The following is a 288,358-nucleotide window of genomic DNA, read 5'->3' on the forward strand; positions in this document are numbered from 1 at the left end:
CCTGGAGCCCGTTTCCGATTCTGTGTCTCCCTCTCTCTCTGCCCCTCCCCCGTTCATGCTCTGTCTCTCTCTGTCCCCAAAATAAATAAACGTTGAAAAAAAAATTAAAAAAAAAAAAAAAAAAAGAAAGAAAAAAAAAGAAAAAAAAAAATTTTTTTCTGCAAAATATAAGGCAGATGACATCAGAGTAAAAGAAATGCAGACTTGTCCATGATTAACCATGAGTATAATCGTGCTGCTGTGAAAGTGATATGAAATTCCACAAATAGAGCCCTCTAAATCTTCAGGGCCACCAGAGTGGCTCAGTTGGTTGAGTGTGCGACTCTTGATTTCAGCTCAGGTCATGATCCCAGGGTCTTGGGAGCAAGCCCTCCATTGGGCTCCGTGCTGAGCATGGAGCCTGCTTAGGATTCTCTCTCTCTCTCTCTCTCTCTCTGCTTCTTCCCTGCTTCCTCAGACCCTCCCCAGCTTGTGCGTGCACTCAACCTCTCTTTCTCTTTTTAAAAACAAATATCAAAGTTGTAACACAAGAGGCTAAGACCAAGATAAGAGCATGTGATAGTCAATGAATGTCAAATCAAAGGACGTAAGGAGCTACAGCGGTGACCCACTGTGGAAGACTCACTATGTGATTCACCTGATTTCCCTTGAGGCAGATGGCTTGATCAGTGAAGGAGGGTCGGGGCCACAACAATTTCCAAATTAGGAGAGTCGGATTCAGTTACAGAAGAGATAGATCCTGACTTCAGAGTACTCTAATAATCTCGTGAAAGAAGGTACTCAATTCAGTAGTGAACTTCCTCCCTACCTGTTTCCCCCCACAGGTGTTTCCCCCCACCTGCCAACCCCCTGAGGGTCTCCTTATAGACACAGATAACTGAGGTTTTGATATACATAGACTTATCTAAGTAGATAAGTCTATTGGGTGGATAGGATGCAACTGGATAGGATGAAGGACAAAGACAATTCTATCCACCTACTCGGACACGGAAACTCTGAAAATTAGCAGTTACTGAAGAAATCTGTAACCTTTCCTCCTGTGACCATCTTTCAAAAGTAGCCGGTGCTCTATCTTGTATCCAGTTTGATCCCTTATCTGGAAAAATAATCATTTGGAAAATGCAAAGTTTGCCCTATAAGACAAAAAGTAAGTGCTTCGAAGAGGGTCCAGGGACAGGTGAGAGGGAAGAAGAAACTATACCAGGACTCTAATTTTACATAGGTTGCAAATAACAAGGTACAACTATATGTGTGTGTGTGTATTTCCTCTTGATATTTCATAAAATAAATGCAATTAAAAATTAATTTATAGATAACCATTAATAGAACAAAAATAAGATTCATAAAATACACTATTTAAAAAAAAGAATAAGGAAAATTGAGCAGTCTGGTGAACAAGTAGTTTTTTTAAAAAAGAAATTATCAGGGTACCTGGGTGGTTCAGTTGGTTAAGCATCTGACTTCAGCTCAGGTCATGATCTTGTGGTTCCTGAACTCAAGCCCTGCATCGGGCTCTATGCTGACAGCTCAGAGCCTGGAGCCTGCTTCGGATTCTGTGTCTCCCTCTTTCTCTCTATGCTCCTCTCCCACTCATGTTCTGTCTCTCTCTCTCTCTCAAAAAAAAATTAATAAAAAGAAAAAAGAAAAATTATCAAGGAAACATAACTAAAAATAATATGAGAGATATATGACAAAACTCAGATATCTCATCAACTTTTATAAGTTAAAAACATCACCTAGTACCATATAATTACTTTTAGATTAGATTAGAATACAAATTCATCTGTTTTTATTACATAATTCATTACATAATTCTTTAGTACATAAATCTTTACAAAGCAATCCAGTAAGTGACATTTATGCATTATCCAATATGTATATATTAAACCTCTACACTTTGGCAAAAATTTATAGACATTGGAGCTCTCAAGTTTCTAATGGAATTTTGAGGCAGAAAAACATTAAGCCATAATCATACAAATAATTAAAGATAACCAATGATTACTTTCTAGTCCAAGAACTAGATGTTCTGAGAGTTTCCTAGATGAATTTACTTCTAGATCAGGAAAGAGCTCTCAGAAAAAAACTGAGAGAAGACTGTAAGTAAAGCTCAGTGAACAAAACAGGGCCAAAACCTGAGGCTATGAAGGTGACAGGAGGCAGATGACAGGGTTCTTAATGGACCATGGTATTTTAGGTTTTAGTTTAACTATATCCATGTGATTCACCAAATGGTTTTAAGTAGAGTGGAACATGATCCAATTTGATTTTTTGGAACAGATCCCTCCGCTAAATGGAAATGAGTCAAGTTGGAGCAGAAACATCATCCTTAAAAGGAAGTAAGAAGAGATGTCTGTATTTTGGATTAGGATGAGAGTACCAAGTTTGGTACCAAATATATGCTACCAAATATATACTAATATATATGACTATCATTTGGAAGCAGACACAATAAAACTTCCAAACTTGATATTTGGTGTGTCCGATGGTGTAGTTGCTTTGAAAAGAATGTTCATGTTCTTACGGGGGCTAAACACTCAATTACCAGTAGGAGCCAAAAGAAATGAAAATTTGTGTCAAGGGGCACCTGGGTGGCACAGTCAGTTAAGCATCAGACTCCTGTTTTCAGCTCAACTCATGATCCCAGGGGATCCCAGAGGTGTGGGATCAAACCCTGTATCAGGCTCCCCGCTGAGCATGGAGCCTGCTTGGGTTTCTCTCTCTCCCTCTCTCTCTCTGCCTCTCACCCACCACTAAAAATAAATGAATAAACATAAAAAAAGGAAAGAAAATATGTGTCAAATAAGGACCTGTGTAGTTTTTTGACACAAAAGTATATACTGTCAATTAAAAAAAAAAGGAAACTAGTCTATTGTGAGAGACTGCAAATCAATTATTGCCAAGGCTTGAATCTGATTTCAAAGAGGCAGGAGGGAATTTGTGGGTGGGAGGTGGGGAATGATACCTTTGCATATCTATTTTGGTGATGGTCATATTTGTATGCTTAACATTTAAATGTGTATATTTTACTGTATATAAAGTATATCTCAATAAAGTTCACAAAAACAAAATATACTAACTGTATTATTTAAAAATTACAGGGGCGCCTGGGTGGCGCAGTCGGTTAAGCGTCCGACTTCAGCCAGGTCACGATCTCGTGGTCCGTGAGTTCGAGCCCCGCGTCGGGCTCTGGGCTGATGGCTCAGAGCCTGGAGCCTGTTTCCGATTCTGTGTCTCCCTCTCTCTCTGCCCCTCCCCCGTTCATGCTCTGTCTCTCTCTGTCCCAAAAATAAATTAAAATGTTGAAAAAAAATAAAAAAAATAAATAAAATAAAAACTACAGGGGCTCTGGGTATCTCAGTCAATTAAGCATCCCACTCTTAATTTCGATCCAGGTCATGATTTCAAAGTTCATGAGATTGAGCTCCATGCCTGGCTCTGTGCTGTCAGTGTGGAGCCTGCTTGGGATTCTCTCTTTCCCTCTCTCTCTGTCCCTCCCTCACTTGTGCATTGCTCTCTCTCTCTCTCCTTCAAAATAAATAAACTTAAAAACATTTTTTTAATTACAAAAACAGAAAGAAATAAACATAATGCTGTAGAAAATAATATATAAATAAGAAAGTAAAAACATATAACTTAAGAAATAGAAAAAAATAGGGGCGCCTGGGTGGCGCAGTCGGTTAAGCGTCCGACTTCAGCCAGGTCACGATCTCGCGGTCCGTGAGTTCGAGCCCTGCGTCGGGCTCTGGGCTGATGGCTCAGAGCCTGGAGCCTGTTTCCGATTCTGTGTCTCCCTCTCTCTCTGCCCCTCCCCCGTTCATGCTCTGTCTCTCTCTGTCCCAAAAATAAATAAACGTTAAAAAAAATTTTTTTTAAGAAATAGAAAAAAATATATAATTTGTAATAAATCCAGCTACTAGTGCTCTGAAGTGATAAATAAATTAGATGAAATTTTGATTAAAGAAAATGGAGCAAGTACAAAGAAATGTACAAGCCAACAACTTTTTAAAAATATTATTTTTAATGTTTATTTATTTTTGAGAGAGAGAGAGACAGAGCACAAGTGGGAGGAGGGGCAGAGAGAGAAGGAGACATAGAATCCGAAGCAGGCTCCAGGCTCTGAGCTGTCAGCACAGAGCCCGACGTGGGGCTCAAACTCACAAGATGTGAGATCATGACCTGAGCAAAAGTTGGAGGCTTCACCGACTGAGCCACCCAGGTGCCCCACCAGCCAATAATTTTTATGAATATAACTGCAAAATGTCTAGACAAAATACTGGAAAATTAAATTTAGTGCTATAATGAAAGGATAACATAACATACTCAAGTGGGCTTTTTGTTCCAAAAATGAATTACTGGGTTAACATTTGAACATCAAGCCTTAATGGCAGAACTATCTCCACCGAATGTGCATCATAGTTTAACTTCTGCCAAAGTTGGCTTCCATCTTCCCTCTTGGATATGCACCCTTAAAGTCTTCCCTGCTGAGTATGCTACATGCTAACTTCAGAGTCTGATTCCTAGGTAACCCACCTAAAACAACCTATAGAATTCATTTATACTTATATGCTAATGTAGGTAACTGTAAAATGAAATTAATCAACCATATGGCTTACTATATCATCAAAAAAATTGGTGAAAATCAGATTTATGAAGCATCGATTACACTATCATCAGAAGTCAAATTTACAAAAAATAACCTAATGAAAAGGGTTACACTGAAATGCTGAAAACTCTGAGGCATTTCTGAAAGTTTAATTTATCTTCAGATAAATTAAGGCACCGATTAAGGCAAGGATGTTGATGAAGTAGAGTTACAGATGTATGGAAATAGACATGAAAATGAAACGGCTGGCCAGACCAGAGATTCCATTAGAAAAAGTTATTATACTTACAGATTTTGTAAAAGAGGAGTCCCAGATGACAAACTTCCAGCTTTGCCTTTTTCACAGGCTATTTATTTTTCTGCTGGGGTCTTCTTCTTCTTCTTCTTCTCCTTCTCCTTCTCCTTCTTCTTCTTCTCTTTTTCTTTTTCCTCTCTTGGCATGTTCCCATGTGTCTTGTAAAATGTCATTAATATATCACCTTCACCCCTTCTGTGAGCATGTTTAAAACTTTCTCAGGTAAAATTAAGGACTTCCTTACAAGTTTTATTATTTGTTGTTTATACTGCTATTTTACCATTTATTTCAATGCTTTAATTATTGCTTATTGTCAGTTAGAATGAACCCCAGAAGAGCCGGTACCAGTTGGGTACATTTTGAATTGCAAAGATTCAACAGAATTCCCAGCAATTAATAGGTGATCAATAGTGATTTCTAAATTAGACAAGAGAATAGTCACAACTATGAATTCTTGTTAGTAAAGATGAAGAAGGAAATGAACTGAAGATAAAAATACATTTTTACCTCTTATTCAATGGATTATTTTTAGATAATGGTAACTATTTCTACAAGACAGTTTATCATATTAATTTGTAAAAGTAAAAATAATAAAAAAACCATCAATTATTTTTATCAGTGAAACATTATCACTTAATCCTTGTCTGTAGTATTTTGTGATCTTTTCTCAGATATTTTTTTTTTAATCTTTTAAAATTTACATCCAAATTAGTTAGCATATAGTGCAAAAATGATTTCAGGAGTAGATTCCTTAGTGCCCCTTACCCATTTAGCCCATCCCCCCTCCCACAACCCCTCCAGTAACTCTCAGTTTGTTCTCCCTATTTATGAATTTCCTGTTTTGTCCCCTTCCCTGTTTTTATATTATTTTTGTTTCCCTTTCCTTATGTTCATCTGTTTTGTCCTTTAAAATACTCATATGAGTGAAGTCATATGATTTTTGTCTTTCTCTGACTGACTAAAGTCACTTAGCATAATATCCTCCAGTTCCACCCACATAGTTGCAAATGGCAAGATTTCATTCTTTTTGATTGCTGAGTAATACTCCATTATATATATATATATATATATACACCACATATATATATATATACCACATATATATATATACCACATATATATATATACCACATATATATATATATATATATATATACCACATATATATATATATATATATATATATATATATATACATCTTCTTTATCCATTCATCCATCGAGGGACACTTGGGCTCTTTCCATGCTTTGGCTATTGTTGATAGTGCTGCTATAAACATGGGGGTGCATGTGTCCCTTTGAAACAGTACACCTGTATACCTTGGATAAATGCCTAGTAGTGCAATTGCTGGGTCGTTGGGTAGTTCTATTTTTAGTTTTTTGAGGAACCTCCATACTGTTTTCCAGAGTGGCTGCACCAGCTTGTATTCCCACCAACAATGCAAAAGAGATCCTCTTTCTCCACATCCTCGCCAACATCTGTGGTTGCCTGAGTTGTTCATGTTAGCCATTCTGACAGGTGTAAGGTGGTATCTCATGGTGGTTTTGATTTGTATCTTCCTGATGATGAGTGATGTTGATCATTTTTTCATGTGTCAGTTGGCCATCTGGATGTCTTCTTTGGAGAAGTGTCTATTCATGTCTTTTGCCCATTGCTTCACTGGATTATTTGTTTTTTGGGTGTTGAGTTTGATAAGTTCTTCATTGATTTTGGATACTAACCCTTTATATGATGTGTCATTTGCAGATATCTTCTCCCATTCTGTCAGTTGCCTTTTAGTTTTGCTGATGGTTTCCTTCACTGTGCAGAAGCTTTTTATTTTGATGAGGTCCCAGGAGTTCATTTTTGCTTTTGTTTCCCTTGCCTCCAGAGACGTGTTAAGTAAGAAGTTGCTGCGGCCAAGATCAAAGAAGTTTTTGCCTGCTTTCTCCTCAAGGATTTTGATGGCTTCCTGTCTTACATTGAGGTCTTTCATCCATTTTGAGTTTATTTTTGGGTATGGTGTAAGAAAGTGATCCAGGTTCGTTCTTCTGCATGTTGCTGTCCAATTTTCCCAGCACCACTTGCTGAAGAGACTGTCTTTATTCCACTGGATATTCTTTCCTACTTTGTCAAAAATTAGTTGGCCATATGTTTGTGGGTCCATTTCTGGGTTCTCTATTCTGTTCTATTGATCTGAGTGTCTGTTCTTGTGCCAGGAACATACTGTCTTGATGATTACAGCTTTGTAGTATAGCTTGAAGTCTGGGATTGTGGTGCCTCCTGCTTTGGTTTTCTTTTTCAAGAATGCTTTGGCTATTCAGGGTCTCTTATGCTTCCATACAAATTTTAGGATTATTTGTTCTAGTTCTGTGAAGAATGCTGGTGTTACTTTGATAGGGATTGCATTGAATATGTAGATTGCTTTGGGTAGTATCAACATTTTAACAATATTTGTTCTTCCTATCCAGGAGCATGGAATCTTTTTCCATTTTTTTGTGTCTTCTTCAATTTCTTTCATAAGCTTTCTATAGTTTTCAGTATATAGATTTTTCACCTCTTTGGTTAGATTTATTCCTAGGTATTTTATGGGTTTTGGTGCAACTGTAAATGGGATCAATTCCTTCATTTCTCTTTCTGTCGCTCCATTGTTGGTGTATGGGAATGCAACAGATTTCTGTGCATTGATATTATATCCTGCAACTTTGCTGAGTTCATGAATCAATTTTAGCCATTTTTTGGTGGAATCTTTTGGGTTTTCCATATAGAGTATCATGTCATCTGCGCAAAGTGAAAGTTTGACCTCCTCCTGGCCGATTTGGATGCCTTTTATTTCTTTGTGTTGTCTGATTGCTGAGGCTAAGACTTCTAATACTATGTTGAATAACAGTGGCGAGAGTGGACATCTCTGTCTTGCTCCTGACCTTGGGGGGAAAGCTGTTAGTTTTTCCCCATTGAGGATGATATTAACATTGGGTCTTTCGTATATGGCTCTTATGATCTTGAGGTATGATCCTTCTATCCCTACTTCTTGAGGGTTTTTATCAAGAAATGATGCTGTATTTTGTCAAATGCTTTCTCTACATCTATTGAGAGGATCATGTGGTTCTTGTCCTATCTTTTATTGATGTGATGAATCACATTGATTGCTTTGTGGATACTGAACCAGCCGTGCATTGCAGGTATAAATCCCACTTGGTCATGGTGAATAATTTTTTTAATGTATTGTTGGATCTGGTTGGATAATATCTTGTTGAGGATTTTTGCATCCATGTTCATCAGGGAAATTCATCTATAGGTCTCCTTTTTAGTGGGGTCTCTGGTTTTGGAATCAAGATAATGCTGGCTTCACAGAAAGAGTTTGGAAGTTTTCCTTCCATTTCTATTTTTTGGAATAGCTTCAAGAGAATAGGTGTTAACTCTTCCTTAAATGTTTGGTAGAATTCCCCTGGAAAGCCATCTGGCCCTGGACTCTTGTTTCTTGGCAGATTTTTGATTACTAATTCTATTTCCTTACTGGTTATGGGTCTAATCAAATTTTATATTTCCTCCTGTTTCAGTTTTGGTGGTGTATATGTTTCTAGGAATTTGTCCATTTCTTCCAGATTGCCCATTTTATTGGCATATAATTGCTCATGATATTCTCTTACTATTGGTTTTATTTCTGTTGTGTTGATTGTGATCTGTCCTCTTTCATTCTTGGCTTTATTTATTTGGGTCCTTTCCTTTTTCTTTTTGATCAAACTGGCTAGTGCTTTATCAATTTTGTTAACTCTTTCAAAGAACCAGCTTCTGGTTTCATTGATCTGTTCTACTGGTTTTTTGGTTTTGATAGCATTAATTTCTGCTCTAATCTTTATTATTTCCTGTCTTCTGCCAGTTTTGCATTTTATTTGCTGTTCTTTTCCAGCTCCTTAAGGCATAACATTAGGTTGTGTGTCTGAGATCTTTCTTTCTTCTTTAGGAAGGCCTGGATTGCTATATACTTTCCTCTTATGACTGCCTTTGCTGCGTCCCAGGGGTTTTGGGTTGTGGTGCTATCATTTTCATTGACTTCCATATACTTTTTAATTTCCTCTTTAACTTCTTGGTTATCCCATTCATTCTTTAGTAGGATGTTCTTCAGTCTCCGAGTATTTGTTTTCTTTCCAAATTTTTTTCTTGTGGTTGATTTCGAGTTTCATAGCGTTATGGTCTGAAAATATTCACGGTATGATCTGGATCTTTTTGTACTTACTTAGGGCTGATTTGTGTCCCAGCATATGGTCTATTCTGGAGAACGTTCCATGTGCACTGGAGAAGAATGTATTCTGCTGCTTTAGGATGAAATGTTCTGAATATATCTGTTAAGTCCATCTGGTCCAGTGTGTCATTCAAAGCCATTGTTTCCTTGTTGATTTTTTGATTAGATGATCTGTCCACTGCTGTGGGTGGGGTGTTGAAGTCTCCTACTATTATGGTATTACTATCGATGAATTTCTTTATGTTGGTGATTCATTGATTTATATATTTTTTGTGCTCTACATTTGGCACATAAATGTTTACAATTGTTAGGTCTTCTTGGTGGATAGACCCCTTGATTATGGTATAATGCCCTTCTGCATCTCTTGATACAGTCTTTATTTTAAAGTCTAAGTTGTCTGATATATGTATGGCTACTCTGGCTTTCTTTTGTTGACCATTAGCATGATAGATGGTTCTCCATCCCCTTATTTTCAGTCTGAAGGTATCTTTTGGTCTAAAGTAGGTCTCTTGTAAACAGCATATAGATGGATCTTGTTTTCTTATCCATTATGTTACCCTATGTCTTTTGATTGGAGCATTGAGTCCATTGATGTTTAGAGTGAGTACTGAAAGATATGAATTTATTGCCATTATGATGCTTGTAGAGTTGGAGTTTCTGGTGGTGTTCTCTGGTCCTTTCTAATCTTTGTTGCTTTGGGTATTTATATATATGTATGTATATATATATTTTCATATTTTCTCCCCTCAGAGAATCCCCCTTAAAATTTCTTGCAGGGCTCGTTTAGTGGTCACAAACTCCTTTAATTTTTGTTTGTCTGGGAAACTTTTTATCTCTCCTTCTATTTTGAACGACAGCCTTGCTGGATGAAGAATTCTTGGCTGCATATTTTTCTGATTCAGCACACTGAATATATCCTGCCACTCCTTTCTGGCCTGCCAAGTTTCTGTGGATAGGTCTGTTGCAAACCTGATCTGTCTTCCCTTGTATGTTAGGGACTTTTTTCCCTTGCTGCTTTCATGATTCTCTCCTTGCCTGAGTGTTTTGTGAATTTGACTATGATATGCCTGTTGATGGTCGGTTTTTGCTGAATCTTATGAGGGTCCTCTGTGCTTCCTGGATTTTGATGTCTGTGTCTTTCCCCAGGTTAGGACAGTTTTCTGCCACGATTTGCTCACATAACCCCTCTACTCTTATTTCTCTCTCTTCCTCTTTTGGGGCCCCTATGATTCTGATGTTTTTCCTTTTTAATGAGTCACTGATTTCTCTAATTCTTAAATTGTGCTCTTTTGCCTTAATCTCCCTCTTTTTTTCTTCTTCATTATTCTCTATAAGTTTGTACTCTATATCGCTGATTCCCTGTTCTGCCTCATCCATCCTTGCTGCCGCTGCATCCATCCGTGATTCCAGCTCAGTTATAGCATTTTTTATTTCATTTGGGCATTTCTTCTTTTATCTCTGCAGAAAGGAATTCTAATCTACTTTTGACTCCAGCTAGTATTCTTATTATTGTAATTCTAAACTCTGGTTCAGACATCTTGCTTTTATCTGTGTTGGTTAAATCTCTGGCTGTTGTTTCTTCGTGCTCTTTCTTTTGGGGTTAATTCCTTCGTTGTGTCATTTTGAAGGGAGAAAAGGAATTAATGAGGTAGAAAAATTGAAATTAAAAAATATTAAAATTAAAAATTAAAACACACACACACACACACAGAAATCAAATAGATGATGCTAGATTCTAGGTGTGTTTTGGTCTGGGTGTTGAAAGTGGTTTGACAGATTAGAGAAGAAAAAGGGTGGGGGGGAGAAAAAAAAAAGGAAATCGTTTGAGAATTTGATAAAATTAATACACGGAAGTAGATGAAAATGAGATGATGGGGGTAAATATATAATTTGACAAAATATACACAAAAGTAAAGAATATAGTAGAAAAAAATTAAAGAAAAATATTTTTAATAAAAATTAAAAATAAATATGAATTTTTTCTTTTTCTGCATTCAAGAAAAAAGAAAAGAATTAAAAAAGAAAAAAGATTAAAAAAGGAAAGAATAAAAGGAAATCGCTTGAAAATTTGAAAAAGGGAATACACTGTAGTATAATAAAATAAAATGATGCAAGTAAAATCGAATTTGAAAAAATTTACATAAAACAAAAATATAGTAAAAAATTAAATAAAAATATTTTTAAGAAGTTGAAAATAAAAATCAATTTTTTCTCTTTCTGCAATCAAGAAAAAAGAAAAGAATTAAAAAAGAGAATGAAAGAAAAAGAAAGAAAAAATAAGAAAGAAATTGTTTGAAATTTTGAAAAGGTGAATACACTGAAGTAGACTAGAATAAAATGATGGAAGTAAAATAGAATTTGAAAAAATTTACACAAAAGTAAAAAGATAGTAGTAAGAATTAAAGAAAAATATTTTTAACAAAAATTGCAAATAAAAATGCATTTTTTCTCTTTCTTTATTCAAGAAAAAGAAGCCCAAAAGAGAAAACAAAAAAAAAAGAAAGAAAGAAAGTTGAATAGATGAACCTACTAACAGATTGACATAGGACTGAAATTACTGTGTTTTCCCCTAGAAGTCAGTCTATGTAGCTCTTTATAGTCCATAAATTAAGCGGGTAGTGAGACTTGTGTTCTTGAAGAGGGAAGTTGGCCCAGTTGGGTGGAGCTCAGTGTAATAACTCCGCTCTCCAGTAGATGGCGCTGCTAGCCTACTGGGGTGGATTGTTGCGGGGCTCGCAGGTGCGTTTGCGCATGCGCGGGATTGTTGAAAATGGCTCCAGCCAGCTTCCCAATCTGTTCTTCCGGATCAGCAATCGTGCGCCCATCCTCTGTTTTCAGCCCTCCTCCACTCCCCGCTTTTTCACTCTCCGTGACCAGGCCCCAGGCAATACCTCTCTCCCAAGTTTTGTCTCCGATGCGGCTGTTTTCCCTGGCTCCTTACTTCCGAAGGACTGCGACTTTGACCCGTTCTGCCCCTGTGTGGGAGGGTCTCACTGAGCAATGGCCGTATGTCAGCTGTACCCAGGAACACTTGCTGGAGCCTGCTGCTGCCAGTGCCCTGAGACTGAGGCCAGGTGCCAGCCGCCCCAGAAAAAGTTCGCGATACAGTGTAGCAGCAGCATTTCAGGGATTATGGAAAATCACAACACACATCTGGCACCAGGCTTCACCCTTAACGACCTTGCCCCAGCACCAGCGAATGTGGCTGTTTTCTGGGGTCTGCTGGGACCTGGTGGCTTCAACAGTCTCTACCAAATGTCCTTCCAGCAGTGGAACCGCTTTTCCCCGTGTGGCCCGAGAACCTCCCGGACCCCACTCTGTTCCTGAGGATTCGCCCTTCCCACCAGAGCACCACCAGGTATGGAGCTGCGGAGTTGCAGCCTTTGTTCTCCCTTTGTTTACAGTCTTAATGGAATTTAAACTCTCTCCTTTCTCCCTTTTTGGTTTAGTCCCTGCGGCTGTTCCCAATTTTCCACTTTCTCTCCAGCTGCTTTTGGGGAGGGGTGCTTTTCCCATATTTCCCCCCCACCCCAGTCTCTGTCCTCTCTCCACCCTCAAAAGCGGTTCTCTACTTTTCGCGGCTTCTTGCTCCCCAAGTTCAGTTCTCTGTGCCGCATACATGCTGAATTCTGTGGTTCAGGTTGTGCAGATTGTTGTGTTAATCCTCCAGTCAGTTTTCTAGGTGTGTAGGATGGTTTAGTGTTGGTCTGGCTGTATTTCATGCACACGAGACACACAAAAAACTTCCATGCTGTTCTGCCATCTTGGCTCCTCCCCTAATATTCACCCAGATATGTTTTTAGCACAGATTTCAACAACTTATTTTTCATATTTTATAACAAAAACTTTGTTAAAAAGAACTTTTGCCTCACAAAACTTATTTTATAGGACAAAAAACAGCATCAAGACACAAAAGTTTTTTTTTTTTTTTAACGTTTATTATTGAGAGGCAGATCATGAGCCTGGATGGGGCAGACACAGAATCTGAAGCAGGCCTCAGGCTCCAAGCTGTCTGCAAAGAGCTCAGTGTGGGGCTTGAACTCACAAACCGTGAGATCATGATCCGAGCTGAAGTCAGACACTTAACTGAGTCACCCAGGTGCCCCAAAACACAAAAGGTTTTTTTTAAATAATACATTGGGAGTTTGTGCTCATTCAGTCTAAATTGTAATTTACACAAGCCATTTACCTGCTTATACTAGACATTAGTGGTACAGGAAGGTTAGTAGATAGTTACAATATTGCCTGTTTATTTTTTTTTTAAAGCTACAGAATGATGTGGAGTTAACACACTGATAACTTAGGAAAAACATGTAAAGCCCATTCACCCTAAGATAATGACAGTAAAGGAGAGAAATGAAATTAGGTTTTATTATTGATTATTTTATTTATAAGTCATTGATGCCCTTGCACTGTATAATAATTCAATTTAAATATAAATGTAAGGATCTAATGAGCAGTTATCTGGCAGATAAATAAGATCAGAAACACAAATCAAAACATGTAGTGGTGTGTGTTTAGAAAAACACTGATCTTAATCTAGAGTTGGATTGCTTGGTCTAAAAAAGGAAAATCTGAAATGACCTCTAACAGCATCACAAGACACCCAACATGACAGTATTTCTGAGCGTAATTAAAGTGTTTATGCTATGGAATTGCAATAGATCTTTATCAATGTACAGGAAATACTTTTACAATAAAACATATCATGATAATTCTTGAATAAAAAATTAAAGGGAATTTTCATATAAGCATTTTAATATCTCACAAATATTTATTTTGGACATACGGGGTTCAGGAAATGAATTAATTTACTAAGCTGAATTTGGTCAGAATAACAAAAATGAAGGAAATACATTTCTGTTCTCAAGGGGTTTGAAATTTAGTGAGGAAGATTGACAAGTTATTAATACTTATAGCAGAGAAAGCAGTTAAGTGTTAGGATGCAGTCTACCATAGAGATGAAGGAGAATTTAGGCTTAGCTTAGATTCTAGTGTGTAATATCTGTAAAATTATTTGCAAGTTCTTTCTGAGTATCAATTTACTCGTCTTTAAACAAAATAAAACAAGACAAATACCAACAAAAGAGTAATTATACTATTAACATCAGGTAGGCTATGATCAGGATGAATTGAGAAAGTTTATGAAATGTGCTTATCATGGGATCTGAGGCTTAGTAAACAGTAAAAAATAATACTATCAAGTATTATTAAGGTATACACAAGGTCTGAGAGCACAGATTTAAAAAATCAGTGATTTCTGATTATGAATATTATAATGATTAGTTCAAAATCATGATCCAATGCAAGTATTAAATATTTTCTTAAGTATATTTTAGCATCTACATATTCCTTCCCATAGTTTCTTAAAACATATTTTGGAGAAATTTCACTTTAAAATATCGTCTTGGAAAATAATGAAGTTATTTTTCATACTATTTATGATAAATCATCTTAATAATGCTGTAATGTGAATTTCAAGAGCTTAACTGAATAAATCCTTTTTTAAAAAATACTTATTTATTTATTTATTTATTTATTTATTTATTTAGAGAAAGAGAGTGTGTGCGAGAGTTGGGGAGGGGCAGAGAGAGAGGAAGAGAGAGAGGGAGAGAGAGAAAGTCTCAAGCAAGCTCCATTCCATCAGCACATGAACCATGAGATCATGACCTGAACCAAAATCATGAGAAGGACACTTACCTAGCTGAGCCACTCAGGAGCTCCAATAAATCCATTTTTTTAACAAGTTAAATAAATTCTCAGGTTAAAAGTGATCCACGTAATCTAGTATTTATCATAGCTTGAATATATACAAGGAGTTCTTAAACATATTGCATATTCCTTTTTTTATATGGTACTCTAATATGACAATGCTATTTTCATATTGTGGTAAAGCATTGCCATAAGGAATTACATAAACTAGCCAAGAACTTACTGACCAACATTTTATAAACACGAGTTGAAACATAATTATTGAACAATTGCTTGTATATTGTATAACAAAATGCTTTTTGACTTTATAAACAATAATTTAAAAGGGATACATAATATCTACTTTAATACATATTTCTATTATATAAGAATCTCCTGGCTGAAAAGGAAATGATAGACATGCAAGGAAGTGGTTAATTCTCATCCAGGAATTAATGGTGCACCTGAACCAGGTAGCCAGAATGACCCCAAGTACACACCCCAAGGGTTCAAATTTTATGTGGCAATCTTTAAGATCCAGACAGTCTGAGTGACATAGTCTGTGCTCTTGGTGCCCTATGTGCCATAAATAATTACACAGGTGCAATTGCAAGAGAGCTATAAATGAGAATCACTCTAAGTTAATTCCTATAGGCTGAGAATTTTCCATAATTACAGAAAGCTCAGAGTGGATTTTGAGATCTGGCCAAGTATTCACAGCAATTCACTCTGGGGCCAAGACAGTCTGTCTCCTGACTCCCAGATAAGGTCAGATACAAAGAACAGCCTCCCCTAGGAAACCACCTGAAAAACTGAAAAATTATTTCTTCAACTTGTGCATTTGAGCAGCTAAAAAGTCATGAAATTTCAGTAGCAATAAGTATAAAAAGGAAGACAATTAGTTACAGTTATATTTTTTACAGTTACATTTTAATAAATGTAATTGTAATTCATGCAAGTGAGGATATTTTGGTTTAAAATAGCTTTAGAAAGAGTCGTTTTTGGCACAGAAAAACACCTCAACAAATTATAAACTTGGACACTTGATTAGTGATATTTAGGGCTTTGGACCATGCTGTTTTCTTTATTCAGAATACTCTTCACATGTTTAGCATATTATTAATAGTTCCTGTGTCAGCTCTGAGTCACCTCTTCAATTTTTTAAAACATTTATTTATTCATTTTGAGAGAGAGCTAGAGAGAGCAAGTGGGGGAGGAGCAGAGAGAGAGGGAGAGAGAGAATTCCAAGCAGGCTCCACACTGTCAGCACAGAGCCCTACACAGGACTCCATCTCATACACTGTGATCATGACCTGAGTCGAAATCAATAGTCAGACACTCAACCACCTCAGCCACCCAGGTGCCCCTATGTCACCTCTTCAGAGAGATTCTCCTTGACTCTGTCCCCTGAGTTATCTTCCCTATCATCAGAATAATGAGTGCTTCCAAAAATGTATCTCCATGAACAATTATTTTATTATTTGTTCATTTGTCTTCCCTGCATTCCCCCCTCTCCCATTTATTTATTTATTTATTTATTCATTCATTTATTATTATTTTTTTCAACGCTTATTTATTTTTGGGACAGAGAGAGACAGAGCATGAACAGGGGAGGGGCAGAGAGAGAGGGAGACACAGAATCGGAAACAGGCTCCAGGCTCTGAGCCATCAGCCCAGAGCCCGACGCGGGGCTCGAACTCACGGACCACGAGATCGTGACCTGAACCGAAGTCGGACGCTTAACCGACTGCGCCACCCAGGCGCTCCCCCTCCCATTTAGAATGTAACCTATATGAGGCAACAAACCATGTCTAATTTATTCATCATTGTTCTAGTAGAGTTACAGAGAAGGTAGCTTACATGGACAAATATTTGTTGCATTAACTAACTGAAAGACAGGCATTCAGCTTCAGAGGAATTGTACACACCCAGTACTTTTTATCCCTAGAGCAACCAAAAGAAAATGCTACAAAGAGCTGTAAGTAAAATGATAGAGATGAAAATGGAATCCTTAAAAATGCTAAATTGACTTATAGTAAAGCAGAAATGAGAAAAAGAGGGGAAAAGAACATAGGGATAATTAAAGAAACAAATACAAGACAGTAAACTTAAACACAAACCCATCAATAATAGCCTTAAATATAAATTAACTAAACATTTAAAGTCAGAGACACTCAGACTGGATATAGAGCAAGAATCAGCTAAATGTTGTTTATATTTTAAATATAAAGCCACAGATGTACTAAAAATAAAGGGCAGAAATATTCTTTCTTAAAAAATGTGTGTTTATTTTGAGAGAGAGAGAGAGAGCAGGGGACGGGCAAAGAGGGAGACAGAGACAGAGAGAGAAAGGGAAAGAATCTTAAGCAGATTCCACGCTGTCAGTGCTGAGCTGGATGTGGGGCTCGATCTCACAAACTGTGAGATCATGATCTGAGCTAAAATCAAGAATGGGGTACTTACTCAAACAACTGAGTCACCCAGGGGCCCCAAAGATGGAAATATTCTTAAACAATTCAATAACAAAATTATTGACTATGTTAATATAAGGGACATTTTGTAATATTAACAGACTCAATTCATTAAGAATGTAATGATCATAACTCTGCAGTATGTAATAATAGAGCTAAAAACTAGAAATAAATTGATAACCAAAAAGGGAAATGGACAAATTCACAGCCAAAGTTAGAGAAGTTTTAGACTCATCTTTTAGTAATTTATAGAGACAAAATGAGAAATAGACAAAAATGAGTGAGGATATAGAAGATGTAAACAAAATTATGATCCAATTTTATTTAATTGAGATGTATTACACCTAATAACCAGATTAGGCACTCTTCCAAACCAGATGGACCATTCACAAAGATAAAAAATATGTGGTACCATAAATATGTCTTGATAATTTTCAAATTTCTGAAATCATATAGAATATAATTTCTGACTCCAACAAAATTAAATTAGAAACCAATAAAATTAGCATATCTAGGAAGTCACAAATATTTAAAGTTAAGCAGCATGCTTCTGTAACCCTTGGGTCAAAGAAGAAATCACAAGGAAAATTAGAAAACATTTCTGCTGAAATTTGATAAAGCTTAACATGTCCAAACTTGTGGAATGTAGCTAAAACAGTGCTTAGAAGAAAATGTATAGTTTTCATACTTGTTTTATAAAACAAATGTTGAGAAACATCAAAGATGTACACTTGCTCTTTAAGAAGCTAGAAACATAAGATAAATTAAACCCAAAATTATTAGAAAAAATAACAAATATTGGAAGAAGAAAAATAAATGAAATAAGAGGAGACAAATATTCAAGAAAAATAATATATGTAAAAAGTTATTCTTGAAAAAATTTATGAAATTGATAAACCCCTAGAGAATAATCAACAAAAAAAAAAAGAGAGAAAACACCAATTACCAACATAAGGAAAGAACAAATAGTTATCAATATAAGTTCTTCATACATTAAAATATGCAAAAAGCATTAACATTTTATGGTAACATAAAAAATTTATAAGAAATGAATGTTTCTTTTAAAAATATATGTAATAGTCATAAGAACTATAAGATTTAAGTAACCATATATTTATCAAAACGATTGAATTCTTAACGACTGAATTCTTTTTATTTTTTTTTTTTTATTTATTTTTTTTTATTTTTTTTTTTCAACGTTTATTTATTTTTGGGACAGAGAGAGACAGAGCATGAACGGGGGAGGGGCAGAGAGAGAGGGAGACACAGAATCGGAAACAGGCTCCAGGCTCTGAGCCATCAGCCCAGAGCCTGACGCGGGGCTCGAACTCACGGACCGCGAGATCGTGACCTGGCTGAAGTCGGACGGTTAACCGACTGCGCCACCCAGGCGCCCCTTAACGACTGAATTCTTAATGTGAAGACTTCTCCCAGGCCCAGGTGGTTTCAGTGGCAAATTCTGTTAAGCATTTAAAGTAGAAATATGACTAACTTTGTGCAAAACTTTAAGAAAATGAATAATAACAAAATGCTTCCCAGCTTCCTTATGAAGGCAGAATAATCCTGAGACCTAATTTTGAAAAGGACGTTTAAGTAAGAAAAAAAAAAAAAAAAAAGAAAAAAGAAAAAAAAAAGCTGATAGACATATAGTTTTCATGAGCACAGATGCAAAAATCCTTGACAAAATGATATCAAATAAACTCCCGCAATATATCAAAAGGTAATATATCATGATGAAGAGCAGTTTATTCCAGGAAGGAATGGTTGTTTTACCATTTAATAAATGGCACATTAACAGAATAAAGGAGGAAACTCATCTGATAATCTCAAGAGATACAGAGAAAAAGTGATAAAATTAATTTCAAAACTCTCAGAAAAATAGAGTGGAACTTCCTCAAATCTGAAAACTATAATAAAATACCCATTGTTTTCCTCTTGAGGATCTAGTCAAAAATATCCACTCTTGCCACTTATATTCAAAATTGTACTGGAAGTTAAATCCAATGCATTAAAGTAAGAAAGAGAAAAAAATGACATAAAGACTACAAAGAAAGAAGACAGTCATTATCTATAGATGTCTTGATTGCATATATAGAAATTGCTGAAATTACTAGAACTAAAAATAAATGTCATCAGATATCAGTATAAAAATAAACAAAAAAATTCCTGTATAATATCAAGTTAACAGTTGGGAAATAAAACAAACATTCCATTTACAGGAATACCAAAGTTTAATTAAGAAAAAAATAAAAAATATGCAAGACCTATATAATCAGCACTAAACATATTTGTGAGAAAAAGTAGAAAGGAAAGAGACACCAACATGAAGATTGGAAGACCCAAAAGTGTTAAGACTTCAATTATTCCCATACTACTATGTATCAATGCAGTACCACTCAAAAGAGAAGTAAGAGCGGAAGGAAAAGAATGAAAAAGAGGAGAGAGACAATTATTTTTCAGTATATACTTCTGTTAAATGAACAAATGCCTTATGTCCCAACAATTTAATTTCTAGGTAGATACCTAACAGGGTATGTGCATATGTTCTTAAAACAAGCTCTTCAGGAATGGTAATAGCACCACCAGTAATAGCTTCGAACTAGAGATTGCCCAATTGTGGTATGTATACGGAACAGACTGCAATACTCTGCAACAATAAGATAAGTGAACCACATGCAACAACACAGTTAATCACAAAAACATAATGTCGAGTAAATGCTATTAGAAGTCAAAAGAGTGATTATAGTGGTTGAAAAGGGACATGCAGAAGGCTTTGGGCTATTGGTGGTGTTTTATGTTTAATCTGAGTGTTATATACATGGATGTTTCTTTTATTGAAATTAGTCTATGTGTTTACGATTTGTGCATTTTTTTTATATGTGGGCTACTCAGCAATTGAAGAGTTTATAATTCAAAAATGGATGTAGGGATTTCTGTTCCATGTCCTGAGGAGGTCATTGAGAATGGATTTGTTCTCCTAACTGTAAAAAAATTAAAAAGAAATAAATAAAATAAAAAGACAATGGACAAAGTAAATGCAACTGCTGTTTTTAGACATTGAAGAGCTGAAGGTGCTGGCTTGTGATGCCTTAGAAAGAAAAAAAGTCATGTAATTCCTACAATTACCTCGGCTCTTTGCGTGGAGAAATCAGCCAACCCCTGTAGACCATGATGTAGGGAGAGGACTCTGAAGCAGACGAAAGTGGTCTCACTGAGTTGAGGAGGCCAGAAGGCAGGTATCAGAATTCAGGGCAGCTCAGATGGCTGAAATTTGCTAATCTTATCTTTTCCCCCATACATCTGAGAAAAAAAACCCTTGATTTGGGTTTTAGATGACCTCATGCACAGTACATGTTCAATGCTGAGCACTCAAATTATTCTAGCTAATCCAATATATATAAAGTATATTTAATAATCATCAATAATTTTGTCAAGTCATAAAATAATACAAAAACCCAGAATCGAGCTTGGACTAGAAAAGGAATGTGCTTTTAAGGTATCTGAAACTGGCATTGAATTTATTAAGGCTTTTTCTCTTTAGGTCCAGAAAGCACATAAACCAGACAAACAATCTCCGCCTGCCCCCTGCCATTACTATACCCCCCACATACAATGGACTTTGGAAAGCAGTGGCTTTTCTCTTAGTCTGAGGGGATCATTGTCACCTGTAACATATGAGTTACTTGAGCCTCTGAGAGGCCCCATATTGACCTCAGTCATTTTGTTCAGCAATTCTTCAAAAGCAGGCCAGGGGCTCACTGGTGAACATGCTTGCAATACTGATGTTTGTGCTGTGGAAAATTTTAGGAAGGGAATTCTATTTCCCTGAGCAAGTTCCCGAGCACTAAACTCTCTTTCAAATAATAAAAGAGGTTAGAGACTAACTTAAGGAACAGATTCAATTTTTCAATGTGGCATTAATAGGGGCAAAGCAAAGAGGCCGATTGCATTGACAAGGAAACAAAAATGGATAATGGATTTAATGGTTTGAGTTCCAATGGAAGAAACAACATCGTGCATGAGATTGTCATATATTTTTAAAATGTGGCAACCATTAATAGCTCATACATGGACCCCCAAAATGAACTTTTATGGTAGTATATAAATCATTAAAAAGTTCTCAGCAAAATTAAGTAAATATTTCTGTTTCCTTTTATTTATTTTCTTCATTATCCATATCCTCAGTAATTTCTTAAGAACTCAGTATCATTGATAGCAATATTTGCTGCATACTAACCTGTGGTTTTCCACTTTTTAAAGGGAAAACATCAATAGGAGGAAACAGAGACAATGTGTATGTTAGAAAAATAATTTGTGGGGTTTTTTTTGGGTAAGTGTGTATGATTAAAATTACTAGATTCAGTATGTGATCATATGGCTAATCAAAGGCCATTTCAGTTTATAATTTTGTTAGTTGTCCCTGCCTGTTATATAAGATATTGATAAAAGGTCAACCAACTAAAAACTTTTAAAGCCCCATGAAAGTGATGGGCCCATACTATGTGACCACAACCCCAAATTTTGTACATAATTTAGGTGATGAAAGGAAATTTAGAAATATCAGATAAAAATCTTTGATTTAAACTGTAGAGTAACAATTAACTAGAGTGAATTATAACAATGGGTTATAAAGGTAGACTTAAAATTTTATTTCCAACAATATGCAGAGAAAATACCTTAAGTATGACAATTGATCCTACCAAAAAAAAAAAAAAAAGGCTTAAGGACTCAGATGGATACAATATAATAACAGGTAGATATTTAAGTGAATTCAGTTCTGTCAATGTATAAATGGCAATTGTGATTATTTTATGAGAGACAGACAGAGAGAGACAGAGAAGACCTGGGCAAAGAAAAGGGAAGCACGAAATTAATGTTAAAATGCCCAATAAGAAAAGACAGTGGAAAACTACAAATGAGAAAATTATTTTCAATTCTACTTCATACAATATTTGTTCAGGTACTTGAGATATGCATTCACAGTATGGAATGGTCTATCAGCTGGGTTCAATGACTTTGCCACAGGTTATTTTTCCTTCAAAAACAGATAAATTAATGACTGCATCAATGAAAACAACGAAGAGTGGCAACAATTCAAACCTAAGAAACAGAGAAAAACATCTCAGGTGTTAGCGCAAGTCTTTTTTTTTTAATTTTTAAAAAATGTTTATTCATTTTTGAGAGACAAAGACAGAGCATGAGTGGGAAAGGGGCAGAGAGAGGGAGATGCCAAATCTGAAACAGGCTCTAGGCTCCAGTCTCTGAGCTGTCAGCACAGAGCCTGACACGGGTCTCAAACTCACAAACCGCGAGATCCTGACCTGAGCCAAAGCCAGATGCTCAACGAACTGAGCCATCCAGGCACCCCTATGTTAGCTCACATCTTAAGGCATGAGTGTTACTCTGTTTAATTTGAATTTTCCATTGTAAGGATTTCTTTCAGTTTATGATCATTAAGACTTTAATTAGACATCCCTTGAAGAACTACCATGGGAAGCACTAACCAAAGAAATGTTATATAAATAGTTAGGACTTTAAAATATTCTTTGGGAAGCAAGTAAAGAGAATTTTAAATTAGTCATAGAAGCAACTCTTCCATCCTAATATACCACGTTCTTCAGAGTTAGATATATTTTTCATTAAAAATGAACTTGGAGTTAGCTTCGATGTATTAGCTTACCATCTAATGACTAGTGACTAGTGACTGAATCTAGTAACTGAATCCCTATATATATCTCATAGATATTTCCAAACTACCAAAAACAAAAATAAAGCAAACAAAAATTTTTCTTTTAGTGGCTGCATTTCTATAGAGGAGTAAATGTACTAAGATTATTAACTTATTGAGAACTTAACTAAAACTTGTGGATGGAAGCAGAAAACCAAGAAGAAGAAATGGTAAGCTAACTTGGAAGTTAGAATAATTTTTTGTTGTTGTTGTTATTTTGTTGGCAGGGTGTATATGGTGAAAATTTTTAGATTCAGTGTGTCATCAATTGGCTAACCAAGAGATATTTCAGTAGATAATAATTTTAATTGACTCTTTCTGTTATGTAAGATATTCCAAAGATATCAACTAGCTAAAAAGCTTTTATTTGGTGACAAAATGTATCCCAATCTTTGCTATTCAAAAGTATCTATAAAGATCATTTTTTTTTTACTCTGAAGCCCCATGGTCATTTATTGGTTTATGACTTTACAAAATCTCTGGTCTCCTGTGTTCTCTTGTTGCTTTGGATGGTAATGTTACTCAGATAGAGTTTTCTTTATTTTTCAGTTTTATTGAGCTATAATTGACAAATAAAATTTTATCTATTTAAAGTAAACAATAGGATGATTTGACTATAGATTAAATAACACATCCATCACATACTTAACTGTGTGTGTGTGTGTGTGTGTGTAATGAGATGGTTTAAGGTCTACTCTCTCAGCAAATTCCAAGTATACCAGACATTATCATTAACTATAGTCATGATGTTGTACGATAGAACTCCAGAGCTTATTCATTTTATAACTGAAGACTTGAACTCTTTGACTAACACCACCAGCCCCTGGTAACCACCATTCTATTCCATTCTATTCTCTGTTTTTATAAGTTCCTTTTTTTTTTTTTAAGGTTCCACATACAAGTGAGATGATACACTATTTGTCTTTCTCTGTCTGGCTAATTTTACTTAGCATAATGTGATTCATCCATGACTCTAGATTCACCCATGTTGTTCCAAGGACAGGACTTCCTTCTTTTTTGTGGCTGAATAATAGTCCATAATATATTTTATTGTGTATATATTTCATATCTTTTTTGTCTACTCATCATCAATGGAAACTTAAGTTGTTTTAGTTTTATATATTTTGGTTATTGTGAATAATGCTACAATGAACATGGGGGTGGGGATATCTTTTCAAAGCACTGATTTCATTTCCTTGGGATATATACCTAGTATTTTAATTTTTAGAGAAATGTCAGTGCTATTTTCCATAGTGGCTTCACCATTCGACATTGCCACTATTTAAATACACGAGTTGCCTTTTTCCCACATTCTCACCAGCACTTGTTACCTGTTGTCTTTTTGATAAAAGCCATCCTAATGGTTGTGAGATGGCATTTCATTGTAGTTTTGATGTGCATTTCCTAATTATTAGTGATAATTGAGAATCTGTTCATGTACCTATTGGTGATTTGTATATCTTTTTTTGGAAAAAGATCTACTCAGGTCCTTTGCCTATTTTTAAATCAAATTATTTGGTGTTTTGTTCTTGTGTTATATAAGTTCTTATATGTTTTGGATATTAACCCCTTATCAGATATGTGGTTTGTAAGTGTTTTCTCCCATTCCATAAGTTGCCTTTTCATTTTGTTGATTGTTTCCTTTGCTATGTAAAAGCTTTCTAGTTTGATGTAATCCTACTTGTTCATTTTTTTATTTTGTTGCCTGTGTTTTGGTGTCATTTCTAAAAAATCATTGCCAAGACCAAAGTCAAGAAGTTTCTTTTCTTCCCTAGGTGAATGGTGTAAGATAGGGATCCAGTTTCCTTTTGCATGTGGATATCCAGTTTTTCCAACACCACTTATTGAAGAGATCATCTTTTCCCTATTATGTTTTTAGCAACATTGTCAAAATTTTTGGACTGTAAATATCTGAACTCTGACTCTGTTATATTGGTCTCTGTGTCTATTTTTATGCCAGTACCATTTTGCTTTGATTTTTATAGCTTTGTAATATTGTTTATGTCCTGCAAGTTTACTGAATTAATTTATTAGTCCCAACAGTTTTTTGGTGGAGTCTTTTCAGGTTAACTATATACAAGATAAGGTCATATGCAAACACAGGCAATTTTACTTCTCACTTTCCAACTAGGATGCCTTTTCTTCCTTCTTCCCTTCCTCCCTCCCTCCCTTCCTTCCATTCTTCTTTCTTTCCTTCCTTCCTTTTTTCCTTCCTTCCTTTTTTCCTTCCTTCCTTTCTTCCTCCCTCCCTCCCTCTCTCCCTCCCTCTCTCCCTCCCTCTCTCCCTCCCTCTCTCCCTCCCTCTTCCTTTCTTCCCCTTCCTTCCTTCCTTGCTTCCTCCCTCCCTCCCTCCCTCCCTTCCTTCCCTCCTCCCTCTTCCTTTCTCCCCCTTCCTTCCTTCCTCCCTCCCTCCTTTCTTCCTTCCTTCTTTCCTCCCTCTTCCTTCTTTCCTTTCTTTTCTTTCTTTTCTTTCTTTCTTTCTTTCTTTCTTTCTTTCTTTCTTTCTTTCTTTCTTTCTTTCAGGAAGCCTAAATAGACTTTGAATACTATGTTGAACAGAAGTGACAAGAGTGAGCATCCTTGTCTTATTCCTAATCTTAGCATGGTGTGAGCTGTGGCTTGTTATATATGGTCTTTATTATACTGGGAATATATATTACTATAGTCCTTTTATACCTAATGCATTGAGAATTTTTAACATGAAAAAATGTTGAATATTGTCAAATGCATTTTCTGCATCTATTGATGTGATCATGTGATTTTTATCCTTCTTCATCTTATTAATGTGGTGTCTCCCATTCATTGATGTTTATATGTTGAACTGTTCTTGGATCCTAGGGATAAATCCTACTTGATAAGTCCCATTTGATCATGGTGCATGTTCATTTTACTATGCCATTGAATTCTGTTTGGTAGTATTTTGTTGAGGAGTTTTGTACCTGTATTCATTAGAGATATTTGCTTGTACTTTCTTGTGGTTCCTTGTCTGGCTTTTGTATAAGGGTAGTGCTGGCCTTATAAAATGAATTTTTCTGGTCTCTATTTTATTTATTTCTGCTCTGATCATGGTTACTTCCGCTTGGGCTTAGTTTATTCTTTTCTTTTTAATATTATCATGTTCTAATATTAAAGTATTCTAAAATTATATATTACATCATGCTAAGATCTAGAACCAGACAAGGAAGGGCACTTGAGTGGTTCAGTGGGTTGAACATCTGACTCTTGATTCCAGCTCAGGTCATGATCCCAGGGTTGTGGAATTGAGCCCTGCATTGGGTTCTGCCCTAAGTGTGGAGCCTTCTTAAGATTCTCTCATTGGGAGCATCTGGTGGTGCCATCAGGTAAACATCCAACTCTTGATCTCTGGCTCACGTCATGATCTCACAGTTCGTGAGTTCAGTCCCCACATTGGGTTCTGCCCTAATGGTGTGAAGCTTTCTTGGGATTCTGTCTCTCCTCTCTGCCCCTCCCTTGCTTGTGTGTGCATGCTCTCTCTCTCTCCCTCTCTCTCTCTCAAAATAGGTAAACTTGAGAAAAATGAAAAAAAAAATTTAAAAAACGATTCTTTCACTCTCCCTCTGCCCCTCTGCCCCACTCACTCTGTCTCTCTCTAAAACTTAAAAACATAAAATAATAAATAAAATAAAATAAAATAATAAAATAAAACAAATTAAAAGAACAAGACAAGGATGAACACACAAGGATTGAGGCTAAATGATTAAATAACTTTGGGACTTAAAAATGTGAAAAGCTTTTCTTCCTACTCAATATATGGCAAACCATCCCAGCTAGCTGTTACACCCTCAGCTACCCTTATCCAATCCACATAGAAGAAATTCTATTAATAATGCCACAAAGTCCCATGACAAATACAGCTTTGCACAAACTCTTTTACCCTGACAACTTTTTATTTGTTACTGCACATGTTCAGAATCCTGCCTGGTAGCCATCTTGCTTTTTCTAGTCTCCTGCTCTTGCCTTGCTTGTCAATCATCCCCTCAAGCACAGTTCCTGTGTTTTGGGAATTCACTGTTAAGTGTCTTGTAGCCCTGGCTACTGCCTGAACATAACATCTGTCAATGCAAAAGAATCCAGCTATATCCCAGCTATTTTCCTCTAAGGATACAAAACTTGCCTGCACCATATTGGAGACTCTCTCAGACTCATGCCTACCTTATATCATCACGTGACTCTGTAGAGATCTTCCCAATTTTGCCTTTGCTTTTCATTTTTCAAACCAGATAGATAAGCTTCTGCTTGTGTTGGCTCAATATTTTGCACAGCGTCAAAATGTATTTTGTCTTTTCAAGTGAAATAAATAGGAACTGCTGTGGTCACCCATGCAAATGAGCACATTTCGGGCTCTGCCATAACCTATTCAGGAAAGCAGGGCAAAGCAATACCCTGCTAAAATTAATAATAAAAGAATAATAGAATTATATAATTCTTCACATAGTCATTTGCAAAAGTGAAGTTTCTCTCCAAAGAATAGGAGTTTAAATAATTAAAAGTTACAGACTCTGCCAAGTTATGATGAAAAGTAAAGTTTACTCTGTAAAACAGTACATATGCTGCTGATCTAAAGAGAGAGAGGGAGGGGCGCCTGGGTGCCTCAGTCGGTTAAGCATCCAACTTTGGCTCAGGTCATGATCTCATAGTTCCTAAGTTTGAGCCCCGTGTCAGGCTCTGTGCTGACAGCTGGGAACCTGGAGCCTGCTTCAGATTCTGTGTCTTCTTTTCTCTCTGCTCCTCCCCTGCTCGTGTTGGTCTCTCTCTCAAAAATAAATAAACATTAAAATTTAAAAATACATAAATAAAAAGAGAGCGGGAGACAGAGAAAGTGAGACAGCTATTATAAAGGAGAAAGCATATCTTACAGTGCATATTATCAGTTTGAGTTACTAGGTATTTTGAATATTTACTTTATGTAGCAAACAAAATTAAATTATTTAATAGTGTCATGACATCCTTCAATAATTTGATGGCAAGATAATGCCAAATGAGGGGAAACTGATAAAAACTGATTTTCTTATAGGTTTAAACCATGCAGAACACCATGATACTGCTGTATTTTATTGCTATCTTTTAAGAAAGACAAACTAAAAACAATTAGTTTTACTTCCCAATTTCTGGAATTAGGATATATGCATTATAGTTCATATTCCTATATGCATCTAGCAGATGGGAAGTGTTGAACTATAGACTCTGCAAATTGCAAATTAGCTTGCTGGCTGGCCACGGAATGAAATATCAAACAAATACCCTTCCCCTGCTCTGTCTTGTGCCTTCCGTCCCTTTCCTGACAGAATGGCCAAAACTAGTCAAAGAGGTTCTGGAGAATTCCATAAAGGGTTACTGCTGTGACGATTCATGCCAAATCATCGCAATAGAGCAAAAGCTTTTTTTTTTTAATTCAAATAATAAAATACACGTTAGAAATGGTATAAAAGAAAATCATCTCATTCAATTTGCTTTTTAAATTGCTATATGTTCCATAATGTTTATTTGGACAGACACGTTTTAATTAGAGTAGTCATATTATCACTGAATATCAAGCAAGCTGCATAGTACATCATTCATGCACCTGAATAAAAATGATGGGAAATATTAATATGATAAACACCCAGCACTTCACACAATTGTTTTTTTCTATTACTGCATTTTACTGTTAGGGAACATAGTTTGAAGTTGTGGATTTTTGGACATACATCTAAATACTTGAGAAGAGACTATTATGGGTATTAAACTCATGATCTTTAAAAAAAAACAAACCCAACTTTGAAGTCAAGAATTAACAACACCAACACAAATGCTATGAGAAATGAATTACATATAGAACAAAGATGAAACTCACTATGATTAATTTTATTGTGCTCTTTATTTTCTCTGCATATTTTTATAGACATGCTTTTGTAGACATATGCAAATATATGAAAATAGTAATGCTGTGAAGCTGCTCTTTGAGGTAAAGATGAAGAATTTATGTCCACCAAAATCCAACTTCCTGTTCTTAAAGTACAAAATATTTGTGTTTTCAGTTTTATCTTTCCCACCTCAATTATCACCAAATTTAATTAAAAGAAAAAATATACTGGAGCATTAATTTGTTTCAATGTAAACTTTCCATCTCAGAGAGAACCAAGTTTCAGATTGTAGACCTGTCTTAAATTGCCTTTATTATTTGTTTAATGTATTTATTTATTTTGAGAGAGAGAGAGAGAGAGAGTAAGCAAGCAGGGGTGACAGAAAGAGGGGGAGAGAGAGAGAATCCCAAGCAGGTTCTGGACACTGTCCACACAGAGCCCAGTGCAGAGCTTGATCCACAAACCATGAGGTCATGACCTGAGCTGAATCAAGAGTCTGACACCTCACTGACTGAGCCACTCAGCACCCTCCCTTAAACTGCCTTTCTATCTGTTGCAAGAAGTTTCACAATGAAAGGAAAGTCTTGGAAAAGTCGTGATGGGTGAATGGTTATCAGAACTTGTTTCAGTTATTCTCATTGTTGTATACATTGGTGCAGGTGAACCAAGTTGGAATGAAAAAATGACTATATGCTGGTAGCATGAGTTCATTCAGAACTGGGGATCTGAGCAGCTTCCACTGTGATGCTACAGATATGACTATGAGTAAGTTCTTTACCTTCTTTGGTGCAGTTTTCTCATATCTGTAAAATGAGAAGATTATGTTATGTATTTTCCAAAATGAAAATCTAAAAATCTACCTGATTACTTGTTTCCTTAAAAAAAAAAAAAACCTGACTCATTTTTAAAAAAAAATTTTTTTTCAACGTTTATTTATTTTTGGGACAGAGAGAGACAGAGCATGAACAGGGGAGGGGCAGAGAGAGAGGGAGACACAGAATCTGAAGGAGGCTCCAGGCTCTGAGCCATCAGCCCAGAGCCTGATGCGGGGCTCGAACTCACGGACCACGAGATTGTGACCTGGCTGAAGTCGGACGCTTAACCGACTGCGCCACCCAGGCGCCCCTTTTTTTTTAATTTTTTTTTTCAACGTTTATTTATTTTTGGGACAGAGAGAGACAGAGCATGAACGGGGGAGGGGCAGAGAGAGAGGGAGACACAGAATCGGAAACTGGCTCCAGGCTCTGAGCCATCAGCCCAGAGCCAAACCTGACTCATTTTTAAGCAAACGTTTAGCCACATACATGGAATCTTGGCTTTCTTGCTTTCATTTGTATCTAGATTATTCATAATCTGTAAATTACTTGAATATTTAGGGCCATTAGTAGTTGGTATTTCCATAATGTTTCCATTTTGGAAGGCATATAAGAAAAGTATAAATAATGCCATGAAAACGAAATATGTCAGGAATGTGTAAAGCAAAATTGCTACTGTCATTTATTTATTTAAAAATTTTTTGAATGTTTATTTTTTAGAAAGAGAGACAGACAGACAGAGTGTGAGCAAGGGAGGGGCAGAGAGAGATAGACACACACAGAATAAGAAGCAGGCTCCAGGTTGTCAGTACAGAGCCCAAAGTCGGACGCCTGAGCCGACGTCAGACGCCTAACCGACTGAGCCACCCAGGCACCCCACTCATTTATTTTTTGAGGGGGAAAATGTATTCCAAAAGGTTCCTCTGTTTAGAAAGGGCTACATTCTATTCATATACTGTGTAAACCCGTTTTGTAATATACGTACTAATTTGAAACAAAATATGTAAATTTGGCATAAAATTAAACCCCAGCCCTCTTTTATCTGTCTTCATGGTACCAAGAACTGTCTAGAAATTGATCACTCTGAGCCAAGTGACAATCATGTTCAAATATGACATATAGTTCCTACGAGAGTTAAAAATTAGTGAATTGACATAATTCTAGTTCAGCCGTGTTTACACTGCCATTCTACAAATGAGCTTTTCTTTCTAATAGAACAGCTCGACAATTCTCAGAAACCCAGACTACTTGAGTGAAAATTCAATAAGTAAGTTAGGAATACCAAATGGTAACCAGGCCTTGGGGAAGCTATAGAATTGAAACACAACTTTTTTTTTTGACAGTTTGTAGTGTAGCTCTGGTGCTCTGTTTCAAAATCTGTCAAAAAGATGATAACTGGACTTAGGAGTTTAGTTTGATTTTTAAACCAAATAATCGGACAGCCTGTCTGGCATTACTGCCTTTGGCCATTTAGAAAAAAAAAAAAAATCTGAGTTCTGAAAGAGCAAGAACATTAAAATCATCAAATTGTTGCCGTGTACTGGCAGAAACATTTTCTAAGTTTCACTGCATGAACATCCAGTCAGGGCAACCGGATAATGAAGGCATCCTCACTGATGTCAATAGGACTCGACAGCAAACACATCCCCAAAGAAATAATCTTTAACAATGATGTCATCTAAAGTGATGGGGGAATCATCAGCCTCCATTTGTTTCAATGGTGATTTTAGTTTCACTTTCTCAACATCAATAAACAGGTACCCCCACATTTATTTTATTGGATACTCAAGGAAAACTAAGGAAATTGACACTAGAATCTCATTCCTTTTGAATTTCATCAGGTTGCTGTTAGACATCTACAAAGAAAAAAAGGATAACTAAGAAAATACATTAGTAATATTATATTTAGGGTTGTATTTGACTGGACACTTATTCAAAAAAGTAATTCATAGTTGTATGAATCATAGAATCATTATTCCCTAGGGACTGAAAATAGTTTAAAGATTATGTCATTTTAAACTCTGCTATTTCTGCATTCTGTAACATTTGAATACAGAATATATTAAATTAAGCCATTAAAACAACAAGATCCTGATTATTTTCATGATGACTTGAGACAAGTAACAATCGTAGAGAATATTTATTACAAGTCTTTTATTTCTCGGTGCTATACTTAATACTTTATGTACCTTTTTTTTTTTTAATTTTTCTCTCAAACCCTTCTGTGATATCCCTTCTGAGGATATTGAGCTTAGAGAGGCTTTCTGACCTCCCTGGAGCACAAAGTCTGTAAATGGTATTCATAAGTGACTCTTAATCATAGTCCACCCAGCTTTATACAGAGATGTTTGACAGGTGTTTGATCTCAGTTCCTAGATAAATAATTACCTGAAGAAGTATTTGTAAATATTCAACCTGATGTACTTAAGGGATTTGAAATGGTCTACCCATTAGGAAAAGAACAAATAAACAAACAAACAAACAAACAAAAAACAGCTCATTGTGGACCTGGTCGAAAATTTATATCAATTAATTCAATAATACAAACAAATTATTAAGGAACTTACCTGCATCCCATTATGTCATAATTCATCAGGTCCATAACTATTATTCCGAAGGCAGGTGGCACCAAAAGGTAAGTTTCAAGAGAGTAGGTAAGACAGGGACAAATCTTACTAAAAGGATTAATGTGTGACATGAGACTAGGGAAAGAAGTTCCGACATGGGGCTTTGTGTAAGGAAAAAAAAAAAGAGAATTGCTGAAAGAAAAATGAGATAGAGAAAGAGAGAGTAGAAGAGACAGAGAGAGAAAGGGAGAAGGAGACAGAGAAGAGAGGGAGAGAGAAGGAGACAGAACTCTTTGGTGAATATAAGCTCAACTCTTTGGCATAGGATTGGCACTATTCGTATGTCTCTAATGTTTTTTAATGCCCATTTGTATATTGAGTAAGGAAAGAAAATTTTTAAAAAGTCATATCTATAATGCTTATAAGATGTAGAACTAATATCTGTCAAAGAACTCAGACAACTAGGATTGATGCTGAAATTACAAGAACTGGTTTAAGGGTCAGGACAGTATGGAAATTGCTCAATGTTCTCTAGCCATGCAAACTCCACCAGAAACATAAGAGGATGAAGAAAATTGTACTTCCTTGAACTCTCTTCATGGGAAGTTATGTACATAGTGGAAGATGGAATACTTAGGGTGAGCTTTGGCTCTCCGTCCCCAGCTGTCAAACTAGATTCTTCTCTCAGGAATTTCCAGTCTTCTGTTAAGTGAAAAATGCAAATTTGGAGCTTGGAGTTTGGAGATGAATTCTTCAAGGCATTATGGTATTGCCATAGCAGTTCTTTTTGCATTCTCCTTCCTATAGATCCCAGCATCTTCCTTATTTAAAAAATGTTTAAACAGTCATCTGACAATATTTATCTGAAGGAGTATCAGGTTATGAGCCTTCTTAGGGTGCCCATATGTCTTTGACTAGCCCTGATCACTGCAGAATCAGGAGAAGCAATGAAAGAATATCCCACTGTTTTAAGTAATCACCGACATTATAATAAAACTAAGCAGGGACGCCTACGTAGCTCAGTTGGTTGAACATAGAACTTCGCTCAGGTCATGATCTCCTGGCTCACGAGTTTCCAGCCCTGCGTTGGGCTCTGTGCTGACAGCTTGGAGCCTGGAATGTGCTTCGGATTCGGTGTCTCCGTCTCTCTCTGCCTCTCCCCTGCTTGTGCTCTCTGTCTCTCTTTCTCAAAAATAAATAAACATTAAAAATTAAAAAAAATAATAAAACCAAGCAAATATTGAAACTCAAACCAACAAAAAGAAATCAGAAAGAAAAGTTCATACATATTTTTCTTTCACTCTGTATATCTTTTTATCACTTCTGTCCTTTAGTACTGGATAAGTATCCTCTAAATAAGCAATAACTTTTCCTCTGCAGGCTAAATCGATAAAAAAGTTTGTCATCTTTTCATAGTGAACTAAATATCTGCAAAGGAGACTAAGTGCTCAGTTCATATGCAACTGCCTCTCGTTCTTTCTGGATAGTTGTGGGGGAGAAAATTGTACTTATACTTGTGCTATGCACTGTAAAGAAGATGAGTTGAATTTGCATATTCACTGGGATAAATACTTACAAAACAACCCCCTAAGTAATATTTGGACTATTTTATAGAATCATAGCAATAAGGTGGAATGTTGGAGATGCTAGGCAAAATATAACTACGGAATTTCCACATTTGGATAAAAGGTTTTTACAAACAGCACCAGTAATAGAAGCTGTTTCCAAACTACCAAGTGGCATGGAGGACGAGGGAATTCTGTCACCACATCAGCACCGAGAGGAAGGCTGGTCACCTGCCATGTGCACGCTGGTCATGTGGCACATTTGAGACACCTACAGTAGGAAGTAGAAACAGAGAGGGCCAGACCTTGGGAAATCCTGTTTATAACAAATGTTTTACTTATCGAAATTACTCTTGAACATTTATAAACTTCGAAAAGAATCCTTTGCAAATTTATCTTACTGCTATGGCTACAGAGGAGACAGACAGAAATCAGTTAGTTAGGTGACTGAAAGCCAGAATAACAGAATTTGAGGATCTAGAATGAATCAGAACAGAGACATTCTCCAGGGCCATAACCGACTGATGGTTTTATCAATTTTTGTGAGAAAGACTTAGCAGATAACACCAGAATACCAGATCAATTCCACAATTCATATATATCTGTATGTGTGCTGTGTGTATCAAAATTGCTTTCTATATTTATGCTCAAATTGACTTATATTTTGAGAGCATTTTGTGTTTCGATGAACTTTTCATTAAGGACGTGTTTTGAAAAAAAAGAAAAAGGAAAAATACCTTCCAAAGATGGTAATGGGATATTTATATATTTGAAGCAATTATTTAAAACAAGTTAGAAACATAGTTAAATGTTTTTCAATATAATATAAAATGAAAAATAATTGGGCAGCAAATTATATGTGGTAAGGTAGAAACTGTTAAATGTTCTAAAATATGAGAAGGTATTGTAGTACTGCTCATTCTGATATAATGGTTTTTTTTTTCTTAAATAAAAAAACCCTTTATTTATTTTTGAGAGAGAGACAGAGAAAGCAAGTGGGGGAGAGGCAGAAAGAGAGGTAGAGAGAGAATCCTAAGCAGGTTCTGCACTGCCAATGCAGGGCCCTACGTGGGGCTTGAACTCACGAACCGTGAGATCATAACCTGAGCTGAAACCAAAAATCAGTCGCTTAACTGACTGAGCCACCCAGGTGCTCCTTGAAATGATGTTTTAATTAATTTCTTTCAATATGTTTTTCAGTTTTTAGATGACTATGCATTATTAAAATTTTTTTAAAAAAGTTTCTGTTTCTATGAGGAACCAGTTTAGATATTAAGACTGAATAGATCAAATGACTGTCCCCATTCCAGTGACTGGTGCCACCTGGGAAGCCAGGTAAACAGCACCCTCTGCAGAATGGTAACAAATGGTATCTTTTTGATTTTGGATGAACTAGTCCTTGACTTAAAACCGACAACAACAATAAGAGCTATTAACAGTTGTGTTATGCTTAAATATAATGATGTACTTTTGTTCTTCTTGTTACAGAAAAAAAAATGGTGCTGACAGTGATTGCTTGCTAAATTAGAACATTCTTTTTATTCTTTCCTTCTACGTTCTGCTCCATGCACACCTGCTTTCAAGTCTCAATGGCATGTAAATTTGGACCTGCCAAATTATACTTGTAAATTTGTACTTGCTGAACGCAGAGACAAAGTTTATTTAAGTCAGATATTGTGTTTATAAAAAACAATGAGGTATTGTTATGTTAGTTATGATGTTAGTCCAGGGCACTGTCACAAATAAAAAGCATTGACTTTAAATAACTAGGTGGGTATAATCAGCTGATTGTTGAAAATAAAATCTTAAAATTGAAGTACTTTTAAGACTATCTGCACTCATATCCCAACATTACACCATTGTTAGTAATCTTTGGGAAAATACCTTGTTCTTTTCTATTCAACTCCAACCAGATTTCATTAAATTAAACAAAGCAAGTTTTAGAAAAAAAGTATACTTCCTACACTAACTTTCCAGCCTTTATATTTCTTATTTTTTATAATTTTTTTTATTAGTTTTCTTTATTTTTGAGAGGCAGAGAGAGACAGAGTGCATGTGGGGGAGGGGCAGAGAGAGAGGGAGACAGAGAAGTGGAAGCAGGCCCCAGGCTCTGAGCTGTTAGCACAGAGCCCAATGTAGGGCCCGAACTCAGGAACTGTGAGATCATGACCTGAGCCGAAGTCGGACGCCCAACCGTCTGAGCCACCCAGGTGCCCCGCCTTTATATTTCTTAACCTCACTTTTTCTCACTTACCCACACTTGCACATGCATGCACATGCACACTTACACCCGCAAGCATGTACATGTACACAGTCACGTGCACATTCACCTACAGTGAAATTCCTTTCATCCATTTATCCACATTTATACCCCATTGGGGAACTGACTTATTAATTTAAAAATCTATTCCCTACTTCTCTTAATTCTATTCAGCTCAGTCTTATCCTTTGCAAAGTCAACCTTTAACCAATTGCTCACGACCATTCTCCCTTCTACCCTATGGATTCTTTAACATACTGCTGCCAATTCTTCTGACTCCTCTGAAATTACATAATTGTTTCTGGCATCTTTGTATCTCTTCTTGTGAATTGTAGTTCTCTACCACTTCCCTTCGATACTGTAGCCTTTGTTTCTTCAGTACCCTCTTGAAGTGGGAGCACCCTTTACTTCACACTCTCATTTTTGGAACTTTGGCTGCACCACATCTCAGCAACTCAACTTTGTTAACATTTTTGCCCTCTGTTTAACACATTCCCTCAGAACCACATACTCTTAATCCCTGGGACACTCTCCCAATTTACCACTTTATTATGAGCTTTTTGAAAAACAGACCAGCTACTTACTTTTGCTTTATTTATTTTTTTTTTTAATTTTTTTTAACGTTTATTTATTTTTGAGACAGAGAGAGACAGAGCATGAATGGGAGAGGGGCAGAGAGAGAGGGAGGCAGAATCAGAAGCAGGCTTCCAGGCTCTGAGCCATCAGCCCAGAGCCCGACGCGGGGCTTGAACTCGTGGACCGTGAGATTGTGACCTGAGCTGGAGTTGGACGCCTAACCGACTGAGCCACCCAGGCGCCCCGATTACTTTTGCTTTATTGAACACAGTGACTGTTACCAAGTAGGAGCTCAATAAATATTATTTAAATGAGTTTATTCTGAAATTATAGAACAAGACTTGTTTTATTTCCTCCACTCAAAGCCCTCTCAATAACCTCTGTGATTTTAATATCTATGTTAATGCCTCTGTTATTAATGCTTTTCCCATATTCCAGAATCCTTATATTCTCTCAACTACTTCAATCATCCATCGGGACACCTATAACGGAGACCTCACTGTCATTCAGAATGGGTCATCCCCAACATCTTTTGTTAAGTACCTTTCCCATACCTTCATTTCCATATAAACCAATATAAAATAAAATCTTTTGATCATTGGTTTCTTCGTCCCAATAAAAAAAGTTTATAAACTTATAAGTAAATTCTCACATTTCCTCTTAAATTGATAATTCTTGCAATTTCTTTCAAAGTCATATACGTTGGCAGAGTGAAATTTACTCACTTGGTTTACATTGTCTTATGCCTTTCAATATTCATTTCTACAAGTTTCACTTCTCTTGCACAACCCCATATATTCTTCTGGTTGGATACCTTCCATCAATTTGTTGGAAAGTTACTATTTGCTCTGTCATCCCTATTCTGCTATTATGCCCATGCAGTGAATTGTAAAATTATGTATATGTAAAATTATATATATATTATATATATAATATATATATTATTATATGTATATTATGTATATATTATATATATATGACAGTTTTGAAATTTCCATTTGATGATTGTTTCTGTTTCCTCAGGCAGCTGCACATCAGTTACCACAAACTGGGTGATTTCAAACAATAGAAGTTTACTCTCTCCCAGCTCTGAAGTCTGAAGTCAAGATGTTAGCAGGTCCACATTCCGTCAGTGATTGCTGGCAGTTCTTAGTGTTCCTTTCCTTGTGGTAGCCTCACTTGAATCTCTGTGTGCATCTTCCTGTGGCATTCTCCCCTCAGTCTCTTCTGCATTTGAGTCTTTTCTTATTAAGACGCTACTGATTGGATTTAGAGCCCACATCAGTCCCTTATGACTGCATCTTAACTGATTACATCTTCAAAAGCCCTATTTCCAAATGAGGTCACATTCATAGGTACCAGTGGTTAGGACTCCGACATGCTTTTGGCAGGGGTGTGGGAGGGGGCGCAGTTCAATCTACAATTCTTGTTTTTACTCCCTATTTGTGGCTGAAAGTTTACTATCTTGTCTTCAATGACAAAAATATTTGCCTTCACCTCATTGAGCAGAGTTATATTAGCTGCTTTAAAACCCTTATCTCATACCAGCATCTGTACCATCTCACAGTCGCTGCTGTTGATGATCTTCTGTCTTTGGAATAAACCATAATTCCTGAGTTCTTTGTATACTGAGTAATTTGCAATGGTATTATATGCATTTTGAATATTAGGTTGTGGAGTCTTTGGATTCTGTTAGCTTCCTCCAAAAAATATGACTCTTTTGTTCTGTCATCTAATGTGGTTCGACTCCAGCAAATTCTGTTCCAACTGCTGTGGGCAGCTCAGTATGAGAGTCTTCATTAGCTGAGAGGTTTATAGACTTCTTACAGGCTGGGTCCAGTGTTCAGAACTGGCATCGATTTTATTGATGGAACTGGGTTTCCTTTTTCTGGATCTCTTTTGTGCAAATTCTTCCCTTGCCTTCTGGCTTCTCTGGTTGTCCTGTCTTCCTTTTCCAGAGGCTGGAAAGATGGCAGATTTTCTCTAGGAACTGTGCCATGCTGCAATCTCATCCTGCCGTCAGGCCGAAGCCACAAGGACAGGAACCATCCTTTGAGAGATTCTATTTCCAATCCTCTGGTCTCATGCAAGACAGGCTTGCTTCTGTTCACTCTTTAAACCCAGAAGGTAGTTGTTTTATGCTATTCTGCCCAGAATTTATAACAATAAATAGGTGTTGGAAGGTGGGTTCACTGAAAACTTACTCCACCATATCAAAAGTTAAACTTACAACATCTCTTAGATATTTCTAGTATCTTTACATTCTGGCCTTGCTATTTCAAAGTCGTGTTCATATTTTTTGTTTTCATCTCTCTGTAGTGCATTCGGGGTAGATTTATTGAATCTATCTTCTCATTTATGAATTAGCTATTCAGTTTGCAAGGAATCTCTTTCCCCCCTCCCCACTTTCCATTTATGTTAACTAGTAGAGCTTAAGTAAGAAATTGATGAAAAATAATAACTAAGGAAATTAATAAAGACGGTTATAATCCCTTTGAGGAGAATAATAATGGATTCACCTACATTTTGTTTTATTTCGTTTATCATTTCCCCTTTGGGGAATATTCCTTTTTTTTTCTTGCGAAGATTTCCTTTTGCTTTTTTTTTTTGTACTCTATTCTTGATTTCATATCCATATCCATATCCCAAACAGTACAAGATAGCATAATTTATCTTTGTAAATTGCTTTCAAAAATCATTATCGTCTTACTAATTATATTGTCTGAAAAATTTGCATTGACTCTAGTCACATTTACCACAGATAAAACTCCATTTCCTGGATGCCTGACCAAATACCAGTTTCAGCCAACATTGTCTGCATCTGCCCATATAAATCATTTCATAAATTAGAGTCTGCATTCCTCACAGAAAATGGATTCGTTTTTGAATCCACACAAAATAAATCATAAAGGAGAGTCATGAAGTTAGGATTGCAGCCTAATTTTCATTAAGTTCCTTCATTAACATAGTTTAAAGCTTCAATTCATAATCAAAATATTGTAAAATTATGCCCATCTTCATTGTTATTTTTTCTTCTTCTCATTTCATCCAAATATACTAGTCACTTAGAAGGTTTTCCTGCTTTTGTTTTCAGGGTCTTCAGACATTCATCAGCTGCTTAATATCATTTATGACTTTCAGGTTCCTTTATAGGATCCTGCAGAAAGTTAACAAGTATTTTTGATATTTTAATGTGAAAGGGGATGGAGTTTGGATTCGGTTACAATATCAACATTTCAACTATCACCGTCCTTATTCATTCTTTTAATATTAATTAGTTCGTTAATTCATTTAATGTTCATTGAGTGCTTACCATGAGTGAAGTACTTGATGGTGATAAATGTTATGTTTTCTGTTCTTAGTCTCACAGTCAAGTGATAGAGACAAATACTGATACATTCGAGATATGTGCTGTAAACGAAACATGTGCATAGGAAGAACATCTTCACCGGCCATTGCCAGTTAAATGTCTGATGCAAACCTAAATCAGTTGGAAGGCTGTCAGGAATCATTGCTCATATCACTGACGTTATCACTTCCATAGCTGCTCAGTCTTTGTTTCTTTATTGGCTAGGAATTATGTAAATTGTTTACTCTATATGCTTAGAAGGTAAGGATGATTGTTTCTTATAAAATTTTTTTAAACTTGTCCAAGCATTTTAAACAGTGTAAAGGGTGAGAAGTAGGAATGTCACATGTCACAGTGTATCAGACTAATGAGATGTCTAAAAAAGACTCAAAATCATACAGCCTGAAAAACTCTTCTTCACATTCATGTTCTTGATAATTTTTTGTTTATACTATTGCATAAGCAAAGAAAGCTATTTCTTTCAGTAGAATCATGGGTCATCTCAAGGTAAGCCATTATTCTATAAAAACATTGTTCAGAAATAACCTAATTAGGTCTTATAACCACATTTCTAAGGGCTACTGTTCCGTTATTATGTGTAAAATATAGGAACACTTCCCAATAAAGTGAAAATGAGGAAAACTGATAACGATATCTACAGGAGTAAGCGAACAATTTCTCAGACAACAGAGTTATATATTTTGCATTATTGTACTGAAGACCTATAGGCTTTGATTACTTGAAACTGCCTTTTTTTTTCCCCCTGCCCTTCCTAGCAGAGCTGCAGATTTAATTTTATCGGTATGAGAAATATGAAGCTAGGGAATTTAATAATTGTTTCACTAGGTAAAGGATGAAGTAAATTCCATTGCCTTTCATTTGATTACAATCTTCCCTGCTGGTTTAATTAAAAATATCCATGTGAGGAAGAAGAAACATGGTAGAGGATCTAATTGTTTTATTGTATTGGATGTAGAGTAGGAATAATGAAATTGAAAGTTTATAGTTGTAAAACCTAAATGTTTCATGTAAATCTAAAATGCAGACACAGGTCAGCTATAGACAAATGTCAGTAGAGTAGATTCAAAATGCACTGCAGGCAGAAAAGATGACATTTATCAGTCATCCATACATCAGTAACTAAAACAATTTTAGGGTTGTCTAGACAGGCATTTATTATTTCTTAAATTTAAATCTTTAGCAGAAGGACAACAGCAGGCATAGTATCTATATTTAGTTTCACAAGAAATGAGAAGGCCTAGGAAACATTTCAAAAACATTTGCAGGGATATATAGAAAAAAGTTTCATTGCTCTTACTACATATTGGAAGCAACTATGTGACTCGATTTGTTTTCTCTCCTACCATGACATAGGCCTGACAAATTATACAAAAGACATACACATAATTCAGTTTTCTGATCTTTGGATAATGTGCCAATTACAATGTTTTAATTTAAAATAGGAACTTTCAGGGGCGCCTGGGTGGCGCAGTTGGTTAAGCGTCCGACTTCGGCCAGGTCACGATCTCGCGGTCCGTGAGTTCGAGCCCCGCGTCGGGCTCTGGGCTGCTGGCTCAGAGCCTGGAGCCTGTTTCCAATTCTGTGTCTCCCTCTCTCTCTGCCCCTACCCCGTTCATGCTCTGTCTCTCTCTGTCCCAAAAATAAATAAACGTTGAAAAAAAAAATTTAAAATAGGAACTTTCAGTAACATTTTCAAGCTTTAAAAAAATTTGTCATTAAATTAGAAAATTGTTTTTAATACCAATTTTGAAAATAGTAAAATTAAGTAGCAGGAAATGAAATGTGCTAACATTATGAAAACATCACCCAAAACTTTTTCCAAATACAAAGCCAGGAAAGGATTGTGAGAAATAAAAAACAAACAAACAAACAAAAAAAACAAAAAAAACAGGATGGTGTGTTGTAGGGCTATAAATTAGCTTTCAATCAAAGGGAAAACAAAATTGGACAGGAAATTTTATTTAAATTATATTTGAAACTATCAATTGGAAGTGTAGTTTAGACAACCTGATCTGTAAAATAACAACTAATTTGTCACAAAATTTCTAAATGGAAAGAATGGAATAAATCATATATAAGAGGTTTGGGAAGTTAAAAACAAAACCAAAGAGAAACACAAGAAATAAACAAAGCACAAACAAGTTAAATCTCAACCTATCAGTTGATGGAATATTCTGGAATTTTATTTATTTTTCTGCTGCTATTTTATTTTACTTTTCACTTGTAATTACAGCTTTTAATGGTATAATTTATTATTATTGAATAAATTTGCTAGTATTAATATACCTTTCTACATGTGTAGATATCTAGTCTATCAATTATTAGTCTTCATCCTTATCTACCATCAAGAATCTATAGGTTCCAATATTTTTCACTGTTCAATGCTAAAGAATTCCTTCTTTTCTTTTTTCTTTCTTCATATTTTTCAAACAAAATTTTTGATTTTTTAAGACTTCCTTAGTTTGGGTCCAACAATTTTTAAAAAACTACCAATGAACTTGATTTTCTAGCAGCAATTTATTTTAGGTATGCATTTTTTGTGTTTGGAAATCATGGTATTTTAATGCTATCTATTCTTTGGCTTTCCAGGAAGTGCATTTTACCCTCTCCCCCCAACACATACCCCAGATATCTGTCTTTGTGATGAACATTATTGTGCTAAATGTATTACATGGTGCAGATTACCTCAGTCCAGTACTTCTAGATCTTATAGCCGTAAATCACAGCTTTTAAATATTTATAACATTCCCTTGAACACTTAAAGGAGAAAGCCAAAATAAAATTTTTCATTTGCTCTTAGAGTAAAAATTCTTTTGTTGGTTAAAAAATACTAGTTTTTCCCTCCTCCTCCTCCTCCTCCTCCTCCTCCTTCTTTTTCTTAAGAAATTAAGTTACATCAAATAACCCCACTTAAATCTTTGGTACTAAATAAGTATGCCTGAGTGTTCAGTTTTGCCTTTATTAGCATCAAAATAATGGCAAATAGGAAGATCCTTAATATGATCTAAGGTTCTCTTTTTATCTTTTATTTTTTATTTCACCTGGAATTACCTTCAGCTTTCAATGTTATCATCAACTTCCCTGTTTTCTTTAGGCAAAAAATTTGAGGCAATACCCACTCAAATATCCACCAAATCAAACAAAACAATCCCAATTCCATTTAGAGTTCATGTTTTCCTATATAAGACCAGCTACAATACACACTTCAAATATACAAACATAAAGTTGGTTTCATGTTCAGCGAAGACACCTTGCCCATAAGCAGGGACCATTTTCTAACATCTAGAGAGAAAATAATATGGTCCTAGATTAAAAAAAAATAAAACACACTAGTATCCTAGCATTCCCTAGAATTTCTTAGGACATCATAAACCAATTTGGAGTTCATGTCCAAGATTTTTATGGCAAACCTGCTTTGCTATTATTATACGGTGGGAATTTCTTAGCCTTTACTTGTTATACCTGCTTTACCGTCAGTATCCACTAGGTGGAGATAAAATTATATATTTTTTTAGGCTTAGGACAACTTGAGCATTTATGATGCTCTGTGAAAAAATGTTCATCTTCCCAATTGAACATGCACCCCTTAATTGGTTGCTGTTTCATAATACTCTAATGTCAGTCTGTATTTTTCCTGAATATTATTTTTATTATCAGTCCACCTTTCTTTCTTTCTTTTTTTTTTTTTTTTTTGGTTTTTGTGTTTTATTATAGATTCTAAAATATAGACAACTGATTGAATTGACTTAATTTTTGTAATTTCCTTTATCTATGAGAAAATACAATTGGATGAATATTCTCAATTCCAGAGTAGAGTTAAATGTAATCTCTAGCATTATTACAGATGCTGTGAGACTAAGCACAGGTTGTTGGTAGGGATTTAATTGGAGGGGTTAGACAAGAGGTAGGAGATTTTCCTTTTTTCTGAATCAGGTAAGAATGCTCCACTTAGCTCTATGACTACTAGCAAGCAAAGGATATCAAAGCAAATTAAGTGGTTACCAGATCCTGCAAGATCCCTGAGTCATAAAGATCTGTCTATTTTCTCTACTTTTTTTCTTCTCTCTGCTTTCTTCTTTCTTCTCTTTTCTCTCTCTCTCTTTCTTTATCTCTACATCTACCATTTGGATACCCATATCCATCTAGCTGGATATAAATAGTTATATGTATACAGACATATACACATACCTAAATTTATATTAGAATTTTATACAATGCAATTTATGTCATATATGCATACCCAACAAGCATACATAGTTAAGAATTTTATTTTAAAAAGGAAGAAATAAAAGAAGTATCCACTTTTAAGAGGACTCCTTTTGTTGCTCTCTTTCATATGGATGCTTGTTTGCCTATTTGCGAATTGCCTATTAGATCTCTAAGCATTTTATTTCCTCCTTCTTTCTTATTTGCTAGAGAACAGAATGTGTCCTGTGAATCGTGTTCAAGTGCTTTCCGGGAAACTGGGACTTTAAACTCTTCAGGCAGAAGGCAGAAGGGTGCTCTTCCTTACTTAAGAACAAGCTAGATTTAAAACAAAGGACTTATAACTGCCTTAAATCTAGGGATGGCAAGATTTCCAGAGCTAGTTTAATGTGAAGCTCTGAGTTACCAAGCACAGTAACTAACCCTTGGAAGACAGGATCTCTTACTCTCTTCCTAGGAAACAAAATCCTAAAGTTCAAGGATCTCTCTGACAATAGCACTTCTTATCTTTTGTGACATACTCACACAAAGGTTCATTTGTGAATGACAGCACCTCTACCAAAATCTTGTAAGAGCAAACACACAAGAGCAAAGGAAACATGATTACTTTGCTTTTGGTAAATTGTTTAAGCTCATTTAGTACATTTGATCATATGTAAATGAACTCAGTGTCTTTGAGGTTTGAAGAAATAGTTTTCTCTCATTCTCTGTGGTTATCTGTGTGGATGGTCCTTTAATTCTAGGTTACCATGCTCACAGTAACTTTAGCCAGCCATATGTCAAGCAGCCTGTCATTTTTAAAAATAAAATAGAATTTTGTGATATGGAAAGTAAATAAATCATGCTCAGTGAAACACAACCTTTACCAATTTGAGTCTTTGACCAATCCCATGTTGTTAAAATCAATGATATAATTGCCCTTAGATCCTAAAAGCTTTTTAAGCCTAAAGCATTTAAGGCAAGTTAGTTTCTCAAAATTTCAAATTGCTTCCAGTTGGTAGCATTAGGGCAATAATAATGTTTGATGGGTTTAGGCTTTTCATTTAATTCTTAATTGGAATAGAGACAAATGTTACTGATTGTGAAAATGTTACATCATATAACCAAATAAAATAAATCATCAAAAAGACAAATGGTGTCAATCTTCACACTTGTATAAAGAAATAAAAAGTAATAAGTAATAACATACTATTACTGTTTGAGAGTAGGCACATGGGCTTAATACTGAGCATTTCTTCACCATTCCCACTCCCCACCCCATATTTATTGGCAGTCTTTTTAAGACATGCAAATAACCAAAGAAAAAAACAAAGAAAATAACTGGATAATGCATACTATTTATATTTTTGATGCTTAGAAATATCTTTTATGCACTAATGTTATGTACTAATACTGTTTTGGTACAGAAACCACCACTGTTATTGACAATGGCCCCGAACTGCAATTAGTATCAGTATTCATCTTCCTCAGAAATGATAAATTCAAAAGAATAGTGTTTTAATATATCTTAAAGGGACAAAAATCATCATGAAGTTCAAGTCATTTTTCCCAATGTTTTTTCTGCTCCATGCTGACTCCCATCACACACACACACACACACACACACACACACACACACACTACACACATGCAAATGCACACTCTCTCTCTCTCTCTCTCTCTCTCTCTCTTTATTCTTTCATGTAATATTTGAAAACATAGGAGTAACAAGAAAGTTTCAATACTGAATTTCTGTGAATCTGGAGTAATTCTTACTATTGAGTTATGGTTTTGTTATTCAGAGAATCAAGAGCTAGTTTACATTCATTATCTCAGATTATGAACTGGACTATGTGAACTGAAATGAAAACATTACTAAACAACATTACTAATCTGACAACATTACTAACATGACAACAACATTACTACTAATGTGACTTTGACCAAATAAACTACTCCTCATAATTTCACCTGTAAAATTAAAATGATACATACCTGATTTTAATATTAAAATATTAACTCAATTTAATATTGAGTTAATGCATACAAAATTCTTAGAAAAGGGTCTGGAACTCAAATGTAAAATGTTACTGATGATGATGACAATGGTGATGATGATGGTGATGACGATGGCAGCGACTATGGAATCTGGAAATGTTTTAGCATTTCTTGGCATTAGTTGACTTATTTTCAAATTTTCTTGCATGGCATTTGGCACTTTTATATTATCATTTATTCCTTTCTCTGTTTTTTTTTTTTTTTTGTTGTTGTTGTTTGTTTCCCGGAAGTATTGAAAGCTTGTAGATATAAGACAATGTGACTTTTCCAAAGTTTTAAGCCTTATACATGAAATAGAGCTGAGGGTATGGAAAACAATCATCATTGAAAAGACCCATCATGCTTATTCACCACACATGCTACCTAAAAAACAACAGTGCGCTAACAATGAGAATGGTCTCTATTCAAAATTAAGAAAAAAATAACAGAGGCCCTCGGTGGCTCAGTCGGTTAAGCACCTGACTCTTGATTTGGGCTCAGGTCATGATTTCACAGTTTGTGAGACTGAGCCCCACGTCAGGCTCTGTGCTGACAGCACGGGGCCTGCTTGGGATTCTCTCTCGTTCTCTTTCTCTGCCCCTCCCCCACTTGCATACACTCTCTCAAAATAAATAAATAAACAAACACTTAAAAACAAAAAAAGAGAAAGCAATAAGAATACTTCTATAATAGCTACAATTTGAATAGGTAGATTTAAAACTATTTTTGATTTTGTTTTATTTGAACCCAAAATAACTGTGTAAAGTAGGCATCATTAGCTCCAAATAAAAAAAAAAATAAGGCAACAGAAGCTCACAGACTTAAATAACTTGCCAAGACTCACTTAACACGAAATAGTGGAACTGTGTCTGGGAGGCAGGTTTTCTATCTGTGGAGCTCCCACTCCTAAATAGATCATTAGGACTTAAATGGACCTTCACATTTTCTAGTCTAAATCATTATTTATTCATTGAGAAGATGGAGGACAGAGAGGAGAAGGACCTGGACAACGTGAGAGAGAAGTAGAATCAGGACAAGTCTCCTTCGTTGTAACTTATAATTCATTGACCTTATTTCTATACTACAATATCCTATAAACTGCATTTTAAATAGTTTTTTTCCTACAAAATTTGAGAATGTCTAAAGCTTTTTTGAAACCCTCCTAATACTTATAATATTGCACGATTGACCTGATCCTTTGAGTTGGAAACAAGAAAATGGTTTCCATGCGCTGCCTGTGAGGAAGCACAGAGCTTTATCTCTTAAGATCCCACATTCTGTTATTTGTACAGTGGGGATAGCAAATGAGGTTAGCAGTGCCTTATAATCACAGTTTTCTCAATTGTATGATTCTCACAGACCTAATCAGAAGCCCTGTAGTTTGCTTTATATGGAGCCCCAGGTTTTTTTCCCCAAATCCCAGTAGAGGGGATGCAAAGAAGGTAAAACTTCCTCAAGCAGTGATGAACCAAAGAGACATTTCTTCAGGAACAATGCATTTGTTTACAAATACTACCTAGGAATTTATATCTAGAGTCCCTGCAGATGACCATAGTAGAATAACATTTTCCTAATGACAACTTTATTTACATGTCAAATGTAGATGGATAATACTACCTTGAAGAAATCAAAATTTATGTCTCAGGTTTTGGTACGTGGAGTACCCTAAGACTTCATTCATTTAACAGAGGCTTTGAAGATAAACATTATCAAGTGAATACAAACTGAAAAGTCTAGAAGGATGCACTTAGCCTTCTCAGACTGAATTAAATGTGATTCTCTGCAAAACTTAGATTTCTTTCATTTACTCATTCATTCATTTTCATTCATTTATTTAGTAATATGGATATTCATTCTACAAACATTTATTGAGTCTACCAAATATACAGGTCTGTGCTAAGTGCAGCTAAGGAACAAACAAACAAACAAAAAGGTATGGGCTTCTCTCTAAGAAAGCAGGTGGGAACTGTAATATTAATACAAATAACTATTTTAAAAAATTGAGACCAGTAAGTGTCATAAGAGCTCATTTTAAGCAAGAGTTTTGGAGGTTTTAAGAAACAAGGGTGTGTTCTCAAGGAACGAAGAACTGGCGAATGGTTCACGAAGGAGGAGAGTTCTGGTTAACTAAAAAGAAGATAACCTGAGTTTGTGCAAATAGAGGTCAGGGCAATTAAAGAACAGGGCACAAAATGAATGTCAGTAGAAAGTCAGGCAAACCAGAGGGTAGTGAAGATTAGTGAGTTGTTTATTTTGACTAAAGCAGAGAATAATTCGATAATACATTGTGAGAGGGGCACCCGGGTGGCTCAGTCAGTTATGCATCTGACTCTTAACTTTGGCTCAGGTCATGATCTCATGGTTCGTGGGTTCAAGTCCCACATTGGGTTCTGTGCTGACAATGTGGAGCCTGCTTGAGATTCTCACTCCCTTGCTCTCTGTCCCTCCCTCACACTGTCTCTCTCTCAAAATAAATAAATAAACTTAAAAAAATTAAAAAATTTAAAAAAACAATACGTTTGAAGAAAAGATTAAAAAGAGGTTGTTTTGTTTTTAAATAAGCAATTTTATGCCTCGAAATTTATCTTGCATATATACTTGCTCCCTTGAGCAATGACATCTATAGACTATAGCCTTTGCAGTATTACTGAAAATTTTAAGGCACCTAAGCACTCATCAACAGGTAAATAAATTATAGTACTCCTATGCAATGACTGAGCAGCTATTAAAGCAAATAAACAAACAGATAAAAGAAACATCAAAAACAAGTCTAGATCTTTCCATATGTATGGATAATGCTGCAGCCTTCAAGAAAATTTGTGTCAGGTGAAAAAAAAAAACAACTCATGGAATGTTGCTCATTGTATGTAATTGATTGTATAAAAAAATCAGGATATAAACATCCATGGTTAAATACATTTAGACTACCTCTGGAAGTGTACCCTGATAAAAGTGATCACCTCTGGGAAAGGAGGCTGGGCAGTTGTTGGGAGAAAGAAGTATTTTCCACTGAGTGCTATTTAATGTACTTCAAATGTTATATATATTCAAGTATTTATAATATGTATCATTTAAGGTTTATCTGGAGACAGTTGGTGGAAAGTTAAGTTTTTGAAAACACAATTGGAGAAAAAATAAAATACATACGAATTGGAAGCACCAGTGTTGAATTTTTTTTCTTTAATAGTAAATGTCCTGGGTGCGCTCGAAGGCAGAAGTGAGGAGATGGATGGATGGAGAGGAAATGAAATAGAAGGTAAGTGAAAATTATAGGATTTAGGGCAGAAGTAGAATGGCTGGTATCTTACAAGACAAATGTTCTTTCTGTGTCGTGTCTAAACAGAGCCACTGAATCACATGTTTTGGACAAAAGCTGATGGGTTGTTCTCTGGTTTGTTTTTCTATCAACAGCAGTGATTGGGGAGATGTGTGACTGAGTGTTTTACCTGGTGCAAAGGTGAAAGCACAGTTGCTTTAAGAAAATGGTTGAGTGGTTGAGGTCTACAGTTGAATGACTGCTTCCCTAGCTGCTACTTCCTCATAGAACATTTTGTTCATAGCCAACCAGGTTATGGGGGACTTAAATGGGAAGGACTGGGATGGAAACTTAAATAAACTTGTTTGCCATTCTTAAGGGCACGTGCTTTTCTCATCTATTACTTAATTGATAAATCTGGGGCAGTTCCCTAACCTACCCACTTGTTGTGAGGATAAAATTAAGTCAATATACTGACACTATTTTGGAAGAAAGTATAACATCTTATTCAAAGACAGGTAGAAGACAAAATATAGATGGAGAAGATTTTGCCTAATTATTTTAGTCTCCAAAATAAGTTGCACTGATGGCAAAGTCTGAAATTAGGCTGTGGATTATTTGGTTCACATCAGATAAACATTTTAACGTTTAATATAAATGTGGGTACTTTACTGCATTCACTCTGAAGATGGGCAAGTAAAAAATAAAATTTGTTTTTGTTGTAAAACAAAATCCATTTGGTTTTCATTTATGTGGATCTTAGCATAATGTTGCATGCATTATTTGGTGGGTGAATGGTATTGTTGAGAGGCATTCTGGAGGTTGCTGTGACCTCCACCCTCTCCTGTTCCAAATTTTTGAACCAATCTAAACATAACTGAATAAATATCCAAAAAGTGTTAAATAATGAAAGATTAGTAGAGCAACAAGAAGGTCATTTTTAGTCATGGTTTCTGATATTTGGGGACTAGGGAATAAGAATCTTGGGGCGCCTGGGTGGCTCAGTCAGTTAAGAGTCTGACTTCAGCTCAGGTCATGATCTCAGAGTTCGTGAGTTTGAGCCCCACGTTGAGCTCTGTGCTGACAGCTCAGAGCCTGGAGCCTGCTTCACATTCTGTGTCTCCCTCTCTCTCTGCCCCTTCCCTGCTCATGCTCTGTCTCTCTCTGTCTCAAAAACAAATAAACATTAAAAAAATTAAAAAAAGAATCTTGATTAAAGAATTATGGAATAAATAAAAAGAAAACATTTTTTGGGTCGTACTTAGCCTGGCATTTATTCTCTTTATTTCAGATCCACAGTAGACTACAGAAGCTGACTCTAGAAAAGGGTAGAAGATGACATTTTGAAGGTAGAAAATGCATTAAAAGAATTGAAAGTATCTCTCTCTCTTCCCTGCCCTACATCTCTCTATCTATCCATCTATCATCTTGTATCTGTGTATCTATGCATGGGTGTGTATGACATATTAAGTAAGAAAAATAACTAAGGCAACGTAACTTTCCCTAATAGAGTATTAAACTTTGAACAGTTGGTTGAAGTGCAGAGTCGTAACTAATTGAAATTAGTATATCAGCTCTGGTAAAATAAATTTGACAGGAAAATTGGGACTAGCAAATATTTCTTTTAATATATAAAACTTCAAAATAAATAAATTAGAACCTGAATTATGACGAACATTGCCCCAGCCATTGCTTGTTAAATATATCACCATTACCTCAGGGAAATATTTCAAAAATTTCATTCATTCAGTCAAATGCTACCTTTGTAATTCTTGTTATGTAAGTTTGCCATGTCACAAGTATTACTGACTTCTTTATAATATTTTTAGATCAATTTTAATTTGAATTAGAATTTTTGAAAGTAGTTTCTTCCTACACAAGGATTTATTTGAAACTTTAAGTTTGATATTTTAGTTATGTTGCTTCTAATACAGGTACAGTGAATGTATAACTAATAAATAATATTTACCTGTTTATCTTCTAAAGTTGTGTTGAACACTGTAATTTAGCCATAGTTATTAACTTTGGCATAGTGAGAAGAGATAATTACAAAACCAATTATTTGGCTGTTGCTAATCTATTTAGTAAATATAAACTTTATATATGTAAAGTAAACAATATAGATGTAAAGAAGTAGCACCAGAATTCTTAGAGAGGAAAGTATCTTGTAGTGACTTTAGGGAAGGTAGTGAAACTCTGAAGGTCTAGGCAACAAATAATTTGGTTCTCAAAGAGGGGATATAAAGAGAGGAGAAAGGAAGAGAGATTGGGGCATGAGAGACAGTATGCTTCAGGGATGGCTTTAGCTAAAGCCAGGGTAAAATCTGTTACGGTGTAAAAAATATTTTGCTCCCACCTCTCTCTCCCTCTGTCTCTCTGTCTCTCACTCATTGTGCCCTCTCTGTCTCTCAAAAAAATTTTTTTATAGCACAGAGAATAGAGTCACCAGGTAATGTATTGACAATGGGTTGTGCAGTGCTCTATGGGAGAGAAATGGCTCTCTTTCATGTTACAGTATAGACTATTTCTCCCTTCCCACCTCTCCCAGTAAAGTCTCAGTGAAGTCACCACACTGAGTGCTAATTTGTGTGAATAAGAATTAAAGAGGCTGGCAAAGAAGTATGGTCCCGGAGACACAGGTGATTATGGAAAGTTACATTTTTTCCCTAGGAGTTTCACGAAATACATGAAGGACTTTGGACTCTCCCAGTGTGGAATTCAGGGGTATGAGATGATTTCAGACTCCTCAGGGTCAATTACATTACACTTAGTGCTTCTATTGCATATAGAGTACATTCAGTTCTCAGCTAGTTCATTTTTGATTTTGGTAGTTTTCATATTGGTCCCAGAAGATAAGTGTTCGAACTTATAGGAAAAGACAATGAAGTCAACTGGAACTCATAACAATTGCAGTCACAAGCTCAGACTTCAGAGTAGGTTGATCAAAACATTAGCATCCCTGAGGAAGCTGTTTATGTGTGGGTACATCACAACTAACAGAGCTTCCTCCTACTCACTCTACAGAGGTGCAGTGGTTTTCGGCGGGGTATTACTGGAAGCAGACTTTGAGACAAAGCTGCAAGCGTAAATAGCTTATTTGGAGTGTGAAGTAAACACTAGAAGGAAAATAAAGAAGCAAGTTTATTCTCCCAAGGAAACTCAGAAATGCACTTACCTCAGAATTATCCCACCGAATGGCAAGAGAGCTGGGGGATTTATACCCACCTCTTAAGAGTCATTACTTAAAGAATAACAGAGGGTGTTAAATATTGATTTCACCAGTATGTCCAGCCTGTTTTGTGTGGGCCACTCGGGCATATTTAGCCCACAGACAGCAGGCTAACAACCAGGAGTTGGCGGGAGTATCCTGACAGAGTAAAGTCTGCAGGATGTGAGCGTCCTTCACAGTAACTCAATAGGCAAGGTTACCTCCCTCCAAATGCCAGAAGGCTAGGAAGAAAAGGGATCAGAATAACCAGCAGACTTTCCTAAGGCTACTATATATCACAGTGCCACAAAGTTGCTGGGGTATTAACACAGCACACACATGCATACTAGTAACAGTTGAGTTGGTTGGTCTGATATTTAGATTTTATGTAAATGTCCTGTCACACACTAATCATCTCCTGACTACAGAAGCAGTTCTAAATTTGTATACAAGGTGACTTGCATAATCTTCACATCACTTTAGCACTGCAGAATTACCGTACTCAATTTTAGGTGAGAAGGCTAAGGTTGAGTATGGAAATGGTTCCATGATCCATAGCAGCAAAACCTGCATATGAAGACAAATGTCAAGACCATTGTCCTTTGCACTTTTAAAAGTCTCTACCTTCGGGCACCTGGGTGGCTCAGTTGGTTGAGCATCCGACTTCAGCTTGGGTCACGATCTCATAGTTTGTGGGTTCGAGCCCCGCATCAGGCTCTGTGCTGACAGCTAGCTCAGAGCCTGCAGCCTGCTTCAGATTCTGTGTCTCCTTCTCTCTCTCTGCCCCTCCGCTGCTCATGCTCTGTCTCTCAAAAATAAATAAATGTTAAAAAAAAAATTAAAAGTCCCTACCTTATAAAAGATTGAGATGTATGTTCCTGTGTAGGTTAAGGAGAGAAGAAACTTTGGTGGTCCAAGGATATGATATGGGTAAAACAGGATATAAAATGAGAAATCATAAAGCAATTGTCTTTGTCTGTTTTGGATGTTATGACAACATGCCATAGTCTGGGTGGCCTAAACGAGAGACGTTTATTTCCTCATGGTCCTGGAGCCTGGAGGTTCAAGATCAGGCTACCAGCAGAACGGGGTAGCGGTGAGAGCCTTCTTCCTGGCTTGCAGATGGCCACCTTCCTGCTGTGCCCTCACCTGGTCTTTCCTGGGTCCATGTGCAAGGAGAGAGGGAGGTCTGGTGTCTCTTCCTCTTCTCATAAAGGCACTAATTCCATCATGAGGGGGTCCATTCTCAAGATCTCGTTTAAAACCCAATTAGTCTCTAAAGGTCTCATCTCCAAATACCATCACACTGACGGTTGTGAATTAAACATCTGGATTTTGGAGAATTTCAACAATATAAGGAGTTATTTACAAAAATATATTTTTGCAGAATGTTCATAGGTATTTTATAAAACAGGATGGAGAACGGAAGTCAAATAAATTAGGGAAATGTTAAGTTTAAGCAATGTGACTTTGGTTAATATATATTTAAAAAAAATTTATTTGTTTTCCTGCAGGACATTTCAGATTTTTTAACATGTTAAATTATATTGTGGCTAGCCAAGAAGAAGATAGATTATGTCTTTCTCCCAAGATTATTTAATTATAATCCCAAGATTATTCCCCTACTTTTCATCGAATATATTCCGAGTAGAGTTCCTGAGCTCTTTTATACTAGATATCTTCCCCCACACATAAATACTGTTCAAGTTAATTTGTTAATAAATTTTCCATTCTAAATTTCCTAAATTAAGTACTTCTAGATTAAGCATTAGAAGAATTTATGCTTCCTTTTCAAAAAATTGTGTCAGGTGAACACATTGCCAAAAGATAATTATAAATGTCAGAGATGGGTTCATACGCGGATCTATTTAGTGATTAAGGCCACAAACTGCCCACTATCATTTTCACACTTGCAATTATTCATAATTTCAGACTTGTCTCAGGCAGATCAACTAAATTTCCCTTGAAAAATGGAGAAGGAAGCCAGTCCCATTCAGTCACAGTCCAGAAGGAATTCCCTGATTTCAAGGACTCACATGACACGATTTCTTTTTAGTTCCATACCTTGTGTATCTTTTGGTAAATCACCTTCTATATTCTTTTATTTTTTAATTCAAATTAATGAAGTCCGACAGGGAATTCATTTTCAGTTTCTTCAAAATTCTCTTCAGTGGTACAGAAGTCTTCCAAATCACAATAAAACCTTTTTTAAGGTCTTTATTCTCTCTCCTAGACTGAAGTGACACTCTGAAGTTTCATATAATTTCTAGTCTGCATCTCATAAAATACTGGCAAAATTTATCAATTCAAATTAAATAGATGTAGCACAGCGTAATCTTTCTCTATTAAATATGTCACTTTTTGCAATTGTTTCTTAATATCCCTCACAGCTTCCATCTAAGATTAGCACTTTCTTTGCTGCCAGAGTTTCACTAACCTACTGAATTATTCACTGAAGCATAACCTTCAGATATCAGGTTAGAAAGACCTTGATTATGGCAGGAAGTGAACTGTATAAACCATTTTTCTTTAAAAGAAAATTTCTCAGTATAGCAAAGTCTGAAATGAGATAAGTATTAAATGTGTGTAAAAATTAAGTTCCTAATTGATAGGAATTTAGCCAACTGTGACATTCCTGTATTTTGTTTATTATAATGTATAATACCATCTTAAGTACCGCAAAGCAGCATAAAAACATGTGCATTGTTAGAGTGGTTTATGTGCATTGCCATAGTGGTTATTTAACCTGAGAGGACACCAGGTGTAATGAACAAAATTGTTGTGTGTTAGATCACATGATGTTTTACACATTCTCTGAATATTCAGCATAATCTTTAAAAATTGTATGTCCTCTTTATGTTCTATTCACTTTTTTTTTCCTTCACTAGAGCTTTGGTTTAGTGTCCTGTACCACTAGAGTTCATGGTGAAGTCAGCAATTCACCACGGGCGTCCCTGCAGCAAATTCTATTAGTAGCGTCCATTGCTTTATCTCAATTCAGTGCTGAAAGGTTATTAGAATACCGACTGAGGAGACAACACTCTTGGAACACCTTTGCTAGTGTTGAAATCAGAAAACTCACCACTCACAAATCAGCCGCTTCATGACCAATCCACTGGGTGCCCAATAGCTAAAGTGCAACACAGCAGTGTGTTCCTACTAGATGAGAAGAAAATGCATAGAGACAAACACTAGTCTACATTTATCTACATTTATTCCATCAGCCATTGGGAGAGATTTTTTTCCTGACAATATATTTGACCTAAGACAGCATTCAAATGACTTTCCAAATACTCAGGTGGAGCATATATATTTTAAATATCAGTCTACTTATTAATGTTAGGCTTCTCCTACCATTACCAGTGTTGTAAAAGTCAACACAACTTAAGAATGTCAATAGCGAGACATGATGCATTATTAAAGAGTGTGCTTTGATCAGATTTTCTACGTAGACTTGCTGTTCAGATGGAGGCAATAAACTAAGAAACATTTTTCACCATGAATCAATGTAAATGGTATAGACAACATTAACAATTTTCTTTTAATGTTGCCCACCCTATCCCCACCAAAACTACTGATTGCATTCTCTTCTAAAATTTTAATCTGGTTGAATGATTATTTGAAAGGCTTTTTATAAGCACTTAGGGAAGTGCCAAATAAGCATGAGAAATGACAAGTTGCTCAGAACAAACAGTGCACTGGGGGAGAAAGACCCAAGAAATGTGCTGGTAAAAAGAAAACTGTGAAAACGCTTTTTCCTTAAGAAACAAAGAAAATCTTATTAGAACCAACATCTCAGTAATTTGTGATTTTGTGCAGGTTAAAAATTCAATTATTATACATTCATACCAACAAAATGTTTTTAATGGAGAGAAAACTATCAGAACTTGGAGGTTTTATAAGAGGTTGCACATGGTTTATTAGAGTACAAATACATAATTTTTCTTTTTTCTATGAATTTTTTTTATCCCATAAGTACTTGAATTATTGGATAAATACAGTAAAAAAAAAAGTAGAAGAAAAGATTTCCCCTTTTATTGCATCTATGTCATACCTTGCCAAATTGATACAGCTTCCTTTTTCTGCATTTGGCAATTGCATCTTTTCTGGGTGGACTATGAATTTAGAAAATCATAGCATCAACATATGAATGTGAGAGACATCATATGAATTAGAAAAATGCAGTTCCATCGACTGGTAATGAGGTATGGAGCCATAGGTCATATTCCAGGAAAATTCCCAACAAACCTTCTTCCATTAAACAAAAAATTAGAAAGATGCACTTCCATCACCTGGTAATGAGGTATGGAGCCATAGGTCATATTCCAGGAAAATTCCCAACAAACCTTCTTCCATTAAACAAAAAAATGTGGGATAGAATTAAATTACAAAGAATTTTCCTAGTGATAATTCTCAGTGGTGGGAGGCTATCTAGAATTGCCCTCTCATTTACAATGATTAAACCCCTAAATAAGTGCAAAAATGAGTAGGACCCTGTCTAGCCTTCAAGAAATTCTTTTATGGAGGTGTTCTCAGTCTAGTCCAAAAGGATGTGCTCCATCTAGCACAGGGCTGGCAAATAGAGGTATTTTTCTTATGTTCACATCACTCATACTTTTACTGGTCCTTTTTCTTCTGGTCTCAAATGTAACTCAAGAATCTTTCTTGACAAAGTGTAGATTAGCCTTTGACTTGAGATTGCATTGCTGTCTCTGATTTAATGGGCAGTCCGTATTCTATGATATTTCTACTGTGTCTGACATTATGTATTCAGGATTTACAGGGATGGGAAACAAAGTGCAAGTGTTAGTTATGTCAGGAGAATGCCTCAGTAGATTGCTTTGAGGACGAAGAATTTAATTGTTCTAATTTACTTGAGAGTCAGGAATTTATGCCAGTGTGAATCAGAATTCAAGAGAAGGTCTGGGATTCGTTTTCCTACCTGTCTTTTGCAGGTTAAAACAGGACATAATTTGTTTGATGCTCTTGATGGTAGCTACAATGAGCTCCAGAATCATTGTGTACATAACAGTCATCAAATTTCATTGAAATTTTTTATATAATGCCTGCTTCCATGCAAGACCACATCTTGTCTGCAGGCATAGAACACGTCTATCTTGTTCACTGCTTTATATCCAACATATCATAAGGGGATCTCTGGGATAGCCTAAGTGCTCAATAAATTTTTAATAAATTAATAAATTAATTGGATGATTCTCTGAGGGTGCTTGATATTTGAAAGTTCAGGCAAAATTAAACAAAATTCTAGGGGTGCCTGGCTGGCTCAGTTGGTAGAGCATGTGACTCTTGATCTCAGGGTTGTGAATTCAAGCCCCACGTTGGGCCTAGAGCTCACTTAAAAAAATATGTGAATATAAATGCAAGACCAGATGACTGGATATACCATATTCATCAGGCTAAAACCAGGCATTCTCTTGGCTTCTCAGAAGTTCCATTGGCAATGGATATAAACTTTGGTACACTCAAAGTCACCCAGTTCTTAACTGGCTTAATTCATGCTGGAAATGCAAAAGTCAATGGAGACCCCCAGGGAAGGGTAGATCTCATGGAAAGTTAATTAAGTAAATTAGGCATGTGTTGGGATGGTAGAAGCTTCAGAGATGGGACAGTGAGTAGCAGGGTCCAAAGTTTCATATGAATCTGAGGACTGCTGGATACCTGGAGCCAAGGTTTCCTCCAAGGTGAGGATTCATTTCTCCCTTTACATTTTTTCTCTTTAAAAAAATTTTTTTTAACGTTTATTTATTTTTGAGAAAGGGTCAGAGTGTGAGTGAGCAAGGGGCAGGGAGAGAGGGAGACACAGAATCCGAAGCAGGCTCCAGGTTCTGAGCCGTCAACACAGAGCCCGACACTGGGCTCGAACCCATGAACTGCAAGACCATGACCCGAGCCAAAGTCAGACGCCTAACTGACTGAGCCACCCAGGCACCCCTTATATTTTTTCACTTTCCCTATTTTCCCTTTGTTTTTATTCCTTCTCAAATTGATAACAGCAACTACATATTATACAGCAATCCAGTGTAAACGACACTTAATCTGTGGCATTAAGATCACTCATGACAAATTAAACCAATCCATACCCATTCTGTTAGTCTACTTTTGCTAAGTATATTTATAAGAAATGGAATAGTTATATGCAAGAAATTACCAAAATAAACTGAGCAAGCAATTTTTTTCCTTCCCAAACAATTCTTTCTTATTAAGATCCTTCATGAGATTGCTAATGAAGACTGTGATACAAGCATTTTATTTAACACCTTTCTCTAGTTTGTCAGGATACAGTGTTTACAGTGCTATAGAAAGACCTATTGCTGGCATTCTGGAATTCACCAGTGGTTTTTCAAGAGCTGAACACCATTATTTCATTGAGACATCTTTTGCCTCTGTCCCTGATGTCTCCTTTGTTACCAATAAAAACTATACCTGAGCTACCTGGTAAGCAATGGTTGTGGTTTGCCTCGGAAAATAGGCCACAAAGATGGCAAATAGAACTTCTGCTGGTGGTCATTTCAAAGCACTTGCTTCAAAACAAATTTGAGTGATGTCTCCAAGCCATATAACAAACTAAGTTAGATCATTCTTGGAACAATTACTCATTTCTGTGGCCCCCTTATCACTTCCTTGACTAGCCAAGTGAATATTTCACTAGTGGGCTATTCATGGAAACCCAATCAAGATTTGTGGCAGGGTGATAATTTATTTCAAGTTTATGATTGTATTCCCAATGTGCATGAAAGGAAGTAGTTTGCCCTTACTTTCCCTATGTAGAGCCATACGATGAGGATTTTCTGAGTTAGGTGACTATTTCATAACTAAGTCTGGGCTGCAGACAGAGTAAGCTACCACCTAAACAGCATGATTTATAGATTTTTCAAGAGTGCTCTCCTACTGATTTTATTTCTCCCAATAGCTTACTACCATACCTGAAATTTTCACTAAAATCGCACCTTTGGATCCCCTCAAGGCAAAGCTTTTAGCAACTTTGGGGAGTCTGCTTTGTGGGGGAGTAAGCGATTGAGGAATTAAGACTCTGAATTACCAAATACTAGAATATTCCAGGATTCTATACTCAGGTGATTTTTCTTCTCTGTTGAAGCTTTCTCCCTAAGTGATCTTAACCAAATACAGTTAAGTGAACTTTGCAAAGAATATTTCCAAATTTTATCTTACTCTAACTTTTCCATCATGCTCTGTATTTTACATCTGATTTCCTATTAAACAACTCCACTTGGATGTGTAATTGGCATCATAAATCCCATCTGGAAGCAAGTACTTCTCCCAGCTTCCTTCATCTTAGCAAATAGCATCGCCATGGATCTGGAGCTATTATTGATTTCTTTATTTCTTCACCTTGCACATCTAATTTATTAGTGAGTCTGATCAGTTCTGCCTTAAAAATATGTCCATTTTCTGCACCATGCCCAGAATCAACTTATAGAAATGTGAACACGATTAGTATATTTTCCTACTTAAATTTCTCCAGTACTTTCCCACAGAATTTAACAAATAATTGCAAGGACTCTTGCCTTAGGTAGTACTACTCTCTTCCTGTTCACTGTGTTTTAATACTGTAATCACCTTGGATTTCTTTCTTTTCCTTAATGTGTTAAGATCATTTATACCCAAGGTCCTCAATCTGAAATGTTTGGGCTAACTCCTTTATTTCTAAAAAAAAAAAGAGGCCTTCCATAACTATTCAATTGAATAGTCTCCTAGCTAGCTTTCTCACATTATATTAATATTGCCTTTAACAACACTTGTTCATTTTTGAATTACTTAGCTAATTTATCTTATTTTTATCTTACCCCTTTTTCTGAGAACAGGGATTTGTCTTATTTACTATTCCCAGGGCATATCTGAAACAATGATTAAAATACTGTAGAAACTCTATACATATTGTCTGAAGGAATACAGAAGGGACAGAAGTAAAATCCTAGTGTCTTAAAATATGGCTTGTGTATTCTAATTCGCGTGCTGAAAATGAATACCAATGTACACATTAGTTTAAAATGTAGCTTAATGTTGTGTGTCAACTAAACCCAAATAAAAAATTAAAATAAATAAATAAATACTAAGAAAAAATTAAGAAATATCTCTGTGGTCATCTTTGGAAACATACAGTCTGCCGTATTATACTGCATTGCATTTTAGCTCCACTAGAGTGATAGCTCTGTGACAGCTGTGATTTCTTACTCATCCCTGTATGTGTTTGTTGAGTAAATAAATAACAGTATCCACCCACACAAATAAAATAAAATAAATAAAATAAAATAAAATAAAATAAAATAAAATAAAATATAGCTTAATGTATAAACTAGATTATGCTGCAGGAACAAATTGTCCTCAGAATCTCAATAGTTTAACATACAACTAACCTTTAATAATTTTTCATGGGAGGTCTGATGCCAGTCAGTGGAGGTGCTGCTTCATCAGGTGACCCAGGGTTCCCTGCATGTTACCCTCTCCCCCGGAACATGGAGCACTAGCTCTTAACTGCTTGGCCTACAAGTGAAACAGGTCACTTCTGATAAGTTAGTATTGGCTGGAACCAGTTTCATGGCCCAATGTAATTGCAAAGGGAGTATGTTATGTATAATTTGGGAGAGTGTATGATATGCATGGTAAGCAGTGCTGCCTCTAACACATCAGCGGCAAATTAGGCAAGTTACAGGAGAAAGATGCGGAAGTGATGTAGGAAAAAAGGTCAAGTGCTTGAAATTTTAAGAAGAAAAGAGAGAGGGAAAGAGGGAAAAACAACGTAACTGAAATACGCCCACATTGCTCTCAGGGCTCTGTGAACAGTTTATGCAAGGCCAGCATCTCTACACTGGTGGATGCATTTTCCCATTTGGTTTGCAGCTGTAGCTAACATTATTTCCTGTGCCTACTATTATTTGAAAGTTTGCTTCTTAAACTCATGTCCTTCTTGATCCTTTGGCTCTAAAGTATCTTCCCACCCTCAGATGGCTCCACCCCAGGCTCGCTTTTGTGTTCCACTTCACAGCTAATCATCTTAGATTAATACCAGGGGCACTTTTTCCTAATGGAGTTTCAGCCAGAAAGAGAGAGAGAGAAAATCCAGGGAGAAAGCTCCTGCTAAGTGAATATGTCTACTCATTTTCTTCTGTGTTTTACATGCTCTCTAGTATAAAAGAAATCACAGAAGTCAATGGATTAAATATAAATGTGAAGTAAGGAAATATGCGATAAAAGAGAGGCGGATAAAAACGTACTTGAGCCCAATGGGCGGACCATGTGGTGAGCTGATATATACTTTAATTCTGGCATCCCCGTGGCTAGCCAGGTTGACAACATTTCAAAGATGACAATTATTTGGAATAAATCCAAGATTATACTTTAAATAAAAATGTTCATAAATCATAGCTCTTCCACTATGAATAGGACAAGCACATAAGCAATTACTTACAGGAGCAGTATTATCTTGCAATTCAAGCTGTTTCTTAAGTTGATTTGACTAAAAGCTTATTTTTTTCCCCAAAGTGAAAAATGAACACATTCAACTTGTCTTGCTTTGTCCTGTATATGAAGTTCAATTAGATGAATCACTTATTCTCTCAAAAAGTTACATGAATGAAAAATGGGAATTCAGGGAAAAGGAAAGAGAGAGAGATTAAACCTGGGCCAGGTGCTGCAAAAGGAAAGCTGGATGGCTGGGAGAGAATTGGGACCCAGTCCCCCCAGTGAGAACATAAGGTGCCTCAGGGGACTCTGGATTTGGGAAGAAGAATCTCTCTGTCTATTGGCATCCAAAACAATGGAACCCATAAAACAGCTCCTTTTTTTTTTTTTTTCCTGCCCTTTTGGTAGTGTGTAAGAGTGAGCAACTCTGACTTCTGGTCTTGGATGTACCAAATTTCAGCTTTGTGTACTTGGGTAAGTTTATAAACTCCTAAGTGTCAGCTGCAGCATTTGTACAATGGAAGTTTAAACCTCACAGGCAGAGTTTAAATAAGGTGATGCATGTCGACTTCTTAGCACATCTCAGGCACATATTACATGCTGCTATGAAGCTTTGGTGCTGGTAAGGATACTATAAAGAATTTCATATATAGCTATATCTATCTGTTTCTGACATTGAGACAATTCATGAATGCTAAATTAGTGTATAAAAAATAATAATCTCAGGGCGCCTGGGTGGCGCAGTCGGTTAAGCGGCCGACTTCAGCCAGGTCACGATCTCACGGTCCGTGAGTTCGAGCCCCGCATCAGGCTCTGGGCTGATGGCTCAGAGCCTGGAGCCTGTTTCCGATTCTGTGTCTCCCTCTCTCTCTGCCCCTCCCCCGTTCATGCTCTGTCTCTCTCTGTCCCAAAAATAAATAAACGTTGAAAAAAAAAATTTAAAAAAAAATAATAATCTCATCACGGTTTTCCTATCACAGCTTATAATACCACCAGGTGATATAAACTTTACTCCTTCAATTTCTTAGTGGAGACAAATGTTTCATTGCTACATGTACTCTCAGTGATATGTCAATTGCTTCTTAGATTCTAGGATAAAAATGATACAGGATATGCTACCCATTCATTTGGTGTGGAGAATGGCTCTTACCTACATACCAACGGAAGAGGTTTTCTTGATACAAAGGGAAGTTGTAAATTCATTGAATAAATGTTACATTGCCCAGTAGCGAATCAAATTCAGGGAGATGCAGAGAAGAAATTACAGAAGACAAATCCATGTTGGTTCCAGATTAGAACATGTTTCTTTAACATGTTGAGAAATGTTAAAATGTAATGGGAATGGATATAACCTGCAGACTACATTTGACAAAATTGCCTTTTAAAATGGGAAGAAAGATGGTGATCCTTAATATAATGCCAGTATATATCCACGTGGACAAATTTTGGTAGGGGGCATTGAAAATTGAAAAAAAGGGATGCCTGGGTAGCTCAATCAGTTAAGCATCTGACTTCAGCTCAAGTCATGATCTCATCATTTGTGAGTTAGAGCCCCGCATTGGGGTCTGTGCTGACACCTCAGAGCCTGGAGCCTGCTTCAGATTCTGTGTCTCCCTCTCTCTCTCTGCCCCTTCCCCACTCATGCTCTGTCTCTCTCTCTTCCTCTCTCTCTCAAAAATGAATAAACATTTAAAAAAACATAAAAAAATAAAATAGATTGTTTTATAAAATATTCAATTGAATTATTAAAAATAAAAGCTATAAAGGAATATTTACATTATCATGTACTCACATGTATAAGAAAGTATAGGCATAGGAGTGAAATAATATAAAGTCCTGAGTTTTACCTGTGTTTATAAGAACAATTTCACATAAAATAAAGATACGGTTCCAATCAGGGATAAGATCATATGTTGTACACAAAAAATTATTAGTGTAAGTGTTAGTCATTTGGATAAATGATGTTTAGATTCTCTATTTCACAAATTATGCCTAAATAATTTGCAAATGCATTAAAAGATAGGTATAGAGATCAACAACATAGAGAACAACATAGGTATAGAGAACAATAATGATGTGACATGCTTGTCACATTAAGAGCCCTCCTTAATCTCCAGCACCTGTTTTACCCATCCCCCCACCCACCTCCCCTATCAGTTTGTTCCCTATAGATAAGAGTCTGTTTCTTGGTGGAATAAAGCTGCTTTATGCAATTTGGGGGCTGTAGAGGCCTTTCTAAGCATGACAATAGTCAGAAATCATTTTTAAAAAGTTATAGAATCAATTACCTATAATGCAGAATTGAAACCCAAATGACAACCTGAGAATAATTTGAAACATATATAACATCCAAACTATCTCTAATATATAGATCCCTTTCTTAATGTTTAAAATAAATGCCACCAAAATAAAAATAATGTGTAAAAAGTATAAATAAATAATTCATAAAGAATAAACCTAAATCATCTATAAGAAAAAAATATTCAAGCTGATTATTAGAGAAATTCAGGTTAAAATAATAATAAGTAACTTTTGTGCTTATCAAATTGGCAAAGATGTACTTTTAGAGTTAGAATGCCTACTGACATTTATTGACTGCTTTCTATATGACAGGCACTGTTTTAATCATTCAACGTCTTGTTTACTCTTTCTAACAAACCTCTAAGAAGATAACTACCATCTCTATTTATAGAACAATGAGGCTGAGACTGGTTAAGTAACTTGCCTCATACAGCTAATAAGTGGTGGAGTCAGGTTTTGATGCCAGAAAATCTTACATTAGAGCCCACGTGTTTAATGAGGAGTGTGAAAAAAAAAATATTGTTAGAGGAAGTGCAAGATGGCACTATATTTCTAGACAGCAATTTCACAAAATATCTCCCAAATGCTAAAAATGTGTATACTGTTTGGAATATCAATTGCATTTCTACAAATTTACCCAAATACAGATACAAGCTTATGCAAACAATCACATCAATTTCCGTAAAAGCTTTTTTATAATAGCAGAAAGTTAACAGAAGAAGAGATTAAATATTTACTAGTTGAGTACATTATTTGTGGCATATGCTTGTAACAGAATATCTTTCATCAATTGAAATACTGCCTTTGTTGAATAGTTATTGACAAACAGAGAAAGTATAAAAAAACAGATTATGAAATAATATGTATAACATGAATCAGGAGGAGGGAAGAGAGTGATCAGAGTAATAATTTTGGCATCCTCCCTGTAAGTTTTTCTTGAACTGGCTGAGTCCAATGACCATGGTCATGTTTGCTAACAAGATAATTTGACTCTACATAATTGTCTATCCTTCTAAGTTCCAGAGACAATACTCTCATTCCCATTCATTTGTACATAAGGTTTTGGTAACAGCTCACCTGTGACAAGCTCTGGGTTATTGTCCTAATCTTTGTGATTTCTCTATATTCCAAACATTTGTAATTTACCGACTTTTAAAATAAACCTCCTCAAATATCCATTAGAGTTCATTGTGTATCCAATCTGAAGAAGATATACATAGAAGAGATTAAGCGCCCTATAGGACTCACTTTGAATTCAGAATATAAGTATAAACTCTTAAAGTATTTTAAAATATTTATTTATTAGTTCTGTTCACTGAAAAGGCTGATAGACAATGACTGGCCCAGTAGTAATGAGCATCATCAGGATATAGATTGTGCTGTTGGAATAATGGATGATACCACACTGGGACAGAGGGGAAGGGTAGAAGACAACTCTAGAGTTTCTTGATATACCAGAAAGCATGACAGTTATCAAAGATTACTGGGACAAATGGGAGAATTTGAACTTGTAGAAGGGAGACCACTGGCACCCTGGATGATTGAATCAGGAGCTCTAGGGACATATCTAAGCTGCAGGTGCTGCAGAGCTCTGAGGGTGGTTCTGACAGTGGGGGGCCCTGCACTGATGATGTGTCCCTCACTTCCTGGCCTCAGTACCATCCCCAAACCCACCCTAGCTAGCCTTGGTGACACTCTTGCTCTCCAGATGTAAGGCCATGCTTTCAGGATGACGGGCTGTATTGGGAAGCGTAGGCCAGTGAAGGTGGCAGCCATTTCAATTGTATCCATTACCAGAACCAGAAGAACTTGGGAGGAATGCAAAGCATGATGTGTTGAGATAAACTCATGACTGCACTTGGAGAGACTGAAGCATCTTACCTCCATTTGCCATCATAATTTCATTACATTCCATGAGAAGTGTCTTGGCATCACAGGGATTTGTGTTTGTAAAGTGTAGCTCTGAATAGATGTTTCCAGTGTCCATGTGAATAGTTGAAAATAACTGAAATCGGTATTCAAAATTTACTGTTGACTGCATTCTCAATAAAATGAAGGTAGTTAAAAGCTCAGGAAAAATATAAATAAAAAAATAAAAGGGTAAACATTGAAATTGATCTAAGTTTGTTAAATATGTTTAAACAAACAAGTTTAAAAAATATACCAAAAAACTTAATTGGAGGGTGCTTGGGTGGCTCAGTCTGTTAAGTGTTGGACTCTTGATCTCAGCTCAGGTCTTGATCTCAAGGTGATGAGTTTAAGCTTGGGGTTGAACTCTGAGCTATGTGTGAAGTTTACTTCAAAACAAAACAAAACAAAACAAAACAAAACAAAACAAAACTTAATTGCTTACCTGCGAAGATAATAGGGAACCAATTCATTACCTTGAAAACTTGTTAAATCAGAGGAAAGAAATCAACATTATCCTACCTTTCCATGTGAATTAAAACCATTGGACAAAAAGTTAGTGGGTGAGGGGAGTTGTCTTTGAAAATATTTCTTAGCTTTGGATATTGAAAAGAGTCATAAGACTGAGCAGAATGTTCTCATTTAAGGATATTATCTAAAGTCAAAGAGGGTGATACATCAGAAGAAAGAGAATGTAGGTAGGCATTGGAGATCGAAGAGACATTCAGGTGCAAGCTCTCCATGGTTCTTATTCATAGACAGATACATTTCATGTTTTGATTTAACCACCAAGATCTGAGCAATGAATTTTGGCCTCAAAAGAGCTCAAGGCAGAAGCTTCCAAGAGGTCTTTCATATGCCTCTGGTTACATAACCTCTCAGGTTATCTAACAAGTTATGCCAGTAGAAAACTCTCAGTAAATAAACTGGCCTTAGGGTTGGGGAGGGGTCACCAGAGGAGTTTGGGGTTTTAAACAAAACATCATAAATTCCAATGCAGTTATTTTGGTCAAGAGTCAAAGCCAGACATCTAGGCATGCCTGGAAATAAAAAGACAGCTTTCCAAGGCCAGGTGTAGATTAATTCTGTCTTGTAGAGCCTCCTTTTGAAATCATTCCACCTAATTAATGAATACAAAATAATAAATTAGAATATCACTGGTTTGCAATCCTTAATGAATTAATGGATCTAAGTATTTTGTATTTCAGTTGCAAACATCACAAAAAGGAAAGACATTTTGTGTCTCTTGATGAAAGAGCACAGCATCAAAAGAATCAATCCTGAGACCAACAGAGTCTCTGCACACAGTGTCCAGTTTTCAGGAAATCTGAAGGACAGAAGAAAATGTGACATTGCACCATGAGAACTCAATCAGCACATCTAGACTCAAAAACTCGGGTCACGTGTTTGTAGGTTCTTTAAGATATTAACAGTCATGAGGACACCTGGGTGGTTCAGTTGGTTAAGCCTCCAACTCTTTTTTTTTTTTTTTTAATGTTTATTTATTTTTGAGAGAGAGACACACACACAGAGCATGAGCATGGGAGGGGCAGAGAGAGGGAGACACAGAATCCGAAGCAGGCTCCAGGCTTTGAGCTGTCAGCACAGAGCTCGAGGCGGGGTTCCAACTCATGAACCGGGAGATCACAACCTGAGCCAAAGTTGGATGCTTAACTGACTGAGCCACCGAGGCGCCCCACAAGACACCTTTTTGTATCTCATTTGAGGATTTTTGCCTATGGTCATTGTTAAGGCCACTGATTTATAATTTTCAATATTCACCTTTTGTCCATCTTTGGAAGTCAAAGCTATCTCCAGCCTCCTTTTTTAAAAATTTTTAAAAATTTTTTAAAGTTTACATCCAAATTAGTTAGCATTTAGTGAAACAATGATTTCAGGGGTAGATTCCTTAATGCCCTTACCCATTTACCCATCCCCCCTCCCAGAACCCCTCCAGTAACCCTCCGTTTGTTCTCCATATTTATGAGTCTCTTCTGTTTTGTCCCCCTCCCTGTTTTTATATTATTTTTGTTTCCTGAAGCCTCCAACTCGTAATTTCAACTCAGGTCATGATCTCACTGTTGTGGGTTTGAGCCCCACCATCGGGCTCCACGCTGACAATGCAGAGCCTGCACTGGATTCTCTCTCTCTCTGCCTCTCCTTTGCTTGCGTTCTCTCTCACTCTCTCTCAAAATAAATAAATAAACTTTAAAAATATGTATGTTTTAAGAAAAGATACCATTGGTCACATGCTCTCCACTTGAAAAATTGTATAGAAAAGAAGGGTAGAGTAGGCGAATGTAAAGATTCGTTTTTATTTTTTTTATTTTTTTTTCAATGTTTATTTATTTTTGGGACAGAGAGAGACAGAGCATGAACGGGCGAGGGGCAGAGAGAGAGGGAGACACAGAAACGGAAACAGGCTCCAGGCTCTGAGCCATCAGCCCAGAGCCTAACGCGGGGCTCGAACTCACGGACCGTGAGATCGTGACCTGGCTGAAGTCGGACGCTTAACCGACTGCGCCACCCAGGCGCCCCTAAAGATTCGTTTTTAAACTTGAGAGATATCAAGTTAAAATTTTGGCAAGACTATATTATAGTGACTAGGGCTGCACACACACTTAGGTGATGAAACCCTAAACAAATGTAAAGAGAGTGGGCTCCCATTGGGCTGAAGCATGTAGAGGTGTTTCTGGGGTGGCAGAGAATGTTCTATTTTGATCTGAGTGGGATCACAAGAGTGTTTGCCTTATAATATTTCACCAAGCAATACTATTTTTGCATGTGTGGTTTTCCAGATCTGGGTTTTATTTTACAATAAAAAAAATTTAAATTGTAGAAAGAGAGGTTGGGGCCTTGAGTGCAAGGATAAGGAATCTGAATTTAACTTGATAATGTACAACTATTTATCGATGATCTTTAATATAATAAGCAGATTTTGGAGAAATATAGTCTTGAGCCTGAATCCCAAAGAGTAATTTGAGAATAGCTGAGTAATTAGAAAGGCCATATTTGGAGCCATCTGGCATTAATACTTGGCTAGTCTTGAGAATTCTAGACCAGATATGAATAAGAAAACTGTGTCTTCATATATCACAGACATTTTGGTGTAATAACCACAATGTGTCTGTGACAGCTTCATAAAAAGAGCAAGCTGGCTCCGGAGTAAGGGAGAGATCTATACATGCCAGGCATGCTGTGGTTTAATGCCAGTGTACCTTTTGTCTTTTTGAGCTTGTCTATTGCAACAATAGATGGCAGAGAATGTGATCTTTGCCCAAATAATATATTTAATTTTTAAACAATTTGCTGATGTTCTTTCTTCCTGTTTATTACTACTTCAATACAGTAGATGATGACCTGATTTTCAAATGGGAGCTCTGCTGTCCTTACAACGATTGGATTAATAGGCAATGAATTTGTTGAGAAAGAAAGTAATTGAGACCAGAAAACCAAAGTGTAAAAGATTCTATTAATAATTATCATTGGACTTCCCTGTGATTTTAAATGGAAAGAGTAAGATGGGGGTTAGGACCCATGGTGGAAGGAAGTAGTCATATGAATAGATTTTCTTCAAACACTGGGTGAGGGTGGATATTCAAGATAATATCATGATATATAAGTGCCTTCAATTTGTTTGTTTGTTTGTTGGTTGGTTCGTTCTTGGCTAGGATAACAAGAAAGATGTGGTCTGGTGGTAACATGTATGCATTCACATGCACTGTGACAATGTATAAAGGGAAGAAAGGACAAAAAAAAGTAGATTTTATATAAAGAACAGAAAGCAGCACTAACTCTCCAATTCCGAGCTTTAGATGATGGCAAACCCTTCTATTTAAAATGACATGTTAGATAATCTAACCATTGGTGTTCTTAAAAGGAGAAGTGCTTTTGGGGTGCCTAGGTGACTCAGTCAGTTAAGCATCCGACTTCAGCTCAGGTCATGAACTCCCTATTGATGGGTTTGAGCTCCGTGTCGGGCTCTGTGCAGACAGCTCAGAGACTGCAGTCTGCTTTGGATTCTGTGTCTCCCTCTCTGTTCCTCTCCTGCTCTCTCTCTCTCTCTCTCTCACTCTCTCAAGAATAAATAGAGATTAAAAAAATTTTTTTAAGACGTGCTTTGTACTTTTAATAACTATCATTCTGTTTTTTTGATATATAAAAAACTCCCACATTGTTTTTTTCTTGAAATGATGACCAATTTCTAAGGTAGTAAGAGAAGCAAATGAAGTGTAAATTGAGAAGGTTTATATATTTCCATAAAGTAGCCGGGGAAACCCTCCCCCATACACATGCATGTGCACACACACACACACACACACACACACAGTTCCATGAGAATGGTAAAATTAGAGTTATTTGAATTATTACATTTGGTAACATCACAGGCTGAAGTAATACCTGGTCAGACCCAGAACACATGAAAATGGGGGAAAAAAGCTAAATACCAGCCTAGATAGGCTTGTGATATGGTAAAAATGAATTTCAAGTACTAAAAGCACCGCATAAGAGGAAACTATCAAAAAACTGCCAAGTTTGAGATTTAGAAATGTCATTCACTGATGCTGTTTCCAAACAAAAAGCTTTTATTCTTATGGCAGGTTTTCACAGCTTAACAGATAAGCTTGTGTTAGGTGTTTGCATGTTGCCTTTTACAGAGGTATTTTCTAAAACAAGGAAGTCAGTGTGCATAAGGAAAGAAGAAGTTAATGGGTTAAAAACTGTGTAAATGTTACTCCAGTAAAATTACAGCTTGTTGTTCAGATGAATACTCTCCACTTCTCGTATAGCTTTAAATTATGGACAAATGCTTGCAATTGTGAACTCCCTACATTGTGGCTGCCTGTTCCCAGGCTTCATCAACCAGGGCTGTCCAATGGGATTACTGTAAGCCTTCACGGCAGTCTGCCAGCCACTGATGAGAAACTCATACCCCTGGATGTTAGATTGCTCTCTTTATTCCATCCTTGTGATGGCTGTGATTGCTGTCATGGTGTTAGGCTAGAAATTAGCATTTTGTGCCCCCAAATTTTGCCATCCAGAACGCACTAAAAAAAAAAAATCAGAGAATAGTAATTTCTTCTGTCAAAAAAGGAACACACGGCTACCATGATACAGATGTCTACAAAACTTAGGGCAGGAAATGTTGTTGTGTGGTCCCGGTTGGCAAAGCTAATGAAGGGGGTGTTTTACTGTTGTCACAGGCCTCTGCTTAGAAAACAGTGGTTTTCATTTTGCAAAACTAAGACTGATTGAGGAAAATGTGGATGAGCTCTTAAAAATGTAAAAATTAAACAATAACCTTGATTTTTAGCATTAAATTAAAAAATAATCTGAATCTTGAGCCCCCCCCAAACTGATTTTTAGCATCATTTCAGTTCTTACATCTAGAAGCAATGACAATATATGTGCTCTCTTGTAACAGCTTCTTTCTGACACGTGTTTGAGTAAACTATGAAAAGATGAAAGATAAAGGAGTTATGAAAAATAAAGTGGTAATTATCACCAATTTTATTTGTGGTTACTCCTTAAATCATTATGACAAAATGACTAAAGTAGTGCTTTTATAGCAATCTGGGTTTTATGTCACTAATGATTCTCTAAATATCCTTGCATTAATATTTCCTCTCTATCTGGTATTTTTTAATACTGTTTACTTACTAAATAATTATTAAAACTACTGACTTTGTAGTTTTTTTTAGTTTTGTATGAACCTGCATTGTGCTTAGGACGTATATGTAATTTAATTCTACTCTATATGCTGGGGCTTAATTACAGGAAAAAAAAAAGGGAAGAAAGTGATTTAAATTTTACTAAGAAAAGATGATACCATTTCCTTATCTCTGGTTCTTCTTAGGCTATCCACAGACATGCTAATTTTTCCTGTCGTTAACAGTGAGGAAGCTAGAAGGATTCTGACATGTGAGGTGCACAGATTCTGTTAGGAGCCTTGATATTTATCCACCCAAGCTTATCCATCATCTTTAATCATGCAAAAGGCAGAATTACTTAATCATTTCATTTTATTGAAAAGAAAAAGAAAGATTTACATTAAAATGATGACATGCAAGAAAAAAATAAATTGAAAATGATTACGAGGAGAGGGGAATGCGGAGACTACAGCTCCATCGGTTTTGTGATGCTCATTTAAAGCAATGATCTAGTCAAGCTGAGGCATAAAAGCAATGATGATGTTCGCTGTTGGGGTATAGCCATCTTATCTTCACATTCCTCGTTTGCATTCTTAGAAAATTATGTGGGGAAGCTAAGGCAAGTAATTAAACATTAGACCTAATTACCTACCCCTCCTCATTCTTATTCCAGATTGAATTATACTTTAATGATACTCTTATATAAAGAAACATGACCCCCAGATTTAAATTCAACACCTTGAAGATCTTTATACAAAATACTTGTTTTAATTCCGACAGCACAAAATAGGCCAAACCATTTAGACTCCAAGAATTATCACGTTCTGTCTATATACATTGATGTATATTTATTTTTCTCAAGCAAGCATGTTCTTTTTGGTTTTGATGTATATTATCAGTGTTCTTTACTTTTATGGACAATAATAGATGTTTTCTATAAGCAGTGTCTCGTGCCCTGCTTTATACAGAGACGGTTAGGATATTTCAAAATAATTGGTTGGTATATTTCCACTGTTCCCCTCATCTAACTTTTCTATTATATGTGGTCTTTATTTTTCCAGTTGAAATATAATAAGTAATTATTTCAAAGATAAAGAATTTTAAAAGATTTGTGAAGACATTAATGAACAATTTAAAAAAAAATTTTTTATATTGTATAAAAGATATTAGAAAAAATAGATCTCTCCCACAGTTTTTTTTGACCTCAAAATATATGTTATCTTGTAAGGTTAACATATTTCTGAAAACAATCTATACTTGAAAGGAACTGTGTTTAAAATAATTAATTACATCAAATAAGAAGAGCAATTATACACAGAGGAGATGAAATTGAGAAAAAAAAATGCTTTTGATCCTTCCAAGGCCATACAGTAATTGTACTCATTCTTTTAACCTTGGATAGATAGGTGTTTAACACCTACTGTGTACCAAGAACTATGCTAGCTTTTGTGAACAAAATTCCTGGTCTATAAGACGCTTTATTACATTTTGAGACACAGCACAAATTATTTAGAATCTAGAAAAAAAGATATTTCCTACTCTCCTAAATATGTAACTGGCCATATTTTCTCTAAACTTGAATGTCTTCTAAACATATACACAGCTATACAAACAGTCAGTGATACTAAACTAATTCAATATTTCATCAGACTCAGACTGTCCATGGCATTCATAAAGTTTATTTTGAATTTAAATGGCACAATTTGAGATGATCCAAGAATATTACCATTTGTCATATAAACATATACAATGAACAAAACAGTTCAATGTAATTCAATATAAAAATTAAAAGATATAATTGAAAGATTGGAATAATTTTTACATCTAAGTTACAAAGATTATATACAAACTACAGTAATTGTAATTTTGAAAACCATATAATCTATATAATTAGGTTTTAGAAATACATGATTTATGATATCTTCCCTAAGGACCAAGAAGCATGTCTTAAAAATCATCTGTTCTTTTGCTCATCTAAAGTATCTTTAAATTCCAGACTCTATAAATACCACTTTAGACCACAATCCATTTGGGGAGATAAAGAGAAAATTCTGCTTTCTAAAAAATTTAACTTCATTGATGACTTTGCTGCTGGAAAATTCAAGAACTTCCTTTTACATTCTTGGACAGTCTTAAAATTTATGCAGCCCTATGCGGTTGCTTTTAACATACAATAATGAAGAAACAGAAAGCATCACAATATAGCTAAATGAACTAGCAAATAAACATTTTATTTTTAAACATATTAAAAATTTAGTTACATTAAAAAGATATTCATATGCATGTTTTTGAAAATAGGCAACTGATATTGTATGAATGTGTATGTGTAGTAAATTTTGAATTCTTATTACAAAATAGAAACAATGAAATAAAATGTGCCAATGATTACAATTTACATATTTTTACATATATCCAAATTAGTGCTATGAACAATTTTTTGAAAAGAATTTCACAATTTTTATCACAACAAAAGAAATTGTATTTTCTTTTTCCAGTGATCTATTTTAAATATATTTTAGTATATTTTGTCACAGATGAAATCAGACCTAATATTTATGCTTGTTACTGATATAAAATAATTAAACATACAAATTTCTGCCTTACATTTTTTGGATGCTGGTTTTCAAAGATAGAAAAAAAAATCAAGCCTAAATTATTTTATTTTTATATTGATTATTGACCCGTGGTCTATTTAAACCTTCAAGTAAACCTCTCTTTTTAAAATGTACTTTTCCTGAAAGCATTAATATATTTGAATTACTTGATATCATCCATTACTTTAAAATGAAAATGAAAACTTACGATAACAGACAGAAGCAGAAAAAATAAGGATTGTAGCATCAAATACTAACGGCATGAAAACAAATAGGGTTACTTTAACTTTATAGCAATAGGTGGCACTGTTACCTAAATACTCTTTGATTTGAGTTGAAGAACAGTGGAAATGGGTTGTCTCTGTATATAATTTCATATATGTAAACAAATGAGAACACAGATGTAAACTTTAAAAATTCTGGGAATTATTTTGTTACCGTTATTCCTTAATTATTATTTTTATTTTTACACCCAGCAGTAATTCAAACAGAAAAGCAGATTCATGAAAATGTTGACATTTTAATACAAGTAAAAAGAAACCCCTTAATATTTTTCCCACAAAATTGTACTTTAGGAATTCCTACTCCTGTGGGAATTAGTACCGGACATTTTCAGGTGTTCTCATTACCAAACAGTAATTCAGAATGCTTAAGTTGATTAATAAAATTAATTTTCTATTGCCACGTTTCTTCTAGCCTTGTTTTGTGAAGTGGTGTAAATAAGATAGGTGTCATGTGATGTATATGCATGTTAAATAGTGATTTTTTTCTAAAAATTTTTTATTAATTTTTTTAAATGTTTATTTATCTTTGACAAAGAGAGAGAGAGCGTGCACATGGGGGAGGGCTGAGAGAGAGGGAGACAGAATCCGAATCAGGCTCCAGGCTCTGAGCTGTCAGCACAGAGCCCGACCCAGGCCTGGAACCCACAAACCGCGAGATCATGAGCTGAGGCCAAAGTGGGACACTTCATCAACTGAGCCACCCAGGTGCCCCTTAAATAGTGATTCTTGACAATGCAACCCATTAGGCTGATAGTGCAGAAGTGTAATTCTTTCACCACTGCCAACATAGTCACTGTTAACATCTGAAAGGGAAAAGAAAAGGAATAAGATTATATATGTGTTCACCGTGTTTATTTTAATTTTTAAAAATGTTTTAATTTATTTTTTGACAGAGAGAAAGAGAGCAAGCACGAGTGGGGGAGGGGCAAAGAGAGAGGGAAACATAGAATTCAAAGCAGGCTTCAGGCTCCCAGCTGTCAGCACAGAGCCCGACATGGGGCTCGAACTCACAGACTGTGAGATCATGACCTGAACCAAAGTCAGACGCTCAACTGACTGAGCCACACAGGCACCCCCACAGTGTTTTTATGCAAGTGAGAATAGCAATAAAGACTGAGCCCTAACTACAACAGACAGCACTTCTGTGAAAGCTGGATATGTTGACCCTATGGCACACAGATTGCCAAAAGACCATTCCTTCCTCTGGGCAGACAGTCTGTCACAAGTCTTGCTAAGTGGACAAAGGCCGGATTTAACCCCCGTGCTCCCCGCACCTTGGCGATGCAGCCCAGTGCAAGCCACAGTCCGCACCAAGCCTTGCAAATTGTTACGCCAACTGACGGTTGATAGTCCTTTTCCCAGAATTCTCAGAAACGATGGCCAAATGGTTTGATGGTCTTCGTGACTATGCTGTCTTGGGCTTAGACAATTCTACTGTTGTAAGAGAGAACCAGACCACTGTGACAAACACTGACGCATGATGCAAACCCCCTCCAGAAAGGAAGGACTTACTTCCTGCTCTGCTGCAAATGCTGGGGGAGACAGGCTTCAGCTGCCTGCCCCAAGCAGATTCCTTGTGCTGAACAGGAGCTTGAGGCCCAAGGTCACATTCCTTTTCTGAGGAGACTCCTGCCTAATGAAAACCAAGGGGGGGGGGTACTGTTAGTTTCAGTTTGGGGCAACTATTAACGTTCAACCCAACTCCAGAACTTTCCACAGAACTGGGTGAGACCTCTGCGGAGAGTGTCTCACAGCTCAGGCCTTTGCCCAGTGCTGCTTGATCACCTCCCCTTGCACAGGGGCTGATCCCGTTGGCATTCAGGGATAACCCTCGTGCACAGGAACCTCTATCTCCAAGCCTACTTCCTGAGGAATTCAAGCTGTGTCCTGAACGGATAATAGGATGCCAGTCTAACTGGAGTCCAGGAGGCCAGAAACTATAGATCATAACCGTGGCAAGAAATTTCATAAACAAGTTTTTGATAATAAAGAAGACCTTAAGGAATGAATAACTGATTGAAGAAAACAAACTTTAAAAAATGTTATTTTAAGAGACAGAGACAGCACAAATGGGGGAGGGCAGAGAGAGAGAGAGACAGAGAGAGAGAGAGAATCCCAAGCAAGCTCCGCACTGTCAGTGGAGAGTTCAATGCAGGGCTCAAACTCACCAACTGCAAGATCATGACCTGGAAGAAGAAGAAGAGAAAAAACAACAAACAAAACAAAACAAAACAAAAAACAAACCTCTTATAGGAACACCTAACACTGCTTGATACTAGAATAAGTGAATACTCAATAAATGTTTGAACTGAATGCTATTCTGATTGGATACAGTTGAAAAGTATGATTTTGTCCATATTTACTGTACATCATTTATGCGTCTGTCCCTAGGGAGGAACACAAAGTTAAGTAACTCAAGAAGCTACTGGACCAGCAGCATTTATAGTCTGTCCAAAATCCACATTAATTTATGCTCTGTTATTTAGGATGAATCAGATACCAATTGTGTGGAGCAAACAATTTTCCAAGCATAAAACATTTTTCATGTGATATAAAACAAGTCTATTGGATAATTTGGATTTTTGTGTAAAAAGAAAGATTTCTGTTTACACACAGAATTGTACTAATTTCTCCATCAGGTCAAATACATTCCAGTTGAATGCCATAGTTAAAATTTATTTTCAAAAACAGATGGCCCAGAAAGTATTATTACAAACAATTTTAATGTAACCATAAGGAATTCATGCATTTTTTTTAGAGCTACAAAGGATCTTATTTATACAATTCTTCAGTAGTAAACATAGGACATGTAGGCAACCACTACCTCATCCATGGCCTCCTTCTCTCTGTGGCCAAATAGAAATAGAGTCTAAAAATGAGTCTTAGCACAGGACTCCAGAGAGTTATCATTAATTGGTTAAAATAGATGTTATACCCTATTTGCTATCCAAATCTAGTCAAATTATATCACTTTATAGTACAAGGCACTAAACTGAGATTTAGGAAAATAAAAACATTGCCTAGATATCTTTATGTAGGGTTGTGGTGCCCTGATTTTCCAGTCTAGTTCCCTTTAAAATTAAAAAAAAATTTTTTTTAATGTTTATTCATTTTTGAGAGACAGAGAATGAGCGGGTAAGGGGCAGAGAGAGAGGGAGACGCAGAATCTGAAGCAGGCTCCAGGCTCTGAGCTGTCAGCACAGAGCCCGACGTGGGGCTCCAACTCATGAACTGTGAGATCATGACCTGAGCCGAAGTCGGGTGCTCAACTGACTGAGCCACCCAGGTGCCCCTTTAAATTTTTTTTTTTAATTTTTTTTCAACGTTTTTTATTTATTTTTGGGACAGAGAGAGACAGAGCATGAATGGGGGAGGGGCAGAGAGAGAGGGAGACACAGAATCCGAAACAGGCTCCAGTCTCTGAGCCATCAGCCCAGAGCCCAACGCGGGGCTCGAACTCATGGACCGTGAGATCATGACCTGGCTGAAGTCGGACGCTTAACCGACTGCGCCACCCAGGCGCCCCTTAAATTTTTTTTTAATGTTTATTTATTTTTGACACAGAGAGAGAGAGAGACAGAGCATGAGCGGAGGAGGGGCAGAGAGAGAGGGAGACTCAGAATCTGAAACAGGCTCCAGGCTCCGAGCTGCCAGCGCAGAGCCCGACGTGGGGTGGAACCCACAGACCGCGAGATCATGACCCGAGGCAAAGTCAGATGCCCAACCAACTGAGCCACTCAGGCGCCCCTAGTTCCCTTTTTATAACACTCTCTGGGCAAATATTCGTGGTGCTGAGCTATTAAACCACTGTGTTACAAAATTATTCTTCAATGAAAATGGAAAGCAGTTTATAGATTGATTTTTGTACTATGCTCCGAGATGTATAGTATTTAAGCCAAATTGTTTGGCTTCAGAATCGTCGTGCTCTGTATTGTGCTGATTAATCATGTGGAATCTCCAACCAGATTAAATGTAGCATTTATCTAATTTCTTGTATTACTAAGCCAATTATCAAAAGCCAATAGCCAATTTCAAGCTTTCATCAAATGTTGGCATCAGGCATTATTAAAATTTCTGATGATTTGTTACATTCTAGAAGCAGATGAAAGAAAACTTGAGTGTCACAGTTTTACAACTGAGAGTGTTACCTTTTTTTATTATAAAACATACTTTTTTGGATAGGTGAAATAATCTATAATAGTACACATGCTTCTAATTCACCTTGCCACATTTTGTAGTTGAATAAGCCAATTACTGTCATGATTATACTCAGTTCATGCAGTCCATTTCGTGGAGGGATGATACTTGGCAAAGCAGAGCAAATCAAGCAAACAAACCCACTCCATTTCTTCTCCACCACTACAAGTGGGAATTTTAATAACCTATTAATTAGAGGAAGGGTATGCAATAAAAGATGAAACAGGACAGTTCAGAAGATGGCCAAAGAAGGCACAGAGCAGCATTTATATCAATACCTTAAGAGATAGACTTTGAGAATACTAACAGCTCCCCGTGACTGATGTTTTCAAGTGCGAGGCCCGCTTTTGAGTGTTTTGTGGGTACTTTAACATGCTTAAGATGTTTTGTAATTGTTTTTATTCATGGTTGGAGGATAAGGTAACTGAAGCCCGGAAAAGTCAAATGACCTACCAATGAATCCAATACTGGGAGAGGTGAGATCTGTATACCCAGGCAGTCTGATGGCCAAATCGGGCTTCTGTGTTATTGTACTATAGTTGTCTTTTGGCAATTTGTAATAAATATTAATAATGCATACATAAAAAATTATTTGCATGAGGCAATTTTACACTTTATTTTTTATTTATTTATTTTGAAAATTTTGTAATTTTTTAAATTAAAAAATTGTTTATTTTCGAGGGATAGAGGGAGAGTGCGTGACAGTGCATGAGCGGGGGAGGGACAGAGAGGGAGAGAGAGAGAACCATGTGCTGTCAGCACAGAGCCGGTTGCCAGGGTCCATCTCAGGAACCGGAAGATCATGACCTGAATTGAAGTCAGAAGCTTAACCAACTGAGCCACCCTGGCATCCCATATGTTTTATTTTAAAGAGTAACAATGCCAACTAAGACATACCTACAAAGGTAACAAGGTTGCTAAGTCATAGGGTTGAAGGCAGAAACTGCAGTTTTCTGTAATTAGAGTCCAGGGGTGTATTGGTCCTGAAATGATGTGCCAAACACTGCATGTATGTGCAGACGGGCTTATTTGTGGGTTATGAATTCATAGAATTCATAACAATCTCAAAGAGATCAGACTGGTAACACAGGAACTTTTACTTAGTATACTATTTAACTTTACTCACAAGGTATACATATATATATATATATATATATATGCGCAAATATACGTACTTGCATATATATAAAAGCTAAGTGTGCATATAAAGGCAAAAAAATATTCGTGACTATACACACACACACACACATACACACACACACAGATTCCTAGTAAATGTTATGTTGCACATTTGTAGCAGGAGAAAGCATTGCATTGTGTTTTGAGTAGCCCTTTACCTTTCTATTTATCCCAAATAACTTTTATCGCAGACTTATCTCAAAAGGTCGTGTCAGTGCAAATAATTTCTCAAGAAATGTTTTCATTTGGTTTTCTTTAAAGACTTTGTTTTCAATGGAACTGAAAAATTGTGATCACCTGTTGACTTGTGCAGAACTATTGAAGCAAAGGCTAACAGGCGTTTGTTTTTATGGGTGGTGTGGTTTATACTTACTGTATACATACATAATAAGGACAATCTTTGAAAAATTTGGTTCTAAATGTCAAGAACCAAAAAGAACTCTATCATGTGTGTTATTAATATGTTTCACTATCTAAAAGAATATTCCATCATGTAGTAGGAATGTCACATTACCATAATTTTCTTATATCAAATGCATGCATTTAGCAAGTACATTATGATAACGTCTGCCCTGAAAGAAGAAAATCCAGTTTGTACTGAGATTCACAATGTGCTGATGCTGAACTGTCCAATCTACTTTAAAAATAGATCAATATTTTAGAAGTAATTTTTGTATCCTTTGTTTAGTAATTAAATATATTTACATAAACTCCTTTGTGTCCGTCTACAGAATACAAAATATAATAGAGTCTGGTAATTATCTTGTTAACAGGATCAGTGTGGACACAATATTAAGTGTTATATTTATAAAAATATAGCTTTGCTTTGGAAATAAATACATTTATTTCAATTGTATATTTAACAACTATGGTTATAATATTAGTTCATCTGCCTCACATGGGAAGCCTTATATTGTTTGCTTAAATTTGGTAAATAATCATGTTTTCATTAGGAGCTCCAAATTCCATGGCTAGAATGCACATTATTCTAACTTTGCAAAATTATAGATGCTATAGTCATCATCTGTTATCTTCTCGGGTAGAGTTTGTGTTCTAATAGAGATCAGTAGAGATCTTATCAGACTTCTATCTAGTAAAGATCTAGTAGAGATCTTATCAGACTTCCATGATAAACTTTGTAGAAGTTTGTTTGGAGCATTGCTTTCTGATATTAGATATATTTAGATATTAGATATATTTCTGATATAAGACATATTTAGGTTTGCTCTGCATTGACTGTAAACTACCTTATTCATCTCTATACTTCCTTGGTTCCCAATGTGTCAGCTTGTTTCAAATAGCATGTCTCTGGTGTCTGTCCACATCATTTACCTTTACACACTACTTCTTTCTTAAACTCTGAGCCTACATTTCTAAATTTCATGCACACCTATCTCTGAATACCAATCTTTATTTAAGACTGAATTTCTGTTTACTTCTAAAATGCCACTCCAAAACTGGCATCTGAAGAGCACTATGATGATCCTTCCAACTCAAAAGCCTTAGAATCATCTTTAACTCCTTTTTCCTCTTTTTTCCTAGTGGGTGCATTAAATTAGTGTTTATTTTCCTTTAAAATAGCTCAGGTTTCTCTTCCCACGGCTACTCTTGTTGATTCTGAACCAACTGCAGTGGTCTCTCAATTTGTCTCCCTGTTTTCTTCTCTCCACTCCATCTTTTTTTATCATCACCAAATAAATGAGCAAATTATATATACTTCCAAAAATTCCATAGGTCCTAATTTTCTACCAGACAAAAGCAAGATGACTTGCTTTGTTGTTATAGTCCTGAATATTTAAAAAAAATATTTTTATCTAGTTTTGAGAGACAGAGACAGAGCACTAGCAGAGGAGGGGCAGAGAAAGAGGGAGACACGGAATCCGAAGCAGGTTCCAGGCTCTGAGCTGTCAGCACAGAGCCCGACGCGGGGCTCAGACTCACCAACTGTGAGACCGTGAACTGAGCCGAAGTTGGACACCCAACCAACTCAGTCACCCAGGTGCCCCTATAGTCCTGAATAATTTGATTGTGCATTCCTTCCCACATATTCTGTCCAGCCTCGCCTCAACCTCTTTTGTAAACAAATTATTCTTCTTAGCAAAAACTCTACTTATGGTGGTAGAATGGTGGGACACTTATGGCTTTAGTGTCCCATTTAGTGTCTGCTCAATTGTCCCATTACTTGCACTTGTAATACTACATGTGCTAGAATGTTCTCTTCCCTGCTTACCTACCAGTTGTGCTCATATAAACTGTCCTAACAGTTACTCTAATTCATTGAAGAGATTATTTTGTATAGTCTTTCTATTACTTTTGATAATCTTTCTATTACTATCTTAAATTACAAATAATAAACTTATTGTTATGTACTTCTAATGTTTTTTTTTTCCCCAACTAGACTATGAACTTCTTGAATGGAGATTAGGACCTAAACTTCTTTTACCTTTTCAATGCACCTTAGGGCTTATCATAATTCCAAATGCTTGAAGTGTGTTCCCAAAACACTTTCAACTCTCTATTATATAACTTATTACACAATTGCCCAGTTTTTGTTTATGCTCCATAGGCTTATTTTTCCCTCTTTCCTGGGATGCTGCAGTAGTGTGTTCATAAAAATTTATAGTGTCTTGTCACCCTGTTCTCTGACAAAGTTGTGCTTATTTCAACTAATTTAATCTCTAGACCATTTTAGTTAGTTTTATTGTCTTAGTTTTTAGCCCCAGATGTAGAGTGTTTAGTTTCCTTATTTATACTATTCATCCACCTCTAAAATCTAACAGTAGGCGAAATTAAAAATTCTTTGTTCAACAATTCAATCGTTTTGCAGATATCCTTATGAAAGAAAACTGGGGATCAGAGGAGGGAAGTGGATTCCACAAATCTATTAAACTACTAGGTGACAGAATCAGCATTTGAACAGCTATCATCTGCTTCATGATACATCAAAACCCCCACTCATTGTGGGGTGATATTGTCCTGGTCATTCTCTGTCTGTCCTCTAGGAATCCCTAGATGCCGTCTTCATCCTTTCTGACTTTGTTCCCTGGGATATGACACTTCTTTTCATTCACCCAGTCTCCCTTACTTATTGAGTTCGTTTTTTTAAATTTTTTTATTTTAATTTTTTTTAGCTAATATGAAGTGCCAGGACGAAATGAATAGGAGAGGTGATGGGGAGCAGTGTATTTTTTTAAAGCTTATTTATTTATTTTGAGAGAGAGAAAGCGAGTGAGCAAGCAAGGGAGGGGCAGAGAGAGATTGGGGGGGGGGAGAGAGAATTTCAAGTAGGCTCTGCACTGTTAGTGTGGAGCCCGATGTGGGGCTTGAACTCACAAACCACAAGATCATGACCTGAGCCGAAATCAAGAGTTGGATGCTTAAATGACTGAGCCACCCAGGTGCCCCCAGTGTATTTTTTATCTGCTCCCTCCTGCTCTGGGGTGCAGTTACTGGCAGTCACCATGTCCTTCTGTGACTCTAAGGCTATAGTATCTCTCGAGCAGCTCCTCTGTGTCTCCAATTTCCACTGGACTTCAGTAACTCTGCTCCCACTAGACTGGCTTTCACAGTTCTTTGTTCTCCTAAACCCAGTTATACCTCCGTTAGTAGATCTTCGTTTAAAATCTTTCCAAATATCTGAATTATATTGTCTTTTCTGCCAGGAAATAAAACTCAGCAATAGACAATGGGGCGCCTGTGTGGCTCAGTCAGTTAAGCGTAAGATTCTTGATTTCAGCTCAGGTCATGATCTCATGGTTCATGAGTTTGAGCTTCACACCAGGCTCTCTGCTGTCAGCACAGAGCCCACTTTTGGATCCTCTGTTTCCCTCTTTCTCTGCCCCTCTTCTACCCATGTCCTCTCTCTCTTTCAAAATAAATAAACATTAAAAAAAGAGAGAAATAAACAATAGGTAAAAGGACCACTTGAAAAATGGAAAGACTTTTTGTTTCAGGTTTAAAATATAAATTCAAATATATAACTAAGTCTATTATTCATTCTCACATCTTGTGCAATAATTTTTCTTGGATTTTCTTCATGAAGACTAATCAAAATGCAAACTTTTCCTAATTCTGTTAAGATGAAGAATGAAAGAAAAGGGATTAGATTTTTTTGTCAAAGATAATTAAAAATTATATATTTGGAAATATTATCATTTATTTTGATCAATAAAGTGCTTCTGGTAAAGAGTAGCTTTTTCCCTTTCCCTTTAAATGGCAGTGAGGTTGTTGAAGGATTTCTGTGTGATGGTGCAATGCTTAAATTAAATATAGATTTGGGAGTCTGAGCCTGCTGAGATGAGTGTGCTGAACACACGAATGGACCGATCACAACAAACGGGAATGAATGATGGTCATGGAATTGGTTGGCACTTGTTTATTTTGTAGACAAACAATTTGACTTTTTCTCAGCCTGAATGGAAACAAATGGCTTTAGTGTTGTCAAGATTAGATGATGTAGTCAGAGTTTACCTTTTAAGCAAGTCAGTTCTTGGGTTCCATTAAAATTACAATAAATGTGACACTAAAAAATAAATTTTGTCATTGCTACTTGCTTTTCCTCCAGAATTTTGTAGAGCAATGAAGAAGCTCTATTTTTTGTCTATTTTTACTGTTGTTATCTCCAAGTCCAGAACAAATGCTGTCAATCCATGCAATTACTTCCCGTCTTTAAAGATGTCCATCAAAACTTTATGGTTTGCCTAGACTGTGTCCTTAGAAACAAGAGTCTTATAGACCTCAAAGGCACACTGAATTTTGTTCTGTCTACTCAGCTATAAATTTTTGGCAGAATAATCTAGCCCATTGTGTCTCAAAAACTCTTTTAAATTTAAAACATTTTTCCCCCGTATGGCCCTTCTTTGTCAAACATAGACTGATACCTCATAAAGCCATACCTTCATCTAGCACTTCATTAAATTTAAATAGATAAATATGAAAACATATGGTCACATCTATAATTACCTTATTCTACAATAGAGATGTTGAGAAGTAGACCCCCTTGAAATAAAACTATGACACCACACATGAATTTAGTAAGGGAAGTACAAATCGAATGCCTTGAGAATTCAGAAGAAATGGATTATTAACATTATTTTTTGACACTAATAAAGTCATGCTACTTGTAAGAATGTGATATAAGGTGTCTAGCTAGGCTGAAAGTTCTTTGAGGACAGAACTGGCTATATGTATCTCTTCATGGACAAAACTACTTCTTGCCCACAGTAAGCTATAACTGAGTAATGAAATGGAGGTGATATTCTGGCGTGAGAGAATTCAAAATGGCACGGCACTTTTTGAGCAAATGTTCTGAGAAGGATCAAATGTTCCTGAGAAGGAAACCAAATTTAAGTAGAGATCATCAGAATAAAATACATGAGCATGCAAGATGAAACCCTGCCCCTCACATCTGATGCCCCCAAATAAATAAGTAATCCCAGAATACCAAGACTATAACAATCTCTTCATTTTCCTGTCAATTGCTATCTTCTGTCACCAATTCCCAAGACCTAAGACAATAGGAAATAGTCACATCCAAGAGCTGGACCTCCTGTACCTATATGTGCCATGGTTAAATTCTAAGAGTACTGAGTATCCACCTCACCTTTGATAACTTTCTGTCCTACACTACTTTTGCTACATATCTGATGACTAAACTCTACTTTGCTCTCACTTGAAACAACTCTAATCCTGAAATTAAACTCCATAGAGCCTCCTTTCTAACTTTCTAGCTTGTACTCCAACCACACTGGTTTTTAGATCATTTTGGAAAGCTTTAATCGATTGATTGCCGTACCAGATAAAATTTATTGAATGTTTTGTATGTACTGAACCCTATGGATAGCATTTGCTCATGGTTTTCCCCTCATGCTAAACTCATAAATTCCCAATTTTAAATCATTCCAAATACCTGCCTTTTCCACATCTGCATGCAGCCTATCTAACACCGTTGGGGAACTAACCCAATAGTGTAAACTGTTGCCACTTGTTTTCATGAGGAACTCTGCTGGGAGAACCCAACTCTTCATCCTCATTCATTCAGTTTTCTTTTCTCCACAACAACTGTTTCAAATATCTTCTGTTTTCAAAGTCTGTGTTCTTCCTTTGATTTTCAGAATTAAAAAAAAGCATTTCTTTCAACTTTTCCGATGAAATGGAAGCTGTCCGGTAGGACCTCCCTCAACTTCTCATCATAAAAATCTACAGTTCAGGTCTCTGCACCATTCTTTCTCCCTTCCCTCCTGCTACAGTGGAGAAAGGACTCATTCTCCTACCAGAGACAGTTCTTCCAGCTACACTCGTGTCCATGGACTGTCATGATTCATCCATCGTTCTCTCCCTTGCATGACTCTGGTCCCTTCCCATTTTACTCCCACTCATGTGCCCTGTGGCCTCTCCCACACCCTCATTACACACAATTTAAACTGTCTTTCTGGATCTGTTCTTATCCACTCAAACACCTTGCAGTTAATTGTCTGCTTCTACCCCTCCTTCAAAGTCATATTTTGCAAATAGTTTTGTACATTCCTTATCCATTTTTTTCTTCCTTTGACATCAGTCTTTTATCTGTTATACCACCACCTTCTTCCAAATCACCATTGGCCTTACTATCTCTAAATTCAATAGGTAATTAGTACTATCTTGCCTCTAAATCACATTTTCATAATATATTAATAACTCATTATTGGCCTTACTGTCTCTAAATTCAATAGGTAATTATTATGGTCTCACCTCTAAATCACATTTTCATAATAGATTAATTACTCAAGTGATATATGTAAAAAGTAATGCAATTGTCCAAGATTAATTTTATGCAGATTAGCTTTCAAAAAAGAATATGACCTCCTACAAAACTCCATAGAAATAGGTCACATCTCAGTGCTTAAGGCAACCAAACTTAACTAACCTCAAGATTTGGACCCCTGCCTCTTAACTATGCCATGGAAGGAGCCGTTGTTTCCGTAAGCAAGGATGCGGATATGGTGAATTCTGCAACCAGCTTGCTAGACAATTAGCTGCAACAGCAAGTCGTGGACCCCAACCCTTAATTAGATCATGGAAGGGCCAGTGACTACTGGCCCAAATTGCAATCAATTAGCTTTCAGGCTAGAGCTGGGATGAGGATTCTACCAGATCATATTTCTATTGTATCCCCTGAGTAACCAGGTGAGGGGCTGAGGTTTGCTTGTTCCTGCAACTAAAAAGTCACATAGCCCAAGTTATTAAGGCACCTCACCTGGAGTCTGATGAGCAACCTTAATGGAGCTCTATGTGCTGCATAAGAATAAGTGGGAACTGGGGACCTGCTTGCTGGCTACTCATCTGGTCTTGGCAGTTTTCTCCATTGAATACTGCTGTGGTAGGTAGGGAGAATGTATGCCTTGGTAATTTGCTTTTATTTTCAGGGTAATTGGTAGACATTTTTCTTTTAAAATTTAAACAAAATTTATATAATAAAACTATTAAGTTATTTTTCATCATCTCAGATTTCATTCATTGTCTCCAAAGTAACCATTATTAACGTATTGGTTAATTAATATATACTTTTCCTATGGATGCAGAATATACAAATGTAAGAAAGCAAATATATAGGGACAGGAAGATAGAGATTGAAAGAGAAATGCAAAAGAATATCTGTGGAAAAGTACATGCAGTCATTTACATTTATTATTCTGCAAATTGCCTTTTTCGTCATCATTTGGAAATCTTTCCCTGCCAATATTCATACCTCTGCCTCATTCTTTCTGGCAGAAGCTTATTATCTGCAATATAGACAAATCATAATTAGATTAGCTATTCCTCATACTGATTGACTCTATTGAATTCCAGTTGTGCATTATTATAAACAAATCTGTAGTGGACATCCTTATAGATTCTTCTTTATAAATACTTTTGATTACTCTACTGAAGCATAGGAATGGTAAGGAATGATTATATTACTATATTACATAAGAATGTTATTTCGGTTGAACATTAGACTTCAGCTCAGGTCATTATCTTGCGATTTGTGGGTTCGTGGGTTCATCGGTTCATGGGCTGGAGCCCTGTGTTGGGCTCTGTGCTGACAGCTCAGAGCCTGGAGCCTGCTTCACATTCCATGTCTCCTTCCCTCTCTGCCCCTCCCCTGCTCACACTCTGTCTGTCTCTCTCTCAAAGTAAATGACCATTAAAAAATTTTTTTTAAATGTTATTTTTTGATGATCAGTCTGGCGTGAACATGAAATAACACCACGGAGAAGTACCAAAGTGAAAGAGATTTATTATATTCACAAGTCCTAGAATAGAGAGGCACAGCCTGCTGTTCAGGAGGCCATGTAGGAGGTGCTCCAGGAAGTGGGCTTAACCAAGCAGGTGGGGAGCTGAGAGATCGCAGATCCACGGGCAAGTGTCTTTGTTAAGAGTCAGGGTAGAGTACACAGAAAAGGCATGAGGGGATTTCACTGGTGTGTTTAAACATCACCAGGTCATTGTCAGGGGTGGGGCAAGAAGGAAGACTTGACAGGGGCCAGTCTTATCACAGTGGTGCACCAAGTCACCTGGGTGGGGTGCTCACACAACTTGGTTGTGGGGATGTGGAGGCATCAGGAAAATACAAAGTTTTCAAAATTTACAGTGTGGTGTGTGTAAGAATATAAGCTCCATGAAGACAGACACCTTTTATGTTTTATTCTGCTATATCCTCAATGCCTACACGTGTTCAATAACTAGTATGTAGGTGCTCAATAAATGTTAAACAGAGGACTATCTATAGGTTGATCTGTACATGTGGGCCAATAGCCTTCCAAGAAGCTCTATCAGTTTAGTGTCTGTCAATTACATATGAAAATATGTTTCCTCACACTCATGTTAACGCTGGGTATTATAAATATATGTATATTTTTAGTTCTTCCTAATCTAATGGGAAAAAAACCAGAAATCTATTACTTTAATAATGAACTTGCTACTTAATGAAGTGATTTACAGGCTTTTAAAATATTTATTGACCATTATGGTGCCTGGCAGCCCAGTGAGTTAAGCATCCAACTCTTGGTTTTGGCGTAGGTCATGACCTCACAGTTTCCTGAAATGGAGCCCTGCATCGGGCTCTGCGCTGAGAGCATGGAGCCTGCTTGGGATTCTCTCTCTCTCCCTCTCTCTCTCGCTCTCTGCCCTTCCCCTGCTCATGCTCTCTCTCTCTCTCAAAATAAATAAATTTAAAAAAAATAAAATATTTATTGGCCATTACAGGCTTTTCAATAAATTTTCTGTTTTATTTATCTATTTTTAATGTTTATTTTTTGAGAGAGAGAGAGAAAGAGAAAGAGAGACAGAGCATGAGCAGGGTGAGGCAGAGAGAGAGAGGGAAACACAGAATGTAAAGCAGGCTCCAGGCTCTGAGCTGTCAGCACAGAGCCCGAAGTGGGGCTCAAATTCATGAACTGTGAGATCATGACCTGAGCTGAAGTCAGACACTTAACTGACTGAGCCACCCAAGTGCCCAAGTTTTCTATGTCTGATTGTTGTCTTTCCTCATTGATAGAAATTCAATGCAAATTCTGGAGAGTAATAATTTTTCCAATAGACAATACATTTATTTTTCATAAACTTTTAGTTGTATTGTTCAGTGTAAGGGCGTTTAAAATGTCATAAAATAAAATTCATTAATATTCTTTGTGTTGGTTTCTGTCTTTTAGGTGTTACTTAAGAAGGCCTTTTGTACTTCCTCAGATTGTGTAAGCATTTTCTCCTAATATTTTGTTAATTAAAATATTTACTTTGTCCTCCAAATATACTCATATCTGAAAGAATTGGGCGAATAAAGTCTTCAACTACAGTTAATAAATGTCAACTTCTATTTGTATTTGGAACATTTATTTCTTTATACACTTTAGGATTTTTTTTTTTTTTTTTGGTTTAAGAATTTTTCTTTTTTCTGTCATATTGATTCTTTTTCCCTATTTTTAAGGCTCTTAAATTCTGAAACTCTTATAAGAGAATGGTAGACCTCCTGGAGTTCACACTCTTCCTCCCACCCCCAAATACTTTCTACAAGTATTTCCTTTTATTTTTTCTATATTCTGAATATTTCCTTAATTTATAATTTATTGATTTTTTTGACATTGTTTTTCTCATTAAGCCCATATACTTGGTTTCTTAAAATTTTACAATTTAACAACCTTAAATTTTCAAAGACTGTCTTGTCTTTTACTTAACCATTTGAGAAAACAGCTCACCATTATTATTTTATAAAGTATCTTGAATTTCTCTGAAGACATGAACTCAAATTCATCTGTTTTCTGAATAATCTGTTTTCTGTGAGATCAAGTATTTTGGATGTTTATTCAATACTTATCTTTTGTGAAACATATTTTCCTCAGTCATCTAGAGATATCTGTGTGTCATTGATACCCTTGGGAGTTGAATGTACTTAACAGCCATGGGTCCTTGTAGTGATGCAGTTTATTTTCTAAAAGGTCACTGTCAAAATGTAGGTGATGATTCTGAGAACTGTGCGTTTGTCTGGGTGTGCATTACTGGCTGACTTTATTTTAGAGTGTATAGATTTGCAGGTAGATGCTGCAGAAAATTTTAGTATATTTCTCTTGTTGGAAGTATATACTTCTCTTCCTTCTTTGGGGAGTTGTGGCAATCCAGTGCTAATGCAAGTTCTGCTTTGTTTCTTTGGGTTTTTTTTCTTTTTTTTTAAATTTCTTTTTAACATTTATTTTTGAGAGATAGAGTGAGACAGAGCATGAGTGGGGAAGGGCAGAAAGAGAGAGGACACAGAATTTGAAGCAGGCTCCAGGCTCTGAACTGTCAGCACAGAGCCCTACGAGGGGCTCAAACTCATGGACCTCGAGGTCATGACCTGAGCCAAAGTCGGCTGCCCAACCCACTGAGCCACCCCCGGCGCTCCAACTATGTTTTGTTTCTTTTCCCAAACTCTCATTCTCATTAGGTAGTCGGCATTTTTCCTCAGCACAAAGAACACTTATTTTTTAACGTCATACAGTTACTTTTTTCTCTGTTGAAATGGGGCTCCCAGATGCAGCTCAATATGTCTCCCACACCACCATCAATGGCTGCTTTTTAAGAATGCAAGTTCGTTGGGGAATCTGGCTGGTTCAATTGGTTGAACATCCGACTCTTGATTTCAGCTTACATCATGATCTCACGGTAGTGGAATAGAGCTCCGCACTGGGCGCTGTGCTGGTAAGAGGAGACCACTTGGGATTCTCTCTCTCCCTCTTTCTCTGTCCCTCCCCCATTCTCTCTTTCACTCTCTCTCTCTAAAAAATAAATGAATAAACATTAAAAATTTTAAATAATGCCATTTAATTAACTAATAACACTAATTGTATTTGTTTTCTATTGCTATGTAACAAATTGCCAAAAATTTAGTGGTTTACAGCAAAAAATCCTTTACTATCTCACAGTACTATCGGTCAGAAGTCCAGGAATGGCATAGCTGCGTTCTTTGCTCAGGTTGTCACAAAACTGCCAACTGAGATGTTAGCTAGGGCTACGGTTTTGTCTGAGGTTCTGGGTTCTCTGCCAAACTTATTCACAATATTGGCACAAGTGAATTCCTGTGGTTTTAGGACTGAGGTACCCAGTCCCTTGTGGCTCATTAGCTACATACTTCTTTTGGCCCCCTGAGGCCACTTGCATTCATTTCCAGAGTCTTCTCCATCTTCAAGACCAGCAGTAGAGAATCTCCCTCAAGTTAAATCCTTATCATGCTTCAAATCTCTCTGATTTCTCTTGCCTCCACCTTTTAGCCTGGCTTTTAAGAGCTAATCTCATTAAATAAGGCCCACTAAAGACAGACTCTCATTTGATTATACACCTTCATTGCCCTTGCCAAAATCCCTTTTCCAGTATAATGCAACATAATCATAAGAATGATATTCCCTCATGTAATTGGCTATGCCCACACTCATGATGAGTATATAGGCAGGCTATAATGGGTACTAGGATTCTCCCCACAATATTTGACTTTATATTTTGCAGTTATAGCTCCACAGGGTCAATGGAGGTAACATGATATAGTTAAATACCAAATGGATCACAACATATTAGATAAATTTGTTTTCTGAGTTATGTCAGATAAAAACAAAATGATCAACAATACTATGTTTTGAGTCCAACTCAAAGGAGTCAACATTTTTCAGAGTTCACATAGTGTCCCCCAAATGTGACTAAATTTCAATAAATTGTGGTGGTAAATGTGGTGACAAAGAGGAGTTCTCTTTGTCTTGATTTCTAATTTATTAGGGTCTCTGATTTATCCAGAGAGAATACTGTGTGTAACCTCCATCAGCCTGTATCTCAGCATGCCTCTTGCTGGGGTTCTGAGTCTCCTGGGGACAGTGGCCTCTTTTTGCCCTGCTGTTGATCAGACCTCTGCAGTCATGGACCTGTGGCAGGGCTTAGGCTGCTATATTACCACTGCTCTGGCCTTACAGGAAATATTGCTTTTTTCTCACTACTTTCTTTTAAAAAATGTTCTCAAATACTTGTTTGAATTTTCTACCATTTGTCTGAAACCAGAGTATAACATGTAGCAAGTTTCTTTTCTGAGAATGTGAGGGCCAGGAAAACGAATTGCAATTTTAAGTAACCATCTTCTAGTCCTGGCTGTTCTTGTAACCCACAGATTTAGGCTCATGGTCATTCATCCTTACCATTCCTATTTCTAATCTGCTTCTATTCAATAAATTCCAGCTTCCTTCAAGCACCAGGAATGCTTTTAATCATCTCCAAGCCTGACAAAGGAAGGGCTATTCTTTCCTCCTCCCCTAGTCTAAAGCTTCCTTTTTTTCCTTATTACTTTCTTCTCCATGACCAGCTTCTTTCCAGGAAAGTTGGCAGTGTTAATAATATATTACCACTGAATTCTGGGGCAGAATTCAGAAACATTACAGTATTTTAAGTAAAGATTTAATATTGAAATTCATGTCTTACAAGATCTCTGGATGGAGTGGTATAATGACAGTCAGAGTGCAGCTACATGTGTTTAAGAGTGTAACACATCCCAGGCACCTGGGTGGCTCAGTTGGTTAAGCATCCAACTCTTGACTTTGGCTCAGGTCATGATCTCACAGTTTGTGGGATCTGAGTCCCACGTCAGGCTCTGTGCTGACAGTGCGGAACCTGCTTGGGATTTTCTCTCCTTCTCTCTCTGCCCTTCCCCCACTCATGCTCGCTCTCTCTCTCTCTCTCTCTCTCAAAATAAATAAGTAAACTTAAAAAAAAAAAGAGTTTAACACATCCACTAAATTCCAGAAGTTAGAACATTTTTCCTGCTGCTATTACTATTGCTGATAAAATGCCTTTTAACATTCACAAAACTGGTGGCTAGATACAGGAATACTGAGATGGACTACCACAACTTTCTCTAAATGTTCATGTCACCATGACTGTCCTTGCCAGAAGAAAAAAACAAGAAGTTGGCTATAGTAGACAGAATTCTAAGATGGTTCCCAAGATTCCAGCCCCATGTTGTATAATCCTTGTAATCCCCACCTCTTGAGTGTGAGTGAGACTTTTAAATATGATAGAATATCTCCTGACTATGTTATGTTATACGGCCAAATAGATTTACAGATGTAATTAAGACCCCCAGTGAGTTAACTTTGAGTTAGTTAATCAAAGGAAGATTATCCTGGGTGGGTCTAACCTAATCAGGTGAGCTCTTAAAAAATGTCAGAGGGATTCACAGAAGTGCTGCCCTGTTGTTGTACTTGAAGGTATAAACAGCCATGTTGTAAATTGTTGTGGAGAGGGTGGGATAGCAGAAAGCCTCTAGGAGCTAACGACAGCCCTTAGTTGATAGCTGGCACGAAAGCAAGGACGTCAGTATTAAAACCACAAGGAACTAAATTTGGTCAATGTACAGTGAGCTTCAGATAAGAGGGTATCTCCCTTTGACACCCTGATTATATCCCACTTCAACACTGTGAGAGGACTCAGCTAATCTATATCCTAATCAGTACCCATGGAAACTGTGAGATAATAAATTTATGTTGTTTTATGCTGCTCAATTTTTTGGTAATTTGTTATACAACAATAACAACTAATACAATACCTTTTGTCTCATTTGTGTTTTACAAATATGTGCCTGTGCACCTATATGGTGGAACCCTAGTGGTGAGGGAATCTGGACTATGTAGCTTTTGGCTCCTTTGCCCCTGTGGCATTGGAAAATACGTAAAAAGGAAAGGGAATGGAGGTCAAGGAACAATAGACAATATCCTGCATATATAATATCTAAATATTTCAAAGGAAGCCCTGGTTTTTAAATTACATGTGTGGTTATGTCTAGTTGCCTCAATAGCATATAAGAATCCAAAATCAGTTATTCTGCATGTTTTGTTTTAAATTAGTTAAAATAGTTAAAACTAATGCCACGTCTAAGGCATTAGTAGTGTTATCTAGGTTCAGTTTTATCTAACCTGATCCATTCCTTCCTCCAATGTAAAGAGGATAAGTGTTCTAGAACTTTTTTGGTGTCTAAGGATCTGATAAAAATACATCCATACACTTTCAAGATAAATAATGGTTTGCCTCTGCATGCAGTTGGGATATTTAGAAAATAAACAGGTCTCTATGTTCTACATGATCACCTACATGTTCACCAAAAGAGAGAAATCCTTAGAATTGCAGCTCCTCTATATTTCTCTCCCCCCTCTCCTCTTTCTTTGTCTTTTTTTTGGTTTTCATTTTTGTTCTTGTTTCTTTGTGATCGCTGGTTTACATTTGCAAAACAAGGACTCATTTTGTGGATTTGCTAGAAAATCTGAACTTTTTTTTTTTTTAATCTTGGACAGTTTCTGAGGGTTGAGAATTTGGGTGCAGTTTAGCTGGCAGTTCTAGTTCATGGTATCTCATGGGACTACAGTGGACCTGTCAACCAAGGCTGCAACTTCTGGATACTTGACTAGAACTAGAGAATCTGCCTCCAAGATCACTTATATGGCTATTGGCAGGGGCACTAGTTCACATGCAGCACTTCTCCATAGTGCTGCTCATGATATGGTTTTCCAAGCATGAATCATCTGAGAAATTGAGAGAGAGAGAGAGAGAGAGAGAGAGAGCGCTAAAGAGAGTGCATGTGCCTGAGAGAGTGCAGAAGAACCATCAGAGCAGAAACCTTTGTGTCTCTTCTATTACCTAATCTTGGAGGTGGCATGCTATCACTTCTGCTATATTTTATTGGTCATAAGTCAGTCACTATGTCCAGCTTCAATGGGAGGATATTACACAAGGGCATAAATACTAGGGAGTAAGTAACACTGAGGGTCATCTGAGAGGCTGCTTCCCAACATGGCATTTTTTAAATTATTTTTTATTTTTTTAATTTAATTTTTATTTTTTTTTTTAATTTACATCCAAATTAGGTAGCATAGAGTGCAACAATGATTTCAGGAGTAGATTCCTTAGTTCCCCTTACCCATTTAGCCCATCCCCCCTCCCACAACCCCTCCAGCAACCCTCAGTTTGTTCTCCATATTTATAAGTCTCTTCTGTTTTGTCCCCCTCCCTGTTTTTATATTATTTTTGTTGCCTTTCCCTTATGTTCATCTGTTTTGTCTCTTAAAGTCCTCATATGAGTGAAGTCATATGATTTTTGTCTTTCTCTGACTAATTTCACTTAGCATAATACCCTCCAGTTCCAGTTCCATGTAGTTGCAAATGGCAAGATTTCATGCTTTTTGATTGCCGAGTAATACTCCATTGTATATATATACCACTCTTCTTTATCCATTCATCCATCGATGGACATTTGGGCTCTTTCCATACTTTGGCTATTGTTGATAGTGCTGCTATAAACATGGGGGTACATGTGTCCCTTCGAAACAGCACACCTGTATCCCCTGGGTAAATGCCTCGTAGTGCAATTGCTGGGTCATAGGGTAGTTCTATTTTTAGTTTTTTTGAGGAACATCCATACTGTTTTCCAGAGTAGCTGCACCAGCTTGCATTCCCACAACATGGCATTCTTAATAAAAACTAACCAGGAAATCAAAAGAGAGTAAACGAAGAGTAGCCACGGCAGAGTTGAATTTCTAGCCTGATTTCATATGGTAAAATCTGAGTTTTATCATGTCCTTCCTTTATGTCTACCAAACATAAATGTGGCAAGATGGCTATTTGTGCCCAAATTTCCATTTCTCCATGTTACAAAGTTAATTAAACTCTGGATTTTTGCTAGCTATCTGTCTGCCCAAAATACAGATCATACTTCCCAATCTCTCTTGGAACTAGATACAGCATCTGCTGTGAATAAAAAAACTGTGGACAACTTTGAGTCGTGCTCTCGTTATTTCCCTTCTCTCTCTCTCTTAATGATTGAAATGTGGACATGGAAGTGAGCCATCTTGGATCATGTGGGTGAGAAAAATTCTCCAGAGATATATCACAAAGCAACAGAGGAAGAACTGATCCTGTGGAGATGCCATGCTAGTCTTGGATTGTTTATCTACAGATCTTTAGATGAGAAATAAACAACTGCCTTTGTGTTTAAACCAAAATTATCTCTGCTAACAGAATAGCCAAACTCATATTCTAACTGCATATTTTTTCAAACTTTTTGAACCACTGCCCTTAGTTAAAAATACATTTTAAATTGCAACTAGTATATATACAACTATAAAACTCATCAAGAGTTCTTACAAAAGTACAACTGTCTTTGGTATGTGCACTCTGATATTTTCCATTCTACTGTACTGAATTCTATTCTATTCTATTCTATTCTATTCTATTCCTCTATTCTATTCTTTTCTTCCATGCTATTGAGAGAAATATTGCTGAACACTACTAAATCAATTTCAGGATTCACTAATGGATCATAATTTTTAGTCTAAGAAACACTGTCCAAACTGTTTTAATAAGATAAAAATGATGTATACGTGTGATATGTTCTATTACAGAACTTCCCACCCCCATTCTGCCAACCTCACTCTCCTGCTTAAATAAAATGAGAAGTAGAAACTTTAAGTTATTATTAGTTCTTTTTTTAAAAAATTTTTTTTTAACGTTTATTTATTTTTGAGACAGAGAGAGACAGAGCATGAATGGGGGAGGGGCAGAGAGAGGGGGAGACACAGAATCGGAAGCAGGCTCCAGGCTCTGAGCCATCAGCCCAGAGCCCAACGCGGGGCTCGAACTCATGGACCATGAGATCGTGACCTGAGCTGAAGTCGGACACTTAACCGACTGAGCCACCCAGGTGCCCCAAGTTATTATTAGTTCTTATATGTTCAATTTATTAGCAGTTTATCATGACTTCAATTCCAGTTCAAGTTTTTAAGAAATTTTTCCTTATATTACTGAAGGAATACTGAGTGCCTTATGTTACTAGGTTTTGTGCTAGACAAATAAGAAATTATTTCCCTCAAAGAGTGATAGTCAGTTGACAGAGACCAACATGTAAACAGATTAATTAAAATACAATATGATTATTACTATTGTAGCTGAGACACAGTGGTGATGGGCTGATGAAACAGCAAAACTTCATGTTTGTAGCCAAAGAAAGTATTGACAGTAAAACATCTGAAATATCACAGATGCAAGGTTGGAGGAATCTTCACTTCCTTCTGGAATTTGTTCCTTCCCTACTAAACAGCCTGGAACAGAACACTTTTAAATTTTAGGACTGAAAACAAACAAACAAACAAACAAACAAACAAACAAAACAACCATTTGAGTTAGAAGCCCAAATTCAAACTCCTTTTCTTGTACACAAGAATGAAAGATATTCTCAGGATGAAAAACTGTGTACATTAAGACTATGTGATGAATGTTATAAAACTAGCGTTTCAGTAGTGGTTTTTGCCCATGTTTATTGAGACTTAGTACAGTGTAAAAACATTTATAGCTTTAATACTCAAAATCCCTTTGTCCCTTCCAATATCTTTGACATTTTAAAGTGACTGATCTATCACTTTTTTTTTTTTCAAACTAAAATCTTAGAAATGTGCTTACTTGTCTACTTTGTATTAACCTACTCTAACTGGAAGAATTTCCTTATCTTAAAAGTGGCAGGAATGTGCTCTTGTAACAAAAATCTTAGGGGCAAGACAAGGTTCAGAGAGAATGAGACTATTTCTTATTTGGATGGAAAGTGTTGTGGACAGTTGATGCCAATCTCAGATTCAGAGTTGAAAGGTATAGTAAGAATTCAGATGAGCTTAAGCTCAAGAAATAAAGGGACATCAGTATGTTGTGAAGAGAAAGGGAAAGACGGACAGTGTAAAACTTTGAATTTCTGCTTGTTCTGTATTAACCACAGTTCCTTTTAGCATGTATCTCCTTGGAAATGGAACCACAGCACATTTGGAATATCTTATATAGGATGGCAGAGAACAGGCTATTTAACTAGTGGCCAAGAACAACCTGATGTTCTGAGCTACAAATTGAAAGTGAAGGTTACTTTCTTGTAGACTTTATCTTAAAGCAGTAAAACGGGTAACTGCAGCTACAACTGAAAGTATTGATTTTGTAATTTCAGCAAATTAAGAACAAGACAGAAAACCTATTAAACCTTTCCACTGATTGCCAGGGTACTTTTTGGTGATTCTGAGGTTGACATTAAAATTACACACACCTATCTCTTGAAAGTAAAACATACACATTATATAGAAGATGATAAATGAAATGTTAGTATGTTTTAAATGTGAAACTTGCAAAGCCTGATACTATAAATGTCAAACAGCATAACTAATTTTTGTACATTTTCATAAATTAGGGTTAAAGTTAGATGTACCTTTATTATGCTTTAATAAATTAAACTTTTTACAGAACCAGAAGATATTTTTTAAGTAGAGAAACTCCAATAATAACATTACATGTCAGAACATTGTAAGTAATGACTATGTAAGAAATAGATTACAAAGACTACTGAATAAGTATCAAATTATATTTTTTGTGTCCAAGAGCAGAACAAACCTATTTTAAAGTTTTGTGGAACATGTGAAACTTTTAAAATGTAATTCTAAGATTCTTCAAACGAATATATTAAAATTTACATTAATCGTAATGCCAAAGAAGAAACTGGTTATAAAAAATTTGATAACATGATAGAAAATAAAATTCAGGAATTTTTTTCAGTGAAATAAATTGAATTAAATTTATATCTTCCTTTCATATTCACTCTACCTCAAATATCATATTTTCTTAGTAAGTAGATAAATTAGAGAAAATAATACTTTAAAAACTTGGGAGGTAGCTTTTGTCTACAATTAAGGAAAATCACAACAAAAAACTCATAAACTGTAAGAAAAATTAACAAATTAGGGCAGTCCAGGCTTAGTTAATTCAGTGATTCAACCATGCATTTTTAAAAAAATTTGTTCTTTTTAAACTTTCTATTTTTCCTTCTGCAGTGTGTAATTTTTGTCCTAATGATTGCAAGACAGTATTTATGTTCACATACAAACACAAAAATGTTCATCAAAAGAAAAGGATCATTTCTTTCTTCACATCTCCTTTTAAGAGCAAGGTAACTTTTCTCAGGCGCTGTCTAGATTATTTTCTTTCCTGCCTCACTGAACAAAATTTCATACAAGTTTTATGATTTCACTAATCTCTGGTAAAGTAAGTGGAAAAATCAAAATTAGCTTAGAGTTTTAATCACAACTAATTAACACAGGTTTTGGATGAGGATTTTCCCTACACGTATATGACTCTATATGGTATAGATTTCTGAACCAAGTCAGGGCCAGGAAGAAGGAGGATTGATTTGGAGTAGTCAACCACAATGCCTGCCACTGGGGTTGTGTTTCAATAAACTGAACACACACATAGATAATATACAATAAGTTGGGAAGTTATCTACGGTTTCAGTAGTGCAATCTACACTTCATAATCGTAAAAATAAAAGCTGAAAGAAAATTCTCTGAACTATCTGAAGAAATGCAGATAAAACTCCATCTACCAAAAAGTGAATAGAAATAATATGGTGCATAATATCTTATGCAGTTATTTGAATGCTATTTGAAGCATGAGGAAAAATAGTATTTCGAATATTGTTAATTAACTAATTAATTAATTTGAGTGAGAGAGAGAGCACATGTGTGCAAGTAGGGGAGGGGTAGCAGGAAAGGGAGAGAATCTTAAGCAGGCTCCAAGCCCAGCAGGGAGCCTGACACAGGACTTGATCTCATGACTGTGAGATCATGACCTGAATCGAAATCAAGAGTCAGAAGCTTAACTGACTGAGCCACTCAGGCACCCTGCAAGTAATTTTAGATCACTTATAAAAAGATCTAAATAAGTCACTGGAACATGTGTTTCACAGTTTGTTTGTTTGTTTTTAACTCAAACACTTGGCTTCCTCTTACTGCTCTTATTTTAAGTCTGCCATATTTTCAGTTCCTCAAAAGTTTGTAATCATACCATCAGTTATACTGATATTTGATCTAAGGATGCTTGATTCTAAGGATGTTTGATTCTATTGCTACACAGAAAATTTTTTTCACCAGTGTCAAGAGAGTCCATTTACATTTTTTTTAAGTTTACTTATTCATTTTTGAGAGAGAGACAGAGAGAGTGAGTGGGGGAGGAGCAGAGAGAGAGAATCCCAAGCAGACTCCACAGTGTCAGCATAGAGACTGATGTGGGGCTCAAACTCACAAACTATGAGATCATCACCTGTGTTGGTCTCATGCCCAAGAGTTGGATGCTTAACAGACTAAATCACCCAGGTGCCTCTTCAGTGTTAGACTGTTTTGCAAAAGGAATGGCATAACCAGTTAAGTCACCCTCTCTATAGTGAAGGTCAAACAGCATTAGAATGTATGTTTACAACGAAACCCCAGATGCATGAGCTCTATCTCCATTAACTCATATTTCATGCATAGACATTTATCTACCATTTACCATGTAGCTAGCACTGGAATAAACATTTTGAAAGATACAAAGATGAATCAAATAATCATTTTCCTTTTATAAAGAGATAAGTCTACTGAAGGAAGTAAGATATGTTCAGCAATAAAGTAGAGGAAGTCTGTAGTTCCAGAAGAGAAGAACAGAGAAGGGAAGTTAAGGAAAGAGAAGTTTAAGTCCTGGTAGAAAATCAGGAACTGATCTATAGAAACAGATATACTATTTCCATATCTGGCTTACAGTCAGCATTTCTCTGCTTCTTCATTCCATTTAAGCAATTCTCTGTAATGAGAGGGAATAAAGCAAGGGATTTAAGAACACGATATGAAGTAAGACTACCTCACTAGGTGGGAAAATATCCAAAAGAATATCAGTGTATAGGTAGGCAAAAAGACAGACAAGTACACACCCCACAACATAAAAAGTAGAAATATTTTAAAGAAGTAGAAGTATTTTCCAAAATCCCTTTTATTCTAGTCCAAGGAATTGCTTACAAATGTTGGATTTACAAGTTATATGATTATTGTCAGTAGAGATGAATTTATTATCAAGTACTTTCCCAGAATTCCATGTTACTAATGGTATGCAAAGTCTTAGATCATCAAAAAAAAAAAAGCTTTTAGCATCAAAATGTTATCTAAATAGAATTATTTTTAATGATGAATTTTTGTGAAATAGTAGTTGGAACCCCCAACTGCATTTTGTACGATTATCAGCTAATAAATTCAACCTGAAAATAGCCTTAGATATCTGATTGGACAAATATTTTGTTATGTGCCCTTGATACAGCTATGATAAAAGGTAAGGTTATTATACTTGTAGATTCTTATACTGAATAATATAACTTCTGATCTACTCAAGTGAAATCTTACTCAAAGAAATTTCTATAATACACAGTATAGTGTAAAGAAAGAATATAAAATAATATCATCCACAAACATAGGAAAGAGAAGAAAATTAGAATATAGTATCAATAAAATGTTTCTGAAACATTCATATCAAAAGATTTCTCATAATCAGAGACATAAATACAGCCCAAATGGCACCTAATGTCCATATGTTCAGCAAGTTATTTAAGTTGAGGAAATACGTTTGAGACATTCAGACAAGACTGAATTTATTTTGACATTGAAAAGTGCACAAGAAGTCTCCATTTTTCATGAGACAATATGAGAAACTAAATCATTGGCTGACAGAAGATATTTTGACAGCCTAACTAATCAGTGTTTCATCTATATTACTAAACATAACACTTTCAAGGCACTGCAGAATGTAAATTGTGATCACTGACCCAAAGGGGCAAAGTACTCCATTCAAGCCCTGTGCTGGTCTCTGTCAGATTGTTGCTAATCTGCACAAGAAACTTGTGTCGGTCATCTTTTCCCCAACCTGCAGCATCACATAGTTGTTACATCGAACTAAAACCAGATAAAGTCAGGAATGAAAAGATAAAAAAATAAAATCAAACTCTCATTTTTATGTCCAGATTATTTGATGAATTTGGATGCATTTTAAGTATGCAAGTATTTCTAATTAAGAAAAAACCCACCTGTTTCTAGACAGACTAGCATATACAGTGGTAATTTAAGGTCACGCCATAAAATGAAAAGTTCTCCAGATAGACTCATTTTGGCCTAGATGGCAAATATGTGTATCAATAGTACACTCTCCAATGTCCATGACAGATATTGCTAAATAATCAGAGTGGAGTTTCCAGCTGAAACTAAATACATCTTCAGAATTGAATATAATACTCAATATAACACTCCAGGCATCCATTACTCTTCTCTTACATTGTTTGAAGTTTGTCATACTAAAATCATGTCAAATACTAGTTCTATGAGTGCCTGAATAATTGTTTTAATGAATCTGATAGTGATCTTTTTTATATTTTGAATGTTAAAAACTTTCTATTTACATTTGCAAGTTACTTCTAGTAGGCTATTTGTTAGAGTGAGAAAATGATTAAAACTTGCAAAAAAATAAAGATCTTATTTGGGGAATGCACAAATTGAGTGAATTAAAATGACTTAATTGTATATATATCTATATATATCTTATAATTTAAAAATAATATATTTATAAGAAAACAGTAAAGATACAGAGATTAACCATAGGAGCAAACTTAAATAACCTATTCCAAGTATTCATTATTTGGCATGGCATGAAAGCAAGTTAATTATTCTTTCTTGGTGTGAGATCACACTATTAAATCATGAATCTAAGTTAACAAACATATCTGGAGACTTAAAACAGCTACTAGGACCCACTGGACAGCATAAGGGCTTGTAGATCTTTCGCAGAATCTCTTCTCACTGTTGTTCAGTAGCTCTGCACCCATCTTTAGACTATCTCCGTAATTTACAAGTGTACAATGCAGATAGACGTAACTGGCAACTGGTCCACTCTCCCAAATGGTCCCCTAGTTCACAGAGCAAAGTTGTTATGGTAGGTGGAAGTAAAGTGGAAGCTCCTAGAAATGCCACCCCTACCCCTACCTGTTAGCTTCTCTCTCCTCCTACACAATACCACACCAATACTAAGCCAAAAGTACTTTCCTAAGGGAATTATTGGTATTAGTACTACCATCACAAACCAAAGATGCCAAAGATGATGATACCTACCCAATGTCCATTTAATTCTCCTTTGGGTCAGTACAAAAACCAGATGGGTCTTAGGAATGATTGCAGATTATCATAAACTTTAAGAAGGTCGTGATTTCGACTGAGGTTGCCATTTAAGATATAGTATTTATGTTTTTATCACTGAGCAAACAACATAGCCTCTGTCACCTTGTTTGTAGCTGTTGACTTGAAAACAGTTTTCTTTACCCATACTAATAAGGATAATCAGAAGTAAATCGCTTTCACCTGGGTGGGAGAGTAGTACGTCTTCACTGGTTTAAATTACACTTATAGCAACTCTATATTTGGTCATAATATAATTGGTAGGAATACTGAACCTTTTGATATTTCACAAAACTCCACGCTGGTCCATTCTTTTTGTGAAAATATGCTAACTGGACTTGAGAAGCAAGAACTAATAAGTAAAGCACGGGGTGCCTGGGTGGCTCAGTCAGTTATAGTACTGACTCTTGGTTTCAGCTCAGGTCATGATCTCGTGATTCATGGGTTCAAGCCCTGCATCGGGCTGTGTGCTGACAGTGCGAAGCCTGCTTGGGATTCTCTCTCTCCCTCTATCTCTGCCCTCCCTGCTCTCTTTCTCTCAAAATAAATAAATAAACTTTAAAAAATGTTTTAAAAAGCACAAGCATGCTAGAGGATGAGATATTAAGTCAGGAGAACCCCCAAGCTCCTGCCACAGTAAAATTCAGTTTAGTTTTCTGGAGCTTATTGAAGTAAACCTTCCAAATGTAAAGGCAAGTTGCTGCCCTTTGTAGTGTCCACCATAAACAAAGAGCACAGTGCATGTTTTGAATTTTGGAAGCCATATGTACCACATCTGGGTATACTGTTCTGATTTTTTTTTCTTAGTAACATATAAGTCTTCCAGATTGGAGTGGGATGCATAAAAAAAGGGAGCTCTTCAAGTCCAGGCTGCTCTGTAAATTGCTTGAGACTTACGTTTTACGACCAATGTTACCTCGTGCGTCTTTTGCAGTTAGGGATGCTTTCTGGAGTTACGGGTGAGCTCCAATAAGAGAAACATGGGATCCATAACTTGGGGCAATGCAGTATCATCCTCTGTCAACAATTATTCTCCATTTGAGAAGAAGTTCCTGGCTACTGGACCCTGTGAAAGATTAAACATCTAATTATAGGACATCTAGTGACTATTAAATCCAGTTACCTATCACAAACTCAATGTTTTCTGAATTGTGATCATATGTGAGAGATCTACTGGGTTCAACTAGATCCAGAAGATATAAATAAATTTTACTTGTAGTTGAGTCAGACACTCATAGTACCTTTCCTTCTGGCTTTGTTACTCATTTCTCTGAACTCTCCTTTACCTTTTGGGTAGTTTCTATGACCAGTTAACAAAAGAAAATTTTTGGAAGTCTGGTTTAGAAATGGATCTGCATGTTATGTTGGTACTGCCAGACCTAGGCATCTACTGTCCATATTCTCCAACAGCTCAACCCAGGGTAACTCTAAAAGATAATTGTGAAGGTAAATCTTTCTAGTGGGCAGAACTTATAACAGTAAATTTGAGGGTGGGGGGTTTTCCTATAGGGTGTGGTATATGCTTTATACTAAAAACAAATATATGTGGTGCTATTTTTACCATAACTGTAATACAAAGGGCTGGAAACCAAGGAATTTTACTATTGCATGTTACAACCCACTCACAGAGTGATTCTTCATATTTCCCCAGCCTTGGACTTGGAAGGTAGAGAGAAGCCCTTGTTTCCAAAGGAAGAAGTTTCCACCAAGGAACAAAACCATGATGCCATTAAATTGGAAGCTGAGGTTGCTCCTGGGTCATTTATGGCTGCCCATGCCTATAAATCAATAAAGAAAGTTACTAATTTGGCCCGTGTAATTCAACCTGATTCTTTACTTATTAACATTGCCAGAAAATGGGCTAACTCAATATTGAATGGACAACTGAGAATCTAGAACTTTTAGAAATAAAAATTTGGGGTCACTCCACCAGGTAAAAAACATAGATGAATCAAAGTTTGGGAGAAGTTAAGGGAAACATGGATGGAAAGAAGTTTTTTGTTTTTTGTTTTTTTTTTTCAATGTTTATTTATTTTTGGGACAGAGAGAGACAGAGCATGAACGGGGGAGGGGCAGAGAGGAAAGAAGTTTTAATACCCCTGACCAGCTGGAGAAGTAAAGACTGTAGCAGTTATGCCAATTTTATGCCAAAGGTATATAATTTTTAAATTTTTTTAAACTTATTTATTTTGAGAGAGAGCACAAGCAGGGTAGGTAGGGGCAGAGAGAGAGAGAGAGGGGAGAGAGAGAATCCTAAGCAGTTTCTGCCCCATCAGTGCAGAGCCCGATATGGGACTCGAGTCCATGAACTGATATCATGACCTGATCCAAAACCGAGTCAGACACTTAACTGACTGAGCCACTCAGGTGCCCCCCAAAAGGTATATAATTTTTAAAGTCAGAGAAATTTTATTTAATTTTTTAATTTTTAATTTTATTTATTTATTTTCTTGAGAGAGAAAGGGACAGCAGAGAGGGGGAGGGGCAGAGAGAGAGAGAGAGAGAGAGAGAATCCCAAGCAGGTTCCACACTGTCTGCACAGAGCCTGATGCAGGGCTCACACCTACGTAACCATGAAATCATGACCTGACCCGGAACCAAGAGTTGGACACTTAGCCATCTGAGCCACCCAGGTGCCCCTAAAGTCAGAGGGAGTTTGCAATCTAAATTTAAAAATAAAAGAACTGAATGTAAGTAATTTAAAATGAACTAATGATGGTCATGTAACTAGTTAATGGCAGAACCACATTTACTGACCTGCTGGGCCTGTGTCCTTTGCACCACATTATGCCATAGCACCCTTAATAGCCACAGTCCAGGGAAGATGAGAGAAAGGCTCTGTAGTGCCTGGGGCCAGGGCTGGAGCACTCATCATCTGGTCTAGAGACAGTTCTCCATTGAGTGTTTCCCCAGTGTGAGATGCCAAGAGCAGTGTGAGCATCTCACCTGAACTGCTTTTCTTAGACTCAAGCTTGAGAAGGAAATCTGGGAATGCATTAATAAGCACAGCAGATTTTCATCTCATCTGAATTTCCGTATCTAGGATAATAAGAACTTCATAATTCTCCCCAAGGATATTCCTAGCTTATTTGTTCACTATTTTCTTTTATCATTTGAGTGCTTATGCTAGTGGTTTTCCTCAACTGAAGATTATTATACAAGAGAAATGATGTCTTTAGCAGCAACTTTTAAGTAAACATTTTTTTTAGTTTAAAAAAGAATGTTTTTTGTTTATTCATTTATTATTATTATTTTTTTAGATTCCACGTATGTGTGAAATCATACAATATTTGTCTTTCTCAGTCTGACTTATTTCATTTAGCATTATACCCTCTAGGTACTCAAATGAAATAAAAGGAAAAAGAAAAAAATCACTACGGTAAAAGTCTAGAATTTAATTAAAGTAACATCTATGTTTTTTGCCTTATAACAAAAAAGAAGAATGTTGTTACCACTCAGCTCCTTTTCCTCCTTTTTTAAACTCAGAATTATAGAGTATATACTAAGACTATAATTTCAAACATAAGAAACTATCATTTCTTTTTATCTTTTTATATTCTTGTAATGGCTTTGTAATAACATATAGACTCATCATAGATTAACCAGTGGGCTGTTATTAGATAGTTAATGTTTTGATAATTTTATGACTATAAAAACCACCACAATAAGCATATTTGCATCTGGATCTTTATACACATTAATAAGTAGCACTTTAGGAGAAAATCTTCAAGGTAAATCACTAGGTAAAGGAGTATATATCATTTTTAAAATGCTTGCACTAATATATGGAATCATATCAATAAATTATATCTATACAATATTAAAATACCTATTCAGTGATATAACTTGTCTCCCTATTAATTTCTTCTTTTATGTCCTTTAGCAATGCCCTGTAATTCTTTTTTATGTAAACTTTTGCATATTTCTTAAGTTTTTCATAACTCTGCCATATTTTTGTTGCTATTCTGAATAGATTTTCTCTTTTATTATATGCTCAAATTAGTTACTGCTTGCATAAAAAAAGCTATTGATTTTTACATATGTATTTGAAAACAGATACCTTTTTGAACTGTTTTATTAGAATATTAAAATATTTTTACTAGAATACAGTACTTTTATTCCAGTATGATTTGAAAATTGTATTTTAGATCTCAGGGGTCTTGAATATCTAATGTTTTATAAAACTACATTTTATAAAAAATGTAGGGGTGCCTGGGTGGCTCAGTCAGTTGGGCAACCGACTGCAGCTCAGGTCATGATCTCACAGGTCGTGAGTTCAAGCCCTGCGTCAGGCTCTGTGCTGATAACTTGGAGCCTGGAGCCTGCTTCAGATTCTGTGTCTCTCTCTTTCTCTCCCCTCTCCCACTCACACTCTGTCTCTCTCTCTCTCAAAAATAAAATAAACATTAAAAAAAACTAAAACATGTAAAAAATAATAAAAATAACTCACCTAGTTATAAAATTCTTGGGTCACAATATTTCCCTCAGATTCTGGTTTAATCTCATTTTGGTCAGATATTATTCTCAAGTCTGCTCTTGAAAGGTTACTTAATACTCACAAAACTCCTATACAATTTCCTGATTTGAATGGACTTCATTTAGCATCGCTTGGCCCCCTTGTGATGATTTTTTCTCCTGCCCCAATCATTTGATGATTCAATCACTGTGACTTCCAAACCCTGCATCTAGGGTACTTCCCATTACTTTTTGACAAGCTCAGTTTTTTTAGGAAAACGTTCTTCCTAGGTGTTGAACATTTGGAAACTTCCTCTGGTTGCTTTGGAGATTTGTACTTGTGACATGAGGTATAATGGTTCAGTTTCTGTTACAGCTATAGACTGCTGGGTTTCTGGGACTTGAGACACAAGGGGATGTAGGGGAAACTTTCCAGTTTTTTTTTTCCAGTTTATTTATTTATTCTGAGAGAGAGAGAGAGAGAGAGAGCACTGCAGGGGCAGAGAGGGAGAGAGAGAATCCTAAATAGACTCTGCACTGCCAGCGTGGAGCCCTATGCAGAGCTCAAACCCACCAACCATGAGATCATGACCTGAGCCAAAACCAAGAATCAGATGTTTAACCGACTGTGCCACCTAGGTGCTCCAGAAACCTTCTGGTTTTTTAACCTAAACGATTTTGTGGATGTTCCGTGAGGCAAAACTTTAATAGATTTTTCTCCATCTAGTGAAGTCTCCATTTTACTTTAAGGCAGATAGAAATTTCCAATATTCTTGTATAAGGCTGTCTGACAGTGAGATTTCTGCTTTTTCAGTCTGTCTGTGTATGAATTTTAGTGGAAAGTGAAAAACAATATTAAAAATTGCTAGGCAGGGGCGCCAAGGTGGCTCAGTTGGTTGAAAATCCGACTTCGGCTCAGGTCATGATCTCACAGCTCCTGAGTTCAAGCCCCCTGTCAGGGTCTGTGCTGACAGTTCAGAGCCTGGAGCCTGCTTTGGATTCTGTGTGTCTTTCTCTCTCTGCCCCTAACCCAATTACATTGTTTCTGTCTCAAAAAATAAATAAACATTAAAAAAAATTTTTTTTAATTGCTAGGCAGATGCCATTTTCTTTTCTTTTTTTTTTTTTAATTTTTAAGTTTATTTTTAAGAGAAAGAAAGAGTGAGCGGGGAGGGGCAGAGAGAGAAGGAGAGAGAGAATCTCAAGCAGGCTCCACACTGTCAGCATGTAGCCCAACTCGGGGCTCGAATTCACAAACCGTGACATCATGACCTGAGCCGAAACCGAGTCGGATACTTAACTGACTGAGCCACCCAGGTGCCCCAAGAATTTCCCCTTAAATAGTAGATACTTGCAGAATTACATAATTTTGATTTCTGTAAAAAAAAGGTGTGGAAATACCTTAAAATTCAAATTTATTACTAGAATAAAAGTATTAGAATTATTACAAATATGCCCTGAAAATTATAATATAAAACTTGACAGCTTATCAAAACTGCTTCAAATTTTGTCAACTTCTATAACTACTTGTAAAATTTCTCTAAATTTTTAGAGACTCAGTATTTGAAACTCTTCCTATTTTGACCTTTTCTTTCTTTCTACTTCTTTTATTTTCTTTGTTTTGTTCCCCAACTGCTCAAATAATCTCTGTACACATTCACTAGACATGCAACATATAATTCTTAGGCATCAATTTACATTTTAGTGACTTTTCTATTTGTTTTATGTTTTTGCTATATCTTACTTGTGAATCCTTTTAAAGTCTTCTAACCTATCCACCTCCCTGGGTAGTTTTTAGATAATATAGTTGGCTTTGCTGAATCTGTCAGAAAAGACAATTGCTTAAAAATATGTCTTTGTCAAATTCTTAGCTTCTGACATCAAGTATACATTGCTACACCCCTAAAAAAATTGCTACACTATTGTTTTCTCCTCGCATGTAATCCCATGATTTAAATTTGAACTTTTAACCTGATACAATAGAAGCTGAATTAAAAAGTTAATTACAAAAACAGGTTTCATAATTGTGTGTTTATTTCTACTATTTAAATTTATTCTAAAGCATCAGGCATCTATGTGATTACAAAATTAAAGGACAGGAAATTGAACAGATTTTCAGAACTGGCACATTTTTACAAGTGTGATATGTACAGTACACTTTTCTGAGCGGAATGAAATTCTGTGAATCATTAAGTTGCAAACAAATTGAGCAAAAATGTTTATATGGATGATCTATTTTCCGTTAAATATATACATCTCTCCCACTTCCTTGCATTTTACATTTGAAAGGAGTTATTTTGGTTGCTACATTTTTTTTTCTTTTTACCTAGCTCTACTTTTTGTCATGGCTTAAAACATTATATTTCAAAGACAACACTGAAAGTTCTCTAGGGATTGGTGTTGCTTTATTGAGTGATCTTTGATCAGATTGTAATGGAATATCCCAGGTGATATAAAATGTGTACATATATTTGAATACATAAAATATGTATTTTTTTATTTCATCCATCTTTGACACTTCTAAATATGGACTTATTTAGCATGCTGGCCCCAAAATGATAGGATCATCTTGAGGGTATGTTTCAAAAGAGTGACAATTTTAAAAATTGATGATGAAAATAATTGGATTTATAAATTCTTTGGAAACCAGGGCATACGTCCCCACAACAAAAGTAAAGGCTCTTATGGAGCATATAGAAACTCAGTGGAAAGATATATAATATTCTTGTTCCATGAAGTATGTTTTAAATATTGTTAAGCATCATGGTGTTCACAAGCTTAGATGACTTAAAAATTGAATACTAATACAGTCATTTATTTCAGAAACTGAGAGATATTTTGTATGTAAGAGAAATATGTGGTATTATTTTTATTGACATTAAGTTCAAAGATCCTCGATTATAGATATTATGTGTTTTTATGTAGGTTCACGTTAGATTTTGACAAAAAAGCAAGAATTCTAAAAATTAGGGTTAGCCATTTCTTCAGATGTCACTCACTAAATTATCATTTACCTCTGAGGCTACATTTACACTAGTTTGTGTTACATTGTTAGATGGGGGGTGCTGAGAACCCATGTCTAAATTTGAAATAATTGCAAGTAGGAGCACCCAGGTGGCTCGTTCAGTTAAGCGTCCAACTTTGGCTCAAGTCATGATCTCATGGTTAGTGAGTTCAAGCCCCACATTGGGCTCTGGGCTGACAGCTCAGAGCCTGGAGCCTGCTTCAGATTCTGTGGTCAGAGCTGATGAATTGATTGATGGTCAGTCAACTGTGGCCATAAGAGGGAACACAGGAGAGGTTCAGGAAAACACAGTTTATTATGCTTACAAGTCCTACTGATACAGGGTTACTGCCTGCTGTAAGGGACCATGTAGGAAGGATGGGAGTGGGGAAGTGGACTCAATCAAGCACAGCAGGAATCCATAGACAAAGGAACAGTACAGGAGAAAACATGAGGAGATTTCACCCATGCGTTTGAATGTTACTAGGTCATGGTCAGGACAAGGCAGGAAGTGGAATTTGTGCAGGGAAAGTCATCCTTATCACACTGGTGCACCTGGTCACCTGGGCAAGATGTGCACAATGGGGATGTTAAGTTAGCAGGAGGCAAAAAACAAAGTTCCAAAATTTACAATACCCTTTAACACTCCTAAAAATCAGGAGATTGTGTTATTCTATGAATGGCATAGTGTGTCCTAGGTCCCCAAGACCACCCTCAGGTTCATCACTGGAAGGATTCACAGAAATCAGAAAAAATGTTATACTTATGGTTTATTACAATGAAATGGTGCTGATCAAAACAAAAAAAGAAAAAGGTGCATAGAGCAGACTCCAGGAGAGACCAAGCACATGTTGCCCTCTCCCAGTGCAGTCATATGAATAGCATTTAATGATTCAAGCTTCAATGTGTGACAGCACATGGGACATATTGTCAACCAGAGAGGTTCATCTGAGTCTTGGTGTCTGGGATTTTTATTAGAGGTAGGCATGGAGCATCCATTGCAGCAGACCATAGTTACTGAGGCTCCAGTCCCCTAGATGTCAATCTGATTCCACATGGCCGAAGGCCCCCAACATAAAGGACATTGTTAATATAAACTATCTGATGTATTCCAAGGTCCCAGATAAACAAAGGTACTATTAAGAGGGAGAATATTCCAAAGGCTTTGATGTTACCTCTCAGAAGCAGTTCAAGAAACAGACCTTTCTTTGGAATGTGCTGGGCTTGAACACCCTAGACCTGCTAGTCAGACTTTTAGTTTTTATTTTTTAGCACTATTGAGATATAATTGATATGCAAAAAATAGCACACACTTAATGTGTACATCTTAATGAGTTTGGACATGTGTATACATTCATAATACCATTACCACAACCAAGATACTAAAGGTATCCCTCAGCTCCAAAAATGTCCTTGTGCTCTTTTGCATTTTGTTTTGTTTTATTTGGGTTTGGTTTAGTTTTGGTAGGACACCCAACATGAAATCTATCCTATTTACATATTTTAAAGTCTACAATATCATGTTGTTAACTCTAGGTACCATGTGGTACAGCAGATCCCTAGAATTTGTTCATGTTGCTTAATAGAAACTTTAGAACAATCTCCTATTTCCCCACCACTCACACTTGAACCCACCATTCTATTCTCTGCTTCTCTGGGTTTGACTGTTTTAACTACCTCATATAAATGGAATCATGTAGTATTTGTCCTTCTGTGATTGACTTATTTCACTTTGCATTATATCCTCTATGTTCATCCATGGTGCAGCAAAGGGAAGATTTCCTTCTTTTTTAAAGGCTGACTAATGTTCCATTGATTATATATTTCCACACATGTATCCATTTATGCATTGGTGAACATTTGGGTTATTTCCGTGTTTTGGCTACTGTGAATAATGCTACAATGTGGGAGTGCAGATATCTTTGATATACTGATTTCAATTCTTGTGGACATACACTCAGAATTGGGATTCATGGATCACATAACAGTTTTATTTTTGAGGAACTGCCATACTGTTTTCCATAGTGGCTGTCCCAATTTGCATTCCCACCAACACCATATAAGACTTATCTCCACGCGCTCGCTAGTACTTACCTTCTTTTTTTAAAATAATAACCATCCTAACAGATGTGAGGTGACATCTTGAGGTTGTTTTAGTAAGTATTTCTCTAACAAATAGTGATTTTTGAGAACACTTTAATATATCTAGTGGCCATTTGTATGTCTTCTTTGGAAAAATATTTACTCAAGTCTTTTGTCCATTTTTATTAGGGTATTTGTTTCTTTTTCAGTTGAGTTGTAGTAGATTCTTACATATTTTGGGCATTAATCCTTTAGCAGATAGATAGTCTGCAAATATTTTCTCCGATTTTGTATATTGCCTTTTTACTCTCTTGATTGTTTCATTTGTGGTGCGCAAACTTTTTAGTTTGATGCATTCCCAGTTTATTTTTTATTTTATTGCCTGTGTTTTTGGTGTCAAATCCAAGAAATCATTGTGAAAACCAATACTGAGAAGTTTTCCTTCTGTGTTTTCTCCAAAGAGTCTTACAGTTTCAGGTCTTAATATTTAAATTTTTTAATCCAATTCCAGATTATTTTTCTGTATACTGTAAGATATGAGTTCAAGTTCATTCTTTTGCATGTGGATATCCAGTTTTCCCAACATCATTTATTGAAGATACTATCCTTTCCCCATTGTGTGGTATTGGCACACTTACTGAAGATCAGTTGGTCATATGCATGTAGATTTGTTTTTGTACTCTCTATTCTATTCCATTGGCCTATATATCTGTTTTATGTTGGTGACAAACTGTTGTCATTACTGTAGCTTTGTACTACATTTTGAAATCAGGAAGTGTGATGCCATCAGCTTTGCTCTTTTTCAAGATTGCTTTGGCTATTTGAGGCCTTTTGTGATTCCATAAGAATTTTAGTGTTTTGTTTTGTTGTTCTATTTCTGTAGAGACAAGTGTTGGAGGACATTTGGGAAAAAGGATTCTCTTGTAAATTATAACTTAGTTTTTCTCTTTCTGGTTTTAAGATTCTCTTTGTCCTTGATTTTTCATAGTTTTATTATATGTTTCTTTGAGAAGATCTTTTTAGGTTAACTTCCTTTGGTAACCTTACAGCTTCATGAACTTAGATATCCAAATCAGTTCTTAGATTTGAGAAGTTCTCAGCGATTATGTAATTTTTAATTTTTTAATGTTTTATTTATTTATTTATCTTCTTAATTTTATTTCTTATTTTTTAAAATTTACATCCAAATTAGTTGGCATATAGTGCAACAATGATTTCAGGAGTAGATTCCGTGGTGCCCCTTACCCATTTAGCCCATCCCCCCCCCACACAACCCCTCCAGTAACCCTCAGTTTGTTCTCCATATTTATGAGTCTCTTCTGTCTTGTCCCCCTCCCTGTTTTTATGTTATTTTTGTTGCCCTTCCCTTATGTTCATCTGTTTTGTCCTTTAAAGTCCTCATATGAGTGAAGTCATATGATTTTTGTCTTTCTCTGACTGACTACTTTCACTTAGCATAATACCCTCCAGTTCCAGTTCCATGTAGTTGCAAATGGCAAGATTTCATGCTTTTTGATTGCTGAGTAATACTCCATTTTATATATATATATATATATATATATATATATATATATATATCACATCTTCTTTATCCATTCGTCCATTGAGGGACACTTGGGCTCTTTATCCATTCGTCCATTGAGGGACACTTGGGCTCTTTCCATACTTTGGCCATTGTTGATAGTGCTGCTACAAACATAGGGGTGCATGTGTCCCTTCGAAACAGCACCCCTGTATTCCTTGGATAAATGCCTAGTAGTGCAATTGCTGGGTCGTTGGGTAGTTCTATTTTTAGTTTTTTGAGGAACCTCCATACTGTTTTCCAGAGTGGCTGCACCAGCTTGCATTCCCACCAACAATGCAAAAGAGATCCTCTTTCTCCACATCCTCGCCAACATCTGTGGTTGCCTGAGTTGTTCATGTTAACCATTCTGACAGGTGTAAGGTGGTATCTCATGGTGGTTTTGATTTGTATCTCCCTGATGATGAGTGATGTTGAGCATTTTTTCATGTGTCAGTTGGCCATCTGGATGTCTTCTTTGGAGAAGTGTCTATTCATGTCTTTTGCCCATTGCTTCACTGGATTATTTGTTTTTTGGGTGTTGAGTTTGATAAGTTCTTCATTGATTTTGGATACTAACCTTTTATATGATGTGTCATTTGCAAATATCTTCTCCCATTCTGTCAGTTGCCTTTTAGTTTTGCTGATGGTTTCCTTCACTGTGCAGAAGCTTTTTATTTTGATGAGGTCCCAGGAGTTCATTTTTGCTTTTGTTTCCCTTGCCTCCAGAGACGTGTTAAGTAAGAAGTTGCTGTGGCCAAGATCAAAGAAGTTTTTGCCTGCTTTCTCCTCAAGGATTTTGATGGCTTCCTGTCTTACATTGAGGTCTTTCATCCATTTTGAGTTTATTTTTGTGTATGGTGTAAGAAAGTGATCCAAGTTCGTTCTTCTGCATGTTGCTGTCCAATTTTCCCAGCACCACTTGCTGAAGAGACTGTCTTTATTCCATTGGATATTCTTTCCTACTTTGTCAAAGATTAGTTGGCCATATTGTGGGTCCATTTCCAGGTTCTCTATTCTGTTCTATTGATCTCAGTGTCTGTTCTTGTGCCAGGAACATACTGTCTTGATGATTACAGCTTTGTAGTATAGCTTGAAGTCTGGGATTGTGGTGCCTCCTGCTTTGGTTTTCTTTTTCAAGAATGCTTTGGCTCTTCGGGGTATTTTCTGGTTCCATACAAATTTTAGGATTATTTGTTCTAGCTCTGTGAAGAATGCTGGTGTTATTTTGATAGGGATTGCATTGAATATGTAGATTGCTTTGGGTAGTATCAACATTTTAACAATATTTGTTCTTCCTATCCAGGAGCATGGAATCTTTTTCCATTTTTTTGTGTCTTCTTCAATTTCTTTCATAGGCTTTCTATAGTTTTCAGTATATAGATTTTTCACCTCTTTGGTTAGATTTATTCCTAGGTATTTTGTGGTTTTGGTGCAACTGTAAATGGGATCAATTCCTTGATTTCTCTTTCTGTCGCTCCATTGTTGGTGTATGGGAATGCAACAGATTTCTGTGCATTGATTTTATATCCTGCAACTTTGCTGAACTCATGAATCAATTCTAGCAGTTTTTTGGTGGAATCTTTATGGTTTTCCATATAGAGTATCATGTCATCTGTGAAGAGTGAAAGTTTGACCTCCTCCTGGCCTATTTGGATGCCTTTTATTTCTTTGTGTTCTCTGATTGCCAAGGCTAAGACTTCCAATACTATGTTGAATAACAGTGGCGAGAGTGGACATCCCTGTCTTGTTCCTGACCTTAGGGGGAAAGCTCTCAGTTTTTTCCCATTGAGGATGAAATTAATGTTGGGTCTTTTGTATATGGCTTTTATGATCTTGAGGTATGATCCTTCTATCCCTACTTCTTGAGGGTTTTTATCAAGAAATGACGCTGTATTTTGTCAAATGCTTTGTCTACATCTATTGAGAGGATCATATGTTTCTTGTCCTTTCTTTTATTGATGTGATGAATCACATTGATTGTTTTGTGGATATTGAACCAGCCCTGCATCGCAGGTATAAATCCCACTTGGTCATGGTGAATAATTTTTTTAATGTATTGTTGGATCTGGTTGGATAATATCTTGTTGAGGATTTTTGCATCCATGTTTATTAGGGAAATTGGTCTATAGGTCTCCTTTTTAGTGGGTTCTCTGTCTGGTTTTGGAATCAAGGTAATGCTGGCTTCACGGAAAGAGTTTGGAAGTTTTCCTTCCATTTCTATTTTTGGAACAGCTTCAAGAGAATAGGTGTTAACTCTTCCTTAAATGCTTGGTAGAATTCCCCTGGAAAGCCATCTGGCCCTGGACTCTTGTTTCTTGGCAGATTTTTGATTACTAATTCTATTTCCTTACTGGTTATGGGTCTAATCAAATTTTATATTTCCTCCTGTTTCAGTTTTGGTGGTGTATATGTTTCTAGGAATTTGTCCATTTCTTCCAGATTGCCCATTTTATTGGCATATAATTGCTCATGATATTCTCTTACTATTGGTTTTATTTCTGTTGTGTTGATTGTGATCTGTCCTCTTTCATTCTTGGCTTTATTTATTTGGGTCCTTTCCTTTTTCTTTTTGATCAAACTGGCTGGTGCTTTATAATTTTGTTAATTCTTTCAAAGAACCAGCTTCTGGTTTCATTGATCTGTTCTACTGTTTTTTTGTTTTTGTTTTTGTTTTTTGGTTTAGATAGCATTAATTTCTGCTCTAATCTTTATTATTTCCTGTCTTCTGCTGTTTTTGCGTTTTATTTGCTGTTCTTTTTCCAGCTCCTTAAGGCATAAGGTTAGGTTGAGTATCCGAGATTTTTCTTCCTTCTTTAGGAAGGCCTGGATTGCTAATATTTTCCTCTTATGACTGCCTTGGCTGCATCTCAGAGGTTTTGGGTTGTGGTGCTATCATTTTCATTGACTTCCATATACTTTTTAATTTCCTCTTTAACTGCTTGGTTACTCCATTCATTCTTTAGTAGGATGTTCTTCAGTCTCCAAGTATTTGTTTTCTTTCCAAATTTTTTCTTGTGGTTGATATCGAGTTTCATAGCATTGTCGTCTGAAAATATGCATGGTATGATCTGGATCTTCTTGTACTTACTTAGGGCTGATTTGTGTCCCAGTATATGGTCTATTCTGGAGAACATTCCATGTGCACTGGAGAAGAATGTATTCTGCTGCTTTAGGATGAAATGTTCCGAATATATCTGTTAAGTCCATCTGGTCCAGTGTGTCATTCAAAGCCATTGTTTCCTTGTTGATTTTTTGATTAGATGATCTGTCCATTGGTGTGGGTGGGGTGTTGAAGTCTCCTACTATTATGGTATAACTATCAATGAGTTTCGTTATGTTGGTGATTCATTGATTTATATATTTTTGTGCTCTACAGTTGGCACATAAATGTTTACAATTGTTAGGTCTTCTTGGTGGATAGACCCCTTGATTATGGTATAATGTCCTTCTGCATCTCTTGATACAGTCTTTATTTTAAAGTCTAGATTGTCTGATATAAGTATGGCTACTCTGGCTTTCTTTTGTTGACCATTAACATGATAGATGGTTCTCCATCCTCTTATTTTCAATCTGAAGGTTCTTTTGGTCTAAAGTGGGTCTCTTGTAAACAACATATAGATGGATCTTGTTTTCTTATCCATTATGTTACCCTATGTCTTTGGAGCATTGAGTCCATTGATGTTTAGAGTGAGTACTGAAAGATATGAATTTATTGCCATTATGATGTTTGTAGAGTTGGAGTTTCTGGTGGTGTTCTCTGGTCCTTTCTAATCTTTGTTGCTTTTGGTATATATATATATATATATATATATATATATATATATATATATAATATATTTCATCTTTTCTTCCCTCAGAAAGTCTCCCTTAAAATTTCTTGCAGGGCTGGTTTAATGGTCACAAACTCCTTTAATTTTTGTTTGTCTGGGAAATTTTTTATCTCTCCTTATATTTTGAACGACAGCCTTGCTGGATGAAGAATTCTTGGCTGCATATTTTTCTGATTCAGCACACTGAATATATCCTGCCACTCCTCTCTGGCCTGCCAAGTTTCTGTGGATAGGTCTGCTGCAAACCTGATCTGTCTTCCCTTGTTTGTTAGGGACTTTTTTTCCCTTGCTGCTTTCATGATTCTCTCCTTGCCTGATTGTTTTGTGAATTTGACTATGATATGCCTTGTTGATGGTCTGTTTTTGCTGAATCTGATGGGGGTCCTCTGTGCTTCCTGGATTTTTATGTGTGTGTCTTTCCCCAGGTTAGGAAAGTTTTCTGCTATGATTTGCTCACATAGCCCTTCTATCCCTATTTCTCTCTCTTCCTCTTCTGGGACCCCTATGATTCTGATGTTGTTCCTTTTTAATGAGTCACTGATTTCTCTAATTTTTAAATTGTGCTCTTTTGCCCTATCTCCGTCTTTTTTTCTGCTTCGTTATTTTCTATAAGTTTTTCGTCTCTATCCCTGATTATCTGTTCTGCCTTGTCTATCCTTGCCGCCGCTGCATCCATCCATGATTGCAGCTCAGTTATAGCATTTTTAATTTTATTCTGGCTATTTTTTACTTCTTTTATCTCTGCAGAAAGCTATTCTAATCTACTTTTGACTCCAGCTAGTATTCTTATTATTGTGACTCTAAATTCTGGTTCAGACGTCTTGCTTGTATCTGTGTTGGTTAAATCACTGGTTGTCATTTCTTCATGCTCTTTCTTTTGGGTTAATTCCTTCGTTGTGTCATTTTGAAGGGAGAAAGGAATTAATGAGGTAGAAAAATTGAAATTAAAAAATATTGAAATTAAAAATTAAACACACACACAGAAATCAAATAGATGATGCTAGATTCTAGGTGTGTTTTGGTCTGGATGTTGAAACTGGTTTGACAGATTAGGGATAAAAAAGGGGGGGAGAAAAAAAAGGAAAGTGTTTGAGAATTTGAAAAAATGAATACATTGAAGTAGACTAAAATGAGATGATGGGGTAAAATAATTTGAAAAAATATACACAAAATAAAGAATATAGTAGAAAAAATTAAAGAAATATATTTTAATAAAAATTAAAAATAAATATGAATTTTTTCATTTTCTGTATTTAATAAAAAAGAAAAGAAATGAAAAAGGGAAAAAAGATAAAGAAAAAAAGGAAATTGTTTGAAAATTTGAAAAAGTGAATACAATGTATTAGACTAAAATAAAATGATAGGAGTAAAATAGAATTTGAAAAAATTTACATAAAAGCAAAAAATATAGTAACATAAATTAAATAAAAATATTTTTAATAGAAATTGAAAGTAAAAATGAATTTTTTCTCTTTCTGCATTCAAAAAAAAAGAGAAAGAAAGAAAAAAAGGAAATTGTTTGAAAAGTTGTAAAGGTTAATACCTGAAGTAGACTAAAATAAAATGATGGAAGTAAAGTAGTATTTGAAAAACTTTACACAAAAGTAAAAATATAGTAATAAAAATAAAAGAAAAATATATATTTTTTTAATTTTGTTTTTCAACGTTTATTTATTTTTGGGACAGAGAGATACAGAGCATGAGCGGGGGAGGGGCAGAGAGAGAGGGAGACACAGAATCAGAAACAGGCTCCAGGCTCTGAGCCATCAACCCAGAGCCTGACACGGGGCTCGAACTCACGGACCGTGAGATCGTGACCTGGCTGAAGTCAGATGCTTAACCGACTGCGCCACCCAGGCGCCCCTAAGAAAATTATTTTTAATAAATATTGAAAATAAAAGGAATTTTTTCTCTTTCTGTATTCAAGAAAAAGCAAAGAATTGTGAAAGGGAGAAAAAAAAGAAAATAAAAGAAAATTGAATAGATTAACCTGCTAGCAGATTGAAGGAGGACTGAAATTACTTCGTTTTCCCCAGATGTCAATCTATATAGCTCTTTATAGTCCATAAATGAAGCGGGCAGTGAGACTTGTGTTCTTGAAGAGCGACGTTGGCCCAGGTGGACAGGGCTCAGTGTAACAGCTCTGCTCTCCACTAGATGGCGCTGTTAGCCTACTGGGGTGGATTGTTGCGGGGCTTGTAGGTGTGTATGCGCATGCGCGGGATTGGTGAGCCCTGCACCACCCAGCTACCCAGTCTTCTCCCGGATCAGCAATCGTGCACCCGTCCTCTGTCTTCAGCTTTTGTCTGCTCCCTGCTTTTTCACTCTCCGTGACCAGGCCCCTGGTAGTACCTCTGTCCTGAGTTTCATCTCAGATGCGGCTGTTTTCCCCGGCTCCTTATTTCCGAAGGACTGTGGCTGTTCTGCCCATCTGCAGGAGTGTCTCACTGAGCAATGGCCGAAAGAGCAATGGCCGAATGTCGGCTGCAGCCAGGAACTCCCGCTGGACCCTGCTGCTACTGGTGCCCCAAGACTGCAACCAGGTGCCAGCCCACCCCAGAAAAAGAGTTCATGAGACAGTGTAGCAGCAGCGTTTCAGGGATTATGGAAAATCACAACACACATCTGGCACCAGGCTTCACCCTTAACGACCTTGCCCCAGCACCAGTGAATGTGGCCATTTTCTGGGGTCTGCTGGGACCAGGAGGCTTCAACAGTCTCTACCAAATGTCCTTCCAGCAGTGGAACTGCTTTTCCCCATGTGGCCCGAGAACCTCCCAGACCCCACTCTGTTCCTGGGGATTCGCCCTTCCCACCAGAGCACCACCAGGTATGGAACTGCAGAGTTGCAGCCTTTGTTCTCCCCTTGTTTACAGTCTTAATGGAATTTAAACTCTCTCCTTTCTCCTTTCTCCCTTTTTAGTTTAGTCCCTGCGGCTGTTCCCAATTTTCCACTTTCTCTCCAGCTGCTTTTGGGGAGGGGTGCTTTTCCCATATTCTCCCCCCTTCCCCAGTCTCCATCCTCTCTCCCATCTCAGCGGGTTCCCTACCCTCAGTGGCTTCTCGCTCCCCAAATTCACCTCTCCATGCTGCGTACCTGCTGAATTCTGTGGTTCAGGTTGTGCAGATTGTTGTGTTAATCCTCCAATCAGTTTTCTAGGTGTGTAGGATGGTTTAGTGTTGGTCTGGCTGTATTTCATGCACACGAGACACACAAAAAGCTTCCATGCTGTTCTGCCATCTTGGCTCCTCCCCCAATGTTTTATTTATTTTTGAGAGAGAGAGAGACAGAGAGACAGAGAGACAGAGACAGAGACAGAGTATGAGTGGGGGGAGGGAGAGAGAGAAAGGGAGACACAGAATCTGAAGCAGGCTCCAGCCTCTGAGCTGTCAGCACAGAACCCAACACGGGGCTCAAACTCATGAACCATGATATCATGACCTGAGCCAAAGTGGGACACTTAACTGACTGAGCCCCGCCAGGCCCTCCAGTCATTATTTCTTTAAGTAAATCTTCTGACCCTTCTTTTCTCTCCTCCACCTCTGGGAGTCCAATAAGTCTTGTAAGGCATTTCTAGTGGTGATTCTCTTCTGCTGCTGCTGCTGCTGCTGCTGCTTTTTCTTCGTTACTTTTATCTCTTCTTCATTTCTGAAGGACATCTTTGGCAGATACAGTATTCTCTGTCATCAATTTTACTTTCAGTGCTTTGAATATGTCATCCACTTCTTGGCTTGCAAAGTTTCTGCTGAGAAATCTGCTTATAATCTTATGGGTGTTCTTTTGTATATGATGACTCACTTTTTGCTTGCTGATTTCAATATTCTCTCTTTGTCTTTGATTTATGACACTTTGGTCAGTGTAGATCTCTTTTGATTTGTCTTAATGGTATTCTTGAAGCTTCACAAATCTGGATGTCCATTTACCTATTTCAGATATGGGATGCTTTTCTTTCTTTCTTTTTTATTGAATGTAATTGGCATATAACATTTTGTTAGTTGCAGGTATACAGCATAATTATTCAATATTTGTATATATTGTAAAATTATCACTACCATAAGTCTAGTTAATATCCATCCCTATACATAGTTAAAAACAATTTTTTTCTTTGGGATGAGAACTTTTAAGATCTACTGTCAGTAACTTCCAAATATACAAAACAGTATTGCTAATTATAGGCACCAGAATGTACATGGTATCTCCATTACATTTATTTTATAATTGAAAGTTTGTACTTTGGACCACTTTCACCCATTTCACTCACCCCTCATCCTTACCTCTTGGAACCACCAATTTGTTCTCTATATCTGTGATTTCAGTTGGGTTGTTTTGTGTTGTTTTTAGTGAGATCATATGGTGTTTATCTTTCTCTATCTTACTTAATTTAGCATAAATGCCCTCAAGTTCCCTCCATGTTGTTGCAAATGCTGAAATTTCATTCTTTTTTATGGATGAATAATAGTCCATTGCATATTACATACCACAATGTATTTATCCATTTATCTATTGAGGGACACTTAGGTTGTTTCTATGTCTTGGCTGTTGTACATAATGCCACAATGAACATGGGAGTGCAGATATCTTTTTGAATTAACATTTTTGTTTCCTTTGGATGAATACCAAGAAGTGGAATTTCTAGATTAGATGGCAATTCTATTTTTAATTTTTTGAGGAACCTCTATATTGTTGTCATAGTGATTGCACCAATTTACATTCCCATCAATAGTGCACAAGTGTTTTATTTTCTCTACATCCCTGCCAACGCTTGTTATTTCTTGTCTTTTTGATAACAGACATTCTTAACAGACGTAGTAACATGGCAGCACATTGTGGTTTTCGCTTGCGTTTGTCTGATGAGAATGACATTGAGCACATTTCCGTGTTGGCCAAGTGTGTTTTCTTTGGAAAATGTCTATTTAGATCTTGTGTCCATTTTAAAATCAGGTTGTTTGTGTTTTGTTTTGTTTTGTTTTTTTGTTTTGTTTTTTGCTATGAATTGTAGAGTTCTTTATAGATTTTGGATATTAGCACCTTATTGGGTATATGATTTGAAAACATTTTATTCCATTCAGTAGCTTGCTATTTTTTGGTTTCTTTTGCTGTGCGGAAGCTTTCTAGTTTGATGTAGCCCTATTTACTTATTTTTGCTTTTGTTGCCTTGGCTTTTCAATTCCAAAAAATTGTTGCCAAGACTAATTTCAGTGAGGATTTATATGATTTAAAATCTTACATTCAAATTTTAAATCCATTTTGAGTTACTGTTTGTGTATGGTATAAGATAATGATCCAATTTTATTCTTTTGCATGTGCCCAGTTTTCCTAACATTTATTAGAGTGACAGGTTGTTTCCCATTGTATATTTTTGGCCCCTTTGTCTTAAATTAATTGATCGTATCTGCATGGCGTTAAATCTGGGTTCTATTCTGGGCCATAGACCTATGTATCTACTTTTATGTTAGTACCATATCATTTTGACTATTATAGTTTTATAATACAATTTAAAATCAGATCTTGGAGTGCTTGGGTGGCTCAGTTGGTTGAGTGTCTGACTCTTGATCTCGGCTTAGGTCATGATCCCAGAGTTGTGAGATCGAGCATTGCATCAGGCTTCACACAGAGTGTGGAGACTGCTTAAGATTCTTTCTCTCCCCCTCTTCCACCTTGGCACTCTCTCAAAAAAATATAAATAAATAAAATAATTAATTAATTAATTAATTAAATAAAATCAGGAAATGTGATACCTCTAATTTTGTTCTACTTTCTCACGATTGCTTTGGCTACTTGGGATCTTTTGTGGTTGCATGTGAATTATAGCATTGTTTTTTTTTTTTTTTTAATTTATGTGGAAAATGTCATTGGAATTTTAATAGGGATAGCACTGGGCCTTTCAATTGATCTGGATAGTGTGGACCTTTTAACAATGCTATTTCTTCTAATCCATGAACATTGAATAATTTCTTATTTGCATCTTCTTAATTCTTTCAGCAATATCTTATTGTTTTTAGCATACAGGTCTGTCATTTTTTTGGTTATATTTATTCTGAGGTATTTTTTTTTTTTGATGTAATCAAAAATGGTATTTTTTCTTAATTTCTCTTTCAAATTGTTGTTAGTGGATAGAAATACAACTGATATTTGTATCAAATTTGCATCCTGAAACTTTGCTGAATTCATTTATTAGTTCTAAGTTATTTTGTGGAGTGTTTAAGATTTTCTATGTATAAGAGAGTGTCACCTGCAAACAGATACAGTATTACTTCCTTTCTGATTTGGATGCTGTTTATTTCTTTTTCTTGCTTAATTGCTCTAGTGACTACTTTCAGTACTATACTTGAATAAAAGTGAAGAGAGTAGGTATCAATGTCTTATTCCTCCTGATCTTACAGGAAAAGCTTTCAGCTTTCACTGCTGCATATAATTAAATGGTTGAGTCAGGATTTAGAGCCCAGCAAATCAGATTTTCTCTCTACATGATGCTAAATTTTATAGTCTAAAGATTTAAATATGAATTAATTAATTTTATTCAATATGCAACAGATGTGTATTGAATGTTTTTGATACATATTATTCTAGATCCAGGGAACACAGTAGTAAAAAAGGCCAATAAGAATCTTTTTTTTTTTTCCCCCATGAAATTCACATTATACAAGGAGCAGGCACTAAATAAACAACTAAATAAATAAACATAATGATTTCAAAGCTTTAAAGGTAATTAAAATAATAAAAGAGTGTCATGGAATTGGTAGGTATTTGGGTTAGATGAATTATTTTAGACTCTGATCAGATCAGATAAGATCTCTTTGAAAAGGTGATATTTGAGAGAGATACATGAATGAATCACCAACACTAATATAAAAAATAAGAGAAAACATAGGAAGTTAATCATTGAAGGTAACCAGTGACATACACTCATTAAAAATCTAAGTGTTTCAGAAAAAAAGATAGAAGTCTAGCATTGTGAAGCTAGATTTTATGGGGTCTGTGAGTCTTGAGAATGTGTTGGATTTGAAAACAAAGAGGGCAAAGTGTTTAGGGTAATAACTCAAAGTATAGAAGTAGAAATAAGTATGGTATGTCAGTGGATATTACATCAAGACTATTTTGTAAACAAAACAAAACAAAACAAACTAGATAAAAGAATTGCCATTGTTGATTTGCCAATCCCCAGAACCGTCATTTTGTATGTTTGTTTTGTTGAAAGTCAAGTTTAAAAAAGGGGTATAGTGCTTTGTATTCCACTTGAAAGTTCTAATTCCTTCATATGTGTGTGTGTGTGTGTATATATATATATATATATATATATACACATATATGTATATATATATATATATGGTTACTAGGAGGTGGTGGAAAGTAGAGATGGATAAATGGAAAATGGGGAACTGGAATCAATTTAAGGGGTGCCTTCAAAACCAGTAAATGGGGCTCTTGGGCATTTATTATTATGTAGGACTAAGGAGATATTATTGTATTCTTTATATTGCCACTTAACAGTTAGTGGAGGAAAGGAGTGAATGGGTCAGAGAGGCAGGAGGCTAACTCCCAAAATTCTTCATAAAATGTATTAATTATTGCAAAATATGACATTAATGACTAAAAAAATGGCATTACTAACAGTGTAGCACTATAATGCGGTGTAAAGGGCATAGACCTAGCAGGTCAGTAAATCTATGTCTGCCATTAGCTGCATATGTGACCATAAATAGGTCACTTTACATCACTTAGCTTCAGTTATTTCATTTTTAAATTAACCTCTTAAGGTCATCTGAGTTTAAAAATTCTATGATTTTATGGTACGTGCTTTGTAATAAGATTTAGTCATAATTTGTGTTAAACCTTCTACAGAAAAAAAAAAGAATCAGAGAGTGAAAGGGTTTGCAAATTCATACTATGAAGGGTTGCATTTGCTGAGTCTTCTTAAATTACCTATATACCTTAATGTGTTTGTCCATTAACAGTTATTGTGAATAGTATATAGGAAAGAGGGTTTGCTCTTTTTATTCCTGGTAATTCTATGACTTAATTTCCTCTTCCTCTCCACCTTTAATACAGTTAATGTTATACTTTTGTATATGCTTTACACAGATTTCAAGACACTATTAAATAACATGACATATTTATTTGTGATTTTACCATCATGGGAATAATATCAGACACAATGCTTCGAGTGGCATGTGCTTTATGAATGAGTGAGATGAATCATGGATTGACAAATCTCTTTTTTTGGGGGGGGAGGGAGAGAGAGAGAGAGAGCACTCAAGTGAGGAAGAGTGGCAAAGGGAGAGAGAGAGAGAATCTTAAGCAGGCTCCGCATGGAGCCCAATGTGGGGCTCAGTCCCACGACCCTGGTATCTTGACCTGAGCAGTAATCAAGAGTCAGATGCTCAACCAACTGAGCCATCCCGGTGCCCCTCGTGGGTAAATCTTTTAAAGGAAGAAAAATTCAATTGTAGAATTACAGAACTGCCTAAGGATGTCCTATTGGAACTCTGTCATTGTCATATTGTTAATCTCTCTGTTCTCTCTTCATTACTAATTTTAAAAGGGGCTATTCTTCGAGCGGCAAAATCTTTATGTATATACGTGGCAATTATAAAGGAAAAAACCCAAAGTGTTAGTTAATATAACTAAACTAAGAATTCTAAATTCTGAATTTAGTTAATATAACTAAACTAAGAATTCTAAACCAATAGATGGTTATATACCGTATATATGTTACATTTTTACTTTTGGAGAATAGTAACCTTTTCATAAGAAGTTTAGGTATTTCTATTACTGTAATATTTTTGTCTGTTAGAATGATAGATAATTTCCTGGAACCACAATTTTTTTCATTATTCCAAGTGATTATAAGCAGCTACAGTATTTGTGTATTTAAGATATCATGCAAATTATCAATACGCTGATATAATTGACACCAACACATTCATGTAATTGACGCAAAGACAAGTACAGGGTCAAGAGAAGATAATATTCTATTAAATCAAATATTCTATACCTTTGAGCATAACATTTAGAAAACTAATTAACTTTTTTCAAGCAAGCTCCCTCCTCACCCAACAACAATTGTTAACCTTGAAATTATTTCAGTCTTACACATATATGCCTACTCAACTTCCATCTCTATATGGAATGTTTAGCAACTACTGAATCCAAGAAATATGATTTCAAACTCTCCATGCTCTAGTGCACAGGCACACATCCCCTAAGTTGTAAATAGCTGTTATCACTTGTTAGGATAACTTAATTAAACTTGCTTATTAAAAACCTTTAATTCGTTAGTGATAAAATCTTGATTAGTACATTTTCCTGCTAGGTGACCTTCTAATTTAATAGAAAATGAATTTTTAAATGGGGAAAAATGCCTGTGGCAGAGATTTTGTGCTAGTGAAAAGAGTTTGCAATACACATAGGGATATATTTGAGCCTAATTAGTAAGGGTGCAAATGAATTTTTATTTCATACACCAGAAGTGTCATTGACGAACCACGGTGAGGAATTTGAAATGCATTCAGATTGGCAGTGTGGGACTGAAATCTGTGGGAAAATCACAAGCTAATTCATTGATTGCCCCTTGGAAATTACTGCTGTTAATTGTTAGGTAATTAACATGGAGCTACAATTATATTGGCCTAAGGGGGTGATTAATGTTTCAACATGTCACATTAGCAGTGGCTGGATTTTCAAAGCTTTTCTTTTCACATGGTTTAAGAGACAGATGGTATATTGTGTATGGATTTTTTTTTTTTACTAAAGTTTATGCTGAGAGTAAGTGTGTGAATTTTCTGTTCTTGAATCTCCTTTAATAGATATGAATTTTAACACAAGAATTTGATAACTTCTATGAAATAATGTAATATTTGCTAATAATATTCCTCTACCTAAAATATATATTGTTAAACAGGAAAGTTATTTTAATTTTATGTAGTGGTGTAAAATCAAAACTGTCAAATTTGAGGAGTTGGCATTTTTCTTTATGATAGGTCTTAAATTATTTAGTGATGGTAAGAAGAAAAAGAATTGTACAATATCATATTTATAACAATCAATATAATTTAAGCAGAAACCAAATAAACCATGCTGAACAAATGCATTTAGTAACAGTAATATAGAGTACATTAATATTTCTATCCTTCAGCATTTCACTACCTCTGTCATCTTTTTTTTCCCCTTAAAGCTATGTATTCCAAATCCCATTTTAGCCACATTTACTGTAGCATGGATTTCTCAGAACTATCCTCTGAAATCACGTTGATCCCTAAACATCAAGGCTAAAAATGAATAGACAGAATGGATCAAATGAATTGTTTATTTAGGGAGGAGTCATACAGAAAGCAACACTACTTATTATAAAGTTAGTTTAAGATATTCATTATAGGTTAAGTATTTGCCTACACCAATACTTTTTATCTCGATATCATGGTTTGTTAAACTGTCACCAAGTTTTGGGGGCAGCTATCTTATGAAAATAACTATGGAAAATCAGACCAAAACTATAGTTACTTCTATAATTGAGAAAATTATTTTTGAACATGCAAAATTAATTTTATTTGAAAATCAATCAACCCTTTGTGGATTCCACAAAGACAGATTTCTAAAGCAATATTCTTTAGCCATCTGTTTTCATTTGAAGCCTATTATGGCTGAAACGGTTAAAAAAGTTTTCAAAATATTTTATTTTTTAATACAAGTCTATGGGTACATTACCTCTTGTTAAAAAGATATATTCAATACTAAACCTAAGTGAATTCCAAAAAATTTGTAAGGTCTCTAAAGGTGGCCTTTAAAAAATCCAATTAAGGTACATTATCTAAAAAGGTAGAAGGGATTTCTAGCAGTTCAAAGAACAGCTTCTTTTATAATTTTTTTTCTGTGAAAATTTGAGATGTCATCTTTCTTGGTAGCCTCATACTGAGGTCTTTGTTGTGACTGCAGTCTCTAGCTTTTATATTGATTTGGACTACTTCAACAAATGACAGAAATCTTTATTATCTACAGCCAAGCCATCTATTAACTTTTAATGTCCAATAAAACCAAAAAATTGTGAAAGAAAGCCAGTACTTCTAATTTAGCCTTTTAAAAATAGAGAATTACTGAAATCTTGATTTTAGACAACCCTGTATTCAGATCTTTCTGCATTTCTTTTACATTCAAAATCAATTGCAATTGTTCAAATGCCTATTTTACTGCCAAGTTGACATTTCACCTTAGCTCTTCTTTACTTTGCTTATTATAATTTTATTTAAAAAAATGCTTGCCATGCTAGAAATAGCAGAATATGCAGCAAGGCTAAATTAGGTGCATACATTTTTATTGGATGGAAACTTTCATCAAATGCCTCCTTTCATCCTGTTCTAATAATGGGTGTAAGGTGAAGCAAGGAATCCTGACTTTGATTAGAAATTGTAAGCAATAAGTTAAAATTTGCATTTAAAAGTTCCCAAAGGAGAGTGAAGAAGCTATCTACTTAACTTGGACGGTAGGGGTCACTCTAATTCTTTTAAGATAAAGCCATAGGAAGATTATTAGCCATAAAGACTGCTCTTAAAGCTACTTTAGGGGAGCAAAGAAAAGTCTTTTCCAAATAGAAAGACCCATTAACGGAGTTATAAATTTGATGAACATACCACACACACACATACACACACACACACACCCTTACCCATATGTACAGTTGTATACCCATATGTATAGATTTTTAAATGAACAATATGGTTAGTTATCCTGCATTAATCTTTGATGATATTTTAGGGCTACTGTCTTTGTAATTCCAGCATTGTGGTTTGCCATATACCAAACACTCCACGATATCCATGACTAGCCCACTTCCTGAATGTTATTTGCACATTGCTATTGGTTCTTTTTATTTTACCCTAATTATAACAATCTTCATGTTTTTTCATCTCAAGTAAGTAGCAGTCAGAAAATTGTTTAGACTTAAAAAATTAAGCTTTTATTGTGAATATCTGTGTTGGCTTGATATTCTTTGTGATCTGTTCAGTCTAAACTGTAGAAGACATGGACTGGCCATCAAGAATGACATGACACATCATATCATCATGTTGTATGCCTGAAAATGATATGATATATCTGTAAATTAGATCTCAAAAAAGTTTTATTTTTTTTAATGGCGTGACACAGGGGCTCCTGGGTGGTTCAGTTGGTTAAACATCCAACTCTTGATTTCGACTCAGGTTGTGGTCTTGCAGTTTGTGGGATCGAGCCTACATTGGGTTCTGCATTGAACATGGAGTCTGCTTGGGATATTCTCTCCCTCTCTCCCTCTCTCTGTCTGTCTCCCTTCCTCTCCCTCACTTATGCTTGTGCTTTCTCTCTCTGTCTCTCTCTGTCTCTCTCAAACTAAATAGATAATTAAACATTAAAAAGTTGTTTAAAAAAAGACATTGCATAGTAAAATTAGCCATTCTCAAGTCCATTATTTTGTGATCCAAGCCTTTGACGATCTCAACTTCTGGTGAGTGAGACAGATATGAAAATAACCATTACAGTGTTATTTTTAAAAATATATACACATATTTTAATGTTCTTTATTTTTGAGAGAGAGAGAGAGAGAGAGAGCAGAAAAGGGGCAGAGAGAGATGGAGATGGTATCTGAAGCAGGCTGCACTCTCTGAGCTGTCAGCACAGAGTCTGATGTGGGGCTTGAATCCACAAACCATGAGATCATGACCTGAGCCGAAGTCAGATGCCCAACTGACTGAGCCACCCAGGCACCCCCATTATAGTGTTATGAGTAAGGGCTGTTCTTGAGATGCAAGCAAAATTCTGGGGAAGAGAAGAGGAAAAACTGAGCCTACTGAGATGAATTAGTGGCAGGTTTTCAGCCAAAGGAGGGTAGGCTATTTCACAAAATGTGACATGCAAGGCACTAAAAATGAAAGGCCACAGGAGTAGTTGAAATATGAGTAAAACATGGGGACTGGAGCTCACAGTTCATGATTGTAGGTGTTATATTTGGTGGGAGGGGTCATGACAATGGATGGAAATGAAGAAGCTCAACAAGGATTTGGTACAAATTATTTAGTAATATTTACTTAGTTCCATGGAAGGTGAGGATCCAACATGATAGTATGTAGTCCTTTTGAAAAACACTCACAAAAAAAGAAAAAATTATTTTTGGCATCTAAAAAGATATTCCTTTATAGTTCCTTCTTTGTTTTATTAATCTTTTCCTTATCTCTATTTTTGTTTTCTTCTTTGGGGAGAAGAGCAGTGGCATTAATCTAACACTGTTCTGCTAACTTCCTTAATAGCGTGAGAGCTTTCACTTTGTATTGGTTTTGACTGACATATTTCAACAACTTTTTTTTTTGCAATAAATATCATGTTATAGCATCCAAAAAAAGTCACAAAACTATCAATTTAGCTATTACCCAAAAAATGATTTAAGAAAATCAAGGTTAGACAATTTTTCCTTATTTATAAATTCAGCACAAATTTATTAAGTACCTTCTATGTGCTAAGTGCTAAATTTACAGGGATTATCACTACAGATGAGAATACTGCTCTCATACCGCTTCCCTGATAGAGGAAGGAGACAGATTACAGAGAAGTAAAAAGAAAATGATTAGGTTAATGTTAAAATACTGAAAAGGCTGTGGGGAAGAAAACAGCGCTGTTGGGGGGGGGGTGGGGAATGGCCTGGGTAGAGCAGTCACTTGGCTTAACTCAGAGGAAGAAGGTCTCTAGAGAAAGGGGCAGATGAATTGTCACCTGCACCATGAAAAGAAAGCAGCTCAGTGAGGATTTGGAAGACTGGCTTTTCAGGAAGAGAGAATAGTAAGCACAAAAGCCTGAAAGCAGTTTAACATGAAACATTTGGAGAATTGCAAAAGCATGGTTCTCTTCCCTACTTGGAGACAGATAACACAGTGGAACAATTATGAGTATAGAATCTGGTGTTCATTTAATCTGAATTCAAATTTGGGTCAGCCCCTCCTGGGAACTTTGGCAGATTATTTCTGTATTCTGATTCTGAACTTTCTCTTCTCAAAAATGTAATAATACCATATATGTTAGAGAATTTTTGTCAACAGTGAATGACGAAACAGTGATAGGACTTAGCAGAGCGCCCCACACATAGGCAGGCAGTTAATAAGTTGAGTTTACATTGCCTTAACCTCTTCTGATTCATCACATCCTCCGCAGCAGGGAAACGCATTGCTTATTAACCCAGCATGTTTTTGTTTGTTAATCCTCAAACAACATGTGTTTATCTTTTCAATGAACTCTTTCTTTCGCCTTATTCATTCAAGATTAGATTGATATAGAAGAAATGCTGGTCAGTAGAAGGGAAATTGTTCTCCGCTATTCTTGGTTCTTAATCATTGTCAATATCATTCTTAATTTATGAGAAAAAAAAACCCAACATATTTCAGGTCTGTGTAAGGGATGATCATGTTTGGGAATAAATAATATTGTAGAGTTTTTACAATTTTTTAAGTGAAGGAACTGCTAAAAGAGGCTATTTCTACAGGCCTGCCAATTTTGAGTGAGGCTTTTAAAATCACTTAGCTAGCTGCTATTGTTATTGCTCTACCTCTGATTTATTTGTAGACATTGCTTCTAAATAAGACTTTTCTTATCCCATAACTAAAACACTTCCTTTGGCTTCAGCATTTCCAACAATCCTGTTCTTAACTTTTCTTCCCTTCTTTTGTTGACAATATATCTCTTACTATTGAGCCTCATTGCTGATTCCCTAAACCTCTTCTTCAAAATAAATCCTCTGACCTTCTTTTTCTAAAGTCTAATGACCAAAACAGACTCCTCACCAGCCCTCCAAGTAATCTTATCTTTTCTGTCACTGCCTGTATAAATTTACTCCTGCCACAGGCAAACTGACTTCAGTCATGTTTTGTGAATACTTACCACAGAACCTCCTTGGACAATGGTGTCCAATTTATTCTTCTTTTCTCTTTTCTCCATAACCTTCTCTTGCCTTTTTCTATAATAGACTACACAGTGTATTTCTGGAATGTTCCAAGGGCTATATAAGTAAACATCCTTATTTTATGGCCTAGGTCTATATTTCACACATTTTTCTGCATACAATAAAAAGATAAGTTGTTACAGCAGAAAGGAACCTTACCAATAATGTAATTCAATCTCTATTTTATATAAGAAACCTGAAATAAGAGGAATTTAGGTTATATTTACTATCCCGAATTTGTCATTCTTACTCTCTTTTGTTTGCAGTTTACAAAAGATCATAAAGTTATAGCTGGGGGACTAGCTCCCATCAGCAGACAGGCTTTGTTTGGTCTTCATAGAGACTTTTTGTTTTTAGTTTTCTTCACACTTTAATATTCTGATATTTCATGTAAAACTCTGAAATTCTAGATTCTTTTAGAAATCAGATGATTTGGTAATACTGAATGCTCATGACTAAATGGCAGTATTTGGCTAAAGCTAATAGGTAGCAGCCCTATTGGTGAGAGGGTGCTCTCCAGTTGGCCAGTTTCAATTACTGTAATATTTCATGCTCTTCTCTGTATTACTTATTTATATTACTTGCCTTCCTCCATAGCAATTTGACTTACGTCATTCTTTTTCTGTAACCAAGTGCTTTTCATTTGAGCTGATTAAAACGTGAATAATTTGACCCAGGTCCCATGTCTTTGGGAATCTAGGACTGTGAAGAAATACCAGTCAGGCAGCTCATAGGTGTTCTGTTGACCTGTGGGTGCACAAGGTTGCTTCAATGGCTCAGTGCAATACCACAAACAAACAATACCACAATACCTAGAGTCTTTTTGTAAGGCATTGAATTAGGCACTCAGTTCCCAATGGCAAATGAAACCATCCTCAGAGGATTTCATTCGATGACAAAACTGGATTGAAATATCTTCCGGGGTGTGTGTGTGCGCATGCGCTATGTCTTATTTGCATCAAAACTGTAGAATAACCAGCAAACCAGCACAAGATATATTTATTTACGTTAACAACGTAACATAATCATAAGAATACGGTTTGTTTAATGAAAAGTACTACGTAAAGCAAATAGTGTTAAAAATAATCAACCAACAACAGCACAAATGATGAAACTTTACTGGGCCATTTGACAATTGGTTGTTATCAATTCAGATGAGTATTCCTACTGATCATATTAAACAGAGTACTTTAATAAGTAATTCCTTGTTTAAAGGTGTGCAGACATTTCATAATGGAAATGTGACCCTAAGGTTTTTATGTGTTTGCATCCCTAATGTTTGCTATTATGTAGGGATTCTTAGAACTTTAAACAGTTTATATATCATATAGCAAGCACATTGGCATTGCTCTGGTTAAACTAAACTTTGATGGAAAGCTAACAAACTAGCTCTTCTTTATTAGCCAAACAGATGCTATTCATTCACTATTAGTAGTGTATGCACACTAAATAATTTAGTCAATAGTGATGATAGATTTTTGCAGATCTATTTACATTCTGTGGCTTACTTACCCTTTTGACTTAATGGAGATATGTATTAGGCATCTATTTATGTTATGGGCAGAACTAGTGGCTTAAGAAAAACAGAGCCATTGTTCAGCACAGGATTGTGCCTTCAATTACCACCACAATCTAATCAACTGAGGACACCAACATCCAGCATATTCAAGACATCAAAATTCTTTGCATCACCAAACTTTGTTTGCCTTAATTATTTCATTGAGTGAAAAAGAATATATTGAAGTCATTTATAATATTTATTCTCATTTCCTTTCTAGAGTGTGTTGAAACATAGGATGGCAGTTACAGTATGGGAAATACAATGCTTTCTATATACCCTTTAAAAGCTCAGTGAAATCATTCATGCAAATAATAATACAGTGAATTCTGGTAAATACTAGAGATGGAAAGACTACAAAAGTTAAGGTCTTCATTATTCCTGTTTGTTGAGTGCCAGGTGAGCCCAATACCCTATAAACCATACTGAAGGACCAGATTAAATTAAACATGTTCACAGATTAAATTAAACAGGCAAGGACAACTGAATTAGCTAAGCAGGTGGTTGGCTCTAAAATAGGTCTTTTTTCCCCTAAATATTTGTTTAGAATATTTTGTCTAAATATTTTTTTCTAAATGTTATTTCTGAACATTTCTAAATAAATGCCTATTTTTTGGCATTCTACACTTTTGTTTCTCATACTTTTGTCTTTTCAAAATAAAACAAAGTAAAGCCTTGCGTCTGACAAGGATCATAGCAAATTTGATTTAGTGAAAAGAAGTTTTTTTAAGTAAATGTAAAAATAGACTGAATATATGGAAGGAGATGGATTGCTACAAGCATGGCTAGAAAAATAGCAATGCAAAGTCGGCATGGAGAGATGAAACGTATAAGGAATGTTTCTGCATAGATAAAAAGAATGTTGAGAATCAAAGAGTGGAAAGCTGACTTAGCAACAACTTACAAGCCTGGTTTACTTCAAAATGAAAATGATGGTTTACCAAACTGAATTTCTATCTGTTCCAGGGTTGTCCAGCTCTGCCTATTATGCTCTTTTAACAAACAACAATGGTGACAGGTATTTAAAATTTATTTATCTATTTTGAGACAGAGAGAGAAGGAGAGAGAGAAGAATCCCAAGCAAGTCCCATGCTGTCAGCACAGGGCCTGATGCAGGGCTTGATCTCACAAACTGTGAGATCACTGCCTGGGTGGATATCAAGAGTCAGATGCTTAACTGACTCAGTCACTCAGGCGCCCCGACAATGGGAACTTTTTGAAAGCATTTAATAAAATATATTGTTTGGATTCTTTGCTTACCTCAATCTTCTCTAAATTTCATTGGTATGAAAAATAGCTTGCCCAGCTAATTAGGTAGCTTTTATTATTATTCCATTATAAAGTGTACAAGTTTCATATTTAGTAAGAAAATGAACAATTTGTTCACCCAAATTAAAGAGACATCTTCCATTTTAATTATGCTTTCAAATTATGATTTTACTTTAAATTAGTGATTGTAAAACACATAGACATTTTTTTTCTGTAATATGTAACATCTGGTTTTGTTAAAAATATTAGTTTTGCGGGGCGCCTGGGTGGCGCAGTCGGTTAAGCGTCTGACTTCAGCCAGGTCACGATCTCGCGGTCCGTGAGTTCGATCCCTGCGTCAGGCTCTGGGCTGATGGCTCAGAGCCTGGAGCCTGTTTCCGATTCTGTGTCTCCCTCTCTCTCTGCCCCTCCCCCGTTCATGCTCTGTCTCTCTCTGTCCCAAAAATAAATAAACGTTGAAAAAAAAATTAAAAAAAAAATATTAGTTTTGCAATTTCTTTAACATTTAAAGTATTTTATTTTGCCTTGATTAATTTAGTTTTTGAAAGAAATGTTCCTCAATTCCTCTTCCCAAATTATGACAAATCAGAATATGTAACAAGGATTAAGCTAAATGGGTATTAGAAGAGTAAAGAATTCACTGAGGCAAGACTAATCATCATTAAGATTATCAATAGAAAATGATTAATAAACAATGCATTGTGTGACAAGTTCGGTTGATTCTGTGTTTGGGTAGCCAAATGCTTTAGCTTTACAAATGGAAAAAAAAAATTCCTAAGCAGCTTATGGGAGAAAGTAATCATTCCAGTTACAAATGTAAGAATTTCAAATTGCATACTTCATCAAGCTGAGCTTATTTTAACTTACAGAATAGATTTGGAACTAACAGAATAAAATAATTACTTAGTGTTTCAAGTAAATGGAAATCAGTCTTCCTATGCTTATCATTTCTTTTCTGTACAATTGCAACTGTAGATATCTTGGGAAAATTATTGAGAACGCATCTCTAGAAGATAGTGGTCAGAAATATCCAAAGTATGCTCATTTATAAGCTTTTATACAGATATTTTTTCTTAGAAATTTCTTTTGCCAAGGTAAATTTTTTGAAGTAGTTCTACTTTTTGGAAATCTGATTTTGAAAAACAAATCTGATGAGATAGTAGGGGAGAGACATAAAGAAGATTTTTTTTTCACAATAAGTTCTTTGAATTGAAGCCAAATATTTGGTTCAATAGTTTTTCAATACATTGTGTGTGTGTGTGTGTGTGTGTGTGTATGCATATGAACTTAATATTCCCCAGTTACTTTTTTATTAATTAAAATCTTTATTAATTTCTAAAGGATAATTAAGAGTAAAAACTCCTGGAGTTGCATAATTTGTGTTCCAATCCTAGTTTACCACTTAAATAATGCTGCTGAGCAAATTATTAAATTTTCCAAAAAGACACAATATTTTTACCTGTAAAATGATGGTAATAATAGCACTTATCTCATTATTGCTATTATGATAGCAATGAGGTATGGGGGTGTAAAACATTCAGTACTTAAGATATTCAATGCACTTAGCTCATAGTCAATATAGGTTGTTGCTATTATTATTATCAGAATTTCTTCTAGTTGTTAATATGTTGTAATTTTAGGTCATTTCCTATTGTCTCAGACCCTCAAAAGAGTGCAGAAACTGTCCTAGTTCATGAGTTTTTTTTTTTAATTCCATGAAACAAGGCAAGTTAACAATACCATGAGACTAAAAAAAAAAAATTCTAAATGAGTGTTCCCTAGAAGTCCTTCCTCAGTTTCTACAAATAATTCACTAAACTATAGGCTTCAAAGTATTTTTTCATAGAGATTTGAAAAAGGTGGCAGTTTGGATTATTTTTTAAAAATTAACCTTAATTTCACTGGCATCATGGTCTTTCTATGGTTCTTGTGAGACTATTGAATTTTTCTAGCAGCGCCTTATGCTATACAATGCTATGAAACATTGAGATTTGCATGGTGGTTAAAAGAAATTGAGAAATCATGATCTCTCAGGTCTAGCTTTGAACTGACGCTTTGTCAGTCATCCTTAACTTACAGAAACTTATGGCTTGACCCTTACTTATGTGACACTATTACCCTAGCAATAACCTGCTACCACAAGATAAATATTACTACAATACCAAATGTAAAATCTAGCTCTCTGGGAGGTGGTGGCTGGATCAGAATTAAAACATTAATGTCACAAATTGCAGTGGAGACTGAAGAAGAGCTATCACTGTTTTTTTATGTTGAATCTATGATATTAAATGAAAGTAAACACATTCAAATTAAGAATGACTGACTTTGAGCTCTGTAGTTGTGTGTAAAGCAACATTAATTGCAGATTTATCTTGTTAATTTATTTCCTTCTGGTATTTTTAAGTTTATCTCATATTGTCTTCTAATACACCCTCTTCATGCAGGTTATTAGGGCCTTGAATTCCTTTATACTCAAATTGTTTCTTTGCTTTACCTGAAAGAGAAGTAGCAGTTCAAATTTTTGTTGTAAGTGGGTCTCTAAAGAAGAGATTGAGGGCCAATGCTTACCTGTATTCTTGCGACAATTTTCTTCTGGCTGACAACTTCATAAAGGAATGATGGTAGATTAAGGGATATAGGTTGCAAGAGACTTTTTGATTTGATACTGCTGTATTTTACACAAAATTTATGACACAAAACTTTTTAATAGATATGGCTTTGAACCTATCTTCTGCAATCAGGAGCAGACATATATCACCACCTTGCAACTTGTGAGAAGTTAATAAATAATAATTCATGGTTGTTTTTTAAACTCCCATATAAACAAGAAAAAGAAAGACAAGGATGCAAGAAAAGGCTTCAAAATCATACAAGATGTGGATGAATAAGCATATTCTTAATAGATAGTTCAAATCTTGGAGTTGACCTCTTATAGAAGCTTGTACCCTTCAAAAGAAACCTGAATTACATGTTACTATTTATTTATAATTTAAAAAAATTTAAATCTTTTATTTTTATTTTTGAGAGAGACAGAGGGAGACAAAATTCTAGCAGAGGAGGGGGAGAGAGAGAGAGAGAGAGGGAGGAACAGAATCAGAAGCAGGCTCTAGGCTCTGAGCTGTTGGCACAGAGCCTGACGCGGGACCCGAGCTCATGAGCCATTAGATCATGACTTGAGCCAAAGTCAGACCTTTAACTGACAGTCACCTAGGTACCCCTTACTTTCTTACTGTGTGCTGGGTTATAGCAACTTCAGCACACTTGTGTGATTGAACATTTTATGACCATTTTATCACTTGCCCAAGTCCATTCTCTTCATAACTATGCTAAACGATCTCTTACACAGATAGCCCTGTATCAAATACTTCATATATATATTGCTTAATTTAATTCTCCCCAGAACTTTTTGAGGTGATTAGAGTAGTATTGTTAACTCTAATTTATGGTTGAAAATATAGAAGATGAGAAATGGCTGACGGTATCAGGCAGGTCTTTGTCTTACCCTTACCTTTGCCACCCAGTTCCAAATATTTTCAGTTCAAGAACTATTTCCCAGCATCTGTGGGAATTAGTGCTTTAGTCCTGAAGAAGTGATCTGACTGGACCCTAGAGCATCCTCTGTATCATTTAACACCTATACACCCTCCAAGTTTAGTTCAACCTTCATTTTCATATGGAATTACTCCCTGGTCTCCATAACTAGGTCAATTTTCTCTTATATGCTGTCAGAGTACCATGCACTTTCACTTTGTAGTATTTATCAGAGTTGCAATTCAGTTTACTTGCGAGCTAATATAAAATTGTCTGTCTTCTATGTGTCTCATGCTCCATGAGGGTCTGGCCAATGATCGTTTTTACCCAACATTAGATCCCAGAATCAAGTACAATATCACGTACATTGTAAAGGGACTATGAATAGAAAAGAACTGGCAAGCGCTCAACCAAGCCAAACAAATCAGGGTTTCTTTAACACAGGACTATTGGTGACAACAAAGTGGGAAATGTTTCCTACTTTTCTGACTTGACCAACATAAAAGAGGCCAGAATGAGACACCTGAAATAAGAAGCTGAAACTAATATTACACTATATGTTAACTGGAATTTAAATAAAAATTAAAAAAAAAAGAAGCATAGGAGTGGGGTAGCCAGAGTACTATATTTTACCATTAGGGGGACTGATTCAGGAACTAGGTCGTATTAATGGATCTAGTTAGGAAAAAAGGCAGGGCTTTCTATGTGCATTGGCTCTCTCTGTGGTCATGGTCTTTCAGCCTAGGGCAGCATATGAAAACTTGGGTTGACAATGGCTCCTCATCAGCTAATCATCAGCTCTTGACAGCTTCTGGGGGCAACAGTTCAGATTGCTTGTCTCTACAAATAAATTGCAGTTATGGAAAACTTAATAGTGGTTTCTTCTTGCTGTCTTTTTTAGGGTTCACTATAAGTGCATTGAGGCTTTCCCCAAGTTTCCTAGGTAATTGGAGTTTGTAACTCAAGGTTATTGTCAATACCTAAGCTAGAGGACAATCCTTCTAGTGGCAACTCCAGGCTGTGCTATTTTTTTTTTTTAGAACACATTTGAGGCCTTCTGGAGTTGTATTACTATGTAATAGTTACATTATTGTATATAATGATGCAGTGTCCCATAACCAGCCACTCATTTGATTCATTTTCCTTTGTCTTCAGGCAGAGCACCATTCTGTTCATATTCTGCTAGTTAAGGCTGAATTACCCTATATTCTGAGGGTGCTGTGGTACTGTAGGAGTTTACTTTGTAAAAGAACCCCTCTTCCCAGACTCTCCAGATATGAACCTACTCTTGTTTGATCAAAGATAAGTGGATGTCTGGCATGGGATGGAGTCTGAACATCTATATTTTGATGGAACCAATCTAAGTTGTCTGGGGCAGAGGACCCTGATAAACTTCCTCAATTACAGAATATACTTCAGAAGTATGTAATATAATCAAAAACAGTGTAATTTGGTCTCAATCGGAACTAAACACTTCATTTTTATAATAAATATTTTGCAATAACCCTTACTATTCTCTAATAAATTAAGTCATGTTTTCAGTTACCAATATATGTGATTAAACAAAAAGAATCATCTAATATCAACTATAAAGGAGAAATACAGAAGAAAATACTGTTTAATAAAGTAGTATAATTTGCAAAAGACTGGTCATGACTGTAATGAAAGACAAACAATTAGTAAGAGGCTAGCACTTGTATGTAGAAATTCATGAATATGGCAATTATAGGTAAGATCTGTCCAGATGCTTACTGACAACTCAAATCCCATGGACAACCTTGCCTTTAAACACCTGCTATTCAAAATGATGATTAACTCTTGGTAAAATTTCAGTAAGACACGATATAATCTTCTTTGATTTATATGGTAGATGTAGTTCTGGAAATTTCAATACATACTAAAAACTTGCTCCAAATATTTTAAATTTGTATATAAAATGGACCTTATTTTTAGGATAAGGTGAATTTAAACAGATTATGCATATATATATATATATGTACACATACATATATATATACATACATATATATATATATATACACACACACACATACACACACACACACACATATATATATATATATATATATGTATATATATATATGCATATAGTGTCTGGTAGAGCATTTAAAAGTTGTGTGGGACTAACTATTACATTGCAGGGCACTGAACATCTCAGACTCCTACCACCTAAATGATGCAACATATCTTATCATTGTTACAATCCAAAATATCTCCACAGATTTCCAAACCAGAAATTGAGAATAATAGTTGAGAACCACTATTTTTGATCTTCTGAGATGCTTATTGGTTTAATGCATGCACTCAAATTGTCTACTGAGGACCCAGAGGGAAAAGCTTTATTGGTTGAAAAAGATCCTCAGACCCATAGTCTCAACAAATAGCCTTTACATTTATAAATGAGTGTGCAGAAGTGGGTATTGTACAATACGAAAATTTTGGATAATTTTCAAATGTGTATAGTATATCCTGTTATAACTTATAAAGTAACAAATTTAAAATCATTTCAATATTTGTGGAAAAATTTTTTATTTCATATTTTGTTAGCTCAAGGAATAATAAAAACTGTTATGTGGAAGATCAAAAATATGTCTTCAAGTAAAAAGAGGTCTTCAAAAAAATTTTGGTTTTAAAGTGTAAGCAGTAATTGTGAAGGAAAAGTTGATTTATTGTCAACAGTGTAATAAAGATGATATCAAGGTGTGGGCCAGAATAAAAGGTAAGAAATCATACTATAATGGCCACGGTTTGTAGCAGATAAATGGAGGCCATGCAGTAGCAGCTGACAAGTTAGTTAGGAGGCAGATAAGCAGCCAAAGTGCCCTAAAGGCTGTCAGAAATGCTATTGATTAGTCAATGATCGATTTTATCAATGTTAGTAGGGTGGAGAGGGCAAATTGACTTCTTCTCCTTTTTAATGTCTCATTGCCCTCACAACTTATGGATACACTTAAGCTTTTTATAAACTAAACAACTCACCCGTTTTAATATAATCAGTATATTTGCTATCAAATATATGAAGCTATTTAGTTGGCTTTGCATGAAAAAGTGACAAGTTGATTAAAAGATACTTTACTTACTATTAAGCACTTTGTAGCAGGTACTTTTCTGTATTTAGCTTATTTTAGCTGCCAATTATGCTGTCCTGGAAGTGTGATCACACCCACTTACAAATAAGCCAACCAGAGACTCCAGGGACTCGTGTCTTACTCAAGGTCACACTTAAGTATGCCAAGAATTGTATCAATCTTAACAAAAGTTCAGGGTGGCTTGATTTAGGGCAGCCTCGAACAGTGAATGAGAAGTTCTGGGGTGTCTCATCTATAAGACAAATACTAAATTAAAACCTGTCTTACAAGCTGATCAAGTTTGTGAGTGATTCAATTGCTAAGACTCTCATTTTAAAGTTCCTCTGTTTCTCTCTTCCACTTTTCAGGTATGACCCAGAAGAAGAATTTAAAAAAACACAACAAATGAACAGCATGCATACTTCATAATAGACATTTGTAGTGATAATTTTAGATCTAGGCTTTGCAATGAGAGCTAAAATAAATATTAATAAAAATAAAGCAATGGAAGTTGTCAGAGTTGATGTCAATTAAACCATGTTACACTGAATAGATGGAGATTTCTACATTTGTGAATGGTCAGTTTTACAGGTGATGGACATTTCTATAAATTGACAACAGTTGAGTCAGCATGAAAATAAAATAAGGAGGGGCTCCAGGTTTACTTTATAGAGATGCTGAATGTTGAATTCTGCTAAAGTAATTTTTTAAACTTTATTCCTATAGAAAACAGTGGATCTAATTTTTAGTCTTCTCAGCCTTCTAAATTGACAAATAGAAGCACTTCTACAGCCAGAATCATGCAGAAGAAATATTTATGCTCAGTGCTGGAGTCTTTTAAAGATTTTTGGATGTTTGATTCAGAAAACAAATAGGGTTGTGAAAGGTTGGGTCAGAGTTAAGAAGGAAGTAATTTTGTTTTTCCAAAATCTTGTTCCAAAGCAATTACATTTGAACTTGAGTGTACGTGTCACGAGTAGTGAGTTTTGGATTACTTCCTAATAGTCCTGAATTTGTTATTTTTGTGAATATTAGGTTTACTCTAATGCCTATATCATATTCTTTTCATTTCAATTTTAAGGTATTTTTTGTGAATGATTTTGAACTTTGCTTTTCCCCCCAAAGAACTTTGTCTTAATATCTCGACCAGCTCATATAAATAGAATGTTATTTAATAACATTTTAAAGTTATGTTCATTTTTATAATTTAGAGGATCATTTGTTTGGTTGGTATTGAGTAGAAATAGCTGTTGGACAATTTTTGTCAATAATATAAACAGCATAACAGCATGCATATTTCTCCAAGTTTTGTCGGATCATCACTAGCATTTTAAAAGCAGACCTATTATTTATTCTCCTTTTCTCCTTCATAACAGTCTCATTTGTATGAATGACATCACCATATTTCCAAGCATACTACAATTCCTCTAATTTCTCTTTTCCCTTTTTTTTTTAATGTTTATTTATTTTTGAGACAGAAGGATACAGAGAACGAGTGGGGGAGGGGCAGAGAGAGAGGGAGACACAGAATCTGAAACAGGCTCCAGGCTCGGAGCTGTCAGCACAGAGCCCGACGTAGGGCTCGAACCCACGAACTGTGAAATCATGACCTGAGCTGAAGTCAGGCGCTTAACCGACTGAGCCACCCAGGCGCCCCTCTCTTTTCCCTTTAAAAAAAATATTTATTTACTTATTTTGAGAGAGAAAACACGCACATGCGTGAGCTGGAGAAGGGCAGAGAGAGAGGGAGAGAGAGAATCTCAAGCAGGCCCTGCGTGGGGCTCAGTCTCATGAACCTGGGAGATCATGACCTGAGCCAAAATCAAAAGTCAAACGCTTAACCCACTGAGCCACTCAGGCGCCCCTCTTTGCTTTTTATTCAGTCATTTACCTGTGGCCTCCCTTCACAATTCTCCAGATGCTCCTCTGCCATTCTTCATTATACCACCTGAATTTAGACCCTAGGAGAGCTTCATTAACCCTGCACATCATCCAAAGTGAATTTTCCTAGAATTAGGCACTTATTTGCTCAAAATGCAATATCTGATAATTTCCTATTAGATATACTCCAAAGGACTTATCCTGATATGTGATTCCTGCTATAAATCACTCTCCAATAATTTCATACTCATCAACTCTTCCTTTAGTTTCCTTTTATTTAGTTCATTACTTTTCCCTAAACATTTAGAGCTTTCCCAATTTCTGTGATTTAATTCATGCTCTTTGATCTATCCGGAACTTTGTCTAGCCTTCCAACCCACATCTAAATTTGTTTGATCCTTAAATCCCATCTATAATACCAATAATTCCCTGATTATCTTAGCCAGATGTAAGCTCTTCTTTTTTTCAAAAAAAGAAAAAATTCTAGAGTATTTATTTTCTCTACCCCTTTTGGGACACTTGGCACTAGAAACATTCTGGAGAGTTTTCTAAGGTTGTTTGTCTGCTTAGTGGCAGGCTACACGGAGGTCAGGTCTCCTGAGTCTTTGTGTCATTTGCACCGGGTCACATTAATTTACTATTTAAATTATCTGAACTTATGCTATCTAGATAAACACAGGCTTGGCTTCCTTGTGCCTTTGAGAGAAGCCAAATTCACACTGTGTAAAAAAGAAGACCTTCACAGCAGTGGAGTCCCAGCTGAGATGCCCATCAGAAGTTGCTGAAACAAGTACTCAACGCAAGGAGTTCCTAGGCAGTCCTGCCCTCTCCTGTGAAGTCAAACTCATCAACGCTAAGTTCCATCTCAGCATTTTATGAGATCTTCAGAGGTTGAGATTTTTTTCATAAGAATGTCCAAGATCAAATCGTGCACAATTTTAACAAGAATCTTACCATAAGTTTTTTTTTCTTTTTCTTTTTTTTTTAGTTGACACAGATGATGTTTTGATTTCATGTCCATGAATGAATCACTTGGCTTTACCCTGCTTGGGATGGGTAAATTATGATTTTTATCTGTATTCCCATCAGGATATGGATAAATATGAAACTCTGGCTGGGATAATTTGATGTGAGGCTTTTGGCTTCTTCAAGCTGCTAGGCAGCATGAGTCAGTGATGGCTGGAGCATGCTCTGTACTCCATTGCTTGTCTCTGTGTGTGTTTTCATCAGTCACACAGCAGTGGGTGCATGAATCACTGCCTCAAGGACTTCCATGAGTGCTTCTATTCTGTTGAGGTGAAAAAGCTTCCTAGAAGAGAAAAATTCTACCTTCCCATGGCAGAGTAAAATGGAGTTAAAATTAATGCGTGTGTGTGGGTGTGGGTGTGTGTGTATTCATACCAAAGTTCTATCAGAGAAAGCTAATCAAAGCTTTCTGTGATTGATTAAATGTACGTACATACATAGCTGTCAGAATATTACACTTTCAAGAATTATTTCAGACTGTGGATATGAAAATAGGTGAGTCCAGAAATGTTGACTTCTTTTTCCAGATCCTTAAATTCTATAGTTTTAAGAGGTAACTGATAAAAGTTTTCTTATTTATTAATAACTGCTTTCTGAAATCTAAGTTGACTTTCAATTTGTTCTATAGTTTGCCAGAAATTAGTTTAATAAGTTAATCATTGCTCTAGCTTGATATTTATTTCATCCTTCTTCCCCTAGATATGCAAATATATGTCTCTTTGCTAATATCTTTTCTCCATTCTCTGGTCTGAAAGCTGATGCGAAGAAGTCATTAAAATTGATAGCAATATTCACCACTTCAGTGAATAAATTACACTTTCCGTTTCATGGAGGTCCCATTATCTCCAGCCCTGACCCCTTCTTACTTCTCGACTTGAAAGGATCCTGATTTATCTGCAACTCTTGTGCAATCTCCCTTTCATTTTCTACCCTTAATTTTCTTATCATATTTTTTACACTTTTAACTTCATTCAGTCACCTCAGTGATTCTCTCTGGGTCATGTTTTATCCTATATATTCTCTTCTTTCTTGGCTTTGATTAGTTTTTGGACTCTTCTTCTTTGCCACATTTTTTATTCTACCTAAAACCATATTTATTTCTAGATGATATGCATAGTCCTTGAACATACTTTAATTCACCCTTCAGCATATTTCATTTACTCTTTCTCAAAGTCCTTTAACTTTCCCCCTTTTTCATTTGGTTACATATATGTCTCTACTCAAAATTTACTTTTCTTTTTGTCTGTTAAAGATCATACTTTTGCCTTTTTTGTATTCCCTTGGTTGCTCTGTTGGCCTAACCCAAAATCCAACTTTATTACTCCGATTTAACTGTTATATATATTTTTTATCTGTAATACTATCTCCTATTACTTAAACTACCTTTGGTATTACAAAGAAAGCACACTTTCCTGGCCTTTGAAAAATGTAAGAAAGTATTGTAAGCAGAAAAGTGGTAAATGCAGGAAACACTGTGTTGGTAGAATCTTTGTTGAAACTTTCAGCTTTGAACTTTCTACACAGAAAACCATTAAATGCTGGGATAATAGAACCAGTTTCATTGTATCCCCTTTGTTTGGCTATCTCTGTGCTTTATCAGTCCCCATAGAATATAGGACTGGAGGGGGTCTCAAGAGGTCATTTAATCTATTGCTCTATGGCCTAAAGGTTCTAAGGCCTCATAAGCTCTACAAGATACCTTTTCACTTTAGTTCTTACCAGCTTAAATGGTATTTGGAATTCTTGGTAAATATTTGGGAAGACCACAAATGTCATAAGGAAGAAAGAACTTGTATAGACAGAAATTATAGAAACGTCACCTCCTAAAAATTTTAAACCCAAGGTTGTTAGAGCAATCAAAGCATTTAGCAATTAAAAAGTATAGGTCTCTGAATTACTGCAGACTTTTTGGTACAAACCAAGACAATAGATTTAAGTGGTTTGGCCTCATGTTTTGTAAGGATGAATACCCTCAGAACTAGTGATAATATAAGCTTTTATATCATATGGGCAAAGATGAGTCAAATGTATTGAGAATAATGAGTCCATCTACATTCTATGCAGAACTACCATCCATTTCAGAAGTGGTGACCTATTTTCTCCATCAGATTAACATTCTGAGAAGAAACAGGAATAATAGTGGAAGTTCTTGCAAGAATGTAAATACAGGGTCATTCATTATAGATTCAACTAAACCATGACAACTTAAAAATGAGTCATTTTGATACTAACAATACTTCTGACTCAGTCTCTGACTCATATTATTAAAATGCCATGGGTTTCCAAGACCAATTTTTCAACTGATATTTAGAAAGATATGGTGGGGGCAGACTGAATAGCATCTAATTGTTTTTATGGATGAAATAGTTGTCAAATTCATATCTCTACATATTAGATAGTTTCAATTTTAGGAGGACTTAGTCTTTAGTGATTCATTGACAAAAGTAACAACAAAAAATAAACTAAAACTAGACCAAATAATAATGAGCATTACTTTCAAGCAAAACATCAAAATAAGCTTACTCACTTCATATATGTGAATAATTTAAACTCTATAGATTTTTTAAATTCATTATCACTTTAAGAATTGTTAAGAATTTCAGGAGTGGCATGAAAATGATTTGGAATGAGTGCCTGCACATCAGCACAAATGTTGAACAGATAACTTACTGTGATAGATGTGTTTGTTTAGTGGCAACCAAATTATTGAAATTCAAAGGAATACCCATAAATGTCCAGTAGTTGAGAGTGATTAACAAACATCAGTGAAAAACTGGAAAAACATTAAATCCTCACGTGGAGCAATGTTAATACATTTTGATACAGAAACAAAATGTAGGCATTCAATATATGTTGGATGTCCATGTTAGACTTCTTTTGGCTTGGAGAAAGCTTCTGATATAGGCCTCGAACATGTTATTTTAAGATGAGCATGTTTGTAACAAAATATTGCATTTATCACAGGAGAGTTTTGAATTAAAGAATAATCCAACCTGTGAAGAAACAGGTGAAAAATTCCAAGACAATTTGGGATAATGTCAGTGTTATGCTAAATAAAAATAACTACCAACAAACCAAAAAAATTTTTTCCAGCATTAATATTTATGATTATTAAAGGTAGCAACACAGAAAATTGATATCTGGCATGGTAACTAATGTATGCCAACTTTTGTGTTCATAAACACATAGTCTTTGGATCATCCAAAATAATTCCATTTATTTCACTTCATTACCAGTAGTTTAGATAAGGCCCTGTCACTTATTCATTATATAACTGTGGGAATCCCGCTGAAATTCTCTTATTCGTTGTTTGTCCGTGTAGTCAGATAGTGATGCTTAGCTTGAAGAATTGTCATGAGAATCAGCTGGAATAATGCTTATATATAAATTATGTAGAACGGTATCTGGCCCATATTAGGTGAACAATAAATTACAGCTCTTCCCCACATTGCCATTATCATTTATGCCCTAACAACTGTAATTGCTTCCTTGCTAGACAATGTTCCTGAATCTTCCCAATACCATTCTACATGCAATTTTTAAATTAATATTCTCCAAACAACATGTCAGTTGCATCATATCCCTGGTCCAAATTGTCTTCTCATTAAATTAAATCTTAACAACTTAGCCTGACCCTCATATTTTCCCATGTTGTTACACTGCTCCACTTTTCCAACAGTTTCCATGTGTTCCAGATGCAGCAACCAAATTGAACTGCTATTCTGGCATAGACTTCATCCTTTCTCACCTGTATGCCTTTGTTTACACTATCCACTCTAGTGTGCCTTGTGGCGTCATGGAATCTGTACTGGTATTGCCTTTTTTGTTCTCAAGCCAATGTCCTGCCCTGCAAAAGCATCATAGAGCGTTACATTTCCCAGATAGCCTGAGCAGTTCATTTCTGAGTAAAAGTAACTAATGGCAGGCATTCCAAGAAAACTGGAAGGTAAGCAGAAAGGAGAAGTAAGAGTATTTCTCTATTTTTTTTTTCTTTCTGTCCTTAGAGCAATTCCAGCATTTCCTTCATGTTCCCTGATTCAGCAAGTTAACCACTTACTCTCTGGTCTTAGATTCTTCTGGAGACTCTGTATGTGAGGTTCTGATTAAGCTATCTATTTCTATTCCCTCCAACCTTAGGGTGGAGTTAGTTCTCAGAGATAGGTATTCTCAGAAATAGCTCTTTTGAGTTGTTGGTTTGGTACCAGAGCACTTCCATCACGTGTATCCATTTTTCTATTTGAAGTTCTCTTAGGTTAAAGTGTTTAGGGTAGCATCTGTTTCCTTATGGGGCCATGACTGCTACAGAGTTCCACAGATTTAGATTTAAATATGGTCTTTGTGATGCTGGGGAAGCTAATTCTCAGAGTCACAGTTTCTTCACCAATAACCTAATAGTATTTTATGGGGACATATCTATGCGAGAATACATAGATAATATTGGTTAATACTTGGGTGTTCACTCCTCATCTTCTATGCTATGAATCCTTTAAACACATATGGGCTGAAATTAATTATTTGAATGTAAGGGAATAAAGAAAAGTTTTTTACAATATTTATCCTACAGAAGCATCTTATTACTTGTATCATTTATGCTCTGAAAGTGTGCGTTGTTATTAATTAGAATCTTAAGTTGTTTTAGTAGTAAGAATTATTAGATAGATTTAGTGAACTATTAAATAACCACTATATGATAAATGTCACTTTCTAAGTAAATATAGAAGGTCCTATACCAAGAAAATATTATGTGGCTCAGGTGAAGTGTGCCAGGTGAATATGGATGAACTGAGGGGAAAACAATCCCAAAAGTCCAGAGGGAGACAAGTAACAAGAGGAGTAAAGGATTTGCTGGATAAACATTAAGGTCAGGGGATTAGAATCAGGAATTGGAAGGAACTTTCCAATTACTGAGGATTTTCTCTTTCTGCCCTCAGTCTGAACAAAGAACTAAAACAATCTGGGACTATTTTCCACCAATGGAGGCCACCAAGTTGGGGGATAAGAGACATTCTGTTTTCATAAGGGTGGGGCCCAGTATGTCTCATTATTTTCTGGGGACAGTTCTTCAGACCCTAAACTATTTTTCCATTATTTCTCCCAGAACCATGACCACTGTGGTCTAGTGTTGCTTGTAGTCAGTCATTCTCATTTTGTCTCTGGAAGAGTCCTTACCAATACATACTTTATCTTCTGCATTTCAGATGTAACAAGTCTGTATAAAGTATCCAATTCCAGGATGATGTCTTCAAAAGAGAACAAAGATCAAATCTATGTCCCCCAAATAAATAGACTTCTGATTTAAAAACCTGGGATCTGGAGAACTTCATCTAAACATTTCACTTGCTGGGTTGGGAAGGATAAGTATAAACTCTTTTTAAAACTAGGACATTTGGACTCTACCACAAATCATTGTATATATTTGGGACAAATCTTGGTTAGATATGAAAATAACACAACCTGTATTGGATATTGTTGAAGTAGGAGTAACCTAATTTCCCCATGGGTTAAATGTAGCGGCCAGAATAGGATGAGATTGGAAATAAGCAAAAGCTCTTCTTAATTTGTTGTGACTTGTGATCTATATACCTCAAAAAAAATTTTGTTTCCGTCAAGCTGAGAACTCACTGGCCCCATTACCTCTAACTTTTAACCACCTAACCCAGAGAACATTCTAGAACATTGAACAAAGATATATTAAATACTTGATTGAAACAATACAAGTTATTTGGTGCAATGATCTGAAATAATCTTGCTAGTCTAAATATAGAAGCAGCTAGGTAATTTAAAATACCCTTGGGGCGCCTGGGTGGCGCAGTCGGTTAAGCGTCCGACTTCAGCCAGGTCACGATCTCGCGGTCCGTGAGTTCGAGCCCCGCGTCAGGCTCTGGGCTGATGGCTCGGAGCCTGGAGCCTGTTTCCGATTCTGTGTCTCCCTCTCTCTCTGCCCCTCCCCTGTTCATGCTCTGTCTCTCTCTGTCCCAAAAAAAAAAAAAAAAAAGTTGAAAAAAAAAAAATTAAAATACCCTTATTGCCCTTGAAAACGCATGGGATTTAGAGTCCCCCCCCCCGCCCCTTTGCTAACTATAGCTCCTACCAGTGTAGTGGAAATTAACTCAGATTCTTGATATAGGATTGAACCAGTTTACTTTAAACCATATAAATATTTTTTTATATTTTTATTTTGGGATAAAGAGACCATGCATGGGTAAGAGGGAGAGAGAGAAAGCGAATCTTAAGCAGGCTCCACGCTCAGCACAGAGCCCATTGAGGGGCTCAATACCATGTCCCTGGGATCATGACCTGAGCCAAAAATAAGAGTGGGTGTTCGACTGACTGAGCCACCTAGGTGCCCCAGAAATCATTTTTCTTCAATAGCTTTACTCTATTTGTTATGGTCTTAATGGGAATGATAAAAGATAAAGGTATTAGTGTCCAGGATCGATACATGTAATGGACTATGTGTAATATGACACAGAATTACATAAGTGCTGAAAGTGAGGTTCTATGAAAGGAGAGCAAACAGGACAATTACTTCTGATTAAAGCATTGGGGAAGATGTAATGGGCACCACATTTAAGTCAGGGATTATAACATGGGGAGTGTTCAGCTAGGTGGAGAAAACAATGAGAGCAACGCCACAGAAACTGGAGGGTGGAGAGGATGTTGGAGCACCACTTGGTATGGACTGGAGTTAATAATTCCTGCTGGAATGAATTGGGAGGTGAGCCTCCCAATAGCAAGATAATTTGGGACATAAATCACAGGATTTGCACCTTGAGACTACAGGACTTTACTATTTTGAGAAAGAGCTATGTTTTCAGCATGTTGAATAGGTACACAATTCTATTCAACCTCTATTTTGGAAAGGTAAATGTATGAGTATCTTGAAAGGTATATTGGTGGGGAGACTAGGAATAGACCAGACAAGAGCTTTGGAGTGCTTGGACTAAGTTCAATGGCAGTGGGAATGGAAAGTATAGGTAACAAGAAAAACATCATAGTAGTTGAATCAAAAAATCTAGTAACTAATGGGAGTAGTGAGAATCCCAAACGGACAGAGAAAAAAACATTTCAAGGTTTCAGAAATTCATAACTGAAAAGTGATTGCAATATGTACAGGCATGTACAACACAATAAAGTGGAATAGATTATCAAAGAGAGCAAGTAGGTTAAGATATTGAATTAGAAATATATGTGGTTACTTGAGTATATAAAGTTTCTGTGAGTCTGTAGCTCAGAAGAGAGGCTGGAAACATGGCTCAGTCTTGCAAATACAGCGATTTGTGGGTTTTTGTGCTCAGTCTTTTTTTTCTGACATAATCTGCCAAAAGGATTCCCATTCATGCCCACAGGAGTAACTCCCCAGGAAGTTTCTCCTGAGTCTCAGACCCAAATTTTTAATTACCTGTTTGTTGCCCCCACCCAGATGTTTAAAAAAATAGGTCAAACCTAACATGTCCTAAACTGGTATCACTTCCATTCTCTGGTCAAACCTGCTCTAACTCCTGTTGGAATGGCCATGCCAGTAAATGTCATTACCATCGACTCAGACCTCAGCAAGCTCAAGTACAGTGAAACAAAGTAACACATACACAAACTTGTGAGTCACCATAGACTCTTCTGCATCCTGATATCACTAGTGTAGGCCCTAAATCTTTCCTTTTAGGATAACTGAAATGAATTTCTACCAGAAGCCCTTACCTCTAGACTATCTGTCAAATCTACTTCTACCTGAGTGGCATATAAAATGCCAATACAATCATTTCACACTTATCACATTTCAGTCTATTTGCTTGTGTATCTATTGCTCTCTCCATACATTAAGTTCTATGGAAGAAATGCCAACTCTGTTGTTATTTTTTGTCATTACTTTCTGGAGTAGTCATCCGTAAGGGGTTTGAATGAATACAAATATTCATATTTAGGAAGAGTTAATATATGATGGTAGCCAAAACTGTGGCAGTGGAGAATGTCCAAATTTAGAGTACAGAAAAAGACAATCAAGGATAAAACTTTGAAGAGATAAAGGAGATAAAAGAAAATGAAAATGGAGAGGGTATTAAGAAATGCATAATCGCGTGAAAACCAAACAAAAGTAATAATTAAGGAAAGAATGTTTTAAGAAGTAAGACTTGTTTACTTACTTTCCCTCTGCAAGAAAATTATTACAGCTCTCTCTCTGAAACATTTTGCCTTTTCCTCCCACTTGTTGGCCTCAAGTGTTCTCTTCCTTTTTCTCTAAGAGTTGCATACATCCTCGTTGTCCACTGTTCTGTCCCCTCCGTCCCATGCCTACTTCTCTTCCCACTCTGTGTGATCTCCATGGAAACTTACTTGCAGTTCTACGATATAAACTGTCATTTGGAGCACAGTGCCTCCAAGTCTGTATTTCCAACCCTCTTTAGTTGCTTTGTTCAAACCCTATAATCCAGCTTCTAGCACACAGTATACTGTGTCCATATTTCTCAAGTGAAGACAGCCTTCCAACTCCCAAATGTGTTCACCTCATTCGTCCCATATCCTATAGATCCTGATAAATGTAAATATTCCTTTAAAAATTTTTTTAACATTTATTTATTTTTGAGAGACAGAGACAGAGCATGAGCGGGGGAGGGCCAGAGAGAGGGAGACACAGAATCTGAAGCAGGCCTCAGGTTCTGAGCTGTCAGCACAGAGCCCCACACCGGGCTCAAACTCACGGACCATGAGTTCATGACCTGAGCCAAAGTCAGACACTTAACCGACTGAGCCACCCAGGTGTCCCAACATTCTTTATGTTTCACAAGCTTGGCGTGTGCTTTATTCTTGACTCCTTCCTTTCTTACACTCCATGTCAGTCTCCAAGGTTCATCAGCGTGACCTCATAAATATCTTACATTTTCTCTCCTTTCCATCTCTACTTCTGTTTTCATTCAGTTCAACATTTGTTGTACGGATTATGGCAGAGGCCTCAAACAGTATGTTCATCACAATCTCTCCTAATCCAAAGTATCCTTCATATGATTGTCAAATATTTTTCTAAAGTATAGTGTTGAACAAACTCATCTGTTTAAAAAAAAAACCCAATAAATAAAAACTTAACTCCCTAACGTTCAGAGAAAAATTTCCAAACTCATTAATATACATGGACTTTTAAGATATGACTGCAACTGTATTTTCAGTATCATCTTCCTTAACTGCTTTTTCCACATCACAAAAACAAATAGAAAAATTCTCATTTTTTTTTTTAACTCAACATGTCTTGTTACATTTCCCTGCCTTTCTAGGATATGTATCCTTATCATGGATTTTTTTTTCTCTTGTCCACTGATAGTTACTTTTTGGAGAATGTCTGCTTAACCTTGAGGAATTGTTTTAAGCGTCACCCCTTTTATGGAAACCTTTTCAGATGTAAAGTGTTAAATCCAACTTTTCAAAGATGAAAGCCTCTGGTCTATAGTTACAAGCTACGCATTCTAAAAATTTATATCTGTGACAACCATTTCAATTGTGATCTTAATAAAAGTTGTCTGGTCAAAAGAAAATTACCTCTAGTTACTTTTTCTGCCCTCTGAATTATCTCATTGGTGTAGTGTTCACCTTTAATTTTATTAGTTTTTCTTTTTTTTTTTTTTAAATTTTTTTTTCAACGTTTATTTATTTTTGGGACAGAGAGAGACAGAGCATGAACGGGGGAGGGGCAGAGAGAGAAGGAGACACAGAATCGGAAACAGGCTCCAGGCTCTGAGCCATCAGCCCAGAGCCTGACGCGGGGCTCGAACTCACGGACCGCGAGATCGTGACCTGGCTGAAGTCGGACGCTTAACCGACTGCGCCACCCAGGCGCCCCTTATTAGTTTTTCAATGAGTGTTTGCTTTTGTTTCACTGCTAATATCAAATGAAAACCTATAGCTTTGGAAAATGCAAATACATGCATTTGGACCATAATGCACAGCTTACAGCTAATTTGTATCAGATGCTCAGCCATTAGATCAGGAGGCATTTCTTGACTGGAAAGAGAACTGTGAAATTGTTATCAAGAAATGGATCCCATTTTTAAAATTTTATCTTGCTGAGAAAATAAAAGACATAAACTTTTTCATATATCAGTGCTGTACTGATACATGCCCCCACACCCCTGAGATCTATGAGGCATATTTAACAACACACAAATAATCAAGAAGCACACAGCACAGAGACGAACCCAGTCTACAGATGACAGTCCCTTCCAAATGCCATCTGAACCATGATCCTCCAAATTTTGGCCTGAGTAACCAGAAAGAAAGCGGTGTGATGCAGAGGGGGGTACCAAATGAAATCTTATCATGCTAAGCATCCCAATTGTAAAGTCAGGATGAATAAGAAGAAATGGAAAGCTATTCATTGAAGCTGCCTCCACATGGGACAAATGATTCTTAGGCTTGAAGGAGATTTAACTGTCCCCAAACGGCAATCTCAGTCTCGCACAGGAAATGAAAATAAAAGCAAGCAAGCAGCCAGTCAGAAACAGTCACCACCTTCTGGGTATAGCCACTTGAGAACTGGTAGAATGTGCAGCACTGTAGGATCCATGCAATTATAAAAACATCTGAACGGGAATACTTGAAAATGGTCTTTAACTCTACTGGGATGTTGAAATGACTTTTTTGAACTTTTCTCATTTTTCTCAGGTTTCTTTTTCCTGACTCTCTGAGGTAAATTATGACTTCAATGTTTCATGCTAGGCTTTCTGTGTTGGATTTGGGGGCTTATCATAATTTTATTTTGTATATGTTGAGAGGTTTTAATAAATTGTGTCAACTAGAAAAACAGTGGGAATCGTTGTTTCAGATGTGAAGTGACAGCCTGCAGGTCTAAGCTGCTCTTACTTGAAATTCCATTGAATTCTAAATTTCAACACTTTTTTTTTTAAATTTAGCTGTTCGTGCTTCATATGTTTGCTAATTACAGAATTTAATTCTTGATGCCCAAGCATTATATAACAATTAAAGCCATGTTGTAAATGGGGAGGCCAGTGGGGTTGGAAGTCTTTTTATTATTTATGTTCATTTGTTTTCGTGTGTGTGTCTTTATCCATTTGGGGTGCTGTAACAAAATATCACAGACTGGGGTAACTTATAAACAACAGGAATTTATTTCTTACGTTTCTGGAGTCTGGAAGTCCTAGATTGGGAAGCCAGTCTCATTCGATCCTCACATAGTGAAAGGGGCAAGGAAGCTCTCCTGGGTCTCTTTTTACAAGGGCATTAATCTTATTCATGAGGGCTCTGCTCTCAAGACTCAATCACCACCCCTCTCCCTGCCCAAAGTCTCCACCTCCAGATAACATCACACTGGGCATTGAGATTTCAACATATGAATTTTAGCAAACAGAAACATTCAAACCAACAGCAGTGTGTGTGTGTGTGCACATGTGTGTGCGTATGTGTGTTAGTTTAACTGGATCTATCACTTACTAGCTGTGGTAATATGGGTGGGTCCTGAGAGTCTCTCTTTCCAAATTTTCAAAATATTTTTGTATTGGCAATAAACCCTGGCACACTCATATCACAGATTTGTTGTGAAAATCACAAGAGATCAGGTGTTAGGTCAGTTTGTAAATTCTAAACTTATACACAATGAAATACTTTGCTATTTAGATGGCCACATTGTTAAGGAACATTAAATTCAGGGTCATGTGACTTAAATTCTAGTTTCCATTCTACTGCTTGCTTGTTTTGCTAGTATAGGAGAATCAATGAACTTTTCTGAGCCTCTGTAAAAAAGAAACTGCTTTTGTGGTCCACGATCATTTCAAAGAAACCTATTGCTTCATTTTTCCTTTTATAATTTTTAGGAAGTAGTTATAATAATAAATAAAATAGTTGTCACTGGACATAGAATTCAATATTAGTAAGATTATCACGAATCCAAGACTGTAATCCAGCTACGGATCATATGATTATAAATATTTGATATCTTGATAGAGAGTTCACTTTTACCATAATCCTTTGTGCATAGTGCTTGCAGTCTAAGATATTTTCGCATATTGGAAATGGATACGTTGGTTCAGTCATGGCCTCTTTATTTTCCCTGTAGCTGAGGGCACAAATTTGAAATTTATGACACCATTTAGAGTTGTGATTTGGGTCAGGGTGCAGAAGAGCTATAACTGATAATACAGATAGTGGTAGAATAATGGTAGTTAATATCTAAATTAGATAGTTTATGTGAACATAAGTTGTCATCTTCCTAATATCCTTAGGAGATAAACACTATTATTGTTTTAAATTTTACAGATAGAGAAACTGAAGAACTGAGGAATTTAGTTCACATGAGTAGCAGACAGAGCCTAGATATAAGCCAAGGACTCCATAAAGCCACTGTGCTCTACTAGCTGAGAATCATGATCTAACTAGGTAAAGTAGCCTGAAAATATACCTTAGTTTTATTACTCTGTAACTCAAATGCTAATAATAATAATAATAACTTCCTCTAGCTGTTTTACAGGTGGATTTTCAACATTCCAGGGATACTTGATTGAGAACATTCAAGTTATTACATACATTTCTCTATGTGATTGTGTCTTAGTCAGCCCAGACTACTAACAAAGTAGCATAAATGAGGTGGTTTATCAACAAAAGAAATTTATTTCTCATGATTCTGGAGGCTGAGAAATCAAAGATCAAGGTGTAAGTCAATTCTGTGTCTGGTGAGGGCCCTCCTCCTGGTTGCACAGGGCTATCTTGTTGCTGTGTCCTCAAGGGGCAGACTGAGCAAGCTAGCTTTCTGGTCTTCTCTTCTAAGGGCACTAATCCCATTCAAGAGGGCTCCACCCTTAAAACACAATTATCTCCCAAACGCTCCACATCCACATACCATCCCATGGGAGATTAGATTCCAATATATGAATTTTGGCGGATAAAACATTCAGTCCACGACAGATGATTTGATGCAGATAGGTGATTTCAGATCTCATATCCCAAGCAGTGATCTGTATGATCCGTACATCCACAAACACATATATACAATTAGAATTAAACAAAACAAATATACAATCTATATTGTTTTCATAACAGGCTTTGTGTACAAGTTCTTATACGTGATTTTTCTTATGAACAAAAATGATCTTACAAGGAGAAATTATCCCCTATCTCATGCAAAATTTATAGGCAATTTTCAGCCAATCCAGACAAGTTTGGAATGAAAATTCTGTGTTGTGTCTTTTGGTATGAGCTTCTAATACTTTGGAAATATCGTTTAGCAGTAACATAGACAGCCTATTGATTCAGTGGACAGAGATGGGAATCTCAAGAAATATTCTGATACAACTTGTACTTTTACAACCACTCAGCAGTTTTTAATTAATTATTTATTGATCTCCAACTAATTTTTTTCTAGCAACTTTTCCCAGCCTTCTTCACTTTCTATAATACCTGACCCTCAGCAGATTTACTTATCTCCCATACTGAGAAAATTGAGTTTGACACCTGATCCCATTAACTTCTCTCAGCTCAAAATCTAAAACTGGCATACCTGTTCTGATTTTTACCATCAGTGGGCCAAGACAACCCACTCTACATTTTACTGAAGATCTCTTTAGCAACTTTAATTGGTGCTAGGTAAAGTTTGGGCCCATTACTAAACCCTGCAGGAAGGTGATTGTTTCCAGATTTTACACACAGAGGGATAGAGATTGAGAGTAGCTATGAAGAGGTAGAAGTAAAAGCCAAGGTTCATCTCATTTTGAAGACCATCACTCAGTTTCTTTGGACTGACAGTTAATTCAGACTTGTTTCAGTTTTTGCTGTGTCGATTTTTTACAATGCTTAGAGCATGGTTTGATGTTTTATACAGTAAAAACAAAAGATGCTTGCAACCCATTTAATTCTTCAAGCTATTAACTTATTGCTTTACTTCCTTTAGCCATCAACATTTACATTTTTTTAAATGTTTATTTATTTTTGAGAGAGAGACAGAGTGCTAGTGGAGGAGGGGCAGAGAGAGAGGGAGACACAGAATCTGAAGCAGACTCCAGGCTCCGAGCTGTCAGCACAGAGCCCAATGCGGGGCTTGAATTCACAAACCACGAGATCATGACCTGAACCTACGTTCGACGCTTAACCGCTTAATGCCACCCAGTTGTCCCAACCATCAACATTTTTGAAAGAGTAATTTGTACCTTCTACCTACAAGTAGCATTTGTAATTTGGCCTTACTGAAACAAATTTGTTTCTATGTGAAACAAATCTTTTGAAACTTACAACTGTGTTTATCATCACACAATTGATGACCACAGCTTTCAACTCCCTGACCTCTTGTTAGCACTTTGGTGTGCTTGATCTTGCACCCATTGCCTTGATTCCATCTCCATTAGAATTCAAGGAATTTCAGAATGCAAACTACTTACTATCTGTGTGTCCACCCTCTATGTGATTCCTCAACTAATTCTCCTTATCAACCCCCAACCCCAAAATGTAGGCATTTCCTGTGGTTCTATCATCTGTTCAGGGCTTCATCTGCTCCTTTCCCTTTGCCTGGCTAATTCCTATTCAGTCTTCAAGTCTCAGATTCAAACGTTTTCCCTCAGTGTAGCAGAATAGTCAGGGATGGGGGAGTTTGAACTTCAATATTAAGGAAGCATTATTTAGTTGGATAAAGTAATGAGTTCATTGCATAATTATATAACCAATGATAGAATATTTTTTTGGGTGAACCTTCCAGTGCTTTGGTCACGTTATGGGGAGAGATAGTTATAGGAGTGGATGCAGATAGTTGTAACACAACGATTCAAGCCAATGTTATCATGCAGGTACCATATTAAGGTTGATAGAAATCTCTGCACCTGTGTATTTGTGTTTATATCTACGTGGTATATATGCATATAGAAAATGAAATAAATGAAAATAGCCAGGAAATTCTAAAAGAGAAGAGAATTGAGAGGGTTGAAGGAAATAGCTCTGTTAGATATTTAAAATGTTTAAAATTTATTGTAATAAAACATTGTGGTACTGACATAGAACTAACAAGACAGATCAATGAACAAAATAGAAAGTCCAGAATAGAGTACCAAGAATGAGCAACTTAATATATCTAACCCTCTTTAGAAAGCCTAGTTTTTTTTCAATTTTATTTATTTATCTTGACAGAGAGAGAGAGAGAGAGAGAGAGAGAGAGCCAGCACACAGGATGGGCAGAGAAAGGAAGAGAGAGAATCCCAAGCAGGCTCTGCACTGTCAACACAGAGCCCAATGTGGGCCTTGAACCCACAAACTGTGAGATCATGACCTGAGCTGAAATCAAGAGTCAGACACTTAACCAACTGAGCAGGCACCTCAAAGAAAGCCTAATTCTTTTTATGAAAATAGAGCATACAGAAAAAAGTGTTAAGGTGAAAAAGCTATTACCTTATTTTTCCATGAGAAAATGTTGTAACTTATTCCCTGTATTATAAAATCACATTATTTTTTAGTATATATGATATGTAAATTATAGATTACATAAAGAAACTAAATAGAAATTAAATTAAATAAAAATAGTTATTTAAAATTTTAAATAAACTACATTTATTTAAATGAAATTATAGTTATTTAGTGTGAAAAAGTAGACACACTTGCAAGGAGGGAGTATTTTTTGCCTTTTAGCAAAATCCATCATAACATAAATTTTTTCTAATTATATAAGACAGAGGAAAAAATATGCTCAAGTTCTTTTCCTCACACAATACAATATTTTTTCATTCAAAGTAAAAAGAAAGAAAAAGGCAACATAGAAACTGACAAGCTGATTCAAATCCATACGGAAATACAAAAGAAGTAGAATAGCCAAAATAATTTTGGAAAAAAAAAAGATGAAGGACTCATTACGAGGTATTGAGGCTTACTGTAAATGTATAGTTATAAAAATAGTAGTATGACAGGTGTAAGGACAGACATATTGATCAGTGAACAGAAATGGACTCACACATATATAGTCAAGTGATTTTGATAAATACGCCAAGGTAATTTAATTGGGAAAGACTAGTTTTTGTTTTTGTTTTTGTTTTTGTTTTAGCAAAGTGGATATCTATATGGGCAGAAATGGTTCTCTAACCTTCCCTCACAAAAATTAACTCTATGTTAATCTTAGAGGGCTTACATATAAAATACAAAGAAAAAATTATGAAAAAAATCAGAACATATTTCTACTTGAATGATATAAACACAACATGTTAAAATTCAGATACAGATTCAAATTAGAAGAAAGTTTATGGCGTTACCTCCATTCTAAAGAAGAAATGTGTAAAAATTAACAACTTTAGCTTGTACATTAAGAAGTCAGGTCGGGGAACCTGGGTCGCTCAGTCAGTTAAGCCTCGACTTCAGATCAGTTCAGAACTCACAGTTGGTGGGTTCGAGCCCCACGTAGGGTTCTGTGCTGACTCAGAGTCTGGAGCCTGCTTTGGATTCTGTGTCTCCCTCTCTCTCTGCCCCTCTCCACTTGCGCTGTCTCTCTGTCTCTCTCAAAAATAAATAAACATTAAAAACATTAAAAAAAAGAAGTCAGGTAAAGAAGAGCAAATTAAACCCAAAGGCTTTTAGAAAAAAACGAGAGTAATAAAAATAAGAATGGAAATAAACAATGTAAGAAAGATAAAGCAATAATGAAAATCAAGTCCAAAGGTTGGTTCTTTGAAAAGATTAATACAATTAACAAACCCAATCAAAATGAACTGAAAAAGAGAGACGGTGAAAAAAAGAGAGACAGAGACAGAGAGAAAGAGAGATACAGAGAGAGACAGAGAGAGAGAGGACAATTTCATTCCTAGGCATTTACTCAAGATGTCCACTAAAAGAATCTACAAGAATGTTTAGAGTATTATTATTTATAGCAGATTGAACCTAAAAATCACTAAAGATCCATCAGGTACAAAATGGATTAAGAAATTACAGTTTATTCAAATATAAAATACTGATGAAAAAATATACACAAATGTCTGGAAATGCTTCAAAGATGTATTAAACAAAAGAAATCACATACACAAATGCTAAATAGTTTATGATTTTATTTGTATGGGCTCCAAGAACAGGCAAAATTAGCATATGGTGAAAGGAATCAGAAGAGTGTCACCTTCAGGAATGCATGTCTTGATTGGAAATATGCATAAGGAAAATTTCTAGGTCAATGGAAATGTTATATGCCTGGTTTTGGGTAACAATCACATGGGTATACAAAATTATCTAAATTCATTTACCTAAGCACCTAAGATCTGTGTATTTAATTTTATGTAAATTATATAATAATATTTAAATGAATTTATAAATCAATTAGAAACAGGCCAAGATACATTGGCTATTAGGACTATATTTTATTGTTTTTAACAGATATTAATGTAAGAAATCTTGACAGCTAGAATCAATGACTAAAATGGCAATATACTCAAATACTAGAATAATGGTCACATGGAAATCATACAGTATACTTAATTTTTAAAAAATTTATTTATTATTTATTTGAGAGAGAGAGAGAGAGAGAGAGAGAGAGAGAGTGAATGGGAGTTTCTGAAAAAGAGGGAGAGAAAGAAAATCCCAAGCAGGCTCCACACTGTCAGCACAGAGTCTGATGAGGGGCTCAAACCCACAAATTTGTGAGATCACGACCTGAGCCAAAACCAAGAGTTGGACGCTTAATCAACTGAGCTACCCAGGCATTCCTAATTTAGTATAATTTCTTATATTAAAACAAATTAAGTGAAAGACAAGTCAAAGACACAAAAGTTGTTATATAATTGATATATATAATTAGTTATAATTTTTATCCTATACATGATTATTTTTATATAAATTTTAAAGGTACGACCATTTTAATGGCTTATTCTTGATTCCCACAAAATTTATGTGGGATGGAACTAGCCATATTTCTTGCTACTTTCTCACTCTCTCCTATGAAACTTATGGTTAGTATTTCATATATATGATAGGACATTTATTTAAATTTACATTGAAAATGTAAGCAAGATATTTTAGACCATGTTGCATCCAACGGTTTGGATTCTTACAAATTAAAAAAAATGAGGAATGATTACTTTGAAGAACTTTTGAGAGAAAAATGTTAATAACAATGTATTATTTTCAAATACATCCATCTATATGTATAACTTATTTTTTTCCTATAAAAGTAAATGCCAAAAAGTAGGTAGAAGCTATATGGGGAAAATTTTAGCATAACTATAAATAGAAAACATCAGATTTGCAGCCATCATCTACTTTTAATATATTCATGATCTGTTCTTATTGCTTAAAGCTGTGTTACATGTGCATTTTAATTTCACTGTGAATGGGATCTTTTGCACACGTTTGACAATAGAGAGATAAAGTCTAGGTTGTCAAGAAGCAAACCACAAAAGCTCTTGCTGAGTGTGCAGTAAGCTGTCCGAGTTTTACATGAAGAGGTCAGAATTTTCTTGAAGAGTCACTTTCCAAGTATAGCATGCTTACAATAATTAGTATCCTGACTACTCAGGAGATGGTTGTAGACACAGCTGTTGTTTAAGGTAACGGGCACATCAATGGCAAGGCACTAGGTATTGATCTGTGCAGTGACATCCTTCTAACTATGTCATCTGAGTGAAAGAAGCCCCAAATTAACCAATAATAAAGTGTTAGAAGTTGTAGTAGCTGATCTCTTGGGACTTGTTCTGGAAGAGTATAGATGCCTCTCCCCACCAAAGGCCATCAATCCTGCTAAAGGACTCACAGTGACATTAAGTTGACCAGTAAACAATGTAAAGCCTGCAACAATGCTATATCCCATTTAATATGTATGTATGTGCATGCACCATTTTTATACTAGTTTTCTGCATGTAAATACATAATAATGTATGCATAGCTACATAAATAAAACACACATATATGCTATCATGATCTGAAAAAACCTTAATTAATGAGAATTATATTTAACAGTAAAACTGTCAGGCATTATACATCTTTGATAAAACAATTTCACTAATTTGATGAAATAATTTCAAAGGCAATATGTATAAGTGATTCTACATATTTCCATCAGAATTAGATAAGGGATAAACTTCTTGGTGAGATTTGTCTTTTGTTGTTGTTTACTTTCTGATTGGATTATATTTTCTGTGTTAAATATAGGTTCTAGTTACACAGTTTAATAAATCTGGATTAGACTATATTAATGTCACTAAAACCAGAGACAACATATGTTTTAAAAACAGTCAACAAAAAGACTATATTTATTTTTGTCTAAGTTATCTCTTAATCCGTCTTTGTATTAAAAATAATTATTGATCTGTAAACTTTCAGATATGGTCTTGTATTTCAATATAAACTTCAGGAGATATATTTTCTTGTGTTGGTCTCTCAATTTTTGTGGTCCTTTTGAGAGTAGTCATTGGACAGCATGGATTGACTCTTATACCTGAACAAAAATTAGGATTTCTTCCCACCATTCTCCCTTACCTACTAGATATGGGGTTTTTCTCTGATGGGTTTTATAAAAATAAAAGTAACTTTAGGAAACAGCATTTCACTTTAAAAAAAGCAGAGGCCGGTGTCAACAGGAGTGATATAGGCATCCACAAACTGGGTTCCAGCTTGCAATGCCTTCATAGCTCATTCCAGAATCTCCACACAAGTCTTCGATTGTCTCTGTCCTGTTATATGGTCCAGTTACCTAATAAGAAAGGGGAATTGGCTTTATAAAATGGATCAAGAAAAATTTTACCGATTTCTTTGGTGAATTATTACTGAATTTCCCTGGCTGTTAGTCAGTACAAACATAAGACATAATTTCCTCTCCAGTTGTGATCAGGAAAGGAAAAAATGGTAAAGAAAAATCTTAGCTGGATTACATGCTATGGGGAACACCTTGTCATTGGCCATCATCTCTGGCAACTTAGTTACTTTCCCAGGCAAGTAAGGGAGTTGAGATTAAAATTTTATCTAAAATATGCCTCTTATTAGTGAATCTCGGTTTGCCAGAGCGGATTACTCTCCACTTGTCTCTTGGGACCATTTATTGGACTCCTCTCCCCTCCTCTTTACTCCAGGAAGCTGCTTATCTACAAATTCCTCACTTGTGCTCTCTTGTTCTCTGAATTTTTATTGGGTTTGGCCAATGTAAGACAGCAAGAGAATAAAGGTGGAGAGAAAGAGAGAGTCCAGGGTATTATTCCACCTGCCCTTCACTCCCTTGCTGTTTTAAACGGTGGTTACCTCTTTTTATAGCCAGGGCTCCTTGCTGGTGACCCCAAACTTATGGTTCCACTTTTCTCTGGGTTCCATTGACATCATTTCCTTACCTATGCCTTCAGGCTTGGAGTAGTAATGGCTGCATGTTCTTGCTCCTCTTTAGAGCTTCATTACCACTGATGGATTCTCTTCACTCTGCTGGCACCACATAATCCCTTCAATAAGCTCTGTAGTTAAATTACTTGGGATCCAGGCTGGTATATCACACACAACACATATATGCATAGGTAAGGGTTGCTGAGACATGTTTTCTATCATCTTTTTGAATTGAGAACAGATTTCTTTTTTAATGTACAAAGACATAATTGTTCCATCAGAGACATTTACAATGTCAAGCTTTAAATTATAGAGTATTTATATATGTGCTAAGCAGGCCTTCAGTGCATCCACATTTCCATGGTAAAGACCATGAAGCCTGTGATATTGCATCTTCCAGAGATTCAGGTGGTCTGCCAACAAATGCAGTGCCCTAGGAAAGTCTACAAGTTATGATCATATCTCTTGAGGCATAAAATCAGGAAGTTTGGGCTTTTGTCTTAGGTAGTTTTACTTTGCTTTAACTAACCTATTAAAATGCTCCCATCCATACATTCATCATAACTTATTTATATCCCAATTTGTGACATCTCAGATAAATTATTGTACAATTTTCTTATCTACTGTGTATCATAGTAACTTGGTTGGGTAGTGAAGCTTGAGTGACTATGTCTATGTTTCTTCCTCTTCAGTCTGTGCAGAGACTTGTGACCCCTCCAAACAATAGAAGTGATACTATGAGGATTTCTAGGCTTGTTCATAAAATGAGACATCTTTTGCCTCGCTCTGTCTCTTAGACATCAACTTTGGGAACTTGACAGCCATGTGAGAAATCCGTTCATCCTACAGATGCCATCCTAGAGAGACCGTGTGAAGAAACAACAAAGGAGATGCCTGAGGAGATTTAGCTATTTGTGTCTTCTCAAATGAGGCACCAGTCATGTAAGGAAAGATGCTTTTGAGAGAACTTCAGCCACATTCACCATATAACTGCAACCCCTCGCAGTGCCCAAGCTAAAACCACCCAGTTGAACCTCTCCCGAATTATTAACCCACAGAAATCCTGACAGATATTAAATCTTTGTTTTCATTTTAAGCTATTATGCTTCTGAATAATTTGTTACACAGCAATCACTTCTCAAAGTTATTCTCAAAATTTCTTTGAAAGTTTTCTCAACCAAAATATATTTGAAGACTTATTAGATTTACCTTTGAAATAATGTCAAATATATCAATAAAATATTGTCAGCAGTGAATATCAGTCTGAAACAAACACCAATGACAACAGAAGATATTGAAAAATAAGAGTGTCCCATTTCTCAAAGTTATACCACCACTTGTATTAGAACCTCCTAAAGTGATCATTATAATAAATATTTCTGGATTCCACCTCTTTAAGGAATCAGCATCTTTTTGCCTGAAGTCCCCAGGATTAGCATGTGGTCTTTCTCTCCCTGTCTCTCAAACTTTCTTTTTCTCTCTCTCCATATACACATACCTAATATTCATATTATTGTTTTTGTTTTTACTTCAATACTGAAGTACAGGGGCATCTGGGTGGCTCAGCTGGGTAAGTGTATGACTTCAGCTCAAGTCATGATCTCACTGTTCATGAGTTCAAGGCCCGCATTGGGCTCTGTGCTGACAGGTCAGAGCCTGGAGCCTGCTTTGGATTCTGTGTCTCCTTCTGTCTCGGCCCCTGTCTTGCTCATGCTCTGTTTCTCTCTGTCTCTCTCAAAAATAAATAAACATAAAAAAATACTGAAGTACAGTAGTCTGCGGGGGAAAAACTCCAAATTGAAGAGGCTACAGCCATTGTAGAAAGAGCATAGATTTGGAATCAGACAAAGTTAAGTCCCATTTAGCTGCTTCTACAACCTCCTGTAATGATATAAATTAACTTTCTTGGTCTCAGGTTTTTTATCTGTAGCATGGGGACCACTGCTGCCTACCTACCTTGTGTCAGGATTGCAAGGATTCAACCACATGAAGCAGCATATAAAAAGAGCCCAACTCATCCCTCAGTTAACGCCAATTCTTTCCATTTCTTTCAGAAGCTGAATACATAGTATGTTACAAATATTAAAGGCACACGAGCTGAATTTAAGAAAGAATAAATTTATTTATTTGTGTTGAACACATTAAAGACTGTAGACAGTTTTTCATTAAAAGTTTCTTTATGAAGCTTCCCCAAGCGACCTCTCTTGATTTTGCTGCCTTCATTTGCTTATTTTGGTACAGTTCACACCAGATATGATTTTTTTTTTTAAACTTCATATAGTTGCAATATTTCTAGAGAGGTAATGAGGCACAATTTTATCCTAACCAAAAATCACAAAATCAAAATGACATTCTGAGTATTAAGTAGGTTTTGAGAGTTTTATTTTTTCACTAATAATGAAATCCATATGTGATTTTATTCAAAAATTTTAAAGTGATTGTAAAAATATACCTTATAAAGATTAATTGAACAAATTAAGATCACATGCCAATGTAAATTACTTGTTGATATTGACTTTCTTTGAAAATGTGTTTTTTTCTTTTTTTTTTTTAAATTAAATAATCATCAGGGTTTTTAAGAAAAAAAATTTTAATGTTTATTTGCTTTGTGAGACAGAGACAGAATGCAAGTGGGTTAGGGGCAGAGAGAGAGGGAAATACAGATCCAAAGCAGGATCCAGGCTCCAAGATGTCAGCACAGAACTCGAAGAGGGGGTCGAACCCACCAGCTATGAGATCATCACCTGAACTGAAGTCGGCAGCTCAACCAACTGAGCCACCTGGGCGCCCCTGTGTTTTTTTTTTTTTTTTTCTAAATTAATTAATTTACTTTGAGAGCTGGGGGAAAGGGGCAGAAAGAGAGGGAGAGAGAGAATCTCCAAGCAGTCTCCACTCTGTCAGCATGGTGTCCAATGCAGGGCTTGAACCCATCACCTGTGAGATCATGACCTAAGCCTAAATCAAAAATTGGATGCTTAACTGACTGAGCCACCCAGGCACCCCATTTTCTTTGAAAATTTCTTTGAAAGTTTTCTCAACCAAAATATATTTGAAGACTTCTTAGATTTACCTTTGAAATAATGTCAAATATATCAATAAAATATTGTCAGCAATGAATATCAGAATATAGATGATATACAAATACCAGAATTTTGAGGAATACCTATCTGAGACACTATCATCTACCTATTGTGCAACTTCACTGTGTTAATATCTGCCCTTAGGTTCTATCTAATAAACTTTCCTAAAAGGATAATTTTTTTTTCCTACAGAACTTACTGGCAGTCGACAGTATTTAGAAGGATTAAATAGTATTAATTACACCATGAGATCAAAATATATAGGCCATCAGTTTGGAGTCTGGAACATTTCCGGAACAGTGACAATTTCCAGTAGTATCCCTGACATGGAACAAAATACATAGCTCATTAGGTGTGCTTTTATACTAGGACCACAGGAAGCATTTCACTGCCCCCATGGATGCTATCATGTAAGATGTAGTTCTACAAATATGGGCAAGAAGCCAAGTGGGCTAACCAAAACCCTTATATTAACATAAGATGCAGCTTTGCATATAAGGCTATTAATAGCTGTATGTATTTATTCTCCTTATTTTCTCAAAATCAGACATTTAAGTGAAAACTATGTCTTGGGTGCATTCTCATCCATCACATTAAATTTTCTTTAATAACTTTAAAGTACAATTTTTCCAGAAAGACTGTCTTTGCAACATTTGACCCACAAGTCTAGACTCCAGGGGGATAAAGTCCAGAGATGTACTTAACTAGCACTTTGAGCCCAGAGAGACTTGACACATTAAACTAATAAAAAATGACTGTAAAACCATCGGTAAACATGAAGTGTCATATAAGTGCTTATTAATAAGCATTTTTCTTCAATTTATATTTATTTTTATTCCACGATGCCTCTTAAAAAATGCATTATGGTTTATTGTGTATACTGTCTTTGAAACAAATTGTATTCAAGGTATTTTAGAGAGTTAAATACATGTCAGTGTGGCATAAATTATGGAAGGACACTTTGAATGGTAAATGAATTAGTGCATTCAGTCATAAGGGCAGAGAGAAATGGGTTGTGTAAGCGTCTGGCTTGAAATATCTAGACTCCCTGGAACCAACACTTCAAATCCCAGCAGGCCAGCTCTGTCCTTCATCCTTCTGAGATAAGAGTCCATTCAGTTTACAGTCTGCTGGTTTTTTGAATGATCCCTTGGAACAGTAGGCATGTCGGCTCTGTGTGAACATTTTACAGAGACAGGGCAAGGAAAAAAAGAAAACATTCAAGAGAATTTAAGCAGAACCGAAGTATCATTTTATGCTGGCAATATCTTAGTGGTGAAGAGATAGGACATAGCAGGAGTGAAGGGCTAGAGAAGAATAGTCAAAGTTTTAAAAGGGGAAAGAGAAGTTAGTATGTGATTGATTGCTACTACTGACCCCTAGAACTGTTTTTAAGATGGGGTAATGGATTCCAATATAATGGTAGTCTTTAGAGCAGTGAGGAATTGACCTATGCTACCTAGTTGATATTTTGGATTGCCCTGTGATTTTTTATGAAGCATTAATCTGAATCCATAATGAAAAGCATTTATTATGTAGACAAAACTTATGAGTATGAGGCAGAATAGGGCCCTATAATGTAATAAAAAGGACACAAGGCATATTTGAATATGGCCTTTCTAAAGGCTTAAGCATGGTACTTCTAAGTGGTGATTTTCAGCTTTCCCCAGCCTTCCAAAACTCTGCCAAGTGTCAAACATATAATTATAAGAAAGTGGAATTTGAATAAGCTAATATTGGGGATTCTAATCTTTCCCAGGTAGTGACTTACATTGAATTGTTCCAGATTCTGATTAGGGTTATGAGAATGCTTATAGCACAAATCACAATGGGGAATGGAGATAGCCCCAGGATGTTCCTCTTTCACTCTGAAACTCTCCACAAGTCTTGGTGGTAAATGAGGAGCTAGGAAAATCTACTAGATCTTAAAATTTCACCAGTGGATTTTGGCCAACATGATTGTGATCAACTGTTTAAGAAAAACTTTTTTTTTCCCCTAAGAACTAGTATTTGATATTTTAGTTTTCTAAGCAACCACCTTAAATCTATCTCTTTAAGTTTTCATTATGTCTGAATCATCCCCTTCTCTTTGCAAAGGGCCATAACAACAATCCATAGTAATTATCAGTTGCCATGCAGACAAGCTAGAAGGAATATCAACCTGTCCTGGAAGAATAAATTCACAGAAATGAAATAGAAACAGACCAATGTCTAGATTTTCATTAATTACTTCTTCAATATAATGCAAGTATATGTATGGACAATCTTAAAGCAAAGTAACTATGGCTGTCTATGTTTATATGACTAAAGAAGAATTATATTGTCATGTCAATAGATACCTTTCTGTCTTTATTTTAATCTTTCACCTAGACAAAGCTTGCTCTTTTTTTTTTTTTTTTTTTTTTCAAAACTCAAGGTTCTTCTCTATTTAAATGGTTTTGCTTAACTCACTTGTCTGGCTTAGATCAAGCCGACTTCCTTTGGCTCCAACCACACCCATGTGTCCTTCTCATATCCCCCTTATGCTATCTCCTATCCCTTTATACTATCATAGGGAAACTAACACAGACTTCCCTAAATCATCCTACTGAAATTGCAAACAGTTCTCTATATTGTGGTGCTACACAATCTTCATTTTGTCTTTATTTTTTAATAATGCTTATTAAACTCTACCTTACTATATAATTTATGTACATATTTTGTTTATTTTCTATTTATCTCCCTTCACCACAAAGCATAAGTTTTATGTGGGCAACTTTTTTCTTTATTTTTATGATTCATTAACTTTTGTAATTCCAGTACCTTGAATAAAGTATAGCATATGATAGCAGTCATAGAATGTATTTGTAGAATTAATAAATATATGCATGCACACATTCATGAATAAATGAAAAAACACATCTACAACCTATTTTGGAGGTGATACACTAGAACTAAACCAAGAAGTCAAAAAGTAATACACTTAACAAATCATCCTAATACCTGTAATACAAGTTCAATAGGAGCCAAGGAAGAAGACTGAATCAAATCCCATAGAAACGTGTAGGGTCATAAGCAACTTACTGCTGATTAGATATACCATGTAGGAAATTCATTTGCTCTGTGGTCACAGATTTGAGTTTTTAATTTAAATCGCAAATAATATCAATAGCTAGCAATTTTGATTTTCAACGTGTGCTAGCTTTTTCTTTACTGTTCCTTGGGTCACTAAATGCATTTAAACTATAGGTTTCCTGGTAAGGTGGGCAAAATGAAGGACACATTTTTTATCCAAATTGCAATAAAACACAGAAGCAAGATATAACAGAAATAGGGGTTTCACCTATCTGTATATCTGCTGAATATTTGTTAGTATAAAAACAGTTTTCACTTTTTGTAAAATTTAATGTTTTAAAATATAAAGGGCTTAATCATGAGAACTACAATTCTGTATCTAATTTTAGTGAGAATTAATTGATTTTTATAATAAAAGTGAATGATAACATGGAAAAATAAATGCCATTTTAGACTTTATAGCCATACAAAACATTACTGGGAAGCATTAAAGATGTATCCTATTCTATGATAAGATAATTTAAAATAATTTCAGTCGAAAGACAGACCCTGACCCATAAGTGGTATTTTAAGCAAGAAGATAACATCAAAAGTTTGGCCCTCAAATTTGGAGTTTCAGATGATCTTGAAAACAAAAATTTGATTTAATCAAATAATACCTAAAAATAACTAATGCTTTCTTTTGGGGATTTTTAAAAAAATTTCAGCCTAGTTTTGGATGGCATATTCACAAATAGACTAGTAGGCATGAAATCAAAGACAAACATTAAAGAGTCACATGACTCCTGTTTCCGATTCTGTGTCTCCCTCTCTCTCTGCCCCTCCCCCGTTCATGCTCTGTCTCTCTCTGTCCCAAAAATAAATAAACATTGAAAAAAAAAAATTAAAAAAAAAAAAAAACTGTTTCCGATTCTGTGTCTCCCTCTCTCTCTGCCCCTCCCCCGTTCATGCTGTCTCTCTCTGTCCCAAAAATAAGTAAACGTTGAAAAAAAAAAATTTAAAGAGTCACATGACTTAAAACAATGCCAGAAGACCAACAACAAAGGGCAATAAAAGGAAAGCCACTAGTAATTTAGAGAATGAAGAAAGACAAGGAATACACATAATGCAAGTTTGGGGACAACAGTAATGTTCTTGGATTACAAAACACATAGCACTTATAGGTCAATTATATATTAATAAATCTGGAGAAAAAAAGTAGAAATTTTGAACTCATTTATTCCTTCAATTAAGTCTGCCAAGGAGAAATTTCTGCAGATTTAAAAAACAAAACTATAAAAAGAAATTGAAGCCCTAGATATGTGAGAAAATGAGAGAATTAACTATTCCAAAGTATTCACAACTTCAAACTCAGAAGAATTTTACCTCAGCTCACTGAGAAAATCATTTGATGAGATGCCTGAACTATAGCTTATCATCTCACATTTATCACCTCAGCATTTACTAAGTAAACACCTACTACATGCTTTAAAGTCAGATTGGCCAGGGTGAAAGAATGGGTTGCTTTCTGAGATATTCAATGCATAGGCAGCAGAGAAAAGCATGAGACAGCATGGCTCATGAAGAAAACTATATATAATTCTCTGGGTGTGGTGGGCAGAATTTTGAAGATTTCCAATGACCCATACCTTGTGTAATCCCCTTCTATTGAGGATGGGCAGGACCTATGAACCATTTCTACAGAATACAGCAAAGGTGATGGGATATCACTCCCAGGAGTATGTTGCATTATATGGCAAAAGTGAAGGGATTTTGCAGATGCAATTAAAGTCCCTAATCAGTTGATTTTAAAAAAAAATTAATGTTTATTGATTTTTGAGAGAGAGACAGAGAGAGAGAGAGAGAGAGAGAGCACAAGCAGGGGAGGGCCAGATAGAGGGGGAGCCACAGAATCTAAAGCAGGATTCAGGCTCTGAGTTGTCAGCACAAAGCCCGATGTGGGGCTCAAACCCACGAACCATGAGATCATGACCTGAATCAAAGTAGGACGCTCAACTGACTGAGCCACCCAGGCACCCCAGTTGATTTTTAATTAATTAAAAAGAATATTGTTCTGAGTGGGCCTGGTCTAAAGGGCAAACCCTTTAAAAAACCACTAGAGTGTTCCTGAAATCAAAGGCTCAAATTTTTAGTGAGTCTTTCATTTGATGGCCTTGAAAAAACAAGTAGCTATAAATTATACAGACACAAAGAAATGAATTCTACCAACAACCCAGGGGAGTTCATATGTGGATCATTTTCTAATCAATTCTCCAGATGAGAACATAGCCCAACCAACACCATGGTTTGAGACTTGTGACACTCTGAACAGAGAACCTCTTGAAGCTGTGCTCAGACTTCTGACCTACAAAAACGTAAGTAATAAATGGATGTAGTTTTAAGCCATTACATTTATGGCAGGTTTTTTACATAGCATAGAAAACTAACACAATAGGTGCTATGGATTGATTGTAAATTTGACCAAATTATTCCCCTCCCTGTATTCATATCTCTTGTGCTATGATTCTGAATAGATTTCCATTAAGAAGTGGAGTTTCTTTTCCACTCCTTTACTCTGATCTGCAGCCAACTTGCTTTAATCCATAGAATGAGGCAGATGAGATGATGTGCCATTTGCAAGTCACCTATTTTCTCTCTTTGATCCCTGCTCCTGTTGTGACAAGTGTCAGCTAACGTACTGGAGAATGAATGACCTTGTGGAACAGAGCTCAGCTGTCTCAGCCGAGGTCAGCTTAGACCAGTCTACAGATAGCTCCACAACATATGTAAGAAAGCCTACCCAGATGAGCAGATCTGCTTAACTGACCAAGAGCTGAAAACGTTTTTGGAAATTTACTTGTCCAGTAACTCTGTATTTGTTTATATAACATAGTTGACAAAAAATTAAATGAGCTTAAGCAGCCACAACAGCAGGGGACTGTCTAAAAACAGCAAATTAATATTTCTTACTTGATTTTAGGATGCTTAGTTGAAGTAGAGTGTTCTATCTGAGAACTATGGCTAATGTGCAGGAATTGATAAAATTATTTTCCCTAAAAGGAGTGTATATGATGATGGGAATTTGAGACAGTATCCATGTAGAAATAGATTTTTTAAAAGACCTAATAAGAAAATATAGATGATAAAATTGCATCTTGTGGTGTGGTTAAAGACAAAAAATTGCTCTTATTTTTAATTTTTGTAAATGTTTTTATTTATTTTTTGAGAGATAGAGTAAGCAGGGAAGGGGCAGAGACGGGGGGGGGGGAGTGGGGGACAGAGGATCTGAAGTGGGCTCTGCACTGATAGGCTGACAACAGTGAGCCGGATGTGGGGCTCAAACTCACAAACCCTGAGATCATGACTTAAGCTGAAGTTGGACGCTCAACCGATTGAGCCACCCAGGTGCTGCCAAAACCAAATATTTCTAACCCATGAATGGAGATTCCATTAAAAAAGAAATTGGTTCAGTTGAGGGAGTAATGTTCTGAAATTTAGAGCATTAAAACATACAAACGAACAAACAAGCAAATAAAAAGAATCCTGAGAAACCAATGCTTTTCCAGTGGCTAGAATTTTTTCAGGCCTGTGATTACTGCTTTTCATGCCTTGGTGGGAGCTGGAATTTGGGATTACTGCCCTCATGCCATTGATCAGACCAATATCCTGGGCAGAGGATAGAACCAGATTTCTAATATTACCTCTAAGTTCAAGAATTTGAACTTGTTTATTAGTTTTTTTTTTAAATCTTTAAAAATGTGTATTTATTTTTAGAGAGATAGAGAGACAAAGTCCAACCAGGGGAGGGGCAGAGAGAGAGGGAGACACAGAATCTGAAGCAGGCTCCAGGCTCTGAGCTATCAGCACAGAGCCCCATGCGGGGCTCGAACTCACAAACTCCAAGATCATGACCTGAGCGGAAGTTGGATGCCCAACTGAGTAAGCCACACAGGCACCTCAGGAATGTTTGTTAGTTTGTATCTTGGAGCTTGGGTTTAATTACGTTAACATTGACCTAATATTATAATTTACTTTTACATTTCCTAATCTCTTACTTTTAGATAGTTTCAATGAAATTAGTACAGTAGAAGCTTAAAAATGATTTCAAGATAGAATCCTTGTAATAAATCTGATGTAATAATATTGTCAGGTCTGGCCACTGAAGTTTTGTTCAGAATATATAACAAAAATACAATATGCAGAGTCGTTACTTTAGGGTATGATTTTCTTTCTGTCTTTGTGAAATTAAAATATATATAACAGAACAGACACTTATATTTTTAAAGAACTCTCAATACTATAACAGCAACATACATTCAGATTACATTTTTAAGTAGAATAAACAGATCATGAATATTTATGTGGTTTGGAAAGACGTGTTTTCCACACTCTGTATCACCAAACCAAATAATTATGCAAAGATAGTTTCACTTAAAATTACAAATGCCATATTTTAGTTTGTGTTCAACAGTTTTAATGCATATTGATAATGGAAGGAAATAGCATCTATTTAAAAACAATGCATTTAAGTTGGAAAAATGCCATTACAGCATATTTTAAAATGTTAAAATGGCTGGAATTGTGTTAGGGTAAGAGCTAACAAAGGTCCAAATGCTGACTGATGTTTAAGAACAAGACATAATTGCCTCTTTTGAAGATAATATACTTCTAAGATTTAGTCTGATAAGTCTTTATGCTCTGGTTTATACATTTATTGTGTTTAGCTTGTCCGGTTTGACCTGTACATACAACAAAGTGCATGAGGAACTTCAAATAGAGGTTATTATGAGTTAGGAGCAGAGTGACGTATCTCTAATAGAAAATCATGTGAATGCCAATTTAGTTCCTTTATCTTTTTCCATGATAGATCATATAATTAATCTTTTTAAAAAAGAGTTTGTAGTTATAATATTTACCTAATATTTTGCTAAGCATTTGGGGATGCAAAGAATATGTTACTAGAAAGGAGATAAAGAGTATGCCTGTGAAATAAATAGTTCTGTGTACGTATGCATACTTATGTAAAGAAAAAGAAAAGGAGACTTGTATTTTATGTTTACAAATATATGCTGAAATAAAGCAAATAGGTATTGGTATAAAAATTTACAGAGCTAGACAATGGACACCAAATGTTGCTGCTAAACAATGGCATGGACATTTAAGCTTACACTAAATATTAACATTACTGATCCTGAGAACAAAGTGTTTTCAGATCCTGAGAATTAAAGCTTGAGAGCACATATGAAATGCTTGAGAGCACCTAAAATATTCAGGTGGCGGAAAGAATGATCTTTGAAATCATATATTGACTTTCATATGGAGGTATATGTTCAATTTATCAAAATCTTCTAAGGCAAAATTCCAAAAATAATAATTCTAGTCAGACATATAGCATTAGTTTTTGGTGTGGTTAAACCTCACTTAGTATCTATTTCTTCAGGTGTAAAACAGATTGATATGTCTGCTCACTGTTTTCTGAAGCTGCCATAATTATTAAATGAACTGCTGTGTGAAGGCAAATTGAAGATGGATATGCTGTAAAATACTTGATCATATTATCATTATTGTGAAAGTCAATATCAAGAACACTGGTCCCATAAACCTGTATAGCATTTTTGTCAAGTGCTCATAGAATATCATAAACAGAAAGCAGTAATTACAAAGAAGGAAGGAACAAGATGATTAGATGTTTCTATTTCAAGGGAATATTGGGAAAATTGAAAAAAGTTCCAAGCAGAGCCATAACAGTAATATTTAAGAGATGGAACACATGTCTTATGAAGATATAAAAAGGTAATTGGAGTGGTTCTGTCTTTCAGATAGAATAAAATTCGTTTATCAGCAGCATTTAAAAAAGGGCCTATAAAGATATGCCATTACTCTACATGTCTTATTAAAAAAGAGATGTTTTGGATGAATGTAAGAAAGATCATGTATGATAGCATCAATACCAGAGATAAAAAATATAGAAAATAATCCAAACTTATTTTTGTAGATTCTGTATCTCTGTATCTATATCATCTTTCTATATCTATCTTTCTATATCTATCTAGCTAGCTAGCTAGCTAGCTAGCTAGCTATCTAGCTATCTAGCTAGCTAGCTAGCTATCATCTATCTATCATCTATCTCTTATTCTGTATACATGTTTTGGATTATCTGTTTGAAAATCAAGAACTAGACCAATATATCTCTGAAATTCCCTCTAACCCTCATTTCCTGAGAAAATAAACAAATTTGCTATTTTCTTTTCATGTCAGTCTTTACTAAATCAACAAGATAGATGGAACCAAAATTTTTTATTGTTAATAACTTCCTGCAATTATTATAAGTGCCTAGACTGATTTTGTGTGTGGCTGGTAAAATATCTGATGATTTCATGAGTTTTCTTTACCAGTGTTTTTAAAGTTATGGGGTGAAATGGAGTCATGCAGGAACATATATTCAAAATATAGGAACCTCTACATTAGAACCATCTAAAATGAAATGAAAAGAGTGAAGATGATAATATAGAAAATACTATTTGAAGAATTCATCTAACTTTTTGGAAAGTGATTAAAGAAATCAACAGAATCTGGAATATGGGCTAAAATAGAATATATTATGGACTATAAGGGTAAGATAGCTCTGAAGTGATTTTTAAAAATAGTATATAATATTATTTTCTGTATTTGAAATTCAAAATTATCCAGTTCTATTTTGATTGACTTAAAACAGTCAACAGTCAACAGATACAGACAATTTAGTTAAGGCAACTAATTGATTTGAGGACTTTTCATTTCAATAATGACCTTGAGGTTTTGCTGCCTAGAATGCCCTCAGATCATGTCATGGGGCTCTAGTAAAGATCTATCGTCAAATCAATTACAAAAAGCAATGGAACATCTGATCCTTCCCTTGAAATTAACTAGTGAAAGTAGGTCAGCACACCTTCAAATGACACAATGAATTATTATGTTCCCAATGACCCAGGAAAGAAAGCACTAGTGATTGATGGGAGGTGATATTTAAATGAGAATTGAACATTTCTGGTATTAAACATGTAGCGATGATCAGAAAAGTACCAGAAATTTAAATATATTAAAATAATTTATTTTTTCATTATAGCCAGGGAAAGGTTTTCTTCTCACTAATTTCTACATCCACAACTCTAATTCTGGGAAGATGCTTATATAGTGAGGTTATGGCTGTACTATTTAAAAGTAAAACTGTGAGTAGAGTAGATTTCTCAATTTTATTTTTATTATTGTGTAGAGAAAATATACAAAATGTTCCATCATATATTGCTATATTGATACTCTGGAAATTCAACTAAATAAAATTAGAAAGATGTGGTCAAAGATAACTACTTTAATGATAGTAACTGAATTTGCCAAAATGAAAATTAATATTACTTAGATAGTGATCTCATTCTGCATTATAAAAAGTAAAACAAAGGTGCAACTTCCTCCTTCCAAAAAAAATCCCCAATATTTCTTACTAAACTGATATTTTAGATAGTTATTGTGTTTTTATATGGGCCTTGGGAGTCTTTTTCTTTTAATTAGGTGATCAAGCACCTAGACTTATTCATAATGGTACATCTTAGTTTAGAGCTTAATTTTACATATCTTTGTAAGCAATATAAATTGCATATGTGCTTTCATTACAAATAGCTATAAGATTAAAAGTTTGAATCAAATATAAAATTATGAATAGTTTTCTTTGATTACACATAAAATACAAATTCTTATAATACTTAACTATATACTATCCTATAATACTGCCTGCATAAAACTAATTTCTTACAACTGCAATATGGTAGTTAAGCATGTGGGCTCGGAAATTCAGATCTTACCCCAACTTTAATTTTGAATTGTGTGGCCTTTGTTAAATTATTTATTCTTTACAAGTCTCAGTTTCATCATATGCAAAATGGTATTGATGATAGCTATTGTCTCATACATTTTTTGTGAGGATGGCATTAGAAAATGTATATAAAATGGTTATCTAGAGTCTGCAATGTGGTAAACAGTGTTAGCTATGTGATGGTCAAAGAGTCAATAAATATTCCTTTAGTTGTGTTAATTACTTAAATGTTCCCATTCGATTAATTATGAAGACTTCAAAGTGGTAATACAGTGTATTTTATTTAATAATGCATGGGGTTTAGTTTTCTTTTAAAATGTTTATAAAGTCATTAATAAGCCTATCGTACTATTGTATGAATTTTTATATGGTAATTAATATGATATTATGACTTTGTTTACATTATGGAGTGGCTGTGAATTAATATAGTCATTTGACACGGTCAGTAGTATAAATTATTATCATTGTGAGACATAAACTGTGTCCAGAAAACACATTCAAGTACCAAATTTCACATTTTCATGCCCATGGGATTAATGAGTTTTCTATCTTATTAGCAGAAACTCTTTAATAACACACCACATAAGTGAGGCATAGAAAATACTATCTAAATGTGCTCAGAGGTTCATCACAGTCACTTAATAGAGCAGACATGTTTAGCATTGGTTTCTGGGGTTTCTTACACTTTAGCACAAGTATTATATATAGTATTATATATAGTACTATATACAGTATTCTCTGGGTAGGAGCCAAATGCTTAGATGAGAATAGATCCTCTTAACCAGCATCTTTTCCTTCCTGGCTTTACAAAGACCCAAGAAACCCTCAATTCAGCCTCGCTTTGTACTCAGCCTAGTCCCTGCCTATAAGAGCTGCAAGATGCTGGAGGGTGTCATAAAGGACCCTATGGAGTGTTTTTCTCTTCAGAGATCTTAAAGGAAAATGTAGCTCTTATCTTTATAGTCTTACTGGGTTAAAGGTCAAAATGGGGAAAAAAGCTCTTTAAACTCTCCTGTGAAGAATCAGGAAGAAAGAGAAGTAAGGAGTGGAACAGAATCTTCCACAGAAACATAACATGAAGTAACTTGGGTACTTGCAGTTAGGCACTAACTTCAAATGTCTGTCTGGAATAGCAGTAATTATGATGACTGTTTACATATGGAAGGAAGAAGAGAGAAATTGACATACTTTTTTACCTTTTCCCAAAGAAAAGGAATCCTTACTTATCGACTTTTAAAGACCTAGAAATCTATTTGGGAAATGTAGATATAAACATACAATTTCATAATAATAAGATATTAAATGATATTTGAAGATAATAGTAGCAGAGCTATGATTGACAATGTATAGCTAAATACTAGATGCAGTCAAAAGTCACACAGCAAAGAAGGCAATTTTACCTATCTTAAGCCAGAAGGTTCCGTTGGGCAGAAATGAAATGCAGGGGGTGACATCAATGGTAAACCCTTGATGGCTGCAAGCAGAAATGAGGTTAAGCCGATATTTCTGAGAAAATGCATAGAAGAGTTTCAGGCACCACTAAATAAAAATTCCATTTGCATATAAAGCAAAATTAAAGGTGACATGGAGCAGAATGTTAAAAGCAGTGAACCAGTTCAACACATTCTCTGGTCAAAAATGGTCATTCAAAGAGAAAACAGTAAAGGAGAACAAGGTGCTTGTGTTTCAGGAATGCACAAGATTGTACATAAGCAGTTGGCATAGACATATAACTAGAGAAATGTCAAGGACATTTTCACTCTGTGTAAACTTTTTGTGCTAGTGTAGGCAGAAGGACTTAAAAAACACTTATATTTTTGTAGTTAGTGTTTAAAAACTTATATCTGCTGGCATTATGGAAGGAGAGTAGGTCAGAGAAGAAAATTAATAAAAACTGAATAATCAATGGTGAAAGGAACTGGAAAGGCCATGGTTGAGAGACAGTCAGACCTATCATTTTCTTGGTAAGGAAAGACTGTGTCATGGAGGAGAGTCAGAGACATACTATATACTATTTATGGTTTATCATATATAGAACTTGGCTTAAGTGAACTATAAACTCTTAGCTATTCCATTCTATTCTGTTTATTCCATCCTGTATGCTTAGCTATTCTCAATTTAGCAGGTGATCTTCGTTATAAAGCCACAAGTTAAAAAACAGTACTGGGTCATTTAGTATCTAGAATGGTCTAAACAGTAAACATATTTCAGAACAGTATCTTGGTGAAGCCAATTTTTGTCATAGAGGTGGCTAGGCAAATCTATACTTCCCTGCCACTGGCAGAAATATTGGGTGGACTACACCATCCAATATGCACATAAAGAGATAGTTAAGCTAATAACTAGGCAAATTTAAGACCTGAGTTAACTACATGTATTAGTTTCCATTGAGGCATCAAACATGTACTGACGTAAAACAACATATACTTATCTTGCAGTTTCTCTAAGAGTCCATGGAAGGTTTGACTCACTTCTCCACTCATGATTTAATTAGGCTAAAATCCAGCTGTCAGTCAAGGCTGTAGTTCTCATTTGAGGCTTGGGGTCCTTTTCCAAGCCTACTGTAATCGGTAAAATTCAGCTCTAGGCAATTATAGGATAAAGGCCCTCCGGCCATGGGGGCTGCCCACAGTCTCTGCCATGCGATTTTCTTTACAACATGGCAGTTTGCAGGTTCAAGGCCAGCAGGTGAGCTTTGTTGCTTGGAATTTTTCACTCAGGCAAGGCCTAAACTGTTTTAAAGGGCTTACACTATTAAGTCAGGCTCACCCAGGAAAATCTTCTCTTTGATGAACTTAAGGCAACTGGATTAGAGACCTTAATTACATCTGTAAAATCCTTCCACCTTTGCCATTGTCACATAACCTAATCCTGGGACTGAAATTCTTTCGGAGTCACAAGTCCTACCCATACTTAAGAGTAGGAATCTTGGGGTTCATCTTAGAATTCTGCTACCACATTACAATGTTACATACTATTAATGTACAGTGGAATTACAGACAGTTCTGGTAACTTCTTGTAATTCTTTTCCTTCATCTCCGTAGAATTACAATGATAGTTCTGTTTCATAAGATGGTAAGGATTAAATAAGGTAAGAATTACAAAGAGTTTGCAATGGTGCTTGAACGTAAAATTACATAAATATTTGTTAAAAAACAGAGTGAGTACTAATAAGTATTTGTTTAAAAAAAAGAGTATTTAAAATAGTTACTGGCACATACTAAGCACTCAAGAATGTTAGTTGCTGTTATTTAAAAAAATATATATTATTAATTATTGAAATGTAATGTTTAGCCATAAATATTTCGTGGTTTTTGGTTTATATCCTAAGTTGTGGTATAAAAGATAAACATACAGTATGCATTTATCTTCGTAGTAATACTATGATTTACACAAATAAGGTATTTGAAATTAGTACCATGTATATTCTAAACGGTATACTATCTCAATAACCACATGATAATTAGGAATGGTGTGTTTGAAGAACTGATTAATTTCAGGTAATGATTTTCCAGTACACAAGAGACATGGGCAGTTTTTAGTATAATTAGACTTTGAATGCCAAGGTCATGATCAATAAGAGTTAAAAGACCATTTGAAAAAGCTTTACTTATGGAATTTATACAGACAACCAGATTTTTCTTTAAGAAAAGTCAAACTTCATTGTTAAAAATATCTGACGGCATTATTTGCTAACATCTCCAATTATTTTAACTTCAATCAGTATTTTATAAGAAAAGAGGACTACCAATAATTTAAGGAAGAGACAAAAAAATTAGTTTTAATTTGACCAGTGTCAATTTAATTAATAATGAGCAAAATGGCATTCTAAATTTGCTTCATATGGCAGTTCAATAACATCTATCGATTTTGTATTATTGGATTGAATATTGTCATTATTATTTCTATATGGCATGCTTTAGAATTTGAATTATGTCACATCACAGAAAATTTTCTTTTCCTTTGTGAAATATGTGCATGAATTGTCTTAAATGCTACCAAATTTCATATTGCTATGGCCAGAATCTTTCTCTCAATATATATTAAATTACATATGTATGTACAAAACATTTCTCTAACACAGACTATAGCTATTAAATTAATTCTTTTTTATTCATTCAGCCTTTATAGATTACCTTCCACAGAACACTCTGCAGAGCATAATAAACCTGTTATAAGTGATGAGTAAGATTAAATTTTTTTTAATGTTTATTTTTGAGAGAGAGAGACAGAGCGTGAGTGGGGAAGGAGCAGAGAGAGAGGGAGACACAGAATCCAAAGCAGGGTCCAGGCTCTGAGCTGTCAGCACAGAGCCTGACACGGGGCTTGAACCCGCAAACCGTGAGATCATGACCTGAGCTGAAGTCAGACGCTTAACCGACATTGGACGCTTAACCAACTGAGCCACCCAGGTGCCCCTATGTGATGAATAAGATTAAAAGGGCCTAGGAGTATGACATTCAGTGCAGTCTTAAATATCATGCTAAAAAGTATGGACGTTGTCCTTTAGAGAGTGGAAAGTTTGACATATCCGCGTGGTGATCAAATACCTTGGAATCATTTTTGGTTTCTTTCTTTCCCTTACATGATACAACCCTAACTGCATTGGCTCTACCTTGGTGATATATCAGAATCTGCCTTATTTACCATCGTAACTGTGACAACCTGAGTACAGGCCATTCATATCTGGATTGAATGTCTCCCAATCAGTTTATTACCTCTACTTTTGCCCACTTTCAATCTGTGTATCCTCTTTGTCTTTTCCTTTTCTAAGGGAAATCATTCTTCTCTAACATTTCTTTGAGACTATGAAGAACTTTTATACCTTCACTGTACCCCAAAAGAGAAGTACATATTGCATTTATGTAATAATATTTAAATAATAGGATTTGGGGGGCTTGAGAGTAAAATTCTCCATAATTAAAATTACTTCCTAAATAGGGAATGATCCAGTGGGCTTTACTTATAGAAACTTGTTTGTAAAGGATAAAACTATAGGAAGCAGTGGTAGTCTTGTTTTCTTTTTTAATGTCTTTTTTAATGTTTATTTTTGAGATAGAGAGATAGAGCACAAGAAGGGGAGGAGCAGAGAGAGAGGGGGACACAGAATCTGAAGCAGGCTCCAGGTTTTGAGCTGTCAGCACAGAGCCCAACACGTGGCTCAAACCCATGAATTATGAGATCATGACCTGAGACAAAGTAAGATGCTTAACCAACTGAGCCACCCAGGTGCTCAGCAGTGGTAGTCTAATTCATCTTTTTGTGAATTGTGTGGAAAAAATAACTTTTGTAATTCTCACCTTTATTGATATATAATGATCTCATTTTGACTCTACAAGCAGCTTTTCGGAAAGGCTAAAAATATGATTATAGAGGTACTGGAAGTCACAGTGATAAAGTAATTACAACACTAATTCAATCAGTACCTATTATTAGCTCTAAACAATATTTTCATTTTTTTTTCATGTTTCCAATTACCAAATCCCTTCTACTATCAAACTCAGATATATTATTAATATTATTCCCAAAATGCCATTAACCTTAAAATTTGTGAAATAATTATGTATATCTCAAAATAATGTTTGGCAATGAACTTACATTTCATCTTCTTATAGTTAACCCATTTAGTTTGGTTAAATAATTTAAAGTACAAGTAAAAAGGCCCCTAAATACATTTCCTACAAAAGAAAAATGCCTCACCATCAAGTACCAGTGGATGTTTTTTTCTCTTCCCATTCACAGTGACATACAGCAAAGAAACTGCGCCAGAGGAACAGAACGACACAAGGTGCACCAATAACACGGGTCATCAAAATAAAGAATAAATCAGGGAGGGGCGCCTGGGTGGCTCAGTTGGTTAAAGCATCTGACTCATGATTTTGGGTCAGGTCATGATCTCACATTTTGGTCAGACCTCTGCCACTTGCAAGTCACTTCACCTCTCTTAAGACGCACGTTCTCCTCTAAACGATGGAAGAGTTGAACAATGTTAGATGAAGTCCAACATTTCTTCTAGCACTAAAACTCCATGAGCTTTCATTTAATTCATGTCAACAAAGGTGGATTCAACTCATTTTGTGGTATAGTATCCTGAGTTATTAGTCAACAACAATGGGAAAAAATGTACGAGGGAGTCTCAAAGTAAGAATTCGAGTTTTTGTTTCATAAAAACGTGAGTCCCCGGGTAATTCATTTAAAGTTTTTAAGTCTCAGGTTCCATATTTTTAAATGAAACTTTTATACTATGTGATAACTAAACGTATCTTCTTGGCCTTTATTTATTATTATCATTGTCAACACAGTTGGCACCTTCAAGGGTTCTATGAACTACACATTTTACCTCTCCTCCTCAACAGCCCAATTCCCTGTTTCCTGTGTTGTGTTGTCGTTGTCTCAGCAATGTTCTACACAATTCTACGTTGTTCTCAGCAATGTACAACGTTTTGTACACCAAATCAATAAGTATTGAATGTAGTCTGAGTATTACAAGAGTGCGTGGAAATGTTATTTGTGGATAGTAAGGGAAAACATATTTAATTTTTTTTTAATGAAATTTATTGACAAATTGGTTTCCATACAACACCCAGTGCTCATCCCAAAAGGTGCCCTCCTCAATACCCATCACCCACCCTCTCCTCCCTCCCACCCCCCATCAACCCTCAGTTTGTTCTCAGTTTTTAACAGTCTCTTATGCTTTGGCTCTCTCCTATTCTAACCTCTTTTTTTTTTTTCCTTCCCCTCCCCCATGGGTTCCTGTTAAGTTTCTCAGGATCCACATAAGAGTGAAACCATATGGTATCTGTCTTTCTCTGTATGGCTTATTTCACTTAGCATCACACTCTCCAGTTCCATCCACGTTGCTACAAAAGGCCATATTTCATTCTTTCTCATTGCCACGTAGTATTCCATTGTGTATATAAACCACAATTTCTTTATCCATTCATCAGTTGATGGACATTTAGGCTCTTTCCATAATTTGGCTATTGTTGAGAGTGCTGCTATGAACATTGGGGTACAAGTGGCCCTATGCATCAGTACTCCTGTATCCCTTGGATAAATTCCTAGCAGTGCTATTGCTGGGTCATAGGATAGGTCTATTTTTAATTTTCTGAGGAACCTCCACACTGCTTTCCAGAGCGGCTGCACCAATTTGCATTCCCACCAACAGTGCAAGAGGGTTCCCGTTTCTCCACATCCTCTCCAGCATCTATAGTCTCCTGATTTGTTCATTTTGGCCACTCTGACTGGCGTGAGGTGATACCTGAGTGTGGTTTTGATTTGTATTTCCCTGATAAGGAGCGACGCTGAACATCTTTTCATGTGCCTGTTGGCCATCTGGATGTCTTCTTTAGAGAAGTGTCTATTCATGTTTTCTGCCCATTTCTTCACTGGGTTATTTGTTTTTCGGGTGTGGAGTTTGGTGAGCTCTTTATAGATTTTGGATACTAGCCCTTTGTCCGATATGTCATTTGCGAATATCTTTTCCCATTCCGTTGGTTGCCTTTTAGTTTTGTTGGTTGTTTCCTTTGCTGTGCAGAAGCTTTTTATCTTCATAAGGTCCCAGTAATTCACTTTTGCTTTTAATTCCCTTGCCTTTGGGGATGTGTCGAGTAAGAGATTGCTACGGCTGAGGTCAGAGAGGTCTTTTCCTGCTTTCTCCTCTAAGATTTTGATGGTTTCCTGTCTCACATTTAGGTCCTTTATCCATTTTGAGTTTATTTTTGTGAATGGTGTGAGAAAGTGGTCTAGTTTCAACCTTCTGCATGTTGCTGTCCAGTTCTCCCAGCACCATTTGTTAAAGAGGCTGTCTTTTTTCCATTGGATGTTCTTTCCTGCTTTGTCAAAGATGAGTTGGCCATACGTTTGTGGGTCTAGTTCTGGGGTTTCTATTCTATTCCATTGGTCTATGTGTCTGTTTTTGTGCCAGGGAAAACATATTTAAAAAAAAGTTTAATGCTTATTTTATTTTTGAGAGAGAGAGAGAGAGAAAGAGACAGAGTGCAAGCAGGGAGGGGCAGAGAAAGAAGGAGACACAGAGTCTCAAACAGGCTCCAGGATCCGAGCTGTCAGCACAGAGCCCGACGTGGGGCTCAAACTCAGGAACCTTGAGATCATGATGTAAGCTAAAGTTGGATGCTCAACCAACTGAGCCACCCAGGTGCTCCAAAACATTTTTTTAAATACACAGCAAAAGAACATTAAGAGTTAAGGTAAAAAACAAACATAAAAAAAATAAAACCCAAGTATCAAATAATGCAGTTATTGTTTTCTGCAATTACAGGTTACTTGGTTTAAAGAATTTCCTGGATATTGTTTCAAAGAATCTAAAATTTTCTCAATTTGGAAACCATAAGTATGCCTAACTATATGTTTGAGACTTTCTACACAGGGCACACTGTATCTCTATATATTTCTTAAAAATGATCATTCTTTTCTTTTTAAATGTTTATTTATTTTTGAGAGAGAGAGAGAGAGAGAGAGAGAGAGAGAGAGAAAGAGAGAGAATGAGCGGGGGGGGGGGCAGAGAGAGAGAGGGAGACAGAATCCCAAGCAGGACCCACACTGCCAGTGCAGAGCCTGAGGCAGGGTTCGAATGTGAGATAATGATTTGAGCCCAAATCGACAGTGAGATCATGACCTGAGCTGAAATCAAGAGTTGGATTCTTAACTAACTCAGCCACCCAGGAGCCCCTGATCATTTTATTTTCCAATAAGCATTGTTGAAACTGGTTTTCATCGTCTACCTCACATACTGATTTGTGCAATTTAATTTTTTTTTGTAAACACGTTTTGGTTGATGTCTTAAAATCAAAGTATTAAAATATATATTTGTGCACAAATTTTATTCAAAGGTTGAGACCTAAAAGGTGGCTCATTTCCTAACATTTGCAATTTTAATTAACTTTTGGTACAATGACATTTATTCCATATATCTTGAATGTCTTACTGTGTAGTCTATCCAATCCACATTGAAGTCATTTATAAAACAATTGAAATCACAATACATACTTAAAAATATTGGACTACTTCAAATTTTATTACCTCTTAAATTTGGAGGTGATCGGAGTGTGAGCTCGTGCCTTAGGAGATAATTTAAAATTATTGGAACACTTCACATATTTTTAAAAACCACTTCAGTGGGGGAAATGATGGTGTTTGGAAAATGGCTATGAGGGTATAAAATTATCAGAGAGCTTAAGTGCTTCAGTGTGAAAGTGATCAAGGTTCTTTGCTTGCACATCACAAAGCAAGGGGAAATTACTGAAGTGCTTCAAGTGGTTCATGTTTCCAGAAGAGTTTTCAGTCTTTCCTCCTCAGAGTGCTTTAAATTTCTGAATGTCTGAATAATTCCAATCTGTTGTATATATGTATACACACACACACACACACACACACACATACATACATACATATACATATGGTTCTGATTATCAGTTTAGAAGTCAATGCAAATATTGAACTTCTAAGCTACATCTAGGCAAATATGAAGTGATTGGAGATTGTTGATTTCAAGGGGCCAAAATAAATCAATGAAGCCAGGTCTACATTTAAAAATTACGGTGAAAGATTTGGCTATTATTCAGAAAAATGAAGCTGGAGTGGAGAGATTTAAGGTGGGAAGGGAAGAGGAAATAATATTTTTCTTTTGTTTTGCCTCTAGATAATATGAATATCAGTTTCAATTTTTTTAAAAAAATTAGAATTCAAGTTTATTGTAGATAACTGGGAATTAGGTGTTAAAGAATATCAAAATGCAGACAGTTATTAGCAACTTAATTTGGGATCTGAAAGCTGTGAGAAAGCCCATCTGCTTTTTAAAGTTAATGATGAGAAATAATGCAGTTCTACAATTGTTAATGCAGAGTTTTAGAATGATTCCAACCACTTTTTTGGCTCCAGCTTCTGCTGGGTTAGTTAATACTCAAATACCTTGATTTTAAGGCCATCTATCTAATGCTTTCAGCATTTGTAATCTGATAGGTGGCTAATCAACACAGATTTATTGAACACCTGCAGTGGGCTAAGTACCATACTAGGCGCTGCGGATATTATAAAATATACACAGAACAACTGCCCTCATAAGCTTCAGAGTTAGAAAGACTTTAGAAGTTTTACAGGGCAACCTTCCCTTACAGAGAAGAAAACTGAAACCCAGAGAAATAATGCATCTGGCTCATTGTCACAGTCCTAGTGTGAGAGGCTGAACAAAAACTGGTCGTTAGTGGTGATACCCTCTCCTCAGACTAACACCATCGAAATCCATTTCAATTTGGTTTTTCTGGCCATTAGTAAATTTTTGAAGTCTGTGAGGTGATGAGGTCAAAAGGTTGAAAATGCAGAAGCACAATAGTGATAATTACTAGGGATAATTTGACTGCAGTTCTCAGTCAAGAACATTATCAATAAATAATATAAACAAGGTACATCATATGTGATTTAGAGCCATTGCTCTTACCTGAATGTCTGAATATTCACATTCAGGTAATATATATTGGAAATCTAATAAACTAACAATCTAAAAGTCAGAAGAAGTATGAATGTATATTATTACAATAAGAATAAAATTCTGGAAAAAAAACCCTCAAAATTTATATCCAAAAACAATATTAAGAAAATTATAGCAAATAAGTAGGCGGTTTGTGATGCTTTCTTAAATAACTTTGGTTAGGATATTATATATTTTTCAGTCAATAGGTATTTATTGGAATGAAAATAGCAATGTAAAGAAATATATCATACATGTAATTGTATAGTCAATATTACAATTAATATGTATATATATAGTATATTGTGTATATACATATATACACTATTATATTGTATATATGCTCTCAAAACTACACAAAGCAATGTTAGTTACTCTGAGTTTTAATAAGATAATTCTATTTAGGCTATGACATTTTTGTGTAAAATTTCTTTTTATTAATTATTCTTATCTTGTGAGAATGAATTAAAAGCCAAAGTCAAAATGTTATGAGTAGGGAAGACATTAAAATAAAGCACAACATTCAAGATAAAGTATATTTGATCAAGACATAATAAAGAGAAGAAATAAAAGAGGGAAGTTTCAGAGAAAAAAGTTTTTTCCTCCACCAGTTCAAACATTTGGATTCCAAGGCAATAGTACAAAAAGGGATCCAAGAATCATTTGGCTAAATATTTAAAAGTTAACAAACTTTGGGCACCTGGATGGCTTAGTCAGTTGGGTATTCAACTCTTGATTTCAGCTCAGGTCACGTTTCCAAGGTTGTGGGATCAAGTCCTGTGTGGAGCTCCATGCTAAGTGTGGAGCCTGCTTAAGATTCTCTGTCTCTTTCTCTCTCTGTCCCTCTCTCCTGCTCATGCACACTCTCACTCTGAAATAAAAAAAGTTAACAACCTTTCTTGATAACATAACTTTATAAAAACACAATTAAAAAGTTAGTGTCAGCACATGGTTTTTAACAATACAAAATAAAAAAAAAACATTAAACATAATTTCATTTAATTACTGATTTCCTTTATGTAATAATTGCTTAATAAATGATTTTTCCCAGAAAGTCTCTTACAATGTTTCATTCTATTTTGGAAGACTATTTTTCTGGCCTAATGACTTTTCCAGTCTCATTTTCATTAGATAGTCTACAAATGATATTTCAGTATTATAGAGTAATATGGCATATGCATTCACATGAGAAAAAAGAAATTCATTATTATGTTGGATAGATAGCATGGCACCACAGTATACCCAAACAAGGTAAGATAAGTAATAAGCCAGGAAAACACCTTTAGGACAAAATAAAAGCTGAACACCAAAGTACTTCAGACACATAGGAATACTCCCTGCACACAATGTTCTGCTTCACAGAAGATGTCCTCGTAATCCCTGTTGCTCCACATACATAAACAAAGCAAAACATTTGGGATCTATTCAAATCTAGCATGGTATTCAAATTTGTTCTTTATGAGATAATCTCTCTAGAAACTGCTGCATCAAACAAATTGAAGAGCATGAATTTGCCTGAAACTGTGAGTCCAAACATCACTTATGCTAAAGCCTACATACACACTAAACAAAAATGTTAAACTTGACAAATATTTCCAACAGTTACACCAAAACTACAAACTCAGGATACAAATTTTTTTTGTAGAATACTATTATCTCAGTTATTTCAAACACGCTCATAGAAAAAGATCAGGAGTAATCTTATCTTTAAGCGTAGATGGGATTTTTAGTCGTTTGTGATTGTTTCTTTATCATTTTCTATGTTGAAATAGTGCATGCATTCTATCTTTAAATATGTTGAACAGGGGCACCTGAGGGGCTCAGTTGGTTTTAGCTCAGGTCATGATCTCATGGACTGTGAGACTCAGCCTTGCATCAGGCTCTGTGCTGACAGCATGGAGCCTGCTCAGGACTCTCTCCCTCTCTCTCTGCCCCTCCTCCCACTCACTCTCTCTCTCAAAATAAATGAACTTAAATTAATTAATTAATTAATTAATAAGTTGAACAGGTAAAAAGTCCTATAACAAGCCTCAGAAATATTGATATATGTTGACACAAAGCAATTAATTAAATTTTCTTTTTTTGTATGAATGATCAACTATCTTCAATTCCACATGATAGTGTTAGGACCCAGGTTACTTTCTAATCCCAAATAGAATCCTATGGGAAGTTTTGTCAACAGTTTTTCTGTAACTTAGATATTCTCTACCTACTTCATTCCATGTGTGTACCGACTAACAAAATGTGGTTGTGTTAAGATTGAAAACAATTTTATTGATTTATTAGGAAGGTAAGAAAAATGCCTCATACACTTGGCTCATTTTAAATACTTAATCCAACAGATATTTATGAGAACAGTTCATTTCCAGGTGTAATGTTCCAGTGATGAAAAGCAGAAAATGTGATTCCCTGCTGGTAGTTCATAGTTTTGGAAAAGAGAAAGGTATATATATTATAAATATATGTTCTGTGCGTGTGTGTGTGTGTGTGTGTGTGTGTGTGTGCGTGTGTATAGTATATATTTATAGACAGTTGATATATAGAAGGTATATATACACAAGTATATGCATTCAATATATATGTATATATGTATATTTGTGTGTATATTGTATGCATATTTACTTTTTAGATAAAGAATAAAACCAATGAAAATATATTTGTATTTGACAGAATTAATCAGGTAATTCGTTGCAGTATGATTTTAACATGGGTTCTTGAACTTTGTGAAATAAAGCTAGAATTCGAATTTGAATTTTCTGTATGGTTATGATGGAAGCAAATCTAGTGATGGTGCCCCCAAATCCCCAACAGTAAAAGTGTGATTGGATTTGAGTTTCAGTGCTGATATTTATGAGTCTTGTGACAGTAAACAATTTAGTTCACTTGGCTGAGGCTTACTTTTCTCATCTGTATGCTACAGATTTATTTCAAGAAATAAATGAGACAATTAAATAAGATTAAATGATTGGTACAGTGTCTGACATTTAGTAAGTGCTCAATTATAAACCTTTGTGCATAAACATATATATGAAAAAAAATTGAGGTGCAGAAAGTTAAGTAAAATGGCTTATAGTCACACAGCTAAAAACTGATAAAGACTACGAATCCAAAGCCCATGTCATTTCCACTCCCAATGTTTTTTTAATGTTTATTTTTATTTATTTTGAGAAAGAGAGAGAGAGAGAAGATGAGCAGGGGAGGAGCAAGACAGAGAAAGACAGAGAGAATCCCAAGCAGGTTCCCCACCGTCAACACACAGCCTGACACAGGGCTTGATCCCATGAACTGTGAAATCAACTGAGTTGAAATCAAGAGTAGGACACTTAATCGACTGAGGCAGCCAGGCTCTCCAGAACTCCCAAACTTTTAAGACTAGAGTTACCATGACTCTTCCTGGATTCCATGGGATATTAAACAGTACTGTTTACCTACTATGGGTCAGGTATTAGTCTATGTTTTCTATTTAGGATTTATTAGTTATCTGTTATCAAGATTTGATCTTGAAGTGGAAGTTCATGTTATAAATATTATCTCTTTTTATTAATATGGTTAAAATTTTTAATGATTCTGGTGTGCAAATAATAGAGTCAGGAAATTTACTTTTCTATGCAGACTCTAGAATGAAAACGTGTGGGAACTTTCTGACACTCATTCAAATGAAAATATGTATAATATCCTGGAAACAAAATAGCAACTTATCAAATATCTTGAAAGCAATTTTGTACTTTACACTGCCGGTGGCTAAATCCCAGTCATCCCATCTGACCAAAGGCAAAGAAATATTATTACTTTAGTCTACAGTAACATGTCTGTCAATTAGGAAGGCCTGCAAGTCAATACCATTAACTGAGTACCCACTTTGCACAAAATACTAAACATCACTACATAACCATGAAATTACCAGGGGAGCCAAAGAGCCAGACTGTAATAAAGGTGTCATTTGATATTTGTGCTCTTTGATATTGTTTGGCAAAGTTAGTTTACTGTTAACTCTCATATTTTTAAATCAATTATATGCCTGCAAAAGTATCTGTAAGACAAGTCAGAATAACTTCACTAAGCTACCCATACCAAGGGAAAAATCCAATAGTCATGCCTTTACGACTGCAATCTACCATCTATCTCCTGTTGGCGGCACATCCTGAAGAAAAACGCAATCATGTCATTCCTTTGCTTTAAACCATTCAAGGGGTCTTTATAATCTACACCATTCTTTCTAAAGAAAGTGGTCCAAGAGGCATGTTCTGTATCAGAATCCCCAGAGTTTTTTTTAGGTTAAAACCTAATTCCTGCCCACTCATAGGAGCAGAATTCCCAAGGTTGCTGTCTAGAATCTGTATTTTTATAAAGCACCTCACATGATTGTTTTGCACGGGAAAATGTCTTTGCTCCTGGAAGCACAGGATCATGCTGATGATACCTGGCATGTTTTACAGAAATCCGGATAATGAGGTCCTTATTTGCCTTTTGCAGCCCCATTTCCCAACGCCTTCTTTGCTGGTTATTAAGTGATTGTCCCTTAGTTCCAAATCCACTTTTCTTTGGCCTGTTTCATGACCTTTTCTTTGACCTGTTTCTTTGACCTGTTACTGGCACTGGACCCTGTAAACATTTCTCACTGGTCAACTGTTGCGTTGTGAGGCATTATAAGTAGAGGATGTTGGAGGGGCATTGTAAAGCCATATCAAGGGTGAGTCCCTTTACAGTTCTGAGTACTATTTTTCTAGGCTGCTTACTGACTTCTATGGCAAGGTTACCAGAGGTATGGCCCATAGTGTTCCCATTCCGACACGTTTTGCCACAATCCAGGAGGTAGCTTCCTGCTTTCCTACTGTTTGGTGGCACTCTCGTGGCCTCTCTCATCGAGTGGGCAGCAGTCACACCCTCCCCCTGAGGTATGAATCTTACCCTTGGGGAAGCCATTTTCCAAATTTGTTCTTGCCTCGAGTTCTTTCTGCAGACTAAAGGAGTAGCTACTCTTTACATTTGTTGTCCCTACATTCTTTGGAATTCTCTTTTGTCTGTTTAGTAAACTTCAAGTTTTTGTATAATCTTCTTTCTGGATGCTCTCTGGCCCATTCTTGTTTTACAGTTTCTTCCAGTTTCTTTGAAGATTGCCTTTCTTAGTATCATCAGCAGCATTGATCTCCCATAATCAAAACTGTTTGTTTAATTCTCTGCCACTCTCCTTAGTCTTTGAAACCCAAAGACCAGTATTCTATCATTTAGGTGTCTAACTCACAGAACACATACTAGGTACATAACACAAAACTTGCTCCTTAAATAGCTTTTTCTTCTCATTCTGCTCTTTCCCCTTCTCCTTCTCCTCCTCCCCCCCTCCCCCTTCTTCTTTTTAATTTCTATTTTAAAGGGGGAAATTTTGAGGGTCTATAATTTGGGGTGAGTGTTGAATAGACATACTTAGGGATGAATGAGCTTTTTGTCTTGTCCAAATCCATACAGCAATGTGCTTTGTAGACAAGGAATCTAGCACACTATAGTGATTTCTGTAACATTGAACACTGAGCTGTTAGGAATTGGACCAATGCCAGAATACATTTTTCATTGACCATTGACAATTAAACACCCATCAACTGGTAATGATGACTCCTAGTCACTTGTGACACAGACTAGGCAGAAAGGCTATGATCTAGATGGGAAAGGAATTTGATTTCATTACTCATCCTTGGAATCATGCACTGCCTCAAAATGTCGAATGACTGGAGCCCTCAATGAAAAGAAAGCTGCAAAATATAGGATTATTTATGAGAAATGTATGCATTCTATGGTAAAGAATATAATGTGCTTTTTGATTTATGTATGTATACTTTTGGTGAGCATTAAACATTTTCTCAGTTATTCCAGTTTTCAAAAGTTGCAAAACTGTTGCATGATGTACAGACAGAAACTTGGCATCCAAAAGGAACACATTTTTCACATAGTTGCTCTTCAACAGTTGATTTTAAAATGTTAATAATAAATTTATTTAACATTTAACTTTTATCCCATTCACAAAATGAATATAATGGCAAGGATTATTTTCAGAACACAACCATTAGGAAATCTGTCCTGCATATGGAATAAGTTCAAGTTTGGCTTCCGAAGCAAGTAAAATGCAGTTGATTTCAAGACATTTTTGATACTCCTCCAGCACTAATAATATGTAGCAACCACATCATTTCTGACTCAGAATATATGACTTATCAAAGAATTTCTGAACCTTTGGGTTTTCAGTCTTCTATCTTATTCAAGAATTTATTCAAGTTCTCAACTAAGAAAAGTAATCTGACAATCAATAGAAGTGCATTTGTCCTAATATAAGCTACTGGCAGGAACATGGTGTCATGGTATGGGGATATACTCTGGATAGAATACCTATATAACTTACCTCTAAATTATGGGTATTTCATATGGTAAAAAGTAAAAAACAAAAAACAAAAAAACAGGCTTAAATAACCAAAGGGTATAGATTTCTAAAAATTTTCTCTTCTCATAGCATTTATCTTCTAATTTTGTGACGTACATACTTACGCAAAATGCCATTTTATTACTGTATACAACATTTGTTGTGCATCTCAGGAAACTTGCAATTATATATGGGAAAAAGTACAATTTTTTTTCCTTATATATACATCACTGAATCCTTGGGAATTGAGTTTTACCCTCGAGGCCAAAATGTTTGTTTTCAATTATTTCATTTGGATTAAGTTATAAGTGGCTTTTTTTTTCTGCTACATATTGCAACTAAATTATATTATTTGCAAATGAACAAAGGAAAATAACTGTATACATCTATTTTAACTGGTACAAAGAAGAGAGAGATATGGAGCTGATGTTATTCACTGTTTAAACAAATTTGTTAAATCTACTAGATTTTTGTAAAAAATGTTCAAGAGTACTCCATATTATAAGACAGATCAAAAACTCTAAAATTATACATATTTCACAAACATTTATTAGGTGCCTATTAACACCACAAATCGTGTAACTTTTGTATCATTTAGTTACTCCTCAAATCTGTGAAGTTTATAAAGTATTTTTATATTTTACAAAATATAAAATGTTTTATGTTTACAAAATATAATTACAAAATAAGATTACAAAATTAGATTCAAAGAGGCAAGAAACTATTAATTCTAATTAGTAAGATTCAAAAATAACTTGTGGGGTAAGGAAAAAAGTACATGCCATGTGAAATATTAAACAGCAGTTGCCATAGAATCTCTTGTTAAGGAAAGGGTTTAGTAGTGTAATACAGAGTTAGGTAAAATCAAACATGAAAATCAAACATATACCATTGGAATGATGCCTGATTTGATATCTGGTACAAGTTTACCTCTTCAGTTTTTCCTGTGGGTGAAACTGAATTACTGTAATAAAATTTGCACTCCTTACCTTTTTGCAGCACAGCGCGGTGGTTAAAAGCTTGGAGTCAGACTGCCTGGGTTAGATTACTAGGTCTGGAATTTACAAACTGTATAAATTTGGGCATGCTATTTACACATTTTGCTTCTCAGTTTTATTATTTGCTAAATGGAAATATAAGTATTACCTATCTTCCAGTTTTATTGTGTGGATTAAATAGTATCTTACAGATCTTACTTGACTTAAAATGGGGTTACATGCCAAAAAACCCATCATTACTTGAAAATATTGCAAGTCAAGAATGCTTTTAATATATCTAACCTCCTGAGCATCATGGCTTAGCCTAGCTTGCCTTAAACATGGTCGGAACACTTACATTAGCCCACAGTTGTGTAAAATGTTGACTATGTCATGTAATTTATTAAATACCGTACTGACCTTGAAAAACAGAATGGTTGTTTGAGAACAGACTGGTTACAAGTATATCAGTTGTTTACCCTTGTGATTACTGTCTGTCTGTCTGTCTGGGAGCTTCTGCTTATTACTGATGCCCAGCATCATACAAGGGAGTATCTTACGCACATTGCTAGCCTAGGAAAAGATCCAAATTCAAAATTCAAAGTGTGGTTTCCGCTGAGTTTGTATTGCTTTCACACTGTAGGTCATAAACCATTGTAAGTCAGAGACCATATGTACGTGGCATATATTCATTACTGGCTCTCAAACTTCAACTGTTTTTTTAAATGACTAAATATTATGATTAATAGTTTAGTCTTTATCAGATAGCTTAATTACAAACACGTGCATATAATTGTCACACGTTCCTTTTACGTGATTTTTTTTATTAGGTTCTTTTTAGTTTTTGAAAGAAATTCTACTTTTTTTCTAATGTGTTTTGCTTAGCATTCTAAAGGCACTTTATCTACTCAACAATTCTCTAAACAGGTTTAGTTGATAAACAAATGAATGCATGCTAATGGCTTCTGATTGTTTTCCAGTGTCATTTAATGCTGTAATACAAATCAATTTAATGATGCAAAATTCTCCAATGTTATGAAAAAAAGTTGCTCTGCTTAGGTATTTGCAGCATGACTATCATCATTCTAAAAGCAGATTATAAAAATGCCTAGTAATTTCCATTATGATCTACATATGATGGTTTGCAAGGCATTTCAATTGGTGCAACATTAAAACTGACTTTATTTTGCATTTTGAAGAGTTGCAAGGGCAAGGGTTGTAAACATACACAAATAAGGATTATATTATGATTTGACACATGAGCTTGACATGCCTCCATATACTAGAACTTACCTTTCAAAATGTAGAACTAGGTTGTGAGAGATGTCAAAATTACAGGACCTAACAGCTCTTATCTCTAGACATGTCATGGTCAGCCATCATTAAAGTTCCCTGATCTTGCCCACAACAATGTGGAAATCTAAACATAGAGGTCTCACTGCCAATCATTATTTAAGGTGCGTTGTTGCCTTTGGAGCAGTCACCATAGCAATAGAAGTGAATTCATTAAAAGTATTATAGCTCCCTAATACACTTGAAAAAATTATGGGCTCTAGTCAGCAGGAAACCCAAGTTGTCCAGTTAGTTTCATCTGTTTCAAATGAAGCCACAGAATATCTTCTGTAATTACCTGTCTCATTATAGAATGTCATAAGATTCAGCTTTTTTTCCCTAAGAAAAGATGTTTAAAAACATATTTCCAAAGCAAGCTCTGAGTATGTTTTCATATCGTCGGAAGAAAGATGAGGCAGAATTTCAGGAACAAATACATGGATAAACTTTATGTAAGAATTTTGTACATCAAAAAAAAACGACTCTGAAATTGATTACCTCCTAAAATGACTGAAGTTCTAATCTCTCCAAAGTAGTGTTAGCATAGAAGTTGTATTATGTTTACTTTACATTAAATTTACATGGTTATATATTTTCTCTTCATTAGTCTCTCGCTTTTTTTCTATTCCTTTCTTTTCCCCTTTTACTTTGTCTGTAAATGATCACACATAATATTCATGAAATATTTCTATTTATTGTTTTTCTTGAATACAGTTTCTCCCTTGTTATTAACAAGTGCAAGTAGGATTCACTTCTCCATGATAATGCCAACTAAAATTTATAACATAATGCATAGTCAGTAAAGTATTTTTTAATTAATCATGATAGTGATGATGATGATGATGATTGATGATGATGATGGTATTTAGTTAGAACACTTGACTCCTATTTTTCTTTCTATTTATTATCACTATTTATCTATTTATCTATTTATTCTATCTAACCTATTTACTATCACTTATTATCAATCACCAATAAGTGTTCTTATATATAGACAATGTCACACACTCCTGATTTCCAGTTAAGCATCTTCTATCTAGTCTCGTTAACATCTACCTAAGTATAGCAACCCTTTATTGTGAATATCTGCGTCGAAGATACTTTGTATGTCTGTAACCCTTGTAACATCTTGTAAGCTAGGTATTTGTTATCATCCAACATTGACAAGAGCAGCTGAAATTCAGAGAAGAAAGGTGACGTGTCCATGGTCACCCAATTAAGATGTGACAGATCCACAATATGAACTCTGGTTTCTCCTTCAACTGTGTGACACAGCATTTATGAAAATTGAGTCCTGTTTTTAGAGTCAAAAAAGGTGGATGTAGCCTCATTACTGAATGAGCAAACTTGGGCAAGTTGTTTAACTTTTTTGAATCTGAATCTCCTCCTCTATCTAAATATAACATTAATCTTGGCCTAATGTCCAGCAATTGATGCTACAGAATGTAATTTTCTTTATTACCATTTTTTCCTTTCTCCCTCATTTTTACTTTTTCCCCCTCCTGTCATCTTCCTTCTCTGTCATGGAAGGGTAAAATAACTGTCCACGTTCAATTTCTGGCTCCATTTTGTTACAACCTATATGATGTTGGGGGCGTTACTCTGCCATCTGAACCACTTTTCCTAGATCACAAACAAAGGACGCCAAGGAAGAGTATGTACCATGGTTAGTATACTGTAGGCACTCGATAAATGTTGATTCTCTCCTTTCATCTTTGCTTTTTAAAATATGAAGTTCTATGTAAATGTCAGGTCTTATTATTATTAGGAACCGAAAGGGTGTCATCAAATTTACATTTAATTTGATATCCAGAGAGACCCAGAAAAGGGCATTTAAATGTGTTCTAACATTTCAAGTGCTGTTTGCTGACGTGGTGCCATGGTGTTTGCTGATTATTTGGAAAACAACACTTCTCTGTTCTCTAGACAGGGGAAAAAAAATTCTCTTTCTACTCATAACTGACCCTTGAAGGTGTCTATTGGACACCAATGTCTCATATATTATTTGAGCATTGGTCTTTTCCAAATACTCTTGCAATGCTGAGATTTTATTATTCTCAGATTGAAATTTGCTCCTTTCTCTTGGTGTTAATTTCTTTTGTCGTAACTATGGAAATCGTGAGATCTGGTTCTCCTTGTTAAATTAGCTAATTTAATATTTACTCAGTAGCCTCTCCTGACCACTATTCCAGTCCCTTTCCATCACTCCACAGTGGCCCCCAAATCAAAACTTTGTTTATTACTTATTCCTTCCTTGCCAACTCTCCTTCAGCCTGCGTTTTCCTTCTTTACCGGGCCTGTTTTCCTCACGATTTCCCCTTTTCCTTTGACTCCCTTATTTTCTCTTTCTGGTGTCCTCTGCCTTCAGCTTCTCTGACATCCTTTTTTTTTTTTTTTTCTTTTCTTTCTTGCCATTTCTTCCTGGCTGTGATCTAATCTCCCCTCTTCAAAATCAAAAATGACCATTTTTCACAAGGTACAAAGAAGGTGGGTTCAAGGAGGTAGGTAGGATGTCTGTAAAGAACATAAATGTTTATATAACAAAATATATGGCAAAAGAGGGATTCTGGCTCGGAAGTGCTTCATGTGGGTAGTTAGAATTTTCTGTGGTGGATATATTTGAAACATTCCATTCCCAATGCTAACGAGTGGAGGTTTGAAGTGTGTCCAGTAAATGAAAGCATGTCTGAGGAGACCTTAGAGAAATCATAACCTTGCTAGGAGGTAGTGCAAAATTAATTCTGCATTTTTAGTGCGTTTCAGTTCCTCGTCTGGGATTCCATTGTTATGTCACTCCTGTCACTTGATGACTATGGCTTACTGATGTTATCTTTCCGTGTTTCATTGTTAGTTGCATGGAATGTATTTAACTGTTCATGCTGCTGTCTGTTTTCTGGTGTTCCACTTGCCTTTCAAGTCTTTATTTTTTCCTGCTTGTTCAAGATGAATTTGTAATATTTTTCTAGAGGTGAGTTACAACTTGTGAAGTTCAAACACATGATGTTGACATCTCTTTTTGTCGAGTGTCAAATTTTTGTGGATATTTCCCTTAGATGTTTTTGAAAGCAAAATTTATGAATGTATAAATAGGTAACTGAATCAAGATACTGCTTTAATAAATTTTCTGCTAGATTATTACAAAATATTTGTTTCATTTCTCAATATATATAAACATGTACTTCTGTGAAATGATTCTAAAGCTTGTAATTTATATGAAATTATAATAAAGTTTCACATATATCATCTTTAGATTCACATAAACTCTGTGAAATAGGTAAAGCAGATATTGTCCTTGTTACTTATAGATGAGATAAGGGCTTCTAGAAGTTTTACGACATTCTCAAGGTTACATGGCTAGGAAGGGGTCGAGACTGGAATACTTCAGTGTACTGTTTATTCATAATTCATTATTCTTTCCAGAAATTTAAAAACCACTGATATAAATGTGTATAAAATGTTATCTGTCTTAATGACTTTGGATAAAAATCATTCACATTTTCTGTCATTGTTATCATAATAGCTACAATTTGTCAGCCACCAGACTTACATTATTTCTCGTTTTTACAAGAGAACTATAAGCCACGTCTAATTAGTCCCAGATTATAAATGAGAAAGACGATGTCCAAGGATTTTAATAACATGTCCAAAGTTATTATTTCAGGAACTAGTCTTGCATTTTAATTTATTGAGTGTTCATCATTTCTTCTGCTTTATACAATATAATTTCTAAATAATTTCTTTAGTCCCACTTTGTTTTACAGTTAGGAAATATTTTATGACTGTTATCTGGTTAAAAGGAAAACCAGTGAGAAGGAAAGAAAAACCAATGAGCTGCAATATAGCAGTAGCAGAACTTTGAGGTAGTAATGTCCTCTCTGAACTCTTTTGTCTAACACTGATTTATCAGTGACTTAGATACATGTGTAGTGGTCAGCCTCACAGTGACCACTGAGGCCAGCTTCAGACTGAGATACAAAATAATCAGAATATCTTGCACAAACGTATGCATATACGCACTCATATACTGCTCAAGTGTAATGAATTTCAATGATATCAACTGTATTTGTTTTCTACTGCTATGGAACAAATTGCCACAACGTCAGTAGTGTGAAACAATACAAGCTCTGCCCTGGATTTCCACCAAAGAAATCAGTGTCATCCCGGGTTGTTTTTCTTTCAGGACCTGAGGTTGTCTTGCAAGCTCATGCAGTTCCTCCTTTTCCGTGGTAGGACTGGGGTCCCCGTTTTCTTGCTGGTTGTCAACAGGGTCCCTCTCAGTCACTCAAGACCACTGGCATTGTTTTGCCACGTGATTCTTTCTCGGACTCTCCTAGCATGGCAGCTCACTTCTTCAAGCCCCAGGAGGAGAATGTCTCACTCTAGTCTGCTAAGACAGAATTGTCTGTAATGTAGCACAATTACAAAGTGACTATCCCAATACCTTTGCCTTAAAATGTAACGTAATTGAGAGGACCTATCCAACCATTTTGCCGTACTCTCTTGCCTACAACCAAGTTAGAATTCAACTCACACTCAAGGAGAGGAGTTTCTAAAAGGACATGACTTATTGGGTCATGGAAATATTGAAACATTCATCTTAGAATTTTTTTTAACATACCAACTCACAAAGCAGAATTTACTAAGAGGAGCAAACACGTCCCACTTTCTCTTTCCTCTTAAGCTGATAGGAAAATGACGTATGATTACAGAGAATCTAACGAACATTACAGAGATTACATTAGATTACATTAGATTACAGAGAATCTAATGAATATCAGGCACCTGTTCACAACAAGCACTGAGAAGAATCAAGTTTTTCCTCATCCATCTATGGCAAATAGATGATGTGCGTTTGCTCACTATTGTCTGTTGAAAATTATATCTTGCATTGTCTTTTGCTGTTTGTCATCTACTTGCAACCTGATAGATTTCTGATGCTGTGAATTCATTGAAACAAGTAATAATTAGAGGCAATTAAGTTGCATATATTTTTTTAAATATGAGAATATATAAAAGTTTATCAACTGTAGAGAATTTAAAATATATTTACCATTTCTTTTCAATTTGTATGTATAATAAGAGCACAGGGGAGTTTTAAAATGTTCTTAAACATTACCTATGTGTTTTTTTTTTCCAGCACATGTTTTTAGCTTTAATGAAGACTAAAATAGGATAACATTGAACAATAATGTTCCGAGAAAACACAATTTCGCAACTGGTAGGTTATAAGGGTTTCCACTCAGTGAGAACCCAAGAGTCAGAGTCTAAGATTTACTAACAGTGAATCCGTGTCTTATGAGGGAAGCCTTATTTGCAGCTCAGTACTCTCTATTGGCTGAAGACATGAGTGGCTGTAATATGGATGATGATTTATCACATAACAGTAAGATTTTCCTATTGTAGCATTTAAATTAGTCATGTAACAGGGATGATCTTTTCTGTTCTTATTCATTCAAAGGCATTTGTTCGAGTTGTATCTTTCCTTCTCACGTCAAAGAAAACATTAGACATGATTAGCTGCAGGTATCTGTGCTTCATGATATCCAAGCAAAGTCCTTTTCATATTTCATCTTATAATTGTATTTGCAACTTAATGTTTGAAGTGTCAGTCTTTGTAAAATTAGCTCATCTTGTTATGATCTGGAGCTTTGATGTGAGTGAAAGGCTTCAATTGCAATGCGGAGTCACATCTGAGAGTAAACTGCATAGACAAAGAGACTTACAAGGCTAGTAAATCAAATACTCTGAGCTGTCTATGTGGATTATGAGATAGTATTTGCATAACTTTGAAGTATTTATACTGATGAAATTACAATAATTAAAATCATTGCTGTGTCAATTGCTAGATGCCACAAGGCATAGCAATTACTAGCATGCAAATCAGACTTTGTGTAAGCATTTTAAAGAATAATTACCTTATTTGATTCAGATGTGCCTGAAAGGCATTAGGAATCATTTGAGCTATTTTGCCTTCAACAATTTTAAGGCTCGTAGATAATGTTGTTGTTATTATCAATTATTTACTTTTGTATATCACTTTTCCTTATTTTGGTTGAAACTAAATGCCACAGATAAAATAAAAACACACAACTTTGCTGTAACTAGGAACAATTTACAATATCAGTTCAATCTGCATCTTTCTTAAGCAAACATTTTTCTTTCTAATGGGCTTGACTCTGTTATGTCATCAGTTTCATGCTAAATAGCTAATATGTACTCAATGTGTACGTTCACACAATTTAAGATCACAGTTGTGAACTGCAGGAACATACCAGAGTAAAAAATCCACATGTAATAGTTTGTGAAACATTCTCTCAAATATATCTGTCACAGGATACGAATAGGTGGTCACTTGGCCAGCTGAGAATTTTAGGTCTTCACATTGCAAACGTTTTACTTTCTAAATTTAGCACCAAACTTGAAATAACACATTGAAATCAGAGCTGACGTATTGCAGTATGTGATAATTTAGAAACCATGAAGTACTTTCCCCAAGACTTTAAATAAAGTGGCAGCTAATACAGGTTTATTCCATATGATGTTTCTTTAACAGCATACCAAGTCTTGATCCATTTTTGATCTACGGGGTTAGTAATATGAATATAAAGGTTTTTTAAAAGCATGCATCATGCAGAAAAATTCAGTTATACATGACCGAATAGAGGCAGTAATTTTTATGAGGATTATTGCCCAAACTGTTTTCTTTTTGGAGGCTTGATCAAATTGCTCAAGTCTCTTAATAAATAGTTTCACTAAATAGGTAGCTTATGGGTTATTACTATGAAAAATTCAGGGAGTTTTATGATAAAAGCTTTGCTGTTTTTAACATATATTAGTTTTGTTTGTTGTCTGGAAACTCTGGAAAATATACCAGATTTTGTTTTGACTTCTCTTTCCTGTTGAGTGACTGTGAGTAATCTATTTGACCCTTTCCATGTATTTTAAACTGTAGTTTCATTATTTTAAATAAAGTTTTCAGTAGATTTGTTCCTTTCAATTCTTTTCTATCTAATAAAGATACTTAGAAAAAAAGTTCCACTGATGACTCCTAATTACATTGGTTTATAGCAACATTTTATGCGACTTAGTTAGAGGGCCTGTTACAACCCATAGTAAAGTAAAAAATGTTCCTTTGTTCCCTGTGGCAAAATAAATTGATCATTAATATACACACTAAGCAGAAAGTTGGGCAACATGAATACTTTTAGCATTACAATGCATTTGAATAATAGTGTCATTATCGTAAGTTCTCTCCTTAACAAAAGATATATGTGCCCGACCAAATTGGATCATAGTTCTCTAGAACACATCTTGAGTCAGGATTTGCAAAACAATCTAAATTCTTTTAAAGTAATTTTCCAAAGCTTCTGCAGAAAGCCTCACCAAAAATAGCACTGACCAAATTATACCCCAATTTTGTCTTGGTATACTAAGAAAAGGAAGTGGCCACTTATACATGGGTTATCTTATTTCATTTTTTTAACATAGTTTGCATTCAGAACATGTGCTTATTAGCATATGCTTTCTGCTGACATGCTTATATTTATGCAATATTCTTAGTGTTTACAGAATAGCATAATACTATAAAGCCGAGCATACAATGCAGTATAGACTTCATATGGTGCAAAGCAATGACTCAAAACAAGCTTAATCGTAGAACGCCCTGGAGAATTTCTTCCCTAGGGTTGCAGAATCAGAACCTCGGAGAGGTCAGCCTTGGACTCGACATTATGAAGTTCTCCAGAGATGCTTATGCATAGTCAGGTTTGGGTTTCAAATGTTGGGTTTCAATGTCCATGGAGAACACCTAGAGCATATAGATGTGTCCCAGACACCATCAATTGGGTGAGCAATTGGTACTTAAAAGTTTGTTAACCATGTATTTATTTTTCTTTCTTAAAGCAAATACATTTTACCTGTTTTGTATATAGCCTCAGTACAAAGTTCACTGTGAAAAAAATTTATAGCCAAAAATAATTTAAAACATATTTGTTTTGGGGGTGCCTGGGTAGCTCAGTCGGTTAAGCATCCTACTTCGGCTTAGGTCGTGATCTCGTGGTTCACAAGTTTGAGTCCCATGCCAGACTCAGTGCTGACAGCTCAGAGACTGGAGCCTATTTCTTATTCTGTATCACCCTCTTTCTCTGCCCCTCCCTGTTCATGCTCTGTCTCCCTCTCTTTCTCTCAAAAATAAACATGTATAAATATATATATATATACATATATATGTTTTTATATATAGTGCTTTTTTAAGTAGATGTAACTTTTGACAAATATTTATGTCTCTAATAAGATCTCTTTTCCTCATAAATATATAGGAATGGGTGGATCTCTTCTTAACATGATAATAACGAAGTATATATCAGAAAACAAAATTTGCCATCATGTATAATGGTGAAATAGCAGAATTTCCAAGAAACCACACAAAATAGTTTACTATCTACATTTTTTAATACTGTTTTGAGGTGCTACTTAATACAGTGGAGGAATACAGAAAGGAAGAAAAGTACTAAAAGGTGTCAAGTATCTCAAAATCCATCTGTATCTTCAAAGGAATGCTAATGAAAAACAAACTAATTTTGCTAATAGTGTCTGTAAAGACTGAAGTTTATGTGGAAAAATAAAGCTATAAGAATAAGAAAACTATAAAAAAGAAAGAAATGATCACATGATTGCAAATGACAGAAAACAAGGCCAAACAAATAGAGACATATGTTATGAAGTTGTATTCACAAAATTTATGTTACACTGGTACACTGGCCATTCATAGATGAAAGAGTCCAGAAATTAAGCAATGTATGTATTAGAATATGGTATAAATAGCAGCATTTCACATTAGTAGGAAAATATGGTATTAAAAATGTATTGAGGGAATTCTGCTTCTGGGTAAGGTATCGTCGTAGGGACCAGAAAAACTGTCCTGCCTGAAAAAATAAAAAAAAAAACAGACAATATACATAAATACAATGGTTTGCAGACACTGAATATAGGACAACATAGTACAGTGACCACTGAGACAGGACTGGCAATTAAAACAAGCCCTAAAAGTTTCCCAGTTTACTGCCTGGAGAGAAATTCCAGAACACAGTGCAGTACGGATCACCAAGATAGAATTCAGCCATCTCCTTAAATTATGGAGATAGAATTGGGAGTACAGAGAAGTCACAGATTACCAGAGAGGAAAGAATTGCACAGAAAAAGAACTCCAGAGATCTGCAAGGGGATCCACCTCAAACCTTCATGTAATTACTGATTGGATTGGTGCATACATGTGAGAAAACTATCCAAGGCTGGGAAACAAACAAACAAACAAACAAACAAAAGCAACAAGGAAACAATCCCCATAATTCATGAGAGTCAGGAGATTTGTATTATCACCAGCCAGAGTGGAAAACTTTGTGATCGATGGGACATCAGATAGAGTACTTAAAAAGATATTTTCTCACTAGTGGAGCACAACTAGTCTTGAACCACAGACGATCTGGTCTTGCACATTGAAGCTTAAAAAGCAAAGCCCAGGGGCGCCTGGGTGGCTCAGTCAGTTGGGCATCTGACTTCGGCTCTGGTCATGATCTCACCGTTCGTGGGTTCAAGCCCCGTGTGGGGTCTGTGCAGGCGGCTCAGAGCCTGGAGCCCGCTTCCGATTCTGTGTCTCCCTCTCTCTCTGCCCCTCTCCTGTTCATGCTCTGTCTCTGTCTCAAAAATAAATAAACATTAAAAAAATTTTTTAAAAAAGCAAAGCCCAAACGGATCAAGTTATTTCTAAGTAATTTAACTGCATCCTAGTGCAATGCCCAAGAATATTTATAGAAATACAAAAAACAAAACAAAACAAAACAAAAACAAATCCAGCATTCAGCAATATGACATTAAAAATGCCTGACATTTAACCAGGGACACTTGGGTGGCTCAGTCAGATGTGTCCAACTTTTGATTTTGGCTCAGGTCATGATCTCATGGTTCATGGGTTGAGCCCCATGTTGGGCTCTGCACTGGCAGTGCGGAGCCTGCTTGGTATTCTCTCTCTCTCTCTCTCTCTGCCCCTCCCATACTTGTGCTTTCCCCCAATCCCAAAATAAATAAATAAACTTTTTAAAAAATGCCTGACATTTAACCAAAGATTATTAGAGAAACAAGAAATACAATCCACAATAAAGAAAAATCTTAATCCATAACTACACTGTGAAAAATGATAAAGATTACATAATTAGAGAAAAGGATAAAATAATTATAACTATATTCCATATGCTCAAGAAAGTAGAGAAGGATTTGAGTAGGTTATTTCAAGACATAGAAGATACAAAACATATACTATAGATCTAAACACAGGCATTAAGAACCCCAGAATGGTAAATATGTGCATAAATATAACATTTCTTTTTTTTCTTTTAAAATATTTTTGTAGGTTAATCAACCATTTTATTTATTTATTTTTTCAAATCTTTCCTTATTTGTTTTTGAGAGAGAGACAGAGACAGAGAAACAGAGAGACAAAGAATCCCAAGCAGGCTCTGCACTGTCAGCACAGAATTCAATGCAGGCTTTGAAACCACGAACCATGAGATCATGACCTGAGCCGAAATCAAGAGTCGGATGCTCAACTGACTGAGCCAGCCAGGTGCCCCTAATCAGCTATTTTAAACCAAAAAAACAGTTATGAAGTTTGAGATTTTCAACATATGAGGACTAAAATGTATATTAACAATAATACAAAGGCCAGGAAGGGGATAGTGGAAGATCACTCTCCTGAGAAAACTACGATGTATATCGCACAGAAGGAAAGGAAAAGTTGCTCTCTTCCTACTCTGAGTTACACTCCTCATTGAAGCTTATAAGCATGACTGCTTATTTTCCATGATTTCTTAAGATTCCTTTCTAAATTCTGGCTGAAATCTCTCTCTTGATAAGGCTCAGACATTAGTTCCCCCGGCACAGACCTGGAGAACCTATGTTGTCGTTGTGGTTTGATCTCACAACGCCATTTTTCCCCTCGGGTTACCCATGCCCACCTATTCCCCCTTCATTCATCCCAAATTTCTCATGTAAATCACCCTTGAAAAATGAATCTGACCACCCGTCCATCAGATACATGCGAATGAATTCCAGCTAAGTCTGAGATGGGTTTCCAATTACAAAAAACTAACAGTGGAGCTGAGCCAATGAGGGAAGTGATTTTTATTTAGAGAACAGAGACGTTTTAATTCAGTACCAAATTATGAAGGCTGTATATGCACTTTCCTTTTGTCCTTTTATAATGAACTATTGAGAAACTTGCCAGCAGTGAAAATTAACCTGGTGTCCATGATCACTTTTGTTTTCTTGCTCTGGCTACTGTAACCTTAGAGGAACAAAATATTCTTTCAATTGCCTAGACGATTGAAATAGAATCCCACATCACGAAGGAAGGACTCTGAAATAACTACTGCACATTGTAAATTTGATAAGCATTGTTCAAGTCAGCTTTTCTCCTATGAACTTCCCAACCTGTGCTCTGGTTTTCCATTTTAACAGAGACATATCCTGACATACTTTTAAGCAGAGAGAGTGTGACAGACCTGTGAATAATCTGAGATCAGTCCTCAGTTCCTGTTGTTTCTCCAACACCACAATTTAAGAGCTGCCCTTTGTTGCTTGGATAAAGGGAAAGGGAAAGAATGACATCGAAACTCAGTGGAGAGTCTCCCTTGATACAAATTTATTCCTGAAATTTAACATTTTACAGAAGATATCTACTTTAATTTTTAAATAAATCAAATAGTAAAATGGATGTGGTAAGCAAGAGAGGGCTATTTAAATGAATAAAATAGAATGTAAAAAGAGAGTACAATTAAATAAGTAACAAAAACAATGTATAGTAGGCTTAATAATACAATACAGTGAATTACTTGTGGAAAAGTCAAATAATAAGTATTCAGAGAACACAGGAAATTTTAAAAAAGATAATTAATGGAAAAAATCCTCTATTGATAGAGGATGATCATGGAAACCTAACCTATAAATAATGACTCTTTTCAAAGAAGGAAATAGAACAAATATAATAGAATGTATAATAAAAAGTATTTTGGTTTGTTTTAAGTATTAAGACCATTTACTCAGACTTGTGATTTGGGAAAAATTATTGAAAGGAAATCCACTCTTATATTTCTTGAAAAAATTTCTAGGATTCCAAAAATAAAGAAAACAATATAACTTTTATACATATCCAAATAGAAATAAATAACTTTTAAAGGAAACATATCAGACACATAAAGAAATTAAAAATGAAAGCATGAAAAAAATTGCATGAGTCAAACTTCCATTAAAAGGGCAAAAATAGCAATATTAATTGTCTCAAGTACTTTTTTGTAAAAAGATGGTTGAAACAAATCAATTATTAGATAATATAGAAATAATAGAGAATTTAAAGTATAAGGCATAAAGGGAATATTTTTATCTTACTAAAATATTCAATCACAGTGAGAAAAGGGGTGTCCTATATTATTCATGGTAAGTCACCTGCTATAACAAACCATTTCAGTGGTTTAACACAATAAATCTCTTTAATGTGGCACTTCAATGCATGTACTGGGAGTTCCTTATTCTGGAAAATAGTCTGTTACAATTTAGTTGCTCTCTTATTTTCTAGAGCCTCACCATTCCCCATGGAAATTTCAGAATATGGACAATGCACAAGTGAAGGGACACTGTAAGGAATTATGAGAGGGAGAGCAGTCCTAAATTGGCAAAGATCATTTCTGTACACATTCCATTGGCCAGAGCCTCATTATACAACCACACTAAAACAGGAGAGAGTGGGAACTATATTAAGCACTGTTGTAGGAACAAAAGGAGAAAACTGATATTAGTAGAATCAGTGAGCACTAGGGTTCTTTGTTTCAAGTGCTAAACACTTACGTGTCAAAAATAACATGGGGCGCCTGGCTGGCTCAGTCCGTTAAGCGTCCGACTTCAGCTCAGGTCATGATCTCAGGGTCCGTGAGTTCAAGCCCCGCGTCAGGCTCCGGGCCCATGGCTCAGAGCCTGGAGCCTGCCTCCAATTCTGTGTCTCCCTCTCTCTCTGCCCCTCCCCCGTTCATGCTCTGTCTCTCTCTGTCTCAAAAATAAATAAATGTTAAAAAAAAACAATAAAAACTAAATACTAAGGGCAAGAAAAAATTTATAGGAAACTTGAAGTATTATAACATTTTAATATATAATTATGCTAGAAGAGAAGTTAAAAATAAAGAAGATTATAAACAATGAAATTAAAATTCTAGATATGGCAGCTATAGACTAGGCTGTCTTATTTATTTATTTATTTATATTTATTTATATTTTTATATTTTTATTTATTTTAGAGAAAGAGTGCAAGTGGGGGACAAGGGCAGAGGGAGAGCAAGAGTGAGAGAGAGAGAGAGAGAGGGACAGAAGGAAAGTCTTAAGGATGCTCCATGCTCAGAGCAGAGCACAATTGTAGGACTCAGTCCCACGACCCTGGGATCATGACCTGAGCCGAAATCAATAGTTGGATGCTCAACCAAGTGTGTCACCCAGGCGCCCCTAACCTTCCCTCTGAAATATGTAGGAAATATTTACAAAAATAAGTAGATATTTTTCAATGAAGAAAACTTCAATGGACGATGCTAACACTAAGTTGGTTATAAACTGACTTTATATAAATTTTCTTTACATAATTTGTTCAATTCATGACAGTGCCTTGTGTGACTATCCATGGATATAACCACACAGACATGGATCTAAAAGAAACCTTAGAATATTAACGTGGAATCAGGAATGGACTGAGAAATGGCAGCCAATTTAAAAATTTACATCAAGATCACATCAGAAATCCATGAAAAATGGAGCATTACTAAATGAACATTGCATGGTGGTTTATTAGTAATTTGAGGAAAATTGAAATCTCTTCAGACAATTGCATTTAAATAAGTTCAGTTTGATGGACTCAATATAAAAAATTAAATTTTTGAATAAAAATGGAGTATTTAAAATCAGGGTAGGAGAAATATATTCCAAGTTTTTTTTTAAATAAAATAAAGAAATGTCAAGAGGATCATGTGATTTGTGTATGATTATTAATTTGTTTTTTAAATTTTATTTTTAATTTTTTAATGTTAACTTATTTTTGAGAGAGAGAGAGAGAGAGAGCATGAGTGGGGAGGGGCAGAGAAAGAGGAAGACAGAGAATGTGAAGCAGGCTCCAGGCTCTGAGCTGTCAGCACAGAGCCTCATGCGGGGTTCAAACCCATGAACTTTGAGATTATGACCTGAGCCAGCATCGTACGCTTAACTGACTGAGCAACCTGGGCGTCCCCATGATTATTAATTTATGAGTGAAATATAAGTCTATGGCAGGGCAATCCAGCAAATATGTGTGCAGAAAATAATACCACATTATATAGACTGACATTAACTGTCTGACACTAACCGACTGAACCACCCAGGCACCCCAGAAGGTATATAACTAACATTGATATAGTTATGCCAAACCCAGTGGTTTTGAATTTTGATTGATAGTGATAGTATGAATTTATGATACACTTATCTTAAAAAATACATATTTCCCAACTCTATCCTTTGGAAAATCCTAGAGAACATAACCAAGTAAGTATCACTAAAAACATGATTTCATGCCCAAATTGTGGTCTCTAATTACTATTTCCCACTAAGAGAAATTTCTTTTTGGAGAAATGGCTGACTTCTAGGTTGACATAGGAATTGTACAAGATGTTAAGGCCGAGATCAAAGGATCTATTAAAGACTGAAAGAATCATATCAAAAGGACTCAGAAGCTAACTGGGATAGGTTTCCACTAGTGAAATCTGGGGCAACTAGAGCTTTAATAAACATAATAACTGTAGTGGATTGAAGACAGTCTAATAGGCTTAAATATATCCGTCCATAATAACACTAAAATAAATTTTTAAAGAGTATAATCAGTGGGCACTATTGTTAGAGAAACAACCTCTTAATTTGAAAGTCATAAATAGAGGAAGCAAAGCAAATACTTTTCCCCATTCCTATAAGAACTATACTCAGAGGAACCAAACAGGTGACAAAGGGAAGTTGTACTTTTTTATATGTTGTTCCAGATAACACATGGTGAAAGAATAATTAGACTATTGTCTTTTGCAACCCTAATGGATTAATGCATCTATGCAATGACTGTCAATGAGAAGAAACAGCCAGAGAAAAATTATTGCGTATTACATCTGTAGGCATATATTGTCTAGTTGTCTCTCATTTGATGACTCTAAAAACCACTGATGTTTCCTTTTGATTCTTTTCTGCTTGCTCCTCATACTTTCTCTATTTTATAGTGGGATATTCTAGGGCTCTATCTTTGGATTCCCTATAAAGGTTCAGCTTGACCATATTAAGGACTTTAGCTTTAATTCCATCTAATTTGGAAAGCCACTAGAGGATCTTGATTGATTAGAGACACACTCTACCTTTTTCTGTAACAGCCATTCAGGCTGATGCATTTAGAATCCACAGCAGAGGGTGAAAGATAGTGGTAGACCAATTAGAAAAGTGTTTCAAGGGGCGCCTGGGTGGCCCCCCTGGGCTGGTTGTAAGCCCACAACAGTCTATTCCCTATATAGACTTATTCCAGCTCATGGCTTTGGATACCATTTATATATATGTATATAGTCAAGTCCTCATGACTCAGAAAGTTACTTCATTTGGAACAAGGGTTGTTGCAGATGTAATTAGTTAGGTTAGGATGAAGTCATACTGGAGTAGGATGGGCTCGTAATTCAACATGACTGGTTTCCTTATTAAGAAGACTACCATGTGAAGTTAGAGGGATACAGGGAGATTGCCATGTGACCGGGAGGCAGAGACTGTGGTTATGCTACCATAAACCAAGGAATGCCCAAAACCAGAAGCTGGAAGAAGCAAAGAAGGATCCCATAGAATCATTGGAGTGGCCCAGTTGACACCTTGATTTCAGACTTCTAGCCTCCACAGCTTTGGAGAACAAATTTCTTTTCTTTTCTTTTTTTTTTTTTTCAAGCAACCTAAGGTGTGCAACTTTGTCACAGCTGTCCTAGGAAAACAACCCAACAAATTCCTGATTTTCCACCTTACCTAAACCTGCTCCTCTCTCAGTCTTCCCCAACTTAGTGACTCCTCCTCCCTTTGTCTGGATGTTTGGGGACAAAGCCTAGAACTCATCTTTGACTCCTTCTATCTCACATTCTCCACATTTGAACCACCAACAAATCTTATGACCTTTAAAATATACCCAGAATTTGACCACTTTATACAACCTCTTTTTCCCTCACTCAGTTCCAGGTCGCTATTGTCACTCATCTGGATTATTGAAACACTTTTCTTTCTTTTTTTTTTTTTTAATTTTTTTTAACATTTATTTATTTATTTTTTTAATTTTTTTTCAACGTTTATTTATTTTTGGGACAGAGAGAGACAGAGCATGAATGGGGGAGGAGGCAGAGAGAGAGGGAGACACAGAATCTGAAACAGGCTCCAGGCTCTGAGCCATCAGCCCAGAGCCTGACGCGGGGCTCAAACTCATGGACTGCGAGATCATGACCTGGCTGAAGTCGGATGCTTAACCAACTACGCCACCCAGGCGCCCTAACGTTTATTTATTTTTGAGACAGAGAGAGACAGAGCATGAACAGGGGAGGGGCAGAGAGAGAGGGAGACACAGAATTTGAAACAGGCTCCAGGCTCTGAGCTGTCAGCACAGAGCCCGACGCGGGGCTCGAACTCACGGACCGTGAGATCATGACCTGAGCCGAAGTCGGTTGCTTAACCGACCAAGCCACCCAGGCGCCCCTTGAAACACTTTTCTAATTGGTCTACCACTATCTTTCACCCTCTGCTGTGGATTCTAAATGCATCAGCCTGAATGGCTGTTACAGAAAAAGGTAGAGTGTGTCTCTAATCAATCAAGATCCTCTAGTGGCTTTCCAAATTAGATGGAATTAAAGCTAAAGTCCTTAATATGGTCAAGCTGAACCTTTATGATCTATTTTTTATTTCCTCACCTCTCAAATCTCTTTGACCTTACCTCCTACCAACTTTGCCCCCATTCCAAACACATGTCACAGAGCCTATTTGTTTGCTGTTATCAATGTCTAAAATATCCTACAGATATCCTATAATTCACTCCCTCTGTTTCAGTATGATTCTATCAATATGATTCGATATGATTTTATCACTGAGATCTTCCCTGACCTCCTTATTTACTGTTGTAACAACCTCAATCTTTATCCTCTTATGCTTTATTTTTTTCATAGTACTTATCTCCAACTTGCACAATATAAAATTATTTGTTTGTTTATTATTTGTCTTCTCCTACTAAAATGTATACTCCATTAAATCACATTTTAATTCCTTATTCTCTGATGTTCAGTCAATTTGAGGAAACAAGCTATTTTAAAAGACTAACTATATTTAATATATTCTTGTGACATATTTTAACTCTAGATGACATATTTCTTCATTAAAATATGTCTATCCAGACCAGTTTTGGGAGGGGGGGCACCTGGTTGGCACAGTCAGTACAGCATGCGACTCTTGATCTCGGTGGTGCAAGTTTGAGCACCACACTGGGTGTAGATATCATTTAAAAAAAATTAAGAATAGAGGCACCTGCATGACTCAGTCAGTTAAGCATCCAACTCTTGATTTCGGTTCAGGTCACAATCTCATGGTTCTTGAGATCGAGCCCCACGCTGGGCTCTGTGCTAACAGTGTGGAGCCTACTTGGGATTCTCTCTTCCTCTCTCTCTGCCACTGCCCACCCCCCCACCTCTCTCTCTCTCTCAAAAAAAAACCAAAAAAACTTTAAAAAGTTAAAATGTTAAAAAAAAATAAAAAAATAAATCAAAATTTTAAAAGACTAGTTTTTAGAATTAAGCAGTGTGGTTTACTTTCTTAGAGTTATACAACTGCATTTTTTAGTAATGTGAAAATGGTTAGAGGGAAATTCATTCCAATTGGAGTTAGGAAGCCAGGAGAGGGGAGCTCTCCTACACGACCACTCAGTGGCAGCTTGCATAGGTCAGCAGGGTGAAGGAAGACCATCACAGTAAGCCCACAACAGTAAGCTGCCCTTGCCTATAGCCAATGACAGGCTGCCGCTACTTTGAACTCATTGCTATTCTCCAATGAGCTCTTGTTCAAAACCACTCCTCCCAGCTTCCCCCTTTCTTCTTTAAAAGGATGTCTTCCTTTGTTTTCTGGACTTGCGTGTTGTTTTGCCATAGTTTGCGTGTTTGGAATTGTCATTTTGCTGCTCTTCCTGTATACACTCATTTGCTGCTTGATAAACATTATCAATTGATTTTTAAAGTTGACAGTAATAAGATTCAACTATTTCACTGAATTTTATGATTGTGAGATTTATGCCAGAGTATTTGTCAAAGAATGCTCCCCAAAGTAATTAAATTTCCTTTTGTCTAAAATAATCCATTAGAAATACATATGATTGTTATCAATGATAATACTTTTAGTTTTACTCATGTATTTTCTTTGTATAAATTGTAGTACACAATAGAAACCTAAACAACAATGACCCATCAACTCACAAATAATCTGTTAATTTAAAATTTGATATTTCTGTTCAGAGAGCTTAATATTCCTGGCCATGGAAGAATACTAAATAATAATATCTGATTTCCAACAACTTTGCATTCTCATGAAATGTTGAGTTTTCATGCAGAGTAGATGTCTATTGTATTTTACTGCCAAAATAACATGTTTCAGATAGTAAAACAGCAGGGGAATACTGACTGAGCTATTAATAAAACACACCAGCTTTTAGCTGGCAAAGCAGCCTTCTTTCCATCAAACATGTCTCAGTCTTTAATAAAGAAACTCAAATGGTGTAGGTGAAAAATTACTTTTCTCACCCGGTCATCTGTCTGTCATGTATTATTCAGGTCACCAATGTTTGTCCTGAACTGTATCATTCTGTAGTTGTGTCAGGTCTGAGATATGTTCAGTGTAATTCCATCAGACTTCGTGAAGTTGATTAGAACAGATCACCTTTCGGCATGGGTACAAGTTATCTCAGCAGATTGAGTGAAAAAGACTTATTTATCTTTGCCTTATAATAAAGAAAGAGATGAGCAAATTTATCCATTAACTTGAAAAGAGTCACATATTTGGTGTGAAAACAAACTATAGTCAGTAATTCTATTGAAAATACCAGAGCGCGTGGATGTTTCTTCAGGGGAAAAAAGCTTATGCTGGAATCAACATTTAATAGCATGGAATACTTAGCCAGAGCACATGCATTTTATTATAGTCCTTAAAGTGGTAAATGTCTGTCCCGCAACAACATGATAGAATGTAAAAAAAATATGCCAGATCTTTGATGACTTCCATTGGCTTTTACTCAGCACTTTTTCTGCAAAATAACTTGTACTTTGATTTTACAGAAAATAATCTTCAAAGTTTATCTAATCATTATACTAGTATGCCATCATGGAATCATCAACTATTTTATTACAGGCATTCTAAAATATTTAGCAAGTCAAAATAGGTTGTAAAAAGGTTTGTACTAAAAAAAAAAAAGGTATGCGAGTTACGTGTTAAAGAAACATAAGATTATGTCTGACATGACCCACAGTCCTCAGGTTCCTCATCTGACCAATAAATTACTAGGGACTCATGGATCCCTCAGGTGGGGAGCGAGTAGAGTGATACATACTGACCGTGCAATGGGACTAGTTCTACCTTTAAATTTGAACTTTGTTACTTACTAGATTCATGGTTTCAGACATGTTTCCAAAAATGAAAATAAAATTAGAGACTATAAGATATCGTATCTAGCACATAGTAATATCTACATACATATATATGTACACACATACATTGACACACTCATACATACATAATGCTTAAGCATTGCGTCATCCTCAAATGATTTAAGATAGCACAAAGTAGAAATCAGTTTATATTCTTTATTCTCACATATCCCAATTGCTGACTTTAAGAACATTTTGAAATATTTTTTGGAAATATAGGACATTGTCACTAAAGGTGAGCCAGGAGGTTTAGTAATTTTCCAAAAAAATGTGAATTGCTATACATAAAAAGCAAAAATACATGTTGTGAAATCTCCTGGGAATTATTTGATTGTCCCTTTTTCATATACTTTATCTATAGTTGCCACTAGATGCTCTGGAAAACAAAGTTAATTTCCCCTAAGTTGTTTTTCATTCCCTGCTGTCTAGAACGTGTTTTGAAATAGAAAACTTAGAAACTGCCTTAACTCTTCTACATCACTGTTATATATTTTGCTGTAACTTGTTTGTGTAAAAAGAAGAATACTCTCACCTTTTTCCCACTCTGTAAGCCAATAAATTTCCTTTTGCTAGATGCAACAACTTCAAGCAACAAGTATTTATTAAGCTTCCAGGATGTGGCCAATTTTTGCTGGGCCGTGGAGCATATTTAACAGGTATAGTCTTTGTACTCACAGAGAAAAATGCACTTTTGAGTAGATGAACGGGAAGCCTTACATGTAAGGAGCATGCTGACCACCATACAAGACAAGTCTAAACCAAGTGCTAGTACCTCTTGGAGCAAATTTAAGCCTCTAGAGAAATTCTGAGACAGGAAAACACCAAACAGTATTAGTTTTGTGTCACATATTTAGATTTAAAGAGAGGAACTGAAAAGACAAACTAAACTGATTATCATCTTACTTTATATTTTAAGACCTTACATATTTTTAAAGATCATCGATCTTCATTTAAAAGATCATCATTTAAAGATTTCGAGATCATCAACGTGGAGGCTGCTTTTAGGCAACGGGCTTGAGCAATTGGATGTGGAAAGGACCCACAGCAACCACCTGGCTGAATCCAGACAGGCCCATCAGGCAAAACACCTCAAAATATCCACAGGCCCTAACTGAAACCAATGGGCTACTTACAACCAGGCACAGTTGCCAAAAAATGAAAAATTCCATACCTCCTCACCTTCCCTTTTTAAAAACAGCCTCCTCCCACTGCCTCATGGGAGACAGCCTCTCCTGTGCCATCCTGCCCACCCCTCCCTTGTGGTGTATTCGATAAACTTCCATCTCCCTTGTTCTGCCTTGGGTGAGTCCTTTCACTGCCCACACGACCGGCTTCTACCCCATCATCACCACATTTGGGGGCCCCCACATTATATAGACTAAGTTGTCTGTGTGAATTATTCTATGCAACCCTTTTATTCATGGTGATCTAAACAGGCATCCAGATCACACTTCCATTGTACATGTCTGGAGTCACCTTTAAGATTAAGGGGAATAATCTCTTTGAAGGGTAGACACACGAGCTAAATTTCTCCGATCAGAGTCCACCTCAGAACCTGTGTTCCATTCGTGAGAGAAAATAAATCCTCCATCTCTTCACTGATTTAACCAAAGAAGCAGTAGCTTTTCCTTTCCTGATGGCCACAAACGCTATCAGCTTGAGGATGAAAAAGACCTCGGGAGGAAGAGGTAAGAGAATGCCAGAGGAATCATCCCAAACTTCCTTACTTCCTGACTTTTCACAAAAGCCAACACATCGCTCAATCCGGTTTAGAGTAGTATGTGCTCTTATGTGTTGCCTGAAGTGCTTTTCAAAAATAGATTAGCATATATTTTTTTTAAAAATAGAACAAATTCTTGGAGTGCCTGGGTGGCTCAGTCAGTTAAGTGTCTGATTCTTGATTTTGGCTCAGGTCATGGTCTCACTGCCATGAGATCAATCTCTACATTGGGCTCCATGCCCAGCACGTGCCATGCTTAAGACTCTCTCTTTCCCTCTCCCTCTACTCCCCCCCTGCACTCTCTCTCGCTCAAAAAAGAAAATAATAAAATAAAATTCTTTAAGATATAAATAAAAATAAAAATAGAACAAATTCTAACTATCATTATTTATTCTTCTTAAAGAATCAACCCAATTATTATAGAATTTAAAGTTTATTTAAGTCTGGAAATTAAACTACTAAGAACATATGATAGAATATATACCAATTAAGGCCACTAAAACTTCCCCAAATACCAAAATTAGACAAGGATGATATCTGAAAGCAATTACATGTAAGAGAATCTATATCACTATGAGTTATAAAAAATAAACAGCTATCTAAAAAGTATAAGAAAAGCACAGGTTACCAGTGTCTGTTGGTGGTAAAGAGTACACGTTGTGGACTCAGTTTAAATGCCAGTTCAGTCACCTGCTAGCAGTGTGATGTTTGGAAACTCATTTAACCTGTTTGGGTCTCAGTTCCTCATCTATAATAGGCAACTAATAATAGCACCTATTTAAATGGCTTTGTTGAAAATGAAACAACCATAACTAACATAGTGTACTCTCCATAAGTGTTATAACAAGCAATCAAATAAACATTACATTCACAAAAATTTTAAAAAGCATGATTAAACATTTGTCTGAATTTTAAAATGCCACACCAATCATTTTGCAAGGCATTTTGAACAATTAAGAAACCATAAAATTTTTGAAAGCTTGGGAAATACACAATATAGGTCTAAATAATGCATCATTAAAGAAGAAATTACAAAGGAAAGAAGAAAATACTTGATTACATGATAATGAAATTAAAACAGCTAGGATGCAGGTAAAACTATGCTGTGAGATATATTTATTTATTTGTTTGTTTGTTTGTTTGTTTATTTTAAGTTTCATTTGTTTTGTAATCTCTACTATGCCCAACATGGGGCTCAAACCCAGGACCCCAAGATCAAGAGGTGTATGCTTTTCTGACTGAGCCAGCCAGGCAACTCTGAGATATATAACTTTAAATGTATATAATAAGAAAAGAATAAAGGTTAAAATCAGTGATCTATGCTTCTTAAATGGAGTTAGTAAGAGGACAGTAAAATCATACCAAACTAGGATAAAGTAAATATTAAAGACAAGATTAGAAGGATATACTATGTTCATTGGGGGCGCCTGGGTGGCGCAGTCGGTTAAGCGTCCGACTTCAGCCAGGTCACGGTCTCGCGGTCCGTGAGTTCGAGCCCCGCGTCGGGCTCTGGGCTGATGGCTCAGAGCCTGGAGCCTGTTTCCGATTCTGTGTCTCCCTCTCTCTCTGCCCTTCCCCCATTCATGCTCTGTCTCTCTCTGTCCCAAAAATAAATAAACGTTGAAAAAAAAATTAAAAAAAAAAAAGAAGGATATACTATGTTCATTAATTAAACAACCAGCAGTGTAAAAATATCAACTTATTCAAACTTATCTGCATAGTCAATGCAATCCTTCATCAAAAGCTATTTGTGTATGTGTGTGTGTATGCTTGTGTGAATTAACAAGCTGATTCTACAATTTATATGAAAAGGCAAAGGAATAAGCATAACTTGAAATGAGAAGTATAATACTCAAAGATTTCTTCGACCAGATATCAACACTCATGAAAAGGATACACTTATGTGGAACTGACACAAGAAAAAATACTAAACCAGTAGAATATGAGTGGAACTCCAGAAACAAAGGCAAAAATATATGAACTCCTTATTTAATACAATGCTGAACTTGCAGTGTTGATAGGAAGGAAATCTCTTTCTTTTTTTTTTTTAACGTTTATTTATTTTTGAGACAGAGAGACACAGAGCATGAAAAGTGGAGGGGCAGAGAGAGAGGGAGACACAGAATCTGAAACGGGCTCCAGGCTCTGAGCTGTCAGCACAGAGCCCAAAGCAGGGCTCAAACTCACGGATCGTGAGATCATGACCTGAGCCGAAGTCGGAAGCTTAACCAACTGAGCCACCCAGGCGCCCCGGAAGTCTCTTTCTGATAAACAGTGCTGAGGCAACTGAATATACATCCCTCTGCAAAGAGGCTCTTACCTCATGCCATATACAAAACTCAGCTTCCTTGGTTTGTAGCTCTATATGTAAAGGCAAAATAATAAAGCTTCTAGAACACAATATAAAAGATTATGTTCATAGCCTTTGGGTGAAAAAAATATCTTTTAAGTGGGACAAAATTTAGAAGCCATAAAATAAAAGATTTTAAATTGAATGGACGTTAAAGCTTCTCTTCATCAAAAGGCACCATTAAGAATTGAAAAATCATTCCACGGTGACAGAAAAAAAAAACCCTCAAAATGTATAATGGCAAAAGCTTATGTATCTCTAATACATAAAGAAGGAGAAATCAATAATAAAGAGACAGAAAGCTCATTGGAAAAAGTGGACAAGAGTGTTGAAGTGTTGAATGAGTATTTTGCAAAAGAGAGTGTCCACATGGACAATACACACACAGTTCAACCTCAGTGGTACTTGAGAAATATACAAATTAAAATCACAATGAGAAACCAATGCTAATATAGCAGAATAGCTAAAATTGAAAGACTATCAATGCTAAGTATTGACTAGATGTAGAAAAATGGAAGCTGTCTGCTTTAGGACTAAGTATCTGTGACTTTGGAATACTGTTGGGCATTATCTACCAAAGCTCTTGAGGAAATCATTTTCTTGTGATCTAGTTCTAGTTGGTCATGCGTCTCCCAATGAAGCAGAAAAATCAGTGTCTTTCCTAAGCTTAAATGTACAAATTTGTCATGTTGCCAATTGAACATAAACAAGCAAAGAAGACCATTCTATGCTCATGTTTGGAATAAAACATAGAAAATATCATACTGTAACCACACACACACACACACACACACACACACACACACAAGATAGCTTAGCATCCCCTCTTCTACCTAATGTAAGTGACTGCTTATCTTTTACCTATGAAAGCTTGCTTTCATCCATACATGTCCTAGATAAAAATTAAAATAAGCAATCACCAAATTGTCCTTGCTTTTTGACAATATCCAATTCATAATTGGTCTTGGCTTCCTTAAATGTGCCTTAGAATCAACCAGCACATTCCCAAACCCTTCACAAAGTCTCATCCAAATCTTTTTGCTGAGATGTTTCACCTTCCTTTGGAGTGCTTTCTCCCTTGCTACATATGATCTAAATAAATTACCTTTTGAACTACAGGTGCTCTGGTGGCTTTTGGTTGGTGAGCTTTAACAAGACATAGCACTGATTTGTTCAGTCAATCCTCAATTGTATTTTTTTAATATTTAACTTTTATATGTGCTGCCGAAGCGAGCACAATATTTAACTTTTAGTTTGAGTTATTGTTTCTGATGTTTTTATTTTGAAAAAAAAAACCTCAAATCTATGTAAAAGTTGCAAGAACAATTGAATGAAGACTATGCTCACCAACTGAATTCACCAATTCCAAACATTTTGCCGTATTTACAGCATTAAACACCAACTAAGCCCTCATCTTATTTGCATTTGATAATGTTGAGCGCTCCTTCAATTCTTAAAACCCTCTATTTTCTTGACCCCTTTTTCACAGGATTTTTATGGCTATTCTTCTATGTCTCATCCTACACTTTGTTGTCAGCTTCGAGAGGCACAACTTTGTCTCTTCATCTGTTACCTGCAGGGGGTCATTAAAGGTTCATCCTAAACCCTTTCTTTTCCTGACTCCATGATCTGATTTTTAGTTTCTTAGTTTCAATCAACATTTATAGTCAGAAAAGTTTCAAATTTATATCTCTTCCTTTTCTATTTTTAGAGCCGTATACATGACTTCCAACCTTATATGTCTTTTAGAAATATCAAAGCTATGTCAAACTCAATAGGCATAAAACCAAACCCTTGATCTTCACCACCCATTTCTTGTCCTTGGTCATTGTTATCTACCACAGGGACCAGCACTGTCATTCTTGCACTTAGAAAGGCCATTGACACCTTTCCTATTGATCCCTCTCTTATAAATCTGATAGATCTTTCCCACTGCCAAATACCAGCTTACTCTGTCTATCATGGTCTCCTTTGTTTTGGCCACCATCATCTCTTGCGTGGAACTACTGCAATAGGTTGCTAATTTGTCTACATGTGTTTTCTTTGGACACTTCCAACCTGTTAACTAAAATACAAAGGGAATAAACTTAAAGATTAAAAAAACCCAAACCCTGATCGTTTCATACCTCTGCTTGGTCTAAAAGAAGATGCCATAATAAAGACAGAACTCTGTAATAGCATTTATAGGCTGTAATCTCCATCTTCAGATTGAACCACCCTTTTCCATTCCATTCTCTGTACACTCACCTCCTTAGGCTCCTCTGGGTTCCTTTTCTTAGGTTCCTTTCCCTATTTTTTCATAGCTCATCTCTTCACCAAGGTACTTCCTACTCATTTTTCATATCCCATGGCAATGGTCACTTCCAGGATGCCTACGTATGTAACAAATCACCCCATTTTATGTTTTTTGAGATACTATGTATCTCAGTTCTGCATCACTCATCACAACTGAATTTCATATCAATAAGGAATACGCACACCTACAAATCCAAACCAAATGAAGAAGCAACAACAATAGGAGTTTATTTGTCTCATAGACTAATGAGTCTGGAGCAAGGCCTTTCTGACCTCTCACATTACAACATCTGGAGGGCATAGACTTTATTTTCGCACCTGTCACTACAAAGTCTCATAATACATGTTGTACACCCATCCACATTTCACGTTTATATTCCAGGCAAAAGCAGAAGTGGGAAGTTACATGCCAGTGGATTCTGCTTCTTTGTATTAGAAAAGCAAAGCCTTTTCCTAGAAATTCCTAGCAGACTCCCCCTTAGATTGAGTTGGTCAGAATTCTGTTATAATTCTACCACTTACTGTGGTGGGAGCTGGGAAACAACAACGCAGAAAGATGTTGGAAGGACTAACAGAATTATCTTGTGAATTTATATATTTTTTTTAAATGTTTGTTTTTGAAAGAGAAAGAGAGAGAAAAAGTGATCAGGGGAGGGGCAGAGAGAGAGGGGGACAGAGGATCCCAAGTGGGCTCGGTGCTGACAGACAACCCAACGTGAGTCTTGAATTCATGAACTGTGAGATCGTGATCCGAGTCGAAGCTTAACCAACTGAGCCACCCAGGGCCCCATGGATTTATATTATTTATGAAGTTATTTCATTGATATTTGCCTCTCCCACTAGAATAGACTTTAAGCTCCTTCAGAGCAGGGACCATTTGCATTTCACTTGTACCAAGTAGTCGATTGATACAAATTGAATATAAAGTGAAAAAGTTTTTATTTATAATTTGAATTAGTAAAAAAAAAATGCCTGTGTTGGTCAAGGAGGGAATACCCAGGGGTATCTAGTATCCATTCCAATGTCTTATAGTTTCAAAGCCTTTTTTCAGACAGAACAAGGGATAACACTGGAGCTTTTAGCTCAAATTCTCAGCTGCATGTGCTGCTTGCATATGTGAGTTCAGTATAAAGTTTTAGTTTTAGTCTTATGGAAAAATTTAAAAGACTAATTTTAAGGAATTAATGTTTTCAGTGTTTTCAATGACGATTTCAAGCTTTAGGTTTTGGTATTGTCTGATGAAGGCAAGTAATGCATCTTTGGAGACTACATGTGCACACAAGTTCCTGAAAGGGAAAAATTAATTTTAGTTACTGATATGTGCATAAGAGCAAAAGAAATGGGTCACACAAAAAATCTTTCAGGTATATTTTCTATCAATATTACAAAGGGCATAATGGGGGAATCCTTATAATTATGGTCTGTTACACATAGCTACATTGTAACAACTTTTCTAAACATAATTGACTTCAGTTTATAAATCTAACATGAAGTTGAGATACATGCATATAATTGAATGTAACACAGAAATTAAAAATACACATATATGCACTGATATGAAAATAAGTGTCATAGGGGCTCCTGGTTGGCTCAGTTGGTTAAGTGTCCAACTCTTGATTTTGGTTCAGGTCATGATCTCAGTTCGTGAGTTTGAGCCCCACATCAGGCTCTCTGCTGTCAGCACAGAGTCTGCTTGGGTCCTCTGTCCCCATCTCTCTCTGCCCCTCCCTCGCTCATTCTCTCTATATCTCAAAATAAATAAGTAAACTTAAAAAAAAAGAAAATAAGTATCATAAATTAATAAATTAAAAAAAAGAAAATTGGAGAACAATGGCCGAAAGCCTGTTGGAGATAATATATTTTCAAAAATGAGCAAAGGAAAAAAATGAAAGTAGGTGAAATCATTGTACTTTTAGGAAATAAAACAAACATCCATTTACACAAGGCATTACCAGTCATTTTTCTGTTAATATTCTGATAATAAATATGTTAGGCTTTGTGGACCATAATGTCTCTGTTCCAACTACTCAAATCTGAAAACATGGAGGCAGTGCTTGTCTTTGCCATAGACAAGACACAGATGGATAGGCCTGTGTGGCAATAAAACTTTATTTGCAAAAACAGTCACAGACACGATTTGTATGGTATCAGAGCCCCCTGATTTATCCAAAGAGAAACCATTGGTCAGTTAGTAAATTGGTTAAAATATACCAAATGAAACAAAATGAGAAACTGTGTTCATTGAAAAGGCAAGAATAAAAGGGAAACTTGAGCTGCTGGCATCCAAACGCAAAACATTTGTGACACAGAATAAAAGACTCTTCATTTTCATTATGTTTTGACTCAGAATTTCTAACTCCTAGATTTTATGCTAAGGAAATAATTCACAGCTTTCTGTATCTAAAGCTTATTAAATTAATTAATTAATTAATTAATTAATTTTTATGGATTCTGCATTTGACAAAATGGAAGAGAGAAAAGAATGAAAGTAAAACATGATTGATTTAGAAACTTATTTGGGAGGTCTTTGGGGGTATTTTCCAAAAATTCTGTGTACATTTTGAAATTTTATTCCTAATATATTAACAGCAAAAAGTCTTTTTTTTTTTTTTTTTTTTTTTGAGAAAGAGAGAGAGAACCCAAGTTGGGGAGGGACAGAGGGGAGAGACAGAGAATCTTAAGCAGATTCCAGGCCCATCACGGAGCCCGATCTCATGACTGTGAGATCATGATTTGAGCTGAAATCAAGAGTCCGATGCTTAACCTCCTGAGCTACCCAGGTGCCCCTAACAGCAAAACGTCTTAAAGATTTGTCTCTTTAGTTTAAAATAGTCATAGCAATTAATACAGATATCTCTGCTTTGATATGTTATTTCAATAAAGCAAATTCATCCTTTCTGTAAGTTATCCAATTGTAGTTTCCTGATCATCTTACATGGGCAAAATGATGGACTAGCTTTTTTTTCTTTGTTTATATAAAGAAGACCATAAAAACAATAACAAAAAAAATAACTGAAACATGTTTATCTTGAAATTTTTAAAACAGCATTTTCTGATTGATATCTTGCTTAGTTGATGGACTCTGCAAGATGCATTAAATTTTGTGTGTGTGCGAAATTGTATCCCGATGACCTATATGTGACAATAGTTAGCAAAAAAAAAAAAAAACCCACATAAAAAACAAACAGAACACTGGATAAATCCATTTCATACATGTGGATTTTATTTACTGCTCCCTAATGGGCAAGGTTGTTCAAGCACAGAAAAGCCTGTTTCTTACTTCTTCATACAAAAAAGAGAAGCACTGTTCCTCTTCAGTGTACTTCTAAATTCAGAATCATCTTGGGTTAACAGGGTTACCATTTCTGGGCCAACTGTCAATCTGGGGCATCTGAAACTTCAGGCACCTAGAGTCAATGTTAGCTTGTTAAGCCATTCCTACAGTCTATGATGGTAGGTGCTTTAGTTACTGAGCCTTCAAACCTTCACAGTATTCTACTTTCATTAAAAAAAATATTTCTCTACATTTCCTCTTAATATCAGTGCCCTAACAGCATGAATTGCTAGAACTATGATTAGATATAGTAACCTTGTCTTTCCTGATGCCGACCAATTGACCTCCAAATAGCAAAGGGAGATCTGAAAAATAATCCTCCTCAAGTTCTCACTTCTATGGTTGCCTTAAGTTCTTTTCTAAGCTGAAAGTCACAATGAAAGGTCAAAACTAGATATAAGGTATACTAATGAAATATACCTGTGTTCAACCAAAGCTATATTACATGAGGTAAAAAAAAATGACAATAACATGCTGTCCTATCTAAATAGGGGATGGAGGTGAAGCTTTGAGAAAAAACAAATTTGAAATGACACATTTGATGAAGGTGTTTAAATATCAAGCAGTATGTTCCAAAATGCACATATTAATGAATCCCTATCTTTAAATATCTAAGATAATTATCCTTTTTTATACTTTTTTTTTTAATTTTGAGAGACAGAGAGAGAGAGATAGAGCCAGAGAGACAGAGAGAGAGAGAATCTCAAGTAGACTCCATACTTAGCACAGAGCCCAATGCTGGGCTTAATCCTATGACCCTGGGATCATGACCTGAGCTGAAATCAAAAGTTGGATGCTCAACCGCCTGAACCACCCAGGCAATCCACGATATTTATACTTTAAATTTCATGTTTAGCTGGCATATACTAGGGGAAGGATCACATTTATTTAAATTTTGACAGGGGATAACTGTACCTAATATATAACTGTGGCTTCAGGTATATAACTAGAAACATTTTTCTGTTAAAAACTTTTTTCTTGATACTGCTTTCTGGACCTAATGTGGCTATCTGCAAGACTTTTTATTCCTTACTACACCAGGAACACATGAGTAAATTGAAGAATGACATTGCAGAGCCATGACAAGCCTCTCAACCAGCCCCTGCTGACATGAATTATGAGGGCCATTATGGGAGCTCTGAGGTGAGAGTGAGAAACCTTAAGGGTTTGATATTTAGTGAAATGTTTAGAAGTTTGGATGTCAGTATTTCTTTATTAGAGTTTTTAAACTTTTTCAAAATATCTAGGACTCAAATTTCTGATAAAAATGATCTACAGTGCTGTTGCGGCTTTTATCTTTGCCCTTTTGAAGTGAGTTGAAAAATGAGAGTTATTTTTCATCAAAAATAATGTTTAAGTAAAATTTAGTATTCAAAGACTAGACAAATTAAAACTCAAGAATATAGCTTTATTTTTTTTTAATTTTTTTTTAATGTTTATTTATTTCTGAGACAGAGCATGAGTGGGGGAGGGGCAGAGAGAGAGGGAGACACAGAATCAGAAGCAGGCTCCAGGCTCTGAGCTGTCAGCACAGAGCCCGACACGGGACTCGAACTCACAAACCATGAGATCATGACCTGAGCCGAAGTTGGTCACTTAACCGACTGAGCCACCCAGGCGCCACTAGCTTTAATTTTTGATAGTGCATTCTTTGGTGGGTAGTTAAAAAACATTTGAGTTCATGTAATCAATACCATGTTTACATATATATTGTATTAGAAATGCAGATGAAAATCAAAACATACTAAAATCCATGTACTGCATATGTGATACTCATAATTAAAATTGAATCCCATAAATATTCACCTAATAGAGAATATTAACCAGAGCAGACCAGATTTTGCAATATTGGCTCATCAATACTTCTTCCAGTAATGTTGAAAGTTGCTTCTAGTATTGTCGAAATTAATTATGACTCTTGAATTATTTAAAAATGTGTCAGGGAGTAGTCTATATATTTTGTGTGATTATTTCTACCATTTCTCTGGCAAAGAAGCTGCCTCTGCATACATTCCTTCTGAGAGTGATATTTTCCCCTAAGAATTATATATTTAGAGGTTATCTTATATGTATTGTTATCCTTTAAAAAGTTGTGAGCAACTTACTAGAGCTTTTTCTTTAAAGTTTATTTATTTTTGAGAGAGAGAGACAGAGTAGGGGAGAGGCAGATAGAGAGGGAGACACAGAATCTGAAGCAGGTTCTTGGTTTTGAGCTGTCAACACAGAGCCTGATGCAGGGCTTGAACTCATGAACTATGAGATCATGACCTGAACTGAAGTCGGACACTTAACTGACTGAGCCACCCAGAGCTTTTTCTTAAGACAGGATGAGGGCCATGACTAGAATATGATAGGTAAGATGCAGGTGAGGATGGCTGGATTCCAGAGATATGTCTATTGGCAGGACTAAAGGACCAACTGTATGTAAAGGTCTAAAAATGGGGATGTATCCACGAATGACTGAATTATCTGGTTTAGATAACCAATGGAGAAAGAAATTCAGGAGGATGAACAAGTCTCGGAGGAAACATACCAAAGTTTGGGATGTGAATTTGAAGGATTGAGAAATCACAAAAGTACAGATGTGCAAAATCTGAAAGGACACTTGAAAATAAGGACTAGAGAGACTGGGTGGCTCAGTTGGTTGAGCGTCCGACTTCAGCTCAGGTCACAATCTCATAGTTGGTAGGTTTGAACCCCACGTCAGGCTCTGTGCTGATAGCTCAGAGCCTGGAGCCTGCTTCAGATTTTATGTCTCCCTCTCTCCCTGCCCCTCCTCTGCTCATGCTCTTTCTCTGTATCTCAAAAATAAATGAAAATGTTAAAAAATTTTTTAAATAAAAACAAAAGTAAGGACCAAATGGAAATAAGGGTTAAAGCCATAGATTTAGGACCCTAAAATCAGGAACGATAACAGGGTGCTTAGTAATAACCAACATAGGTCCTGTTGAAACCATGGAAATACCAAAACTGCCAAGAAAAAATCATCACATGGGAAGAGAATTATTCTGAGGGCAGATCTCTGATTCCAATGGAAGATGCAGATGAATGAATGAAAGAAACCCAAGCTGTCAAAACTATAGTAAGAGCAAGGATAGTCTGGACATGTGTTCCACCAAGGGGATCCTCCTGGAAGACAGGAACAGGACTTATCCCTGTATTGCATCCTGGGGATCTGTCACTTTAAGGGCATTTCTAAAATATGAACAGAGGAACAAATTATTGAAGCAAAATATCAGGAATCTGATTATTTAACAATGTCAAATGTCATACAGAAGCAAAATACCTTTATACCTTAAAGGAAATCATCAGCAAAGAGGGCTTTGAGACAGGGCTGCCTTTGACTGGTGGTAACAGAAGGCAGCGTGCGGAATACTGTGTTGGTTATTAAATTTCCAGACAGTATTTGTGAATTGGAAAAAAAATCTGAACTGTTTTTTAAAAAAAAAATTAATGTTTATTTTTGAGACAGAGAGAGGCAGAGTGTGAGCAAGGGAGGGGCAGAGAGAAAGGGAGACACAGAATCTAAAACAGGTTCCAGGCTCTGAGCTGTCAGCACAGAACCCGATGCGGGGCTTGAACCCACAAACTGCAAGATCATGACCTGAGCTGAAGTCGGATGCTCGACCGACTGAGCCCCTGAGCTGTTTTTATCTACCATTAACAAAGATAATATGATGTAACATCTTTAGTGCACACAGTCTACAGCTACTGCTTAAGGTAATTAAAATAATGATTTCTATTTTGCCTTCAGGTTTAGGAGCGCAATTTACGGGTAGCATAAGAAAGACACAATAAGTCTCTAGGTATTTCCTCCCTGATTATTTTTTCCCCCTTGCTCTGCTTAGAGGTGAGGTAGGGCTTCCATGTTAACCCATCTCCAGACCAAACTTTCCATGGAGTAAAGATAAATCCACTCCCACCTGAATGTAATTATTTGCATTGTCTGTGTGTACATCAGACTGTTTGAGATAATTAAGGCATGGTGGGAAACGAAACGGATTTAGAAACAAAGAGTTTAGGTCCTAGTCCAGGGACCTTTGGGCAGGAAATTTCATCCATTTGATTTTCATTGTTTTTCATCTACATAATGAGAGGATTGAGTTAGGCTACTCTAAATTTTCTGTAAACTTTTACATTCTAGGGTTCTACAGGAAATAGCAAATTACGTTTTACTGCTGATGGCTTAACTATGTTCGTTATGTAGTCCTAGGATCTTGAATATAAAAACATGCAAGGGCCATGATATGCATAGGGAATATTTATTTTTCCTACTCAATAAGAGTTTGGAAACAATGTTTAGAATCTTGAGAGGTCAAAGACATTCTAAAGATTCCATGTATTTTCCTGATATTCTAAGAAGGTATATACATATTTGTCTCAAAATATTTATATATAATCCTGAATGGATCATCAACCATATATACACACTTCTCTATTTCTTCATCTGTCAGATTATGGAGTGGGGCAGAGGGAAATGTGAAAAGCACCCAGGGGGATAGATGACTTCAATTGTCTCCTTTCTATTTAATGACTTTTGCTTCTATTATGTCAACCATTTTTTTCCTCCACAGTTTTCATTAAATTCTCCTTAAAACTTTTAGTTGTTTTGACCTTTTAGACCATGTGGGTGCAATTACCCAAGCAGTTCTCTGATAACCTAAAGCATAATGCTACCTCACTGACTCTCTCACTGACAATCACTTGTATCAGTGTAGGAAGAATAAAAAGTTCCTTAGATGGGAAACATTGCCTTTGTGCCAATTGCCTCGGTCTTTTAAAGATTAACATTTAAGGGTAAGGAAATGTTTTAAGCGAGGACACTGAGCAGGTTTTATTGTAATTAGTTTCTATATTCAGATTAATTCATGGGTTCATTGTCAACTACAGAAATGCCCGACTAGATAAAGTAATCCATCCCTCAGGGGAAAGAATTAATTCAAAGTGTCATGGATATGAACACAGAAAGCACATGGAGAAAAATATTCAGTGTGATGGGGGGAAGGGTGAGAGGGAGAAAAGGATTTATCTTTAGTCTATTTTATTTTAATCCTGTAATGTCTTTGTATTATTTATCTACTACATGTTTGAGAGACCATTATTTTTGTTGTTTGTTTTAAAATCATTGCTCTTTAGATATTTTGATTAGTGTAAGTCACTTGGGAAACAAGTTTATATGATGGAGGGGGAGGGACTTTATCTTTCCCCTCTTTTATTTTAATCTTGGAATAACTTTGTATTTTTATATATTTGGGAGTCCTTTTTTTAGTATTTTTAAACATCTATTGTTTACCCATTTTGATCAAATGTAAAACATGTGGAGGAAAGATCAGAGAGGTACAGGGAAGGAAAATGTCTATACTGTTTTAATCCCGGAATATCCTTATATTTTTGCCTATATGTCTAAGAGGCTATTATTTTTTAATCACCGCCCCCCTTTTTGTTAGCTATTTCATCAAATTAAACACATTGCTTCTTTGATTTGTGCTTCTGTTGAGCCAGAAATAATTAAAAAGCAATTCCATTCCTTGGAGAAATAGAGTCTGCTTTTACAGCACATCCCTGTGGCCTAAAACAAGCAAAATAATGTGCTACAACCAGAGACAATTTGAGTGGTGCTTAGAAAGATGTTCATCTTCACAATCTATTATTTCTTTTCAAACAACTATCTTTTCGCCACACACATCCTGACAGCCTAATGAGTATGAATTTTTTTTTTACCCTGTTTTCTTCTATCTGCTTAGTCTAAAGAACCAATGACTCCTGTGCCAAGACTGATATCTGATTGAGAAGTCACTGCCCTCGCTCTTATTTGGATGAGAGTTTGAAAAATTTGAGCTTGTTTGTTTTACTACTTCTGCATCTTCCACTTGTGTTGACTTTGAGATTTGAAGCATTTGTTCTCAGCATGGGTTCAGAATCTTTAGCAGAGCTTCTCAGAGTTGTCTGGTACCAAACAGAAATCACTAGTTCTTTTGAACAAAGCATATGAGTCTCAAAGGGTACAAATTGAGTTCACATTTTTTGACAATAACCTTTAACTGCCTTAAGTACCGGTAGAAGCAGTAGAGACATTGCTTAGAACAGAAAAGATAACTAGAAATTTTAGAAAGACATTTTTTCATGGTTTGTAATATTTTTAAATCATTATTCCCAATGTGTATTTGTAGCAGGATATATTCCCTTCGGAGATTTGGGAGTACCTATATTTTGAAAGAACCAAAATGTGTTGTCCTGAATCTTCCTTACAGTCAAGTTTGCATATTTGGAATTCAATCATACTTGTTTGCTGCAGGTTTCCAATTTCAGATTTAGTTAATTGGAAATTAATTGGACCCTTTTCTCCAAACTAAATAAAGACATGGCTTTGTATTTGCATTTTACTTGTTTGTTTTTTGTATTTCATGTGTCTGCACCTGCAGCTTCTTCTCTTCATCCCAGTTGTTTGTTTAGTTGTTTGGGTTTTTTTGAACAAACTCAGCTGAACCTGATAATTTGGGTGAAATTATAGGTGCTAAATAATGATAGGAAAATGTTTAAATTGCAGACCCTACAGGAATTCTTTCCTTTCATATTAGGCTTACCGTAAACACAATAAATTTGTATCTCTTATACAGGTACTATACTCTAAAATGCTCACCATCAATAGCCAGGTGGCTTTTAAATTTGCTCTTTTAACAGGTTGTTGGTGATTGAACAAGAAATTTTTGCATGAGGAAACAATTCAGAGAATTTCTCATAAAAATTTATTTTAAAATAGTCTTCCTTTGGGGGGTGGCTGGAGGGCTCAGTCAGTTAAGCATCTGACTTCAGCTCAGGTCGTGATCTCACCGGTTTGTGGGTTGGAGCCCCACATCAAGCTCTGTGCTGACAGCTTGGAGCCTGCTTCAGAGTCTGTGTTTCCTTTTCTCTCTCTCTCTCTCAAAAATAAATAAACATTAATTTTTTTAATTAAAAAAACAAAATGTGACAAATACAGATGAATTTATAAACAAACAAACAAACAAAAAAGTAAGGCTCCTCATTTAATCCTGCACCTGTATGGGCACAAACATGTTTGGATAAATTTCAAAATAGATTCTCTAAAATATTGTTCATTCCTTCAGTATATTGATGCTGGTAAACAATAATCTTTACAAAAACTCAGTTCTTGATTCTATAAACAGATTATGCCTCCTGATTTTATTCCCAATAAATAATATTTATAGAGCTCTGCATAGTCTATGAAATCACATTTTGAGTTTAAAAATGGGTCTCAAAAATCTTTAACTCCAATCCGGGCAAATGTATTGTTGACTTCCCCCTATAACCTCATTTTATTTAATTTACTTAGAATTAGGTTAATTACTTTGGCTTGCCTATGGAAATAAAAGCACTTGCATACTTCATGGGGGTGCCATGTAATTAATGTATTGAAATGTGGATTAAATAATACTGGAGTGATTCCAGTAGCTGAAGTATTTATATAATGGTTATTTGCCCTGTATGTATGCACAAATACAATCTCAGGGGATGCATCAGTACTCATTAGTGGCTGTTTAAAAGCTCTCTTTGGTACCCAAAGAGAACTCGTGAGAGGAGATGAGTATACTGGGTTGACACCCATAGCAGATGTGCACTGATTGTGAACCACTGAACCCTTAATAGCTGGTAAAATTCAGAGATGCCTCAACTACATCTTACTTTAGTGGATTATGATCAAACAACACACAGTGTTGAGTGGACTTCCTACTGTATAAAATGCATACTGAAGGAAAAATGGTTTATTTTGCAATGCTATTCTAATTAGGTAAGTACTAATGACAGCAATCCAAAGACAATAATGTAACACTTTACCGCTCTCAGAGTCTGTTTAACACATTTATAACAGAGGAATTGGTAGATGAAGACTATCAATTGTGGAGAACAAAAGAAGCCTCCACTTTGAGAAAGAAACCTCAGGAATGCTTTTAAGGTACCCTTTGCTCTTTGGAAAAGAAAGAGAGTGATTAACACATTTCCTGCTAAATGCAACTGCTTTCATTTAAAAATAAGTATAAAGGAAAGCAAGAAACAATCATTGTTGTGTTGTTTGATACAACTGAGTAATTGTATGTACTAATAGAAAACTCCTTGGCAGTGTAGAAAAGCCATTGGCTTTAGAGGGAGATACTTAAGTTTGAGTTTCAGCTCAGCATTTTCTCTCTGTGACTAATAGACAAGGCATTTAACTTGTCTGCACTGTTGTTCCCTTATGCAGAAAATGGGGGTGATAGTATCATAAATATAGGGCTATTCTAGGAGTTAATATAATATTTAAAAAAGTTTTGCATGAGCTATAATGCATATTTAACATGTGCTCTTTTTTGTTATTATAAACTTAAGCCACGTTGGAATCTTGCACATGGACAGTTCACATTCATCTGGTGGAAATTCCATTTATTACTTAGAAATATGCTTCAGAATATTATTTTCTTATGTTTGGAATCATATGATATTATAGATAAAAACAACAACTCTGGTCATTGGGCATCTTCATTTTACAAATGAGGACATTAAATACAAGAAAAGTCTAACTGATTTGTTTTAGGTCCCTTAAATAATTACTGACCAAGAAGACTGGAATGAACATCTCTTAACTTCCTGGCCAATGTAAATTTTCTGCAGCTGACATTCAAGAAATGGTTATTCTGTCAGTTCTCTGAAGGAGCTTTTTCATCAGACCTTGATAAATCTTGACTGATTTGCAAATATAACAAAACCAAGACCATAAAATATGATTTTAAAATGCCAATATTTAAGCAGAAAGCCAATATTAGATATAAATAGGGTAAGCTAATTAAAATGAAAACTTCTGAAGTTGTTACTTCAATTCTGACTTCCAAATGTTTGTAATTTTTATATATTTTTATTTTGAAAAGAAGCATTATTTTTTCTAATTTCAGATTTAGAATGTTCTGACAATGGTAGTGAAATTATATCTTACAGTCTGCAAAGATTTCTAACTTGAAAACTTTTCTGCTTTGAATGGAACCTCTTTTTCATGTTTTCAAGACTGACTCATTACGAATATTCATTTTTCTTTTAAGGAGTGTGCATCCAAGTCTGGGCAGGGTAAGAAACTACCAGTGGTGCAACACCCAACAATGAAAAGTATGAGAAACAAGGGCCATATTCAGGAGAAAACCAACAGGGAGTTTTCTGCCTGCTGTCTTGAAGAGTTGTCATTGGGTACACAGTTGAGTGGGTGGGTTAGAGAGAGAAATATTCTAGTCTTAAATATACTTTGAAATCCCTACTAAACAACGAAAAATACATTTCTTGATTGCACAACTTCTAGAGTCTTCATAATACAGGTGTATATTATGACTCTCTGAAAAGGGGAAATTATACAATAATTTTTCCATTGGACCATTGAGTATCACTTCTAGGCATAACTATTGCAAGACATGGGCACCACAACAGATATTTTAGAAAAGAAGGTTGCAATGAAGTAAAGGAAGACTGTGTTTTGTTATCTTTTATATTCTTCCACTTCGGATTCCAAAAGTCCCATTCCATTTTCTGTTATCTATTAGGGCAGTACTATTCTTAAAATGTTTTGGTACTTTCCATAAGAAGGAGTGAAGACAGGTATTTTTTGATAGACTGTCGCTATGCTTTTCTTTCCTCTAATACTGGTAATGTCATTTGAACAGATTATTGTTATATGTCCTTAAAGGATGAAGGCAAGAGACTTTGTTAAAATAAGATGAAGTACAAGTTAGAGTGAAATGAATTTTTGAAGAGAAACACACAGTAGATAACCTTCTGAAGCTCAAAAAAGCATCATAAGCGAAATCTAATTTATTGCAAGTTCTCTAAAGAGTTCAGTTGCAGATGCAAATGGCTATAGCAATGAAGTGTTTTTTTTTAAGTTTTGCACAGACTGTTTATTTTTCCCATAAGTAGGCAAAAATAATTCACCATTGTCATACTGAAATTAATAATTCGTATTGAGAATAGGTTTTAAAGGGGAAAAAAGGAGGGGGGGACTTGAAATAAGGTGACAAAACAGTCCAGCCCAAATAACATATTCATGAGTTTTTCTTAGGACATACACTAAGTATAAGGTTGTATGAAAAAAAAATTGGTGCACTTTTTTGAAGAATTTAAGTTTTAGACTTTGGAAGGCAGCTATGCTCACCAGTATAACACCAATGCAAATTTTTGACTTTTAAAATAAATCTGTTAACATTTTCTTTTTTTCTCCTCAGCTATGATTAAATAAGTTATTTCATAAATATCAGTAAGGCAGATAAATATTAATACATGCAATATTTTAAATAAATTAGGAGCATTGTTTAGGACTTGTGCCAATAAAATGACTAAATCTTTAAGAACATAAAGTAGAGCATATGCATTTGAATTCTTGCCTTATTCTCCAATATGGTCACCTATTCCCACAATGAAATATATATAAATATATATTATGTATATAAATATATAAATATAAATATATATAATGTATATATATATTACATTATGGATATCTCTAGGCCCTTTGTGGTAATAAATCTCCACTTTTTAAAAATACTGTACTCAGTATAAATCTATATATAAACTTTATGATATTGACTTTTTGAAATAGCAATTCAATGGGTCAGTTTTTAATATTTTCAGTGAAAGAGAGTATGAGAATATCCACCAACTATTTGTATGACCTCCTATTTGTCATCACTATGGTCTCAAGTCAGATGTTATCCTCTCATAGGGGCCCTTCTAAGGTAGCCACAGCCTCATCACTCTCTAATGTTATTATTCCCAAGTATATTTTCTTCATAGCAATTACTATAGCAACTGCCTTTTTATAATTTATTGACATTTTTATATGTTATTGGTGTTGATATATATGTTATTGGCATATTTAATTTCTTTCTGTACACCCTAGTTGTGGGATGCACAAAGGTACATGGTAGATGCTCAATAAATGAGGATCAAGTCCATGTTTTGTTTTGGATTATAAAGAAAAATGTATCTGTGAAGGGATGTAATTGAATTTATCTTTGAATATTATAGGGATGGAAGGTAATCAACACCAAGAACTAAAAAGAAACTTAATTGGTAATAAGATTACAAGTAGTAAAGAGTCAAATTAATATAGACCCCAAATGTCTATTTTTATAAAGAAGATGTGGTATGTGTGTGTGTGTGTGTGTGTGTGTATATATATAATATATTGGTATATAATATGTATATATATATAATGTATTGGTATATAATATGTGTGTATATATATTATATATATATATGTATATGTATATTACTCAGCCATCAAAGGAATAAAATCTTTCAGTTTGCAACAACATGGTTGGAGCTAGAGTGTACTATGCTAAGCGAAATAAATCAGTTAGAGACAAATCCTTACGATTTCACTCATATGTGGAATTTAAGAAACCAAATAGATGAACATAGGGGAAAGGGGGAAAAAAAAGAGAGGGAGGAAAATCATAAGAGACTTGGATGTAGAGAACAAACTGAGGGTTGCTGGAGGGGAAGTGGATGGGGGGATGGGCTAAGTGGGTGGGCACTTGTTGGGATGAGCACTGGATGTTATATGTAAGTGATGAATCACTAAATTTTCCTGAAATCAATATTATACTTTATGTTAACTAACTATAATTTAAATAAGAAAGTTGAAACAAACAAAATTAATATGTGGATTCTAGAATTTTATGAAAACATTTATCTTCTTGTTTTATAGGTTTAACCTAATCAGGCATTAAGATAATGATTACCTAAGATCATCAAACTTAGCTTTTTAGATCATGAAAATATATCTACAGATTAAATTTTCCTATAACTGGTTAGTTAAATTAGGTTAAAAATAAATTAGGAGCATTGCTAGTATTTGTGCCAATAAAATCTTTAAGAACATAAAGTAGAGCATATATATTTGAATTCTTGCCTTACTCCAATATGGCTACCTATTCCCACAATAAATAAATATATACATGTATTTTATATGTATATATATATATATATATATATATATATATATGTATTTAAATTAAGGATATTAAGTTATGGATATCTACTTAGTTCCCACACACAGCCTGCACAGGCATATTTTAGACAATTACAAGATACTATGGAAAATATGCAGAAGTATCAGTTCAAGTATATAATTCTCATGGGAAAATATTCTAAAATTAATTCTGCATTAATAGACAATTGTTCTAATCTTCAGCAAAGATGATGTAAGGGTTTTCTGTATCCAGGCTTTGTATTACTTATTTCAAATGTCTCAGTGACTAACACAGTCTCTGCCTTCTAGAGACTCAAAATAGTGAACAACGTTGATAAATGAATTAGTCTGTTAATGTCTCTGGGTATACTGAATGTGACTGACTGAACTGCAAGGATTAACAGGTAAATTAGCAGTCCTAGCTAAAGAGTTGAATATACCTCTTTCAAAAATTGATAGATAAGGCTGACAAAGTACAAATTAAGAAATGACTGAATAAATGATTATACACTCTACACCCAAACACACACTCTTTTCAGGTCTTCACAAACTTTTATCGTACGCCAGGGCAAAAATAATCCTTAAAACATTTTTAAAACTCAACACCATATATCTCAGTAAAACTGAAAACTAATAACTAAAGGAAATTGGAAAAACTCCTATCGCTAGAAATTAGATAATATAGTATTAGGTAATGATTTTGTTAAAAAAGAAGTCATAAGAAAAAAATATGACCTAGAACAGAATGATCTTTAAGAGTATTCATCAAATATTGTGAGACATAGAACAGTATTTAAAGGGAAACTTAAAATATGTTTGCCAAGAAATGAGAGAGATTGATCCACATTCTTTTCCATCTCAGTGAAGGGCACTTCCATGTTTCCATTTGCTTGATCCATTTCCTTGTATTTTTATTCTTCCATTGCATCTCATTCACGGCACTCCTTTTTTTCTCAAACTTTCCATTCAATCATTCAACAAATCGTTTTGGTTTTGCTCTCACCCCAGGCTGAGCCATTATCCTCTCCTCTCCTCTATGCATTATTTCAGTAGCCATTTACCTAGTACTCCTTCTTGTCTTCCTTTCTTTCTTTCATTTTGGTTGCACCATGTCATGTAAAAAACCCCGGTTAAATTTAAGTTCATATCAGTCCTGCTTAAAATCCTTGAGTGGTTTCTACCAATCTTAGAGTGAGATAAAATTTTTTTAGCAATGACCTGAAGCTTTTACATGCTTTTCCATCACCTCCTTACTCTTCCAACCCCGAACTCCTCTGGCCTCTCATTTTTTCCATGTCAGTCACACTGGCCTTCTTGCTATTCCTACCCTTTGTTACACACTCATCTGCTTTGGGCCTCTGCACTGCCTCTTCTGTATTGCTGGCCTTCTCTTTTTCCAGAGAAACAAATGGTTTCCTCCTTCACTTCCTTCAGGTCTTTACCTTAATGATAAAATTTCAGTGAGTATTTTCCTATACAACTCCGAAATATCACAAACATATCTGATACTACCTATTCCCTTTCCCTACTTTATTTTTCTTTTGGATATCTATCACTATCTAACATAAGCTACACATACTTACTTATTTGTTTACTATCTGTGTCCTCCACTAAAACATAAGTCCCATAAGGGCAGAGATTTTTTGTGTGTGTGTGTGTATTTTGTTCACTGTTGGCTTTCCAGTGCTTAGAACAGTGCCCGGAACTCAACAAATATTTGTTAAATAAAAGATGAGTAAACTTGGCAAAGATAGAGTCTCCAATTCAGAGGGACTTTAATCTGTTTTGGAAGGAATTATCTTCAGTGGATGATTTATTTAACTTGAACCTTTAGCATTGTATCACAGGAGGAACATTTGCTAAGACCCAGTCAGAAATAAGTATACATCAATAAAGAAATGGTTTTATTGAATTTGACTTATGAGGCTGGAAATAAGGAGCCTCTAAATTTCCACACTAAAATCTGAGATTCTATTACAGCATTCAAAAAATTCAAATCATACATAAGATTAACTGCAAAAATTCCATCTCTGCCTTCAAATGCCCTCAATCCACAGAGCTGTTTATTACTTGAATTTTTCAAACCAGTAAAAATTTTGTATTAAAAGGATTTGTGTTTGATAAGACCCTAGGTAGACTTTTTGAATGTTAATTCCAATTACTTTACTAACCTTGCCAGATTTTTATTATTTTCATTGTAATTTTCTTGTTGGTGTATAAACTAACCTAATATTCTTCAATAAAAATCTGGCACTAGAAGAGTAAGACATATTTTCTAGAATACAAAGTAGATAAAACTTGTTTTTAATTTGTCAGTAACTCATGGATAATCATTAATAAAAGATTCCTTTCCCTTAAAGCCTCAGAAAGTTTTAAGTATCTTTATATAGAAAAGTACCGTATGGGCATTAGAAAGACTCTCTCCTTTAATACAAATAGACATTGCACACAAAAATAAGACCTTTTGTTATTTATATTTGCTACTTGTAATTAAAGTTATGAGACTTATTAGGCGCTCCATACGTGATATTTTTGATATGTATAAAACTTAAATTTTTATTTGGTAAATGTTGAGGGCCCCCTCAGACTTCTAACAGTAAAAAATAAATAGTACTAAATATTAGTAATCTTTTATGACTTTAAACATAATTATCTCTGTGAACACTTTTGTATCACTTTGGCAATGAGGGGCAGGTAAGGACATAAAACATGTCTAGGATTGATATTCAGGTTTATGCTACAACACTTATATTTCATAACTTTATGGAAACAGGGAAACATGGGACAAGCACATACATGATTTTTTTCAAGGTCAATAAATAATTATGATGAGAATTTTAGATCATACTTACCCTAATGAACAGGGAATTTTACAGAGCATTAAAAAGAAGGGCAAATCAGTGAATCAATAATTACCTTCTCATATAATAGTCAGCTTGTTGTGATATATTTCGATGTATGGATAAAACTTGAGAAATGATAATGAAACTAAAACTTCTGCATTTTTAAAAATTATTGAGACTCCTATGAGGATAATTCTCCCTCCCAGTTAAGAAAAATACATCAAAAATGTTTTCAGATTTACCAACCCCCTACAATGACTTAAAAATGAAAATTCTTTTGGATGTTATTTACCTTGTGAACTATTTGGAAAACCTGTCAGCATTCAAAACTATAATTTGAATGGCAGAGATTCAACAAAACCAATAATACTACAGAAGAAATGGCAGAGAAGAAACTCCGAATATCCTATGACATCATTAAAATATGTGCAGGAGAAATTAGAAGAACTTATTTTGTTTGGTTTCTCTCTTTGTAGAAGGCAATGCAAAACAAAACAAAACAAAACAAAGGTCATAGTTAATATTAATGTAATTGTTTAGCAATGTATAGCTTACCAAATATTTTTATAAACATTTCTTGCACGTAATCTTCACACCTGACCTTGTTACAAAGATTAAATCTGTTTTCTAGAAAGTGAAACAGACATGTAGAGTTGGAACAAAAGAGTCCAGATCACACATCAAGTAATGGGGTGGAGAACCATGCCCACCAATAATTCTCCCACTTGCTCAATTAACTGACTGAGCTTCTAATAGCCGAGTGTTAGTACCCACTGTGAGCCAGTTTCTGTGCCATTGTGTGATGTATAGTGTGAAGAGACAGACATGGTCTATGTTACAGTGGAATTTAGAGGTAGGAGCCAGAATTCCTATTTTTCCTCTGTACCATTCTTTCTTATACTGATTACATCGAATCTCTCATATTAGAAAACCATTTGAGTCATGAAAAATAGAGAGCAATCCTCTTTAATAAGCAAAAGATATTAAATTTTTATGAAAAGGGATATACTTCAAAAATTCCATTCATCAAATATATCTATGAGTTGAGCATTTACCTGGGTGCTGGGGAGAAAGGGATGAATAAAACAAGAGCCCTTTGTTAGACACTAATGGGAAATACAGAATAACTTGAATGCCGAAAGAAAATACAAGTACTTTCCTATGGGAGGGTAGAGGACTATGAGTTTCTCATGTTTACATCCTTGGTTCTTAGCAAAGTGCCACATGGTAATATTTTAAGAATTTGTGGAATTAAAGAAAGTAGCACTAACTTCTGAATAAGGGAGCTAGGTAAGATCCTAAGGAAAAGGTGGCATATAAGGTGGCACCTAAAAAATAAAAGATTAAAATATCATCTCATCTATAACTAGAACTACTAGAGTAAAAAGCTAACTAACCAGAGGTAGTTGGCTTATTTAACTTTCAAAGTAAAATGTCTCAAATTCCTACATTGCCCATAATCTAATAAACAACACAATACATGAATGATGTTATCTCCTGAAAGCAATAAGGAAATGTCTGTAAATCTTAGAAAGTTGATTGACTTATAATATGAAGTTTAGGCCCATTATCCAGCAGGTGTGATGTTGTATATTTTTTAAACCACCTGAAATCGCCTGGTTAAATTCAATGACCATAGAGACGTTTAAATGTGTTTTCTAATTTCAAAATCTAAAACAATTTTAAAGTTTCTACTTTATATATATAGATATCTATCTATCTATCTATCTATCTATATCAAGCTTTTGTGTGTGTGTGTATATATATTCATATATATATATATGAAACCCCTGCTCATTGAGATATATGATTTTGCTTATGAGATTGAAGACTTGAAAACAATTTTAATGTCTTATATTCCCAAAATTTTTCATAGCAAACTTTTCCGTACTGATTCTCAAATACAGAAGATATTAGCAATTATAAATTTCAACATGATAGAAAGCTGATTAGAAGTAGTTGAACTTCAATTCTTCAGGAGGATTTCTACAACTAAAAAAAGTCAGTTAGTTTGTTGTGTTTCTAACAGCACTTAAGTTTGAATACTATCAGCCTTAAAGTGGTTTGGTTTTGTTCCATTTATGATTATAGTGAAAGATTATTTTCCCACAATTGCTTTGTCCATTTTTTTGCTCAAAACTATTAAGTGGAATAGGGTGATAAAACTGCTCAATTTCAACAAAGACAATCTAGTGGTTTTAGATGAAGAAGCTGAGAAATAACTTGGGCAGAAACATCTGTAAGTTTGTCATAAAATTGTGAGCATTCAGAATCTGACATTCCAAAGAGGACTTGGTATACATGGAATAAAGAAATTATCCAAGCACTAGCTCACTGCTCACTTGTCTTCAGATCAAGGTGTTAATGGCATTTTCACTGCCATCAGTAGTTTTCAAAATCTGTGTTGATAAACTTGATCAATGAACTGCAAAATTCATTAAAAAAAAAAAAGAACAAAGCAGCCCCCCAAAACAAACAAAGAAAAAAACAAACACAAACCCATGCAAACTTGAAAAACAATTTCTTCCAATCATATTGCTGTTTGTATTTTTCTACCCATACCAAACTCCATACACAGGTGAAAAAAAAAAAAGAATTCTACACTGGTTAGAAAATATATAATTTGTTTCCCAGTATTAGGTTTTTGGATTCTTAGTTGGTATGATTTACCTTCTGGCTATACAATCATCAAAACAAAAGACAGTCATAACCATACAAGTAAAAATTTGTAGTTCAAAAATATTAGTGTACTTTGAAGTACAGTACCTCTTAAACTCTTAAAATACATACCCATTTTTAAATTATCATCATTTATATTACATGCATCATTTATATTACTACTACAATAATTTCACCCACATCCTTGTATTCTTAGTTCCAATCAACTCCTTTTAGACATGACAAACAGAAAAGACAACATTTATGAACTCCACTGTAGAATAAAAAGGTGTATTTTAAAAATTTCTTAAGAACTTGAACGGCAAATAAAAAATGTATTCATATCCATGGCTTAAACTATCACTTACATACTGTTCACTGGCTTTTCCCCACAACTAAACTGTGATTTCTATAGGACATAGATTAGGATTTAAATAATCTCTTTATTCCTAGATCCAGTACAATTGCTAAAATATGTTCAATAGATGTTGAATGAATTAATAGTCCAAAGTAAGAATTACAGTTGTTTTCAAATACATATGCCTTTTTTATCAGGCTTCCAGATAATATCCAAAAGAAAACTCCTCCTGGTTTTTGGAAGATGAGTTTGATATATGCATAACTATCTGTTAAAACAAAAAGCTCTCCCACAGTCTGAAATGCCATGTAATGGCATTGACTTAGAAAGCTGCAACTTTGAAGATGGTTATCAATAATCAGCTGATAACCCGAGATTTGATTTCATTGCATGAGTACAGAAGTTGACTTTAAATCCCCTTGACTCAATAGCTAATTCCTGAGGCTATGTAATCTGGCTGTGTGGCAAATTGTTCTACAATAGAAAATCCTAAACAAAATCTGACAGCTACTCCTCAGAATATCAATAACGAACCATTTGAACTTCTCTTCTGCATAATTGAAGGATTTTCTCAGATAATTCAGATCCAACTTCCTATCATATAGTTATTTTTTCTCTAGATACCTCTGTCTGGAGTTGGTTTAAACCTAGGGTATGACAATAGAGCGGAAGAGATACTGTTGGTGGAAATTCAACAGAAGTAACGGTTACACCCATTATACATATATTTTTAATCTATCATGTTGAACTATGAGAAATTACCATTTTCATAATTGGCAACTTCATGTGGTTCAAGTTAATACTAAATTACATGTGGATTGTTTAAAGATTAGGGAATACATTTTTATTTATGGAGAATCATAAATCATATCTACTTATTTTCAAGTTTACATATTAATTTATAATTTGAGAACTATTCTCAAAAAGATTCAGTACTGAATTTTAAATTTCAAGTTAAAAAAATAACCATAGATTTTTATGACAGTGAAGCACTGATGAAAAACTTCAGCACATTCACACTCTGGCTTACCTGTGTCTTCACATTCTTATCTTCAAGCTAAGCTACATTATTCTCTCAAACACCCATGAGGCTAGATAGGTGGAGGGAAACTTGAGTGAACAGGAATTCAGGACACACACCTAAATTTTATCATTGTAATTCTATTCCATGAAGATTTGAATTTTGGAGTGAAACTTTCTGGGAAGACGGTGTTCTGCAACTTATAAAGCAATATTAGTATAATTGGATATTTTGGGTGATTTCTGGGTGTGAACTGTCTAAAGGCTCTATACTCATCTTTTCCAAAACCATTAAATCTTGCAATATTGTCAGTTCTTAAGGAAAAGAAATGGGAGAATTGAGGGCAGTAAGGGCTTTGAATTGGATGGTCCTTATATTCCTGATATCATCACTTATCGATTTGTCATATCTATGTTATATCTTGTAGGATCTGAAAATTATGCTATTATATTCATTGGTTAATCCTATTAAAAGAGACCTAAAACTCTTTTTGCACCTCTCTGGTAGATCATTAGTAAGACTGATCATAAAAGCAATTCTGTCCAATAGAAATTTAACATGAGATATATATATAATTTACAACTTTCTAATAGTCTTATTAAAAGACAGAGGTATATTTAATTTTCACAATTTATTTTATTTAACTCAGTACATCCAAAATATTATTATCTTAACATGTATCAGTAAATAAGGTAAATTCTCAGGCTCTTCACAATTTCTGTTTTAATTCTGTGAGTCAATGAAGCTTTTGAGATGGACTCTGAAATTTGATATTAATCTAATTTTTTAATGTTTATTAAAAACATTAAACACTTATTAAAGCATTAAAACATGCTCAGACCATGCATGGGGGAGAGGGAGAGAGAAAGGGAGACGCAGAATCGGAAGCAGGCTCCAGGCTCTGAGCTGTCAGCACAAAGCCCCACGTGGGGCTGGAACCCATGGACCGAGAGATCATGACCTGAGCTGAAGTCAGATGCTTAACCCACTGAGCCACCCAGGTGCTCCATATATTAATCTAATTTTTATGTGTCTCAAAATCTAATTCTTCTTTTGATTTTCTTCAACTGTTTAAAGATATAAAAACCACTCTTGGGATGCCTGGGTGGCTCAGTCAGTTAAGTCCCTGAACTCTTGATTTAGAGTTAGGTCATGATCTCAGGATTCATAGAATCAAGCCCTGTCTGGGGTTCCACACTGCCAATGTGGGGCCTGCTTGGGATCCTTTCTCTCCCTCATTATCTCTTCCTCTCCCCTGCTTGTGCTCTCTCTCTCTCTCTCAAAATAAATAAATAAACATTTTTTACAAAGATATAAAAACTAGTCTTGGATCATGAGTCATATAAAAGCAAATGGCAGGCTGCATTTTACTCTCAGGCTCTAGTTTGGCAACCTCAGAGCTGACACATTAGTGGGTACCTAATTCAAAATGGTATTTAAAATCTTTTTTTTTTTTAATGTTGATGTATTTATTTTGAAAGGCTGGGGGTGGGACGTGGGACGGGGGAGGAAGGACAGAAAGGAGAGAGAAAATACCAAGCAGGCTCTATGCTGTCAGCCCAGAGCCTGACATGAGGCTCCATCTCACAAACTGCGAGATCATGACCCGAACTGAAATCATGAGTCCAAGACTTAACTGTCTGTGCCCCTAAAATCTATCTTGACTTAATTTAATACTAATCAACAGGAACTAGGATGGTATAAAAATCCAAGCTATAGATAAACTAAAAAACTTCATGAATTATGACCTTATTTTTTTTTAAGAATGAGCAAGTGAATAAATTCCATTAAGATTTTGGCATTATTGGGGCGCCTGGGTGGCTCAGTCGATGAAGCGTCCGACTTCAGCTTGGGTCATGATCTCACAGTTCATGGGTTCGCGCCTCACATCAGGCTCTGTGCTGACAGCTAGGAGTCTGGAGCCTTCTTCAGATTCTGTGTCTCCCTCTCTCTGCTCCTCCCTCACTCACACTCTGTCTCTCTCTCTCTCTCTCTCTCTCTCTCAGAAATAAATAAACATTAAAAATTTTTAAAAAAAGGTTATGGCATTATTCTGGAATCATAATTTGTCCTTCCTTGTAATTTTATAGGACTCATTCCTCTTAAGAGGTCAGCAAAATGACCCTGGCATCTGGTATCTTTCTCATAGTCTGTGGTAGAAGTTTTTGTTCTCCAGGGAGAATACGTTGTACCTAGGTCTATCACTGTAGACATTCATTTGGGAAGTTTGTCGATACACCTTTTGCCTTCAGATATATTCCCATTTTGCACCAATGAACTGATTCCAGAAAAACTTATAACTCTTGTTCGTGATTCTTAATTTGCAGAGTTCCGAACTGTTAACATTCATTAGGCATAGGAAGATGCAAAAATATTTCCAGGTAGAGATGTCAATTCTTCTATGATCCAGAAAAATTAAAAACTGTTTCATCTTTTCATGACTCCCCTAAAATAGAAAAATTCTCAATATAAAGATTGTGTTACTATATAAATGAGCCTCTTTGCACCCCCTTATTTAGCTGTCCCTATCAATTCTTAGTCCAAACAAATGGAGGAAGTTAAGCATTAAATCATGCTTTAATTTGAATTTTGAACTTTTAGAGCCAGATTTCTTTTTAAAGACTAAACTGCTTTAAAATAGTCATTAAAACGTCATTTTTCTTTTTACCAACTATTTCTAGGGTTTAAAAGAGTGTAATAAAACCCCATAGATTAATTAGTCATGACCTGAAGTCATAATTTAAAATATTAGAATATTATGTTAATGTATTATTACATCAAAAACACATTTAACTGAAGTCTAAATGAAATGGATTATGCTCTATTATTAGAACTTTGGAATAATATCTTCAAAGTCAATGCACAATGTTCCATTTTAAAATACTTTAAATGTCATTTTATCTTATTCTTGGGAAGTTGAACTTATGATTCATTTCTGCCTACCTTATGCTATGCAACAATTCACCTTTGTTTCATACTTGCTTGGGGAAGGAATATTAAATCACTATTCTCCTTTGTTTATTTTCATTATCCTCTGACTTTATGTTGGGCTGAGAGTTTATCTTGACTCTTCTAGCTATGCAGGTTGTTGTCCTACAAGGTATTTTTTGAGCAAAGGCTAATTTTTTCAAAACTCCTGCCACATACTATGTGATTTGCCTGGAATCCTTTATGTGCACATGATTGAAATGCCTAATGCTTTATGTTCTTCCTTTTCTTTGCCTTAACTAAAAGGTAAAAGGGAAGATGAGTAAGTCACAACGTGTGATTGTGCAATTGGTTGTTCTTTGTGTACAAAGGAGATGGAAGAGGAAACAACTTACATATGTTGAATCCTGAAGGGTCTGTGGCTGCACGCAGACAAGCTTAATATGGACTTTTAGAAGTTTAGCAGTTTTATGGTGGAGACATTCTGCAAACCAGGTGGAGGTGTTATCAGTTATGGAATAAAGATTCTTCCAAAAGATAACTTAGTCTTAAGTTAGTAAACAGAAATGGTATTAACATCTAAGCTGGACTTACGCGAGGATAGAAATAGTGCCACTTGAAACTAATTCTTTTGCCAAAACTACTGGGCATTAGAACTTTGTAACTTGAGGGGCACCTGGGAGGCTCAGTCGGTTAAGCGTCTGACTTCAGCTGAGATGGTGATCTGGTAGTTGACAGGTTTGAGCCCACATTAGGCTCTGTGCTGACAGCTCAGCTAGGAGCCTGCTTCAGATTCTGTGTCTCCGTCTCTCTCTGCCCCTCCCCTGCTCACTCTCTCTCTCTCTCTCAAAAATAAATAAACATTAAAAAAATGTAAAATAAAAAGAACTTAACTTGAGACAGGAAAAGTTTTATGTGTAGTATAATCGAGCTAAGAAAACATTAACATTTGAGTACTCTTCTTTCTCTCTCACTATTATCAGGTTGCTTTAAGACCAAAACTGCAGCTGTAGTGAAACAGAATATTGACTAATTTTAAAAAGAGAGAGAACTTTCACTCTCAAGCAAAATGATGCAGTCCATGGCGAGTCAATCCTCCCACTAACAAAGCTGAGAAAAAAACGATATATTACAACCACCTTATATTAGGCTATCAGAGAGCTGTGGAAGCACAAAGAATGAAGGGAACACATTTCCAGAGAGCAGAGAATAGAGAAACTCTCAAAAACAAACAAACAAAAAAACCCCAAAGAACAACAACAAAAAAAAAAACACAATAAAACCAATAACCAACTAACAATTTGCAAGTATCTCTGGGAAATTTGGCAGTTCTGAGTATAGGCTGTACACAGAGACTAAGATTCTGGGTTACATCTGGATAGAGGGTTGCTACCAAGGAGAAACCAGAAGCGGTGTTGGATTTTATGTAGGACTGGAGGGTAGATAAAGTTGGAGACTCAAGGAACCTCACACATGCTGCTGCTCTTTAGAAATATTCTGAATTCTGAAGTTGCATGTGTTAGGGAGCCTCTAATACTAAATACAATATTTCTGAAATATAAGGTTTATTTCCAGGCTACAATGTTTATGTTGATTCTTATTTTCAAAGTTATCTGGCAGCATTTTTGTACTATTTTATTGTTTTAAGACCAAATTGGCAAATTATCTCTGAGACCATTTTTATTTCTTGGTTAATATAAATATATTTATTTTCAACTTTTTTCATTTTTACTATTTTTGTAGGTTTATTTAATTTTTCACTTTTAAAACTCTGAACCTGAATATTTATTTCATTTACTTTCATATATCATTCTTCAATCATTTCAAACTAAAAATAAAAATATGCAGAACATATTTTAAAGTAAATAGGTATGAAAATACTTAAATTTTTATTATAAACTTTAATGCTTTATTTTTAAAGTAAGCTATTAAAGTTATTTATCTATAAATGAGTACAATCTTGCATTTTTCCTCAAAATTTTGATATGTATTTCCCCCCCAAATTCTACCACTTTAATTTTTTTTAAGTTTATTTATTTTGAGAGAGAGAATGTGCGTGTGCGCATGCAAGTTGGGGAGGAGCAGAGAGACAGAGGGACTGAGAAAGAATCCCAAGCAAGCTCTGCATTGTCAGTGAGGAGCCCCGTGTGGGGCTCGATGAGGGGCTTGAACTCACAAACTGCGAGATCATGACCTGAGCTGAAGTTGGACACCTTACCGCCTGAGCCAACCAGGTGCCCCCTTCAATAATTTTTTTTAATAAATAAATATTCAGATGTGAAAGTGTGTTTTGGAGGTAATATATACCACGTGGCTTGTGGTAGTGTTGGAAAAAGGGGATATACATTAAGTATTCTGTAAACATTATTTTAAGTTTGGTATATATTTTTAATAATGTGTTTAAAGAATGATGTTTACAATTTTTTCTTTCTTATATTTAGAAACTTAAAATATTCTAGCCTTGTGCAGTATTGATGTTTATAAAATAATGTATGAGCTTTTGGAAAGAATAAAGCATCACATACATTTGGGAAGTTTAAAGGTAGCAATCACTTCCTTCAACTTTATTGTTCAGATTTTCCCTATCTTTTGTCATTTAATGTAACAGATATATAGAAATATAATAATGTTTCTCTATCATGTTTCTGTATTTTTCTTCATGTGTATATAACAGAAGATGTGCTGCCTTCTTCTGAAACAGATATGACTTATAAAATGAAGACAATTCTAGAAAAGTACACAAATTTGTGGTCACATCATGTAGAAATAAGAACAGGGTATGTTTCCTCTCCCAAATTCCGAAGTTTGATAAATCAGATTTTCTATATCATCCCATCAAAGTTATAATTTTCTCTCTTATGATTAGATTATTTTTAAATTCTCTCTTCCTAGAGAATTTGCTGAGTTTGTCTTTTTCATGTTACTTTACCTTCTATACTGTCTGTTCTGCTTATGTGTTGCTGTCTTTCAAACAATCAAAAAATGGAATGTCTTAAAATATCAACAATCAGTATGCTCATGAATCTGCGATTTGGACAGGTTAGGTGGGACAATTTGTCTCTGTTCCATGCCGGCTTCCCTAGGAGATGTTTTTAAGAGCTGAGAGCCGGAATGGTTGGAGGGCTAGTGAAGCAAGTTTTTCTCTTCATGAAATCTCTAGACTACTCCAACTGGTTTTTCCATATGGTCTCTGCAGCATGGCAGCCTCAGGGCAGTAGGATCTCTTACACGGCAAGTGTTACAGGCATCAAGAAATAGAAGTCACCAATTTCTCAGGGCTGGACCCAAAAATGGGCACAGTGTCACTACCACTGTGTTGGTTGGTCAGGCAGCACAGAAACTGCCTAGAATCAAAAGAAGAGAGAAACAAACTTCACCTGTCAGTAAAGTGAATAACAAAGTAATTTTTTAAAGTTTTTTATTTATTGTTTGAGAGAGAAAGAGAGAGAGAGAGAGAGGGAGAGAGTGATAGAGCTCTATTGGGGAGGGGCAGAGAGAGAAGGAGAGAGAGAGAATCTCGAACTCACGAATTGTGAGATTATGACCTGAACTGAAGTTGGATGCTTAACTGACTGCGCCACCTAGGAACCCCAACAAAGTAATTTTTAATCTATCATCAGTCTGACAGTTCCTCAGACACATCATCACGGTTTATAATTTAGAAACATTTTTTATCTCAAAATAATTTTCCCTAGTTGGATTATTTCCATTTTGATGGCTTCCCTAAGACTTTGTAGCATGTTGTTGCTTCCACGTCTTTTGGTTGTAGAACACTTTCATGGCATTGTGGCATCTTTCAATTATGCAAGCATGTCCATGTCTAAAAAGATTGAATGAGAGCTTTCTTATTGCAATGGAAGTGGCAGTTAGAGGCCAAACCCAAGTAAGAAGTCCACATAAACTACTAAAGTGGTAAAAGAACTACTGGGGCCAAATATTTCTCATAGGACTCATTAAGAATTGGTTGAACAGTTTATGCTATCCCCCAACCATTACACAGTATGTTATGGACCTTGTCAACAAGCAAAAAGGCAAAAAGACCAGGGAAAGGAAAAACAAGTTAAAATTGCATTGTTCTTCATAAGAAGGAAATAAGATAGATGAGGGGGCTTCCTAGAATCCCAGGCTAAGCAAAATAGGGTATCAAATGGGTAAGTCCTGGAAAACAAAGGTGCCTAAAAGGAAGCGTGTCCTTTTTGTCAACAACTATATATGAACTACATTCACTCTAGGGATGACTTTTGAATAGTGACAAGTACGGTGAGGGAAAACAATACATTTCATGTTTGTACACCATTGAATTTAGACAGTTTAATAAACTGATTCCATATACTTGTCAATAATGACTTGAAATGGAAAACAAGAATTGAACTGGGTTCTGTTGATAATAAATGTGTATCTCCACTCAAAATTTTCACAAAGAAATCTTCATGTTTGGGTGGCCTCAGATAAAGGGAAAAATATTAGTAGCTACCTTTTGAGGATTCAGCCATGCAGAAACATTATGAAAAGATAGTCATTTTGGTAATGTCTGTTTTCTTAATTTCTTTGTTTCTTAAGGTAACAGTATTCAAAATATTGTTTAATGAAGATTGTGCAGTTAAAGACTCTCTAAATTAAGGGGATCGTTTGGATTCTATGAAGTACCCTTAGTACCTACCTAAATACTATGTATTCCAAAGAAAGGGGAGAAGTGACATTGTGTAAAACTGTCAATTGTGATTTTTTTGGTATTTAATTTGGTACAGAATGTTTCCTTTGACATTATACCTAGTGGAAATTCCACCAGTTTTCTGGTATTTGGGTGATATTCTTTTTTTCACTATCTTTGCCAGTGTGGACATTTATCCCCCACATTTTCATAGTTTGTTGACAATTTAATGGGAATTTTGGAAGCGAGATTAAGGAATTTATCACAAGCCCAAGAATCTAATCTTGTACTTTTGATTTATGATTTGAATCATGAACATGTATCTTTAAGGAAAAATATATGAAAAATAGAAAATACACAAAATAGGCCAGAAAGACACTGCATGTCTTAGCTGGATCGAAGGAAATCTCTTCCTAATCTACTAATCATTTATGGTAAATTTTACTTCCTTATACATTTTCAGCTTAAAAAAGGTACAAAATGACAGTTATTTTACTTATGTGGCATACGCTTTAAGTTAATTGGAGATCTCCATATGTACAATAAGAAGGTTAGCTGAAACTAAAGTAAAAATGAAGCCTTAACAACTTGAGCAAATCTGAGATATAGTTAAATTCACAGTTATTTTTTAGAATGTAGAAGGAATCTCCACAGAAAATTCTTTTTAACTGAATTAAGATTTTTGGTTACTATTACTTGATTTTCCTCTCAATAGTCATGATATTATAGATTACTGACAGAAGAACACGTTATGTCCCTTCTGGTTCATCATTTTCCATTCTCCGATTATCCATGTAACAATTTCCTCAATAGCTTTAAGAAAAGAAGATAGTTGTAAAGGATGAGATATAGTATTAAGAATATCAAAACTCAGAGACAGAAGAGAAACCAGAAGAAAAACAATGTTATCTTCAGAGTCCTGTTTTCGGTTGCCTCCCCTCATTTTTCTTCTAATATAAATCCCTCATTGACTTAAAAAAAAAGTAAGTAATGCAGTCAAATTGAACCTCAAAATTGTTTTGTCCCTTTTGTTGATAATTGTACATGTTGTGTGTGGTATTTAAATGGTCAAGAAATCCAAGAGAAATTTTCAGATACTTGTCCATATTTTCCTTATTGAAATGTAATACACTTAATTCAAAACAGGAACAGGATCATCTGTATTATAGCTTTTAAGAACAGAACCATTTCAAAATACAATATTTACTCAGGATCGGTCTTTTATTGAGGATTTTATTTCCTTGTTTAATGAACTGGCTAAGTGTTTCAGGAACCATCCTTTCTTATCACACTATTTCATTTCTTCTAGAAATGAAATTTTTAAAAGTTTAAAAAAACATAAAGAAGTTAGTCTGCAATGACTTTCTCATGTTATTTAACAAAAAGTAAGGTGTAACAACAATTTATCTGATTTCTAAGTGGCCATGATAATAGTGGTTATTTACTTGCCCCAGGCACTAACTGTTTCTGTTTGCTCCAAAAGAGAAGATTTTCTTTAGTCTCCTCTGTGTAATGCCACAGATCTATCAGTTAAGCAGAACCATATGGTAAGTATTTCAGAGTTTAAAAACTGAACAATGGGAGGAAATAACAGCAACTTCTTCTCCTTCTTCTTCCGCTCCTCTTCCTCCTCCTCCTCCTCCTCCTCTTTTCTTCTTCCCCTTTCTTCCTTCCTTCCTTCCTTTCTTCCTTCCTTCTTTCCCTCCCTCCCTCCTTCCTTCCTTCCTTCCTTCCTTCCTTCCTTCCTTCCTTTCTTTGTTTCTTCCTTCCTTCCTTCCTTTCTTTCATTTCTTAAGGGGAGGGGAGGTCAATGAATATGTTATTCTTGAACTGAATATCTCCACTGCCACATTGTAGAACAAGCTGCAGAGGGGTTCAGAAGAAGAGTCATTTATTAGTTGAATACCCAGTTAAAGACTATGCTCCCTAGCCTCCCTTTTATATAGATGTGGGCATATGACTAAGTTTTGAGCAAGGAAAAATGAGCAATAGTTAATGTGTAAAAATTTTACCCCAAGCAGAAAGATTATATGCCTCTTTCCTATATTCCTATATTCCTCTTTCCTCCTGACTATAGTGTAAATAGAATGGTGGGAAATGGAATAATCTTTTCATTCCAGGAAATAGATGTTCTGGAGGTCAGAGAAACAAACCAAAGGAAGTTCAGCATTAAAGAAGGAGGTAGACATGGGCATAAATGTTGGCTCTTCTAATCTCAAACAGTGTAATAATATAAGACAAGTTACTGAATGAGCTTCATTTTTCTCATTGAAAAACACGGATAATATCAAAATCAAGTGAGAATGTTATTGTTGTGAGAATGATTATATTGTGAGGACAAAAGGAGATAATGTGTGCAAGCTACCCAGGTTGGTGCGCAGCTACAGGAAAATATAATTTCTATCCCCTACTCTTTTCTATTTAATTTTAAGCCCATGTTCTTACTTTTTGCAACCATTTTTCAGTAGACATGCAAACCAAGTTAATTATGAAAGTGTAATTTCTTCCCTCTAATCTGTTGTCAATTCTATCCAGTGTGTTTTTTATCTCTCATGTAGTTTTCTGTCAAGAAGTTTGATCTGAGTCTTTTTAAAAATATAGATCTTATACATATCTACTTAATATTTTGTGTGTGTGGAAATGAGTTATAACTGTTTCAATGTCCTGTGCTAATTCTAATATCTGTGTCAGTTTTGAGTTCATTTTGATTGATTGATTTTTGTCCTTGTTGTAGGGTGTATTTTCTTGCTTCTTTGCAATCAATAAAAACATTTTTTATGGATGTCAGACATTGTAATTTTACCTAGTTGGGTACTGGGCATTTTTGTACTTCTATATAGATTCTATAAAGATTCTTGAGCTTTGTTTTTGGATGTTGTTACATAACTTAGAATTAGCTTGATAAGTTCATGTCTTATTTTTAAGATGTGTTAGGTAGTACTGGAGAAATGTTTAGTCTAGGACTAATTATTTCTCACTACTAGGAAAGACCCTTCTGTGAATTCTACCCAGGACCCTTAACCAGTCTGGTTGATGAACCACATATCATTCCTGTCCCTATGCGAATCCACACCCTGATACTTCTAATCCTCTCAGGCACTTTTTTTTTTTTTTTTTTTTTTTTTGGTCTCTAAGCCTCGGGTAATTCCCTTCCATGATCAGAACTCAGTTGAATACCCCAGGGGGACTCTCTGTGGAGATACATAATTCTCTGTGTCTGTGCATCCCTCTCCTCTCTAGTTCTTTCTTCTATGAATGCTAGATGCTCTGATCTCCTTCTATTGGGGCAATCCTGGAGACACTTCATTTTCCTCTTGTTTTTCAAGGATCTTCATTATCTGATGTTCAGTGTCTTGAAAACTGTTGCTTCTCATGTTGCCTTTTTTTGGGTTGCTCTCTGAGAGACAAGCAAAACACATAAGGCCACCATTGAAATAGTCTAAAAAAATCTCTGATGGAAGATTGTACAAAATATTATTAAAAGACAGAAAAAGTGGCTAAAGTACTCTTCACTTTTTATTTAATAAATACTAGACTTTTAAAAGAGAACACTATAAATATATGGAAACTATATTTTATATAATCAATATTCTAATGCAATTTGAAAGGTGGTTTCCAGTCTCTATTGCTGCATACAAATCAACACAAAATTTAGTACCTTCAACAACATAAGTCATTTTAATATGTTCACAATCTGTACATCAAGGATTTGGCTGAGACTAGACTTTGAGAATAGTCTATTCCATGTAGCATCAATTTGGATCACTTGGTGGTATTTAGTTGGTGACTGAACTGAATAATGGCTTCCCTCATGTTTGTCTTGGCAAAGGTAGCTAGAAGGCTGAGCTTATCGGGACCCTTTTCCTTCTTAACATGATCTCAGGGCCTCTCTATATGGTCTTTTACATGCAGGAATGGGTGAATGTTTCAAATGTGTGAGCAAGAAAATGCAAAGCAGGTATTTCAAAGAAAGATACATCATATTTGATTTCATACTAGAACATGATGGAAAATAAAATCTCTATAACCTTTTTTTGTAGACAGTGATGCCCCAGGAAATATTTTAAAATGTGCTAAAAAATAAATTCTCAGAATCATTTATGGCAATTGGTGGAGATCTCAAAAATAAGTGATACTTAAGCCTATAATTTTCTAACATAAAAAATACTTTCTATTAAAAATCCTAGCACGTAACAAACGGACATCCTGATTCATAATCCAACCACTACAATATAACAAATTTGAAATGATTAATCTCACAGCACAATATTTTTAAGGGCCAGTGTGCTAATAATTTCCAGAGTCCTTAAATCTACTGAGATATTACAAAGCATCACACCATTACTTTGATAAAAACAATACATGTGATTAAAAAATATTTCTGACAGATATATAAAATGTGCAGTTAAAAACTTAGTAAGTCATATGCATATGAAAACTTTAAAGTGGAGGAATGACTTCTATGGAAAAAAACCCATAAATTGGAAAAGAAGATGCTAAATTGTGGATAACTATTTTAAACTTAAAAACAGGATGTAAAGATGCTCCTATAGTCATAGTTTTACTACCTGTTTTTATTATCATGATATTCAATATGTTCTTTCCATACTCGATTTTAAACGTGTTATTATAGATACATTTATAGATTTGTTCTCTTTTGAATGAAGGTAAGAATGCTGTTTTTTAAATAATAACTTGTTCCTCATGTCCATAAAGTGTTGTGTCAATAGACTAAGCAAAGTGTGTTTGAGAATGAACTTCAAAAGAGACAGTAAAACACACACACATACACACACATTCCCCCTACAATTGTGAATCGAAGACTGTAGGAAAAGAAAAGTAACAAAAAAAAAAAAGAAAAGGAAAAGAAAAAGAAAGGTAACATATACAGTTCCCTTGAGTTCTATACTAGGGCCAATCTTATTCAGCTTCTGTATAAATGACCTTGAAATTGGAGTAAACCTGACCATACCTTGCTTTAAAAACAGTAGACAGAGCAGAGTCGGCATAAAGCTACAGGGAAATCTTAATAGAATATAGCCATGACTGGGAATGTTACAGATGAAATTTAATGTGGTACGGTCTCATTTTAGCATCACATGGGAAAATGCAAGCATGTGGTGATGGTGGAGGGAGAAATAGCGTATATAATTTAAAGCCAGAAATACAGGTGTTTTCTTTAGTCCAAATAATTTCCTAAAATGGTATATGTAGTGTGATAGGGTACACTTTGGCAATTTGCATATAGATTCTAAGATACTGAAGTAAACGTATAGATGATTACTGTTAAGTCATATATCCGGAAAATCTACTAAAAACTTGGAATCGTATGAATTACACATGAGTACATCTAGGTATTGGGAGTTTGTTTCTGTTGCCCTCAGTTTTCATCTATCAGACAGTAAAAACTCAAATAAGTGGCAATGAAAAACAGGGGGTGCATATGAGATATTAAAATTTTACTTCTAAGCAAAATTAGATAATGGATAGAGTAATATAAAAATCAGTTAATGACCAACTGTTTTTCTACTTGTAACCAGTATCTTTTGAAATTCTGTTGCTTTTGCTTTTGGGGCCATTGTGGTGCCTCTCTTTTGACAGCGATGACCATGATAGCTCTTCATGGAGTGACCCCTGAGAGGAAGCTATTCAGAGGTGTGTGATCTTGAAGTTTTGCTCTTAATTTTTTGTTGCTGTTGTTAATTTTCACAAATGAATTAATAGAGAATCAACTCCTGTTCATTTCCCCCACCAAGGTTGAATTCATTAATCAGTTAAAAACCCTCTTCCTTTATGTATATTCGGAATATTTTTTGTTGATCTATTATTTCAGTGTTTAAAAGTAAACATTTTACAAGTCACTCTTTGCCTATTTGAGGGTAAGATAGTAGAGAATGTGGAAATGGGCTGAGAAAAGATGAAATTACTCAGGTTTATTTTTTTCAACTCTGCCTCCAAACCAGGCTAAGAAAATTAAGTTGGATGAAACATAGATACCATCCTAGAGATACTGGAAATATCTTGATGGAAATGTTTCTCCTTTGAAAAGCAAATATAGACACATCTTCCTCTAAGGAATGGAGTCTTAGAACTACAGAACTAAGTCATGTCACTGAGCTTTGAGAAGCACTTCTCATACCAATCAATTAAGAGCTTGGGTAACAAATTTATGTTGCAAATGCACAGCTTTCAAGTACAGGTGTGAAAGTTAAGCAGAGTAATCCTTGTTCTTTTCTTGACTCTTTCTCAACTGTAGAGCTTTGGCCCTGGAGTCAAAAACTCTGAGATCAAATTCTGGCTCTAACACATGATCTTGAGGAAATTATTTAACAGCACCTGCCCTGGTCTCTTTATCTTTACCACTAGTCCATAGAGCAGTGATGATTACCTGGCATAAGTCATCTAAGGAAGTTAGCACTATGTTTGGAACTTAATGAGTACTCATTAAATGTTAGGCACTGGTGATATTGATAAGGTTGATAATTAGGCTTTCCTGCTTGTACATGTTTATAAAAAAATTAGAACTGCTGGGGCTACAGAATACTGACTCATTTCTCTGCTTCATGATGAAGAAGATGAAGCTACTAACAAAGATGAGGAGGGGCAATTTTTCACCAGGAGTTTTACTCTAAGAAAGTGACTATTTATTAAAATTATTTATTTGTTTGTTTATTAAAATTTTATATGAAACTTTGTGTGGTACCATTTACAGGGAAACATAGACGGTGGTGATGATGTGACGATATTGAAGTGATTATTTCCCTCAAGTGGGCCATATCTTCTTTTAATCCAGTTACGCCTCTCTATGCTAGATATTCTTGAATAGGTCTCTCATATAAAAATCAGTAAATCAGTAACCAATCACCAAGTGTCTAGCATTTGCTAAGTGCTACAGAAGACCCAAGAGGGTCTTGTAATATTTTGAAGGAAATAAAATTTTTGTGGGCAAGAAATTTAACAAACTCACCTGACTATTTATTGCCTATCTTGCACAGGGCATGTGTTTAGTAAAGCACTATTTAAATGTGTGTAGTATATATATATATATATATATATATATATATATATATATATAATTTATAAATAGAATAGTTGTAGAATTAGAGATACCATGAATTGCTAATTGAATTATTATAATCTCTCCAGAAAATTGAAGATTAAAAAAGTTACTCAGATATTTAAAGCATAGTCTTTATTTTAAAATTTATTTATTTATTTTGAGAGAGAGAGAGAGAGAGAGAAAAACATGCGTGCATGTGTATATGAGCGGGGGAAGGGTAGAGCCCAATGTGAGGATCGAACTCACTATGAGATCAAGACCTGAGCCAAAATTAAGTGTCAGACGCTTAACTGACTGAACCACTCAGGCACCCAAAGCATAGGTGAACCATGTCCCTGTAACTGCCTAAAATAGGCATCTATTTCTAATCCATTTTCATTCTACAGAGACCTTAGTCTCTTACCCTAGGAAAGCAGCTATCCTGAACGTTCCAGACTGTGAAGCAAAACAGGAGAGATATATTATTAAGTTTATTGGGAAAAAGGTTTTCTATGATCAAATAAATTTGAAGAGTGCTAGGATAAACTGAATTAAATGAGTTTCATTTCTGCAGGACTTCTCAGACTATCGAATATGGTCATGTGAATTGGTAGTATTTCCAAAATAGATTAGAATGTGCCACCCTTACCCTACCTTAAGCATCTTACTGGAATTGATAGTATTCTGTGGAAAACACTTTTCTAGGTAAATTATATGTATACCACAGATTCAAATCAATGAAGCAGTTCTCATCACATGTAGTACTACCCTGTAGGGCCATTTTGGAAAATTTTCAGGGTGCTTTAGTCTTTTAGATTAGTGTTTAACAAATTTTAACATATATTATTCTATTGATATTATACATTATTTCTTTTATTTTTTCTTTATGTTTGAATTAGGGCATCATGTTGCTTATTTTTAAATATTATTTTGAAACTATATTACATTATCTATATTATCTATACCTTTTATTTCATGGCCTGTGAACAATATTTGTTGCCTTGAATCTCAAAGTCTCAATTACTACTCTGATATTATTATCTCAACTAAAAAGCTGTAATTATTTGAGGTTATCCATGCTTACAATAATTCTCTCCTGTGTTTTTAAAAACTTCCTATACTAGAAAATAGAAGAGATAAAGAGAAGGCAGAGAATGTACTCTGGATTTCTGGAATACTATTGAGGTAGTTTTTTTTCCCTCTGATTGAAGGACACATTTATCTCAGTCATCAAGGGGCACCTGACAAATGGCTACTGTTAGGAGGGAAAATTCCATAGTGTGTCCTTATTTGAGCCCAGACTCTAACTTGCAACTCAGGATCTGTCATGTGACAAGCTAATGTCTCTTAGCAAACAAATCTACCTGTTTACTTAGCAATTTGTGCTGTGGGTGTTTCCATTAGTTCCCTGACCATTGTTTTTAAATTAGAGAGTTGTCAGACCAAGCAAGGAAAAGTACACTTCTACTTAATTGCTAAAAGGTTAGTTCAAGTCTTACTCTGAACTGTAACTCATGAACCTTCTGATTAAGACAAGAGTTTTCACTGAAGTCTTTAAAACACACCCCTTTTCTGAATTTTCAAATTACTTCCTGGTTCCAGCTTCATCTATATGTGTTTCTAATTCAGTCTAGAGCATCTGGATTTCGCAGTGCCCTAAAGGATAATTTTTGATGATTTAAAGTTGGCTGCCGAAATTGTTAAAATGTGAAGATGTTGTATGAATATATGAATTTATTGCGTCTCTTGAAAAATCAGACTATCTGGCCACAGTAGTTGTGCATTCTCACATGGAAACAATCAGTTGGACCTGAGTAGCTTCTAGCCCTTTTGAGAAGATATATTTTATCCATTCCCCATAGACCCTCTTAATCCCTCGTGTCTCCCTAACACCAAGGCCAAGTTTTACTTGCCATCCTTGACTGTGCTTGATTGTTACTTTCTTCCTACTAAAAAAGAAAATAAATAAAGTGACTGTATGTCTCATGAAACAGATTCTTTAAAAAAAAATTTTTTTTTTAATGTTTATTTTTGAGAAAGAGATACAGAGCGCGAGCAGAGGAGGAGCAGAGAGAGGGAGACAAAATCCGAAGCAGGCTTCAGGCTCTGAGCTGTCAGTATACAGCCCGACAGGGGACACAAGGCTGAGAAATCATGGCCTGAGCCTTAGACGCTTAACTGATTGCGGCACCCGGGCGCCCCTAATGAAACATGTTCTTATGTATCTAATATTCAAGGTATGTCTCTGTCCAGAGAATACTAGTCAGATTCTGTTTTGGAGCAACTCTGGTACCCTTCACTTGTTAATATTGTCTTCTGACCCCTCAACTCATTTAAGTTATAACAGTTGGCCTATGATCTTAGATTCAACAGTCAGGATGTAGTGAATCTATTTCCTCTGCCAGTTTCATGAAATTCTTTTGCTCTTGTATATTTGACATCTTTGACCAAGTAGAAGTATAGCTAACATCTACTCATTCAGGGTTTTTTTTTTTCACTAAGGAAAGGAAATGGACTTTGAGGTATGTTAACAAAGTAAGTATATGATTGAAGCTATACTTAAGATCATTTTTTAAAACAGAATATTGGCTTGAAATAGAGCATCTTAGAAGAGTTGCAGACATTAAGATGAATGCAAGCCTAAAGATGAGTTTTAATAACTTAACAATAATAACTATGCCACAAAATGCAAAGAATATTGTCCTAAGAATCAGGACACTTAACTTGTTGTAAGCCTTTAAACAGACTACTTAATCTCTGGGGACATTAGCTTACTCATATATAAAATGGATATTGTAAGATGTTCTCTATAAGAGTTGTGGGATCAAATGAGAATCTATTTTAAATTATTTTTGGACAGTTTAATATTAGTTGTAAGGTTTAATTATACAGTACCACAGAAGAAGGCAATGTATAAATTTTAAATTTATAAATCAAATGGAAGTGAGAAATAAAGCGGCCCCCAGAATTCTGACCTAGAGAGCACCAGATTCTTCCCCAAATATTCCTTATCTTTTGGTAGATAGTGGCCACAGATGTGTCTGGGATGTGAGACAGAAGCGGTGGTCAGAATGCATCTGACAGCAAGACCCAAGTTGTCAATGATAGAATGGCAGATCATAAGGAGATACAGTAAACTATGTTACCAATGGAATCGTAGAGCATGACCAATTGACCATGTTAGTGATGTGAGTAGAAAACACTAAGAAAAAGTCTAGAGCAGCAAATGAATCAGAAGATAATGCTGCCTTGAACAGTTGTCCTAATTTCTACCTATTTTCTTATTCTGAAATACACTTTTTCATGTTGTTCAGTCCAGATGGATGTTTGCATAATGCTCTCATAACCTTATGGACGAGCGTGGTAAGCCATCCAAATTAGGCTGCTCTGATCTTGTTTCCCAGACCACAGTGATTACTCCAGAAATTGGCAAGTAACTAAGACTGGCTGAGAGATTCCTTCTCTGAGGTTTTATGGATGGAGGTTGTTGAGGAAGACATTTTTTAATTTTCTTCCTTTCTGATCATGGGGCCTATTTGATTCAAGTCTAAAACCACCAGCAGCCATCCCTTTGCCTCCTTGCACATCTCCGTGGACTGGGAAAAGAGAATATGAACTGAGAACTAGAAAAAGTCTCAAAAAAAAATCAACTCCTTTGTTGTGCTACCCATTTCCATTGTCTTCTTTTTTTCTTAACTTTTTAAATATTTACTTATTTTTAAGAGAGGGAGAGAGAGAGAGAGAGAGAGAGAGAGAGAGAGAGAGAGAAAGCATGAGTTGAGGAGGGGCAGAGAGAGATGGAGACACAGAATTTGAAGCAGGCTCCAGGCTCTGAGTTGTCAGCACAGAGCCTGATGTGGGGCTTGAACTCACAAACCATGGGATTATGACCTGAACTGAAGTTGGATGCTTAACCAACTGAGTCACCCAGGTGCCCCCATTTTCTTCCTGTGTCTGGGGTCTCTGTTCCAATAAATACCGCATTTCTCTCTGAGATACTGTGAATAGCCTGCATTAAGTATTGTTTACCAAAGGATACTGAAAATGGTCATAGAAGATAATGCCAAAATCTATTTTTAGGGAATAATGAAACTGTAGCTTAAAATCAAAAGTAGTAAGACATTTAGAAAGGAGAATTAGGGGTTAGCTTCGACCGGGTTCTATTTATTAATGTGTTAGAGCAAAGACAGATTTTAATTAACAAAAATATCTGCATATTCTTGTTACCACCAGAAGAAAATTTACTCTGAGGAAATGAAGGATTTTTTTTTCAGAAGTTCAGAGATTAAATTGCATAAAATGTGATACTTATCACAAAGTTCAGAGATTTAAATTGCATAAAATGTGATACTTATCACAAAAAAAGCCACCTCTCATCATAATATCTCTTGATTTTAAAAGAAAAACAAACAAACTATGCATATACTTAAGACTGAAAAAAATATCTTCTGAGTACATACAAAGGATATTTTTTCTCATGCTTATCACAATCCCATTCCCAATCACTTGAATGCAATTTACCATCGTCATAACGTTCTGTGGGGGAGCCTATAGAGATTGTGTTGTGATGTCAAATTGCTTTATGAAAACATTTTGATAAGTGCATGGACACCACATTATAATGACAAATTATAATGACAAAATGGTTTCAATGTTTCCATGGAGACCAAATTACAATGTCAAATTGATGGCAAAATGAGGTCAATACAAATCTACACAGACCAGATTGTGATGTTAAAACAATGCAAAGCAATATCACCACAGGTCTGGGGAGGCTATGCTATGATGTCAAGATGATGGGAAAGCAATATCTAGGATGATGTCAACGCAGTAACAGAAAAGATGTCAGTGGAAATCTCTGCAGCATCCTTCATGGTGACAATACAATAGAACATTATTATTAATGCAGATTTCACCAACGGTAAAGTAAATTTAATGAAAGTATGAAAAATGGGAAGCTTATCTCTTTCACCATTCTGATTCTAAATATTGTCTTATTTTACATTCTTCGAAACTAAGTGCTTAGTCATGGAAGTTAGAGAGGAAAAACTAAGCTAGATTACTCAGTGGCAGAAGTTATTTATTGAAGAATCTGTTTTGATGTAAATTACTTTCTTCATTTACAATACCACTGTGAAAGGACCCACAGGGAGACAGTCTGATTAATTCAGTTCTCTCTGGAAGGCTTCACTGGCCGACTTTTCTGTTGAAATGTCTTTGGGGCATGCACACCCCTCCTCTTGTGGTGGTTGTCATACCTTTTAATTCTTCTTTCTTAAGGATGTTAAAATATTTACGGTTACATTTTTGTATTTTATAAATTATAAACCAAGTAGTTTAACACTTAAACCTGCCCTTGTCAAAAATAGTATGAAGCACCATGTTATCTTCACCGATGCAGATTATTTCCATTTGTTCTTAAATAATAAATTATGTTGATGTAATTTATCTTGAATAAGTGCAATAAATATTTTAACCTAATGCTAATGCCAATCAGTTGGATGTTAAATGCAAATGGAAGAGAATACATTTATCATGGTTTCTCAACCCAAATCGTTTTTTTCTTCGCTCCAGTAGTAAACCTGACTTCTCATGGAAACAAAAAAGACAGTACCTTATAGGATTGTAAAAACATTCTGATTATTTCAAAATAAACTTTTGCCAAATTAGGAAAATATTATGACACTTTGCTATATTGTTTGCGTTTGTGTTGGTTTTTCAAGTGTAAGCCATTCCAGGTTTGTGGATTTACCATTTTATGTGACAGTTAAGCCCACGCCTCAGTATGCACACTCATTTAACCATGTTTACTAAATTAACTGGATGATTCACTTACATTCAACAAACATATTTTAGTTGAATACTATGTGCCAGATAGTATGCAAGGTCAATTAAATCAAATGGTTTTAGAGATTTGTTTTACAATCTGCCAATTGTTTTAAAATGCTCAGCATTTAAGTTGAATTGATTCATGTGCTTGTGAGCAAGGGAAATCTCTGTTCCTTAGGTTTTGGCTTCTTTTTCTTTTATTTTGCTTTCTCTTCCTTTTTGAGGAAAAAGTGGATAAAATGTGATCAAGGAAGAGTTCCTTGAGACCCGTTGTTCAAATTAGTTAATGTGGTAAAAGACCCTCGCAGGCTGAACAAAACAGGTGTCTCAAGAAAGAGCACTTAGTTTTCAGTCATTCTTGAAAGGATACAGAGCCAGGGACAAAACATACCCACACCAGCATATTTGTCCAACTGAAACCTGTTCCAATTAAACACGTGAAGAGAAAACGTCATGAAGAATAGTGATAGTACTACTACTAATAAACCAATAGCTTTCCTAATGCAGAGGCTGTAGACTTTCACTGGGATACCAGTGCTGCCACTGTGTGAAGTTCATTTACTTCTGTGAATCTCAGGCTATGTTTCTCAAGGTATTGGAGACAAATAGGAAACCATCTGTCTATGAGGTGGGGTAAACATGAATACCACCTGTTTTTCTGGGAGCTGTGCTTTTAGAGTCTCAGAGGAAAACATAGGAACTGTTTGACTTTGGCACTTTTGGGCCACATAATTGTCCTCTTGAAGATCTGTTAGGAATCTATGGCGGTAGAGTATACTTTGTATTGTATAAAGAAAAAAAATCATCACAGAGATTTGTAATATCACTATGGCAATATTTTCTCCAAATCCAAAGGACAAAATAGATCTCCCTTATATCCCTTTATCATTATTTAAACACAGCTTATTAAAACTCATGGCCTATAACCATTTCAGACTTTTTAGAATTTTTTTGTAAGGTAAAATATTGCCTGAAGTCAAATATTACCTAAAACGGAACTAGAGAACACTACAGATATGATGAAGTAGAAATACTTGAAAACATTGTAATGGAACAAAGTAACACAACTATATGGTAGCCATGCAAAAGATGAAATCAAGAAAGAATGCTCTACCTACACAGTCTAATTTTTTTCTTTCCTTCTTATCTTCTACAATATACTTTTTGAGTGTGGCTCACTATAAAATTTTATGTCTACCTCAAGTTTTCATACAATACCTTGTGCAATAAAAAGGTCTGACCTTTGCCCCCAGTTCCTGGGAGGTAACTAAAGCCCCTGGAATGTCCTTCTTGGTAAGGGTGTCTGTTTACCTGGAGACCTTGGGTCATGTCTGATAGTCTATGCTAACACTTTGATTTATATTGGGGATCTTGGGTCATGCAGTAGCAGCTTGACCTCTGAAGGGATTATAGACTAAGGTCATCCATGTGAGTGATCAGCCATGCCAACATGTCCAACCCCTAGTAAAGTGCTTGCATACTTAGGCTCCAGTGACATTCCCTGGTTGGCAATGCTTCCTCCGTGTTACTGGGAAAAGTAAGTGAGGAGTCTGGCTCCTGGTTAAAAGCCTATGTATGATTTGTCAGGTCTGACCATAGGCAAATGCAAAGGCTTTACCTGGCAGGGCTTTTGGAGTAAAGCTGTCCTCTTCACTCCAAACTATGTGCATAGCCAGTGCATGCCAGTCTCTGAAGGGAGTTGCCATCAAGGGTCCAGGCTTCTCTGGCCTGTCATGCTCTTATTTATTTATTTATTTATTTACTTATTTACTTACTTACTTATTTTTTAATGTTTATTTATTTTTGAGAGAGAGAGAGAGACAGAGCATGAGCAGTGAGCTGTGGAGGGGCAGAGAGATACAGAGACACAGAATCTGAAGCAGGCTCCAGGCTCTGAGCTGTCAGCACAGAGCCTGATGCAAGGCTCAAATTCACAAGCTATGAGATCAAGACTTGAGCCGAAGTCAGACACTCATCTGACTGAACCACCCATGCGCCCCTGTCATGCTGTTTCACTATTAACATTCTTAGCCCTGGCACCTTCATTCCTAAGACTTCATCTGAGGCCTTCCACCAAGATCCTTTTCAGGTACCTCTGCTGAGGATTTCTTACTGGGGGAAGGAAAGGGAACTTGAATACATTCTTCCCCCTGTCATTTAGTACCTAGTACTTTTCTACTCCCAACCCTTCTCTTCCCCTTCCCTCCAATATCAGGATCCACAGAACTACTTGAACATTTTGTGCAGATCTCCCTCAAAAATGAGACGAGTCCCACATCAGGCTGATCCACCTGACCCTCCATCAGTAGCCATTCCCCGGGGCAAAATACAAAATGGTGAGTCAATGCTTTCTCAAGTTTCAGACTGTTGCTTATACCATCAAAGCAGTAATTATGGCTTAACTCCTTCATTTTTGACTTGTTGCTCTAATTGGCTAGTAGGATACCTGGCAACTCAGCTTTCTCTGTCTTCCAGCTCAGTGGAATGCCTGACAGTGACACCTTTCCCATACCCCCCAACTTCACTGGTAGAGAACACCTGGAAGTCCTGTACCTAGACTCTCCTTTTTCCCATCCTATGTGCCTTTTCCTGTTGCTAATTTTAATATGTATGCGCTGATCGTAATAAATTGTCCCAAGGATATATTGCTCTGTTGAGTGCTGTGAGTCCTACTGAACTATTGAATCTGAGGGTAGTCATGGGGACTTGCAGATCATACATGCACTTAAAATTATTTTGTTAAGGAAACAATGTGTGAACACTGCTTTTATTTATTTATTTTTTTTCTTTGAAGATTTTATTTAAATTCAAGTTAGTCAACATATAGTATAGTATTGGTTTCAGGAGTAGAACTTAGTGATTCATTACTTATATACATCACCCAGTGCTCATCACCAATGCCCTCCTTGCTACCATCACCCATTTAGCTCACCCCCCCAACACCCCTCCAGAAAACCTCAGTTTGTTCTCGATAGTTAAGAGTCTCTTATGGTTTGTGTCCCTCTCTCTTTTTCTTTTTTTTTAATTTTTTTTTCAACTTTTTTTATTTATTTTGGGACAGAGAGAGACAGAGCATGAACAGGGGAGGGGCACAGAGAGAGGGAGACACAGAATCAGAAACAGGCTCCAGGCTCTGAGCCATCAGCCCAGAGCGTGACGCGGGGCTCGAACTCACGGACCGCGAGATCGTGACCTGGCTGAAGTCGGAGGCTTAACCGACTGCGCCACCCAGGCGCCCCTGTCCCTCTCTCTTTTTATCTTATTTTTTCTTCCCTTTCCCTATGAACACTGCTTTTAATACAGGTCTGTATTTTCTAAACACAAATAGAAGAAATCAGAAAACCCCAGAAATATATTAAAACTTTACATAGTGTCATCAATAGCATTGGGATGTACTTCTGCTTCCATTGAAAGGACCAAGAAACTTGGGGCGCCTGGGTGGCTCAGTTGATGAAACGTCTGACTTCAACTCAGGTAATGATCTCACAGTTTGTGGGGTTCAAACCCTACATCAGGCTCTGAGTTGACAGCTCAGAGCTGGGAGCCTGCTTTGGATTCTGTGTCTCCCTTTCTCTGTCCCTCCCTAGCTCACATTCTGTCTCTTGCTCTCTCTCTCTGTCTCTCAAAAATATAAACATTTGAAAAAATTTTAAAAAAAGGGCCAAGAAACTCTTGACAGGTGACTTTCAGTTTTAAAATCAAAGTCTCAAACAGGTTAGATGTATTCAGCTACAGTGGACATGAGATATGAAAGTGAAATAGTAAAATTATAGCAGAATAATTTGCTTTAAAAATGGATTTTCTTTTTAAAAATGATTTCTGTAACTACCAATATTTACTGTATCATTAAAAGATCAAAGTTGGTGTTTCATAGCTGAAAGGGCAAATAGTCTGCTAAATCAATGTACTAACTTTCATAGGAAAAAACCGAGGCACAGATTTATAAAACATAGTTAAGATCGTAGATTAAGTTAGTGGCAGAGAATATTTGAGTCTAGGTCTTCTGACTTCATATCATGGCCCTTTATATAAATTTTATGTTCAAAACTTTAAAGTTAAGTGCACATTTACCAAAATTAAATTTCCAACATTTTCTACCACTTTTTACACATAATTTTGACAGAAAAGAGATAGAGATTTACTGCCATAGTTCATGCAAAGTCATCAATTTCTGTATATAATGCTGAAATACAACAAAGCCATTTTTTGTGTGTGTGTGTAAGTTTTTAAAAATAGCATACTTCACATATAAGTCATGGGAGGAAGGAATAAATATTAATGAATAAATTAATATTCCTGCAAATTTATTATTCAAACCACAACCAATGATAAAACTTTTACAAATGATACCCTAGATCAGTAGGTATAAATCTGGCAGGAGCTCATAAGATGACTCTGGTATCTTCCCATTTCCCCAGGTTGAGAAATATAGCTCTAAGTTCTGCTCAGAAGCTAATATATAAGAATATATAAAAATTTGAGGAACAATCAGTATCCCTATGGGTACTAAAAAAGCACAGACATAGGGCACTTGCATGGCTCAGCCGGTTGAGCAATCAACTCTTGATTTTGGCTCAGGTAGTGATCCCAGGGGCATGGGAGTAAGAACTATATTGGGCTTCATGCTGAGCATGGAGTCTGCTTAAGATTCTCTCTCTGTCCCTCTGCCCCTCTCCCCCAGTTGTGCTCTCTCTCGGTCTCAAAAACAGAACAAAACAAAACAAAATACAGACCTAAAAGAGTTAAGAAAATACTAGGGAAATTAACCACCTTCTGTTCTTCTGAATTTCTCCTCTTTTGTATCTTATGAAGACACTTGCCATTGGATTTAGGCCCTACACAGTTAACCAGATTTCATCACAAGATCCTTAACTTAATTACATCTATAAAACACTTTTTCCATATAAGGTACTGTTCAACAGTTCTGGACATTAGGACATAAACATATCTTTTTGGCAGGGGGCACCATTCCGTGGAATACAATGACTAATATATTTAGGACCTCTTAGCTTATTCAAATCTTTAGCAGTGTCTCTAGGATTACCTAGGGGGTTATGACAAGTGTTTGTGCACTAGTTTGCCCAATCTTAAAATTTTTCTGATCCTGGTCTTTTCTGGACACATTTGGTGAAATCTTCTGCCAATGTCTCTGTTGTCCATGAAATCTTTTGAGGTAACTTTATCAGAGAGGCCCCCTATTAGAACTGCAATGACCCTGCCATTCTGGGGCACCTGTGTAGTTCAGTCCATTGGGCGTCCGACTTAGGCTCACATCATAATCTTGCAGTTCATGAGTTTGAGCCCCGCATCAGCCTCTGTGCGGACAGCTCAGAGCCTGGAGCCTGCTTCAGACTCTGTGTCTCCCTATTTCTCTGCCCCTCCCCTGCTCATGCTCTGTCCCCGCCCCCTCTCAGAAATAAATAAACATTGGAAAAAATGAAAAAAAAAACTGCAATTACCCTACCATTCCATTCATACCATTTCATGAAAAGCTATCAAGTTTAGCTTCTATGCTAGTGTTGCTCTTTATGGTGCCACACCTGCCCTGGCCACCGCTACCTCTACCAGATACTGCCTCTGGACGCTGCCAATTGTTTTTTAAATTTTTTTAAGTTTATTTATTTTTCAGAGAGAGAAAGCATGAGATGGGGAGGGGCAGAGAGAGAGGAACAGAGAGAATCCCAAGCAGGCTGCACACTGTCAGTGCAGAGCCAGACGTGACTCAAGCTCATGAACCGTGATATCATGATCTGAGCTGAAATTAAGAGTCAGAGACTTAATGGACTGACCCACCCAGGCACCCCTGGACTCTGCCAATGTTTAATGCATTGACAGGAGCCTTTGTAGTTCCAGAGAAGTAAGGAGCCCTCTCAGCATGTGTGCCAAACTTCCAACAATAATCAATTCATGGTCAGTATTGTTTCAACTCATTTCACAACTATAATAATGGAAGAGTTGAAGGAAATTTCTGATATCATATAATTTTATCCGTAAGTGTTTCATTCCTGTGAATCATTTAAATTTAACAGGAATTCCTATTAACTTTATATTTAAACATATCTGATTTTCTTTTAAATATTTTCAGTTCATTTACTGAATCAGAAGCCAAACAAAGTTATCTCATTATAACAAATTGATAGTCTCTTTCATATATATATATATATGTATATACACATATACATATACGCATATATATGTATATACACATATACATATAAAGCCTCTCTTCAGCTTTTCACTTGATAGCTTTAGCAGGCATTGACAATTATTACCCAGATTCAATATTTTATTACAGAGTACACATTGATAAAATTCAAATTGTATCATTTCTTCTTTGTTTATTAGCTAGAATACTAATAAAATATGGTTTTTAAAAATGCAAAAACACATAGAGTGGTGAGTGGTGTGTTCTGTTTTATAAAGAGAAACTTCTTTTCATCAACTATGTGGTTACTCAAAGATACTAATCATACAAGTGAGGCAGGATATTTGTAAGATTCTTTTTAAAAAAAAACTTTTTTCAATGTTTATTTTTATTTATTTATTTTTTTTGAGAGAGAGAGAGAGACAGAATGTGAGCAGGGCACAGGCAGAGAGAGAGAGAGAGAGACAGAATCTGAAGGAGGCTCCAGGCCCCAGGCTGTCAGCACAGACCTTGAACTCACAAACTGAGATCGTGACCTGAGCTGAAGTCGGAGGCTTAACCGACTGAGCCACCCAGAAACCCCTAATATTTGTTAAGAATCTTGCTCCTCATCAGGTTTCAGGATAGTTGGTACCCTAAGAGCCCTCCAAAGATGAAATAATGTGTGCCTGTATTTTTAGCATCATTACGAACTCATAGATCAAAAACATACTTTGTTATATTTCAATCCACTGCAGCTACTACATATATAACAGTATAATCTCAATATTATACCATAATAGTGTGTAAAATTATTCCTCATTCCTCTTTGTACTATGTCTGCATAGTACTCTCCACCATTGTAGATATCATAGTTTATTTATACAACTCTTTATTGGTGGAATTTTATGTTATATTTGATAAATAATCAGTAATACCTTTAAGATTTAGATTATTCATTTACTTTAAGATGATTTCTCTCCCAAGAGGAATTTAATTCTTTATTTGAATGCATGTTCACTCAACCTGGATCTTCTATTACAGTTACAGTGTGTTCATGGTTTCAGTTTTTATATAACATTTTAAAAATATATCAATTATATAACAATGTAATTTGTTAAAAAATAAAAATCTATGCTTAGGACAACCACTTGGAATATACCCAAAAGTTGATTCATTTGACAACAAAATATTTTGGATGATTAATGTATTGAAGAATTCAACTGAAAATAAATCAACTCACTCCCCTTACAATGTGGCTTGAAAATAATTTATATCTGTGGAGATCAAAATAGGAAAAAAAGTTAGTTGGTAAGTTATTTGTAGTCAGAATAATAGATGATTATATCATTAGGAACTCACCACTCTATGTGTTTTTGCATTTTAAAAACCATATTTTATTTATAGTGGAAATTATAAACATATATACCTAGAAGGAAAAACTAAAATTATGATTAGTTTCCCATTCTTGTGAGATGTTGGTTGCCTGAATGTTAGAGAAACAATCTCAAATGATATCTTCAATTTTAAAGTAATTTTTACATCCTTGTTTGTCCATAGTTGTTTTTCCTCCTTAATATTAAAAAGAATCATTATTTTCTTTCTTTCTTTCTTTCTTTCTTTCTTTCTTTCTTTCTTTCTTTTAATAACTATTTATTTGTAATATGATTTTTTTTGCTAATTTCCCTTCCTAAATTTTACTCCTCTTCAGTCTGAAACTAAAGAGGATTTGTTATAAAATCATGATGCACAAATTTCATATAGAAAGTGGTAACTTTTAATCTTCTCCCACAGTATTTACTAAACAGAACAATATACAAATATAATATCTAAGAGAAACATTATTCATGAAAATCTTTTTATTGAATCATAAAGTGTTTTTAGATTTTTTTCTTCTCTTTCCTTCTTTCATTCTTTCTTCTTTCTTTCTTTCTTTTTTTTTTTTTTTTTTGTCATAAGTGACAGGAAGCCAAATGTAAATTAGCCTCATTGTAGGGGAGGGTGGGATAGAATAAAGGAATTAATTGATCCTTAATAGAAAGAATGAAAAGTAGATCTACCTTTAGGTATGGGCCAAACAATTCAGGACTGGGATTCCCTCCATCTGTTGGGTCAGCTTCCACAATATTAATTCCGTTCTCAAAAAGACTCATTCCCTGCTGGTCTCAGGAGGACTGCCAGCAGCTCATAGGCCTGTGTCAGAGAGCAAGAGTCTTTATTTGAAGGCTTCTAGAATATATCTTGAGATTAATTTCAATGTGATTCAATATGAAGCAATGTCTGGAGTCAGGGGAATTCATTGTGCTGGGTTTTTTTGGCCTGAAAGCCTCACTACATAACAGGTTGAGAGACTGGGGGAAAGTGGTTTCTAAAACAAAATTCCATCTTTGGTTTGTGAGAAGGCAAATGGATGGAGGAAAACAATGAAAAAAAAAATGTCCTAAGAGTTTCTAACAATTGCCAGTGCATTAGAAAACAAACAAACAAACAAACAAACAAAAAAACCTTTCCTGATAAGTCAAACTAATGTTTTAATAGGTTTTGTATATGCTTGTATATTCTTCATTGTTTAGAAGATGTCTTGGTCTTTGGAGCCTCTGCTGAATACTACACTTGGGATATTCATTTACTTATGAGACAAATAGGGATGAGAAAAAGTGAGAAAGTTAAACACTGCTTTATTTCTTTATTCTGCTTTCCCTGATTCTTCTCTTTCTTTCTTTCCTTCCTTCCTCTTTACTTTTTATATTCTCTATTTCTCTTCATTTCTTACTCTTTATTTCCTTCTCTTCTTTTTTCATCACTTTTTTTGTCTTCCTTTTTCTGTTTCATTTCTCCTTCTTTTCCTGTCTTCTTTCTTGGCTGTACCTTTCCCTCATTCTCTAATCTGCTTCAAGCTCCTCCCCTTTCGTCTCTGAAATCTCCTCCCCATTTGTCTAAACCAAAGGGTATAGCCAGCATGACTTAAATAAGTTCTTAATGGATAAATTTCTCTTTGTGTAGGGTAAAGGAGTACTAGACAGACTAGACTCCCCTGTGCTCTGGATCCAGTTCTATCAAGGTTCTTAAAATAAGTGATCCTTGTCGCTTCCTTATCTTCAACTACTTTATACATTTTCTTTCCCTGGCACAGTGGCAATTGATCTTACCAAAAGCACAAACTAAATAGATGCAGTTTAGTCTTAGGCTAATATTAATTACTTTGTGGCACTTGCACTGTTTAATTTATCCAACTTGAAACATTTTCTTTCTTAATTTTCAGAACACAATACTTCACTCTATCCTAGATAGATTTCTCCATTTATATGACACCATAGAGCAATAACTCTCAGTGACATTCAATTGCTGTAAATATACTCATATATATGGTCAATTTTCTTTTTTTGTGTGTAGGCTCTTTTCTCTGTGTCCTTTGGAAGAGACCATAGTATGAACATGTGTATCTCCAGCACTTGGTACAGTATTTTACATAAGATTTTCTGTAAATACATTTAAAATTTTTTTTAATTTAATTTTTTATTTTTTTTAAATTTACATCCAAATTAGTTAGCATATAGTGCAACAATAATTTTAGGAGTAGATTCCTTAATGCCCCTTACCCATTTAGCCCATCCCCCCTCCCACAACCCCTCCAGTAACCCTGTTTGTCTCCATATTTAAGAGTCTCTTATGTTTTGTCCCCCTCCCTGTTTTTATGTTATTTTTGTTTCCCTTCCCTTATGTTCATCTGTTTTGTCTCTTAAAGTCCTCATATGAGTGAAGTCATATCGTATTTGTCTTTCTCTGACTGACTCATTTCCCTTAGCATAATACCCTCCAGTTCCATCCATGTAGTGACAAATGGCAAGATTTTATTCTTTTTGATTGCTGAGTAATACTCCATTGTGTGTGTGTGTGTGTGTGTGTGTGTGTGTGTGTGTGTGTATACACACCACATCTTCATCCATTCATCCATCGATGGACATTTGGGCTCTTTCTATACATACTTTGGCTATTGTCGATAGTGCTGCTATAAACATGGGGGTGCATGTGTCCCTTCAAAACAGCACACCTGTATCCCTTGGGTTAATGCCTAGTAGTACAATTGCTGGGTCGTAGAGTAGTTCTATTTTTAGTTTTTTGAGGAACCTCCATACTGTTTTCCAGAGTGGCTGCACCAGCTTGCATTCTCATGTAAATAAATTTTTTACAGAGTGATTAATCTCCTTCTGCCATCAGGTTTTAAAAATGATTCATTCAAAAGCAAGTGATCTACATGCAAGAAGAAAACTAAAGTTATAGCACATGAGTTTCTCTTTAGCAATAGAGACCAACATAGTATATTTTGCAGCAGTTCTTGGTACTGGAATGAGTTGGGGTTCAAAATTTGATAAGTATATTTCATTAATTTCTATTCAAGATGCACTTACTCTGTATCTGTGACATTTGAGTCACAGGTTGAAATTATGAGTCTTGTTTAGCCATATGGCTGAGAGCTCAGTGTTTATAATGAACCAACTTGACCTTGAATTCTTGATCTAACACTTTTTCATTGTGACTTTGGAAAGTTACTTAACATCTTTTGCTGTTTTCTTGTTTGTAAAATAGAGTTTTTAACATGTATCTCCTAGGATTTTTCTGAGGGTTAACTGATAGAGCACATGCAACAAGCATAGTGCTTTTGAAGTGCTTTCTGATATAGATACAATAGTTGGTAAGGTAACCAGGCTTCTCCTGCAGCTAGTTCATTATGAGTGATAAGCTATGAAGCTGGAGTTGGGAGGAGAGAGGCCATGATTCGCTATACATGGAAAGCCAAAACTCACTCCTTCTGGTATCTATTAAATACAAAAAATGGGAGGAAGTGGGGAGAAAGAAGATTTACTCTTGATTCTTAAAGATTATGGGAAAAGGAGAAAGAATGAACAGAGGGTGATACAGGTGAGCCTGGCTGCTCAAAGGTAAATCTATTGGGTAAATCTATTGGGTAGGGTAGAAGTATTTTGCCAGCTCATGTTTTAGATTCAAGAAGGAGACCACCTTATAATTTAACTACTGTACAAACCTGGTTTTGTCTTTGTTTTTGTTTTTCTTAGCATGTGTGGACAAAGGAAGAAATTATATGAACTTTCACCATCTACCCTTAGTGCCAAGTGGCATGAACTGGGCAAGAAATTCTTTTCTTTTTTTTCCCCAAAACTTAATTGTATTTTGATTTTATTGCATTTTAATGGTTCTCTCTTGGACAAGAAATTGTCCTATAAGAACAGGACTATCCATAGAAAAGGACTTAGAAAGTGACTGAGTATGTATTGCTGGTCATATAGGGCTAGATAAAAAGTGGCCTGGAGAACTTTAGTTTGCATTGCCAGATCTGGGCTAGTGTGGTGGCCATGGCCCGACCTCGAAGATCAGTTACATAAATGAAGGTGAGATGAAGTTAGCAATGGCAGGCCATCAGGTACTAACTCAACAGAGCTTCTAATCCAATTCCCACGGTGGGATTAAAATATTTTAAGCAAACACCACAAGGCTATGCAATCTGCAGGCCTTGCAGGAGTATCAGCGTGGTTTCTGAGGGAGCCAATGAACAACGACCACGTCCAAGGATCTCTTCTCCATGTCCATGAAGGCATGATAACCACATTTTGCACTGAGGTGAAGAAAGGGAATTGGAGAGACTGGACTACTTAAAAAGAATTGTTTTAGGTCTTCCCAGATAGGGAGCAGAACTTTGAAAAGACTGGATATTATAAATGAAAGGAGATTGAAAGGACTGTTTATTCTAGCAGATACTGGAATATTAATAACTGGAAAGCTGCAAAATTTTCCTTTGAGTAAAGTCAAAGTGGTTTTATGATACGAAGTAACCAATTTTTCCTAGACATATGAGTCTGAGTAGTAATTCTGACCTGTTTTTGTCTGAATTCCCCCCAGGAAGCAGTTTGATTGTGTGTGGGAGGGGAGCAGGGGGGGCAGGGAGGCTTTAGGGAGAATGATGACAGAAACAAGTAAAATCAGGAAGTCAGGGATGAGTGATTGAACCAGTCACCACTCTGAGCAAGTGGGGCATAATGCTGTTGTGACTTCCCATCAATGCCCATGCCACCGTGATTAAGTGTTAAGTTCCTCAGACTTCCAGGTCTGCACGGGTATGATGATCCACTGAGTCCTTGCAGGCATTCCTTCATCATCAGAGAAGATACTGGACAGCAAATGAGAAATGTGAGGTACAACTGAAGTAAGAAGCTGCCGGGTCACTCTGTGCAAAACTGGTAGCTACAAAATGGCTGACGTAAAAGGTGAAGTAACAGGTTGTCAGGTGGAGCACAGAGCTATCCAGAATCCAGGCCCACTACACACAGGAAATACTCAGCAGAGTTCTTGGTGCAGAATAAATGCTTAAATGAGAGCTATTTTTATTAGCAGGCCCCGTTCCTATGAATCACCCATACTCGCAGAGCCCATTACATAAAATGGTGCCACGTATAACAGCAAATGGTATCCAAAGAGAAGGTTTTGGATGAATGAACAAATATAAACAGAGATAAATTACTGTCTTTAGTAAGCTCAAAGTCTTCTAGAAAAAAGAAAATTTTAAGGTAATTATAATGGCTTCATTAATAAAATCGTAAAAAATTTTGTGTTCGTTGGCTGATACCTTTATGCTGTAACTTGTTCTAATCATTGTCATTAGACAACAAAACTATATACAACATATAGAAGCAGTACTAAGAAGGTGGAGAGAGATGAGATCAGGAAATACTTCCCAGGTGAGGAAATATCTCACAAGTATTTTGCTACAGAGTCAGCACATAATAAAATATGCTTTATAAAAAGACAATCCCTGGGATGTCCACAGCATAAATTTATAAAAGTAATTAGCAAGCAAGATAACATAGGATCACACATGTAGGACTGCCTAGATCAGATCCCATCTTAATAGCTTTGTGCCTTTTAGAAAGTTATTCAATCTCTGTGCCTTATTTTCTTCATTTGTAACAAGTGTATTAAAAATAGGAGCTCTTGTGAGGATTAAATAGTTCAATTCTGATAAAACAGTTAAAATAATGCTTCATGCACAAAAAATTCTGTATAAACATTTGCTGTTTTTTAATAACTGTTTTATTATTTTAATATTCCTGGCTAAAACAGAAAATATATATAAGTAAGGGAGAAATGATTTCATTTTGGTTTTTGAGAGCAAGACAAAATGATAGATTTTTTTCATATCTAGTCTTTTAAATAGTTTATGTCAAATTAGTATTAGAATTTTCTTTGGTAGAATTTGGTTTGGTTTCATGATATCATCTAGGCCCGTATTTTCTTTCTTTTTTTTAATGTTTATTCATTTTTGACAGACAGAGAGAGAGAGAGAGAGAGAGAGAGAGAGTGGGGGAGGGGCAGAGAGAGAGGGAGACACAGAATCCAAAGCAGGCTCCAGATTCTGAGCTTTCAGCCCCACCTGGGGCTCAAACTCATGAACCATGAGATAATGACCTGAGCCGAAGTAGGATGGTTAACCAAATGAGCCACCCAGGCACTCCGGGTCTGTATTTTCTTTGCATAATTTGTAAAATAACATTTTTTGATGTTTTTTATTTGTTTTGAGAGAAATAGAGAGCATGTGCAAGTGTATGAGTGAGGGAGGGGCAGAGAGAAAAGGAGAGAGAGAATCCCAATCAGGCTACACGCTGTCAATGTAAAGCCCAACTCAGGGCTTGAACTCACGAACCCTGAGATGGTGACTTGAACAGAGATCAAGAGTCAGGTGTTTAACTGACTGAGCCACCTAGGCACCCCTAAAAAAAGATTTTAAAACCATTTAATATAGTGGCTACCTGCGTGGTTCAGTCGGTTAAGTGTCTAACTCTTGTTTTGGGCACAGGTCATGATCTCATGGTTTGTGTGTTTGAGCCCTGCATCGGGCTCCATGCTGACAGTGTGGAGCCTGCTTGGGATTCTGTCTCTCCTTGTCTCTCTACCCCTCCCCTACTCGCTCTTTCTGTCTCTCTCAAAAATAAAATAAACTTAAAAAAATTAAAAAAAAACATTTAAATTAAATGCATTGTTAATAATTTATTTGTAAAGGGTGGGAGATATGTAGAAATGCTTCCTTTGTAATTTTTCATATTGATAATTCATATTCTTACCTGGTGTTTATGAATTTGTTTTGCTGTTGCTCTTTATTGTAGATTTATTTTCTAACATTAATTTTGGCTCATATTTATTATCTTTTATTGCATATCTTAGGAGCTTGATGTGCTCTTCTTTTATTAATTTCTTACAGGGGTGGCTGGGTGGCTCAGTCAGTTAAGTGTCTGACTTCTGCTTAGGTCATGATATTATGCTCTGTGGGTTCAAGCCCTGCATCAGGATCTGTGTTGACAGCTCAGAGCCTGAGCCTGCTTCAGATTCTGTGTCTCCCCCTCTCTCTGCCCCTTCCCCACTTGCGCTCTGTCTCTCTCTGTCTCTCAAAAATAAACACTGAAAAAAAAAATTCTTATAGTAGTTGCTCAGATCACTAATATTTAGCCTTTATTCTTTTCCAATATATACATGTAAGATTACAATGGCTCTTGTAAGCATAGTTTAGTTGCATCCCACAAATTTCAAAATTATTATTTTGCTATTGTCATTATTCAATTTCAAGTATCGTCTAAATCCCATAGTGATTTTTTTTTTCTTTGACCTCTGCCCATTTTAAATTGTGTTCTGAATTTTCAGTCTTACTGGGATTCTTCAACAATTAGCCAATTTTTATTGTTGCTTCTGGAAAGGGCAGTTACCATAATTAAAAAGTAATCCCAAATACCAAACTCATCACTTTTGTCCTCCCTCAATTTTTGGATCTGGTTCTGCAAATTCTTACTGTAATTATTGTAGGTAATCCTTGTGGTTTTTGGTAAGTCTCTAATGTGTTTTAATTTTATTTTTATTATAATTGTTATGATTATTATTTTAATATCTTACCTAACAATAGCTAGTTGTTGCAAGAAGTAATATTTTAATTTAACCTTTACTTACTTCATTTAACTCAAGAACAGACTCAGATTGTTACCTTTTCTTGACTGCGTGTTGGTAAAGTTCTTCCTTCCTCTCCATGACTTCCTACTTGGCTAGTTGAGGGAACCTTTTTCACCCTGCAGAATTGTTCCTTTATAACCTCACCTGAAGATTGGAAAAGGCCAAGATGAGTTAGAAGGAGAAACAATAGAGCACTCTACTTCTTCCTATAATTCTTCTCGGCGTTTTGCACATGAATCATACTGTAATGTTGCCAAATACGGTGATTTTGGTGAGCTCTATGTTTTTGAGTAGTCACACATGACCTTGTTTACTGAATTCCGAAGAAACAGCTATTGTAAACATTCAGAAAAGCTAAAATCGTTGACTCAGCCACTTTCTATAGCTAATCATCTGTTGCAAGTCATGAGATTATAACATCACTCTTTGTTACAGATTTTCATATATTTCCTTTTGACTTATAACTTCATTTTTCCAAAATGACCACAGTGATGTTTAGGCACCTGAACTACTGCACAATCTAGACTTCAGTGAAAATATGCAGCCATATGTGGCTTTAGTAGGTCTTTTAAAGGCACATATGTGAGGGATAAAAGCATAAAGATAAACAAGGGAATGTTATACATGCTGTCGGTGCAAATTTTAATTTTTAAAATGTATTTTATTTTATTAAGTAGGCTCCACGCCCAATGTGGGGCCTAAACTCATGACCCTGAGATCAAGAGTTGTGTGCTCCACCAACTGAGCCAGTCAGGTGCCCTAAAACAAGGGAATATTAAACATAAATTTGAAGATGATGGTTGCTCTTAGCTGAGAAAAATGAAATGATTGGGAAGGGACTCACAGTGGGTTTCAAAACACACTATTTTTTCTTGATGTGGTTTGAGAATATGGGTATGTAGTTTTAAGCTATTTGTTGAACTTATTTATTTTATAGGCTCTTCTAAGTATCAAAAATATATTTTACATACACATATACACACATCCATGATAAAGCAGCAATTATCTGATCAAGTTTAGGAAAATCTACTATTATTTTTCATGGTCCCACTTTTTTTTTTCATTGGCCAAATCAATGAGGTAAATGGGAATGTAATGGGAATCTTCATTTCTGTATCTTTCAAGTTTTAGGGGATGGTGCTAATTTATGTTATTGCCCCCAAAGATGTGGTTTTGCATTTAGTTGCTATTTTGGAGGGAGTTTTATCTAGCCCTTCCAATCCTGAGAGGTTTTATTCCATAGGACAGAGAACCATTGTGAGGAATGTGCTAACTCTTGAATATATCTATTCCAATTATACATTCAGGAATTTGAGAAATTAATACAGAATTATTTCAGGGACTCATTTAATACACTTTGGAAGACACCTGGAGAAGTTTTCCCTTTATTTCTCATTCCCACAAGCCTTCACCTGAACTAGTTGTCCACATAGCTATCTAGACCCCAGGGATTAATATGAGCTCAAAAACAGTATCTAATAATTACCTAGATGTTCAAAGTTATTTTTATTGCTCTAATTTGTAATTATCTTTATAAATGGTCACAGATACCTTTGGAAATGCTTAGTAGGAATACTTGCAGTGCATAGCTGTGATGGATGTTGTTTAAGAGTCCTATCTTTCCCTTCATTTATGAGGTTCTTGTCTCTGAACTGATTTAGGCTTGGGATTTTGGTAAAGAGCTGTGATTCTTCATAACTGTGACTCAAGATACGCCTCAATTTAACACTTATCGATTTACGGGTTTTTTTCAGATTTTTACTAAAATAAGATTTAATGTGCTACCTGTCTTGGAATTCTAGGGATTACATGATCCGTTGGTCACCTTAATGATGCCCGTCTGATTAACATTCTCATTCTGACCCCCATTTTGGTATCTGTACCCATGTGGCCTGAGGTAGTTAATTTCCACCACCTTGCCTCTGCCATTCCCAGATTCCACTATCACTGTGAAGTCTGGAAGCCCATTTCAGTAATAGCATTAGTCTCTCTGACCTGCATCAGCTACCTACAGAAGACAAAATCTACAGCAATTTGAGGGCAATTGTAGCTTTTCCTAGCCATGTGTTTTCCAATTTTTCAATATGCTTTATGCTCTTAGGGACATACCTAGAGGGTAGGTGAGTGTTTTGTACATAATAAGCCACTTTTAACATTCTCATCTCAAATGTTTTCTGTTTTCTTTCTCTACATTAAAATAAGGGATTTCCAATAGCTCAGTTTCATTCTATGGAGGTCACCATTGTTTACAGGGCAACCAGCTTTCAAAGCTAAATTGAGAATCACTTCCAATTACTCAGTTTCATAATAAATCAAGAATCTTGCATAAAATCATTCATAATGAGAAATCCAATTTGATCCAAAATTATGTTTCTCTATGCTTAATCTGGCATTTCCAGAATTCATACAAACATATTCTCTGGACTTTTGTCAATAGAAATGATCAAGTTATTGAAAGGTTTGGTTCCTTTACTTCAGGTAAAGTTATTACAGGGTTTCCAATGAGGCAGGAATATCTTATGTGGAGTTTATGTATTTGGAATACTCAGAACCATCTAAATTATTTCAAATGAACTCATTCCATTTCTCAGCCTTCTATTGTGCCCAAATGAGAATCCTAACTCTTAAATAGTAAATCCAACTTATGTTCTAATCTAGGAACTCATAGGATTAGATTCCATGTCTGATTTTCAATTTATGTTAGCTCTGCAGCTGAAAGAAGAAAGAACTTATTTTAGGAAAGGGATAGAAAACAGTAACAGAAAATTATATCTTAAATACAAGTTAAATACAGCAGTATTTGCTACTTTTTTAAAAGAATTATAAGACATATATTTGATTTAATTAAGATACATTTATTTACTTTTCATGGTCTGACAAATTTATCATTTCAGATAAGTTTGTTAATTAAATTAAGACCCCAACTTGTAGAATGGACCAGCTTTCAAACAGATAACCCCAGATCATCAAACTTGGCCAGAGAGAAAGATAGATAGACAGAGAGAGACAGAGACAGAGAGAGAGAGAGAGAGAGAGAGAGAGAGATTTTTCAAAGCTATCTTCAAACCAGTCATAATAATTAGCGTACCTAAAATTAGATTGGTGTGTTGGATATTTAGGTAGGAATTGTCTTAAGAAAAGGCTATCAGTCAAAATGATGATAACATAAATAATATTGAAATAGATACCTGATGAAGCACACTCTGTTGAAATAAACATTCATTTCACCATGACACATCTTATCAGCCATTTATTTCGATACTGTAGATATACGTAGTATAAATAATAAGGTTTATAATAGGTTGTTATTAGCCAAACTCACAACTCTCCACTTGAGACTTTGATTGTATTTCTAGGGGATTAGGGAAACAATGGAATGAGAGATACACAAATGGGGAGAGAGACCAGACGTTGCAGGTACCAAGACCCTCTGGATTCTTCCATCTCACCCTTGCCATCCATAGACTCTGTGTCCACTTTTTTAAGTCCTTCTCAGGGTGGTCAGGTCCTCTCAAGCCTCAGAGAACTCTCTTTCTTCCATTCCCTAGCCCACATATCAGTATATAAATGCCTGGTTGGCATACATAAGTTACATATGTACGCATGATGGGTCTTATGAATAACTAAATATATACATAAGCTATGGGAGCTAGGGATTTGTGATATGAAACACTTTTTAACTCTGAGTCAAGAAATATACAGTCACCTAGAATGAAGAAATTATTTATAATTAAATCTAGTTTATTCATCACTGGCTCTGGTGATTCAGACCACATTTTATCCTTGCAGCTGTAGTCCTTCAAAAGCATCATATTCAATTGGTAATTGGAATGTGGACAAAATACTCACTCCAGCACTCACAAGATTCTTTGCTTTATTCTCTCAGCAGTGACAGCAATAAACACTTTAACCATGACCTTTTTTATACCCAAAATATATAAAGAACTTACCAAACTCAATGCCCAAAAAGCAAATAATCCAGTTAAAAAGTAGGCAAAAAATATGAATAGATATTTTTCCAAAGAAGACATACAGATGGCAACAGACACATGAAAAGTTGCTCAATATCAATATTTATTTTTGAAAGAGAGAAAGAGATAAAGTGTGGATGGAGGAGGGGTAGAGAGAGAGGAGACACAACATTGGAAGCAGGATCCAGGCTCTGAGCTGTCAGCACAGAGCCTCACACAGGTCTGGAACCCACGAACTGTGAGATCATGACCTGAGCTGAAGTCGGACACTTAACCGACTGGGCCACTCAGGCGCCCCTGGACTACATTTTTAATGTAAAATTATTTTATAAAACTCCAATGCCCCATATCAGTTCATCATTCTAGCATAAGCCTTGTATATTTATGATGATTCATTTCGAGCATTTTTTCTAGACTCTAGTATCACCAATACCACCTTATTAATATAACTTTAGGAAAGCTGTGGGACAAAGGAACAAAGTGAAATTACCCAGTGTACACAAAGACATAACTAGGTAGCCATTGCAAACATTCATACCTAGATGTCTACATCAACTTTTGTCTATGAGTGTGCCAAAATGTGTATCACTGTATGTTAATATACACATGCACACACAAAGAGCGTTTGTTCTGTTTCTTTCTCTCAATCAGCTAGCCACAAAAATCATATTTCTATTTTGTCTTAAGTATTTAAGAACATCAATATCAAGAGTTATGTATTATGTTATTTAATATGGTCAAGAAAAAAAAGAAAAAACAAAATGCCATTTTCCAGGAGGCATAAGGTTAGGTAAGTAGCATCATCATTAAGTAAATAACTACTACCGTGTGATATTTTACCACCTCACACTAAATAAAACTTCATTTCTGAAGACTTCATAACTACCTTTAAGCTTTATGACCTTGAGTTTAGAATTAAGTTGACATAATTGACTTTTAAATACTTTAAATGGAAAATTCGCATTAACAAACATTTATTGACTACTTA

The 288,358-nt window shown here is 35.6% G+C and overlaps 1 long non-coding RNA gene across 2 annotated transcripts; it reads left to right on the forward strand.

Moving 5' to 3' along the window:
• Positions 1-12,420: 12,420 nt before the first annotated feature.
• Positions 12,421-136,273, forward strand: LOC125156761 (uncharacterized). 2 transcript variants are annotated; one of them, XR_007148761.1, is made up of 7 exons: positions 12,421-12,481; positions 23,082-23,183; positions 29,537-29,642; positions 49,440-49,508; positions 50,800-50,857; positions 89,943-89,981; positions 136,237-136,273. It is a non-coding gene; the product is annotated as an uncharacterized LOC125156761 (long non-coding RNA). The 2 variants fall into 2 exon arrangements; XR_007148760.1 differs by lacking the exon at positions 136,237-136,273 and adding an exon at positions 91,407-91,456.
• Positions 136,274-288,358: the final 152,085 nt, after the last annotated feature.

The sequence above is a fragment of the Prionailurus viverrinus genome, chromosome F2, assembly GCF_022837055.1.
Source record: "Prionailurus viverrinus isolate Anna chromosome F2, UM_Priviv_1.0, whole genome shotgun sequence".
Lineage (NCBI taxonomy): Eukaryota > Metazoa > Chordata > Mammalia > Carnivora > Felidae > Prionailurus > Prionailurus viverrinus.